The sequence below is a fragment of the Zonotrichia leucophrys genome, chromosome 1A (assembly GCF_028769735.1).
Source record: "Zonotrichia leucophrys gambelii isolate GWCS_2022_RI chromosome 1A, RI_Zleu_2.0, whole genome shotgun sequence".
In the NCBI taxonomy this organism is placed as follows: Eukaryota; Metazoa; Chordata; class Aves; order Passeriformes; family Passerellidae; genus Zonotrichia; species Zonotrichia leucophrys.
Genome location: NC_088170.1, coordinates 38,871,934 through 39,145,340, shown reverse-complemented (window position 1 = coordinate 39,145,340; position 273,407 = coordinate 38,871,934). Strand labels below are relative to the sequence as shown.

Sequence of the window (273,407 nt, the reverse complement as noted above, 5' to 3'; positions counted from 1 at the left end):
AGTGTGATGGGGAAGGGCTCAGGGGCTTCCACACCAGATGAGCCCTTTGGTGCTTCTAAGCCAGGCCCCTGATGTCACCTTCCAAATACAGGATGTAAGCACAGCTGTCGGCACCCAGAGGCCCAGACTGCAGCCGTGCTGGCACTGTGTGCTGCAGAGAGCAGTCATTGCTCCAAGTTGTACCAAGATGGGGGGCTGCAGCCTTCTGAGTGCCACTGCCAGTCGGTGCCTGTGCTGACTTGACAGTCCACTGAGACCTGGGAATTGTTCCTCTTTTATGCAAGCCTTTGGGAACCAGTGCTGCTTCCCTCTCCCACTTGCTGGGTCTGCTTTATTACAGAACTTTGCCTGCACTTGGAGAATTTAAAATTTAATTGAGTTTTTCGTAGTAATGACATTTCTTTACACATGCTCCATTGAGCCTCTGTTTTTTCACAGCTTATGTAACAGTGAGCAGATGGGAAGGCAGGTAATAGCATGCAGCCACTGCTGGATCCAGCCGAGGGTTGCTCTGCTTCCCTGGGTGGCTGCACATCAGCGGAGAAAGGATTTGCCAAAGCCCAGCACCGCTCGTGACTTTGCTGCAAGTGGCAGGCTGATAGAGGCAGTGAGAGAGGTGGGCTCTGACACAGAGCTGGGGAGGATGGATCTGAATCAGCATCCAGGAGAAGCAGCTCTCAGCATGCCCCATGGGAGCAGAGTTTGGGGTGACACTGCTTGGCCGGCAGGTGCGAGGTCTGGGAGGATAGTGGCCATACCCACTCTCCCCCTGTTGATGACTGAGGCAGTGGGAGGGAATTTGAAGAAATCCCCAACGTAGATGCAGCCCTTGGGGATGAAATTGGAGTGTGTACGGACACTCCAGCTACCTTTATTTTAATCATTGACAGCTTAAAATAAGAACTCTTTAATTAGAAACATTCCCTTAATTGAATTGTAATCAAGCTTTTAGTGCTGGCTAGCCATGTGATCTATTAACACCCACCTCTCTCCAAGCATTGCCTAGTTACACCTCTTCTCATGGAGTTTTTATTAGGGAGCCTGGGCCAGGGGCTGCTGATTTTGGCTATGCATGTAGCAGACAGTACTGCAGGGACCCTGACTCCATCATGGATGTCATTGCTCCAGCAGTGCAACAGGTAACTTCTGCCCCAGTGTCCAATAAAGGAAGTTGTTATATATGACAGGAGGATCCCAACTAGAGAGAGACCAGCTGGAGTTGTGTTGGAGAGGGAATAAATTTGAGGGACAAGCAGAATCCATGCTCACAAACTCTGCTGGGCCATCTCCTTTCTTCCCAGTGATCAGAGTGGTGGGTAGCTGCAGCACCTTTTTTCCTCTGTGCACCTCTCCAAAGAGGAGCAACTCCTCAGGTTAGCACTGTATTGGGCACCAACCAAGGTACACTAAAGACTCTGTTCAGACAAAAGCACCTTGAACCTGTCTAACCCCCCAGACCCAGCTGTGAGACACAGCTCACACATTCAAAACAACATTCCCAGATGGGGCCCTCACCTTGTCCTGTCTGCCTGGTTTGCTTGGAAGGGATCTTTGGATGCAGGAGCATGGAAGGGAGTCCAAACCCCTCAGCTCAGCAACTGGGGCCCTGCACCTGGGACAGCTCGTGTCACCTTTCACAGGATTCCCATGTGGTCAGGGCACCCCTAGATGCTGCAGGGAGTGCTGCTGCTGAAGGCAGGCGAGCAGAAGATGGGCTGTGTTTGGCTGCTGTCCTACTCACACACAAAGGTCCCTGGGCTGTCCCCAGTGCCCTCATTGCAGCGCTGTAGGGGGAACCCACAGCAACATGTCTTGAGCAGAATCTTGTGGGCTGGTATATGCAAGGGGGCTACACCTCACTGGGCACCCAGCCAGCCTCTCCACTGCCCATCATGTCATTCCTCAGGTAGGAAAAGAAAAGAAGGGCTAGAGTTGTGCTGTTTATTCACAGTGTCATGGCTGGGTGGGTGGCCTTCCAGAGTCACAGTACATGATATTCATAGCCTCTAGTAAAACTCACGGCAAAGCTGAGCTCCAGTGACCTAGCAGACCTCAGAGAACTGCCAGGTCACATTTGGCAGTTCTGCCTGATTAACAAAGAGCAGAATCCCATTTCACCCACTCTCTGTAGAAGGACAAACTGCTTTGAAGACCAAGATCAGTTTGCCATAGACACTTGCATGTGCTAGGGAAGTGTGAGCAATCACGGAAAGAGCAGAGAAAATTTTGACACTGTGCTGAGGTTCTACTTCTCCAAGGCCAGTGAAAGTAAGAGCTGAGAAGCAGGAACAAACATATTGCCACCTGCAATTCAAGAGCAAAGGTACCTGAGGAGGAAGGTACCTGTGGCTTGACACGTCCAACAGGGCTGCCAGAGCTCTTCAAAGCACTGACTCACAGCTCATTGAGGACGTGCAGCCCCCACTCCAAAAACAATGATTGATGTTCACAGGGTCTCTTTAACACAGCATACACCTAATTTCTCAGTACTTTACAAATAATAATAGATTTGCTTTTTCAATACTCATACTGAGCAATACAGCAGCATTTTAGAGAAGATCCAGCCCTCCTGGAGGGAAGGTCAAATGCAGCCTGCAAGGTGGGGATGCTGATCTGGGCACTTTACCAGAGCGCTCTGCAGTTTAAAGCATTTTCTTGAGTCAGGTGCATGTCCCCCTTCACATGCAGCAGGGAGCAATAAATACTCCTGCAAATGAGACATCAGGATCCCAGGATGGCACAAGGCTAAAAACAAAGCAAAATGCCAGAATAAATAAAACATAGCTAATAGCTACCTCTGAAAAGATTGCTGTGAGTGACTCGCTCCGCATCAGGTAGGAAATCCGCAGCAAGGGCAAGGATCCAGGCCAGCACACAACTGCCTCAGCAATGAGTCACTCTTTTCTCTTCACACTTTTGGGGAAAAAAAACCCAACCATAACAAAACAAGACAATAACAGAAAGAGGAGATGATGCTGAGTCCCTGCACAGAGCCTTCTTCATGACACAGCCCAGACTCATCCAGAACACCATCTAACCTGTGTGCTGCAGGTGTCCTGTGGAAAATAAATCTGTGGCCACATAATTAAAGACTCGACCGTAATTCATATGCACGAGGACATTGAAGGGCAGCTGTACAGCCAGCCTTGGTGCTGACATTTCTCAGTGATGAGAAATGTGTATTCTGATAGAACAGTGAGCAGCAATTGCCTGTTGTCATCAACAAGGAGCAGGACTAGCAAGAGGTGACGTGCTGTCGGGTGACATTGGGGGTAACAGCACAGGAACAATAAGAGTTGGGAAGAAGACTTGGGAAAAGACCCTTGTTTGGACACTGGAGAAGTCTCCAGTCCCAGAAACACAAGCTGATATGGCTGTATTATAGCAACAGCAAACAACCCAGCATTTCCTTGAACTCATGGTCTCATCTGCCTCCCAGTTTCATTTGCTGTTCCCCATATTTTTGGTTCTCTCCCTTGAGTTTCATTCAAATCAGGGAGTTTTATCCACCAGGCTTCCCAGAAGGCAAAAGAGTGGTGACTAGGAGCACAGGGCAGAGGAAAGCTTAGAGAGATGCAAACAGTGCATGACGCATAACAGCAGCTCTAGAAGGGAGAGCCCTCCCAGTTTCCCCCTGCAGTGCTCCACCCTGGGAAAGCCCATATGCTGTCATGACACCCTCAGAAACCAAAAGGGTTGGGCAGGTTAGCAAAGGTTGAAAAGCTTGTAGGTGTGAAGCTGTGACAAGTCTTCTTTCCATGTTTAACAAAACCGTGTAATTTGTCCGTGCTGGTGGGGGAGAACAGTGGAGCTGGCAAAACACAGCCTCCATGACACAAAAACTGGTGTTCTGCCCAAGGCCAAGCCCTTGCTTGAAAGCCCAGAAGTTCCACAGTTTTTGTCCCCTGGGCCATATATATACATAGTCTAGCCCAAGAAAACTAGTGGTGGGTCCACATTTTCAAAAAGAACTAAATAGCTGAGACAATCATTTTCTATGGAAAATTTCTGCACCAGTGGTGAAACTTGGACAGTTACAAGCAAGTGAAAACAGGGTCTTGAGAGGGGAAGTGTTGGCAACCTTAATAATAGGAGTTGTTCCTGGCCACACCTGTAATTAAGTGCATTTATTGCTTTTTTCCATACAGCCTTGCTTTTTTTATCCTCGTGCTATCCCCAGCCTCTGTCAGTTCGCAACTGGCTCTCTTTATTATACCCCTGCTGGCTTGCTTTGGTGAAAAAAAAAAAAAAAAGAAAAAAGGTGGAGCCAATGGGGAAAAGAAACTAACAAACAGGAATATTTAGGTGCACTCTCAGAGCTGTGTCAGGCCAGGGCAGATGTATCAGAGAACCACAAGACAGGGCCAAGGTTCCTTGGGAGGAGCTGGACTCGGGGCTGAATCAGCAGGATCTTACTTGAAGATGTGTAACCTCCTCACACTCTCCTGCATGTGGAGCGCTCTCTGGGCACCAAGGCAGCTCAGTGCCTACGGGGTGGTGGGAGAACCTGGCCCAGCAGTCTGGGCAAAATGAAGGGCCACAGGGGAGGCACCATGTCTGCCTGAAAAACCCAATCACCTTCTTTGATAAAAAAACTGATCTTATGGTGAGGAGAGAGTAGTGGAAATAATTTATTTCCAATTCAGCTGGGCTTTCCACACTGCCTCCCAATGTTCTGATGTCCAAGTAAAGATGGTGTTGTCTCAATATGTGGACAAGCAGAGGGACACAAAAAATATTTGTCTACTCAGGCACAGGGAGCAGTTAACTGTTAATGGGTTGTACTCTACCTAGAGGCTGGTACCAAGTGGGATGCCCCAGGGGGCTGTCCTGGGACCTCTCCTGTTTTAACATGGTTATTGATGACCTGGAGAAGGTGATGGGGTGCACTTCAGGTGACACTTAGTTGGAGGGGAAACAAGTTAACATGCCTGAGGGGATGTCAGAGGGATGTAGGAGGCTGGAGGGATGGGCCTGCAGGAACCCTGGGAGTTCAGCAAGGGCAAATCCACAGCCTTGAACCTGGCAAGGAAGAGGCTCTGGCAACGATGTGGGCTGGGGACCTGATAGATGCACAACAGCTGCGCGGGAAAGGACTTGTGAGTCTTGGTAAAATACAGAGCCGAGCTCTTCACAGTGGTGCTTGGTGGGAGGATGACAGACAAGGAACATAAGTTTAAAGAAGAGAGGTCCAGCTTGAATACAAAGAAGACCTTTCTGTCCTCAAAGGCAGTCAAGTGTGGGAAAAAGTTGCCCAGAGAAGCTGTACAGTCTCCATCCTAGTAGTTTATAAGATCAAATAAAACTCCAAGCAACCTTATTTGACCTCTTTTCTGACCCTGCTTTGAGCAGGAAGTCAGACTAGAGCTGTCCTGGGGTCTCTTTCAAACCAAATTATCCTTCAACACTCTGATGCCCAGGGCCCCATTTGTGTGTAGCGTGTGTCTGGGGAGTGCCAGGTGTGTCTGTGCTGCACACACGTGTGTCCATGCCTGCTGCAAACCTGAATCCCATGGGGGAGGGGTGAGGCTCAAGGGAGACAAGGTATCCTACAGATGAGATGGACAGCAGGTGAGGAGCACAGCATGGCCAGGGAGCAGTAGCTCCCAATGCCTGTGATAACTGTGGCAGTTCTGTGCACCCCAGGGAGCTCGCTGAGCATCACAGCAGCAAAGTGAGCTGGCAAGGAGTCCGTGGTGTCCCTGAGGTGGCACTGTGTGTGTGTGTGTGCCAGGGGAGCGAGCACACAGCTGTAGTGACAAACTGTGTGTGCAGCACACGCAGCAGCAGGCGCTGCGGGCAGCGGGGAGCGGTGTCTGTGTCTGTGTGGGCTCCTCACAGCAGCACAAACCGGCCGTGCTTCAAAAGCCTCCCATGTGTGAGCATCTCCCAGGCGGGCTCCGAGGCTGAGGGGACGAAGGGACAGGACAGAAAGCAGGCGGTTCTGAAAGCAGCTGGCCCAGTCAGAACAATTCACGTACTGCTGTGGGAGGGGAGGGACCCAAGCGATAAACAATGCGCTGGGAGGCGGGAGGGCAGGGAGAATGGCTTAAAATGCGTCTTCCCGACATGCCCTGGTGGATTAGTTCAGCATCTCAGCCCAGCTCCTCTTTTAATTCTTATGCAAGGGGTTTCTCTGGAAGGGACAGTCTGTCCTTGCCAGCTGAACGCCAGGCACAGGACACCGATTAACAAAAGGCCATCTCACCACCCGTCCCACACAGCAAAGGACGAGAGGCAGCTGGGACTCATTCCCTATGAGGACTGAGGTTGTGTGTTTTGATTTCTGCCTCAGATCGTGCTGTTGCTCATCAGGGACTGCAAGACTTGCTCATCTGAGCCTCCCATGGCCTCCTATTCACTTCCAGAAGATGATGATGATTAGTACCTGTAAGCCCCATCTGTAGGCCATTTTGGGAGAGGCTCTGAGGCCCAACAGCTCCCAGTTCCTACACCTGGATGTCTAGAGGCCAGGAGTGTCTGAGATGGGAATATGCACAGCACCTGGTCTGTCAGAATTACTGCTTGGAATTGTAGGCACTGGTACAAAGGTGATGGGTGTTGTGTGTGTACCTAGGGAAGTGCAATGTCCTGGCAACAACTTTGCTGCAGCTGTGGACACAGGATAGGCAGAGACAGTCTAGGAACTGCTCTTGGTTCATTTATCACTTGAAATGTCCTTTAGCTGTACAGGGAGGTGACAGGTTATACCCACAGTGGAAGGTTAAATCTGTCCTTTGGCCACTGACTGCTTCATGATCCTGGGAAAGTCACTTTGCCTTGCTGTCAGCTGCCTCTGTCCCCCTGTGCTTGCCTTCTCTCTGAGAAGAGAAGCCATGCCTTTCTTGGGACTGCAGCAACAAGCAAAATGGAGCCATGAGGACATGAGGACTCTGGAGTCTTCTCCATGGGACAAGTCATCAAATATTTACAAGGAGTCAGAAAATCCCATGTTTTCACAAATGGCTCTTACATTCTAACAGTTGACAATGCACTTTGAGCTCATGAGACCATCTGACTGCTGAAAGAGAGCTGTCTCAAACAGAGCAGCAGGGAACATGGAGCTCCATCTGGCCAGTGCAGCTCTACCAACACACCTTGTACCTCCTCTGCAGCAACCCCAGCCAGCTGCTCTCAACCTGACCTGCTTCCTCCACTGACCTCACGCAGCTCTGTCCCACTGGCACCCACTGGCATTCACTGCTGGCTCCTTGGACACTCCAGGTCACCCTGTTATTTATCCCTGCCACCCTGCAGCCAGTCACCCCATGCCTGCAGCTCTCTGCTCCAGAGCTGGTTTACACTGCAGCTCTTCCCTGCTTTTCCTACAGTCTCACACAACACTGGAGGGGTCACATAAGTTTCTCTATTCAAGGCAGCCTCATTGCTAGTGAGCACGACACTGTATCCCAGAAAAAAAAAGGTACATGGTGCAACCCAGCAGCCTGCAGCTAAATGGTGGCTCCACTCTGCTTACATTTAGCCAGGTCATTCTGTGTGGTACCAAGTGTTCTGCTGTAGGTCTGCATTGCCTGTCATGTGCTTGCACCCAGTCTCCTACTGATTCATTGTCTTATCCCTGAGAGAACCGTGTGGTGACTGCAAGTCATGTTATAAACACATTCAAAGTCTTCTCTATAGTTCCTGCATCAGCTTCCTCCTCTCTTCAGCACCCCAGAAGTGGTGTGCAGGCCTGTGCCAGGCCCCTGGTAGACACACAGAGGCTGTTACTGGGTGAGCACCTAATCACCTGTCAGGAGCAATTTCAAGCTCCTCATTCTCTTTTTCTGTAACAAGGCTGTGTGCTCCACAGGCCCTCAGCTGACTCTCTCAGTGACTGTACCACTGGGACATTCAACCAACTCTGTCAATGCACTACAGCCAGGGACCCAAATATTGCCCAGTCCCAGGCTTCAAGACTTGCTATTTCAAATCTGGGGCCAGCACCAAAATAATCTGGCTAATTTCAGAAACCAAAAAAACTTGTAAAGCTCAAATATCTTGTGTCACACAGACTATTTCAGGATAGCGTTTGTGTCCATCCTGAGTTTCTTCACAGACATCAGGGCAGTGGAGTCACATTGCTCCTCTTTACCTCTTTCCAGGCTGACCTGACATGAACAGGGAGTCACTTGGGGTGCACATGCCCAGGCTGCCCAGGAAGTAGAGGCATTACCCACATTAAATGCTCCTTTCTGGAGGGGATGTGGTCAAAGGTCAGCATTGTACTGGCAGCCCACTGATTGCTTTACTGGTGTTGCTTTCCTTGGGACCTGGAAGAAGCCCAAGGCCAGATCTGGTCTTCTTACAGTTTGCAAGCCAGGCTGTGGTTATCTATTGTCCCAAGGGGATTCAAAATGGTTGTTGCCTGAAGAGCTCTTAGGGCATTGCAAGCCCTCTTCCTGACAGCCCTGGTGCTGACAAGGACATCTCTTCCATGCAGCTTTACTGCCCCTGTCCCACCATCAGAGCATGCTGCCCTCCTGCCTGTGGCATGGGAGAGGCAGGCTGGACATGTCCCATCAAGGGACTGAATAACAAGAAAAAATAAATGGAAAAAATTTTATACATCGAGCACATGCAACCAGACAGTGCTGAGAAACAGCTGAAGGACAAGCAGACAGCAAGGCAGCAACGAGCAGAGCCTGACTCTGAACATAGGTCATCTCTGCCTGACTTCCCAGAGCTGGCATGGCTTTGCAGATTTGTCCCCAACAAGAAATCAAAGTGGTAGCACATATCTGAACTGTTTTCAAAGTCAGTGTCCACTCTGTAAAAGCTGTGGCCTGGCTGTCAGGAGGGCTGACCTTTATTGCAGCATTGGGGGTGGGTGCTGGTCCTCTCAGAGCCTACTTTTACTCCAGATCAAACATTTCCTCCCCCAAACTCCACATGTGCCCCATGGCACTGCCTGGAGAGTCAGCCTCAGCTTCAGCCCAGCCCCACAGTGTCCCCGCAGCACTGGGGCCAGAAGCAGCACGGGGTGGGCCTGGGGAGCCAGGGGCTACAAGGATGCTGGGGTCTGTGGGAATGAGCACAAGTCTTATGGGGAGCATCTGAAGGAGTCAGGGTTGTTTAGCCTGGAGAAAAGGAGGCTCTGGAGTGACCTTTTCACTCTGGACAGCTACCTGAGAGGATGTGGTAGCAGGGGGAGTTGGCCTTTTCTCCCAAATAACAAGCAATGGGACAAGAGGTAGTGGCCTCAAGTTGCACCAGGGAAGGTTTAGTTTGGATATTCGGAATTTTTTTTTCACCGAAAGTGCTGTCAAGCCCTGGAGCAGGCTTTTCAAGGAAGTGGAGAGGTCACCATCCCCAGAAGTGTTTAGAAGATGTGTCGACATGGAGCTTAGGGACGCGGTTTGGTAGTGGACGTGGCAGTGCTGGGTTAAGGGCTGCACTCGGTGACCTCCGAGGCCTTCTCCAGCCGGAGTGATTCTGTGACTCGGCGAGGCCGGGGCTGCCAGCCCTGCTCTCATCTCTAGGTGGTGCTCTGAGGCCGCCGATAGCCGCGCTTCCCCCGCCGCGCCGCTCGGCGTCCCTGCGCCGGCCTGCCGGGGCTGCCGCGGCGGGACCCCCATCCCGGGGCTGCCGCGGCGGGACCCCCACCCTGGGGAGCGCGGCAGGAGGAGAATTCCTGCAGCCCTTCCTTCCGAGAGCCGGCTGCCATCCCAGCTGCTGCCGCTGTGACATCCCTGGCCGGCCGCGGGGCCTGCTGCGAGCAGAGACGGCAGGCCCTGTCTCCATCCTCGGCTGCTCCTCTGTCTGCCCAGCGAGGCTGCCCCGCTGCCCGACACCACCCCGCTGATGTTTTCAGCATCCCAGCTCGCTGCATTCCCTGCTCTGTCCCTCCTGCGCGTGCAGCTGCAGCCCAGCCCAGCTTGGCGGATCTAGCGCAGCGCCGGGCCTGCGGGCTTTTCCAATAGTGATGCTCCATTAGGGCCCAGCTCTGCTCTTAGCACGGGCAAAAAAGCCAAAGCCCCATTGACTTCGCGAGGGCAAGCCCCTAATGGCCTGGGAAGACAAGACTTTTTTCCTTTTTTTTTTTTTTTTCTTTTTTTTTCTTTTTTTTTCTTTTTTTTTTTTTTTGTGACGCCCAAAACAGTGGCCAGTTAGTATTGCTGGTCCAAAAGCTGCAAGAGGCCCTCCTGCAAAAGCAAAGAAGAGCTGTTAAAGCTCAAAGAACACAGAGGAGGCATTCTTGTGGAGGTCATGAGCCTGTGCACAGCTGCTGTGGCAGTGCCATGTGCCCTATCCAGTCCTGAGCAAAACTTGGACAAAACCAAGTTTGAAACCTAACATGTTTGTTCAGAAGCACAGACATTTCCAGCACCATTTCCTAATCATGGAAATCCAAACCTATTTTCTCCTCAATTGAGATTATTGTTGTGTTTCTTAAAAATATTTTTAGTTGCAGTGTGTATCAAAATGTTTTGCTGAGCAAATTTTGTGTGAGTTGAAAGGTGCCAATGATGATTTCTTTTCAAAAGGGTTGTCCAAAAGTGTCACCAAAAATAAAACATGAAACAAGTTTCTCAAGTGTCATTTCAAACAGCAACATTCATTTGAGAGCTGGCAAGAGTGACAACAGCATGGTTAGTCGTCATGGGATAGAGGATCTGAACCAGTGCCTGGATCTTATTCATAGAGAAAAAGTCCTTCCTCTCCCCATTATCTTTCTGTTATTTGAGTAGCTTTCAATAATGAGCCAAATAAGATGTTAAGAAGTAAGACAGGAAAGAAATATAGATTGTGGTTGAATGAACAAAGAAGCAGTGTCTTCCTCTTGAAAAGCAAGCTGCCAGTCCCTCATGATTAGAGGCAGGTCTTAGGGAAGCAGTCCCTCCATCAGATCCCAGAGGAGGGAAGAACCCCAGGGACATCATGCCTTCTCCTGCATTAAAGGTGTCTTCTCTGCAGAGCACAGTGCAAGGAGGTATCACCTACCTAATGCTCCACACACTGTGTGCAAAAGGCAAAGTACCTGGTGTGTTTACAGTTATGAATGGCCTGGACAGCTGATTTGCAGAATCTTTAAAAACTCCAAGACTTCTGTGTAGCTAACAGTTTTCCAAGATGGATTCTCCTGGTGGCTTTTCACAGGCTGCATAAAAGAGTCCCCAGCACATAGCCAGAGAGGCACTTGTTGAGACACTTGCTGCATTGTGTGGCATTTTTTGTGAATGTGCTTGGTGTTTATGGGATGAAGTTGTGGTGTATGATGGACTATGCCCCCATGTGTGGCATGCTCATGTAGGCACCTGCAGTGTGTACTTGGGCACGAGTCCTCTGGAGTTCCAGTGTGCAGGTGCAGAACACCTGTGCAGAAGGACATCCTGCTGCTGCTGTGTACCAGCAAATCCTGTGGGTATGTGTGCAGCTTGCAGGAACTGACACTGGAGTGGCTGCACCATATTGTTGGAGGGGCTGTGTGTGGCACCAGCAGTACAGCTGCACGAGGAGTGTCTGATAGGCAGAAACTTGCTCACCACCTCTGTTTTCTTGCTCTGGCTGTTCCTCTCCTTCCCTCTGCTCCTCCCCTCAAACCCCTTCTCTCTCCCCTCCCTAATGATCTGACAGCGCTGAAAGATTTCTTGCAATTTTATTATGAACAGCAGGGGTTTAGCTGGGTATTCTTCAATGCCTCACTGTCTTCTCCACCGTGATGCCAAGCATGACATGAAAACATCCAGCAGGTTCAGACATATGGAGGGGGCCGGAGCCAGTATGGCTGAATGATGCTTGTTCCCTCAGATTGATTGCAATCTTGTCCCATTTTTCCCACAAGAGGCCCCCAGGTGAAGGGAGGGCTGGCAGTGCTGACCTGTGTGCTGCCCCAACCACTCCAGCTGTGCATACCCTGGGGCACCACCCCTGCCTGGCACCTCTGCACACTCGCTCCTTGGGGATTGATGGGTCTCCCAAGAGCCAAGGGGACATTTCATCCCCACCAAGCACTGCCACCCGCCTCCAAAGGGTGCTGTACATCTGTGAGGGGGTGCCCAGCTATGAGGGTTCCCCCTCTCCTGGAGGCCACCACCCCATGGTGGATGCATTCATGTGTCCTGAATGTCCGCGTCCTCACACGCAAAGTCCTTCTCTCTCGGTCCATTAGTTTGTTTCCATGGCCAGTGGCAGGCACACGACTCTGAAAGCTGTATTAAAAGCCAGGTCAATACCAGCCCCTGCTTATTCCCCCAGGGGAAAATAAGTAAATAATGAAAGGAGGGGGTGACTTCATTTCCTATACCAGCAAACTCTTGAATTTAGTGCTGAGAGAGGCACCCCAGTTCCCAAGTGGGCAGCATTGGAGCTCTGAGAAGAGGCAGCTCTGCCTAAGCACCAGCAAAACCAGGAGGGATGGGGGCCACTCAAAACCCAGTGAATCCATCATTTCAGTGTAGGCTTTGAGGCAAACTGCTCTGGAAGATGGGCTCTGGAGCCAAGGATCACTGCAGCAGCGAGGTAGAGGCTGAGGTGCTTAATGCCTTCTCTGCCTCAGTCTTTCACAGTGAGACCAGTTGTCCTCAGGGTACTCCGTGCTCTGAGATGAAAGACAGGGACAGGGAACACAACAAAGCCCCATAACGCAGGAGGGAATGCTCTCCTACACCACTTAGACATTCCCAAGTCTGCAGGGCTGGATGGGATCCACTCAAGAACATTGAGAAAGCTGGTGGAAGAGCTCAGCAAGCCACTTTCCATCATCTATCAGCAGTCCTGGCTAGCCAGAGAAGTCTCAGGGGACTGGAGGTTAGCCAGCGTGAAACCCATCTACAAAAAGGGCTGGAAGGAGATCTGAGAACTACAGGCCCATCAACCTGACCTCAGTGCCAGGAAAGGTCATGGAGCATTTCACCTTGCCATCATACAGAACATGTGGCACAACCCAGGAATCAGGCCCAGCCAGCATGGGTTTGGGAAAGTCAGGTCCTGCTTGCCCAGCCTGATCCCCCTCTATGACAAAGTGACCTGCCTAGTGTATGAGGGCAAGGCTATGGATGATGTCTACCTGCACTTCAGTAAAGCCTTTGACACTGTCTCCCAAAGCATTTGTCCTGGAGAAATTGGCTGCCTGGGGAAATGGAATGAGTGCACTGTTCATTGGGTAGAAAATTGGCTCCATGGCTGGGCCCAGAGGGCGTTGGGGAATGGAATTATTCTGGGAATGGAATTATTCCAGTGAATGGAGTACACCCAGGCAGGACAGCTGTTCCCCCACAAAACCTACATCCTAAGATGAGAAATGACCATGTCTGGGCCTAGACACATCTTGTGAGTCTATTTATGCTCTTTCTCAAATGCACTTCCATATAACCTCACTTTCTCTTCCTCTTTTCCCCTTCCATCTTCACCATCTGCCCTCTGTGTCTGCTTCTTCCTCTCAGTCCTGCTATTTCTTTCCCTGCCCTTCTGCTTCTTCCCCTCTTCCTTTTGCTTCTTGAACCAATTCCAAGTTGATATGCTTTTTTCTGCTTTATAGCTCAGGGATTAGGTGGGACATAACTTCTTCAGCTATTCCCCACCACAGCACAGCTACTGGGTGCCCAGAGCAGCTTCCTGAGCTCCCCGTTTGTTTTTCTGTCCTCTTATCATCTGCAGTTTTGAAGGGGTGATTCTGCTACTCCTGAAGGAAAATGCTCATCATGTTTTCACCTCTTTTGTGAAATGACAACAAAGTGATGTTACGGGTCTAGCTTTGATTGATGTTTTCCCTCATCCTCCCTTCACTTGCCTCTAGCACAAAGAGACGCTTTGGGTTTTTTCATGGGGTTTTTGAATCTAGAGCAATGTCCAAAGCAAATAGTATTGCTGGTCCAATCCTGCTGGCAATTTTAATGCAGATTATTCCCTCCATGCACACATTTGTATGACCTCCTCCCTGAGCAAATTCTCTGAGCCTCTTGTGATAGGTCTTTACCAGAGAGGCCCAGAACAAGGGAGCCCTCGTGATGGAGCTTCCAAGGTCCAATGCCATACAAATAGCAAACACCAGCCTTAACAACCCTCATCAGTCTCTACACCAGGCTGCAGCTGTGGAGTCTGTCCTTTGCTTCCAAACCTCCCCTTGGGATATTAGACTTTATTAAAAATAAATAGTTACAAATTCTGTTTTACAGCTGATGGCATCAGGGAGAAGAATGGAGGAGGCAAAAGGAGCAAGTGGAGGGTCTGCTGTCTAGTCAGGTCACCTGTCTGTCATCCCAGCTGTGCTGCACCAGGGAGCAGTCTGAGTGTGGTAAGCACAGGGGCCCTGCCTCCTCTGCCAGTATCTCAGGAGAGGAGCAGGACATGTTTTTCAAGAGGACTGGGAGAACTGGATCTGAGTCCATGGAGCCGAGCTGCTTCTGGAGGTGACAGACACCGAAAGCCAAGGAGAGTGCAGAGCAGCCGGTATAGAACGTCCTTGTCTCCTAGCTTGGCATTTGCCGTGGAAAAATCGATTGCAGTTCTCCTTCTCTTTTATATACAAAATCATGTGCAACAAGCAACAAACATGCAAGTAAACTCCTCCCTTGAGATCCTTCCCCGCTCCCTCCAAGAGTCCCAAACTCTCCCTTCTATCCTCATCTGGTCAGTGCTTAGGTGTTGCTCCTCTCCCGGTGACGGCAATGACCCTTGACAGCCATGGGGCCTACCCACAGTGAGAGGTGACAAAGTCTGCTGTTGCCTCAGCAGCAGAAACACTTGCTGTGAGTCCCAGTCTGTCCACCGAAGGGCAGGGACTCCTGCCACCTCTTCAGAGACAAGAAACCAGGCCTGCTGCCCTCCTGTCTCTGGGCAGGAGAGGGGTTCTAGCCCAAGCTGCACACCCAGAAAGAGCAGTGTATCCTCACTCCTCTCCCAGGCATTACGACCTCACAAGAAAGGGAGTATATCCGAGCAGCTCCTGGCCTTGGTGTATCTGGGGGTTGAGAGGCAATCATGGGAGGCATTATTTGGTGGTGAAAGGACTTATCCAGTGTATGGGTACGGAACAGAGGAGACTGTGGGCAACGGGTGTGGAACGGGGAGGTTGGAGGAGTTAGATGGCTGATTCCCTGCGGTATGAGATTGTATCTAGAGGCAGAGTTGCCTGGAGCCGCTCCAGGTCCAGGTGGCTTCCAAAATCCATCATCTGGATGATACCTCCCTCCTCCTTGGTGTTGCCCCCTAACACTACACCCACTTCATCATCATCTTCGTCTTCATCTTGACTGACAAGTGCCAGCTCATTCTCGTAGCAGAAGGCACTGGGAGGTGGTGGAGAAGGTAGGATGGTCATCTTGCTCTCTTGCAGCTCCCGGGCTGAGCAGCAAGGTGTGCCAGCTACCTCATATGTCTTGTGAAAGCGCGAGTAATCCACTTTGTAGTGGTTCTTCTCCTCAAACACAACCGGTTCAAAGCGATGACCCCAAAGGATTTCGCTAGCAAGGTAAGAGCTTCGTGCCTGTGTGGTCATGGCTGTGGCTTCCACCATCCCCTCCAGAATAACCACAATCTCAAAATTCTCTGTCTCCAGCTCTTCCTTGCCAATCCCATAGAGGGGGCTCTCCTCATCAATCTCATGAACGATAATAATGGGTGAGACCAAAAATATACGATCCAGACCCACATCGTAGCCCACGTTTAGGTCCCGCTGGTCCAGGGGGAGGTATTCCCCTTCCTCCGTCATGTAGGGCTTGATGAGCTGGGCTCGGACATGGGCCTCCACGATGTGACTCCTCCTCAGGTTGCCCACCCTCCACATGAGACACAGTTTGCCATCCCGCACCGAGATGACGGCGTGATGGCTGAAGAGGAGGGTCTGGGCCCGCTTCTTGGGCCTTGCCATCTTGGCCATGATGGTGCCAATCATGAAGGAGTCAATCACGCAGCCCACGATGGACTGCACCACAACTGCCATGATGGCCAGCGGGCACTCCTCAGTCACGCAGCGGAAGCCGTACCCGATGGTTGTCTGCGTCTCCACTGAGAAAAGAAAAGCCCCCAGGAAGCTGTTCACGTGCATGATGCAGGGCTTGAGCAAAGAGGGACTACCTGCCACGGCCGGTGCATTGAGGTCGCCGTGGAAGAAGGCGATGCACCAGAAGAGGAAGCCGAAGAAGAGCCAGGAGACCAGGAAGGCGGCGGAGAAGATCATCAGCATGTACCGCCAGCGCGTGTCCACACAGGTGGTGAAGATATCGGCCATGTAGCGCTGGGATTTGTTGCTCAGGTTGGCAAAGTAAACGTTGCACTGGCCGTTCTTCTTCACGAAGCGGTTGCGGTGCTTCCGCCGGGGAGCATGGCCCTTGCCGTTCCGGCTGTGCCCGTTCATGCTGCCCAGCGTAGAGACCTTGTGTCCATCCTCCTCGGTGGAGACAATGCTGTACCTGGGAACAGAAGAAACAGGCACTTCCGTCAGGAATACACGAAGGGTAACAGCAACCACCGAGACACCAAGGGCAGGAGGCATGGGTGGTTCGCAGGGGAGCAGTACCACCCTGTTGGATCTCACAACAGCACGTGTCAGTGATTATTGCACCATGGTGCCAACCTGACCAAGCTGGTGGGCATCCACCGCAATGTTCACTGAGTGTTGCTGCCTGGAAGATGCATCTAGCAAGGTCCTGACAGGGCAACAAAGCAGCAGCAGCTTGTAGCTTGTGGTACTTTCCAGCCTTTATGGTGAGGAGGGATAAAAGGTTTGAAACCTGACCGCAGCTGGGACAGCCAGGAAGCCTGGGAGCAAGCACCCGCAGCCTGACCACGTTTTGGCCCTCAGATAATACAAGGCTGGGAGTTTCTATTTTCTGCTCTGCTCACTGATTTCATGGTGTGTGGTGACAATGTTTATACACTTCCTGCCTCAGGACAATTCTGTTGCCACAGCAACATGTGTGTCTTCCAGCATCTCTTATCCAAAGCCAAAGGTGTAATTTGGAAATCAACAGCCAAAGCACTGGCAGTTTCCTCGGCAGAAGCTACACACACGTTTTCTGGGAGATCTTTCCCCCTTTGGCTCCCCTCCCTTACAACACTGCCCCTCATGTGATCCCGTGACACTTGCAGTTACTCCTTAAAGATGTGATGGTAGATGGTGCTCTGACCACCGAGGAAACCAAGAGAGTGCACTGAAGCACAAAGACTGCTCTGCCCTCATGCCTGGCCAGCTGCAGCCTCACAGGACCTGGGAGTCTCTCCCTCCCACCCTGTGGTGTTGACATGTCAGCTGGAGTCTTCCAGAATGGGCCTCCATCTCACAGCAAGGACAGCACTGGTGGCTGGAGTTGTGATTCCTGGGAACATGTGGCTTCTGCAGTGCTGCTGGAATCTGTAATTTCTGGTCCAGCACCATGCAGTGCTTTGCTTCTCCTCCATAGTATTCCTCCAAGCACTACCCCTGCATATGGCATGTTTTGGGTTGGAGGAGGAGAGAGGAGCCATTCCTTAGAACAGGAAAGCCGCTGACAGGTAATTTGAGAAGAATATATCAAAAGGCAGTCTGAATTTAGGGTCTGAGGGGCCAGATGAGGAGCCGGGTCACTCAGGGCAGCAGCAGGTCTCGAGAGGAGGTTACTCACCGATTGACCCGGACGCTGCCCATGGCTCGCTCGGTCATCAGGTGTCAGGGGGCCGTGGGAGCTGCCAGGCCGTGGGAGCTCATGCAGCGGCACTCACGTGGGACTGGGCAGCTCCAGGTTTCACCTCTGGCGAGCTGGGACCAGCACGGCCATTGCGATTGCTCCTGGGCACGCGCCTGGCAGGGAAGGACAAAGCAAAACCCAGTCAGATCCAATCCCCCCTGGCAGCAGCCATCAGAGCAGCTGGCACAGGCTCCCAACCTTTTGCTCAGGGTGCCCTGGGAGATGTCCCTGGGGCACCTGCTCCAGCCTGGCTTGGGCAGGTGAGGAGCTGATGGTGCAGACTGGGTGCACAGCCTGCAGATGAGGAGCTGGTGGTGCAGACTGGGTGCCCAGCCTGTAGATGAGGAGCTGATGGTGCAGACTGGGTGCACAGCCCGCAGACCCCGCACTCCCCAGCCAGCAGAGGAGCAGGGCTGGCCGGTCACCGCTCTCCAGACCAAGGGCACAGCAGCTGAGCCGCTCACAGGGCCCTTGCCCTGAGCTATTATATTAATATCAGAGCTTACACAGGGGCGAGAGCTCAGCCAGGCTAAATACCTCTCACACAAGGACTAACAAAGCACAGAAATGCACAGCAGCCCTCAGGGATCCCCGTCAGCCCACCCTAACCCTGAGGGAATTTTTTCCAGGGTGTGCAGAACACCCTGTTTCAAATAAAAGAAGGGAAGCAATGGGTAGAGCCCAAAAGAACTGACGGAAAGGAAGGGCTCAGGGGTAGCCAAAGAGAAGCCAGTTAGAGGAAACAAACCTTGCGACATGCCCTGTGTATAGCATCCAAGGAGCAGCTCAGCAGCAGAGTCCTGGGAGGATGTCCAGCAGATGTCCCAACCCAGTCCCCCCAGAATGGAAGGATGGTGAAGCCAAAGACTCAAGAGCCAACCTATTCCACCTGCCCAGAGCTGCTGGGAAGGGAAATGCACTGAGGGGGTAATGACTCACAGATTAGGAAGGGCTTTGTACACCCATGCTAATCCTGCACTGTAGCCTTTGGATTACAGCAGCCAGTGCTGAGTGTGGATGCAGACAGCCAGCTAATCTATTTCCTCCCAGCCTTGCCAATGAACAGCCACTGGTTGCCAGATATGGGAAAAAATACAAGGATTTTGGGATCAAATGTAAGGCTTAGAGCAGCTTGCAAGTGGTTGTGCATGGACAGGAGAGAGGAACAGCAAATGATGTTGCCTAGGATGGAAAAGCTGTGAGAACCACCCTTGCCCCATCATCAGTGCCCCAGAATGGGACTGCATGTGGCCAGAGGTGCCCACCAGCTTTGCCCAGTTAGGACCAGAGCTGGAGAGCAGCAAGAAGGGAGCTCCACATATCACCTCTGATGGGATGAAGACTACCCAGTTACTGAGGCAGTTAAAGCTCTGCAGCAATGCAAATATGGGTGTTCAGACCAAGGGTATTATGAGAGCAGTAGAAGAAAATAACCTTGTAATCCACAACTCACCACACAGAGAAAAAAGGGAACAGCTGCCCAAAAATCCCCATCAGGAAAAAGCACTTTGACACTGAACTCTGCCAGGTCCCATCACCTCACTGCCCTGCAACGTCCAAGTCTTCATGAAGTTGGTTTGGCCAGGAATTTTTGCTGTCCAGATGGGTAAACCTATAGCAGACTGGGGCTGGTAGCCTAAGTTAATCAGAAATGTTGATGTGATGGAGAGAGGTCACTTCATACCCACAGATGGTCCTGCTGGGATGAAGCTGACCAGAGCCATTGCATGTTGAGTTCAGACTGCAGGGTCCCACATGGCTTTGGGAGATGGCAAAGGTGGGCAGTTTATGTACAACCCTCTGTGCCAGCCCCAGCCAGGAGAGGAAAGACATCCTCTTCAACTGGCATCATTCTCAGCCAGCCTGGATATGCCAAGCTCATCCTTAGCCTGCACTGACCCTGATAACACAGGGAAGGCCCTGTCACAGCTCACACATATGAGTAATTCACAATTTCCTGGAAGTTTCTACAACCAACAACTCTCTTTCTCCAGCTGCAGAAACAGGTGCACCATTTCTAGAGATTTTGGATTTCTGGCCCCGGCAGCAGCCAGCTCCAAAAGAAAGGGAGGAGGACCCAAGGCCCTCTGTGAAACCGTGTGCAGCAACGCCTGGATCTCTGCTCCTCACCTTTCCCCCCTTCCCAAAAAGGGGCAAAGGACAAAGATGAAATACAAGGGCTTTGTTCATGACCAGTTCAGGCTGGTACAGCTATGGGCTGGGATGAGCACGCTGTGTAAGAACACTGCATCCTGTGCTTCCTCCTAGCTCCCACATGGAAGCTCATGTCAGCCGGGGCTGTGGCAGAGCCTCTTGCAGAGTCCACCAAGGCTGGACCGTGCAGCTCAGAGCCTGGGCAGCCTTTGCTGCTGGCTCCACAGTGCCCGAACAGAGTATCAGCAGCTAAAGTCACACCAGTACCTGCAATTGGTACCTAACGACAAGGAAAGTATTTCCGTAAAGGATGAAGGCTACCAGTCTGAGCACACACATTTGAGAGTGGCAAAGTAAATGCTTTTATTTGCAGTAAATGGTTACAAGTGGGAGAACGATGGCCTCGGACCGTGCATGGATCCATGGAACTCACACAGAACTACACTCATAGATCTTTCTCTGCTTAAAATTTGAGAATTTTTCTGGTGGATTCGAGGACCTCAGTAACAATGGGCAGCATTTCTGAGGCAGGAACTACCTGAGGGAGGCATCTTTGCCCATTATGAGCTCGTGGGGGTTTTGCCTGGTGAAGTATAAGTTCTGTTTCACTGCTTCTAGACCAGTCTGTTCTCAGGTTTTCATTCCCCAGCTTGCATCTCTCCAGCTGTCCTTGGAGAATAAAGATCTTCTGCTTCAGCCTCTCCATGTTTGTTTCGGCATTCAGAGCCCGCTGGGTCATTATCTGAAGATGACATTCAGTCTCCTGGACTAAGGATTGGAGCTCTTGGACTTCCCTCTCCCGCTCAGCCTGGCTGGCCTTCAGCTGATCCTGCAGGCTCGCCACCATGCACACCTGTCTCTTCAAGTTGTTCTGGAAGGTCTGGAACATTCTCCTGACCATGACATTGTCCTTCCTGAGTGCATCATTCTCGCCCCCGAGCCTGTCATACTGCTCCCTGAGCACGTCGTATTCCTCCCTGAGCACCACGTCCTCGGCCATGAACACAGCCCTGTCCTTCGTGAGCTCTTTGAACGCCTGCCTGAGTGTGAAGTTCTCCGCTGCGAGCATGATGTTGGCGCTCCTGAACATTTCGTTCTCCGACCTGAGCATGCTGTTCTCCTGCCACAGCAAGTCGTAGGTTGGCTGCAGGGACAGGGACTGTCTGTCCTCGCCGTCCTCCCCGTGCAGCACGTGGGGCTCCGCTCCCGTGGTGCTCTCTGGGTGTCCCACAAAATGGTCAATGGCATGGGCCTGTGTGGCAGCGGCCTCTGTCCCCAAGTGCTGGCCTGAGCTGTGCTGGAAAGAGTCATGGAAGCCACTTGGTGCTGTACCGGCCTTTTGGGGGGCAGGCAACCTCTGATGCCCAGGAAGGTGGTAGGTTGGGCTGGGCTCCTCATCTCCATCCAATCTGCCAGATATTCCCATGTCTTTGTAAAATGGCTCCTGAAGCTCCTGATCTTCCTTCTCAAGCTCCACTGCATGCTTGGCCAACCCCACCTGTTTATCTTTCACCATGTAAGCGTCCCCAGGAGTTACGAAAAATGTCGGTTCTCCCAGATCCTCTGTCTTATTTTCATCTGTGCTGTCGCTGCTCTTGCACAAGGGTGAAGGAACATCAGAATGACAGGAGTTCCCTGATTCTTTGCTGTCATCATCACCACCATCATTGTCATCATCACCTTGCAAACCCTGAGATTCTGGGTAGACCATCATCATTAGCCCAAAGATGCGAAATGGCTTCGACATTTTTCAGGATGCTCTCAGCTGCAGTAAGCAGGAGAATCCAAATTGTGTTCCTGGAGTGCAGGCCATGCAGGCTGTTGACACTGACAAGCAGTGTGCCACCTTCTGCAGCTTCAGCAGTGCTTGTTGTGGCCACCAAAATCCCTCTGTTCAGAACACCAGGATCAGGAGGTGTTCAGGAGGGAGAGGAGAGGAGAGCCACAAACCTCTGGCTCTGGGGACACCTGGAACCACCAACATTCCAAGGTCTGTGATGTCGTCAAGTTCCATGTGTGCTGAGTTGTCAGAAGCAGGGGAGGGGGAGGAAGCAATCAACTGCTGTCCTGATTCTGTCTAGGACTGCGTTAATTTTCTTCATAGTAGCCAGAACAGTGTTGGACTTAGTATGAGAATAATGCTAATAATGCTAATGCTAATAATGCTAACAAACAGACTTGTCGGAGCTGTTGTTAAGTAGTGGCTTACTCCAAGACAAGGACTTTTCTGTTGCTCGTGTTCTGCCACTGAGGAGATGGACAGGAATCCAGGAGGGAGCATGGCCAGAACAACTGGTCCAAACTAGCCAGAGGGATATTCCATGCCACAGAATATCATGCCCAGAATATAACTGGGGGATTTAACTGGAAGGGGCTGATGAATGCCTGGGGATGTGCTGGGCATCAGTCACTGGGTGGTGAGTAATGGGGTTGTGCATCACATGTTTCTCTTGGATCCTGTTATTCTCTCTCACTGTGCTTATTATTACTATTACTGTTTTATTATTATTATCATTATTGTTGTTATTATTATTACTGATAATAATATTAATATTATTAACATATTTATTATTGTTATATTTTGTTTCAATTATTAAATTGCTCTTATTTCAACCCAAAAAGTTTACCTTTTCTTTTTGATTCCCCTCCCCACTGTGGATGGGGGCAGTGAGAGGGAGAGAGGGGCTGAGTGATAGTTAAGTTGCCTGCTGGGGTTAAACCACAGCAGCTACAAAAGGTGATTTTGGCAGCATGAGGATAAGCTGTCCTCCTGGTGTAGAGCTGACCCCAGCCTGGGGATGCTGCCAGTGAGCAGCTCATGAAGCCACCTGAGACCTCCAGCATAAAGGAGGGACAGGGACAATCCAGCCTGGGCAGGCAGCATGGCCCAGAGGGGACAGCCCTGTCCCACAGGGTACAGAGACATCTCCAGCAGCAAGGCCAAGCCCCTGGCACTTGGCTGGGGCTGACCCTGGTCAGGGACAGGAGACATCACCAGCACTTTGCCATAGGCATCGCTCTAGGCTGAGCGGGCAGTGCAGGGTCCACGCTGTGGTGCTGCCAATCTGATTCATCCCTGCTGCCAGCTGGCACAGGGAAGTGTTAGTAATACCCAGTGCCACAAACTCGGAGCGGCACGAGCCAGGAGACGGACAGAAATAAACACGTTTCCCACTTCCACCCCAACACACCCCCGCAGCGCGTGGTGCCGCCATGGGAAGAACAGACAGGCAGGCAAGAAACGCCTGGGCTGGGCACTGCTGCCACATTGGGTCACTGTCCCTCCTCAGCAGCTGATGGGCCAGGGCCGCCACTGACGTCCCTGCTGGCACAATCAATGCCACCAGCTTGGCAAGGCCTGGGGGCTTGCCAGGAGCCCAAATCCTATGTAAACGTAGTTCAAATGGCTGTGAAAAGGTCCCCTTGCCACTTGGAAACCTGAAACAGAAATGCAATGAAGGGGGAAGGCTCAGAGGTGTCTCCAGCAGAAGGGGATTATGTTCATATCCTGAATAGGCAGCTGCCTGTCACATGGACAAGCAGGAGGAAAGCCTGGCTAAGGACAGAGACACGAATCCAGAGCATGCCTGAGGGCATTTCTTGGAGCTTGCTCTGCCTCCTGAGACCCACATGTGAAGGAGGAAGCTTCAGAGTGAATGGCAATTCCTGTGGAGTGGTATGAAACAAAGCTGGTGCGTGCAGCAAGGAGAGAGGCTAGGCAGGAGGCTGCAGCCTGGACAGGAGCCTCCCCACCCCTCTGCTGCCTTTCCTGGGTGCACATGAACACCCATGAATTTCATGGCCTGCAGAAGCCCCCCGGCACTTTTGGAATCTGCCTTGCAGCGCTGAAACAGCCAGTCAGATGGGCCTCCAGGGGCCAGCAGCTGCCTCCAGCCCCAAAGCATGTGCTAGCCTTCCCTCTTTCCCAAGCCCTCCTGTGTGTTAGATTGAGCAATGCCAGGGACACCACCACGGTGCTGCAGTCATCTCCTCCTTCCCGTGTGACACCGTGCTCCAGCAGCACAAGCCATCGCACCAGCCCACGCTGCCACCCCAGTTCTGCTCTGGCCCCGAGCAGGCACGTGGGGCTGCACTGCTGCTGTCCCTTTCCAAGGGATCTGCAGCACAGTGAGGTCCGGGTGCTTGGTGCCAGGGCAATACCTCCATTGCTCCATCCCCTGTACACAGTGCAGTGCCTCGCACGTCCCAGTCTTTCTCCAGCCCCTGCCAGAGTAGATCATATATTGTCAATCCTTCCTTAAATTTGCAATGGAAGAGTCTCATGAAACAGAACAGAAAAGTCCACGCTAAAGCACTCCCCCACTTCTCTTTTTATAACAACCATATCTGGTGCTCTGGGACATACACTGTGAGCGACAACGATGGAAAAATCCCAGGGTATTTTTACACTCTTAGTCTTTGCTTTATCGGGAGTTGTCTGGCAAATGCTCCTCTCCTGTCTGTGGTCAATGCCGCAGCCGCTGGTCGCGCTCCGCTTTGTGCCTTTGTCCCTGCCCCCGGCCGGCTCGGGAGCACATCCAGAGCCCCGCTGCCAGCTCGGCACGCTGACAGCACGGCAGACCAACTTCTCGCCTCTCGGGGAGCCGGGGCGGAAACACCCGCGGCTGAGGAGGGACCTCTCTGCCTTTCAGCAGAGCCTTGCAGACCCACAGCGTTCAGCGCGTCCTCTCCATCCTCTTTGCAACTCCATCTCTTCTCCTGCTCCTCAGGAATATTCCCAGGGTTCGTGCTGGGGCTCGGGGGCAGCTCTGTGCCGTGGGGCTGTCCTGGCACACGAGGCAGCGGCCGAGCTCTCGTTGCTCCGTGCCGGCAGGGCAGGCGCTGCACGGGCACAAGCCGAGGCACAGCCACCGTGCAGGAGAGTTTTACCATATTAAAAAGGCAACTGACATATGGAAGGCGAGGGGAGGAAGCTGTAATCAACTCTATACCATTTTTATATACACACTTCTGCCTTTTCGTTCAATAATTATAAATAGATCAGGTGCCAACAGTCCCCATCTGCCCCTCAAGGCATGATCCGCTGACCAGTTTCCCTCTCCAAAAGAGGATTTTATTCATGTGCCTCTGCCCGGTTTATATTTTGGAGTGGAGTGAGAAGGGGGGATATTTTTTCCCCCTGTGAAGCTCTGGAGCCTGAGGATGGGTAATATGAAAACAAAACAAAATGATTTGAAGTTAAACCATCTCAGTGTGTGACTCAGAGCTATTCATAGCTCCCTGAAGCCAGCTGCAGCAACGGAGCCAGAAGGATTCTGCCCGTATTATTATTCCAATTACCATCTGAATTAAAAGTTTGAGCAGTGATCAGCCCACATGCTGATGGGAGGGGGAGAAAAGAAAGCGAAGAGAGAAGGAGAGAAAGAGTGAGAGGGAGAAAAAACAGATAAAAATGGGATCCACACAAAGGTCCCCAGGATGACAAAGTCAGGAAGAGGCACAGAAAGGTGACAGCATCACCTCCCGCCTGCTCCCACACCGCCCCAGCGATCCCTGCTGCGGCTGCACCGTCCAGACAATGGCGCTGGGAGAGCGGCTGCCTGCCCCCAGGATCCCACACCAGGTGGGGATGCCCCGTGGTGGGGTTGCTGAGACTGGCACCGGCATTCACCCACCCCTCTCTGGACAAAATGGGGCTGGGGTACACCACACCGGGGCTGGGGGCCGGACTGAGCGGGATTGTAAGGAGAGGATGCTGCTGGAGTGGCAGCTGGGGAGAAGCCCCTGCTTTTTCTTGCTGAGTGAGGAAGGTGGGTGTTATTCTCTGTAGCTGGCATCACAGGAAAAATTAAATGCTCAGAAGGGCCCTGGCCTTGCCGGGGTAGTGTTCTTGGCCAAAAAGGAACCGAGCTTTTGTAGCAGCCAGGGTGCAGACTGCATCCCACCTGCTCCCGAGGAAACGCACGGGCTGACATACCCCCAGCAATCTGCCGCCAAAACTAGACCCCAAAAGACTGGTGCAAAACCTGCAAGAGCTGAAAAACTGAAGGCTCTGGGGTGTCCCTGGGTCCCCACATCCCAGGCAGATGCAGTGCACTCAGGTCACCTCCTCCATCTTCCCAGCACAAGTGCACAGTGCAAAGGGTCTCTTCACTAATTCCTGCATCCCTGGAACTCTCTTCACTGGGCGTTCTGCCCTGTGGGAGCCCTGATGTAAGGCCATTCCCAGCAGTATCCCTTCAGCATCTCTTCAGCACAAAGTGCCTGCCCGTGTGAGATGTCTTGATGGCTTTTGGCTACTCAGGGGACAAGGATAATTATCGGTGTGCAGGAAAAGGGGAGCAAGAGTGACTTACATCATCTGCCTGCCTGCTGCAGTTGCACTCTTGGCAGGGCAGGATTGGACCGCCGGTGACTCTGCCAAGCACCCAGCAAGGCAGGTGCCTGCAAATGGTTTTTGAATGATGATAACAACAGTGACAGCAGCAAGGATGAGCAATAACCAGGGCAAAGCCTGCTCTGCACAAAGCCCCGATCGAGAGTGGCTGCAGCCACTTTTCTGCACCCAGCTGCTGCACGACAGCTGAGTTCCCAGCCTGGCCTGGCTGCTGAGCACTAACCCATCAGCGGCAGGGAAAAACATCTCCCTTCACCCCCTTGTCGCTGGGTTAACAGGGAGCTGAGCAGAGGCAGAAGCCTCCTGAAAGGGCCCCAGCTGCTCCCCTTTCGGCCGTGCCTGCTAGGCACCAGAAACGGAGCACAGGGAGCATCCCAGGTAAGCTGCAAAACCGCATTCCTACAGAGAGAGGATCAGGTATTTCACTACAGGTTTGCTGACTTCTATTCCTGCGGCTTGATCCGCCAGGTTTAACAAGCACATCTGGGGGGTGTCGAGCCCAAGTGCTGCCCAGCTCACGCAGCTCGGAGCACATTGCCCGCTCCCTACCCGCAGCTGTCCCACAGGGAGGGGCTGCCATCGCTGGGGCAGCGCGGTGCGGTGCTCGGGGGACACGGCGGCTGCATCTGCACGCTGCCAGGACAGCGATACCCCCCGCCATGGCCACGGGTGGCTGTCACAGCCCTGCTCCTCCGGGCTGCGACAGCGGCTCCCGCCGGGATCCTGCCTGCTCACCTGCCTGTCGCCTGCTGGCGCTGCCCGCGACTTCTGCCTGCTCACCTCCGCCCGGACACGAGGCTGCTCCTTGGTGCGGGGAACAACGCGAACGGGAGAGGAGAGGAGTTGTGGGGCCGCTGTGTCTGGTCCCGTGGCAGGCGCCGCCTCTTCATAATGCCATCGAGCTTTTCCGAGGGGTGAGCGCCGGCCTGCCCGGCCCCTGGGATCCCCGGTGCCCTTCAGCCCCGCACTCACCGCGCTGCTGGCGGGGCCGATCTATACAGCTCTCCCGGGGCTCTGCCCTCCTCTAGAGCAGAGTCACTTTCCACATCCACCTGCTCTAAGGCTCCTTTCGGCTGGTCAGTCTGCGAGGGTGCTTTAGCAGGCTGCCGGCAGAAAGGGAGCCGGCGAGAGCAGAGGGGAGAGCCAAGCTGAAGGCAGGGAAAGGAGAGCAGGCGGCAGAGAGGCAGCTGGGACCAGGCCAGCAGCTCTTTGTACCAGTGCTGGTACCGCTTGCCAGGGAGGGAAGGAGGTGGGGAGATGTGTCAGGGTCGTTTCTCTGAGCCTTTTGCAGGGGACAGAATGGGGGACGCCGCTTCCCTCATTACGGAACAGCACCAGGCTCCCTCTGAAGTGTTTCAGGAGAAATGTTGCCATAGAAATAAAGCAGCCGTCCAGATTGTGAGGGGCAGACCCACTGCCATGGTGGCAGGGGCGTGGGCAGGGCGGCGGCAGGAGCCCCTGGCTGGCGGCGTGGGGAGGCGCCGGGCCGGAGAGCGCCTTGTTCTCCACCCTCCAGTGCCTGCTCTCCAGCGAGGGCAGCGGTGGGGCTGCTGGGCCAGCACGCTGGTGCCAGGAGATGGTGGGCATCTCCTCCCCAGACAAACCAGTGGGTGAATGCCAGAACTGCCCCTGAAGCAAGCTGCCTGCTGCAGGCTCCCAGGAGGACAGGCATGGAGGTGCATGGATCTCTGGGGCCACGGGAACAGGGTCACATCGCAGCCAGCTCCCATCCCTCAGCAGCCTGTGCCACGGCACCACCTTCACTGCTGCAGAACGAGCCTCAGGGCTCTGAGGGCGAGAACCAGCTCAAAAGCGGTCCTTGCCTGTCCCAAGCTCCCCACTGCCAGAGAATCAGGACCTCTCCCAAGAAGGGGCTCCAATCCCAACCATCACCGTTAAAACCACCTTGTCTGGCGAGGACAGCCGGTGCCTCTGGGTGTTCCCCGTGAGGCCCCTCGGCCCCGGTGAGGGGCACAGGAGCAGCGACGTCAGGGAGCAGGAATCCAGCCTGACTCAGTTTCGCGGCGTTGCGAGGCAGGCGCAGACGGCCTCGCTCAGCCCGTGCCATTCACAGAAAAGGAGCGCCAGCGGGAGGCTGGGAGCCGCGTGCATGAGTAAGGATCGATCGCTGAGACGCCAGCGTCCATCCATCGATCGCGGGCCGCGCTGCCGGGCTGAGCCGGCCCAGGGCAACAGCGGGCCGTGCCCAGGGCACAGGACATCAACTGCTCCGCACCGGTGTCAGCCGGGGCAGGTGCCCATCACCGTGCCCTCCTGCCCCTTGCTGGCACTCCCCCGCCACCGACACCGCCCCAGGGATGCGGCTGATTCCCGGTTGCGGCCGATGGCTGAGCCTGGGGTGGCCGAGGCTGGAGGGGCCGGGGGACCGGTCCTGCCAGGAAACCCCATCCCTCCCAGCCACCTCCTGGCTTTCCGGTTTTCCTTGCAAACCATGGCTGGGGGCTGCAAGGGACAAGGATCACTGCCAGCACCACACGTCGGGGCACTTGTTCTTAGCACCCAAACAGGGAGAGATGGAAGAAAAAAAAGGTGGAGGAGAGGGAACCCACTTTCCTCCAGATCAGCCCTCTCCATCCTCCCCATTTGTCCTCTCCCCACCACTCCCTGTCCCCAGCAGGTTCATGCTTTTCCCTAAGGCACGTATTTGTCCTGTATTGATTGTTATTTTCAGTGGCTGCAAACACCGCCGGGGTGTCTCAGGCTTCTGTGGGTGAGACTTCTGGTGGCGAATGGAGAAGGGGCACATTCCCACGTCTCTGCCCATGCACCTGCCTGATCCCTCCCAGGCTCTGGGTAACCCCAAGCCCTGGGCTCCTCTCCACACCGCCCACCTCCTGTGGATGCTCCTCCCGAGGAGCCAAGGAGGGCACAGAGCAGGGTTGGAGGTAGCCTTGGAGCTACGTCACCTCTGCCGTGTGTGCATTGTCACCGTCTGCCCCTCACAGCACCCCCCAAGGGGAGGCAGGGGAGAAGGGAGAGGCCCCAGAGCTGCTGTTTGCTGTGCCATCCATCGATGGGGCCAGGGCTGGGCAGCAGGGATGGGAAACTCCAGGCTCTTCCCAGAAGGATTTGGATGACTCCAGGCTATTTGCCCAGGAGGGAGGGCCGTGGGGGCTGAGGGGCCAGGGATGTCCCAGATGATCTGCCAGCACCATGCAAACCTGCCATTCTTGCCCCGGTGGGGAAGCCGACCTTGCCAACAGGGAGCACAGGCAGAGTTCCTCTGGTAGTTTGCTCATGGTTTCCTCCTGAGCTCCTTCACCCAAAGCCACCAGCCAGAAGACCCTTTGCACCGTGCCTCTCTGGGGTGTTGGACCACCACTGGCACAATCAGCCATGCTGGGACTAGGAGAGGTGGAAGGCAAGGGAAAAGGGAGCAGATTTGGAGCCCGAAAAGCTCCACAGGCAGCAGGAGAACAAACACATCCACTTCAGCCCCATTTGCACCTGAGGGCTTGAAGATCAGGCCTCCAGCTGCCTCCCTCTGTGTGAACTGGCCAGGACCAGCGCAGAGAGGAATCCACAGAGCAGGAGAAGCAGAAGGTGAGCGAGACCCAGCCCAGGGCTAGAAGACACTAAGAAAACCCGGGGAACTGAAGAAATGAAGTTCCCTGCAAAGGGACCGAAGCCAGGGCGGCAAGGGGGCGGGGAGGGAAGTCGGGGAGGTTTCGAGGCAGGAGCCACCCCTGCCCCTCGGCCCGCGGCCGCCCCGGGAGCCGTGCGTGCATACGCCATGCACACCCGGCAACTTTATTATTCACTGGCACGCTCGCACGAAGCCACGCATCTCTCCCCAAGTTATATTTATAGCTGTTCCTCCGAGCGAACGCAAATGAAACAATACATTATTTTCCTAAGAGAGAAAAGCCCTTCCCGCTCTCCCGCCGGAGAGGAGAGCAGCGCGCCCGGCACCGCCTCTTACCCGGGTCCTGCCGAGGGCTGCCGCCGGCTCCAGCCGCGCCGAGCCAGCATCAGGGGAACGGGAAAGCGGCCGCTCTCTCCATCTCACCATCAAATGCCTCAGCCGGACCGCAGCAATCAGGGAAGTCTCTCTGCAGTCCTCGCTCGCCTCCAGCCCAGGTTTATTTTTTTCCCCTCCGAAGAGCTACTTCTCCGCTGCGACCTGCTCCTCTCCTAACTCTGCCCTGCCCACGCCAGCGCTCTCCTTCTGCCTCTGCCTCTCAGAATTTTTTTGCTCCCAGGAGCGTCCATCCCACGGAGTGCTGATGTGCCTTCGTGGCTCAGCGACGGGTTTAGGTCTCCCCCTCCTGCCTGGCTCCCTCCTCCTCTGGCATGATGTGCCCGTGCCCCTCGCTGCCCCCCTGCTCCAGTCCCCAGATCCCCCCTCTCCCTGACACTCTCCCTCCCGGTGCGCTCCGCTCCCTTTCCCCGGCTGCCTCTCCCCCTCGCTGATTGCTATGCAGTCTGTAGCTGAGAAGTCAGTAACTCCGTGGTAGGATCCAGCAGCTTTCCCTACTTTAGCCCATCCTCGCATGTGAGCTCAGAGCTGCGGAGCCGCCATGGGGGAGACAGAGCAGCCGTCGGCAGCGGGAAAGGGATGCTGGGGCCGCCAGGTGCCCCGAGGAGGTGGATCCTCCTCCTGGGCTGCCGCACTGAGATTGAATAACTCCGTCAGGGGGTCCTTTCCCACCTGGATTCGGGTAGCTGGGCTGACGCCTCGCCCTGAGGAAGGACCAGGCTCTCCCAGCTGGTGCAGAGTGTTTGCTGTGGGGCATTGCCTCCCCATTCTACAGAGCAGGTGATTTCCTGCCGGGATGAGCCATGCTGGGACAGGAGCTGGACACGGAGGGACCTGGACACAGAGCTCCAGGATAATGCACAGCCACCCCGGGAAACCTGTCCAAGAAACCTCCTTTGGGTCTCCATGGCCAGCAGCATCCCAGGGGCTTTAAGAAGGTCCCTTCTTGGTGACAACGAGAGAAGGAGGGGACTCTGCTGCAGCAAAGACAGAGGCTGAAGAGGCCCCTGAACACACAAACAGTGGCCGTAGGCACAGGGACAGCCCTGCTCCAGGACAGCATCTTTGAGGACATGGTTAACCTCTTGGTGTCTCTCATATGCTGTCCCCAGTGTTAAGGCCTGTGCTGAGAAGTCAAAAAAGATTTTTAAACCTCATTTTTTTAATCTCCTGTGAGCCCCAATCCTGCAAGGACCATGACCCTCTCTCCCAAAATCCTCCCAAGACGTGGCACATGGGATGACCCCTGCACAACCTGTTGTGGAGCCTGCTGTGCCCTGCCAGTACCTGTGAACACTGCTGTGGTGAGCACAGCTTGCCCCCAAAACCGGGGCACATCAGCCTCCTGAATGGGTCAGTTCACCCCAGTGCATCCACAGCTGCTCCCTGCTGCTCCTGGGGAGCTGCTGCACCTGGATGGAGCAGGGCCAGCCTGTCCATCCCCTCTGCAGCCATCCCAGCTCTTTCAGGTTCAGAGGGCTTACTTTCCCAAAAGCTCTCTCCCTAGGGCCTGTTGTGGGGCTGCTTCCCAAGAGCTGTATCTGCTCTGTATCTGACCAGTACCCGCCCAGCTGCTCTTTGGCAGAGTGTACCATCCCTCTGTCACCACAACAGGCCTTTCCTCTTCATCTGGTGAAGGGATGAAGATGGAACTGAGACACCTTGCTCCTTCCCACAGCAGGCAAAGCCATCAAGTGCCCTCTGGCCACCTCAACTTCAGGTCAGGTTTCACCCTCTCTGCCTTTTGCTCCTCATTGCCGGCTGCCCCCAAGGCCTCACCACATTTCCCTCTGCCCTTGTGACAGGAGGATGGATAGCTGCACCTTGTGCATGGTGTGGCAGCTTGGCACTGCCAAGAGATGAGACTGGTGGCACCTCCAGAGCCAGCGAGAGGGGCGTGGGGACGCCGCACTGCGGACGTCACGGGCCCCTTGGTGTCCTTGTGCCCCCCAAGTTCTGTGGCCTGACCGCCCCATGGCCGCCGGCCCCAGCAGCGGGGTGGCTCACACTCGCCGCCCCCGCCCGTCTCCACCAGCACCGTCTTTAATAAGAAGTGTGGAATATTTTAGCACCTATGTAAAAGCCACCACAGACGGTGGTGGCAGCCGTTGCCAGGGAGACGCTCCCAAAAATAGCCCCACTCCGCCAACCTTTCCCAGTGCCGCTGGGGGGACTGAGGGATGGAGGGATGGAGGGGTGGGACGAGGGATGGATAAAGGCATGGATGAAAGGAGGGAAAGAGTCATAGAGATGGACAGAGGAATCTTTGGAGGGATGAATGGAGAGGAGGAGTGAAGGGTGGTTGAAAAGATGGAGGGAAGAATGGAGAGACAGAGAGAGAGAGGGAGACAGGGATGGCTGGAGATGGATGGAGAGGTGGGTGCAGCGGAAAGCAAGAGCTCCTGGGAAGGGGAGCAAACGCTGCCTGCCCCTTCTCCTGCCTGGGCATGAAGAGAAGAGCTGCCTCTACGCCAGCAGGACCTACTTGGACACCATTGGTCCTGCACTGCTGTGATACCAGCTAAGCCAGCACAAACCCTCAAGCCTCTCTGCGCTGAGCAGGTCTGGCTTTGGGAGTTTAAACCAGAGAACAAAGTTTTGGGCTCCTTGGCACCTGCCATGCTCCCTGTGTGATCTTCTACCAACCATCCCATCTCTGTCCCCAGTGTTCCAGAACTGCCCAGCCAACCTGACCTGCTCATGGGGGCAGAGATGGTGAGACATGAAGGTGACCCATGGTGCTCAACCCCGCCATGTTCCCCAGCCCCTCTGGGAATGCAGAATCATTTGCCTCTCTTAGACAAATCCCTGAGGCTGCCCACTCTCCCAGGAGTCTGGATGCAGCCTCAGATACATCCTGCAGTAGAAATGGAAGGAGACACCTGGAGCATCACCAGGGGCAAAACCAGAGAATCCTTCCTGATAAGAAGGAAACAAATGTTTTAGTTTCCTTAGATTTAGATAAGGAAATGCCCTTTGTCCCTCTTCTCATCCCATAGCCATCTGACAGGCAGAGGTGGAGAAGGACCTGGAAGAAGCTGCTGCTGCCTGGCCCAGGGGCTCTGCAGGAGGAGCCTTCCAGACCAGCTGAGGCAGAGAGGGAAACCCCAAAAATAGAACTGAAGGAGGAGGGGTGGGGGGGGGGAAGAAAAATAAACCCAACAACCCCAAAATCTCATTTTTAATATCAAATCCCAGCTCACTTGCCTCCTTGTCACCCTGGCGACATTCCTTGTGGTCACCATGGAAACGGGAGGCATGGAGAGAGCATCACCATGCGGGGTGGTGGCAGCACCCGGCATTATTTTGGGAGGCAGGGAGACACCCAGCGCAAGGCGCTTTGCCTGGTGGCAGGGCGGGAGGAGGCAAGGTTTATTTTTACTTGGTCCTGCTCCATGTGCCAATTTTTTCTTCTCTGAGAGCCTGGGTGTCCCTTGCCCTGCAGCAGCTTTCCTGTGGCCCTCATGAGCCACACAGGGATGGTGTTCCATGGGGACAGCCCAGCCCTACCACACTGTTCCAGCTGGGTGAGCTCCATCGGGCTGCTCCCATGAAGTGCCTCTAATGGTCACCTCAGCTGGTGGCTCCTGGTGCCAGAGCAGGAGATAATGCTGGGATCTGGGCCCATCAGCTCTTCTTGGGAAGGTGCAAGATGAGGAGAACAAACCTTTGCCACCCCTCTGCAGGCATTTTTTCCCTTGGCTGGGACAAGAAGCTGCAAAGAGGAGTGCAGGGACAAGATAAAGGCGAGGACTCTCTGGCATTGCACACCAGGGGATTGGAAGGGGATCTCTTGGAAGAGAGGACCCCAAATCTGTTCCTGCCCCCCATCCCTGCTCCAGGAATGGAGCCCACCTGCAAAAGGGCCTGCAGAGCCACCAGGATTGGGGCTTGGCTTCCACCAGCACCCCCACGGCCTTGTGAAGCCCTGATGAAATGCCAGGCTGCTCCACTCTGATGTCTGGAAACCCAGTTCAGGCAGTCCCTGCCCTTTGCCAGGCGTCTCCTTTGCCCTAGCCCACCCTTGTCTCACTACAGTAATCCCTGCCTCAGTGCCCTGGCTGGGAGCAGGCAGGGCTTGTCTCCAGTTTCGTGGGGCTGAGCAGGTGTTTTCCTGGCCTGTGAATCCATCTGGAAAAGCCCTGTGATGCAGGTGCTGGATTGTCAGAGAGGGAAAACACAACCGCCAACCTAATGGGCAGGGAGGAAATGTATGCAAATATATTCAGAAAGGGAGCGGTGATGCTAATAGGCTTGTTAATTCTCTCGGAATTCACCAGGAATAATATTTTTACACTTTGGTTGTTAAGGATGTTACTCCAAGCAAGCCCATAAGGACAGAGAGAGATGTGTAAGGGATGGCCACCTGTCGTGGCTGGGGACAGGGAGGGCACCAGCCAGAGCCAGCTTTGGGACAGGAGCAGGCAGGACCACACAATCCAAGAGAAACCAAATCAGACCCACAGCCATGATCACACCCACAGATGTGATTTGCTCAGGGGCAAGGAGACAAATTACAACTTCTATTAGGTTGTTCTAAAGCAACTTTAAATTAGTGATTAGCTATTGACTATCCAATTGTTGGATCTTGATGCAGAAGTCTCCCTGCTGCTGCCATGAGATCTCCCTGCGGAGCTGCTGCTCTGAGGACAGGGTTCATCCAAAATAAGCTGGTCACCCACCTTAATATATTTTCAAATGTACTAAAACTTTTTACAGTCACTGCTGAGCTCCTTTCTGTGAAATCTATAAAACCTGCAGCAACCACGTGCTTCTTTCACCCAACACATTCCCCACATTATTTGTAACCCTCTTGAAGGAATCCAGGATTAATATTTTCAGTGAAGTTTCTTTCAAACCAGCCCTTGGGAGGATCTTTTCTGTGCTCAGGGATCCACACTGCTCCAGACAGGGCACCTGAAGGAAGGGGTGCTGGTGGGACAGACACCAGGAATGGCTGTCCATGAGCAGCTGTGGAAGAGCAGTTATCAATGGCCGGATAATTCAAATATCTCTCCACTTCTTTGGCTGCAGGAGCCAAGGCAGAGCATTGGTGAGAAGGTGCTGCCAGTGGGATGGGGCCGGGAAGGGCAGGGAGCAGAAGGCAGCCGATGGAAGCAGGACAGAGGTTACTGCGCCCGTGCCGAATATCCCTGGAAAGCCTGGCCCTCCTCTGGCCGGAGGGTGTGTCCTCAAGGCCAGAGGATGGGAATCCTGCTCCCTCTGCCTTTTCCCCTTTAACCACACTTCCGTGTGTAACTTGAGACAAGCAGGGGAAGAAAAAAGAGGAAGGAAAAAAAGAGAAAGGGAAAAGTAGCGCGGTTATTCCCGCCTCTGCCTCCTCCTCTCTCCCCTCCCCGGCCAGCCAGGAGCCACGTCACCGTCACCCAGCGCTGCTTCGGGGCTGCTCTGCCCGGAGAGCGCTCCGGGACACAAACTCCAACTTCAGCCCAAGGCGCAGAGAGGAAGGCCCTGCGCTGGGAGAGCCAGAATCCACCCCGGTGCAAAAGTAAACAAGAGAGACATCCAGCCTGGCAGGGGAAAGGCATCTGCAGCCACGGGGCAGGGAAGACTGAACTTTGTGCTACGAGAGGAAGGGCTCCGTGCTCAGGGAAAAAGGAAAGTTGAGCCGAAGGAAATCTTTCATTCAGTCGACGCTCGGCGGAGAAAAACTTCCCACCCTCGCCCTCCCTGCCTGCAGAAAGAGCCCCACTCCCTCCACGCCAGAGGAGTCCCCCGGCACCATGAACATCTTCCGCATCCTGGGGGATGTCTCCCACTTGTTGGCCATCATTATTCTCCTGCTGAAGATTGTGAAGTCCAAGTCCTGCGCTGGTGAGTGCTCCCACGTCCCAGGGAAGGAGGGTGGCCCTTCTCGGAGGGCAGTTCGGTGAAGGGTACAACAAAATGGGAGCTGGGAAGGCCAGTGATAGCCCATAGGAACTGGGCACTCCCCCGTGGGCTCTGAGGGAAGTCATCCTCTTTCTCTGGGAGGTCTCCCGGCCAGGAGAGGGCTGTGCTGGAAGGATATGATGTGGCAAAGGCGCACAGCCTCAGGCAGGTGCTGCTCTCAGGACAGTGAGGCAAAGGAGAGGGCGGCAAGGCTGGAGGGAGGTGGAAAAGGACAGCAAGATGTTGTGGCAGCACCAACGCCAACAACCTGGAGAGGAAGCTGCTTTAGGTCGGAGGTTCTGCTAGCGGTGGGCAGGCGCCAGAGGCTGCCCCATCCCAGGGCGAGGAAATCAGGACAGCAGCTTCCTGCAGGAGAGTTTTGCTCATAGCTCACTTCTCATGAGATTTTGGGGCTGGGCTGCTGGGGCTGTGGCCATTATCACAGGTACAGGAGTGGGTGGGCCCCACTGCATCTCTCTGCCAGCAGTGGCCAAGTTCCATCCGTGCCCCGGGGCTGGTCCTGCAGCTCCTCCGTCGTGTGGCAGATGTCCCGTCACACAGTCCCCTGCTGAGGTGGGCAGGCAAAGGGGGAAGGGAGGCAAGAGAAAGGCCTTTTGACAACAGCAAGCACTGGACTGGCCGAAGCGGTGAATGTGCCCACTGAGCACCAGCTCCTACAGGCAGCACAGGGGCATCAGCAGGAGCCTGCCCTGTTGCTTGGGAGACTCTGGCCACTCTGGGGTAGAGCTACCTCAGCACCCACACACCAGCCCTGGCTCACAAAACAACACACACATCAATGCTTCCAAAGGAGCCCTAAGGGGAAGCCACCACCCCACAGACCCTTCCCTTCATCTGCTTTACTTTCCCTTCATCTCCCTGCCATGCAGGAATCTCTGGGAAGAGCCAGATACTTTTTGCCCTCGTCTTCACAACCCGCTATCTGGATCTGTTCACGAATTTCATCTCTGTCTATAACACCGTGATGAAGGTAAGGAGAGGGCAATGCAGCAGGAGAGGCTCCCCTCAGCTCGCTGTGGTTTCCCGGGGAGGTGAGGGTACACTGTCGCTGAGTTTTTCAGCCAGGAAGGGTGGATAAGGATGCTTCTTTTGGTGCCACTGCCCATTGACCAAAAAAACCCCTTGCCATAGTCAGTGAGTGAGCTGAGCCATATTTAGTACCACTAAAACCAGAACAAGATGCCATGAACCCAGCCTGGGTGTCCTTGTACAGCAGGAGCACTAACATAAAGCTGCCACCGAGCCAACCTCTTCACAGAGTGCCCCATGAGATTCCCATGGTGTGGCAAGCTTTACCTGGCCACTGGAATATCTCCAGCAGAAGTCAATCCAAAAGGCAACACAGCCAAAGCATTCACCACTATCTTGATATCTGGGAAAGTCAGCCTCTCTTTAAGCACAGAAAGTGCAATTGCAGGTAAGGTCTTGCCATCTCCCTTCTCTCCCACAGGTCATTTTTTTGATTTGTGCCTATGTCACCGTGTATATGATCTACGTGAAATTCCGAAAAACGTTTGACAGCGAGAACGACTCCTTCCGCCTCGAGTTCCTGCTGGTCCCTGTCACAGGCCTGTCATTTCTGGAGAACCACAGCTTCACCCCCTTGGAGGTAAGGAAAAGCTGAGGCAGGAAAAGGGAAAGGAAGCAGCAGCAGCCTTACACCAGGCAGCAGAGTGAGCAGCATGTTGAATAGCCAAGATTTTTAACAGCAGAAGCAGGCAGGAAAGGCAAAGTTGGCAGGCCTTGAAGACAGTACCATCTATAGAGCAGCTCAGCGCTGTCTCCTCTCACTCCCAGCACAGCGAGCTCATTTTCCCCAATTTCAGCAGCACTACTCATCCCCCTCACACATCAGTGATTTGCCAAATGAAAAGCTTCAGGTCTTAACACATACTAACCAGCACTGACTCCCCACTGCCTTCATTTTGCACCTCACAGATACTCTGGACCTTCTCCATCTACCTGGAGTCCGTGGCTATCCTTCCTCAGCTCTTCATGATCAGCAAGACAGGGGAAGCAGAGACCATCACGACACACTACCTTTTCTTCCTGGGCCTCTACCGTGCCCTCTACATTGCCAACTGGGTCTGGCGCTACCACACAGAGAATTTCTACGACCAGATCGCTGTTGTCTCCGGGGTGGTACAAACCATCTTCTACTGCGACTTCTTCTATCTCTATGTCACCAAAGGTAGGTTGCTGTAACACTGAACTGTTCATTCATTCTTGCAGTATAGGGTGGAGCTGCAGCTTGCCATGTGTTAATCCTTACAGGACTTTATTTTTTGCTGGGTTTGTGGTGCATATTGTGCCCCTCAAGTCCAGTTTAGAAAACGTATCTATTGACAGAGAGTGGGCACCGCTGCTCGCAAGGCTCTGGATGTGTGTGCAAAACACAGCAAGAATTAAACCAGAGTTAAGCCTGGTTTAACCTCCCCTCAGAAGTTAACAACTGAAGTACATTCAATTCTACATATATTTTGAAAGATTATGAATCATGCAAAAAAAAAAAAAAACAAAACCAAAAAAAACTTTGAGGGGGAAAAAATAGCTGCAGGCAGACAATGTACCTGAGAAAGCAACTGCAGACATACGGAGATACTGTTAAACCTTCTTTTCCTTTGATAGAGAAGATCAAGTTCTTGATTGTGAAGAATTGATCCTGTAGGAAGATGGGCACCTGCACAGACAAGACACTCCTCTTTTCCAAAATCAGATGCCCCTTCCATTTCAGTGCCATGCTTTGGTAAATGGCCACCAGAGCTTAAAAGTGCACCAAGGGCATAAATCCCGATAGAACATGCTGTGGTTTGCAAGGCTGAAGGACACTTAAAACACCTTTCTGTTGAGCAGGATGGAATTAGATTAAATTAGCCAAGGGGATAACTGTTTTCCTCCTTCTTCACTTTCCCCAACATACTTCCCCAACACACACTTTTCCCCAAAAGCAGTAATGGCAGCTCTCGTTTGAAGTTTCAAGGGGTGGATATTTGGTAGCCTCATGCAATACACCTGCTGATAGAAAGGTGACAGGAGCACTGAGCAGGTGGCTGGCCTTGGCAGATTAAGACTTCCTTCTGTCATTAAATATTTTTGTAGCCAGAAAAATACCTTCTAAAACTGCCATCAAGGTGCTCCACGTCAATTCCTTTTTTTTTCTTTTCTAAACGAATTCCCATTTTAGCTCCACTCAATTCATGTGTCCTGTATTTTGTGAGAAATCCATACCCTTTGTAGCTGTGATGGTGGAACAAAAGGGGGAAAAAACACAACTGCTGGCTTCCAGTCTCACACTGCTAGTGGCAGAACTGCAAAATTTAGATGATACAGGAGGCAGAAGAAAAAACATTTGTAAATGGGACATCACAGCAGGAAAAGAATTGCTTTTTTTCTCTTTTCTTTTACACAAATGGTCTGGATCATGGGAGTGAAACGGTATCTGAAGACATGCAAATACTTTGCAATCATTTATGAGAGCCAGCAATATTTTAGTAGGTTGCATCTCTTACATTCTTTCAAAAAACCAAACTTTTCAAAACATTTCTAACACTGAAGAGCTCAGAAAAAAGGGCAGCAATGATGAAAAAAGAAAGCAAAAATATGTTATATAAAGAAATGGATTTAGTAAGACTTCTGAGCCTATACCAAAGCACTGCAAAGGGATTTTTATAGAAAGCTACTTCTTTTTATCTTGTTTTCAAAACTAGATGAGCTCCCTTCTGTTTAACATAAGGACATGAAAGACATCCTGAGGAGACTTTTAGCTCCCTAAAGAGCTTGTATTTCACAGAATGGCCAAGGGTGTGGGCAGTCAGGGTGGAGGGGGGAAAATCACCTAATCCATGCCCCTGCTCACATTTTTCAGGGTCTTGTCCAGTAAGAGTTTGACTATCTCCAGGGTGAAGCTTCTCTGGGCAATCTGTGCCACTGTCTGGCCACCCTCACTATAAAATACTATTTTCAGATGTTTAAGTGGAATTTCCCATTGTCCATTGCTCAGTCACTAGGCACCACTCACAGTCTGGGCCTGTGTCCATTCCTCCCATCCAACACCTGAGCACACGGGTAAGGTGCCCCTCAGCCTTCTCAACGCTGAACAGTCTCAGCTCACAGCCTGTGCTCCTACATCAAGATGCTCTTGGGGCCCTTCTTGACTCCCCATCTCTTGTCCTGAGCCCAGAGCTGAGCCCACTACTCCAGCTGTGGTCTCCCAAGGCTCAGTGGAGAGGAAGAACTCCCTGCTCACGCTGCTGGCAGTGCAGCTCCAGAGGCTCTTTGCTTCACCACGAGGGCACACTGATGGCTTGTATTCAACTTGGTGTCCACCAGCACACCAAGGCCTTTTCTGGCAAGCTGCTTTCCAGCTGGGCAGCCCCCAGCACAAACTGGTGCCTGGGGTTGTTCCACCCCAGGGCAGGAGGTGCACTGGCTTTGCTGACCTTCACAAGGCCTCCAGCTCTGCACCTTGGCACGGATCCTCCAGCCTCACCCAGTCCATCAGGCCCTCCCTTGTGGTGCATCCTCAGCACATCACAGCCCTGCCCTTTGGCACCCAACAGACACAGCTCCAGAGCCCACCCCAGTACCACGCTGTGCCAGGCACAGCCACTCTGCACCTCTGACCACTGCACACCCAGGACAGTCCCCAATGCAGCCACCCCATCTAAGCCCAGGGGTCTCTGGCATTGCCCAGAGGCATCCCTGCCATCCCAACGTTCAGCTCAGACGGGCTGGGAGGGGCTCAGCAGGGATCGGACCACAGACCGATTGATTCAGGCCACGCTCTGTATCAAAAGGAAAGGAAAGCACTAGGAATAGCACATCATCAAGAAAAATGTTTAAGATGGTCCACCCATGAGAACAAGTAACCATGCAAGTCAAACAAGAACCTTTTCCTTTAGCACAAAGGAGGATAAATAGGTTGTGCTTTTCCCTCTTAGCAGCATTTCATAGTGGTTCTCTCCCACTGGCAGTCTGCAAACCTGGCACCCCACTATCTGGCACTCTAAATTGCAAGTCAGAAAACATAAAATTGTGGAAGAAATAAAACAGTTGAATTTCATTAAATTTACTCATTACCTTGTCTTTCTCTTTGCAGTCCTAAAAGGAAAGAAGCTAAGCCTTCCCATGCCTGTTTGAAGACATCCCACAGGCAGCACAAGAAATTCCAAAGACGAAGCTGTTTAAGATCACAGCTTTCCTTCTCTGGCCCTTTTTGACTAATGGATGGCTCAGCAGAGTTTCAACCCAGTGCCAGGAAGACAGGGCTTGGAATGCTTTTCATCCATCAGACTCTTCCCCTCCATTGTTTAATTTCTTCTCACTTGAATTTGGTGCTAGTGCTGGCCAATACTGGCCAATACTGAAGTAGTGCAATTTCTTCTCTCCCAGCTCTTCCCGGCACCTACTCAAAACGCACCTCCACCCTGACCCTGAGGCAGCACAAGGGAAAATGTCACTCCCACTAGTCCTTCAGCAAGTGCCCACGGTAAAGGGAACACGTAACACACTTTATTCACGTGTGCTAACTTAACTGACCCGTTTCACAGGTTGCCATGTCTGACAGAGCAGATGCTACAAACTGTTACTTTAACTCTGTATGAACTAGTACCCTCTTGAAAATTAATTCTGCCTGACCCTCTCTCTATTCAGGCCCTGTAACATTTAAGAAAAACACATTGCCTTTGAATAACAGGAATCTTCTAATTCCACAAGTATTCAAACATCCTCCCTACTCACTTATTTTCAGTTTCCTTATGTTCTACCAACAGGGACAATTTCAATTACAGTTCAGGCGGTTGCCAAGAAGTGTTTCCACCTCCTTGAATTTGACTTCTAGGAATTGGGAAGAGCAGGGGCAAAGACAGCTTTACATTCCAAAAATAAAGACAAAGTTCACAATTTATTGACAACAGTGTTTTTATTTATACCTACAAAAGAAAACAAGATGGTATCAAAAGGACAATTTACCAACTAAGAATAGTAACATAGCTCTTAGTATCCTGTGCCTCAACACCACAGATCTATGAATCTCTCAATTCAAGTCTTCATTAATACAACAGGAATGTGTTCAGAGACCAGCAGGTGTGTGAAACAAGATGCTGATCCCACACAAAGCTAGTAACTCTTCCATTGTTCAGAGAAATCCAAACAGTAAATTGCTTCAGGAAGTGGGAGGGGAGGAGACACCCAGCTCAGATTATCTGACACCCCCACAAACTTTTTACAGATTGAAAACAATGCAAACAACACTAGAGGCTAATGCTTTATCAACAAGGGCCCTCCAGCTGGTACATGGAGCAGAGCAGAGAGCACCAGGTGGGACAGGGGCAGCACATGCCACAGTGCATTCAGCGGTCTGGTTGACACTCTGGACTTCAGCTGACCTCAATGGCAACAAAGCACTGCAAGACTTGGCATTGATGTTTACACATGCACAAGTCACCCCCAAAAAGTGAAAGCTGAAACGGACTACAAGGCAGCTTTGGTGGCCCAGAGACCCTTTTTCAAGCCAGTCAGTGAGATGTCCTACTCCTACACCCCTCAAATGCATTTCTGCATTCTACTCCAAAAAAAAGCTCTACATTTGCTTGCGAGGGAGGCCAAAGACCTATCAGTCAGTGCCTGGATAAACAAAATATTTCTGGCTTTCACTTAACACAAGCAAAGGAACTTCCTGTCCATGCACTGGAAATATAAAATGGAAGCAGGGAACTGAGGTTCTGAAAGGAATCTCCCTTCTCCCTGTCAGCAACCTACCTGCGTACAGCACAAAAAAAAAAAAAAAAAAAAAAAGGGGGGAAAAAAAAAGCACATCCATCCCCCAAAATTTTACTCTGGGAAGAAATTAAATGTTAAAAGAAATAATTTCTGTATAAGCAAGCTCTTTTTCAGGGCTATAAGAAGTTCCACTCTGCTACAGAAGGAGTGGGCTGCCTTGTTCATCCATATGCAAGAACGCCAACAGAAAAAACCCACAAGCCCCCTGCACTCTCCTAATGCAAAGAGCGTGCCTCAAACCAGGAGACGGATCCATCCTTTTGTCATCTTATCAGACCAAGAGCAGCCAACTCCTGTTATCATCTACTGTCTCTGAACCGTCTGGTATTAGAAATAACAAGTCAACAACATGCTTTACTAAAGGGGGAAACCCCCCTCACACCCACCTTAGCCTGTAAAATAAACAAGTTTTATTTACGTATGTACTAAAATTTCACTCTTCTCTAACAATTTCTAAAATACTACCTACCTGCAAGAGCTCAGCCCAAAGGGACCAGTGGAGCAGGGAAATGCACTCAAAAGCCAGAGAAAGCGATAGTCAGTGCAAGGTACAAAAGAAACAAAGCTTCAGAATCAAGATGCACTAACCAGCTCACCGCTTACCTCATGAAAAGGAGACCCCAGGCAATCTCCTCCTACGTTCCTCCCCCCGCCCTCCCCCAGCCCACCCTATTGAAACCTCTGAAATTTAAGTGTGGAAAACTCTGTCACATTTTATCGAGCGTAGCGGCACTCAGAACATTCCCCATGGCAAAAGGGAGTTTGTTTGTGAAGGACAGACAAACAAAATAACGCTGTTCATCGTTTCAGTTCTGCATAACTTCTAGCTCTCAAGGAAGATTTCTTTCAATAAACCAAACAGAAATTTGAGAGCAGTAACCAATTTAATGATAATCAGGCTCCACGCATTTGCGATGCTGCAATTTAACAACTGTAGGGAAAGAACTTACTTAGCTGAACATTTCAGCAGTGGTACCCACAGCAACTGTGGGTAGATGGTTTTCAGGTAGTGAATGCAAGACAGGTTTGGTCTCTGACATTAAACCCAAGCTCCCTACTACAGGCTGTTACAGTAGCAGAAAATGGAGCTTCCAGAACTATAGAAATTGTCAATAATATATCCAAGGCTTTACTCTGAACACGACCCAGCTCAGACAAATGAGAAGAGTTTTCCTATGGAAAATCACCTACAGTAAGACTACAAGCAGTACTAGTGAGCTATTAAAAAAAAAAAAAAAAAGATTAGGAGAAGTGAGCATTTCTCCCTTGCATTTATATTTTAAATGAAGTGCTTTTTGGCTCCCCCAGAGTTTCCCATCTCTCTTTATACTTCCTGAAATTAAGTTAATGTGTTACAGAATAGAAACTTCTTTCCCTCAAAAGCAAATTTTTCCACAAACCTTAGACACCAAAGTGATCCAGCTGGAACCTATCTGCCTTATACCCTTTTCTTTTAGAAAAAATAAGATTTCCAAATTCCTCAACATGCAAGACAAAAATAATAAATTTTCCAGTCAACTATACATATATCTTAAAAAAAAAAAAAAAAGAAAAAAAAAGAGGACAGGGTCATTAATGTGGGCTGGGGGCCATTTTTGATAGGCTCAAGGGATTTGGATAGTGAATTCTAAGTCTAACCTGCATGAGAGACATCACAATGGGAAAGAAGAGAAAGAAAAGGTTCCTTTAAATGTAAGAGGTCTACACTGGTCACCAGCAAGTGGTTTCATTTGCGGGAGGGGGGCGGGGGCGGGGGAGGGGGCGGGTACTGGTAGGTGGCAGTCTGTCCCATATAGCCCATCACGTTAGTGGCAGGGGGCTGTGGAAACTGTTGTGACATGAGCGGCTGTGGCTGCTGGCCCGAGCGCCCCACCATCCCTGCATACTGCTGTTGGGTAGTGCTCTGTGAGGTTCTCCCAGCCGTGGCAGCTGTGGTGCTGGCACCATAGCCACTAGCACTGTACTCTGCAGTGCCATAGCCACTCGTGCCATAGGCAGCTGCTCCATAGCTCCCTTGAGTGTAACCATACTGGCTCTGTGCTGCCCCAAAAGCAGAATTTGGGCTCCCGTAGGCACTGCCATAGGTCTTGTTGGCTCCGTTGGCAAAACTTTCACCACGCTCACGGTCTCTGAAGCCACCTGAGTCTCTGCGGCCCTCTTTCACTCCCCGGAGCCTCCTGTCACACTCCTCCTGGTACATCAGGTTAGGGTTGTTTACCGAACTGCTCGTTCGGTAACGAGAACGACCTCCTGGCGATGGATACATTAAGATTTAGTGCCATGAACAAGTCTTAAACAATGATCTCTGGTACACTTAGGCCACCCTTTCTCCCCCTTCTACATCTCCAATTTTGCTCCCAAGGAGCATCTTCTTCTGATGGTAACTTCTCTGCACAGCTCTGCACAGGCCTCCTTATTTTGTTCAAGGTGTAAACATGATGTTCAATAAGGGTTCTTTATGTATGTGCTTGGAGACAAAGAAACAGAAGACATTCAGGACTAATTTGGAAGTATAAGGAAACTTCTTATTCCTTCAGGGAATGGGAAGAAAAAGTGTGTCAGCTCCTGAAATTCAGTGTATTTTTTTACTGATTTCAATTTTGGACATGTACCTTGTTGCCTGTCTTTAGCAGGAGCCGTGAGGAAGTAATTAATTACTTCAAGCAAAATCAGCTCCCTGATGACCTTATGAGAGAAAAAAAATTCTACAGCTAAGGTAAAACAGGGACTGCCTCTCTCTTGGGACCAAAGTACTACTCTACATCAAGTGTTGGGACCTCAAGTACAGAACAGCTTTATTACTACTGTGTTATCTCAGTCCTGTACTTAGTACTTCCCTACCCTCTTAACATTCCCTCCCTCAAAATGGGGAATGTATCCCCTGTGTAACCCCTCTCCCTTGTGCCATTACCTCCACCACCACCTCCTCCTCCTCTGTGGTCCACAAGCTGCATCAGCTTTGGATTGATGGCTTGATTGGCTTCTTCCAAGACTTTGATAAGCTCCCTGGCTTGTTTCAGGTTTCCTGGTGTGAAGAAGGTGTAGGCAGTACCTTTGTTGGTACTACGCGCGGTACGGCCAATACGGTGCACGTAATCTTCGGAGCTGTTCGGATAGTCGTAGTTTATCACAAATTTAACATCTTCCACATCTTGTGAAGTGCCCAGGAGCGAAGCACAGTGAAAGGGTGGGGTTGAGGAAAGGGGAGAAGAAGAGAGGACGTGCCAACGAAAGGTGGGGAGCACGAATGCAGGTGACAGTAATAAGAAAAAAAAATACAAAGTTAGTAATGGCACGGAATAAATACAAGACAGACTCATCCCAAAAGAGTAGAAGACTGAAATTTAAGATCATCAGGAACAAAGGTCAGTGTCCTGAAAAAGAATGGCAATTTTAAAGCAGCTTTGCCCTGCACTCAAAGTCATCCTCCCCGGAATGCATTTCTCTGTCTTCTTGTGTCAAAGATGTTGCTGTTTGTGAATAAGTTAACTGAATTTCATATTTCTTCTTAACACAATCTGTAAAGTGAAAATGTCACCATCAGACAGAGCAAACTGGGGTGGAGGAAGGGCAGAACTGCCACCGTAAAGCTTTTACTCTGTTGGGAGAAGTCTAACAAAAAATAGCAGTAATGAGATCACTTACCTTCCGCTCGGCAACATGAAATAAAAGACAGTCTTAAAAATATTTACTTTTACAGTACTAATAAAATACAGTGAACTAACTCCCCTAACCTAAAGCTTTAGGCATTCAAATTACATTAGTTTTATTCAGTCAACTCATTCAAAATTATTCAGACCTGAAGTATCTTAACTCAGCTTTGTAGTTATCACTAGAACGCATTGCACTAACATTTCTGTGCTGCTCTGTCCAGTTCTGGCAAGCTTGTACAATTTGGACAATCAGAGTTCCGTAAGCAATTCCCTACTTCCAGTTCAGATGGAAGCAGGAAATAAAATTATCAAAATGGCTTTGTATGCAAAACAGTTTTAAAATTTACGAGTTCCGAATTGCATGTTTTAAGACAAGACTTTGTAAACTTATGCGACAGAAACCAAATAAATGTTAGTGCAGTGCTTCAGTGAAAGCACCTTAAGTACCAAGAGCACCTATTTGCTATATTATACAGTATTTTCAAATGCACCATCCTACAGTAAGAGCCCTAACAGCTCATAAAAAAAAAAAAATTAAAATCTGCATTTTAACAAGAATATTCTGAAAATATCCAAGATAAAACACAGATTTTTGTGATTTCCTTTCCTCTTTTTGTTTTGTTTTAAAGAGAGAAACATTCTCTGTTTGTTACCAGACCGATGCACACTCCCTCCTCCTGTGGGAAACCGCTGCAGCCGATCCCGTCTCTTTGCCTTTTATTTTTGGCGGCCTCCTTTCGAAAACTCCGCCCTCTGACACGGGACCACTGGAGCGCGGGGAGCATGCATCAAGGGTCCGTGGCAGCGAGAAGTCCCCACACACGCTCGCTCTGTGAGCTGGCTTAGACGCTTCTCTGTAGCCCCTTTTGGTTGGGAAGCGCCGGAGAACCTGGGCTCAGGTAAAACTTTCAGGTCCTCCAACGCTTTTTGTCCCCTATTTGGGGCTCTTAGGGGCAATTGTCAAAAAAATGAAGATACAAAAATTACATCCAAAGGGTCAGACTGCATCTATTGCCCAGACTGCATCAATTTCAAAGGGGTTGTAGGAAAAATAAAAACATTGTGGGTTGTTGTGACAAGAGGGGGACTTTATGTCTGTTTCTTATTACAGCAAAGGGGGGGCTCCTCAGTCTTTGCTGACTCCAAAGTCCTGAATCACACCAAAAAAAGGGAGTGAGAAGGCAGGTTTCACAGGGGGCTGCGCGAGTCTCCAGCTAGGGTCCTTGATGCAACAGTTTTATTAAAAAGGGGAAGTGGAGAATAGAGAGGAGTACGTGTGACAGATTGCATCTTCACAGCCAGGGTGTAGCTGGACTGACAAGCTCCAGGCTACATGGTCCTCAGCCAGTCCCGTTTTGCACATCCAGTAGCAAGTGACTTGAATTACCAGAGAGGATACAAGGATGCGCTTTCCTGTCAGAAAGCACAAGGAACTGTAGCTACCAATGCAGACAGAACTGACTTGACTGGGGAGGAGCAGAAAGAATGGGACGGCAGGAAGAGGAAGATGCAAGGGTGTTTTCCAGACTAGAAAGTGGTCCTGGTAGAGCACGTAGCTTGCTGAAGACCAGAGTGTGCACAAGACTCAGCTTCTCCAGTCTAGCGTGCTCCAAAGTGTTTGTGCACACTTGCAATCCTCCTGCACTTTTACAAAATAATGTAGCAGGATCAGGAATGGAGACTGTAAATCATTTTTGACAGCTACCTGGGAAACATTCCCTTTGTCAGACCATCAGAACACGCTATGGCACAGTCTCCAGTTATTAAACGGGACAGATATAAACTAGCAAACATGCTAGTCTACAGAGCTGTTTAGACCATCATTGTAGATGTATCCCCACCCCTGCACTGAGAATTATCTGCAGCTGATATCAAAGCTTCTGTTAAACAAAACAAAACAAATCAAATTCAGTGTTTTTAGTTTAATAGACTGAACAAAAAAAAAAAAAAAAAAAAGGTAAAAAAAAAATCAGTGCAGAGAGAGGACCTCACTCCAGGGAATTATCACAAAGAAGTTACGGGACTCAGAACTTACCTGCAAGAAGCTTTTTTGAAACCAATGTTCCATTAGGAAGAGGGAAAGCCCTGGTGACTCAGCCAAAAGGCGCGCGCCCCTGTTTTATGTTATTTAGGTAGAAGCCTTCACTTTCCAGGATCTTGGAGGAAGTCGTCCAGAAGTTTGCCAGTTAAGTGACTTACTTTAAGCAGCAAACTCAGGGCCCCAAAACAAGTAGAGCTGTTGTTCAGTAACAAGAAACAGACTCTGATACCTTTCCCCCTTAGCTTGGGTGAAGCGGACGATGGGAAGTGAGGGGACTGTTTTCTGAAGTGTTATCCAATTGAGTAGTTTTGGGGGAGAGTGTTGGTTTTTGTTGATTTTTTTTTTTTGAGGGAGTTGAGGCTGTTTTAAATGTCTAGGCAAGATGCATAAAGAAGCTACCAGCACATAGCAAGCCTGTTTAAAAAATGCTGCTAGAGAAAGCAGCTCTCTTTCATATAAACTGGTTTCAGGCCTCAGTCCCTTCTCCCAACAGGCCCAAGCTCTAACTGCACAGGTCCAGACATGACCCTAGAGGGCAGAGACTGAAGTCCATATAATCACTTCCTGAGGAAGTGCTGGACATTTTTTGAGGGGGGAGGGGAAGGAGGGGTGAAGGTTGTGTGAACAAAGGCTGCCAAGTCTGTTAATGGTCTGCCTGTATTAAAGTGACCATATGATGCACAGCACAGCCACCCTTTCAGCATACAAAGAGAGCTCAGGTAACTGAGGCTTTTAACAAACTAGATCCTCTGAGTTAAATCTCCATCCATTTGCAGTCATTTTGTCTAGAATTTACTACAATGAGACATTGACTCTCAAGTAGTTTATCGTCTACCACACTCAGGGTGGGCAGAGTATTCAACATCTGTTATTAAACTCAGAGCACTTCAGCAGCCATCCTCCTCTTCTAGGGTGGGTAGATGCATAAGGACTGTGCTCAGCACATGGTGTTTCACAACACAAATATGCTTATTACAAAAGGGGGCACAACTGATGCATCCAGACAGATCATTTTCATGCCACCAGAACACAGCTGTGCGATTTTGATTCAATTACACATCTGGGTAACAAGATGTTAATGGCCATATATCATCTCAGTGGTCCTGCCTAGAAGGAACACAGAGGAGGAGGGAAGGTTACATGTCAAGAGCAAAGATCTGGAGCAGTGCTTTCTCAGATGTGAATACATCTGCAGGGTAAACATGCGTGTACTGGGGTTGGTATGTTCAAATCTGTGGTGTGCCATACGGGGAGAATATTCGCTATTTGCTGTCGAAATGCTCTCCCACAGCTTCCTACTTGAACTTTATCTGACACGCTCTGAACTGAGAGCAATCCATCCCTAGCATCCAGCAACAAAAGCTGGATTTGGGGAAGAAGTGAGTGTGGTGGAAGGGTTGGGTTGCATAATTGGACGTCTCTTCTCCCTCTTGGCGATCGATTGGTCATGCCTAGGCCTTGCTGCAGACCAAAGCCTGTTCATTAGGAGCAGGAAGAGACTTTGAATATGAAAGAAAAAAAAAAGATTAATGTTAAAAAACGTATTTCACATGTGGGGGAAAATCACGCTTTGATTTTTTTTTTTTTTTAAGAAACGTTTTTCAGTCCAAAGAAGAAAAATATGCAGCAGTAGGCAAGAGTGGTCTATGTGTACAAACCTAGCCCACGAGATGCAACGTCGGTAGCAATGAGGATAGGAGCCTTTCCAGAACGAAACTCTGTAAAACAAAGCATGCTATGAAATAAGATTTTCCAAAATGATAAAGTTACCTGAATTTGATTTACATTAAATGCTCATTTTCCAGAAGATAGATAAGGTGGGTCAATTCCAGAAACACCCACAAGTCAGGACATAATGCCTCGCCAATTTTTCAAAATCCAGCTGTGTTAAGAAATTTTCCCACTTGTTTATCAAAACAAACAAAAAAAAAAAAGGAACAAGTACTGAAATTAAGAGCATAAAGGTAAGACAAATCCTTCACAGGTGTCTATTTGGTCTAGAGATAAAAACCAAAACAAACCAAACCAATTAAAAAACCAAAAAACCCCAACCAAACAAACAAAAAAAAAAAAAAAAAAAAAAACAATGAACCAAAAAAAAAAAAAAACCAAAAAAAAAAAACCACACAAAACAAAACAAAAAATCCAGACCAGAGAAAAACATGTCTAGGTAAATTAAGTACAGCAGCCCAAGTTATTCTCCTGTCAGTGATGGACTCACCATTAAGCACCCAATCTCTTTCTGGCTGACTCTTGTCTCCATGGATACACATAGCTGGCCAACTGCCAAACAGAGATGTACATTAGTATAGATAGAAAGTACATACATTAAAGGAAACAGGAAGCTTTATTGGCATTCTGTTTAAAAGGGAAAAAACTGTACGATTTGAGAAATATTTTATTCTCTGGCCTCTAGCCACCCAGCATGTGTACTGTAAACCCACTACCTACATAAACAACCATTTAAACAAAATCACATTTACTGTATTGACACAGTCTCCATCAGCATATCAGGCTTCTGATACACTAAAAAAGCTGCACCACTTAGAAACCCTCTCTCTTGTACTAATGCTTTGATGAAGTGGAATTTTTTGAGAAACAATGACTAAATTCAGCCCAGAAAATAATGGGTAAGTTGCTCCCAAAAAGAGCATCACAAACATTTAAATCTTACTGCTTTTGATTACAATTTTTGTTTCCCACTAGGAAAAAAGTGGAGGAAGGGGAGAAGCTAATCACCCATCTCTGCGCATCCTTCGAGTGAGATCATCACATCGCCTCTTTGTCTCCACAAAGATGATAGTCTTGTTTTCCTTCTCTGCCATGATTTCTTCCATCAGTTGTATCAGTCTAAAACAGACATGAGAGCCAAGATGTTCAGCCACACATACCAGAATATAGGATCTCTCTCCCAAGACACATTGAGGACATACACAACACACATCCATATAAGTCACACATTCATTCATTATCACACAGAATTTCTGCTGGTTTACAGAGGTATGCTCAAAATATACACAAGAAAATAGTTAATTACAGGACTGACTTACTTTGTAACACTCAAAGGTTAAATAGTAGTACAAGTCACTTCACTATTTAGAATTCCTAGAAGGCTCACAAAGCATTGCAGACCTTGAAGGACAACCAAAGAAAGCAAAATGGTGGGAACACCAGCTTACTTATGGTCTTTCTCGCTTTCCATGCACACATCCACTATCTGCAGGATATTGTGGTTGGCACTCAGCTCCAAGTTTCCCACATTGATCTGAACATAGTCCTGCAGGAAGTCCTCAGCAAGCTGGCGCACTTCTTTAGGCCAGGTGGCACTCCACATCAGAGTCTGGCGGTCAGGCTAAGGAAAAGGGAAAGCAGATCTGTTTATAGTACTACATTTCAAACAGCAAAACAAAGGAGACTGTCCTTCTAAAAGGATCACGCACTCTTATCTGGTCAACAATTTTACGAATTTGTGGTTCAAATCCCATGTCCAACATTCTGTCAGCTTCATCCAGCACCAGATATGTACAGCGACGAAGGTTGGTCTTCCCAGCCTCAAGGAAGTCAATCAAGCGACCTGGTGTAGCAATGCAGATCTCCACACCTTCAGAAGAGAATAAGGAAAAAGAGTAAGGCTCTTCATTTGAATGTCAACTGGTATTTTTAGTCAGAATGAATCACCTTCCAAAGCAAAATTGTTTTTAAAAAAAAGCACCACCCTCATTCGTACCCAAGACTGAGTCACTTCAGTAGAAGCCCTAGTTCTGTTTAATATGTTTTCCATTCCAAAATTACTGTTACAGTGCCATTAGAATAATAAATGCAGTACAGAAACGAAAAGGTTACTACCAGAGAACACCTGTGAAGAGCTGTCCAAAAATCAGAAATGAAATAAAGCTTCTACTCAAGCCTGAACCACCTTCATCCAGATTTACACAATCTAGAGAGGTGTCATTTTCAAACACAAAGTGCTCTTCTTGCTGTATGGGTCAAATTACCTTCACTTTTTTTTTAATATATAAAGCCAAAGCAAGGACTTTAATACTGAGCAATTATGCACCAACACTGAGAGACAACCAGCTCACCAACATTTGTGGGGTAAGAAGAGAGTTCAAATAATCCTAACTAACACCAGGTTGGGTGATTTACACACTCCTTAAAAGAAAGACCTGGTTTCCACCAATTCCCAAATTTTATAGGTGAGTATTCCAGCGTCACTGAAATGTCCACAGAAGGTTAAGTTTCAGAAGAAGAGGCATGAAAAGGATTTTCTTCTTAAGCAGAATATCTATTTTACAGCACTCCAGAAAGGTGTGCAAAAACCCAGCACACTGATCCTCCCAAGGAGTCTTCATGAAACCTTGGACTCTGCCACCGAAGATGCTGGGCTTGAGCTGGAAAGCAACTCTTTTCTTGAACAGAGGTATCCCACAGACTTCCATCACACATGCTTTTCTCCCACTACAGCAGTTTGCAATAAGGACCCTGTGAACTGCAGTGGTAAGCCAAATTTTCTGATTTCTTAAATAGATCTGTTTGTGTATCTGCCTTGATAACAATTCTTCCATCTTTTCACATAACTCCATTACATTTTATATCTGGTGAAGATGAAAGCCATCAGCACATTGCTGAATTTGAAATTATAGATCACTAAAACACTACCACATTAGAGTGGTTGCTTACAGGGTACACAGTGCTTAGTGCTGAAGAACAATTTTAAAAAAACAAACAACAAAAACTACAAACAAAACCTGTGACCAAAGCAAAACCACTCACTGCTGTCCAAGGAAGCATCTATATATTCAGAAACAAAGTTTGATTATTTGAATGAATATAGGCAGAAAACTTGAAATCTGGGTTAAGAAAAATATTTCCTTAAACACGCTGGTATTGCATTTCCATAAAATAACCTGCTTTCTTTCTGTGAAGTTTTCTTTTTCCCTTTCTACACCCTGATGATCTTCACAAGTAGAATGTTCAAAGAGCAAACAAAAAGAAAACCTAATATCCAAGTCACTATACAGCAAACAGAACTACCTCATGAACTATCACTGCAACTGGAAAATGCGGCACTCATTCACTCTCACCCATTTCCAGACAGGTTTTGAGAGGTTTTATTTTTACAGAGACTTTACAATACCACTTCTTCCAGAAACTGCAAGCACCCGTTTAAAAATTACCTCTTTCTAAATCTCTGATCTGGGGGCCTTTGGGTGCTCCTCCATAAATGCAGGTACTCTTCAGCCTTGAACATTTGCCATAATCATCAGCCACCTGCTGCACTTGCTGGGCCAACTCTCTAGTAGGTGCCAGAACCAGACACTGCAAAAGGAAATGATTCAGGAAGAGTCAAGCTGCATCCACATCCCTAACATAAAACCATAGGCAAAGCTGGACCATCTGCACTTTATAAGTTAAAATATTTAGACATCTTTAGACTACGTCTGCATTTGCACAGAATTTCAACTGAGTGGGATGCTCACATTGTGATAGTAAAAATTCCTATTCTGATAGGAACAGGATAGGAAAAACTACTATTCTAATACATGAATTAAATAAAGCACCATCTCATTAACAATGTCATGCCACACATACAAAAAGGAAGAGAATCATACAAGCACTTACAATTGGGCCATCCCCTCTCTCCAAATATGGCTGGTGGTTGATGTGAACAATTGCAGGCAACAAGTACTAAAACAGAAGAAAACAGTATTTTCTTGTGATTCTGCAAAACCAAATACCTGCATTTATTGAGCAGAACAGAAGATTTTCAGAGCTGCTGACCAACTGCATCCACTTTGGCATGAGCACAAAAATTGGCTGCTCAGCACCTCTGAAAGGAAGGCTCACTTAAATTTGGAGTGTAAGTTAGCAGAACTGAGTAATCATTATCTTAGCCAATGTTTTTCATAAAGGATAAAAAAACTTTTTAACGCTGCAGTTAAAACTAATGTCTGTGCTTAAATTCAACCATTTTTTATTTTAACCTGTGTAGTTTATAAAACAAGTGTGCTAAAGAGAACATCCTGTTTTTCAAATCATAATGTAAGCATAGACCAAAGAGAACTGACTAAGCATCCAAACAGGAAGATGCACAAAACACACACCTGTGAATACAACAGGCTTGTAGCTGAGCTGAAACTCAAGTGTCCCCCATAATGCAATACAAGAAGCTTTAAAAATGTAATCATCCCATTGCTAGTACTGGGAAGCCCAAAAGCTAACTGACAGGTAATTTCTACCAGGTAAGCAGGAAAGCTAGCTGAAGCAATAAAAGGGAAAGATACGCACTGCCAGTGTCTTCCCAGAGCCGGTCTGTGCAATGCCCACCATGTCACGGCCACTGAGGGCCAGTGGAAAGCCTTGGCACTGGATCGGAGTGGGCTCCGTGAAGTTCTGGTCCATCAAGGCATCCATCACATACTCTTCAGAATTCAAGAAAAGAATACATTTTATAAAGGATAACTGAGGCTCTGGAGAAGCTTTTAGAGAACAGAATCAGTAACTGTTTAGGTATTTCCTGAGCAATCTTCATGATGTTAAAGATGGCAAAAATACTTACGTGGGAAGCTACACTGGTGGAAGGCAAACACCGGCTTGGGGCAGCCCTCCATCCCCCGAATTGTGATCTCCTTCTTCCTGCGCAACTCTTCAACTTCATACTATTTATGAAAAAAGAAAAAAAATGTCAGATATCAGCAGGGACTTAAAGTGCATGTTTCTAACTACTAACTATCTTCTCACCTCTGGATAACAGCTTTGTTAGAGAACTTAATTCAAACAGAGATCTAGAAAAGACTGCTTTCCTAAAGACTTCAAGTCTGAGTTACTGTACTCAGACTTTTTTTTGATTCTCTGATATTCAGAGCTATGAGCTCTCTACATAGCCTAGAGGGACAAATGTCAATCTCTTCTTACAACCAACCCTTCTAAATGAAAGGTATGTTAAAAGAATATTTTTAGGAATTGCACTTTTCCCAGAAGCCAGAAATGACCAACAGCTTGAGAAATTATTAGAAACAGAGGATAAGAAATATGCTTTACGTGACAGTGCTAAGAATTAAGCTAACTAAATAGGTCCTAATATCCCATGAACAGAAGGCCAGGCAGTCCTTCTCCTTCAATTAACACATTCCAGAGGCAGATAAATACTTAGTCTGAGTTCTTGTTAGATGACTTGCAACTCAAGTGTTGCTTGGAATGTTTCAGATAATGAAAGAAGCTCCGACAACATCATAATGATACCCTAGGACCTCACCATTCTTATAAGGAACTTCTCGTAATATTTCTGAAATGTGTAGACAAGCACCATTTCAGGATTAGAAGAAGTGTTTTATTTTTGTCTAGGTTATCTTGCAAGTCCAACATCCCTTTGCAACATTCTTCTGACAATTCATGACCTTATTGTGATGCTTATTAGAAATCATTAGAGACACAAGAATACCAAATATGCACTTTATCCAAAGCAACAGATTCAGTATTTCTGAGAATCCCTTGAGCTTGAATTGAAAGGCAAAAAAAGAAAATAACTTCTGGGGAAAACATGAAAATCCTTTTAGCTGGCTAAGCCAAAGGCAGCTGCAGCAGCTGATGCAAACCATGGTTCCGTAGCTCAAGTTGTGGTACCTTCAGGAAGTTAATACCCCCTTCCATTTCTTTATGCCACATACATATTTCAACAAGGATTTTTAAGTCTATGCAGTCAGATAATGACATTTTGTTTGTTTGTTTGTTTGTTGCTGCATGTTAAGAACAAAATCTTTAATTTCTAATTATAAAAATACATTGTACTAGAGAGTAGAAGACTCAAGTTCAGTAGGAAAGGAAGATTTCTTATCTACAGAGTGAACACAGAGTACTGCACCTGGCTTTGAGCCCCCTGTGTGAGAAGGACATGGTTTTAACAGGGCATGTCCAATTCTGGGGGAAAGCTGGAGGCTACACTACAGGCCATATGAAGACATACTGGGAGCACTGGATTTGTTTAGCTTGGGAAAGATTGGGCTAACAGTGACCTTTAACTGCTACTTTAACTATTTGATGGGTCACTAGAGGAAAGATGTTCAAAATCCCAGGAGAAACATGAAGCCCTGAGACAGCCACCCAGAGAGGATATAAATTCTCCTCATCTCTGGGGATATTCAAACTCAAAAGGACAAGGCACTAAGCAACCTGCTCTAGCTCTACCATTAGTGCTGCTCTAAGCAGAGGATTAGACTAGAGATGCCCCCAAGGCCTCTTTCAGCTCAAATTACTCTTATGACAAAATACTACTTTCAAACCTTTTTCATGTATTTTTGTCACTTTTAGTTCATTATCTTACATTTTTCCAGGGCTTCTCCAGGACTGTAATTCTCTAAGTTTTATCTCCACTGACAAATCATGAGCATTATAAAAAAGATGCATTACAAATGACAAAACATAAACTATCTCATATAAAAGGAACCAAGAAAAGAAGCATATCTTTTGCTAATGTTAAGTAGCAAAGGCAACTAGAACCAGTATCTAGTTCTGGTTCCAGCAGAGTACACATGCCAAACAAGCTTAATGAAGAGTCAGCTCTACTTTACATGCTGTCCCAGACTTCCTAGGACAAGTTTTTCAGCTTGTGACATTTTCTGCTGTAGACAACATAGCACTTACTGGAGTAAGCCTGGCCACTTCCGGATGTTCCACATAAAAATTCTTCTCAAACTTGGGCAGTTCACTCAAATCCCATTTTTTCTTACGCAAACGTTCCCCTGGATTACCAAATTTCTTTGGAGGGAGAGGACCTCCACGACTCGCTCCAAACCTGTGAATGTGAATGTTAGTTACTTAAAACAAATACCACCAGTACTTAAAAACTATTCTAGAATTATTCTGGAATTTTCTTAACCATTTGTGTTTTCCCCAAGCTGACATATGAGCACAATATTCCAGCAAGTCACCTCCCTCCAATCAGTATGATGGTGTAAAACTTCTTGAAATAACAAACCTGCTTTGGGTTGGTTCTGAACATAAAACCATGTTATTGTAAATCACCCCTGTAAAGCTCCTGCCTCTAGGACATGGCTGCTGTACAACCATAGCATTTGTCTTGAAACTAACAGTGCACTTCCAACATAGTTACATAAAAGGGATGAGAAAAATAAAATCTCTCCTTGCAAATTCCTTCTCTGTCTCTCAAGGTTAGTTTTACACTAGACAGCTATTTCACTATCTCCCCTTCCATATCTTCTCTCCCTTCCTATCAAGAAGTATGCCTCAAATGAAAAACAGCAGACTGAAGAATAGAAAGTAAACAAGCCCAGCCAAGCCTGCAAGTCCATCTGTAATTCTGTAATCAACATTCTAAAAAAACTCTTATTTTTAAAACACAGCCTAACAGGAAAAACAAAATTGCAAAAACAACCTGGGAAAAATCATACCCTCTCTGAAATGCATTGTGATGAAGACTGAAGAGAGTAAAAAGCTCATGTTCACAAAAAAAATTCTGTTCTAGCAGAACAATTCAAAAGTAATTCCTCTTTCTATCTAATTTTTCTTTATCCAGTTTATTATATATTCATTTCAGAAGGTAAGAACTAACCTTAATGACTGGCTAATGAAATAGTCAAAACATGAGCTTCTGGCAGTAAGCTGTAAGAGCAACTAAAAACCATATGTTTATTTACCGTACATATAATAAACTGCACCTTAAAATAACACCCCCCAAAAAAAAGTTACAGCACTTTCATCAATATCCTACAAACTCAGCAGAAAGAACTCTTCAAAATGCTATCAAGTCCATTTTTGTCCTAAAGGTACAGCTTTATGCAAAAACATGAATTCATGAGATATGCCTATTTCAAACAACTTTTAGACAGCAAAACCAAAGTGTCTGCACCCTACCCAGGTAGTCCACTAGTAAACAAAAAACTGGTAATGAAAAAAACTGAAAGCAACAAAAATCTCTAAGCAACATTGTTATGGAGTAACCTGTGGAGGAAATAAGGGGTAGAAGAGTTACCAAAAAATAAACAATAGCTGAAAAAAATTCTGAATTATCTTAAGTACTACACTACCTGCTCAAACACTAGGTACATTTGTTCTTTAAATCACTTCCCAATGGAAACTATAAATTATAGTGACTAAGAGACCAAAGAAACAGAACTCAAATCAAAATTTTAACAGGAAGAGCTGGTAAAATTGTTGGAAAGGCCAAGTATATGGTAGATATAATTGAACTTAAAACCTGCTAAGTTAGTTAAGTCTGCTGTGTTGCAACTGTGCATTAGGCTTCTTCCCCTTCCTATAAATATCCCTTATTTTCTCATCTGTGTGTCTATCAGATCCTCCAGAGAGCTTGCAGAGTCATCAAGTTTTCTCTTATGAAAAAGACTGTGAAACACTTCAAAAATGCACTTAAGCATTATGCTTCCTTTCAGGACAAAGGAAAAAAAAAGGCACAGACTTTCACTTACAGGGACATTCACCTTTAGTGATGATGTTTGTAACCTATCATGCTAAACTGAGGTCAAAATGTCTAAAATGAGAGTACCCAAGCAGTTCCTGCAAAACCCATAACCTCACTCAAGTCCACCAGAGGTTCAAAGGGTTGATGAGTTCCCTTAGAAAAGGAAACACAGGACAGGGCTGCCTGAAAGGCTGGGCACTGCAACAGCTGCCACTGTGAATACCTGCTCCAAAGCTATCCAGAGGGGGAAAATGACATATCCTACACAGAAGGCACATAGTTTCAGTTCTCCACTCTTACACAGGACCTGCCTGGACACTGACCTGAGAGGAAGGAGCCCTGCAGCAGCCCTGGAATGCTGCTGCCTCTGTGGGGGTTCAGCTGCTCAACCAGCAGGAACTGACACTTCACATTCTGACTCCAAGTAAAATGAGATTCCAACTCCAATTCAACTGGCTTACATCTATTATTTCCCTGGTTTGCCAAGAGCCTTCTTTTCAAAGGTAAATTCAGGTTGGCTCAAAATATTCTTCCCTAATTTTACTGGTGCCATCACTTCTGGGACAGAACTGAGTAAATCTGATACATTCCAGAGCAAAACATAACAATTTTCCAGCCTAAGAAGTCACCTACAGCTCGTTCCTGACAGAGAAAACTAGAACCCTTTCATGTGATTAGACTACAAAAGAAGTGGTGATAAAGTTTCAATAGGTGCTGAAGCAGCACACTGGGTGGCCCAGTATTTTACACAGGTTATTTATGAAGTAAGGCAGTTGCTAGTGGTTACAAATATTTTCATACCTTAAAAGGATGTATGTAGCAAACTGAATGCACTAAAGCTTCCAGGGTAATATGCAAAAAAAAAAAACAAATCATGCAAATGTCCACAAACTTCACAAAGAAGCATGTGGGCCATTTTTTTTACTCATCAAAACCCTGACCTAAAAGAGAAGCATCCACTATAATTAAAGACTTAACAGAAAATGAAATAACACTAATTTTAAGGCACATCAAGTGTTGTGGCACCGCTTTGGCCAGTGCTCTTTTAAGCAACTCTATATAAATCTGCATGCTCAAACTCACTCACTAAACTCCAAAACCAGCTGTGGTCTGATCTATCTCAGACTTGCCAAAGCGCTCACTCCAATGTCCTTGTGTTAAACTGAGCTGGAAATCTCTTAGCAGAAAAACACCAGAACCCTCCTCTCTGTGAAAAAAAATGAAAGTATCTTTTAATTTCAGAATGTTAAAATGTGGGTGTAAGATAAAGCAATGACACAACTATCTCCCTCCACAAACAAGAAACTGAATGTCAAAGTGCATGGCAATGTCTAGCAAAATATTCTTTAATCTCCCAGTGGAGAGAAGACTCATTAATTGAGATCTAGCTTACCATACCGCAGAAATCACACTATGTTTTTTGCTAATCCTTGAGAGCTACTCATGATCTGAAAATGCCACTCTCAGAAATTAAGTTTTAACTTTCTCTTTAAAAAGGCCTGGCACTTTCAACGCTTAAAAACCTCGAGCCTCAATCTAGTCACGCAGTATAACGCCACTGTATTTACTGCTGTCATTGTCGAAAGAAAAAAAGCACATCAAATCAAACCTGCAAAAGCCTTTTGCAAGCCAAACCTCCTTTAAGTAACACATTCAAGAGTATCAAGCACTAGGCCTTGACAGAACCAGACAAACAATTTCTGTAGCACTACGCAAGCTTGGCAAACGTGGTCCAGCACCACGGTTCACTGCTCACCCTCCCGAGTGCCCAAGTCCCCCGCAAGGCAGCGTTTCCAATCCCATTTCCTATCACGGTAAGCCTGGGAGCGCAGCTGAGAGAGACCTTCCCCCCACTGCCATCTTTCCAGTAAGTCCAGAAGGAGCAATGACAACCAGAAGGACAGACAGGAGGACAACGAGCCCTGCCAGGGCCACCGACACCGCCGTGGCTTGCAGCGGGGAGGGTGCCACGGGTCCCGCGGGGTAAATAAAGAGGCTGGCAGAAAATTATTAAGGGGGCAGGGTGGATGCAGGCCTTAAAATTTTACGCAAGGCTCAGAATTAGTTACACATGAACGGTGCAAAAGGTAAACTAAAAAAAAAATTAAAAACCCCACAAAACACCCAAAACCCACCACCCCGCCTTGGGAACCGATAAGCCTCCAACTACCCCCGCCCCCACACGAGAATCTATGGGGGGAAATCTCCACAGATGGGACTCTGGCTCCCCCAGTACCGCCACTCCAACACACGCCCCCCAACCCCGCGGCCTTCCCCCGCCCCCCAACGCCAGCGTTCGGCTTCCCCACCGCCCCCCGCCGCGCCGACCTCCCCTCCCCCTTACCCGCCGCGGTCTCGGTCGCGGCCCCGGTCCCCGAAGCCTCTCATCGCCCCCGGAGGGGTGGGTGAGAGGCACCGGAACGCCGGCCGTGGGGACGGCGAGGGGCTGGGGGTACGGGGAGAGGGTCCAGCCAGAGGCGGCTGCGCCTCGGAGGCCTCGCTTTGCGCCACCTCGCCTCTTTGCTGGGACACAAAAGGAGAAGAGGTGGTCAGTGGGTCCGAGACCCGCTGGGCGTCAGCGGCCGGAACGGCGGGGCTCTCGGTCGACTCCAGGGCCCGGGTAGTGTGGAGACACCAGCGTCTTCTTCCTCCGTGCTCCCGGCACAAAATGGCCGCCGCCGCCCCGGCCCGCTCCGCTTACGTTACGGGCAGCCCGGCGCTGCGCAAACTGCGGCCCTCCGAAGCACCTACGCCTATTCACGGAGCTCAACTACGCACTAAGCGCTCTCGGCGAAACACCGCCCAGCGCAGTAGCAGGCGGGCTACGAAAAGTGCGTAACGTTCTTTACTTAGATCCGGGGCCCTGCGTGAGGAAGGCGGAGGGGAGGAGTAACGCTATTCCCCAAAGTCAGCTGCGCAAGGAGCGCTCTCGTAACCCCTTCTGCAGGGCAGGGAATACCTGGGCCGAGGCGCACGTTACGTAAGCGCACGGCGTACGCAAGGTGCGTAACTCAGGCTGGCGTAGAGCCCAGTGTGCATGGCGTAACATTCTGACGCGGACCGTGCGTACCGGGCGAGAGGGTTACGCTGGATTCGCAGACGGTTTGAAGAATACGGCCCGTCGCCTGCTCGCCGACGGGCTCCGCCAAGGTGGCGGAGCGGCTGAGGACACCGTGATGGGACAATGGCGGAACAATAACGGGACGCTGGGCCACGGGGCAGGAGCGACCCTTTGGACCTCTGTGGCGGCTCCAGCGGGCCGAGGTTATTCCCTGTCAGATTAGCGGGGGCAGGAGCAGAGTGACAGCGGCCATGATGTTTGCTGTCGCCTGAGCGCCAGCAGGCCGGGAGAGAATTCCCCACGAGCCAGAGACTCCTCGCTGAAAGGCAGAATCATCCACGAGGGGATTACGTGGCACAGACCATAAATTCTTTTGTGCCGTGTATGTGCTATGGCCAGGTCAGTGTGTCCTGGCACAAAGAGCCGTGTCCCGTGGATGGTGGGGTTAGACCAGCCAAACACAGCCCTGGCCCACACCGTGTTATCGCTAGCAGCAGTAATTTGTGGCCTGTCAGGTTATCAAACACTGGTTGTACTGGCAGAAGGGAAAGCGGGTCCCCTTTACTTTCCGGCCCCTGGATAAAAATACCAGCCTAGAACAACATGCAAATTACCATTTTAGCTTCACATGCTATATATATATATACACACACACACACACACACACACACATATATATATGTATGTATGTATCACATGTGTGAGAAAGCAAAAAGCAATCCGAGTGCTTAAAATAAAATGGAAGAATGTTTCTGTAAGAAACCTGGGTCTTTCAAGTGGGTGGCAGGGAGTCAAGTGACACTGCACACTCTCACTGGCACTGGGTACTTGGCCACTGAATACAAATGCCTAGTGTGGGAACGCCTGGCACCTGCAAAGAACTGGACATTGCATTAAATGACAATGGCTGATCCATTCCAGGCTCTCTCAGATGAACCGGCTTCCCAGCCTTCAGCTCTCTAGTCGTTTCTCCACTGTGAAAAATAGTGCTTTACTTCAGGAAAAACATCAACTATCTGTTAAGAAACCACTTAAAGAAGGCAAGCCCTCTAGGTCTGTCACAAGGAAAAGCCTGGCTAAAATGTCAAGCTTCTCTTCCATGAATTTCTGGTCACTGCTGCCTTTTTGTTTGATGTTATCTCACGTGCATTTGGTAACCTAAACAAAAAAATTCTTTTTCCAGTGAGGACGAGTTCTTCAACCAGATCCCAAAATTAGACTCATTGTAATTACCAGAGGACAAAGTAAGACTTCCCCATTATATCCATGTGTGTGTATGTATTGTTTAATTTATTTAAAACAAGCAATTCCATGAGCATTGGAGATATTGCAAAAGGAACTGTTATTTTGGCCCCAATGCCCAGTTTCTGTCTTTATTCCCAGCTTCTTCTTTTGCCCCCTGTGACCCTACATCTCCTGCTAGTTCAGAGCTGTGAACAGCCTGTGCTGGCTGCTCCCTCAGCAAGCTGAATCCTAAGTGCCTTTTCCTTGGTATAAGTGCTGGTGCCAGCCCCTCCTATCTAGCCCCAGGATTTATTTTTTATAGTAACAATATTTAATATTACTTAAAGTAATATTTAATAGTCTTACTTATACCAGAAGAATGACAAGTCAATTATATCAAGCTTGTTTCTTCAGAGAGCTAGAAAAAAGGTTTTAAGGTATTGGGTTGCACCCAAATTATTTTTCTCATGAAAGATCAATGAGATTTTTGAGAGGGGAGTTTTATTCAAAGCACCCAAACATAGTCAGACTTCTGTTCTAATTCACAGTCTTTATTTTTAACTTTAATAAGAACAGGTTTCAAACATTCTGTCCAAAAAGTAGAAAATGCTAAATAAAAACATGAACATTATCTAGTCAAGATAAAAATGTTTAAAAACGTATTCTTAAAACTACTTGTTCCTCTACAGTACATGAAAATCCGTCAAGTTCTTGAGCTGTTGTTCCTCCCACTGCCTTTTCCATCTATATATGTCAATTTTATAACTGAGTTTATTCCAGTTCTGTTGCATTTCACACTGTTAAATTCTACCACTTAGACACTCTCTTTGAAATAAATTAAGAAAGAATATATTCACTCCCATGTGAAAGGACAGGTTTGATTTTCACAAAAGACAGGAAAAGGATTCTAAGAACAAGTCACAATTTAATGGCTTAAATCTTTGTGTCCTAAAGGTTCTGTTGAAAAACAAAAATCCTAAATGACCAAAATTTTAGTTCAGTAAAACTGAACTGTACAAAGTCCCTCCTATTTTCTCCCAAAATATCTTAAATATCTCCCAAAAGCTACAAATGCAGCCAGGTAGTTGTCGACCTTTCACAAATCTTCATCCCAACTGCCCAGCTGGTTTTTAGCTGTACATTTACATCATTTTTTTACCTATTCTTTGGCATCCCCAATCCCTCCAGCAGTTATTGCAAATGTGGCTTCATTTTCAGGCATCTCAGGGCTGGGAGAAAAAGAAACAAGAAACTTGTGTGTTTCTCCATGTAAAATGCAGTTGTGAAACAGTCTCCAAAGTGTTGTGATATTGTGGGTGTGAGCAACCTGGAATACCTCAGTGCCTTTATACCTATGTGCAAACTGTAGAACGTGATTGATATCATCAGGATCAGAAAATGTGAAATTATTGTGTCAGGAAAACTTAGGAATTTAACATGTCCAGAATTTTCCTGCCAAAGGACCACCGATCCTACCAAAGTATTTGATGGTTTTCATTAAGTGCTGAGCATCTAGTAGGATTTATGATGAAAGATGCTGTTATTTAATGTATGCAATGTGCAAGACAACTTTAATTAGTTGTTTAATCTGTTAATTAGTTTGTCCTTTCAGATTTTCTCCCAGTGTACCATCCAGAAAACTTCAATACCTTGAAATTTGTCACCTTCCCTCCTGTTTACCTGTCGTAGATCTTTGCAATACGCAGCTCCCCTCTCCCTTTCCTCAGACTGATCCTGGTAGTTGAAGCATGAGCAAGGATGTGGCCCCCAATGGGCTTTTTTGGGTCTGCCTGAAAGCTGAATTAGCAAGAAAATTGTGGTGATTCACTGTGCAAATTCCAGAGGTTAATACCATGATTAACTGTCAGACTGAGCCCTATTCAACTCAATAACGAATAATCAATAGGGAAATACATTAGACTTTTGCACACTTGTCTCAAATGTTCAATGCTGGCATCATTTTCCTGCCATTAAATTCAAGAGGCTCAAGAAATACACACCTTAAATATCACATAAAGCTGCTCCAAAGGAAAATGTGGTGCTTTTTCAATATTTTTATAGCTCATTTTCTTTGTTTAAGTCACGGTAAAATCACACCACCACAGCAGGCAGCAGATAAACATAAAAAAGCTCATTCCAAAACTGAGAGAAACTTCCAGAGGTCATTTATGTAGGAATTTCTAATAACACAGGGAACAATGACCAATCTGATCTTTCATTTCAGTGCCACTTGCACCTTACTACCTCAGTTCTCATTCCTGTTAAATACATAATACAAAATACAGGAATTTTTTTAAAAGAGAGAGAAAAAGTATCTTACGTCATAGTTGCTCCTGGGTCAGCAGTCATCTGGTTGGTCACAAACACAGCCACATTATATTCTGCAAGAGAAGACATTGCAAAGAAGCTAGACTTCTTCCAATTAGAGTTCCAAAATATTCTCTCATCCATGGTAAAAGCACGGTTTCTGCTGAAGCATTTCAAATTTCAAATGAATGAGAAGAAAATATTCTTTATGACTGATGGTTGCAGTTAATCAGGACACAGCCTAGATTTGCTCTTGCATGGCTTCAGCTGTAATACACCAAAAATGAGTCCTTTTCACAATTCCAGTGAGCAAGTCTTTCTCAGTTCCCATCTATTCTCTGCACATTGGCTCCTTGCCCTAAGCTCCCTCTCCTTCCCTTTCTCTGTTTGCTTTTTTCTTTTTTTCACTTCAGGAAAAAAGCATTTATTCATTCCTGATCAACATTTCTGAGACATTCCAAAGAGAAAGAACTCCATTCATCCTGTGATCAGCCCTCAAAGCATTGCAAAGTACTGAGAAAGTGGCAAGAGGCATGGCTTTTTAATTCTCTATGCCTTCATCCTCTTTTCTTTCTTTCTTTTGTTGAAATTTGGGGAAGACAATTACTGAGTATTTGTCCAGTTCTACAACTTATTATCTCATTTAGGGCCTGACAGTATTTCTAGAAAAACTCTAAATGTTGGAAAGTCCATAAGTTTTCTCAATCTGTCATCTTGAAATAATATATTATCAGTTTGCTCTTTTTGGTAACTGACAGAGGTGTCAAGTGAGGAAAGATCCCTGGGCTAGAGCCTGGTTGATAATACACCTGGACTACTAAGTGGTTGTGCTACCAACAGCTACTGGTAGTGACTTCAGCCCATGTTTTCCAAATCTTGCCATGTTTCCCATACCTTCTGATATTTTTTGGAGCCTTGACAACATCTGAGCCAGTTTCTGTTGTCGTTCGGCCAACTCTCCGCGACCACTGAAATCCACACGGAAAAGTGCCATTATGGAGTCAATGATCTGCATTGTAATCATGCTGGGTAAGTAAATATAGTGAAAGAAAACAGGAACACTTATTCTGAGAACAGTAAGCATACAGAAGTCATGTACCAATAACTTGAAGATACCAGCTTCCTCATGGAACTTGGCTGCTACATAGTCAAGCAATTCCATCTGATGCTCACCTAGTGGGAAGCAGTTACCAAGAAAAATTAGGACCAGAAAGAACTCTGAAAGAACAAAAGCCTGAACTTCAAAATTCCACTTTCAATGTCTGCACTGGTTATTTGTTCATTGCCAGCAGTTTTAAATCCAGTGCCCAGTAACAATCTACTTTGCAGTTTTTTCTCACCCATCTCACAAAACTTCTTTGTGAAAATCCTCACTCTGCATGAAGACAACTTTTTGTTAAGAACTGAAAATCAATATATACATTTAAATTTAATTTGAATTAAATGACACACAGAAAATGTTTTAATCATTTATGTTTATATTGCATTCTTAAAGAAGTCTTATTTCAAAATTTCTTGAAGTTTTAAAGCGGTGTCTTGTGATAGAGAGTGTGTTGAGCTGTTAGTAAACTGAGAACTGTTAATAAACTGAGAACTATTAAAATGGAAAGAGAGAGAGCAAAAACTGAGAGGAGAAAAGCTTAGCTATCATGCCAATTGCAGAAATGGTCTTACTGGTGTATGCACGTGCATAGAGCACGTTGTCAAGCACTGCCTCGTGGTCCACATTGAAGCGATCCGCAATGTCACGCAGGCGATCCGGTCGGCTGGCATGAGTCAGAGTTAAGGGTTTCTCCTAGTGCAAACCATGCTCTGAAAATAATAAACTCCATTCCAAAATAGGACTATGGGGGGAAAAAAAAGAAGAATATTTATTTTAGTCCTAGAGAAGACTGACTTTTTGTCTTCAGGCTGTCCCACGTACCCTAAAGATAGTTTAGGGCTCACGATGGTAATTGTTTTGTGTTTAGGGTTTGAGGCGAGGGGGTTGACATATGGATATCTGTGCTCTAGGAATTTAGCAAAACCTGTTTATACACAGTCTACTGCAAATGTGAAGTGTTAAAAATAGTGTTTAGTACTTAGATAAATTTATCTTGAAGAGAAAAGCTGCTATAACCTGTAGGAGGCCTACTAGATCGCAAAAACACAAAACCCCCAAAAACAAACAAACAAAAAAAACCCCAGTTAAAATAAAATCCAATTCCTAACTAATTTTTTCAGGTTGGATTACATCAAATGACAAAAGAAAAACACTTCCTTGTGGGCCACTACACTCTGTGCTCTCCACAATTTCTGTGCCACTCATGTTTTACATGTATGAAGCTTCCTTATGACTAACTAAAGTGCATTAACTTTCCAGTTCATCACACCTGTAGCTTTTAACAGTCAAAAAGATACAAAGTGTTTTCAGTATCAATGAAGATAATCTTTCCACCTGTGTAGCCATTTGGTCCTGGGAGCTGAGCTGTCACTACAGAGAAGAACACAAGATTAAAATGAAAATGCAGGAAAAATATTTTCTTACTCCGTCTATCATTATTTTTTAAAAAAATACAACTGTTTATCCATATCACAAAGAACTGTCACTTTTTATCAATGTGAAAATCAGGAGTATCTTGTCTTACTGCCATCTTGAGAATAAGCTCAACCCACTTTTCTTGAATGCAGATCAGATGAGATTTAATTAATAGTGTCAAAACTGTTTTACTCAGTACCATCACTTAAATCTGTGTATTTTAGAGATATTATTAGTGAGTTCTTACACACAAAGCCTCCTCTTAATCCTCTGCCCAAATTAATTCTATTGACTTAGTAGGCACTTTTTCCAGCTGTAGCTCCTATGATCAAAAATTCTTTGGATATGAATTTTTCCTGATATGCAAATAGTTGCTGATTGTGGATTTAGTCTCTTTGGAGTGAATAAGCTAAAATACTCAATCCAGTTGTAATCATTCATGCAAAAGGGTATGACTCTGCTGACCATTACACTGTACTAACCAGAAGAGGCCTTGCTTTTCCAGAACATGCCATATTTCACTTTAGAATATAGGGGTATAATTTAATAGAAATTGCCTACCCAGTGTCTGGTAATTCCAGCAGCATTAACAGTTACATAAGTTACTGTTTACTTCTGTTTACACTTTGAGAGAGATCTCTGGGAAATCAGCGTCCTGCTGGTTTTGGCACTGCCCAAATATGGTGGCTGCCAAAGTCTGTTTATCCAGTCACTGACAGCCAGTAGTACCCTTTCAGTGCCCTTTCAGAATGTCATATTCAGCAAAACCTCTTGAAACCAGGACAGTCAAAGAATTGATGAGGAAAAAAATTTGCCTCTGCCCTTTTCTGAGCAATGCCCCATCTACATGTGACACATATTTGTGCTCTGCTTTTCCAGATGGTGCTTCATTGGTTTATCTAAGACAGCCTATTAACTTCCTCTCCTTATGGCAAAACCTTCATGGATGTGGGCAGTATTAAAAAGTAACAATTTGTATGAATTCTCTACTCAAACACGGTTTAGGGAGGTAAGAGTCACCAAGGTCTGTTTAACTGTATTCGTAAAAATAAAAGATTCTGACTTTTCTCTATGTGTTTAATTCTGATACAGTGGTAAACAATGGATTCACTGAGAAGAAACATCATTCTGTTTTAAGGTGTTGTACCTACCACAAAGAGTGTGAGACAGTTGGGTTTTGCCTGTCCGGAACTCTGTTAAATAAAGAGAAGGGAAAAAAAGAGTCAGGGTTTCTTTTTCCAAGTTTGACAGATTCAGGAATTACTGCAGTTAGGAACTCTTACTTACAAAATTCACCTCAATCTCTACCTGTTAAAATCATTTAACCTCAATTTCTAAATCATATTCTGTGCAGGAGAAATGTGTTACATGAAAAGCAAAATCTGAAGTGCTTTAATTTGATCGTGCTTGACTGCTGAAGTCATTCTCTTGTGTGTGGAAGTTAAAACCATATGGCACCTGTGGAAAAGTGATAATGGGGGGGCGGGGTGGGAAAGAAATGGTTGATTCCATTAACCTAGCCCAGTTTCATTTCCAGTAAAATGATCAAGGAGAAGCTTACAAGTTTGTTAATCTCATTCTACCAAAACACATTAGCCCCCAGTTTGTCTTCTAAAGGGAAGAGTACTTTGTTTTATGAACTCTTGTTGCTGAAGTGTCAAGCACAACTAATTAGGTGTACTGTAACAGTAGCTTAATTGTAATTTCAAAATCTATATAAAGTGCAGTGTACCTTAAGTGCATAACTAAAATACCTTTTGTGGCAATTTTGTTACACTGCATCAGGGAGAACTCTGGCATGTTAGTAATAGTCTTAGTAATGCTATGTTGTGCTGAATCAGCATGCCCAGTAATGATTACTCAGCTCAAACTTATCTGCAAGCAAATGAAGAGGAAAAATGGGAAAACATAAAGAGAAGTGGATTATTTCTTCTTGCACACATGCAGATACTCATCTTTATAACTACAATGGGGTAAACTTGATAGAAGTAATCCAAGTTGAATTAAAATCCAAATTAAGTTGCAATTCTTTGGTAATAGTCATTTAATGTGGTTCTCTCACCTCCAAAGGCCTCGGTGATTGCCATGCTTTCAATTCCACCACCCAGAAGCTTACTACAGAAAGGGAGAGGTTATGATCAAAAAAATCACAAGATGAAAATAAAACAGAGACATTTTTACTACTTTAAGGAAAGTAATTTCTGCCCCAAAGCCCCTCACTTGATGCATTAAGAGCAGGGTACTAAATGATCATTGATTCATAAAAAATTAACTCTGTCTTTACCTCCCTTTTTGTGTGCAAGGAAAGATCGATACAAACTATTACAGGAAAGAAAGAAGAGAAAATAATATTGAAAATAATATTTGAAAATAACATTCCATGAAAATATCTCAAGGGAGGACTTGAAGACTTGCAATTTTGACCTCAAACCTGCAGATTATTTTGATAGGCAAAAGAATTATACAGTCAAGATTTCTAGATGCCAAATATTTATTTACAGTGACTGTACAAAGTCCAGTTTCCTCTCATAAAAGGAATTGGTTTTGGTGCTTATTGATGTAGACTTCTTTAGGGCAGCACTAACTCCAAATGCAAGGGGAATCTATGTGTCCTAGCTGAGTATCTATTCCCCTACAATTCTGTATCTCATTAAAGACAATTAAGATGATTATTTGGAACATTTGGATGAAGGAAGGATATAAAAGATAAGCTTACTCAAATTCTTGGCTGCCAGTGGAAATATGAAATACCATCTTCCGTTTTTCACTGTACTCAAAGGCAGTGAGGAAGCCTGGTTCCTAGGGAAGACCAAAGAGAACATGAGAGGTTTATTTTAGCTTTAACCTGAAGTTGAAAGTGCAATATCCCACCCAAATATCTTCTTTTCCCCCTTGCCTCATTCCCCCTGGGTTGGGCATAAAAAACACCACAGCATTCGTCTGGTTGTTGTGGAGTATAAAGTATTGTGCCTTAGAGTAACAGGCAGAATAATTTTCAAAATTATTTTGATGATGCTAAGAGAAATCTTGGACAGCATTTTGGAGAGGCCAGCATAAGTTCAAACTCTCAGGAAAGTGACTGGCTTACAACAAGCTTGTTTGCAGCTTCTTTAATCTTGTCCACTTTGGCCTCTGAGAGCCCCTTCACGTTGCACAGTGCCCTTCTTGTGGTCATCTGGATTCCTTTGATTGTGCAAATCCCAACTGCCTTCAGCTTTTTAATATCTGCTACATTCTGCAAAGAAATTTCCCTTTTGTGAGTACTCAGGACAGTTAACAACTAGAAGGTGAAATAAACCTTAGTGAAATATTTTATGTTCATATGCCTGTGTTTTTGCCAGGAAAGAAACAGATTTACAGTAAACTCTTCCTTGTGTAGTTTGTGACACCAACAGAACTAAATTTTGAGTAACAGTGGTGTGAGGGATCATGGTGCAGAGAGCAGCTTCTGGTGGTTTTGAGAGAAAGATGTCTGGGTATTTACTCCTCCCCTTTCAGTGTCAGTTTTTCCAGATCAATGCTGATAGTAAAGAAACAGTGCAGAATTATTTCAGATAGTGTGGACCTTGGACACCCTATAACACAGTCTGTCCTTGGTCTTTCAGCACAGATAATCTGTAAACCAGATAATCTGGTGGTGGAGGGGTGGGAGCTGATTCACAAGGATCACTGGAAACTGAGTCTTACTGCTGTGCTGTTTCAGCATGTCCGGTTTAAAACACTCGTGTCCTGCAGATCTGAGGGACACTTTGGGCTGGACTGAGCTACTCCTTTTTCATAAACTGGGAACAGCACAACTTCAGACAGCACCCTACTGACATATTTTACCTTCCTTCACCTCATTTTATGACTCTGACATCACTGGAAATGTAAAAGCAAGAACGGATTACTCACAAGAAAACATACTATGTGAAAGGTGTGGGATAATACATCAATTTGCCATTTCTGTTCAAGATTTTTCTTTGAAAAAAACCTATGAACTGGACATATAATCTATTTATTTAGAGTGTGTGGGTACATTGAGCATAAGAAGGGAGGGGGGGTTGTGTGAGAAATTAGTCATGTTTATTTCAAAGCTTATTTCTCATCCTGTGATAACGTGTGTGACACTCAGCAGAGGCTGAGGGGTAACAGCACCTTAAATCCTACCAAACACTTTGGATCACCGAATCACAGCCTCAGTTGTTCTAATTCTGATTCTCTTTCTGGGCACACTGGCATATCCAGTAAATATTTTTCTCTCTACTCCTTGAAAAAAAATTCTAAACCCACAAAAATTGTTTCTCCAGGTAAATGAATTTAACATATAGCAGTCATCCTATGTTTGCACAAAGCTTTTAGGTGGCACAGCTGAGACCAAAAACTTCCTCTGAGGTGTGGGAATAACAACTTGCAAGAAAGAAAAAAATTGATGGAAAGGAGCAGAAAACATTTACAACCCCAGAAGAACAGCCTGAATCTTTATTCTTAGTTTTCAAACTTTCATCCATTTGTATCCTTCAGTGAATGGCATGCCTTGTTTCATACTGATAGGGCAGTACAGCTCCCTTCTAGCTCAGGTCACACTCTTTGATCAACTTGCTACATTTTTTAAGCTATAATTTGTTTATTTTTCCAATGTTGACCCATAGTTTGAGCTCCCAACCATGTGATCCTTCTTCAGAACTATCTTTAAAACTGCCAGTGAATTGCTAATAAAAACAATTGCCAACAATTGCACTGCTGACATGGTCAGCACAGTAACTGCAGTGCTGACTAATGATGAGTCACTGTGATACGTCCTTCCCAATTTTATCTGTCTGTAGTCACTTTTATTAAATCTCACATTACTTCACACAAACCCAACTTTTTATTCTGCTTCTATAACTCTGATTATAACAGGATTCCAATCCATGAGCCAGTCTCCTAGATAAACATATAATAATTGCAATTAAAATAAACAGGTGATGTTTATGTGATGATGGTAGCAATGATAGAAATTCACATTTGATGAAGAGAACTAACCACTTATTTCTCTAGCTACTAATATTTTCCACACTCCTACTCTACCCCCTGTGCTAGCATGCTGAAAATAGTATAGTAACAATTGTCACAGTGTAATTTCACAGGCACCAAAAATGCAGGAGTAATTACAAAGATTGGCAGGAACAGGAAATAATCTATCACACAGTTTTCAAATAAATTAGCAAGCAGTTGGTTTTTCAAGAGTGCTAGGTGCTAAATACTTTGAGTATCTTGACACTTTATTTAGGAATCTGATGTGAATGAGATTTTCTAAAAATCTGTCTTATCACCAAAGGCAAAATTTGTCTCCACTGACTGAGTTAGAACTTACTGCAAGGAGGAATTTCAGTTATTTGCATCGATGTGTATACAATTTTGGAAACAATCTTACAGTAGCTTTTGAGGGACAATTCTGTGTGATCAAGTGATTGCTAATACTTACAATTCCATGCTTCTGCAGCAGGTCAATATCCTGAAAAAAGGACTCCTAAACAAAATTGCAGAAAAAAAATAGATGTTGCTTTTTCTTGTTATTACATGTATCTCAATATGTGACTGTTTCAGATTTGTAAACATTTATTGACTTTTTACAAATAATACATAGCTTGTTGGATAACTGAAATAAGCAAGGCCATAGTGAACCAAAAAGACCTACATGTTTCCTATCATCTTCTCCATAAAGTGTATCTTCACAGGCAATTAATCCTCTGCTGTGCTAATAAAACTTGTGTTAGCACCATCATAATTGCAGCTTTTCTACCATAATTTCTCACACTTTTCGTGCTGATGATCGTTCTTCAGAAGCAAAAAATTAACTGATAGTCCCCTTGGGTTTAATATAGAAGTGTAAAATATGATGAAATAATGATAATCCCATTAAAAACCGTGCACAGCTTTTGAAAGGTTAATGAAGATTACTTGAAGAGCCAGGCTGTACAGGGACATGGGGAATGAGATTTTCTTGGTAGTAGACTGGAACAAAATTTTAAATGCATTGAACTCCCTGATGGTTTTTGGGGACCTCCTGTCCCTCCACGGGTTTCTTAAGACTCTCAAAACACCTTTGAACATTTGCTGCATGTAGTTTACAAACAATAACAAATTTACCTCATCATCCTGGTATCCTGGTTCTTCTTGGACTACTTGATCCTCCATGGCCTTCATCGTGAAAGAGCACGCAATAAAGTATTGATCACTAGTGGGAAATGCAAACAAAGAGAGTCATGAGGAGGCAATAAATGAGTGAATGTCTGTAAAAGGACTTTTAAAAAGTCCTTGAACTACAGAAACATGTCAGTATGACATCATATATGGATTTAAATTTGGATTCTGCTTCCAATTCTTCATTATCTGACCTACCAGGCCAAAAGGAGAAAATCTACGGCTTTACATTCAGACAAATCAGTTTGGCTAGAAAGGGCTTCATAGGTATTAGGAAAAGAGATCTCATTCCCTTGTGAGAATCTTGGGTCAGAGATGAGTTTTGGAGGTGGGAACATTTAAAATGAATTAGCACTAGTGGAATTTATTCTGGTAAGAATGCTAAAGGCAGTCTGTGTTTTTATACCAAAAGTCAAAATAGTTGCAGATGGAATGGGCAATGGCAAGGCAATGAAACAGCTCAGCCTCTCCATCTTTATGTGACAGAAAACCCACAAAACAGTGCTGAGAAGGCTACAACTTCTTAGTGATGTATCTTGAGAGCAGACTTTTAAAGCTGTATTTGTTTTGAAGTTCTTGCTGAGGTTCAAAATGACCAATAAATGCTGAACACGTGCAGGTAATGGCTCTAAGGAGTATGTTTGCATGGAAAGAATAAAAGAAGGGTAATAAAAACCTGGAACTTTTATTGTGAAAACCTATATACAGAGAGCTCATTTCATGTTTTTTCATGGTTAACTTGCCATGTCTGTACTCCAGCACAGCTTCACTGCCCTCTCTATGTGACTTGCTATAAGCAAGGCCTAGAACTGGAATAGGCACTTAGTGACGCCATGGTTCAATGAGCAAAGTGTGACCTCCTTAAATCTTATGAATGCAAGAATAGTGAATACAAAGTAGTTCCTTAGAAACATGATCTTATAACCAAACTACTCTATCATTTTTGTGGCTTTGTAAATGGGTTAAATTGCTTCTGTTTAAATTGTGAGCTTACACTTGGGTGTTCTAGCTCTGGATGATCAAAAGTTTTGTAGACCACCACATCAAAATGTGTGCATATATTTATTTGCTCATTTGTTAACAAAATCCACAAACTATAAGATGGGCTATGTCTAACAAAGGTTGGGATAGTTTAAGCTAAATATCTGCAAAAGGCCTTTTTTTTCAGCTTGTAAATGGATACTAATTTGCTTGCAAGAATCTTGTGTACATAGAGGCTGGCTAAGAAAGGAACAGGATATCAGAATTTCAGAATTATCTTACTCTGTTAGCACTTAATGGAAACATTCTTATAAAATCAGTTGTTTCTGATAGTGTCATGGTATATTTAATTTCTGTTTCAGAACTCTGACAATTATGGAGTGACAAATCATGCCCTCGCATAATTACAGCAAAACACTAATTAAAAGATACTTTGGGAGATTTGAAAAATTCCCTAGCTTCAAGTACCGAAGGAAGAAAAACAAGTAGTACAAGAGGCATTAAAACTATATTACAATCTCCTTCTTCATTAGAAACATCCTCACAAAATGCACACAATTCTGCCCTTCAGCCACCACTGAGCAGGTTATGGGATTGTTCTCCTACTCCCCATCCTTAGGCATTTGGCATCACACAGCAGAAAAATGAGGCAGACCCAGACCTGTGCCTTCCTGCAGGCTATTAGGGAAAATGGAGAAATTATACCTCACCCTATTAAAAGCTTTAGGTACGAAAAAAATCCTTCTGCTTAGTGTTGTCCTGCTGCTGGTGTGTGTTGGCACACCTGAACGATTCCAGTCACCACTGCCTGCAGTGAAGCAGAAAAAAGGGTGAAAGTCTGAGACAACAGAGCAAATCCATGAAAAACCACCAACAATCTTGTGCCACCTCAAATACCCAAGGACAGGTGAGCAAGACCTGGATACCGCGGTGTCCTTCCAGCCTGCGGGTGTGACAGGGACCCCGCAATTCCCCTGGCCTTGGGCGGGCAGAAAGTGGCAGCAGAGCTCGGCTCCCCGGGCCGGGCCCGATCCGACCTGCCCCAAAGAACCTCACGGCGCGACCTCACATCTGTTGCCTCAGAGGAAAATAACTGATTAATCGCCAACAACACACAGATTTATTCGGCTTTTCTTTGCCAGCTGCCTCCTCATGAGATGTACATTTCTGTTCCCAAAGGGCGAGGGACCGCTGAATCTCCCTCCCCCCGCAAAGCACCGTAATTCCCCATCAAAATCAGAACAGTAATTAAATCCCCAGCTCATGCCCGGGCAGCTCCCGGGGAGAAGGTGGGTGCAGTACCCGGGGCGGAGGCGCCGAGCAGTACCCGGGGCGGAGGCGCCGAGCCCGCCACAGCCGCCCGCCTCGCTCCTCCTGAGGGCACGGCCCGGCCGCCTTCCCGCCGGCGGCGCGGGGCGGGGCCCTGGGGCGCCATGAGGGGGGCGCGGGCCCTTCCCTCACCCGCCCCGCGCTGAAAGACGCCTCAGTCTCCGTCTTCAGTCAGTCCATCGCCCGTGGTTTATCGGCTACTGTAATCGCTGTCTGTCCGGAATATCGCATTGCCCTCGCTCCACAGCTGGGAAAGGCAGCATTAGTTAGCACCGCGTTGGTTTGGAAGGCATTTAGCTCAACGCAGCTCTGCCTTTTGTTTTTCCAGGGTGCCGCTCACGCATCTTCCTCAGCAAGGCACACACGGCGGTTTTGGATTGGATGGCCAAAACCTGTCAGGGAGCTGGAAGAGAAGTGACTTGCCTGGAGTCACAGGACAAGAAAATGAGCCTGAGTCATACACATGACTTAATCTGCCATTTTAAAAGGATGGAAAAGGTGCTTTTTAGGATATGAACACTTGTGTGAGACATCTGCAGGCTTCTTGGAGGCAGTATTTGGAAAGCAATCGCCCGTTTTAGCTCGCCTCTGGTGGCACAGTTGGTACGGGCCTGCATGTCAAGGAGACATCGCATCTCCTGCGAGCAGCAGGAGTTCCTGGCTGCCCCTTGTGTGGGCTTGGAATGGCAGAAGGGATTGGAGCAGCATTTCAGCCTGTTCCAAGGGGCTTGTGAAAACTTCCCCACCCTCTGCCTGGGGGAGGTTAAGGGCACCTTTCCGAAGCCATTTCTTAGCCAAGTCAGAAAACAAGCAACGAAACCCAGGGCCCTGTGCCATCATCTGCACACCACGGGAGTGCTCGCAGGGTCTCCATTTGAAACATCGAGCAATTTCTCTAAGTACCAAAAAGTCCAATCCTGGAAGCCCAAGGCTTTGTCTGTACAGAGGAAGCGGCTGGCACAGCTTTTGAAAACCATATTATTCCACAAGAGTTATTCCAGAAGAGCACTTAGGCAGACAGCCCTTTAAAGGTGAATTCCTTCACAAAGTACATCTTTATTCCAGAACAGAATGAAGAGGATGACCCTTCTGGTGCTGCTGAGTGGCTCTGCAGCAGAAAATACCTCACTCTGTAAACAGCCTTCCCTTCATTATACTTTTAGTTTGTGAAATGGTTCTCAGAAAGGTCAATGAATGCACAGAATTTTAAGACCATTTCCCACTCCAAAGAGCTACTTTGGGCAATAAATTACATTCTGCACCTTCAAAACATTGTGTGATCATTAATTGCTCATTTGGCTTCCACCTGGTGTTGTACACTAAATGAGCCCATACTGTAGATGCATCCCTCCGTCTTCTCCTTCCATTTTGCAGGTTCTGCTGCTGACCAATGCATCTCCATCCCCGAGGGACGTACTGGAATGAGACACACCACTGTGATATGCATTTCCTCACACTCGAAATCTTGTACCTGTTTGGACAAGAACCAAGTCAAACCATTACCATAAAATATTAAGTATCCAGCTGATTTTTTCTTTTCATTCTCACAAACTTAATCCATAGTTGCAATAGGGAAATCATGAGGGGTTTTGTTGTTGTTGGGGTTTTGTTTTCCATCTCTGGTCAGAGCTAAGATGAGCTGCAAAAGCTCTGTGCATACAATGGGTCTCAGGGTAGGAGTGGCAAAATATCAGATCAGCCAAGCTTTGAAATTCAGACTGAAGTAACAGGAGAGCTCTGTTGTTAAAATTGAATCGCTGGAAGGAATAGAGACTGTACTGGGGGACTGAGTTGTGGCTCCATCGTAGTCTTGAGATCCTTAGGCTAAGCCTTGACAAAAGTATTCAATGCTACAGTATTGGGAGTGATCCTGCGTTAAAAAGACACATTAAAAGGTAGATTTTGCTGCCTCTAATTTATTTTGAGTTAATCACTAAGGATATATTATAGGATTAGAGACCTCCCTTCTGTCTATCAAGATGTCCTGTCTAGACCACGGTGCAGCATTGCAGCTATGAAGGAAGTGATGAATTGGAGGGCTGTGCCCACTGATACTAAAGAGATGTCAGGTCAAGTCAGGAACACGACAGATTGTATGTGACTGGAAAAGAAGGTAACAGTAATATCAAAATACCAACTAGAGAATTCAGGAATGGATATTTTTCTAAATGAGAAATAAATGATCTGTATGTCAACTGTACAAACACAGTAAATTATGGCAGTCCAAGCCCCACAAGATTCACTATTTTTATAGGTGATTGTGAAATTAGAATTTCTTTATACATATAATTAAGAATGAGATGATAAAATAAAAAATATTTTTAAAAGCAAACTGGAAACAACAAGGCCACTTACAGTCATTGCAAAAGCTAAACCGAGTTAGAGGATTTATGGAGACATACATCAGTATATCACATGTGATCTATCCAAAAGACAAAGGAGATAAGAAAAACTGTCTATTTTGAGAATGCACAAGGAATTTTTTATTTAAGATAAAAATACAAACTAGTAATAGAGAACAATAGGACTGAAAGAGACTTCAAGAGATTATCTATCTCAAAGCAGATTCTGATGTCCATTTGGCTAGGGAGGCTGTGGATTTTCTTTTATCTTTTGAGAAAGAATGAGACAATTTCAGTCCTTGCCTATCCTTACCATTACCCTTGTTGGCTACCCTTCACTGTGCCATGCAATTTTATCTGTAAAAAATATGCAATATTCAAGCTAACTTCTACTTTTAAAAGTTTAGGTAACAGAGATCTAATTCTTGCATGCTTTCTTCTACCCCAAAAGAGAAAAAAATGCCAGCATAACCAATTTGAAAAAAATGCCCAAACATGATGGATTATGTCATAGTGTGTGCAGCTTGGTGTTACCTGTTCATGACCTTTGGAGCTGAAACATGCAACCCTGGAATATGATATTGCCACTCTCAGTAATTTGCCATAAGGTTTGTACTGAATGTGCAAGACCTCAGGACTGAGATTTGTCAGGTTTGTTTGCTTTGAACTTCTCTTGACCCTTCTGCATCTTTTCCTTGGTTAGCTGTGACAGCAGTTTCCATAATTAACCAGGTCTGTGGCTAATTTGTTTCACTTCTGTTTATCTGTGTGTGGTACAACCATCATTTTATATAAACAAAAGTAACAAACAGTTATTCTGTGTAGAAAAAGAGACTTATGACTAGCACAGCGATGCAGTGCAGAGAAATGCAGGCATGGAGCAATAGCAGAAGCCTTGAGGAATGGGGGCACCAGATTTGCTGTGGAACACAGGGATATAAAGGCAGCAGGCAAGGCACAGGCTTGGCAGGGCTGGCCTGATGGCTGTGAACATCTCACCAGTGAGCAGCCAAAGAAAAGCTGAGCTGAAGCTGGATTTAGGGGTAACAAAGAGAAAAAAGAAAAAGGGAAAAAAAAGTAACATTCTTAATAAGCACTACATGTGATAAAATCAGATGCAGTGTGGTGCTGGTAGGTGTAGGTGCAGCAAAGCTGAGGCCCTGCCAGGATCACCTTTTCCAGCCCCCGTGTTCCTGGAGCTGTAGGCTCTTTGACTCTCTCAACCCTAAACCTCACCCTAGCCACTACCCTAACCCTTTAAGCACATTTCTAACTTAAGCTAATAGATAATTTTAAAAACATTTCTTTTTAAAGCAGCTTTCTCATTTTTAACACTTCTTTCTGCTTGAGCAACTGGTGCTGCAACCTTTTACAGTTTATCAGTTTCTGCACAAAAAAAAAAAATCTCTATTTTAATCGCTATTGAAGAAAAAAACCAAATGCAGTTGGTAAAATATATTACTCTGAATCATGAAATGTATACTTTGGGAAGTGCAGGTCTTTTTTTAATCTGTGAGAGCTTTCTAAACAGCTGTTGCAAATTCCAAAATAACTGCTCTTTACTAACTCCACATACATAGATTTTTGTTCTGGAATAACTGCACCTTGTTCTACTTCAGCTTAATATTAACTTTATGATAAACAGAAGTAACAGACTAATTATGAAATAAGGCTGCCCACATATGTAGCTAAGTGGGAGTAGTAATTGCAATTGCATATATCTTTGTTCATTTGAATTACCTCCAAGATCAGATAAAAGTAGGATGAAGAAAGCAATAATAAAACTTATTTGATATGAAACTTTTATCAGTCTTCAGATTTGGTGACAATACCTCTGACAAGCTTGCATTTGAATCAAAGCTCAATCATAGCCCTGGTTAAAGTCCATGGGTGAATATCTTCATTTTGCTAAGTAAACCAGAAGAATTGACTAACCAATCCTGTGCTCACAGATTAAATGGGAAGCCATTCCCTAAGGGAATGAAGTACATCACATGGCCAGTCCCTGGCACCAGGAGCCTGATCAGAGTACAGAGCATGGCCAGGCTCCTGCACTGCCCTCATTGATGTCCCATGTTCCAGCTCTCAGAGTGAGCCTGAGCTTTGCTCTAACCCAGCAAGGCATTATGATTTGCTTTTCTCCTATTTGCATTCCCTCTGGTGCTTGTCTGAACAGTAAAACAGGAAAGGTGTAATCAGGCAGCTGGGAGTTAAGGGAGAGAGAGAAAGACTGCCTTGGCATGGTGTTGGATCTGTTTTACCATTTGGTGAACTGTCACCGTTCCTGTAGACAGAGGGATTTCTCTGGGGCTGAATGCAGATACAGGGGGTAGAATTTGTCTGGCAGCAGCTGCACACTTTGGTGCCTAATAAAAAGTGAGAGAGAAGCAACAAGGATTTGTTGCAGGAAGCTGAGTCAGAAAACTTGATTTTAACTGCAATAACTCATGAGAAAAGGAGTTAAAACAAGAAAATGTTTCAGTGCTGCAGAACATAGGCCTCTGTGTGTGTATTCTTCACAGAGAGATCCTGACTCCTAATGCAAACAAAGTTGGAAGTACTGCAAATACTGTCTTAACTGTTATGGCCAAAAGAGTCAATGCTTCTTTAACTTATTCACACATTAGCACTGAAAATTAGTCTGAAAAAGACATGAAGCAAAGCAGCTTTATGCACCAAACATAGGACAGCAGAGTTTTCAGTGTTACAGCTGGAAAAAGCGTAATTCATTGAATGTCCTTTTCTCCCCTTTAATGCATTCCAGCTCAAAGAAGCTGAGTGCTTCTGTTGTCAAGTAGGGTGAATAATAACTTTGAGTACACTGCTCTGTTTTGTACTCAGGACAACATTTTCATTAGCATGATTCAGAAAGAAGAATGTATTTAGAATGCGGCTGATAGAAAAATTTAAATTTCTAGGTCGTGGCAGATTTCACTGGTCACATAAAATAAAAAGATGTATTACAGGAAAAACATTTTTAAATTCACGTTTGGAAGAAATTCAGCACTGGTATTTGAGACATTTCTTCATTTAAAAAAAAACAACCAAATTTTGAAGAGCCTCTGCTTGAAAAACTAATAAATTTAACAGTCTTTCCACATTCCTTATCAGTATGGAAAAGCTCAGGTTTTCCATCTTAGCCTCTCAGTTGGTATCAGCTTTCCTTTTAAACCAATCATGCTGCAGAACTGAACATGCTCCTCCTTTGGCCAGTTTTTTACTCTTGGCTTTGCCTGCTGCTTCCAATTGAGTTTGTATGTAAACCATAGATAAAAACCCCAATCTTGCTCCATTTGTATTCCATATGCTTGTCAGGTTATTGGCCACAAAATATCATAAGCAGTTTGTTTTTCAAACCTCAAAACTTGGATAGGCATTGAGTACATCATCATACAGTTATTTTTATATTGGAATAATATTTAAAGGTCTTAGGAATTGTAATTGGCTTTAAAATATTGCTTCCTTGATTTTGCTACAATAGGGCCTTATTTTTCAGTAATGATCTGGCTAATAATTTTCTTCAATCTCAAACCTTTAAACTTCAGAGATTCATTAGCCTGATTATTCTTTTTTAAGCCATTGTTCTCCTTTCCATGGATTACCATGGTTTCTTTACCAGTCTTACTGGAAGTGAGTTCTTTATTAAACACTTCTCTGTCCATATCTGAAAAAAAAGCTGTTAATCTCTCCTTCTCATGTTTTTGCTGAATTGGTGATTATAAGTGACATATCTGTGTTTCTGAAACTCTGTGCTGCTGCACAACTCCTACTCATTAACAACTCCCACAGGGGTTCAATATACCCCAGTACTTTCTGCTGCAGTCTTTCTTCCTATTTTGTCTGTCCTCCACTGTTGTTCTTCCACTGGATTATTAAGGCAACACTTCCTGTTTTAACAATCAGCCAGGCAATCCAACACAGAGGAATAGGTCAGAGTTTCTGAGACCAGAGTTCACACATGACCTCTGTCCTTTGGGCCATGAACATCAGACAAGAAGGAAGTTATAAGACACTCAAATATTTTATTTCAAAATTTTATTCAGTATTCAGAACTGCAGCCATGAGATGTTCCTACCTGACCAGCCACAGTACCCCAGCCTCAGCTATCACATGCTGCTGATGCAGCAAAAGCAAACTGGAGGGAAGAAGCTGAAGAGAACAATAATCATCTTTCAGCCTGGACATTTGTTAGAAATGACTGAGTGGTCTTGAAGAACGTTTTCTAAACTAAAAGCATCTGCAGATCAGCTCAGGATTCTGAATTGTCTGGGTGAAGGACATTCCTGGCTATCTCTTCAGGAGGAATTCAAGTATATTTGAAAGGATAGGGGACCTGCTTCCAAAGAGACGAGTAATATCTTCTCACCCGTTCTTCTCAGAAAGACAAAAGGGTTTAAGTGGTAATGGGTATGGACCTTACTGGCTTAGGGGCAGGACCTGTGAGGAAAACTGACAAAAAAGCAACACTAAAATGTGCAAAGCAATCCCACTTCCACACTGCCTTTACATGAGCAACTGCCCTTAAGAATTTTTTTTTGTATGACAGGGTGTATATGGGTGCCAACAAATCAGCTATGTCAGCAGGAGGGAGAAAAATTAACTCAATCTATGACATCATGGCCTATCCTTCTCAAACACTGCCTCACCTCTCTAGGATGAGGTGCTGGTTTTAGTCCTCTAGTTTGAAACGTATGTTGAGACTGCTTCCAAATGCTTTCCTTCTTATCCTTTTCAAGCCTTGCATCTTGGGTGTGGGGGTCTGAAATACTAAATATTAGCAGTCCGGATTCTCTGTGCTTAGCATGTCAGTGAATCCAAAACCTGAGGAAACTCTTTGTACTATGTAGGCATACAAAGGAACACACACACACAAAAGCAGTTTTGATGGGCTCCAGCTGTCTGGGATTGACAAACACACACCCATCTGTGGATACACGCTCTCCTGGTTCACATATGGGGAGCATGTATCATAGCATAGTAGAGGTCTTCACAACAACAAGCCAGAAAATTCTTAGAAAAACAAATAGTGTTCAACCTTTTCTTCCCCATTATATAGCTGAAAAAGTCACTGGCTTATATTTTACCTATTTGGACTTAGAAGATTTGCTTGTTTGATGAGGATGGTACTTGTTAGAAGCTTGTCCATGTCCCAGTTCCTTCAAGAGAAATGAAAGCCAGACAAAATTTCAGTAATATACCATATTGTTAGGATTAAGGTCTTAATTCTTATGCATTCCCTTTAAAAAGTCTGGCCCATCCCCAGGTGAAACATAGCCATCTCTAGGGCAAAATACAGCAACACTAATGCTAGCAGTACCACACTGCAGGCATAGGAAAAGGAATAAAAGCATCCTTTCCTGTTGGAACGGCAGGAGAAATTTCAGGGTCATAGAAGGCAATTGTAGTCTTGCAAAATAGCTATGACTTCAGGGAATGTCCTTATCTAGTGAAAAGCAACTGATGGAATTATTCCATATAGCTCACAGCTGAGTCAGCTGTCTCCAAGAGAAGTGAGTTTGGAATATTTCTTCCTTCAAGATTTACTGATTCCCTGTGACGGTGTTCACAGGGGTCTTATGTTGAAAGAAGAGACAAGGATCTGACTCCATATTTCTGAAGGCTTGATTTATTATTTTATGATATGTATTACATTAAAACTATACTGAAAGAATAGAAGAAAAAGCTTCCTCAGAATGCTAGCTAAGCTAAGAATAGAAAGGAATGAATAACAAAGGTTTGTGGCTCGGACAGAAGAGTCTGAGCCAGCTGGGCTGTGATTGGCCATTAATTCCAAACATCCACATGAGACCAATCATGGATCCACCATGATTCCACAGCAGCAGATAATCATTGTTTACATTTTGTTCCTGAGGCCTCTCAGCTTCTCAGGAGGAAAAGAACCTAAGGAAAGGATTTTCATGAAAAGATGTCTGCGACAACTCCATAAACTGCTTTCACAAAATTAACAAATCACAACACACTTGTGTGTTTCAGTCTGCCGGCCTGGATAGAAAATGACACTAGCATCTCATGGTTACTGTATTTTTCTTAGACAGTTTTATTGGCAAACTAGTTTTTCCCAAATTCCACTTCCTGCATAATTCCTTAGTGAAGTATGTTTCCCCCTTGCCGCTCCATGGTGACAAAGCAGCGCCAGTTAAAGAAAGGGCTTTTTCTAACAAGCTGTAATGGCAGTGCCCTGCCTGCGGCAAGAGGAATGTGGCTGGCAGCATGGCAGTGTCACTGGGATGATACTTAAGCATAAACAAGGACAGGGATTACAAAAAATAAAACGTGACCTGGATTCCATCAGCATTGGTCTAATAGTGACTGTTAAAAGAAAAAAATAAACCAAACTCAGTTCAGCTTGGTCAAGAGAAGCCAAAGATTTTGCTTCCACTTGTTGACAGACATGTGGCAGCACAAACTTTCATTACAAAAATATGTAGAAGTCAGCAAGTTGAAAACTGAGTAAATTGTGTGTTACGCTGAGAGAAGTCATTGGCAGCATGAGAAAATATAAAAGAAAATGTTTACTATACCTAATTTCAGATTTTAAGGAGAATAGCTTGCCCTCCTACCAGCTTGTTTTCCAGGGCTCTGTATTTAAACAGAGCAGACAGACTCTTGACTGATGACCTGTTCCTTCTCACCCCACCTCCCCTCCCTGCTTCAATGTACAATACAGGAAAATTCCCAAAGTGTTTAACAATATCAGCATTGTTCTTAACTTCAATTTAAGAGCAATATAATTCAGCTTAGTTCTGAAGCATTTGTAGTGAAATAAATGTTTGACTCTATGAACACCAGCTTTGAATATCCTCACAAGGCTTCTGTATCCGGTTCAGTGTTCCCAGCCTCTGGTTCAATGCAGCCTGTGTGCATTTACCACTACCATTCCTTCCACTGCTCATACTTTCTTCCATGCTGCTTTGCCCAAATTGCTTTTTTTCCTTCTGCCTTGCTCCCTTTTCTCCCTGTGCTTAGAGCTTTTCCCTTTTCTGTGTGTGACAAATAAGCATTTTTCCTTTTTCCTAAAACACTAACCAAAAACATGTCAAAAATTCCTGTGGCTTTCTATTAGATATTTGAAAGCAATTTGCTACTCTCTACCTAGCTACAGTGGTCATGCTGTTGCATTATACTCCATCATCCAGATTATTCAGGTCTCAAGATATCAAACCTGGAATTAAATCAAGGGCTCATAATTAAGTAGTGAAATTTTAGTGCAATGGGAACTGCAGTTCCCATTGACTGCAAAATAAGTGCTTATTATTGGAGCATTTTGGAAAGTGTCACTACCTACCCAGGTGACTAAATACCAGATTAAGACATCTGCTTTGGATACTGCAGTCCCCATTTTTTATTGGCAGATTATCCTTTTTTGCAGCCCACTGCACACTGGCTCACCTGTCCCAATTTAGATTACAAGCTTGGCCGTGTTCTACACCAGGCTTGACATCCTGAACATGATCCCTGGCAACAAGTTATCACTACCAGTTGTTTAATCTTGGAACTGAAGTAGCACATTACTTCAGCTGTAAATGAATGAATGAATTGTGAGAACAGCTTGTCTGCTGACCCATGAAAACAATTTTCCTTTCTTTCACAGTGACAAGATTTAAATCTTCAGAGACTCAGATTTTTGTTTGCTTTTATTTCCAAAATGAATCAAATTACACAGATGTGTGAGCTAGGAACCAGTTTCTAAATATGACATGCCTTCCCTCCCATTAAAAAGATTAGATTCTTTACAATATTTAAACACTTGGTGTGAAAGTCAAAGTTAAGTATCATTTTCCCTGTACCATATTCTTCCCTTATTTCTTTTCTAAAGGAAATGTCTGCTGTATCTTGGATCTTGGCTAGTGAATAGAATATAGGCAGTGAATGTTGCCTGGGGAATGATGACCTGCAACAAATAAGAATCCCTGAAGAGCACGGAAAGTGCAAAAGGTGCTTGTGGGCATTGTGTTTGAAATGAGGGTGATAGAACATCTGCCGAGGACTTCAAGAAAATCTTTCTGAATGGTTCATGTCATCTGACAAATTGATAAAAAAAAAAAAAAAAACCCAAAACCAAAAATCCAACAAACCCAAACTGACCACCTTTTCAGTTATAGAGTGCTGAAGGGTGCTGAGGAGCACATTCAGTGCTGGCAGCTCGGCGTGCAGCTGCAGTGCCAGCTGCAGCTTGGGCTCTGGGCTGGGAGAGCCCCAGGCAGGAGGCCAGGAACTGGTGCTGACCCTTGGCACAGCAGAGGGCACAGGACCTGTGGCACAGCCAGGTGACCGGACACTGAGACACAGCAGGAGCCGAGGACTCAGCGGGAAGAGCCGGGACTTTGTCACACACAGACTGGGAGGGTATAAAACTCCAGGGCTTTCTTTGGGGTCCTTTCTTGGAGGCACCCAGATAGAACTGCTGTTTTTTTGCAGCTCCATGGTTAAATTATTTTAAAGATCCAGATGTCTGAGTCTCTAAGGGATATCCCACCTTGAGCCAGTAAGGAAACCTGGTCTGACTGTGGGAGTGTGGGAGTGTAGGGAGTCAAAGGAGGCCCTGCTGGGTCACTGGAGCTGCCCACTGAGGAAGGGCTTCAATCCCAGGGTGACTGACTGTCGCAGACATTTCTTCATAGAAATCCTTTCTTTGGGATTTGTCCATCTTCTGGGAAGCAGAGCCCCAGAAAAAGAATGTAAACAAATTGTTATCGGCTGCTGTGAAATGTAGCAGGTGATCCTGTGATTGGCTCATCTTCCATGTGTACCATTAAGGGCCAATCACAGGAGCAGCTCAGGGATAGATTCCCTGGACACAGAACTTTGTTATTCTTTCTTTCTAGTTCTATTCTTAGCTCAGCAAGCCTCTGCAACCTCTCTCCTTATTCTTTTTAGTATAGTTATAATGTATTATATATTATATATCAATAAATCAAGCCTTCTGATCAAGAAACAAGATTCTCGTCCTTCTCTCACCCAGTGACCTCCTCAGGTCGCTGTAATAACTGACAGAGTGGCTTCTGGATGGTCAGACAAGGAAAGCTTCCTTAAGAGTAATGAATACTTTTAATGAAAGCCTGAGCTTCTGTGACACATCCACTTGCTGGCCGCGCATATTTGCGAATATATTTTTATCCTGCATTCCTACCAGTCTTACCAGTCTTCTCTGAACTGCTTGTCATCTTGGAGGAATCTGGGGAAGGAAGGCAGAACAAAAACCACAGTTCCTAAGTTTAGAATCCAATACTTAGTTTATGTTTTATTTTCAGTTTCTGAGAGAGAGCACCCTGTATTATGGCTCATTTTGCTTGGGCATTTAATGCAAATTCAAAATTTATACTTTCAGGGTTCACTTTACCTTGTGAACCAATGAGCTTTAGTGCTGCTGAACACACTTGACCCTGTGCAGCTACTTGTGTGACAGTTGTTACCTACCAAGATCCCTTCTGCCTGGTCCTAATATGTCTCATATTTGCATCCCTTGCTACCCCAGGGAACAACACAGAACAGGAAACCAAAACCAACCTGATCTCCTGTTTACTGTGGTAAATACTCCTGTACCTTGCTTTCACAGGTCTCATAGGATTGGCTTCTAAATTGGCATCCTGGAGTAGTGCAGACCATTGGTGAGCTGTCATCTGCATTCCTCAAAAGCCTGAAAAGCAATGTCATCTACATTCAAGCTGGCAGCAGATGCCCAAAAGTACTTTCTGGGCCACACAGTCCATTGTCATGTTGTTGCAGACTCCACATCATCTAAAGACCACATTACTTCCAATTTTTGCATTTGATAAGAGGCCATCCACAGGCATATCTTTAAAATACAAAAATTAATGCAGAGTAAGACCGATAGTTCAGGGCATCCTGGGTGGAAAAAAGACCACCCAGGTTGGATACAAAATTCTTATTTTGATTAGCAGTGTCTAGGGAGAATGCTTACCTCAGTGTTCTTATGACTCTCTTTGGTGACAACAATTTGTTCATCTGGAATTTTTCTGGTTCCAGCTGGGAATAGTCCCAGTTAGTGTAGCTTCTTGGAGCTTTTTGGAGTGTGTCTAAATGAAGGTATAGAAGGAATGGTGGAAGAACATGGAAGAGGAAAGAATACTTAGCACTTCTCTCCCACCTTCATAGCATGCTATACACACTGACCTTCACAGAATCTCCTGATGCAGTCCATGATACACAAGTGTGCTTCTTTGTACAGGCAAAGCACAGTTGATGGTCTTCTGAGGCCTGAGATGAAACTGCCTTGGCAGAGAATTTAGAATCCAAGTCCTGTTTGTTCTCCCCTGTAAACATCACAGCAGCACAGTCCAAAGGCCAAACATCTTGTCTCCAGCAGCTGCCAGTTGTGAAGGGTTACAGCAGCACCAAACACCAATCCACACAGAGAGATGCTTGAGACCCTTTCCCTGGTATTCCCTTTTCCTGAGTCTGCTCATCAGGAATGTACAGACTGGAGGCTTCAATTTCCTCATTTCCTGAAAAGGACATCTTAAGTGAGCTATGGAAACAGATGACTGTGAAAGTAAGAGGCAAGGAAAAGAATGAAATACAGATGTGGAAGCAAGCAAAAAGTAGCCAGGTAACAGGAACAGAGTGAAATAAAGCTTAACACAAGCTTTCACTGCTATGTGGGCTGCACGTGCTCTCTGAACCTTTGGTCTCCCCATCACCAAGGACACCCTCATGGCAAACTCTGTCAGGAAGCAAAGGATTCTCTCCAGAGCATGTCAGTGGCTCAGCTGCCTGTGTATTTGTGTAAACTCCTTCCGGTGAACAGTGTGGCCAGAATGGTGAGCAATGACTGGAAAATCTTCTCAGAGGCCTGGGAACTTTGCATATTTCATGCATGGCTTCATTTACCCTTTTTTTTCTTCTTAGAGCAGAGGATATATGTTTTCCACGTTAGACTATATTAGAGAGGCCAAAGTACACAAATGTAAACATGTTGTATGTATGTGTGAATTCAGGGAAGGGGGGCAGGAACTGAGTTTGAAAGACAAGGGCAACTGAGGGTAACTTACAGCTTGCAGGAGCTGCATTTCCTGACAGGAGCAAAACTGTTCTCACCTATCATCCATTCTGAAACTGCATTGCAAAGCTGTGTCTTGGACTCATCAGTACTGAAACATGACCGTGGGAAACAAGCAAGACAAGGCTTGACTCAGCAGTGAAGAGAAAAAAAAATAGGGTTTAAGGAAAAAATAATGACAACTCTACATACTTTTTAGTCCAGAGATCATGTACACAGTGTTCTTTAGAATAACAAAGTCTACATTTCAGCCAAGGTAATGACTGCAGCTTTGAAAAGCCAGTAGGGAAGAAGTACGTGATTTGGTAAAACAATAAGGATAAAAACATTTCTCCTTCCTCCTTTCTTTAAAGGTCTGGTTAGCAAAATAGAACAATCAGAAAGAGTGTTAGTGCAGATATTTAGAACTTTTAGGACACTATAAAAGCTAGCTGTGAAAAGTGAAAGAGAATTAAGAACCTGTGAATAAGTAAGTAGCTAAAAGAGAGAAGGCAGAGGCAAAGTAGGTGAAGGCATATTTGTTAGCTGATAGAAGGCACACATGAGGGATGAGAAATATAACTTGGCTTTACTGTATTTTATTATTTTTAGGTTACTAAGATCCATCCAGAGGCATGAACTTTCCTGGCTATCACTCAGCTCTTGGTACCAGTGAAGGGTACCACCTGTGACAGACACTCCATTATCTCCAAAAGTCACAGCATCCATGATAGTTGGATATTAGGATATTTGCAATAAATAATTAATAGATGCTTTCACAGTACTCTCAAAATCTCAATTTATAGGATAAGCATTAATTTCAGATTACTTTTGTGAGGATGGGTTTTTCCACTTCACTGCTTTTGTTTTCTTTGCCTAGCTATAAGCCCTGGAATGAGGGCCTCCTGGTGGTGGAATCTGAGACAGTCAAGCGGGAGGAGAGCACGTTCCTTAAAAAAAGCAGTGAAACGGCCTTTCTTTTATCTCCTGAGTTAGCTGCAATGGAATAAAGAAACAGAGAGAGAAAAAGAAGTGTCGGCTTTGACAACAAAATATAGGTGAGGTATTTAGGATTCTAAAAGAAGGGACATCTTTAACTGCACAGCATTGAGGCAACAAGAATTACCTCAGTGCTGAAAAATTTAATTGGGCCGGGAATTAATTTCAATATGCAAAAAATTTTAGTTTACAGGTTTTTAACTCAGGATAGGTAAGGCTTTATAAAGCCTTACAAATCTGTAACAACCAGGCAATGTAGCAACTTTCAATACAGTAACTAAAATAAATACTCAGAGTAAGCCTAGAGTAAGTCTACTGAATTCACCAGTCAATGGGGTTTCCCTGTAAATATTGATATAACAGAGAACAATAATAATCCTGCAGCATATATTAGAAAAAGCAAGAGACACACTATGGAGTTAAAGGCAGCTCTGGGAACATCTAAGCTATAGATTCTCTATCACTTTTGAGCCAAAAAAGCTGAAGAAGATGCTCCAAATTAGGCTACCAAGAACAGCTTGGATCTATTCCAAAATTTCCACACTGCCATGTGCTACAGCCCTATCTCCATCCTGTCAATCTCTCAGCCTTCCACCAGTGTTCTCCAAGATGTCCTCCTCGGAACATAGGCAGCTTCCTTACACAAGGACTGTAACATACAGGTTCTTCACCATTTAACGGGCTTTTGCAGTTCCTAAGTGATCTCTGAAGGTATTGTCCTGGAGAAAGTGTGTGTGCTAGGTGTTCTTTTCCCCACAGAGTGACAGGAACAGAAGGATGCAACTACTGCACCATAATGCTCTTAACATAGCTGAGAATCGTATGTCAAACTATATATAAATATATATATATGTATGTATTTGCAATATACTGAGAGACAATGCTAGAAACAGCAACAGCCAGTTCTTGTCTTGGTATCTACCTGATGTAGGTGGAGGAACAATGATGAAAAGCTGCTGCCAAAATACTCTGGAAGGTTGGTGTAGTGAGGAAATTCCGTAGCATTTTACAAGGAAATGGAGTCTGGTGAGAAATGAAATTTTGTCAAACCATGCAGAAAAAGAAAGACTCCTGAAGCAAATCACAGCAGAAATCAAGACACTGAATCTCCTTCTCTTAGTCTCCAGGGGAAGATTTCTGAACTCTTGTTGACCAACCCTACCAACTCTGAGACCATTCACAGAGGGATTCTTCACTGTGGCCACAGCAACCAGGCACAGGAGGAACATTCACCTCCCATGCCAAGGCAGTCTCTGCTCCACAGAAAGAAGCAGTAAGAGAATCACTCTGTGACCCCAAATGCATGAGACAGTGTAGTTTTATAATAATTACAGTGTATTTCTACAACACTCATGCTGCTCAGCACAAGGAGACCTCAAGCAACAGCTGTGCTGAAGCATACAGGTTTGTTCTAGGAAGGTGAACATTACTGGAAAAAAACCACCCCAACCAAACTGAGCTCAGTCCCTCACTCTCCTATATGGTCTCTGGCTCTTATAAGCACCCAGGTGAGCTGCCTTTTAAAACTGTTAAATTTTTAAAAATTGTTTAAAATTGTGGTCTCATTTTAAAATTGTAATTCTACATGCTCTCAGCTTTTTTTCCAAAGTTCTTGCCTTCATTTATCTGGACCTTCCTTTCATCTTTCTTACCCAATATATGCACACGCGTGTGGGTATTAAATGGTAATAGAAGCCACAGCTACTTCACAAAGGCCTTGCTCTGAACAGTGAGTTTTTATTCTACTTTTAAGGGTGTTGACTTCCCCCCCTACCTCATTATAATCACTTCTCTTATTGCAAAAATCACAGCTTTCCAGTGCACAGACTCTGCTATACCGGGTCTGAAAGCAACTGTTTTTATAGTATGTGTCCTGCAAGAACCAGATAGCTGGACTACCAAAAGATACAGCAGCACCATAATTTTTTCTTCTCTTAAGTCACCGGATTTAACTGTGCTATTTTTCCAATTCTCATTCCAAGTGAGCAATTTTCTGGTTCACTTAAGGCAGGGTGCCAATTAAGCACTCTGGGAATGAAAGTCTGTTAGATAATTTTTTTTTCCTGGAGTACTAATACATGTACAAACCAAATCAAAATGTTGGTGATTCTCTTCTTTTATCTCCCTGCCCCCTGTTTTTTTTTTTTTTTTCTTGTCTTTACTGTTCCCTTTTAACTAAAGTCAGCATCTTAGTACCTCATTAATCCAAAATTTTTCAGGAAGGCCCTAGGAAGCTCAACATAAGCTTTTTTAACAATGAAGCAAGTAACTTCAGATTGCTATTCTAACATATTGGAGAATTACTTTATAGTTTAGGAGTGGCATTTTGCCTCTGTAACATAAAAAGTGCTGGTGATATATGTCACATACCCATGCCATTCATTCAAAATATCCAAACCAACTGCCACTGCCACCTCCCATGGAATAGAAGCCAGCAAGTAACACAAGGAATCTAAATTTATTCCATCATGTGCTGAAAGGGAGGGCTTTGCAACGTGCACAGAAATCAGGCTGCTGGGACTGCTTCAAAGGAAGGCGTGTGAGGAGCTGCTGCTGCTGTGGAGTGACGGTCCCCGGAGGCGTTTGAGAAAAGACTGGACATGGCACTTGTGTCACGGTCACGTTCACACGGTGGTGGTGTTCGGCCAAAGACAGGACTTGATGATCTCAGAGACCTTTTCCAACCGAACTGATTCTGTGATTTCTGTGATTCTGTACCATTCTGCTCTCTCCAGCTCCTCATCCATCATCCCCTGGACCCGCGCAGTCCAGGACGCCAGACCTCCACTTCTTCTCCAACACTCCCAAGCAAGGGAGGGTTCTCTGCCTAATGGCGTTCAGTTATTTAGCTGGGCGAATAAACAAACAATCCCCATAAAAACATTTTTAACAACTCTTCCAGAGATTCGAGCATTTTAGGGAAGGTGTTAAGAAAAGCGCCGTCAGCACGGCACTAGTTTGCCCCCGTGAGCAGGGCCGACCCCCGAGCCCGCTGCCCGGCACTCCGCCCCCGTCTGCCTCCAGCACGGGAGGCGGAGCGGAGCCGCGGATCCCATCGCCCCGGCAACGCGGCGGCCGCAAACCGCTCCCGGGACACGCGGCGGATCCCACCGGCGGCGGACGCGAGCGCCGGGAGCGGGCGCGGCCCGACGGAGAGGTGCGCCCCCCCCCCCCCCCCCCGGAATTAAGGCGAACCTCGATGGAACAGCCCGGCCCAACCGCCCCCGCACCGCGGGGCTGACCCTACCACTGCGGCGCGGGGGGGATGGGGGCTGGGGGGCATTCTTCATCGGCTCCGCTCTTGCCGAGCCCGCTGCTTTCGCCAGTGAGATGCCGGGAGGGAAAGCAGAACAAAGGAGCATGCCGGTGGTGGCCCGTGCGAGGAATAGCGCCCCGCGGGGCTCCCCTTCCAGCTGCTCGGCGTGCCCATGGGGTGGTACGGCCCGTGCCCCCCCCTCCGAGGTGCCGCGCCGCGCGGTACTGGGGGTACCGGCCGGGGGCGGGGAGGGCCGGGCGGGGGGGGGCACCGCGCACCGTCGTCCTCCGCCCCCCGCCCGGCTCGGTCACGTGGCGGTGGAGGTGCGAGGGACGTGGCCGCTGAGGGCCGGTGCTGGCCGGCGGCCGTGGCGGGGTGGCGGCCCGGCCCCCCCCAAATCGCTGTCTTGCCCTGAGAGCTGGGGGCTCTGCCTGGGGAGAAGCTCACTGGAGAGAATGAGGGGTTCTGCCTGGGGAGAACATGCCTGGGGAGAACATCACTGCTCTTGGCCCACAGCCTCAGAGCTGTTGTGTCTCTCCCGCTCCTTCAGGAGCCCGCCGTAGGCCTGGCCAGCAGCGTGCAATGCCTCTCTTTGGGAGCTCCTTCAGCCCAAAGAAGACCCCCCCCAGGAAATGGGCCTCGCTGTCCAACCTGCACCTGGTGAGTGCCCGCACCTGTGGTTTGCTGCAGGAGCCATGTCTTGGTGCCAGGGGTGGGTGGCTCCTGCTGTCAGTGCCATAACCCTTACAAGGGCTCCCAGCTGCTTCTGGGGCAGGAAAAAGTTCTTCACCCAGTGAGTGGGTGGGCTCTGGAATAGACTTCCTAGGGTAGTGGTCACAGCACCAAGCCTGACAGTTCAGGACGTGTTTGAACAATACTCTCAGGCACACGGTGCAGCTCTTGTGGACACTTCTCTGCAGGGCCAGGAGTTGGACTCAGTGATCCTTGTGGGTTCTTTCCACGTCAATATATTCTGTTATTCCAACTGTGCTGCTTTCTTCCTGCAGTGCAGCACCATTCCTGATCACTGTGACTGTACATGAAGCTAGAAATGGAACAGCTCAGGGAAGAATCATCATCACCACACCTGCAGCCCAGAACTGTGTCACTAAAAAATTCCCACCTGTGGTCTCCAAGTGCAGGGAGATGGACGAGTGTGTAGGTGGGAGGAAGTGCAGGGATCGCAGTGAGAGGAACCAGTCCTCTACTGCAGCAGTACGTGACCAAAGGAGTACATGCCCAAAGGTTCCAGGGGCCATTTGGATCAGCATCTTCCACTGGAATGCCAGTCACTAAGAAATGGGAGATCAGGGGGTGGCTCTGGAATTCTGTGAAACTCTGAGTGTGATCTTCTCCCTGCAGCTGGATAGATCCACCCGTGAGGTTGAGCTGGGCCTGGAATATGGCACCCCCACGATGAACCTTGCTGGCCAGAGCCTGAAGTTCGAAAATGGCCACTGGGTTTCAGGTAGAGTACAGCCCAGCTTGTCTGGTCTGAAGTAGCCATGGTTGGCCGACAATCTGTATTTTGACCTCCTTCTTTCCTCCAAGAATCAGGAGGCTTCCTGGGGGATCGCAGGGAACTGCAGCGCTTGCGCAAACGAAACCAGCAGCTCGAGGAAGAAAACAACCTACTTCGGCTGAAAGTGGACATTCTGCTGGACATGGTGAGCCTTTGCCCAGCTCCTGCCTGCCCATAGCAGTGGGGATGCCTGGGCAAAGAGTGCTGGGTTCCCTGAAGAAGGCTGCTCTCAGTGCACCCCACTTCCTGCTTTACCCTGTTGTGCAACACGGGTGTAATGGCAAAGTGACTAAAGTGGGAGTAAAGCCTGATCCCCTCTGTGGAAAGAGGGGAAGGTTCCCCACACATCAGAGCTTGTTGTGAACACTTTGAGAGACAGAAGTCTCTGCTGTCTCTTGTTTCCCTTTCTGCACAGAGTATGGCATTTTTCTTGCCCCTCTATTCTCTTCCCTGACTATGAAAATGAGTTACAGCCACTGTTTCTGGTCACGGAAGATTAAGGCTTCCATCTGCTGTCATGAGGGGCAAGACATCTATCCTATGTGTAAAACTGTGATTAAAGAATTTCCAGTAAATAAACTGAAATTCAACCTTACCCAGAGATCACAGGTTTCATGCTTAAAATCTGGAGAGACATTCAGGGAAATACAACACACAGCTATTCACAGTTAATAAGTGATTTAGCCTTTATGTCACTCTAAACAAATATTTTACTTCCTTACCCTTCATGTGTTTTAAAACTGGAAAATGGCTTTTGTGGCTGGAACACTCAGCAGAAGCACTTTCTGCTCTTCAGGTTTTCCAGGCAATCTCAGTGAAACATGACATGGCAGCTTCCCCCTTGCTCAACAGGAACAAATTGCCTCCTGCAGGACTTGGCTTGTGGCTGTAAATCTTGCTTGTACGGTGAAGTTGGAAAAGCCTCACCAGCTTTTAACTCCCTCCTGTTGTTGTTTGCTGTGCGTTGCAGCTCTCTGAGACCACTGCCGAGTCCCACCTCATGGAGAAGGAGCTGGAGGAGCTGAAGCAGCACAGCCGGAGGAAGAAGTGAAAAAGAGATGGCCAGGCTTGTTCTGGGTCTTGGCCCACGGGGTGCTGGGCCTGGCTCGGGCCTCCCAGGCATGTTGGTACTGTGTGAGGTACTTTGTTTCACGGGACCACGAGTGCCGAGATGCCTCCAGCGCTGTGTGGTGCCGTGGGTACTGCTAATGGCTGGTTTGGCACCACAGCGCTGTTAATTAACATGATTTTCCTCAGAGCACTTTACCTTGCTACATTGCTCAGCGCAGCCCAGCGCAGGTACCCTCCTCTCTGAGGCAGCCGGACAGCCGGCGGTGGGGCCGATCCGTCTCCGTGAGGGCTCCTGCTGACCTTCTCTGCTCTCCAAAGCGGGGAGACCTCTGCCTCTCCCCCAGCGCGGGGAGCCCGCGGGTGCTCGTACAAACCTCACCGTCTGCCTTGGGCGAGCAGGATGCTGGAGTTGCCCGTTCTCGAGAGTTTTGCATATTTGTTATAAAACCTTGCAATTAAAACCCGTTTCTGAGGGTGTTTGTAACGCGTCGCGCTGTGCTACGGGGGCCGGGGCGGGGGGCGGCCGCTGCTCCTCCGGGCCGCCAGGGGCCGCTGCCCGGCCCGGGCTGGGTGGCGGGAGGGCGGCCCCGCTTCCGGCGGCGCTCCGGCCGCCGCTCCTTCCGTCCTGTCTGGTGGCGATGGCGGCCGCGGCGTCCCTGTCCCCGGAGGAGCTGCTGCCCAAGGGCGGCGCGGGCAAGGCCGAGGAGCTGGAGGACGAGCTCGACGAGGAGGAGGAGGACGACGAGGAGGTATCGGGGCAGGCGGCGGGGAAGGCCGGGCGGGCGCGGTGACCCCGCGGGGCGCGCAGGGCCGTGCGGCGGGGCCTGACATGGTTGGTGCCGCCCGCAGCTGGACGAGACGCTGGCGGAGCGGCTGTGGGGACTCACGGAGATGTTCCCCGAGAGCGTCCGGTCGGCGGCCGGGGCTACGTTCGACCTGTCGCTGACGGTAGCGCAGAAGATGTACAGGTGAGGGGGCGGCGGGCCGGGCCGGAGCCCCTCGGAGCGGGCCCGGCGGGCAGAGCGGGGGCGCGGGCGGCTCTGCCGGGCTTCGTTGCGGCTTTGGGCGCTGGTAGCGCAGTGCGGGGCCTGCGGGGAGCGGCAGAATCACGGGCTTTGTTTATGGGCGGCTTGGGAAGGGCGGGGATAAGGGGACACCCCGGAGCTCGGGGTTGAATTTGGAGGCAGGCTTATGTTTGAGGCACGGAAGGGAAACGCGGGATTGTGCCAATAAGAACTGATTCCTAGGGTTCTTTATCCTTAATAGATTCTCTAGGGCAGCTCTGTGGATTGGGACCACCTCCTTCATGATTCTGGTTCTTCCTGTCGTCTTTGAAACCGAAAAACTGCAGATGGAGCAACAGCAGCAGCTGCAGCAGCGACAGGTGAGGCAGGAAGGCTCAGCCGTCTGTCCCGGCCCTGCAGAGTTGGCCGGGAGTGCCTCCACCTCCCGCTGTGAGCAGTGCTGGGGGTGCTGGGGCAGAAGGGTGCGGTCTGTTGTATGCTGTGGCCTCACTCATCCCACCAGATTCCCTGACTGGGTGTTCTCATTGGACAATCCTGCTGATTCCCAGTGGTGGCAATGCCTGGCAAGCCCAACCTGGCTTTTACTAGCTAAAATTTGCTGTGAGGGGCTGCAGTAGGGGCAGTGGTTGGGCACTGACCTTGGCTGTTGCAGCAGGCACGGGGCTGGTGCTGCAAAGTGCCACCAATACCTGTGGGAGGGGGGACAGCATGGCAAGACATCTTGTGTCCTTGAAACTCCTCAATGAATGGTTTTCTTTCCAGATCCTCCTCGGACCCAACACAGGGCTCTCAGGGGGAATGCCAGGGGCCCTGCCTCCGTTGTCTGGAAAAATCTAATTTGCGGAAGCTGAGTTGGATTCATATCAAGTGGGAAGACCTTGCGATTATGATATATTGAACTGTTGATTTGTTGGGCCAGGGCATTTTTTCTTTTTATTTTTGGTTATCCTTTGGGACATTGACCTGTTCATAACGAGGGAGGGAAGCCCCCCTATGGACCTGATGATGGCTCCTGTCTGCATCCCCCTCTCCTTTAGAAATCATGAGTATTTCCTTTTATTCAATCACTATGCCATAACCAGTTACAGACTTGGACCGGGGGAGCTCCTCTGCCAGCTTCTTGCCCCCACAAAACACCCTGGGGCACAGGTCAGGCTTTGAAATGCAGCAGGCAGACACAACAAGTGCTTTCCTGCCTGATTTGGAGCTGAAGGACAGTGGTGGCAGGAAGTGTGACTTTCCCAGCAGAGGAAGGAGGGGTGCCGGTGGCAATCAATACCCCATGGAAAATACTCTTTGGGAAGATGCGTCTGCAGAAACACTTTCACTGCAGCTGTGTGTGTGTGAGAACTGAGGGAGCAGCAGGCCAGGTTTGAGACGATCACATCCACGCAGATTCTCTGCCTCATAAAGTAGAACAGACATCAGCTGCGTATTTTTTTGTATGGAATATTAAATAAATCCAACCTGAGCAGTGTGGTTTTAATAGATGTCCTTGAGGGAGGCTCAGTTCTTTCAGAGCTGCCGGGGGATTTCTGGGTAGGGATCTCTCCATTTCATGCACAGCCTGGCAGTGTGGAAGGAACAGATGTGGCCTTGTCACCTTCAGAGGGGTGGGGAAGCCATGTTTGGCTTAAGGGAATTCTGGGAGGTGATCCTACCTCAGCACCAGTGTCCAGTGTTCAAGGTTCTTAAGGCACAGAAACGTGGTGGTTTTATAACCAAAGAAAAAAAAATTTATTTATCCTTTACATACTTTGTTACAGAACAATTCAATTGAACATACAGAAGTGATAGGACATTTATATGGAAACTTTTTTTTTTCCATTTTTAATATTTGGTTAAACAAAATACATCTCTGTAAACAAACCCAAGACAAGGCTCTAACAAAACCAAACAAGCAAGAAAACAAAGAGGGGCTTCCCCGCTCCCGAGCAGTGGGACTGGACCAGCTCACCCACCCCCGGGCACAGCAGCCTCACCTCCCACAGGGATGTGATCACACACTTTCCCTTTACCTGAGCAGCTGGATCACACTGTTTCTCCCCCGGGAAAGCAGCTGACATACAAGGAGAGGAAAGCAGCCCCAAAGTATTTTAAAACATCTTTGCATATTGTGCACTGATCCATTGGCTTGCAGTTTCCATGCAAACAGGGTTTTTCTCCAAAGTGCAACTTCAATCAGCATAGAAAATGTTGCTGTTGAGATTTATATTTTCCCCTCTTGAAGAAATGGCTTCAAGTCAGGAGCAGAATGCCTGCAGGCTGAACATCCTGCCTGGAAAGTGTTTAAAAACTCTGCCAGCTGGTATTGGTCATTGGAATGTGTTACGAAATAGGACTTTTTAAAATGTAAGAGCCATTTGCCCTTGACTGTGGGAGGCTGTGCTCAAAGGACTGCAGAAGTGCTTGCCAGATGTCCGGGGCTCAGCAAACACCATCGTCCTGTCGTCATGTGGCCTCTGTTCTCTGTTGGGACGGTGCCATTTTGGTGGTCTCTGAGGTTCGAGCACCTGCTGCTCATGCATTTGCAGAGCTCTGAAGAGAAAAATAACTGAGAAAAGGTCATTACAATCCCTCCTTTCACCAGCTCAAACATCAGTAATGAGAGTTTCCTGCATGATGGAACAGGATCCTTCGAGCTCCATCAGGTGCCAGAGGTTGCTGTTCAACCAGGACATGTAAAGATGGAAGCAACCAGCAGCTCAGCCAGGAGGTGCTAAACACAACCAAGGGAGTTCCAGATTCAGCATTTCCTCCTCCTGCCACGGAAGGCATGGCTGAGCTACAGCTCTCCTGGGTGACTGGGAAACAGCCGGTGGAGATTCCTCAGTGTCTCCGTGTCTAGTTTCTCTTCCCCATGGAAGGCAGAAAAAAGCAATTCACCCATTAATGGAATGTTTGTTGGCCAATGCTAAAGGAGAGGTTGGTTCAACTACCAAGCCAGGGTGTCTCCAATGCCTGGAAGTTCTGGTGGACCCTCTGCAGCTCCCAGACCAGCAGATGGTAGCAATAAATGAGGAAAACTGACTGCTATAAAGGCTTCCCTCCTCAGCCCATTTTTATTTTATAACTTGACCTCTTTCATTTCACATTACATCTGTGACTGTGGGCTAGACTTCTGGAGAGTGGAAAATAAAAGGGAATTAATTTCTTTGAAAACTTCTTCAGCTTTATTCCTCTCTCCAAGGAGCCCCTAAACTACTGGGTGACCATGCAGAAAACCAAAATAACTGTTAAAAAATAGTAAAAAAAACCCCACCATAGCACAAAGAAACCCAAGCAGACTGTGGCTTCTCTCCAGTCCAGAAACTTGATACTCCTCAGTCATCCTGTGCTTGCTGTTTCCATGTCACCTTAGCCAGACACATACTGCCAAACAACCACTCACCACATACATAAATCCTTGGAGACCCTGGGGAAGAATCCTCTAGCTACCCGAAGAATTTCTTGGAAGATGACTCTGGTTTTATTATTGTTTCTTAATTCCTGGCACAAACCAGCCCTAAGAAGCAGAGGGTCGTGCTGAGCACCGTACCATTCCTAGTGTTCTGAGTGTCCTGAGAGACCCTTAGGAATTGCAAATGAATTCACAACAATTTGTTTTGGAGGGAGAGAACTGTGAAAAGGTGGCAGCGTGCTCAGTGCCTGCTCCTTCCTGACAAGCCCTGGAGGGAGCAGTGTCCCACCACACACAGCCTTGAACCACGTGGGGAAATGGAAGCCCAGGGTTTCCAGGCACTCTTTCTCCCCAGCCCAGTTTTTCAAGAGTTTTTTCTCCCAGCTGGCCAGAGGGCACTGCAACTCATCCACCTTGCAATTAAAGTGATTGGCTTCCAGTTTCCTCTGCTCTGCCCTCAGATCTTCCCCACCCACCACCCCAATGTCCTCTGCCATTGCCCTATTGCACCAAGGAAGGAAGAGAAGAGCCTAACAAAGGAAATTCCAGATGTAGAGAGTCGGGGCACCCATTATCCAGGTTTTAGGACATCAGGAGTTTGGTAAAGGGGAAGAACTGTAGTGGGAGGACAGAGCTGGCCCAGGTCACACGTCAGCTCTCCAGGTCTGATGTGCTTCCACCTCCTCTGGCACCACCAATAGGAGTTCACAGTTCTTTCCTCTCAGCTGGTGTTTCAAAAATTTCCTATCATAAAGAGAAATAGAAACAAGGGCTACTGAATGTAGAACTTCATCATCTACAACAACAATTAAATATTATCTTAACCTCAACAGAGGTTCATCTATATAAGTCTATATAGACGCTACTTTATTATTTCCCAAGGGAAGAAAAACAGAATTAAAACCAAATTTAGTTTCTTCATATTTTCAAGATCAAAAATCCTACCTTAACTTTAAATAATTCCAACAAATCTGGGAGAAAAATAAAATCTTTTTATTCTAAAAAAAGAACACCCCATCACACAGATGTCCTTAGCAGCAGTGTACCACTTGGTCATTTGACATGTTTTTTTAGCCCTTTTCTGCACATAAGCTTTTTCTAATACCAAACTTGGATTACTTCCAATAAATATGAAAAAAAACCCCTTTCCTCCAATATCTTTTGGTCCAGATTTCCAAAACTCCCAGTAAGGAAAGCCCTAATTTATTGCTGAAGAACGATACAACTAGGATAAAATCCACCAGAACCTCTGCACAGTAGTTTCACAAGACTGACTTTACCCCAGAAATTTACCAAAACTTCAGTGGCACGGCTGGCTCTGCAAACTCTGCACATGTGCAATCCCCAGTCCCTATCTCAGAACAAGACTAGTCAAGGAAGCAAAGCTGCTAGTAGGATTTATGGCATGATGGAATGGAAGCTAAACAGCAATCAAGTGCAGGTGAAATTTTACAAAGTATTTACAATGACCCTCTTGTGTTAAGATTGAAGAGGGAAGGTGAGCCAAGCCAGAAGGGCAGTGTATGCTTACATAGGAAAAGTGATTCCTAACAAACAGCTCTTACTGCTCTCAGGGATAAGGCTGCACTTTTAGTCTGGAAAGCCTTTTGCTCCAGACATGCAGATTGTTACTAAATAGGCAAAGAATGCTGATACTGTCATGTTTGAGCAGGGAGCAGGGCACAGCACATCGTGTTGCAGATGTCCCCCACTAATACCAGAAAAGGCCTCTACCTTTTCCACAGACAGAGCCAGACACGTAAGAGGCCAAGTAAAGCTCTCCTGAGCTGATAGAGACATCACTGCCAAAAGCATTTCCCTGGCTTTACACAAACGGGGCATAAATCCAAGCGGAGGCAGAAGAACCTTATTACTCTCAAATGTTTACAATTGCAAGTCAGCCATACATGTTTCAATCACCAACTGTTTAAGGACAGACTTCTTACCTCCAACAGGGACAGATTAGAGGAAATCCTACCTGAGCTCACTTTCACCTCCAATCCACTCGGGCACCTTGAGCTTGGAGTCGAGGTTGTAGTAGGTGCCTCCCACCTCCCGGACACAGATCCAGTGCTGTCGCTTGAGGGGGAGCTTCAAGGGGCCCCAGCAAAGGCTGGAGGGCAGGTTCATGATGAAGCCCATCACGTTAGACAGGGCAATGGCGTTAACATCCCTGAAAGAGTGCACAACATCAACCAGATTACGTTCTGGTGCTTTCACTTCAATCTCTTTGTCAGTTTTACAAAGAGCAGCACCTCCAGAATGACACAGCTTCTCAGTACCTGCGCTTATCCCACCAAACCGCCTCGTAGCCTTTGGTCTGAAGTGCTGCCATAATCACGTTCACATCATAGTTCCCATTCCCCAGCATGCTCTTCTTGTGGGGGGTCACCATGGTGTTGGGAGACAGCCTGCAAACAGAAGAGGAGATTGCTTAGCAGATGTTTGTTGAACCTGTATTCCACAACCTGCTATATCACTTGAAGTCCATTTCCAGGGGTTTTGTGTTTAAACACAAACTATTCCGTGCCCCCCTTATCCCTCATCAAATGGGCTGAGGAAACTAAGTAATGCATTAAGAATAACTCTGATGTACAAAGCCTCCAAAAATCCTGCCTTTGATGCAAAATAAATCACAAAGCTCTTTCATCCTGACCCCCTGAACTGGTACTTCTGAAGGATGCTTCAATTATGATTTTTCCTCAATTTACAGTCAGAGTAAATGCCAGTTTGCTATTCAGGACAGCAGCTATTACAATTTCAAGAGTCCAACAGTCAACAGCAGTCCTGAAGACTGGATGAGAAAAAGAGGCATGGGAGGTTGGCTGCAGGAAAGGTTGTTCTTCCTCCTCCTCCACTGAAAATGAAAGAAGTATTCAGACACAAAGCTGTGAAGATACTTGGGGTTGGAACCTTTCCAAAGCTGTTGTGGTTGCTAGATGGTAAAAAAATATCTGTTGCTGTAGGTAACTAAACAGATAATCCTGATGCAAACAAATCTCTTCAGCCTCTAAGTCTAAGTTTGTCTAGACAAACAGTCTGTCTAAGTTTGCTTAGACATCACTTGCATTACTACAGCATCTAAAAATGCAGAACCAGTGTCCATCACGTTCATACAAATGCAGAATATCCTGAGTTGGAAAGGATCCACATGGAGTCCACTCCTGGTCCCAGACAGGACAGCCCCAAGGATCACACCATGTGCTTGACAGCATTCATTCACTCCTAACTCCTCTTTAACTTCTGTCAGGCTTGGTGCTGTGACCCCTTCCCTGGGGAGCTTGTTCCAGTGCCCAACTGCCCTCTGGGTGAAGAACCTTCTCCTAATATCCAAACAAAACCTCCTCTGACAGTGCCTCATGCCATTCCTTCAGGTCCTGTTACTGGTCACCAGAGAGGAGAGACCAATGCCTGCCCCTCCACCCCCTCTTGTGAGGAAGCTGTGGGCTGCTATGAGGTTACATGCCAAAAATATGTAACAGCCTTTGCACGAGTTCAGATAATGGATGTGAGACACAACATGGAGATGTGGCAAAAAAGCCTGTTAGCCACTTTTATGGTTTCAGGTTTCCCCCCTCTGCCTAAGAAATTTTGCAAGGAGGGAAAACAACAGGGTGTACTATTATGAAGATGACAGCAGGAAAAGTAAGCATGGGGGAAACTGGGAGCAGAGAACAACAACGTCACATAACACCAATCCAAAGAAAGTCAAGCCTCAGATGAGTTCTGTTGTGATGAGTTGATCTTTCCATTGATAAGGACTCTATTAATTCTGCTAGTGCAAAGTTCAGATTTCATATCATCCAAACATCTGTATTTTACCTGCCTCCTCCTCCTGTCAACTGCATCCTCAAAAATCTTAATGTTTTCTGAACATTTTCGTTCAGCCTTTACCACACTGAATATTCTGCAGGCACATTTCATCACTGGAATCCTTCAGCCCTTCTTCATTCCTGCCCTTCTAACCCAACAAATTATATTTCTTTAAAAAGGTGTCCATGCAGCAGTGGTTGAAATTGTGGAAAATTATTTTTAACTTTAGCACAGTAGTGTTTGATCCCCATATCTGTGACTAATACTTAGTTTTGTACCATACAGTACCTTGTACAAATTCCAGAGATTAATGTGGTTGTATGTTAACTCCCTACATCTGTGACTAACAGTCTTGTATCAGCTAGTGCTTCCTTATTTACCCATATCAGCCACTGGGATGTACTAGCAGATGTCTTAGTTTTGAGAACAAGGATAGAATGCCAGGGCAAAGAATGATAAGAGAAGTGCATCGTGACCTGACAACATACTTGAGATAGTCTCAAGGTGAAAAGATTCATTAGAAGATCCAGAACCAAAATGAAAAATCTGGGGAATGGGATGTTCCCAAATGACCACCAAAGATTCTCAGAAGACCCCTACTGATATCCAAAGAAATCCATGGAAACAATTAACACACATGCACGTATTCAGGAAATACAATGCACTTGCAATAGAAATGCAGTGCATATATCCTGGTTTCAGGCATATAACCTGCTCTGGTTGTATGACTGGTACTCTGCTGGGTGCACACGTTAGGTGGAGCGATCCCCATGCACCCAGCGTGCTGAATGAAGCATCTCAGCTTTCTTACTTATCCAGCTGTGGAGAAGTCACTTCCCAGTGTTCAGCGACACCCTGACAGCATAAGGCATTTGACAAGAAAGCAGTGGGCTGAGTAGAGAGTTTCAGAGCAACCAAGGCTAGAGAGGCTGGAGACAGGCAGCCTTTGTTTTGGTTTTGTTTTCAGCTGGAAGTTTTTCCGCAGTGGAGCAGTCTGCAGCACAACAGTCTGGGAAGCATGCTCACTACAGAAGGGAGAGGAGTCCACAATACCATGCTAAGAGGAAAAGCTGTTAATATCCACCATGGGGTGTATTTTAGGGTGTATTTTACTAATCACAGAGATAGAACCTGCAGCTTGTCACAGCTCTTCCAGCATCTCTATAAAGCAAGATCACTTGGCTATGCCTAATTCCTCAAGATCATTGCTTCAACCTACCAACTCTCCTAATCCCCACAAGCAAAGAAAACCTTACAATCCAGAGAGCCCTTTGGGCTGCAGAAGCACCCTCTCATGGCTCCCCTTTCCAGACAAGTTTATTCAAAAGCTGAAAGAACACATTTATCTTTGTTCCTTCACATAACTTCCAGAGCCCCAGAAATGTGATGAGGTGAACAGCATGGGCAACAAGAAACTGGCATGTGTGAGCAAACTTGCCCCAAAAACCACCTCAACATCTTGACCGACACATTCCTAAGCAGGGTCCACAATCATCAGCCGAAGGATTCTGACCAGTAAAGGAATTAAACTGTTGTTTTGGTATTTTTTATCTAGCCACTGAGCTGAGGAAGACTGACAAAGCTGGACAGAAATCCAGGTAAATAATCCTCCTGATCTTTCTATCAGAAACTTTCATCAACATGTTGTCTTAACACAAGGGGCTCCAAGATTCCCTCAGTTGTCTTTCCTAATCAGGTCCCAATATGCAGACTCCAGTGAAGCGAAGAGATTTATTTGTATCTCCATGCAACACTTGGAACATGCAATCATACTTCCTGCAACAAAAGCCACAGGAACATCAAAAATGTATTTCTTGTTTTAGAGGAAAGAAGAGGGAAAGGCTACACAATCAGAGGGGTGTCCAGACCAAGTTTCAGCACATGCTTGAGACGATAATCATCAGACTACCCCGGCCTTACACAATAGGATGCAGCAAAAGGGAAGCTAATGATTAAGCAAAGTGGTTCAATCATTCTCCAAAGAATGTGGTAAAAGCCAGAGAGCTTAAGTTTATTTGTGATTTTGTTACCTTATCAACACCAGGTTTAAAAATCAGACCTCGACATTTTTGCAGGTTATTAAAAATATTCATCCTACCTTTATCAATACATAGAATGTGAGTAGACACAGGAAAAGACAAGTGACAAAAAAAGGGCAACTAAATTCACACTTCTTAAAGGCAAGTCAAAGAGCTACACACAAGTAGCCACCCAACAGAAACAGAAAGGCAGTGGCAATTCTTTTGTATAACTTATAGCTCATCCATTTCCAAGAGGAATATCCATGTGTATTTCCATACTACCATGGGGCTGAATCAAGCTGTGTATCTTGATCTGAATATTAGGATGGAACAACTCCAGGTTGGAATAAAAGACAAATTCTCCCTTCTAGGGAAAGAGGTCCAACAAGATTAATATCCAGTCTTTTTCTGAGAGGTTTCATGCTGCACACTAATTCTGTCTCACCAAACGCAATGAAAGCCAACTAATTAGATCATCACACTCCTTCTACCACACGCACTGCCTTTGTTTGCTTCAGGCCAAGAGCAATCCAGCTGTGAGTAAGATTCTGACAATTGCTGCTCTGGAACAAAACCACAGTGTGTTTACGCTGGACAAAGAGTGCCTTGAGCCTGCCATGGACCAGCTCCACTCCACCAGCAGGAGTTTTATCTGCAACACTGCAATAAATAGCATTTCAATCCGATACTTGTTATTGTCCTTCACCACATCCTCTGCCAAAGACAGGCATGAGTTTGATGAGTCAAGCACAGTTTCATAAAACTGCCAGTTTTCAGGGGAGCTGCAACAGGGCCACAGCTCCCTGTCATCAGCACAGGGTACCATGACTGCCTCGTGCCACAGCATGTGCTGCCGTGATGTGGGATCTCCTGCTCGGCACAAACACAAGGTGCTGGCAGCTGCTGGGAACAGGTATTCAACCAAAACTTCCACCATGTTTACAACATCTGCAGGCTGACTACCAGAGGAGAGCCCCTTTCCATCATTTCCTTTAGCATCACTTAGATTCATCAGCAGTGGGTCACCAGAACTCATAAAGGTTCACACAGGAGAATTTCCATAAAGCATCAAAACACCATAAAATAAACACTGAGCAAAATATGAGCTATTGCACAGGCCACGTTAATAATTTATATTCATCCCTGTAAAACTCAAACCTACTTTATTAATTATCTGAAGCTCCTGGGAAACATTTAGCAATGCCACAGGAAACAGGCATGCAGCTACTGAAATTAAAGCCAGTTTGAGAGAATCTTGCTGTATGGAAAAAAAAAGCCCATAATATTTGAAGAACTTCACTGAACCTCTTGAATAACAATCACTCATTTGGCAAAACTCCTAATTTCTAAAAATCTTACAAATGTTGCAATACTAAGTTAGTAAGCCATTTCTGCTGCCTTCATTTCCCCAAGGCAATCCCCAAATCCCTTATTAAATCTAGGAAACTTAGCTACCCAAGTGAGGGGCAAAAATATGGAAGACAGGTAGAAGAGGCATTAAGGTGAGTAGAGAGGAAGATAACACTCCAACCATGACAGCATCTACAATAAAACCCTTGGACCCATAGCTGGCAGGCAGAACAGGTTAAGAAACAAGTAAAACGAGAAAGAATTTCTGCATGGAGGGGCAAAAAAAAAAAAAAAAAAAGGCTGGGGTTAAAAAACCAAGATACATTCAGTTCAAAGCAGTGGCACAGTCTGAATCCCTCCTTTTCTTTCTACTTCCCCCCAGACAACACCCAAAAATCCCTCCAATCAGCTGAGGACAAGGGGAGGCTACTGCCAGTACAGAGAGCAGCCTACCTCTGGAAAATCTCCTGCAGGGTTTCCCTGGTGAAGGCGTTGCTGTCCTGGAAGACATTGTTGAGGGCATGGAGGGCACACAGCTCCCTGCGCTGCTTCTCATGGTAAATGTGCTGTGGCGGCTGCTGGGATGGCTCTGGCGATTCCGATTTGGTCTTGTCACCTTTCCATGGCACACAGCTCATTTTCTCGATGGGTGGATGGGGAGTAGGTGGTGAAAAATGAAGGAGGCTGAAGTTTCTGCCCCCACAGTCACAACAGCAGCACGCTGCCCCTTTCTTTTGTGGGCTAGAGGTGCTTCCAGCTTACGAATCCTCCTCTTGTGCTTCAGTTTACTCAGTAATTGCCTCTGACAGCTGGTTTTAAAAACCACATGAAGATCTGCAACCTCCCTCCTCCCATATCCCATAAAATGTAGTATTTCCCTCCCCTCCACAGAAAAAAAAAATTAAAATGTCAAAATATATAATTCTCCTTAGTCTCAAGGTACCAGCTGGAATTTATCACATCGTTCCTTTTCTTCCATCTCCTTTGGTCTACAGTGCCACTAAAAAAAGTACCCAGACCAGGTAACAGGAGAGGCCCAACCCCAAAGTGCCAAAGGGAAGAAGATGAAGCCAGCACCGCGTACTGCCTATAGGAGCACAGGGTGGTTAAGCACTTATCAGCTGCATTCCTCCATTCCTTTGGGAACGACTGAATCCCGGCAGGAAGATGCCAACAGCTCGGGAAAGGAAACCACTTCTTGCTAGGCCACGAGAAGCCCAAGTCCAGGCTGCGGGGAAGGCGACTCCTCACAGGTCACCCTGCGCTCCGACAAAGGCAACTCTCCGTTAGCAACCAGAGAACCAGAGGCAGCCCCAAGCCCGGGGGAGCGAGGGTAGGGCAGGCGGGACCAGCCCCACGGCCTGCCTCGCACCTCTCCACCCCGCCCCTCCCCGCCCTACGCCCTCACAACCACCACCACCAAAACAACAACAACAACAACAGCAACAGCACCCCAGGCGGGAGCCGCTCCCCACGGCCGAGGCCCTGCGACCCCCGCAGCCCACCGCGCTGAGGAGAGGCCCCCGTCTAACCCCCACCCAGCCCTTCGGGACTCGCCGCTGGGCCGATGCGCCCGCCCTTGCCCTCGGGAGGGTTGGAAGGGTCCCGCCGGGCCGGGCCGGGCCGGGCCGGGCCAGGCCGGTCGGGTCCCGCCGACGGCTCCTCACCGCCCGCTCGGCCCCCGGGGCCGCCCCGCGCCGGCGCACGCGCGCGCCAGGTCCCGCTCGCGCCACTCTCGCGCACGCACGCACACACGCGCGCGCGCCCCCCCGCCCCCCGCACGCGCCGACGTCGGCCCCGCCCCCTCGACGTCAGCGGCAGAACGAGCCGGGACAGAAACGAAAGCAGTCTCTGAATAAACAAACGTAAATCCCCTCCGGCTTCGTTCTGTGCCACAGGTTGGCGCCTGTGGCGGTGGTGCCACAAGCGTGCGTGTAGCTAGGCGGAGGAGCAGGACAGGCAGCTTTCCCCGCCGCTCTGCAGGGGTCACCTGCGCGTCCGCAGAGCCCCTCAGCCAGAGGGGTTTCCTCCTTGGCGCTGGCGTCCTGCCCGGAGGCCCCCGCCGGCGGTCTGAACACTGTGGGCTCGCATCGCCAGCAGGCGTAGGGGTTTTCTGTCGGGAGCCCGAAGCAGTAGGGGCGGCGGGGTCTCTTGCGAACCCCGGTAGCTGGCGGCACTACGCGCCGGGACAGGCGGTCCCGCGGACTGCAGGAACACCAGGCGCACTCCCACCCTGTTCCATTGGCTGACACAGCTATCAATTAAAAAAGCTCCTCTTTCTCATTGGCTAGCCTGAGAGAATGCCCTCCCACCAGGGCGGGCTCTGTCAGAGCACTTAGTCCCACCCACGCCTTTGGGATCCCTTATTCGATTGGCTGCTGAGGTTGTTTGTCAGGAAGCCCAGGTCTCCTATTGGACAGCCGACCCCGGACACGTAGAGAGGGCTCTGTTGTGTGTGTGTATGTGTAGAAAACAAGCCGAGCTGGCAGTGCGTCTCCCATTGGCTTCGCGCGCTTGGAGGGGGCGTGGCCTCTCCTCATGAATAACCACTACTCCACCCACTGTCGTCATGGCAACATGCAAATTTAGCCGCTGCGCCGCCGGTGATTGGCGGGCGCCGCCTTGGCGGGCCCGGGGGCGGTGCCGGGGCGGAGAGCCGGGCAGGGAAGGGAAGATGGCGGCGGCGGAGCGGAGCAGATCCCCGGTTCCCGGGGGGTCCCCGGTGCCGGCCTGTATGTTCGCCCCGGAGCCCGGCTCCCCGGGCGGCCGGCCTCGCGTGGCGGCGGCCGCCTGTCCCCTCCGCGCAGCCTTCGACGGCGAGGACGGCGAGGCGCTCAACGGCGAGCCCGAGATCGACCTCACCAGTAAGGTAGGCCCGGCGGGGGGGCGGGCGGCGGCGAGCGCCATCACCCCGCCAGGCCCCCGCCGCTCTCCTCCCTGCCGGTCGGCCGTGCGCGGGGGGCTGCGCCCGAGCCTGACCGCTCCCCCGCACCCCTCGCAGGAGAGCGAGAGGCGGGGGCCCGCCTGCCTCCGCCGGGACGGGAGGCTCCCCTGAGCGCTCCGCCGGCCCCAGCATCACCTGGGCGGGCGGCAGAGCCAGAGGTGCTGTGTGGAGGCGGTCGGGAGAGGCGCAGCAAAGTTGTCCCCTACCCTGGACGGGGCTGGCAGGCTGCTCCGCCCTGCGCCTTCCCCGCCTGGGCTGCTCGGGGGGAACGCCAGCCCGCAGCCGGGGTAGCAGCCTCAGGAAGCGCCGGGTTTGGAGCTGTCAGCTGCTGCTACGTCCCGCTGACGTTTGCTCTCCGCGCTGGGTCTCTGTAGTTATCTCTGCTGCCAGTTGTACTAGTTCCTGGGACTTTCTCCACAATCTTAAAAGGAGGTCAGAGCTTGTAACTTTTGAGCGTAAGAGCCCAGTGACAAGGGTGCTTTGATCTTGCAAAGAGGGTTAAGTCAACGCAGAAAAGGCTTGTTCACCTTGTGCAGCTCCTTTCTAGGATCCCAGTGACAAAACTGTGTGGTGGTCTTATTTCTGTCAGAACCATTCTCGCTTCCATCCTGCAGGAAGGTACATTGTAGTAATATGTGTGTGCCAGAACCTGCCACAGACTTAGTTGCCTTCTGTCACTGTCTTCTATTTTTTTTCCCAGTTGGCTGATCTCTTTAAATGTATGCCTTTTGCTGCCACGGGTTTGGTGTACTGTGGTGCTATCTCCCACCCTAAAGTCTCCTGAAAACTTCATTTGATCCACTTGTAATTATGTGATCCAGAAGGCAGCATAGCTGTTATTTCCTCCTAGTTTTCTGTCATCCTCCCTCTTCATGCTTCCAGCTTAAGTTGTTCCAGAGTCCTGGACTTTGTTGCCCTCTATGCACAGAGAAGGAAAGAGGAATTGTGTCTGTGGACATGGAAACCTTTTTCTTTTTAATGGCTATTTTACAGTATGGTACTGTATTAAAACAAATGTTGCAAAGATGTCTTGTAAGATAGTAAAGAACAGAAATCAAACCTGTAGTATCTATCGATCGTGCCTTAATGAGCTGGACAAGATTTTTATACAGGATGCCAATATTGATCTGTGCTTTGTCTTGGACGTGACTGCTGTGGAAGAGAGCCAAGGAGGATGCCAAGGACTGCATCACTGATTCTTGACAGCCAGGAACCTGACCAAAACTCCAGCAAAGAGAGAAGAGTGATTTTCTCCCACAAACTCCCATTTGTGGTGTCAGTCTGTCTTCCATTCCTAGAAATCTGGAGGTGCTGTGGAAGTGGTAGGTAAGCATTTTTTGACCTTTATTATAATTTACTTTTCCAGACAGCATTGTGCATCTGCTGTCTTTTCCCTGGACTTTTCATTCATCCCCACCTTGGATGAGAGCTGAAACTGTGAACTCTGCTCCATCTTTCTGAGTTAATCTCCCACTGTGTGCTCAAAGCAGCAATCATATGGTGAGAATGCAGTAGCTAACCTGACTGCCCCCCCCAGTCTTTTCTGTCCTCCCAGCTGAATTGTTCCACTCCAGTCCCTACTTAAAATGGGGACTCCCACTGCAAACAGTTTGTTTGATAGTTGCTAGTTCTGTCCTGGTCCTTCTGACCCACCCCTGGCTGTGTTAATACTTTTCCCTGGTCTTTTCCCTGTGTGTAAGGTGAGCTCTTTTTAGAGAGGAACGCTTTGGGATTCTGTTATCAAGTGCACCTTGTCAGCTGGTCAGGGAGACAGTTCTGTTCATCAGCACAAATTCATTACCATGTTGATCTTAGTGGGTGTTTGTTTTCCCTTCAGTGCCAGCACACTGCAGCAGCAATCAACTTTCAGGTCAAAAACCAAAGCACACAAGGCTATTAGTGAAGCTGATACTTACTTTAGATCTACACTGACAACAGAGCATAATGGCACCTGAACAATGTATGACTACAGGGCATAGAAAACAAAATATGACACTACAGAAGGTGCCTTTCCCCCAGCTCCTCGATGGCTGCTGGTGGCTTTCCAGCCATGCAAAATGACAGGCTCTGTTTTTCCAGTAAAGGGCAGCGCTGTGTACCAAACATAGGGTTTGCCCCTAGTACTTAGAGTTTGTCTGCCTCATGGAGGCAGGCAAAGCCACCTCTCCCCAGAGACTGGGAAGGGATTTGAGAAATGGCATTTTGAACTTGTGAGATGTTTCCTTCTGCTGTCTTAAGAATAAAACATAACTGGTTGTCATTTTTTTGCCCTATAGGAAACCTGAGGTTGCTAGACCTGCATGGATCCCACTGATAACTGCTCACTGCCTGACAAAGTGGAAAGAACAAAAGTGAACATTTTTGACTTTGTGAAAGCCTCTTCAAAACATGCATTCATAGTGCAGGCATGGAGGGGTTGCTCAGAGGTGAAAAGCAAAAAAAAAAAAAAGCAGAGGAAGCAAAATGGAGGGCTTCTCTTCGACCAAGGAGATGACAGAGGACAGGCTCTCTCCATCCAGGAACCTAAAGAGATCTTCAAAACAACACATCACATCTTGCAGTGACCCAGGAAACCATCCAGCTGGCTGGGGCTGTGACTGCAGAAATAGTTGTCAGAAATGCTGAGTGCCATTGGAAGGTGTGATCCATGAAAGCTGCTGTTTTATCTCCAGATGTTTCTCTTGGTGTCCTACTGTGTCGTACAAGCTCTGAACCTCATGGGCTGCAGAGTAACCTTTGGAGGCAGTCTGCTGCTGGAGCACCCTTCAGGAGCCCCTTTGTGTGGCAGTGAAAGCAGCAGTGTGGGGGAGCAGTGCTGTGGCCTGGTATCAGTGAGCCTGTGCTGTTTGAGGCCCCAGCCCTCCTGCCTGGCAGAGGAAAGGGTACAGTGAGCTGCTGAGTGCCTTGGTACTTGCTACAGCACCCTGCCTGCTCACGCTGCTGAAGCACTGGGACTCAAAGCTGGTGATGAGACTTGAAGAAACTGAAGTTAGTTTGCCCTGCTCTGGTGGCCCCAGCTATTTTATTGATCTTTGTGTGTGTTACAGCCTGTTTAATAGATCTTTCTGAGTCCCTGGCTTGTGCTGGTGCACTGGCCTAAAGAGTGAGATTGTCTGCTGTGCATCCAGGTATTCCTGCAAGTGCTTGCAGGGTGAAAGGAGCCCTGCACATCCAAACACAGCCTTCCCTTCCTGCCCGGACTGAGCCTCTCAACAGTTGCTGATTTCACTCTCAGTGCATTTGCATCCAGTGGTTTCCCTCAAGAAGAAAATGAAACTAAAAGGAAAACAGAACTGAAAGAAAACTTAATAAAAGCAAAACTCATTCTTTTATAGCATGAAATAGAAAGACTGTGACCTTGCTGAGCAGAGTGCTTTGGTACACTTTGCAGACCTCGCCAAGTAGTTGAAAGGTTTAGGTAGGGCATGTGTCCAAAAGGGTAATGTGAAGGTGGTTGTATCTCTTGTAGCTGTCTGGCCCTTGCACACACATCCCAGCTGTCTGGGACCCTTAACATCTGTGGAAAAACTTGCTTTGGCAGCCTTAAACCTTCTGACCAGCACCTGCTGTCTGTGCTTCAGTCTCCAAGCATCATCACTATGGTTTTGGAAATCTGCGTCAACATTATTTGTGAGGGGTTGGGTTCCTTCACATTCTAGATTTTCAAAAAGACCTTCATCAAGTGTGTAATAGTGGCGGTGGTAAAAGCAGTTTCTCCTTGAAAACACAGTGTGTTAACTGTGCTAAGCAAGTCAGGCTGTGTTAGGGCATGTTGGGCAGACTTGAGGATGTTATTGTCAACTGCTCTAAACCATATGTTTTAGGCAAACATCTAATTTAGCACAGCTTTCAGTCTCAGTGCATAGTGAAGGGAAGTGCTTCTTTCTGGGTGTGATATTTGGGACGTGTATGTAGGGACAGCTGTGGATGTCACTGAGTGTTGGCACAGGTGTGCCTACCCTTAGGGCTCTTAGTGGGTGTCAGCCTTTAATAACTTACTGAAAGTGCCTTTTTCACAGAAATCTGTATCAATTGCCACAGCTATCAGGCTGCTGCACTGGGATGCTGAGCCAGCAGCAGATTTGTAACCATGGAGGCAGCCAGAGAGCAGGTAGAGTGGCTGATGGAGGTCTCCTTGGTCTGTCACTGCCATGCCACCATTGTGGCTGCTCTGTGCAAGTGTCCTCTGCTGTACTGTGTGAGCAGTGCAGGTTTCTGCCAGAAATGGTGCTCTTCCATTCTAGGAAAAATCGTTCCTGAAGCACTCTCTTGTCCTCATTTCCTGCTTTGTTTCTGTTTTATTTTTTCATTCCCTTGATGTTCCTGCAGGGAGGGGCAAAGGAAGTTTGATTATTGCAATAGCTGCAGTCAAAGTTTGTTGGTAGTACAGCTGCTGGCCTACAAAACTGCAGCTCTCCACTGCTGAAACCTCCAGATGTGCTCATACAAATTGCTTTTGCATGTCTGCCCTTCAGCACCGTTGTGTAAAGTACCTAAAATTTGAAAATAATGCTTATTTGTGTTCTCTCCTTCTGCCCCCTCAGAAAACAGAAGGGGATATCAAATATGTGAAAGACTTAAAAGATGCTCTGGATTTTGGTGCCCAGGTGTTCTCTGCAGCGAGGTCGGGTTGGCTTTCTCTGGCTGTCCAGTCATGCTTCAGGGGAGCAGCAGCACTCTGCAGCAGAGATTGTGGTACCCAGCTAGGGAATTTCTGTGGAGAAAATATCTGCTCCCCTTTCTGTTTTCCTTGAATGAAAACACATTGGAGTGTTCACTTAAATGTGGCTTTTAAACATTGGTTACATCAAAATGAGATGCTTGGTGTTCTTACTTGCTTTGAAGTGTATTTTCCTGCATAAATGAACTCTGAGCTCAGACAAACAACCTTATGCAGTGTCACAAGGAAGTAGCTGTCAGCAAAACTGGTTTAAAAAACAAAACCAAACCACCACAAAGCGGTCCTGGAAAAAGAGTCCTTCTTTTTCAATAAAGCACATAGATTGATTGTGCTTGTAACTGAAGCTGGTTTAGAAATTGTTTGCCTGATATCTGCAAATAGATATTCAATCTTTTTTTCCAGCTGGTGATGGTGAGTCCAACTTCAGAGCAGTATGACAGTTTGCTCCAGCAGATGTCAGAAAGGATTGATGAGGGATGTGGGGAGACCATCTATGTCATTGGACAAGGATCAGGTGAGTATAGCTTCCCCAGCAAAACAAAAAAAAATTATTAAAATTATAAGAAAAACCTGGTTCATCTAACTAGACTGCTGTTGAAGTTAACACTTATTTTTCCAGAATGACTTGAAAATGTTCATAAAATATAGCAGAATATGTGGGAGAGATTCTTTCGTTTTGTCCCTGCCGACAACTGTCTCATGTAGTGGAGCTAAATATATTTTTTTAACAAAATTGTGCAAGTTCTTTTTTGGAAATAATGCTTATCTTGTCTGAGCACACCAGGAAAAGACAAAGAATCTAAAATTATAATAACAGCTTTAGTACAGATGTCTTCAATGTCTGTGAAGGTCTTGTTCTGTCTGATTTTGTTCACTGCTCTGTTGGAAATAACATATTTTTACCCCACAGGAATTTATGATAGATACTTCGATAGATACTTCCCATAGCCAAAATACATGCTGCTGACTTTCTGTGGTAGTATGTGTCTGCTACACATACTACCACAGGGAAAGGTTTTCCTTTGCTCAGCATGAGACCTTTACTGTCACATTAATTTGTGTGTGACTGCAGTCATTTGCCTTTGCAGATTTTAGCAGTTAGCATGGGTTACATTTTTGTTCTTTTTGACAGTTCCAGTATTTGCATCTGATGCTGGTAAATGCTGGTAAAGGGCAAAGCATGCCCTTGCTTTGAAATAGAAATTTCTGAGTATCAAATAATTGTTTATGGTTATCATAAGGCAAAAGACATGTTTCAAGAACACTGGATATCTACTGAATATTAAGTTGTCATGATCAGACATTTGCTGTGTTTGAGGAATATGAAACCCTGCCAGGATTGGCTGAAATAATGGAGAGAGGGAGCTGTGTAACCCCAGAACTGTGTGCTTTTTGGGTTTTCATGGAGTTTTGTGAAGCAGCCAATATAGAGGAGAAGCCAGAATTAGATGGCCAGTGTTTCTGCAGCCAGGGATTATTCTCTTGCCTTCAAACAAGCTTCCCACATGTAGACTATATCCTTGGTGTTGGGGATATGCACATCTGCAGTGGAGATCTAGCTAGTCAGGCTAGTACCTGCTTTCTTTTCTAGGATACCTTGTGAGAGTGTTGGCTGGTAGTTGTTTTAGTGATTCACTTAGAAATAGGCGTTTGTTTCTTAAAACATGCGGTTAAACTTCTGACTTCATTTTGGGTTGCAGTGTAGTCGAGGAAGATGGGGATATTTTCAACAGAGAAAGGATCTTGATATCCCTGCCACTGTCACTCCTTCTCATTCCCTTTCAGCATGTGTGATTTTGATCATCCCAGATACCCAGCTCAGCTGACTGAGAAGCAATTGAAGACTGCCATAGGAAGATTATTAGTTCAGCAATAGTGACCTTTCCCTTTCTCCCCTGGGTTTTGCTATCTCCTGTCCCCTGCTTCTCGTTTCCCTTCTATAACCCAAGGCTTGTTTTAGTTTTCCTCAGTCTCAGCCAGCTTATGAGCCAGGTTGGAAATTGCCCAGTAACTCAGCTAGTTTTAGAGCTGGGCAGTAATTAAAATGCTGATAAGTTCATGCAAACTACAGTTCCTGCTTACCAGCCGATGAGTCAGCCATGCATGTGAACATGTACACATGGCAATAACTTTGGTCATCCGGGTGCAGTGTGGCTCTCCACCTTTGTTTGGTGTTTTGTGGGCTTTTTTTCACCCACAGAGGAGATTCTGGGGTCAAATCTGTGCACCTTCACAGCACCTGGATTGGGAAAGAGATAGTGATCTCCTTGACCCTGTCAAGATAGTTGCCACTGGCGTGGTCTGTAAGCTCTTTTGCTTGGGTGAGCTGCTCAGAGGAAGCAGTGCCACATTCACTGGCTAATTGTGGTGATGCTTCACTCAGAGCTTTCCTTTCGTTAATGCTTTACCTCTTCTTGCAATGTGAGAGGAGATACTTTATCTGACTGAAGGACACAAAGTACCTTCAGCAGGTGAAGTAACGGAATTAGACAGAAATGTGTCTTTGTTGCCAATTCCTACATATTTGCTTGTAAAGATTGTGAAGAAAGCTCCTCTAGATTAAAGATGGTGGTTTTCTAGTGTCATTTAGGACTTAGAGTGAAGACCATCCCTTTTTATTTTGGGCCAAGGGTGTTTATTCTGTGCACATGGCGGACACCTCCGATCCACACATAAATCCTGATGGTTGTGAAGGTCGCAGGCAGGATGACAATGCTCTCTCTGCCTGTTGCAAGGTGGGGCTCACTGCCTGCCTTTGTCTCCCCCACACCACACCAGATGGGACTGAGTACGGGCTGAGCGAGGCAGACATGGAGGCGTCCTATGCCACGTTGAAGAGCATGGCCGAGCAGATCGAGGCAGACGTGATCCTCCTGAGGGAGCACCAGGAGGCCGGGGGCAAGGTGCGCGACTACCTGGTTCGGAAACGTGTGGGTGACAACGACTTCCTGGAGGTCAGGTGAGGAGCCGGGTGGAGACAGGGTTAGTCAGCAGCTCAGCTGCATTTTTACCCTGTGAGCAGTGCGTGCTGCTGAGCCAGCAACGCCGCTTCAGGTCTGGGTGTTGGAGCTACCCAACAAAGGGAGTCGAGCTTGACCACTCCTTGCTGATGAAATTGCCTTTTTGTTGTTGTTGCTGTCTCTTTTGTGAGCAAACTGTTGGTGGAAATTTGCCTGTGCTCAGCAGAGGGCTGGGTGGCAACTGGCTGGCTCTCTGGGTGACAACCTCACAGGTGGGGGCATCTTTAAGTGTGCTGGGTTGCCAGAGGACGTGTGCACATGTGGCTGGTATGTATGTGTGTATATATGCACACTGCTGGAACACAGTACTTTTGACAAAGGATCCAGTTCTGTTCCAAGACTGTGATGATCCAAGTCACATTTTAATGGACTTATACTAGCTTATGTAACATGACTTGAGAGTCTGCCCAGACCTAGATGGAGAGGATTTCCAACATTTGCCAACAGCCATAATAGCCACATTGATCAAAGAGGGAACTTGCTGTAGGACATGGCTTTCTCCTAAAATATTTCACTTTTATTTTTTTTAGCTTATCCTTTTCTGGGAACAACGATTTTAATTTTTGTGCTCTTCTTAGCGCTTGATGCTGTTGCAACATAAGAAATGTGAGAAAAGCAGAGGTGTTCTAGACCAAGTTGGGATTTAGTCTTCCTTTTGAATTGCCACACTGTTTATGTTGGACTGCAGAGACAAGGAGCTGGAATGGAGACTCTGTGTGGCATCAAGCAACGTCACATTCAGTTGACTGTTATGGACACCCGTGACAGTGTTTCCACAATCTTCCACATCCCAGTCCCCAGAGTCTGGGATCTCTGCTGTTAGTTAATAACTGTAAAAGAATCTCTGCTCTGCTTGTGAGGCTCCAACATTTTTTAATCCCTGTTTGAAGGATAGGGAGCAAAAGCCAGTTATTTGCAGGAGCAGTGATGTTTGGGTTTTTTGGCTCACATGTTCATTTGTTCAGGTACCATATTTTACCAGGCTGCTTCTCCTTTCCCCTGCAGGGTAGCAGTAGTTGGCAATGTGGACGCAGGGAAGAGCACCTTGCTGGGTGTGTTGACTCACGGCGAGTTGGACAACGGCCGGGGCTTTGCTCGGCAGAAGCTCTTCCGCCACAAGCACGAGATCGAGTCAGGCCGCACCAGCAGCGTGGGCAACGACATTCTGGGCTTCGACAGCGAGGGCAACGTGGTGAACAAACCTGACAGCCACGGTGGCAGCTTGGAATGGACAAAGATCTGTGAGAAATCCACCAAGGTCATTACTTTCATTGACCTGGCTGGTCACGAAAAATACCTGAAAACCACAGTCTTTGGCATGACCGGCCACTTGCCTGACTTCTGCATGCTTATGGTAGGTAGCAAGGAAGATGGACCATACCAGCTGGAGTGGGGCTGTTCACAGCTTTAACAGCCTCGACTTCTTTCCTGTTGCAAAGTGCCTGTGGGTTTTGGAGGGAGGCAGCATCTCACAGGAGAGCAGAAGCCTCTGTGGCTCTCTGTCCTGTACTGTGAGGCAAGTGCCCCAGAACTGTCAGTCCCAGACAGGCCCAAGGTGATTCTTGAAAATGGAAGGATTTCTGAATTTTAAAACTGAGGTGAAATGAGTCAGTCCTCTGCCAGTGTCCAGCAACATCTGAGATGAGCTGAGTCTGGTCCTATGGCCCCAGTGGCACATTTGTAACTTAACCACAGTCTACTGCATGTGTGACACAAGGCCTTCTTGGTAATCCAGCTTACTGCAGCAGGACCATTGACATCCCTGTACTTTATATCCCTGGTGTAGGTTGGGAGTAATGCTGGGATTGTTGGAATGACCAAGGAGCACTTAGGCCTGGCGCTTGCACTTAACGTTCCTGTCTTTGTTGTGGTGACCAAGATTGACATGTGCCCTGCCAACATCCTGCAAGGTGAGTCTTACAGGCTCTCTCCAGGGCTGTTTGTGACCTCTGTGTGTTGCTGTCCTCTGCTTGAGTTCAGCAATTACTGCAGGAAGAGAGCTGCTTAATCTGGTTCTGGCTGCATTCTAAACACCTTCCAGAAATCTGTCCTTTTCCCTTGCTCATTTTGCAGGTGGTTGACTTATGCTCACCATGTCAAACTTACCCATGCTGGGGACTCAGCTTAGCAGCCCAAAAGTGTTTGCTACAAGGTTTTGCTTAATTGAGCTCTAAGAAGAGCAGCATACGGTTGGGGTTTGGGCTTTGCTTTCTCTCTGGATATGGAGGGAAAGTCTGGAAGTTCTTTTGAAAGCTGCTTTCCTCCCTGCCCACAGTTCGAGTGTGATCTTAAGCTGCGATTGCACTTGATCTCCCCCTGCTGTTGGTGAAGGGACAGCTGCTTGTTACCTCCTGCTCACCTGGCCACTTCTTAGGTATGCTGGCATAACTACAGCAGCTCCTTCCTCTTGTCTGAACAACCAACCAACACTTAATAAATCATGGTTTAAAGCAGCTACATATGCAGGCTGTGAGGCAGGACTGAACACAAGCAGGGATGGCAATAAGTAGCATGGGCTAGTGATTTTTTTCTCAACTGAATTAAAGAAGCAACTCTAACCCCAGCAGTATCCCATTAACCCATGCATGATGCTTTTTGTAGGCTGTTAACTATTCTCACTTTTAAAATTCTCTTTAAGCATTTCTCATGCCTTCAGAAACATGCTGTGGTTAATTGGAGCAATGGGTTTTTTTGATAATCAGTCCTAAGAATCAGAGAAGTGAATGCTCCTGGTACTATCTGTACTTCAGTGCATTATTATAAAAATCCTAAATATGTTTCAGGCAAATAGATGCATGTGATCAGAAGATAATCTGTTTATCTCTATAATAGATGTTTGGCAAAAGAAATGTAAGGCCTGACCATAAGATAATAACGGGGAAGGAAGGAGAACCTTGGGCTCAGCGTGAGGAGAGAAGAGCTGCTCTTGGGAGAAGCTACTCCTGTGACATGCTCTGTTTAAAGTAAATAGACTCAAGATTTGACTCAAGTATGTCTGTGAAGAGCAGATGGCCTGATTAGATGTTTGTGTTTCTGTATCCAAAACATTACTTTCCCATAGGCAATCATTTGTTTACAAAAACCTGTCTAATTGGATGACGATTGTAGAACATAAATGGTTTGCTCTTTTAAGCCCTTAGTACCTTTTTCTGGTTTTTCTTTATTTATTGTCAGGCACTCTGTAGGAGGTTGATACTAGTGCATCAGGTAATGCCCCTGCTGGCTGCTGGATATGAGGCTTAGAAAATAAGTTAAAAAGAGGCAAAAGCTGAAAATTGGGAGCCATGAGATTTGTCCCAAAACACAGATTTCTGAATGTGGTCCACCCACATTGTCCTAGTCTGTGATGATAATCTTTACCCTCTTTAATGCTTCTCCAGCCTCCTATGGCAAGTTGACTGCCAGGGAAAATGTATTGAGGTTTGTTTGGTCAAAATTGATTTGCAATTAGCATATTCTCAAATATTTCTGTGACTGAGCCGTGATTTTCAATTAATACACTATGAAAAATCCTTTCTAGAAAGAGGAAGTACCTTGTAACTGCTTAAAGCTACTAATAGACAGCTACAAAACGTCTCCTTCACAGCACTGCAAACTTGTCTGTCTGTTCATGTGTGGCGTCGCTTGGCAGCGGGCTAGCTGGCATGAAATAGAAGATGGAATGGCTCCTAAGTCCTACCTGGGCTGCAGCAAACTCACAGTCTCACCTTTAGCCATCTTCTCCTGTCTTATCTGTGGCCAGAGCACCTGTCTCCCTGTGGGGAGAGACCCCACAAAGGTGATTTGTGAAGAGGGGAGATGCTGCCCTAACAATATTCATTTCACCCTTTAAGAAACCCTGAAGCTGTTACAGCGACTGCTGAAGTCCCCAGGGTGCAGGAAGATTCCCGTGCTGGTTCAGAGCAAGGATGATGTCATTGTAACAGCCTCCAACTTCAGCTCAGAGAGGTAACTGGAGTAGAGGAGAATGATTCTCTTTCAAATGTGGAGACTGGGTGAGGAGATTCAGAGAGTCCCATTGTCTAGATGTGTGAAGGTTGCATTTGCCATGTGGAGTGTGTTCCATAAGAGTGTGTTGATTTTGAGGTTGGCCTGCTTGTGTTCCCCTCTCTGAGGCAGAAATGAGAGGCTGCTTCTGGGCAGTCTGCAGAAGACAGCAGGGCATTTGGCTTCCTTCAGTCCTTTCTTCAGAACCTTACACCTTTTCCCAAATTTCATTGGAAGGCAGAGACAATGTTGCAGGTTTTCAAACATGGGATGTTGTGCATCTGACTGCTTGCCAGGCTCTCCCTTCCTAGCACAGTATATTGAATTAGTCCCAAGATTTTGGATGTCTCCCTACATGTGGAAAGCCAGGTAGGAAAGTGAACTAACTCCATTTTCATCAATTTTCCTTTACAGGATGTGCCCAATTTTCCAGATTTCAAATGTTACTGGGGAGAATCTAGATTTGCTGAAGATGTTTCTTAATCTCTTGTCTCCACGGACCAGTTACAGGGAAGAAGAGCCAGCAGAATTCCAGATAGATGATACTTACTCTGTCCCGGTAAGGATCCTGGTGTTTGGAAGAATATTGTGTTCCCTTTTTAAGGCTGAAGCAGGTACCTTCTCTAGAGAGCAGAGTTCTAGAGCTCTTCTGCTGGCCTGGTAGAGTAACCACAATTACCTTTTTCTCTTTTTTGGCATAGGGTGTAGGAACAGTCGTCTCTGGGACGACGCTGAGAGGCCTCATCAAGCTAAATGACACCCTGCTGCTGGGGCCAGATCCCCTTGGCAACTTCCTCCCCATTGCTGTCAAGTCCATCCACCGCAAGAGGATGCCCGTCAAGGAGGTGCGGGGAGGCCAGACTGCCTCCTTTGCCTTGAAGAAGGTGAGGTGATCTCCTCCAGACCCCCAGAACAGGAACTGCCCTCCTAATTTTAGACTGTTCTAGAAGATCAGCTGCAGTAAGGCTGTTTCTGCAAACATCAGCTGCCTCATGTTGCAGTGGAATGGAATCCCATAGAACCTCTGTGGTTCCACATCCTGGTTTTTCTTCCTAGCAGCTGCCAGGGGTTAGCAATGCCACTAGATAATGATGTTGGACATGTCTAAGAAAGTGGAGGAATTTCAAGAAAAGTCTCCTTTTGTGCTGGAACTGCATTAGTAGCCTGCACAGTGTATTTACACTATTCCTCTTGGCTTGTAGGGTCAGCTGCATGATTTGGGATTTAAAAATCAGCAAAATTTGATATTACTCCTCTTGCAAAAGGTTTCTGTCAATGTTCACTGATTTTAAGGAGATATAGTTTAACCTACACCATACTTCATGTGATCAGGCGTACAATGTTATATTAACAAACATCATGATTTAGGAGAAATTTCCTTGGATAATGTGTGTTTTGCTTTTAAAGGATCAGTGAGGTAAATGTGCCAAGTGTCCAGCATTTCCAGTACTCTAAAGCTTCCTTATAAACTTCAGCTGAATTTGATTTTTGCAACCTTTACATGATATCCTATACATAACATACAGAGTTCTGCACCTCTTGCTTTGCCTTTTACTGGGCATGAGGTAGTATCTGTGAAATCCCTTAGGATTCTGCTGGATGCAGTCAGCCAGAACAGCAGATTTCTTCCCCAGAGAATCATGCTAAGGTTTTTTGTGTCTCTGCTTTTCAGATCAAGCGTTCTTCCATCCGGAAAGGCATGGTGATGGTGTCACCCCGCCTGAATCCACAAGCGTCGTGGGAGTTTGAAGCAGAGATTCTGGTGCTCCATCACCCCACCACCATCAGCCCACGATACCAGGCCATGGGTACGTGTGTCAGTGTTGGATTGTCTTTGTTTCCCAGTGGTAGCATTTTGTATCTGATCTAGCCTAAGACAATTTTGCTCCTGATGTCCCTGTCAGCCTGAATATATGCCATAGTTCCTTGTTTTGCCTTTCCTAGCATTGTGGAAGGGAGAGGGAAGGGTGCTTACAGAGGAGAGTGGGGTGGCTATAAGGTAAAAAGGAGATGTGTACTCTCAAATGTATCTGGAGCCTACCTGTGCTGTATCTCCATGGTGCAAAGATTCTCCACTTTCAAGTGCTGATGGAAAGTGCTGATGCTCGTTTTGTTTGCGTGTCCTCCAGCCCAGCTGCTTGGTGTGTAGGATTCTGTTGAGGGTGCTTCAGGGAAGGCAGGATTTGAAGGCAGCTGTTCTAGCTGATGTGCATGTTCTTTTTGGGGATGGAGCAAAGGCAGCTGCGTGACCCATACAGTCTTTGCTGTAGGGTGAGGAGCTGCCTCAGATGTGTCTCTGAAGCTGGTTCCACTAATGGGCCTGGCTGCTGAAAGCCCGTGTGCTTTACATTGACAGTGCATTGTGGCAGCATCCGTCAGACAGCCACGATTCTCAGCATGGACAAGGACTGCCTGCGCACAGGGGACAAGGCCACCGTACACTTCCGCTTCATCAAAACCCCGGAGTATTTACACATAGACCAGCGCCTCGTCTTCCGGGAAGGCCGCACCAAAGCCGTGGGTACCATCACTAAGGTAAGGGCTGCCAGTCCCACCTGCTTCTGCCCATTAGTCACTTCTTGCACTCAGAAGCCAGCAGGAGAATCCAGAGAGCTCTGGAAGATTGAGGGAAGAGGTTGTGCTTCAACCACAAGCATCAGGCCTGACGTGGGTCGAGGATGACTGATGTGCTTTGTCATGTGGTGGGTCTTTAGCTGGTGTGAATGAGGGAAGGTAAAGGGAGAGGCTGAGCCATATGCTGCTGGTTCTTAAGGCTCAGTCTCTTTCTGACATCTTGTAGCTGCTCCATTTGAGTCATGTTGTGGAGGCTGGAGTGTCACCTCAGCCAAGTGGCCCTTTCCAAGGGTGGAAGATCAGAGGTCTGGGTTTCTTGGAGCAGCCGCTGCTGCTGGGTCCTTCTCTTTGTGGTTATTTTTACAAATTCTCCAGAGGCTTTTTGTTAAAAAGCAGCATTGAACCTTGCCAGATCATCCTGGCTATTTTAATGCTGAGTTTGGCAATTTGCAATTTGCAGCTACTCCAGACCACCAATAACTCACCAATGAACTCCAAGCCACAGCAGATCAAGATGCAGTCAACAAAGAAGGGAGCTGTTACAAAACGAGAGGATGGTGTTCCCGCCGCTGGGATGGCAGCTGGAGGCCCAGCAGCTGGGGATGAGGCCCCCTCAACAGCTGCAGCACCACTAACACCTACTGCCCTGCAACCATTGGTAAGTGAGGAAAATACCATCTCTGTCTTAGCTGTTTGTGTCATGGTTTCATCTGTTGGAGGAAGGGTACTCCAAAGCAGAAGTATTATCCCCTCGTACCTCGAACTCACCTTGCCACAAGAACAAATAGAAATATAAGTAGTCTCACAGCAGGAATCATAATTCTCTGATGTCTGGATGACTCCATGGCTGACCTTCCAGCAGACAGCTCAGGGTACTGGGACAGTTCAGATTGGACTCAGGAAGTGTCTAGTCTAACCTCCTGGTCTAAATAGGATTAGCTGTGAGGTCAGACCAGGTTGCTCAGGGTTTTATCCAGTCATGTCTTAAAAACCTCCCAGGGAGGAAGACTGTACAATGTCCCTTGGCAACGTGTTTCACTGCTTTGACCATGTGCACGATGAAGAAGTGTCTCTGTATACCCAGTAGCTGAACTAGTGAAACACATGACAACCAGTCACAGAACAAGTCTTCGATGTTTGAATGAGAGGTAGAATATCCCTACACTAGAGAAATTACAACCTAAGTATTAGGTACAGGTCATCTGCCCTCTCGAAAAATAAGGAGGGGACATCCAAGAAGAAGGAAAGACTTTAAATTTCTCTTTAGAGAAATTTATCCAGGTAGTTTTGTTGGTTAGAACTTCAGTTCAGCTTGTCCCTGGAGGATACCTAGTCTTTTACCTGGCCTGAAAGGAATGGAAACTCAATTCTCACTGCAGGCCTACTGATCAGCTTTATTACTGATAGAAGAAAGGTTCTTTCCTTAGAGGGTACTTCCTCAGGAAGTGAAGGGTTCAGGAACCCACTCTGTCAAGTGACAGGGTGTTCCCCTTCTTAATTCTAGCTAGATTAGTTGCCATGGTCAAATCTCACCCTCTTGAGCCAGACTGCTCATCAAAGGGGGCCCCTAGCAGGGATTCTCTCCCTCTGCATATGCCTGGGGCTTCACCCCAGTCTTCACCTCATCCTTGTCTTTCTGTAGTGTCACTGTGGTTGTAAGTAGTGGTCCCAGCTTGCTCTTTGTTTCATCCCTCCCCCTGAGACTCTGAGTTGCTTTTGTTCTTGCTTATGTCTTCCTCTCTCTCCTTGCTGCGTCCCCTCAGCCTGCCCTGGATGAAGAGCCCCACAGCCGTGAGGGCAATAAGGTATTTGGCTGCTCAGAGAGAAACAGTGGGTTTGCTGAGGTTGGGAAAAGTCAGGTCGAGAGCCACGGTAGTGGGTGGGGGGCTCTCCTTCAATTCTGTACAAAGTCAAGGGAGCCTGAGGCCTTGATTTCCTGTATGCTGAGCCCCATGGCACTTGCTGGTTCTCATGGGAGTGAAGCATTTAGAAATTTGGGAAATCAAAGTCTTCCCAGCTTGAGGGGCAAAACTTCCTGGTGCATCTGTCTCTCCTCCTTCCCTCATGGTGTGTCTGTCTCCCTCCTGCCTTATCTCCTTCTTGCAGTGGTAGAAAGCTGTTCAGTCACAACTGCCCTGCCACTGTCTGAATGTGTGTGTGATCCATCTGAATTCCTGCTGTGTTGATATCCCAACTGAGGGGTTGCTTTGCACTAAAGTCAGTCTTGTTTTCCAGTCAAAAGTTGGAGGAGGAGGCCGTCGACGTGGGGGTCAGCGCCATAAAGTGAAATCTCAGGGAGCCTGTGTGACTCCTGCCAGTGGCTGCTGAATTTCTTATTCCTCCTCTCTCTGAAGAATTCCTCCCCATCCCTTCATTTCTTATCCAAAAGATCCAGAGCAGCGTAAACCAAAACCCATCCCAGCTGATTGGCTGCAGAAGAATCGTCCCTCCTCCCTGCAGGAAGCGATGGAGAGGAGCATAATTTATAAGCTAATGAAGGTGATAAGACAGAGAACTGAGTAACTGACACCTTCCTCCTCCCCCTGTCGACACATTTTTGTACATCATGGGCTTAGTTTTTATTCTTATTAGTTTTTATTATATTTTGTGTGCATGAAGATGAGAGGGGAGTCTGGATAGAGCTGCAAAGAGCCAGTTAGTTGCCTCCCTCCTCCCTCACCCCTTTCTGTCCACAGGACTTGCTGCTCTCCCCTATTTGCTGTCTCAGATCCAGGGGTTATCAGATGCCAGAAATTTCAGACTTGCAAAGGTTGAAACAGGTTATTTAGGATGGCTCCATGGAGCATCGTTTCATCACCACTGTGGCCTTGTGCCAAATATGTTTTGGATTCCCTCCCTCTTAAACTATTTCTAAGTGGATTTAATTTAATGTGGTAATGACTGAAGTTTGAAGGAGATGGTGAGAAAGTTTCTTAGTTGGAGATCTAAGAGGGAAACAAATTGGAAAGCAGTTGTTGATGTTAAGTTCAGGGATCCTATGCTCAATATTCTCAAATAATGTTGAAAGCACTTAAAATTTTAACTAGCAACAGAGTGAAATGGGCAGACATTTACCCCACCCAGTTCCCCTTCCCATTGTGCTGCTTTTCCCAGTGTTTGTTGAGTGCACATTGGAGCAAATCTCCCCTGCCTCCCAAGGCTGCAGCAGCTCCACTGACAGTATTAAGAACAGTGCAGGAGCACTCAGTCCGTCCTTGAGCCAGAGAAAGCCTTCTCACCTCGGCGGACAGAGCTCACAGGTGGTAAGATACCTTTGGAACAGAGACACCAGGCTAACATGACCTTTCCTTCATTTTGTTTACTCCAAGATTTCCAAAACCTTTTTGGAACTCACTGGCCAAACTTTGCATGGCAGAAGTAGGATTTGTCTTCTCCCCTCTTGGCCAAAGAGGGCAGTGACAAATTGGTACCAAATTTATACAAGTGCTTTCAAGGTTGGAAGTACATGGTAATTTTTCTGATTTTCACTGAATTTTTTTAAAGATTTTATTTTTCTTAATGAGAAATTCTGGCTTCTCCAAGAAGGCCCTGCAAGCACAGTTTACGAATTACTGTTAGAATGGTTTCTTTAACCATTTAATGAGTTTTTCAAGTGATTGATTCCCTGCTTATTTTGATCTCTTGTCTTCTAACCCTACCTCCTCCCTTGGCTCTGGTGAGGACAGGAATTATCCTCTGCCAGCTCATGGTGAGCTCTGGGAGCATGGTAGCATTTTGAGGAGGAGGTGGCATCCTCAGCAAATCATGGCTCCCCCCAGCAGGCGCGGTCAGGCTCGGTTTCTCCGAGGGCTTCCTCCTCCAATGAAGGACTTTTATTTTAATCAGAGAGAGACTGCAAAGTTTCTGTCCCTCCTTAGCAGGTTGTTCCTGTTCCTCACTCTGTGTCACCTGTGTGGAGTTCATTGCAGCTCACCTTGTGGCTCGGGGTGGGCTTCCAGGCGGGCTGAGTGGCAGAGCGCATCTCCCGCTGCCAACACCAGCACTCCAAGAGCATTAAGCGGCACGGGAGAGGCAAGAAAGGTGGTTTGGAGAGCAGGATCCTTTGCCTTAGAGACTGCAGTGGGTGGAAGGGGAGGTCAGACAGTCCTTTTCCAAGCTATGTGCCTAAATACCAGCACTCTCCTGGCGAGGGAGGAACTATAGGCGGCTACAACACTAATAGCACCCGCATTGTGAGGGGGTGTGAGGTGTGGCTAAGCAGGGCACCAGGGCCTGGCTTGTTTGTCTTCTGGCCCTGTAGCAGCATCAAACTGCATCTGATTTCACTGCCCTCTGCTTCTGAAGGGAGCAGGGAGCTCCAGGCGGTTTTCTCTTTCTCCATTCCTTGTGCTCCAAATGAAGGAGACTGCCGAGACTGAAAGAAGGTTCACTTCAATTTGTGCAAAGGAGGTGGTGTGATCTCTCTTTTGTGACCAGCATTTACAGATCACTCAGGCTGGTGTGATCTATAAAATAAATTTTAAAAAAGTTTGTTCCAAGTAAAAGTCTTGATTTGTCTTGTCTTCTTGATTTTTGTCTCTCTGGAAAACCAGGCTGAAATCCAGAGGAAGCAGGTTTGCCTGCTCCAGGTTCTTTTGCTGGCTACAAGAGGAGGCTGTGCTCATAGTGACAGCAGGGCAGGGCATGGCACAGCACAGGAGAGCTGCTGCTGAGCTTCTCCACAGCCCTGACAGGTTTTACTCTAGCCAAAATGAAGTGCACCTCAGTGGCAGAGTGGTAAAATGAGAACACAGGTGTGGTGTGAGCTGTGCTGTGTGAGATGTGAGTGGGTGTGAAGAGCAGCTCTAGCAAATCACTTGGGGCCAGCCCCACTGGAGAAACTGCTGAAGGATGCAGCATTAGCACAGCACTTGCAGTGCCTGCCTACCTGTGCTTCCTGGGACATGCACCTCACTTCTTTCTGCAAATACTGTGGGACTCTCCAGGGTTTGCAAGGAGCCTTTTTCTTTCTCCTCGGTTGATCTCAGAGGGTCACAAAGGCATTTTCTGCTCTGCACAAGCCCTTTCATAGGTAAGTGTTGGGCTGTGGTAGCCAGAGCTGAGGCGCACACAGCCCTTCTCCTCCTGGAGAGGGCTGGTCCCGAGCCAGCAGAGAGCAAGCCTGGCCCTAGCATGGCCTTCTGGGAGAAGCTGCATGGGTATTCCTCACCATAAACCTTCCTCCAAGCCCAGGTTAGGCAGGCAAGGTTGGGAACCTCCTCAAGCCACTTCAGTTTCCCATTTTTCAGCCTTTTTTTATGCACCAAGTTAACTTCCTCACACTAAGGAAAATTAAGTATTTCCTTTCTGCTTGCTTTGTAGCTGATGAGTAGTTAACAGCCCATGTGAAGGAAAAGAGAAGCAGATCCCCTGAATTGGGCTTTGTGTCAGGCTTTGTCCCTGCTAACCCAGCCTCCCTTGCTGCTCCTGGGGGCCAGCTGGGCTCTGCTCATGGTAAGGCAGAGGATGGGAAGGCTTTGGGAGGTGACTGCAGAATGAGGACAGCCATGATATGACAGACTTAAGTCTAGTAGGTTTTTAGTCCCAAGGAACTGGAGCTTTTAGGAGAAAGTCTTGTTCTCAGCATTGTTTCAAGCAGTTTTTGCATCCTCAGGCCTGCTCAATGACAAGGTGATGACTTTGTTGATGGCCCTAGAGTTAGTACATCAGGCTGGAAAATAAGGATTTGCCATAAAACTATGTAGAAGAAGAGCTCCAGGAATAGCTTTTGTCTATCTACTAGCTGTGCATCATTCCCAACAGCAGATTCAGTTACAAAACATCCAAACCACTATGGGCAGTTTTGATATAATTTATGTCTTGGTCTTTTTTTTTTTTTCTTGCATAGGCATAAATTACAATCTGTTGATTAAAAAATAAAAGGAACAAAACAGTGCAGCATTTGCAACAGGCTACAGCATCAAACACAAACTCCTGTCTGTAACCATCTGTTTCTGCAGGGCTAATTCATAACACGTGTGTAGGGCAAACTGAGAAGGAGGGAGAATAGAGGAGGGAAATGGAGTAAATAAGAGAACTCTGCTCCCACAGCTGTTCTGCATTTCTCCTGCCTCACCAGGCTCATCTTCAGCATCAGCTCTAGGATTAAACGCCGCTGGGCAGAGAGGCACATGCTGAAGCAGCAGTTTTCTGTGCCCTCTTCTTTGGCAGCTCTGGGCAGTGCTGCAGAAATGCTGCAAGCTACAATCTCGAGAGCCAGTGGCTTCTGGCACTTGGCACAGGAGCTCGGGCTGCAGCCCAGCACTGATGCTGAATTTGGGGGCTGAAAACCCACACGGAGCCTCAGCATATGTTCCTGGGGATCCTCACACAGATGGCATGGTGAGGCCTCTAAAACCAGCTAGAAAAGAGCATGAAGCCCCAGCAGGAGCTCTCACTGGTGGCTCCAGGGAGTTTTACTTCGAACAGCAAAGATTTTCACATCCAAAGGACAGGGCAAGCTTGCATTGTAAAGGCAAATGCTCCCTAACCCAGACACAGCACTTAACACCCACATGGAAGGGGCAGAGATCCCACTACAACTCCATTTTCAGGGGAAGAGGTCGCCTTTCCTGCCTCTCATCAGCATGCCTGATTTACCACAAAATCATTTTTTTCTTGGGCAAAGACCTTGTCTGTTCTTGCAGTCCAAGCCAGAGACCAGGGATCCAGAAGGAACATAGGAAAAGGGGTTTTCCCAGGCTCATGGTTATAGCTTTGCTCCAGGAGCCAGAGAAAGGTGAGAAGAGGGAGAGCTTCATCTCTGCTTTCTCTTTATGATTCAAATAAATACAGGAGCTGGTCTGCCAAGCCCAGAACAGGTCTAGGCATTCATAAAAGCACAGCTCCATGTGCTCAGTGCACTCATGGACAGGACTCCAAGGCAAGCGGGCAGCTGTAGACAAGTTTAAAATAACTTTGGCTGTGGCTGCCAAGAATTAAGACTAAGCTCAATATAGGAGAGAATTTATAGTCCCTGGCTCTGGCTGCAGGTCAGCTTTCTCCCTGCAGCAGGGCCTCCCAGCTCTGCAAGAGGCTCCACAGGGTAATTTTAACCTGCTGGAGACAGGACTGTGCCCTCTGAGCTTGGAGCAGAGACCCCTGCAGAAGGGATGTGCTGCCACCACCCTCACCCTCCCAGGCTGGCATGGGGCTCAGCAGCGCTGCCTGATGCCCATCAGGGGATGCTGAGACACTTCTTCAGCCCCTCCTCCTCCTCCTCTATGCCTACAGTGCTTCAAGCAGAGACCACCAGAGGGGGAATCAATACATGGTGCTCTCACAGTGTCAGGGCAAGGATGGTACCAGCAGTGGGCAGGGCTGAAACACTGACCATGAGCCCTTAAGCTTTTCTTTCAGTGAAACACAACACAAACCTGGAGGCTGTTAACACCACCCAAGAACATAAGCCAAGCTGTGTGATGCAGGCCAGGAGGTGGAGGGGCCAGATGGCCCTAGCACCCCTCAGCCTGGGGAGGGTCCCTGTGCATCCTTCCTGCAAAGCCCTGCTGTGCCTCCACCCATCCCAACACTGCAGGCAAGATTGACATGCCCACTGCAGAGAGAACTCCCCCTCCTGCTCCAGCCCAGTCCTCCCACAGCCAGGGCCCAGAGAACAGTGCAATGCCAGTAAGGAGAGGTAGGAGGAAAGGGAGCCCTTCCAGGAGAAAGGAGGTCAGCCTGCACAGCCATCTGCCATGGAGGCCCCGAGAGCTGAGGGAGCCCTGCAGGGGGAGGTGGCTCTGCGTGCTGGCAATGGCCCTGTCTCGCCCCCAGCAGCCCTGCAGAGCCCTGGGGCAGCAGCTCCACTGCTGCCTACAGTCAAGTCTACACAGATGCAGCCACGGGCAAGAGGCCACGGCCACACATTGCAGTCTCAGAGCACACCCAGAGCAAGGAGGGCAGGAATGCCTCCAGCACCCCACCAGCAGCAGTGCACACAGGACCCCAGCTTCCAAGTCTAGCTACCAAGCCACCAACAACATGAGGCCCATATTTTAAACAGCTCAGCTCATCTTATTCTAGCTTATCCTACTGTGTATGCTATTCTACTAAACAAAGCTCTAGCCCTCTCAACATCTAAGCCACTCATCCAAGTGGCACCATGTAACATTATCTGGTTAAGTACAAATTGCATGGAAAAAGTATTTTTTCCCTTTGTTACTACAAACACCCCCTCACACAAAAAAAACAACCCCAACACCCCAACTGGAAAATAGTTCCCCTCCCCACCCCTCTTAAAAAAAAATATCAGAACAAACCCCAAAGAAAAAGCAGGCAACAGGAATTTTCAGTAGCATCACCAAGCTTAACACTGGGGAGGCAGCCAGCCAGGGAGGTCAACAGCTTCAGCAAGACCCAACTCAGCTACCGTCTGCAGGAGGGCTTGAGTGGATGGATGGCAGCACCAAGGTGGGCCCTGCCACCAATGTGTGCCACACTCCTCTCCTCCCGCTGCCCCAAACCATTAGTTTTATGTTAATACTTCATTAATACTGTCTTATTTCCTCTCTGCCGGCCCAGCACTGGAGGACTGGAGATCTTTACCCAAACCAACACCACGGCAGGAGAAGTGACCCTGTGTGGAGGGGACTTGGTGGCCATAACCAGTGGCTCCCACCTACTGTGGCAGCACCGAGTCAGGCACCGTGGTCCCACACTCCCATCTCCTGCACCCAAGCCCGCATGAAGCACGTCACAAAATGACACACCCCTTTCCCAAGCCCTGGCCATGCTAGAAAGGAGTGGGACAACAGGGAAGAGGGGCAGCGCAAACCCGATACAAAGTTAGCTTAAAAAGTTAAAATGTCCCATATGCACTGAAAACAAGCCAGGCTGCGCTAGGACGCAGGTGGGATGCTCTTGCCTCACACCCCGGTCCTTGGAAGAGTGAAAGCCTCACCCCTTCAACACCAGCTCTTCTCCTCCCGCCAGGGGAGAGCTTCCAGGGGCGGCTGCTGGCACGTGCCAGGGTTTCTAGGTGCGAAGCAGTGAAGCAGCCACGTCCCCTCCTGCTGCCAGCCCGGCAGCACGCTCATCCCGCCGGGCCGCGGTCAGTGCGCCGGCTCCCCGTGCACGCGGAAGCGGTAGATGCACGTGTACTCGGGGTGGCCCCAGTTGCTCAGCACCCGCAGCTCCACCAGCTGGTATGTGCCCACGGAGTCACCCTTGGGGAGGAGGGAAAAGAAAAACCTGAGACCTTGAGGGCTCTCTACAGCTCAGAGACCCCAGAGGCCCCATTTTCTTCTCAGGGGTCAGGTGGTCCAGGGGCAAAGCATTTACCTCCAAGTAAAATGTTTGGATGGGGTCACCATCGTGGTTGTAGGTGAACTGTCCAAGTAGAAGGCCCTCCTCCTCTCTTTCTTCCTTTAAGCCCTATGGAAGGGCAGGGAGGCAGAAAGGGAGAACCAGGGGTCATCAGAGAGGGAGACTAGAGGTGATGCACACATCCAGGGCAGAAGAGGGAGAGGGAGACACAAGTGTGCTCGGCCCCCGCTCCTGCTCTTCCAGGTAAAATAGACAAATGGGAACAGGGACCAGTGGGGAAGGATGAAGGGGGGGAAGACCAAAAGTTACACCTACTCAAGCCCTTTGTCCCTGTGTTCCCCCCAAACTCCTTCTGAAACCCAGTGCTGCCCTTCTCCCTACCAGCATTGCTTCTTCCTCTTCTTCAGGGTAAGACCACCCCCCAGAGCACCCCACAGCCAGGGATGGGGTTTGTTACCCATCCCTTCCAGCACCCTCCCGCTGTGCTCCCCCGACCCCCTCAGGTGTGGGTGAGGGCACTCACGTAGACAGCAAAGTCCTTGGGGGCACTGGGGATGGTTCCCTGCGGCGAGAGGGCTTTCGGGATGTGCTCCAGCGTCACGGCCGTGGGGCGGATAACGCCGGAGAGGCGGATGACAGCAAAGCCCTCGGAGCCACGAAACGCCCAGCAGTTCCCAGGGTTGACGTCTGGCTACGAGCATGGAAGGGAGATGCCAGCAATGTTACCACCATCAGAGTCACTCTTCTCCCACCAGCCTGGCTGCTGGCTTGGAGCAACAGCCAGAGCCCAATAAAAGCCCCAGGAGCAGCAGCCCAGCGCCCCAGTCAGCGCCCACCTGCAGGATGGCACGGGGGGACTGCGAGTGGTACCACAGGGGGATGCCAAACAAGCTCAGCAGCGCCGTCCGCATCTCGTAGGTCTCCGAGCAGCGAGTGTTGATGACACTGGCCCCTGGAATGAGGGGATGGCAGCAGGTGAGCTGCAGGACAGCCCCTCTGGTCACCTCCCCAGGACAGCTGGCTCGTCCTGACCACCTACCTGCTGACTCGAGGGCATAGTCAACCATCCCCACACGGTCCTCGCTGTAGCGCTTCAGGGCCTGGCCCACGATGAGATGCACTTGCTGCAGTGGGAGCAGAGGGCACAGGAGGGTGACAAACTGGGGCAGGCATCCTGCCCCCCACCCGCCTGCCCCTGCAGGGACAAAGGGTGCGAGGACCTTCCCACAAAACAGCCTCGGGACAGAACAGCCAGGGGATGAATCACCGTGGCAAAAATAAGAGAGCGTGCATTTGGCTGGGAAGCCTTGTTAGAGGTTGCTAAAAATACCCCAGGGGAGAGGAGCTGTGCAGTGAAGGGGCAGTACTCAGGCACGCTGCACTCGCCTGTCCCCAGGAGGGGCTGGCCCAGAGGGAGGAGATGTAGCACCAGACTCAACCTGACAGACCACCCAGAATCATCTGCTCGTCCCTCCTGCCCTGTCCCACAGCACTGATGGAGCTCTCCCTGTCCAGAAAAGGAGGAGATGGCTGGAGCATCCATCTGGAGCCAAAGCCAGCCTAAGGAGCTAGGAGCCTGCAGCACCACTTTGGGTCTAAACTTTATGGAGTGCATAAAGCTCATACAGACTATGGGGACTGCTAATCCCAGCTTGATCCCTCCCCTCCACTACCTCCACAGGGAATTTCCAGCAACTGTTTCCAAAGCAAGCAAGGCTCATTTTTTCCCCTTGGTGTCATTCTGCTGAAATGCTTTGCAGCAAACAACTCCGCAGCACTGCTGAAGAATGGGGATAAGCAAGATGCTCCACCCATGGAAGCCTTGATGGCACCTCTCCCACGTTCTGGGTGAAGGATGCATGAGCAGAAGCTTGGATTTTAAGACCGAAAGTGTGAATGCTGAGAACTGGTCAGAGAAGAAAGTCAGATAAACTTTCCCAGGCATTCCTCTGGGAAGTTTTGAGAAAGTTCAGAGAAAGAATTAAAACAATCCTGCAGCTGGTGTTTTGAACTTGCTAATTGTAAGATGTTTACAAGAAGGGTGCTGTTCCTAATTACCCAAGGGTGTGAGGGATATTAACTAAGGACCAATCAGGTGTCCACCTTTATCATAACTCTCTATAAAAACAATTTGTGGTTTCTAATAAACTTGGCTCTTCCCTTCTGAGAAGACACGGGAGTCGTGTCCCTTTATTCACCCATCGTCAACAGAACAGCAACAAGTACGAGCCTTGCAGGGCTGCAGGTATCACCACTTGTGACTCCTTCCAGAGCACAAAGCAAGCACAAACTGAGAAGGGAGTGGCAGAGAAGGAGTTTCAAAGGTGCTCTTGCATCCTGTGAGCCCAGGATCAATATCCCAGCTGTGGGGGCTGTCCCAATGCCTCTGCCATCTGCCAGGTACACATGCCAGCTCCCTGCACACACGAAGGGGGCACAGTCCCCAACCCCGTGGTCACCTCATGTCCCTGGGGCTCAGGCCAGTACTCACCTCCTCTGTCACTCCTGCAGCCCCTCCTTGCCGCAGGGCCACTCCAATGCCAGCCTGAGCATCCCGTGCTGACAGTCTCCGGTCCTCCAGGACTTTTGCAAGGATCTTTTGCTCCAGAGCCCGGAGCTCTGCTTGCAAGTCTTCCCGCTGGAGGATGAAGGCAGCAGCACCATCCTGCTGGGACTGTGACAAGAACCTACTGATCCACACTGGGAACTGTGCTTCCACCTGGAATGGTGCAGAGAGAGCTCAGCCTGGAGCAGGGACCCCTGCCTGCCTTTCTGCCAAACAGGCTGGGGACCGGGGACTCACATCTGCCCGCACGGTCTTCAGCTGCTCCAGTATCCCCTTCACGTGCTTCCCCATCACCTCCTGGTCTGACTTGAGGCTTGCCAGCTCCCTCCTCAGCACTGCCACCTCCTGCTCCAGCTTGCCCACCTCCTGCTGGAAGGTCCCTCGCAGGCTCTCCTGCACCGAGCTGTGCCAAGAGAAAGGCAATAAAACCTTGTGCCAATAACCCCAGTTCCCCTCTGCAAGCTGGGGGAAGAGGTTCATCCCACATCACCTATGCTCAGCCCCATCTCCAGACCCAGTTTTAATCCCAGTGGCAGTGACCTCTTCTATTGCATCCCATGGGAAAGCATCCTCAGCTCACCCCTCAGCTGAAGGACCACATTCACAGTGATGCAGAGTGACAGTAGCAAAGGTCATTGCTGCCATTGCTCTTGGGGCCCTGCTGCCAGCCACAGAATGGCAGGATGGGTCAGGCTGGAACAGAGCACACAGGTCATTTGGTCCAACCTCCCTGCTCTAGCAGGGCCAGCCCAGAGCACATGGCACAGGACTGCATCCAGACAGTTTTGGACTATCTCCAGTGAGGGAGACTCCACAACTTCTCTGGGTAATCTGCTCCAGTGTGTGGTCACTGCACAGTAAAGTTCTTCCTCATATTCAGGTGGAACTTCCTGTGCATCAGTTTCTGTCCATTGACTCTTGTCCTACTGCTTGGCACACTGAGAAGAGCCTGGCTCCAACCTCTTGTCACTCCCCCTTCAGTCACTGACATTGATGAGGCCCCTTCTCAGTTATCTCTTCTCAAGGCTGAACAGGCCCAGCTCCTTCAGCCTTTCCTCCTAAGAGAGATTCTCCAGTCCCTTCATCATGCCCCTGGCTCTCTGCTGGACCCACTCCAGGAGCTCCATGGCTCCCCTGTACTACTCAGGAGCCCAGAACTGGACACAGCACAGCAGAGGTGGCCTCACTAGGGCTGGGTAGAGGGACAACATCACCTCCCTCAGCCTACTGACAATGCCCTTCCTAATGCACCCGGGGATACCACTGGCCATTTTGGCCAGAAGGGCACAGTGCTGGCTCCCACAGACACCCACTTATGTATCCTCCTTCCTTTCCCCCCCAGACTACACCTCTTGATCTCTCTTTTGTCCCCAGCCAGGCCTGCAAATCCCTCCTGAGCCTGGCTGAGGGGAATTCACCCAGCCACCTGCCTGCCCCACAGCCAGTGTTACCTCTGCCACTCCGAGTTCAGCTCCAACAAGCGCGCCTCCATCTCCTGCCAGGAAAAGGGAAGGGGTGAGACCTGTGACACCACTGCTGAGGGTGTCCTGTCCAGGTACCACCACACCCTCCTCCGCTTACCCGGGAAGCTTGTGCCATCTTGCCCAGGCGCCCGTCCAAATCCCTCTGCACCTGGGCCCGGAGCACATCCAGCTCGCCCTGAAGGATGGAACAGGGTGGAATATCAGAGCCAGGTCCTGCCCACGCCCATCTCCCTGCAGTGCCCATGTCACCCACCTGGAGCTGGTTGGCCATGTCGGAGCGGAGGTGCTCCTTCAGCCCCGCGTCCCGGCGGCTCACCAGCCCCTCCAGCAGCGCAAGGATGTCCCCCGAGGGGGGCTCTCCCCCTGCCGTCACTGCTGCCGCCCCACGACGCAGCTCCCACCGCGACAGCTCGGCCTCCAGCGCCTCAAAGCGCTTCTCCAGTGCCTGGAAGCGAGCCAGGAGTCGGTGTCCCCCCTGCAGTGACAGAAACAGGGTGTGATGCAGCCCCTCAGGGAAGTGCCTGCTCCACAGGACCCCTGGGAAAGGGGACCCTGACCACCCATTCCCCAGAGTCAGTGGAATCTTATTCATCTGTTGCTTCCCAGGAGAAGGCAGATGGTCCCCCTGCTCCATCCCAGGGACACCCCAAGAGTGAGATGGCCACAAGCTGAGGGAGCCAGTGTGGAGCCATCATCTGCCCCGTTCTCCACCATTCCTCACACCCTGGAAGCAATTGTTGAGCCATGGATCACACCGTCCCAGCTCTCCCTGCAAGGCACTCATCCCACCTGGGCCACCATCGTGCCTTTGCTTACCTGGTCCAGCGTGGTCAGGTCCCCTGCCCCAGGAAGGTCAGAGGAGGGGGAAAGCTTTCCAGCTCCCCACCACGGAAAGGAAGGCAGGCTGAGTGTCGACAGCCCGTACGGGTAGAAGTACCAAGCTCCTGAGCACAGAAAGATGAGATGGTCAAAACCACAGGCTGGCAATGGGCCACAGTAGTGGACAGGGTGGACATGCAGAGGCTCAGCCATCAGCATCTCCAGGGACTACCAGGAGACACTGGCACGGGGATGCAGATGGAGCAGGTTACCAGAAGCCTTGAGCACTGAGCTCCAGCCAGCCCATCCCCCGGCCATGGCAGTGGGAGGCTCTGCACTGCCCCAGATCTCAGGGCAGCACATCAGGGAGGTGGCTCACCGTAGGCGGCAGCAGCGAGGAGCAGGAGGAGCAGCAGCAGCAGCAGGGACCTCTTCAGACGTGGGTAACGCCTGGAGCGTGGAGAAAAGAGAGGTGCCTTAGGACTGCAGCCACCTTCCATCACCTTTGGATGGGGGCCAGGGGGAAAGCAAAGACACCCACCACTCCCAAGGTGCCTCCCCTTTCCAGGGTCCTGCAGGTTTTCCCCACGCTTCCCCCATGCTGGTGTCCCCCCCCAGCACACTCACCTGGAGAAGGGGACGCTGTCTAGGTGGGAAGCTCTGCCGGTGAGGCGGCGCCAGGCCCCTGCCAGCCCCGAGAACAGCCACCCCATGAACCGAACTGCCAGGAGAGAAAACAAGCCTCAGGAGGAGTCCTGACAGATGTCCCCTCCATGCCCACGGGTGGCACCACAAGGGCATAAAACCCCTCCACCCGAACAGAGGATGGCAGACACAGCAGCTGGAGAGTAGAGATGCTGACTGGCAGTAACACTGCTGCTAGAAGTGCCCCGCCAGCCCTCCACTCACCTGGGGAGGTGAACACCTGCCAGAGGAAGGAGCCCACCCGTGAGGCTGCAGTTCTCAGACCTGACCCAGAGCTACTCTGGCCTGAGTAATAGTGACCTGGAAAGGAAGCAGCAAGTCACCAATGAAGACAGCACCTCAGTGCACGGCCCACAGCAAAGGCTTGGCACTGGGGGGTGGCATTTAGAGGGGACTGGCAGCACACTGAATGTAGCCAGGCCCTGGGCTGGTCCCCCTGGGGATGCCTCCCCTGCATTCCTGCCACTACAGACAGACTGGTGCATCCCTACCAGCATAGTCGTCCTCCGAGGAGTACCCAGATGAAGATGTGTAGGTGTCGTACGTCTTGCTCTCCAGCACCCCATTGATCTTACTGGACTCGGTGTCCCCTGTGCCTCTTCTCCTCCTGGTGGAGAGCTCTCCACCTGCCCCAAAACACAGAGTTCCACTGAGAAATCGCCCACCATCACTTCCACAAGGGGCAACCCAGCCAGCCAGCCTGGGCAGTTGCCCCAACACTCTCCAGTGTCCAGGGAGGTCTCGAGCTGCCCTAGGAGAGCGGGAGGGCTCACCCCAGTATGTGCTGCTGTCCAGGTCATCATCCAGCATGGAGCTGCCCAGGGCAGCAAGGCCCCGGCTGCCCCCCAGGTAGGACTCGCTCATCATGGACTCGCTATAGTAGGAGGTTTGGGTGCTGGGGGCGGGAGAAAGGCGCTTGGTGCTACTCGATTTCCTCCTGATCGTCCTGCGGGAGGCGAGAACAGGCTCATCACACATGTGTGCTTACAAGGTGGGGGGGGTTCACAGTGCACTCATGGGGGGAAATGGGGAATTCACCCCAATCCCTCAACCAGCATCGCTTCCCTCCACACCGGATGGCGGCAGCTTTCGGAGGCTGCAACCTCGGCTTTGCAGAGGCCTCCCGCCCGTCCCGGGCATCGCTTCCGCTCGCACCGCTGCGGTTTTCCGGCCGGCACTCGCAGCGCACCTCCCTCCTCCTCCCTGTCGCCATCCAGCTGCGGCTGGGGCTGGCACCCGGCCACCCACGGCGGGCTCCCGTGCCGGGCCCGGGAACGCAGAGGAGCCTGCGCCGGGAGCGCGGGGCTCTGGCCGGAGCAGGGGCACGGCCAGTGCCACAGTGCCGAGGCGGCCATGCCGGAGCGCGCCGGGCTCCCGTCACGCTCCTTTTGCGAGCCATCCCCACAGCCCACGCAGGAAGGTGCCCGGTCCCTGGTGTGGGATGGAATGCCCCGCCCGTGTCAGATCTGGGCAGGGGGAAGCCCCCACTCGTGCCCCCCACTAACCTGCCGGTGGTCTCCTTGAAGGGGAGCTGGGTCCCACCCAGCAGAGATGTGCTGCTGCCGCTGGTCGTGGCATCTTCGTCCCCGGGATAATAGCGGCTGGTGACAAGGCGCTGGCTGCGGCGGGACATGGCGGCGGCAAGAGGGGAGCTCGGCTCACCTGGGGGTGGGGAGAGGGCGGCCGGGAGAGGCAAGTGTCAGTGCCAGGGTCCCTGGAGGGACGCACCCAGCGGGATCCCACTGGCGGGGACCCCGCCTCTGAGGCAGGGGACCCGGCCCACACCGAACGCCGTCCCGAGCTGGCGGCCGTGGGGTGTCCCGGGATGGAGCCGCCCCCGAACAGGCCGAAAAACCCCCTCGCCTCCTTTCCCGCGCGTGGAGCGGCTGCCCCCGGCCCCTCGGCACCCCCGGCCCCACACATTATCCCCCGAGGCCCGCTACGGAGCCGGCCCGCCCGCAAGCCCCCGCCTCTGCCCCGGCGTCCCCCTCGCGAACGCACCGGCCAGTGCCGCGCAGCAGGGAACGATCCGCTCCGTCCTTCCCGGCCGCTCTCGCCGCCGCCGCCGCCGCTCCCTTTTGTTTTGCGGGGGAAGGCGGCACCCGCCTCCCGCCCTCCCCCCGGACACCCCCGCCGCCGCCCCGCCCCGCCCTCCGCCGCCGAGAGGGGAGCAGCCGCCGCTCCCCCGGCCTCTGGGGACCTCTTCTTTATCATCATCGCTATTACTGTTTATTATTATCACCGCCACAGGCATATTCTTTTAATTTCATTTATTTTCATCATTTTGTGGGGGGCGATGATGAGGGCCCATCCGCACTCTGCTGCCCACGGGGACCTGGTCCCCAAACACCTCAGCCCTGGGGTTCCTCCGCCGTGCCCGGCCCACTGTGCCAGCCAAGGGCGTGGGTGATGCCAGCCCAAAATGGGAGCTCCCGGGTGCAGGGCTGCACCCCAGCCCCGTTTGGGCTTTTCTGAGGGGGCTGCTTTGCTGGTTCCGGTGGGGTGAGAAATCCCCGCAGCCCACTCACCACCCGTCCCGGCGACACGGCCGAACCTATCCCCGGGGCGCGGGCAGCCCCGCTCGATACCCGTGTGCCCCGGCCGCCCCGACTGGGCGGGCGTGCTCTGCTGCTCCCCGGGCCGCAGACACCCCGCTGCCGCCGCTCTGCCCCACGGGCGGATGGGCAGCCTTGTCAGCGGCGTGCGAGCCAAACCGGGCTGCTCCCATGGGACCTTGAACGGACCTTGTGCAAACTCAGCCGGCTGGAAAAAAACAGCCCCCCCCCCCCCCAGACACCTCGCGTTTCAAATCTGACTGCGCCTCGGAAAAAGATTTGACTGGGGGAGCTCTGAGAGTCAGGGCAACTGGCCACCTGTGTGTGGACGCGGATGTTCAGACTATTTCTGTGGGCAGGAATGGTCCCCCTGGGCTTGGATATGGAGCATAAAGGTATTTATAGAAAGAGTTAAAAAACTACGAAGCTGGCAGAAGGGAAGTAACCTATTGCAAAACAGCCCTGAAACCTTTTCCTCCGTGTGCTGGGCTTTGGGGCACCAGCCAGGGCAGTGGCAGGAGGACGTGCTGTTAGCACTGGGGGGGCACACCGCAACAAACCCCGATTCAGCGTCCCCGGCCCCGTTGTGTAACGCAGACAGATCCTCTTTGTCTCCCTTTTCTTTTTTTTCCCCTGCCTTTTGAGCCCATTTTTTGCTCCTGCCAAAATCTCTGCCTAGCTTTTCCAGCTCCATCTCCCACTGTGCCAGCTGCCCTTTTTCACCCCCTCCAGTGGCTTCCCATCTCTCTGCAAGTGTCTGGCTGGGACAGAGGACACCTCCCCTCCCCAGTGGCACCTTTATCTCTGGCCATGCAGATGGCAATCCCGTGTCCCAACCTGGGAACGCTGGCAGCGGCTGTCACAATGGCACCTGCTGCAGTTGACGTAACCCGGCGTGGATTAACCAACCCCCCGGGAGGCTCAGGGGATAAGCTGGGTGCTGAGCCACCAGGCACTAAGTAGGGTGCACAGCCCCAGGTCAACCCATCCCCTCCTCAGGAGCCACTTTTTTGGGTGTGAAGGGTTCCTGGGGGATTTGGGAAGATGTTCTCAGGGGAGGGGGGTTTGTCCTTGCTGCATCCCTGGTCTTGTGGAGGAGGTGGTGATGTCAGAGCCATGGGAGTTTTTGAGTGGGTGTGGGAAGACTGGGGCAAAGATAAGTGGTGTGTAGCTGGGAGCTTCTGCCTCATTTTCCCCACAGCAGCAGCGGGGAGTGTCAGCTCTCTTTTTGGGGGTTACCAGGGCATCACTGTGCTGGGGGTGGGGCAGAAGGGGTGGGGCCAGCTGTCCCAGTTTGGCAGTTCTTGCTGGGGAAATGCAGGAAAAATCCCTACCCTTTCCTAAAAGGCTTTGGAGGGCTGAAGTGACACGTCCAGGCATGCAAGGACAGGCCAGGGCTGGGAAAGCAGCCTCGGTGGGGAAGATCACAGCCCGTGTCTTCTCCACTAGGCCAACCTTTTTATTTAAATTCCCTCCCTGTCCCACCTATCCTTACAACCTGCTTTCCTGGTTCATCACGCCACCAGCTCCAGCGCCACCAAAAGCTGAGGCTGCACAGAATCAGAGCTGCACATCGATCCCCACATCACACTGGGCAGCACACCACAACAGCCCAATCCAGCACGGTACCCAGCGCCCCTCACACCCACGACCCCACATCATCCACCAGCACCTTTTCCTGGTGGGCTGCCCTGGCCAGGCAGTGTCGCACGGCCAGCAGCACCTTCCCCAGGCGCCGGTCCAGCGCCTGCAGGTGGGGCTCAGCCAGGACGGGGGCCAGCGGCTCCGCGGCCAGCGCCTCCCGCAGCACGTCACTCAGCCGGTAGGGCTCGGTGGCCAGCAGCTGCAGCCGCAGGTAAGTCGACTTCTTGATGCTGCCGGAGATGAGGAGGGAGAGCTCTCAACAGGAGGAGCCTCTCCCCAGCAGCAGATCCGGGCTGGGGGCAGCCCCTTACCTGCAACATTGCTGGAGGGGGGCCAGGATGGACGGTTCATCGCGGGAGTGTGTGCCGAAGCTGGGCGGGGGGAGAAGCCCATAAGGATGTGTCAGGGTGGCATTTCGGCAAGACTGGAGGTCTCTCCCACCCCTTTGCTGTGATTGCTCCCCCCTAGTCCCCAGCTTTACCCGCGACCGTTGTCCAGGTGGAGCAGGAAAGTGTCATTCCCAAATTTCTCAAAGGTCTCATAGTGGTGCCGGTCCATGTTGCCTGTGGCGGGCCAACAAATTTGGCATCAGGTTGTGGGCTGGAAGATGGGAGCAAAGACACGGAGCACTCCTCTGGTGTGAGTGAAACCCAGAACCCGGGGAAAAGGGTTGGAGGCACCTCTAACTTGTCCATCTGGTGGCCATGGCCGTGCAGGGGAGCTGAGCAGAGACCCCACGGCCTCCCCTTCTCATCCCAGCAGCCCCACAGAGGGACAACAGCGGCAAATGGAGCAGAAGTAATGGCAAAGGCATGGCTGGGTGGTCAGGAATGAGGAGATGGGAAACTCTCCCAGTCAGATGCTGGTGAGGGGACAGCACAGGGAGGAAGAAATGGCCCAGGGACAGGAGAGGCATCAAGAGCCTTGGGCAGCATCAGCTCCACATGCAGCTCTCCAGGGGCTGCATGTGAAAGCATGCTGGAAGGTGCTTCTCATGTCCAGGGTATTCAGCTGGAATCTCCCTGGAATCTCTTGACCTTCAATTTCTGCCTGGGAAATGCCCTAGTGGCGCAGCCCTGTGCTGTCATTGTGAGTGACACTGCAGCTCACTGCAGCCTGAACAACAGTTTGGCCAAAAAATCTTGCAGGGCACAGTACCAGGGGACACGGAGCCGTTTGGGCCTCTAGGTCCTGAGGGACCTCCAGAGCCCTCAGCAGAGGCACAGAGGGGCTCACCCATGAGGAAATCGAGGATTGCCATGTCGATGAGGTCGAGGAGGCGGTGGCCCCTGTCGTAGGGCGGCGTCTCTCGCACCTGAGCGCAGTAGTTGGGGTTCAGCTCCCACCTAGTGGCAGAGGCCAGGGAGGGCAATGGGGCCATGGCAGTGGCTGTGGAGAAGCCCCCTCCCACCCATGGCTCTGCTGGCCCACGTCCCCACACCCCCCATGCCCCGCCTCACTCAGCCTTCTTGCTCTTGTGGTAGGAGCGGCGCCAGGGGCTGCGCCAGGAGCGGCGCTTGGCCAGGGTCTTGTCGGGGAGCAGGGCAGCCATGGAGCCCTCCAGCCGGTCCGGTTTGCCACAGAGGGCGTGCTCCGTGGAGCAGTAGTAGGAGCACTCCCCGTAGAAGCAGACGTTTCCCGCTGGCCAGGGGACAAAACAAAGGTTGAGAAAGAGGAGGGAGGCACCCCTGGGCAGAGCAGTCCAGCAAACAGCCAGGGAAGGATGCTCCGTGCACTCTGGCCACGTGCCACCAGCAAAGCAATGGCAAGGGAGGCTGTGAGGAGCAAAGGCCTGTGGCAGGGCACCCGGGGGAACTGGAACAGTCCCCAGCGGGATAGTTTGTCTGAGTGTGGGGGTAGCCAGAGCAGCAGCAGCCAGCACCAGGTGAGCTCCATCCAGGTGGCCACAGGAGAGGACAGAGAGCATGAAAGTTCACCTGGGGAGATGAAGAAAGTCTTGGCTAGTTTCTTGTCTGTGGTGATGTCCCGAATTTCCTTTGTTATGTTGACCAAACGGCCAGAAACTGGGGGGATTCGCCGGAAATCCAGAATCCTGAAACACAGAACTTGGAACTATTTCTTACTGACCTCAGCTGGTTTAATAACAGCGAGTTACTAAAACTGACAGGAGATACAGGTATCCCTCACACCCAAGGATTGAGAGGTGGGATGAAGGAGGAGTTTCTCTGGAGGCTTGGATGCAAAGCTTATGCTCACCTGTCCAGGTGGAAGGCTGCAATCTCTGCATTGTGCCGCTCAAAGTCTGAGAAGTAGAAGAAATCAATGGGGGTCTCCTGGTCCCGGGTCTGCCTGGAAAGAGAGGGGACAGTAAGGGCAATCATCATGGGTGGGGTCGCTCCAAGCATGGGATTAGTTCCAAACCACCTTGTGTTCCCTTGTGACACTGGAGACACAGCCAAACCCAGTCTCCTCCAGTCACTTCCTGATGGGTGGGTGGCTCCAAGTCCCCTATCCAGGTTCCCAACTCAAGGGATGGGGAAGCCCTCACGGACTGGAGGCTCCTAGATGGTCCTCATGGACCACCTTCTTCTTTCCACCACTGGAGGTCACTACCCCATCACAAGCTGCATCCAGTTTGCAGAAAGCTCCGCCCGGGAAGGTGAGGGAAACGGGACCATTCTGCTCGCCTCAGTTTTGGGATGGAGGTGCTGAAACGAGGCAGCACATGAAGCATTTCTCCATTTCTCCCTCCATGGTCCCTTCTGACCACTTCTCGCTACCTAACAGGACCGTGTGGGCGAGGTATAGGGTTGTCCCAGCCTCTACTCACTTCATGGGCTTGAAGAGGGCCTGCCCATAGTTTGGGAACGTCATGATGAGCTTGAGCTGGGTCCCGCCGGACTTCTGGACTGGAAGGAGGCACACGGGGGTGAGGGAGGCGGGCAGCAGGCAGGGGGCAGGGTGCGGGCAGGAGTGGGGCAGGTGCAGAGGTGGTACCCGAGCTGACGATCCTCTGCGTGGCCAGATCCCGGAGCAGCGCAGGCAGCAAGGGGTCCCGGCGGGGGTACAGCTCATAGCGGTTGATGCCGATGTGGAATTTGAGCCACGTGGGGTAGGTGTCGTAGGCTGTCTTCCCTGTCGGGAGGAGCGCCTCGGCTTTACTGCTGCTGACCCTGCAGCCCGACAGCCACCACCAGCCCAACAACAATGACAGCTTTTAGTTGGGACAGGACGGCTCCCGTGTCCCCGGGCCCTCCCTGGGAGCCAGTGCATGGAGGGTGAGGTGGAGAGAAAGGCCAGAGCAAGCCCTGGATTGGTTCCAGGTTTCATGGTGGCAGAACCCCCTGCCCCATATAGCCTTCACGGGGCACTTGGCATCTGGTAGATCCCACCCAAAGTTGGTGGCCAGCAAGATCCACCAGCATGGCTGGATTGGACATAGTGTCTTCCCTCCATCCCCCATGGAAAATCCCTGGGTTGATCCTGTTTCCCTCATCCATGCATTTATTTCCCTAGTGGAACAGATCATCTCATTGTTTTTCCCTGAGGGATTGGCTCCCAGGAGTACAGTCTGCTACATTCCTTCATGTGCTTCCTGGGGACACGTGTGTGTACACTGAACACGGGTGGAGGAGCATGGGCTTCCCAGCCATCCCCAGCACTGACCCAAACTCCCATCCTCAACAGCCCATTCCCCTTGGGTGGGTTTCCCCAGGGGGATAAGTTTGGGTTAGCACTACCCCTGCCTCTGTGCATCCTGGAAATTTGAAGTTTGCTGGCATTCAAGGGAGCCCCGGGGGGTGTCTGCCCCACCTCTGTGCTAGCACACACTGGCACTCAAAGGGACAGTTAGCCCAAGGTATCTATAACCTAAATCCATGCCCCTCTCTAGGGAAACACAGACTGTGCACTGATTTCATCAAACCAGACCCAAGGCGGTCCTCGGAGATAAGGCAAATGCCCATTTCTGGAAACCAGCTCTTAAGCCAGCTTTTATTCTCTCCCAGTTCTAGCAGGCACCACTTTTGGAAGGTGTGCTTTCTGTAAGGAAGCTATGTGTTACTATGCTAAAGCTTTTAATATCTTCCCTTCTAATTAGAGGTTAGTAGTCCAAAGATAAAAATAGACAGCTGTCAGCAGTGAGCTCACCATCGGCCGAGCCTAACAAGGTCAGGCAATATCCTGCAAAATGCAGGACAGGAATGGTCTCATGGTTAGAGGTAATCTAAATTGCAAGCTTTGCATCTCCAATATCCCAAGAGAGGGGGATAAAACTTGTTACAAATCTGGAGTGGGGCCTTCCTCGTATACAGAGATACTAAGGGCTAGTCTGCATTGGGGAAGGGAAGGAGCTGAGAGATCACCTAATAGATATCCGTAATGCAATGAATAATTCAAGAGTCTCCTTCAGCTTTGCTGTGTGCTACAAGCTTATGGGTAGCAGCCCAAAAATTCAGGGCTAGGAGAGGATTTGAGATATGAGAAGAGCATGCTCAGTAAGGGGGGCCCCTCTAGGGTAGGAAGTTGATCTACAGAAGGGAACTACTTTGGTAGTCTGGTCCTTGCTGCTTGTTCCCTGAAACCCACATATCCCCCAAATGCAAGCTAGGGCTGAGTTTGCTCCTCACCATTCATCACTCCTGCTGCTGTGCAGGCTGAACCTCTCCATGGGGTTGACGACAAACAGCTTGTCCTTCTCTGTCACCTCTGGGACTGGGATGTTGTAAAGAGGATGCTCGAAGAGTGCTGCCAGCTTTGATCCCTTGGACCACCCTGCATTCGCCTCTCCATGCTGCTGCTGGACCCCTGGCTCTCCAGCCCTTGCGTGCAGCCCCGCTCTCTCTGGCTGGGAACTTTTCTCCAAGGAGCCGTTGCTTCCGCTGAAATCCTGAAGGATCCGCAGGCTCAGCTTTTTGAGGCCAGCCGGCATGGGGCTGCCTGACAGGACACCCACAGCTTTTGATGCTTTAGTATTGCAGCCACAGGACCTGTGGGTTGTGGGGAGAGCAAAATCCACCACCAGGTGCATGAGAAGGGCCAAGAACAGAAGAAAGAGAAAGCTGATTTTAAGTTTCCTCTGGAGAAACATTTGCAGCCGCCACCGCATCCTTCCTCACACAAAACACTCAGCAAGGATGGACACAAGGTTAAAAATGTTGGTGTGGCTGCAGCCTCTGTGCAAAAATAGGAGAGAGGTTTCCTGGATTCAGAGCATCCCAACAAAAGACCAACTGGTGCACGGGCAGAGTGGCAGGAAAGGTCTGTCACCACAGCCCCTCACAGTGTGACACCACCAGGATGGGACAGGAGGTAGTGACAGGGTTTATCAGTGCTGATAAGGGTCGAGCTGCCACTGCCAAGGTTAGAGTGAACGGGGCAAGTTCCAAATCAATAGCTGCAATGCTGGCTCAGGGACAGCAATGGCTGCAGATGACTCCTCACTGTCTTGTCTTTCTGTGCTGTCACCTGCACAGGGCTGCAGAACATTTCTTTGAACACAGGGCATTAAAAAGGTTCTGCCCCTCTGCAGCACACACCCTGCCAAGCATTATGTAGTCCCATTCCCCATGTTCATCACAGCTGCACTCTCAGAATCCAGAATTTTTTTCCCATTGCTTGACCATATCAATTTTATCACCCTCCCTCATCCTTTGAAAATCAGTTGTACTCAAGCCCCCTTTCAAAACTCACTCAAACTGGATAAAATGGAGGGGATGTGAGTATCAACATTGCTGCAAGGGGAAATGCTGGGCTGGCAGTGTAAGGAAGGGCTGCCAGGTGAGTTTCAGGGGCAAGGGTGTTCCCTAAGGGCCTCTAAAGCAGGCAGGGCAAGCAGGCAAGCAGGAGTGAGGATACTGCTTTGGGCGTTGGCACAGAAGGGCAGTGGGACCCACCAAGTGTTGGGGAGGACTGGCAGCTTGTGGAAGGGAAGAACATTTCTTTTTACGAGAAATTCACTTTTGCAGAGACACCCAGGGACACAGAGCTGGTGCACAAAAATGGTTCATGATTTTGATAAGGGACAGACAAGCACAAGACCACCTGCAATAAGTCTGGGGGCTGTGCTACAATCTGGCACGATGTTTATTTTCTCTTTGCTCTTGCAAAGGATGCAGAAGGCATGTGAAATCCCGTACATCATGTAATTCTTCCTTGTCGCGAGATGCACCAGCAGCCAGCTTGGAAATGCTCAGTCCCAGCCAGGGAGGGTACGATGATCAGGGAGCTATTGTGGAGACCCCCTGCTCTGCTGCGCTGCCTGCGCTGCCCTCTCGGCACGGTGCTGTGCCGCTCCGCTCCCAGGCGGCGCGCTGGGAACGCGCTGTCCCCGGTGTTCCCGGCTCGCGTGTCCCACGGCGCGACAGTTGCCTGGAAACCGCCTCCGGCTGACACCATCGCCGCCCCAGATTCAGCCAGCCCCGCGTTCCCCTGCCTTCTGCTGGCAACATGGCCGAGGAGAGCCGGGGCAAGCGAGGAGGAGGAGAGCTTTCCAGCCCGGCTGGCGAGCTCGAAGCCCCGCAGAAGGAGCTGGTGGAGGGGAGCAGATGGCTTCCCTGCGTGGAGGAACACAGCGTCCTGCTCCGGGAAGTTTGCTGAATTCAGTCCGGACACACGTTTCAGACAGAAGGCCCCTAGGAGGGGCTGTAGCTGGAACATGGGATCATTAGGTCATGGCTCAGAAAAACAGCAACCAACCAACCAAAACACCAACTCCCTGTACTAACTGATCGCATCACAGGAGCTGGGCTCGGCTCCCGGAGCAGGGCCACAGGTTTCATTAATCCAGAACCAGCCCTGAAGAGAAGGAGACCTCCTCATTCCAGTGCCCCAAACCAGCTCCAAACTGGGCTGGAGGGGACAGAAACGTCCTTCTCATGTCCTGGAGTCAGATGAGCATAGGGATCCTATGGGCTGAAGCCACCCTACTGACTGTTAGTCCCATTCCCAGATAATGAAACTTGCAATCCTGCCTCCTCACCCTGATTTAGCATCCCATTGCAAAGCAAAGGCAGGGGGCTTAGGTGAGGCATTCACCACCCTTAGCACTTGAATGCTGGCATTAAATATTAACCAAAAGATTTTTCAGCGAGTCAGACGTGAGCCTGCAGTGAGGGAGAAGAGCTGGAGACCTTCAAAGTCTGCCCTGATCACCTGACTTGTTGCCATGACATCATCATAGAGACAGGGCTGAATTTGCACCTCTTTCTTTTCATCTCCCCCCTCCAGCTCTTCCTCCATCTTCCCAGCAGGTTCAAGTCACCCTTGGGGCGGAGGAGGAGCCCTACATCCGAGGACATTTTCACTGCTGGCTCCAAATCGGGACTCATCGGCAGCTGATAATGATGTTCCCATCTCCCCTCAGCAGGGAGGGATGAAGTCATGAGGCACAGCCTCTGAGCCGCTACCGCAGCTTTAGGGGACGGGTGGATAGAAAGAGTCATTTTGGCTGCCACCCATCCATCACCCTGCGTTTTCCATCTCATTTTCTACATCTGACTCAGCCTGATGCTTTGACAGGAAATGGCAGCAATATGCAGGGGGGCAAGAAATTAAAGGGAAACAATAGCAAGCAAACTGTTGCCAACTTTCCCAGCTTTCCACTGAAAATCCATAAGGAAAAAATCCTCCAGCAACTGAGAGCAGTTTTATAGTAAAAAGTAGAGAGGCTTTAGAGGCTCCAAAGCCTCATAGAATCATAGGGTTGGAAGGGACCTTTAGAGGTCACCCAGTCCAAAGTCCTTGCAATGACCAGGGGCACCTTGAACTAGATTGTATTGCTCAGAGCCTCATCCAACCTATCCCTGAATGCTTCCATTGTTTGGGCACCCATCACCTCTCTAGGCAACCTGTTCCAGTGTTTCAACACCCCCATTCTAAAGGACTTTTCCCTTCCCTATATCCAATCTAGAACAAACCTCTTTTAGTTTACAACCTCTAATCCTTGTCCTATCACAACAGGCCCTGCCAAAAAGTCCCTCTCCAGCTTTCCTGTTGACATCCTTTAGGTCCTGGTATAAGGGCTCTCCAGAGCCTTCTCCAGGCTGAACAGCTCCAACCCTCTCAGCCTGTCTTCATCACAAAGGTTCTTCAGCCCCCTGATCATCTTCGTGGCCTCCTTTGGACTGGATCCAGCAAGTTCATCAGCCACAGAGGGGTCTCTTGTGGGAAAATACAGGACAAGATTCCATCTCTGATCCATAAACCTTACTCCCATGAAAATTACAGGTATGCCCAAAGATGTTCCAGCTCCACAACAAAAGGAGGGTGAAAGTCTTTTTTCTAACACACAGGGGCCAGCAAAGCATAGCTCAATGTGCAACAGGCAGGACAATGGATCTGACTGAACACTTGCCTCAGGGCTGGGGCTCTGACACACAGCCACATTTTGGGAGGCTGAGGCTTGTGCTTTCAGGTACAATGCCAATTACAAGAATGCAAATCAGCTAACAAGAGTTTGCCTCAAGGTGACTTCCTGTAGGAAAGCTGTTACCTTTATGAATAAAAATAGCCTGCCACTCTCCTGTGAGCCACCTTGCACTTACCTGGTGAGAATGGCAGTGTGGGAGCTGACTTGCTGCACATTCACACCTAGCTCACCTCAATCTGTTTGCACACTCAGGCTTTGAGAAGGCTGGGGAGCACTCACCCTTCCTTTGTTGCCAATGCAGGTCACGGAGACATCAGCTTTGATCAGCTGGTGGCCAAGAAGATAAACAGGCAGCAAGTCCAAGAGACTGTGTGCTGATGTCAGCAGCTCCCTGTGGTCATCTGCAGGTCACCACGACCCTGCAGAGATGCCCATGACCAGTGTGCCTGTGCATATGCACAGAGCAGTTAATTATTCATTAGCGTGAGAGAGGCACAATTAAAGTGACCGTGGTATGGCTGAAGGGATCATCCCACTCCAGCATGGGGCATTTCAAAGACTTTACCTGTTGATCTGGATTTAGAAGAGACAGAAAGTTGCAGAAGAGGAAATAATCTTTTCCACCTGCCAGCTGTAGAAAGTGTTGTCAATAGCACTATCTTCACATAAAAGCAGGCAGCTGGAGAGACACAGAGCAACTGCACGATGAGACAGCTCAGAGGATTTGGGCTCTCACACAGCACAGCAATCCTTCCTGATCATGGGGCAGGAATCATGGTACCAACCTACCCTGGCCCAGCCAGGTCCAGATGGACAGATGGTCCAAATTTGAAATAATTCTTAGTTGTCTTCATATTACTCCAGTTCCTAGCTCCCTGACACAATGAAATTGAGAAAGGACATGTCTAGCATAACACTTGAGGTTAAGAAAAAAGAACAAAAGGAATTGTAAGACCAGGTTGATCAACCACAGCATTAATGCAGACAGATCCATCAGACATAACTATGGACGAGAGATGTCAGCTGGCAACATTCTGAGGGGAAATCTGAAAATTAAGGAAGCTACAAAGACAGCTGCCTGTCAAACAGGACAGAGGGATGTGGCCAGCAGCACCACGGGCCTGGCAATGCTCCTCACCATGGTGGCTTGCACTGCTAAAAGGAACTGAACAGGGAGGATGAGAGTCACGCAGGAAACCAGCAGGATGGAACTCTGTCACTGGCCTCTGCCTGTGCTACACCATGGCTTACTCATTTCCACGTTTCTTGAACTACTTTGCCTACAGAAATGCACGCAAAGACATTTTACTAAACTTTTATTGTAAAAACACAGTTCCCCAGGTTTTATAAATATGCCATACATGTAACATAGTTACGCTCATTCGATCCTCCAACACCAATAGCTTCCAAAAATGAAACAGGCTAAAAGAATGCAAGTCCAGAAAGACATTAGGCTTCTGATGACCAAGTTATATTTCACATGGAGCCTCCTTTCTCTGTCAGCCTCCAAACAAGATGCTGAAAGTACACAGCACTTGCAACGCCCCCAGGAACTGACAGGGAGGCATCTGAGCCTTAAAAAGAGCTCTCACCCACTCCCCAGGCATCGTCAGCCGCCTGTGTTTTCATGCTGTCTCAGTTGCTGTGGGTGAGAAAGGAGGGGGCAGTTTGCATAGCAACCTCCTACACCCAGGCAGCTCAGCTGTTGTACCCTCCCAAAACAGCAGGGAAGGGCAAGCTGGGACTGCTTCCCTGTGGCTCACACCTCCACAGACAGCCTGAAGGGAGGCCCTGGGTGCTGTCAGGTCTGAGCAGACATCCCAGAAGAAAGGAAGAACGTACAGGCAGCATTCAGAGAGGGGAAAGACAGGTGCTGGTCAGAGCCATACTGCATGGTAGTTGAGAAAGCAGAGAGGAAAACTATGTGGAATAAAGGGGAGTTAAAAAAAACAAAGGGCTAGATGGCACCTCCTTGCTTTTGCTTTCCCCTGCTAGTGCTGCTGTGCAGTGTGTTGTGAGATTACCTGTTCCTCACTTCCCTCCTGCTCCAGCTCAAACACCAAGGAAAGAGCCAGACAGATGAGAAATCCCACAAGCAGACAGGACAGTTTAGCAAGATTATACACACACACACGCACCAACTTCATGTATCCCACAGAACTGTACGTCAGTATGAAAAAAAGAAGTCTTGACATTTAAGTATTAAAAATAAAGCCCCACCTCCAGATCATACAAAACTTGTCAAAAGCAGGAAGAAATCTCTTGTATTGAAGCAACTCTGGGACCTGGCCAGGGGTCAGGAGCACTTCCAGACGCACACGGCCAGGCTGCCACCAAAGAACATGTACAGCAGGTTCTTCACCTCGTGAGTGATCTCAAAGCCAAAACCTTCCCCAATCACCACATGCCAGGAGGATCCAAATTTCTTGTCCATGGTCTCTTTGATCATCTTGGCAGCACTCTGGAGAATGTTAAGGAAGACAGCATAGGGTGAGACAAAGCAACCAGAGAGGTTTTATGCAAACATCCCCCTAATCTTTTCCTCCCTTTAAGACTACTCATGCCATGGGCAACAGGTATAGCAGCCGCAGGACTTGGGATCTCTCCAGAGGTAAACCCAGGGGTAGAACTGGTCTCAGCAGCCTCCAGCCCAGCAGCTAGACCTGCATCACTTCTGTAATTCACACAGTCTAAAGCAAGAGCTCTGCTTCAGATGCTGCTGGAGTTATACTGGTTGAGGTGACCATGAGAGCAGATTCAGGTCACTGAGCTGCAGCTATTTTTACAGGAGTCCATTTTTTTTTTCTCCAGCTAATTACCAAAACACTAAAAGTAGGCTGGCTTTTAAAAGGCTTGCTTCTCCCAGATCACACCCTGCTTGATCCTAAAAAAGGCGAGAGGAAAATTTTTCAGCAACAGGAGGTGCCCTGCCCATGAAGCAAGGTATGTATTCCCTTGATCATTGGTCCTAAAGCCAAGAGGGAATACTTAACAGACTTCCACGTACTCCCAAAACAAGAGATTCCAAGCAGTTCTGAACCAAGCCCCCAGGACACAGGGCATTTTATGAACAGAGTGGAAGCATGTCCCAGGAAGGCAGGATAAGCAAGGAGGTAAGGTCTGGGAGCACCACTACCAATCTCTGCAAAGTGCTATTCTAGATCTTGCAGAGCAAGGGAACTGAATCTGAGATCTAGCCAAGCTCTTTGCCTCCTTCTACCCCAGCTCAGTGCCGAGAGTAACAGGCTGCCAGGACCTGACTCTGCTCTGCCCTACAGCCCCATCCCTGCTCCTGCAGCACCAGCAGGGTGCCCGTTCTAGGGGTGGCTGGTACCTCGTTGTTGGTGGCATGCTTCTCACACGCCGTGACGCACAGCTCCATGGTCTCCACGCGCATCTCCTCCGGCATGTCCGAGTGCTGCCAGGGGCAATCACACAGACAGACAGACAGCTGAGCACAACAATCAGAGCTGCACACACCACAGCAGTAACTGCTCTAATTTCTGCACGGGCTCTATCAGGGGCTTAGATGGAGTAAACCTGAAAAGGTTTATTGCACTGTAAGTAAGTGAACCATTCCTCCAGCCAGTGAGGAATTCTTCTCGACCTACATGAAAATTAGCACTGTGTAAGCACAGCTTAAAGAAGGAAATCAAGACATTTGACAGTTTTTCTGCTATAAGATAAAGGGAAAGCACACTAACAGTGTTTCCACCACAGTCCTTAATTATTGCTATATGAGTAAAGAAATCTAAATTACACAGCCTTTTCTGCTGCTGCTATCTGGCTGGCTAGCAAGATCTTTTGCTCCAGCTTCTCCAGGACAAAAAGCAAGCTGCATGTGCTCTCAATCTGTTTGATGGATCACTTTGCCCCAGGCTTCCTCTGGCTGTCATGGGGAACACTGGAGCTATTAGATTTGCCCAGGAGAGATCAAGGACAGGGAGAAAGCAGCAGTGACAACCAGGATCTCTGCACAGCACCAGCACTACATGTTCTCACAGTAGCTACGCAGCAGGAGAAGGACAGTTAGAATGAAGACAGATTTTCACATCTCTGACATCGGTAAATGTGCAATCCATCTCCCTCCATACCCTAATCAGAGGAAAAGTGTGAAGCCTTTTATAATCAGCCTCGTCCTTTTTTTCCTCCTCAGCTTCTTCCATGGTCCTTCCACAGAGACTCCAGGAAGGGGCAGAGGGGCTGCCTGGAGTTCAGCAAAGTGCTGTGGCACGGCCAGCTGAGAGGAACAGGGCTCTGTGTTCCTCTCTTCAGCAGGAGGAATTGCTTCTTGGCCTAGAGGACGCTGCTTCAACAAAAACAAACACGGGCAAGAGACAGATGGCTTTCAATTAAAACACAAGGCAAATGAAACTGTTACGAGAACATCATGCTATCTCACTCACTTGCCATTTCCTCAACAGCACCTTCACACCCTCCTGAGAGTCTCAGCTCACAGACCATTAATGCAAACAAATTATTAAACTGTATCTTTTTCCATAAGTGAGGAGCACAGCACTTCCCAGAAGCACCAGTGGAGCTTGAGGGAAGAGACGAGCCAAGGTACAGCTTTCAGGAGAGGACAAGAGAACAACGTATCAGCTGCTACCACTCTTGATTAATTCCAAAAGGATTTCCCAGGACACTATTATCTGCAGTAGTTTCAAACTGCACACGACAACAGGAGGGTACGAGTATTTTAGGCACAGAATCTGTGCACTCGTCTGGACGGATATGTTTAACAGGAACATCTCGGTCTCGTTTGTGCACTTGCTCCTCAGATCGCAGAGCATGTGTCAGCTGGGGAGAGCCATATGGGAAAACTCTGGACGTGCCTCAGGGCCTCATTACCAGCCTGCCTCCCCCCGGGCAACGCAGAGGCACAGCACTGACCGACAGATTCAGAGCCTTTCACCGCCGTCCCCCCTCTGGCTCTTTCCCCCTCAACAAAGCATCTTCCTCTCCTACCTAGGGGAGCCAGGGTGAGCTGATATTAAAGGAAAACGAAACCAGCACGGCGCCAGGCGACACATCAATCATGTATGCCGCGTACACAGAGCTGTTGGCTAAAGCACCGAGTCCGACCAACACCGTGGCGCCCAAACCCCGACCTCCGCCGGACAGAACCCCCGCCCGCTCGCCCGGCGCCACTCCCGGGAGCCCCTTCAATACCCACCCCCAGCCCGGGGCGTGCCCGCGGCCACAGTCCGAGGGTGCGAGGCAGCGGAACGCGGCCCGAGCGGGCCGCACGCCCGAAGCGGCCCCGCCGCCCTCGTCCCGGCGGAGGCAGAGCTGGGCCAGCGGGCCCGCGGAGCTGCGGGCGCGGCCTCACCTGAGCGGCCGCCGCGGCCCAGCGCCGTTGCTAAGGAAGGGCCGCGCTTGTCATAGCAACCGGCGCGGGAAGTCCCGCCCCCTCGGCCTCCATTGGACGGGCTGTGCCGCTCGGCGCGTCTGATTGGCTGTCCCCCTGGCGGCCGCCGCGCGGGGCCTTGGGGCGCTGGCGGCGGTGGGGTGGCCGCGGAGCGCCTGTGCTGTGCCGCGCCCCCGGGCTCCCGCTGGCGTGTGGCAGCTTCGTGGTTTTCTGGCTTAAAACCCCTGAGGGACCTAGTTTTAGGTATTTTTTCTTTTAAAAAACTAGGATAAATATAAGAACAAGGAGCGATTTGGGGCAATTTTGGGGTTTTTGTTTTTAACCACAGAATCAGGTTAGGAAGCCCTCTGAGATCATGGAGTCCAGCCTGTGACCGAACGCTGCCATGGCAGCCACACCATGGCACTGAGTGCCACCTCCAGCCTTTCCTTAAACACCGCCAGCGACGGAGGAGGCTCCACCCCCTTCCTGGGCAGCCCATTCCCATATCTAATCACTTTTTGTGAAAAAACTCCTGCCAATGTCCAGCCTGAACCTCCCTGGTGCAGCTTGTGACTGTGTCCTCTTGTCCTGTCTGGGTGCTTGGAGAAGAGGCTGACCCCACTTGGCCACAGCCTCCTTCAGGTAGCTGGGGAGTGATCAGGTGCCTGAGCCTCCCCCTCTCCAGGCTGAGCAACCCCAGCTCTCTCAGCTGCTCCTCACGGGATTTGTGCTCCAGACCATCCAGCAGCTCCTTTCCCTTCTCTGGCCATGCCCCAGCCCCTCAATGTCCTTCCTGAGCAGGGGGTTCCAGAACCGGACACAGTTCTCATTGTGTGGGAGTGGCAACAGCTCATGTTTGCATGTCAACAGGAGTGTAAAGAAGGAGAAAGTGATGCCGTGGGGATGAATCATGAGTTTGCAAACAGCTCCTATAGCACCAGCCTCCATCCCCCACGGAGAAAATCACCTCCCTCCCGCCCTCCATAGCTTTATGCTTGTATAATGTCTGTTTGTTTTGAGGTTTTTCTTGGCTCTGGGCTTGCTACAAAACCTCTGTTGTCTCTGCAGCCTGCTAGCCAGACATGGATTGCCTCTAAACCAGGGCTTAAACAGTTTTCAGGGAGCTCTAGGGCTGCATTTGTCTGAAATTAACAAGGATGGAGAAGCAGCAAGCTCCCGGATAATACCAAGGGAAAGAACTTCTCCTGTGCAAAGCCCCAGCTGCTGGGTGTGATGCCTGGTTTTCCATCAGTGGCCATCCTTGTCTTGCAGAGTGGCTCATGGGTCTGATTTTTCATGTGGTGCTTGTGGCTGGTGTGCGCTTGAAACGTTCTTGCTGCTCACTGCCTGCTGAAAGAAGAATTTGCTTTCCAGCTGTTTGAGAAGGAAAAGAGTGGGGGAGGAACAATCTGGGCACTCTCCTGTCCCTGCCAGCTCAGGAGTCCTCTTCCCTGCCTGTAGCACCAAGCTCTGCCCTGAGATCAGGGCAGAACAGCACCTTGTTAATCTCTTCCACAGGTTCAGCAGTGAATCCGACCTCCTGGCTGTCCTTTGCCTGACAGAGCAGTGCTGGGGGCAGGGAAGCTGCCTTTGGGCTTGGGAAGACAAAGCTGCAGTGATCATTTATATTTTCCTTTTCTGTCACTGCTGGTGGTGACAAAAATGAAGCACTGCCTCTTGAGTCACTTGTTCTCCTACCATTCCTGCCTCCTGGGCTAATTCCTTCTCCTTCCTCTTTTGGGCCTCTTGCAACAGAGCTAAAATTGTCAAGAGACAGATAAAAGCTGGGAGATCATCATTTTTTCTCTTCAGACAAGATAATTAGGAAGAGAATCTCTGTGAGGAAGAAGATCTTTCCATCATCATTACTTTATCTCCAGGCAGCTACTCTAATCTCTCCAGGGACACGGCTCTTTCAAGCACCGTGTTCTTGCTGTGGTGTTTTTAATGCTTTAATCCCTGTGTAGTTCACCCACTTTTACTACCAAGCAGCAAGTGAGTGTGAGCTGGGGTGTTTGTGTGCGTGTGCAGGGCAGAGCACGCTTGCCTGAGTGATTCTGTGTTCAATTAAATCTGCTTTGGTTCTGATCAGTGTGACCCCCAGGAGTGTTTCCCTCACGGAATGTGGGGACTGCTTGTGAGGGTTATTCATCAGTGGCTCCTGGGTGAGAAGCTAAAGGAAAACGGCCAAACAAAAACTGCACTGGGCCAAAGACAGGAAAAGCCATGTCTTTGTGATTGTGGTGGGTGATACAGTGGGGCTGCAAGACAGAGATGCCTCCTGAGGAAGGAGAGTGTTCTGCTGGCCTGCCTTCACCTACTGTGCCTTAGCAAAATGTGAGCAGCTGGTTTCTGGAGCTCCAAGTGCAGGGTTTCCACAGGCTGCCTCTGTATAACTGCGAGCCAGTGAGAGCCCTGTTGAGCCAACAAAGGTTACATGTACTGCTCTTTTTGCTGCTGGCTCTGGTGGCACAGACTTGTCACTTGATCTTTAATTTCCAGTACTAGTGGACCAGGTACCCTTCTGTAGGTGAAAGCAAGTCGAGAGCAAGGGTTCAATTCACCCCTGGAATTGTTGCTTTGCTCTGGCTGCTCATGCCTTATTTGTCACTAATCAGAGGTGGAAACTCTCTCATCCCTTTGTTTTCAGCAGCCACAGTGAAATGCATTGAAACAAAGTACCTTTACTTTTTACCTTCTGACATGAGGGTGTGTTGTACTCCTTAGCTGAGCACAGAAAAGTAACCATTGGCTGCAAAATATACATATATGTAGTAAATAGACAGCCTCATGCTTTCTTTTAGTCATCTTCATTACCCAGACAGCAGGCTGACTCTTCATCAGGTGGAGTACATCCTTCTTTTCTTTCTTTTCTGACCTGCTTCTGGCCAGGTTTGGGGACTTCCCCATTGTCCCTGTGGGCTCTGCCGTGCCCCAGCTCCTCTGTGTGGTGAAGCAGGGGGCTGGAGCTTGCTGTCCAGCCTGCCAGCACAGCCCAGGCACTGGGCACTGCTCCGCAGCGCCTTGGGTGGTAACAGAGGGCCAAGGCTGGGGGCAGCTGCCCCAGGATGGGGTGGGGGCAGCTCTCAGGAGGCCCTGTGGGAATGCTGAAGGCACATTTCTCTGGGATCAGAACCCCCAGCATGCTGAGCTGAGGGAAGGCAGAGATGGGGACGCTGGTGTGCAGGAATGGGTGGCAGCCTCTGTGCCAGAGGACACGGTAGCTCGCTTTGGGACAGCCCGATCCCCTGGTCTGCTGGAAAACACAGTGCCCCACGTGTTCCCGTAGCTACTAGCTCTAGTAAGGACAACTACTGTTAGTAATGTCTGTTGCTGCAGCACTAGCAGCCGTGTGGGGGCTGTTCCTGTGCCAGATGCTCCGGAATCGTGGCACATTCCCTGTGCGAGCACTGCACAAGTCCTAATGAGCCTTCCTGGCTCTGGGAGGGAGCAAGGGAGGCTCCCAGCAGGACAGGAGGTGAAAGGAGGCAATTAGGCAGCACCCCATTGCTGAGCAGGTAGTGGGGACTTTGGAAGTCACCTCCTGGGGACAAGTATTGGCTGGTCTGACCTCGTTTGAGGGCACCAGGAGGCTGACACACTGCAGGGAGTTGTGACATGCAAACTCAGCTGAGGATGCAGGTATTGGGGAGCACAGGAGATCCCCAGAGCCCACTCTGAAGTGGGGGTCCCAGGATTGCCCATGTCCCTGGGAAGGCAGAGCCTGCATGGCCAGTGGTGCCCTCTGGAAAGAGGGGCAGGGGCTGGAGGGGTTCATTAATGCCAGTATTATTTTCTTTCCAAACACAAAAGTTTTCAAACACCATCAGGCCTGAAGGTTTCCCATTGCCATGTTCAATTTGGTCTTCTTCATTGCCTGACAAACCCCTTTGGGAGTGTGGGCTGGGTGGTATTGGAGTCTGGCTAAGCCCCTAGCTAGCAGAGAGCCCTGCAGCAGCGAGTTCTGAAGATTAGGAAAGGAAATGGCAGCTGCTTTCCTCTCCTTGCAGTGTGCTTACAGCCCTTGGCAGGGAGATAGAGGCCAGCACGTGGGCAGCATCCATCACACCCTCCTGTCTCCCACACCGTCTCCTCTTGTGCCAGCTCCTGCTGAGCTGCTGCAGCCCAGCTGTGCCCCTGCCCTGCACTGCCCAGCTCTTGGGTGCCCTCCTCCTTCCGTCCTTATCCTGGCTGTCTGGGTACAACACAGCCAACCAGCTGAAGTATCTGCCTTCCCACACCACTGTTAAATATTTCCTTCCTTACCCTCCTCTTTCCCCCAAGGCTGACTTTGTTGTTCCTCATCTCTTCTGTGCACAACATGTTGTTTTCCAGCCAGCTGCCCTTAGAGAGACACGGGGCTACTCCTGAGTGCTCCTGGTTAATTTAGAAGCAAGCAATATGTGTAAGTCATTGTAATTACTTCTTGCAGCCAGCAAAGCTATTGATTTGTCATCTCCTCTACCTTTTAAGCCCTGTTGCAGGTTTGCAGCTCTTGCAAGGCTCAGCTTACTGAAAAGAAATGGTCTCATCTTGCTCTCGTCCTCCTCAGACGGGTAAGAAGCAGACATTGCTTCCTGCAGAGAGCCAGGGCAGGATGGAAATCAAATATTTATTTCTGCTCTTCATTTGTGTCTCCCATCCAGTTTCTAATCTCTCCATAATGCCTTTGTTTCCTGAAGAGCCTTATAGTGGAGGCATTTGCTGGAAGATTTTAAAAGGTTTGGGAAAATTCTACCAAGTTTTCCTGTGTACCCCCAGGTCTGCCTAACTGGCTGTGAAGCTCTGGGGGAGAGGAGCTCACCCTGCAGCAGCTCTGCCACTGGGATCCCCCCATTCTCCTGTTCCAGAAGTGACAGATCCACATCCTGGGGACATGCACATGGCTGGGATTAGAATCATGCCAGCATCATTTGGCAGAGATGAGGAGGGCAGCACTGAAGACCCTGATCAAGCATCTCCTGGTGTCCCCTTTGTTCCTGCTTTTCTGGAGAGGATTTACACACAGTTTCAACGTGGGCTGGGTTTCCGGGCTCCGGAGGAGATGGGTGTTTTGCCAATAGCCTACATCAGCGGCCAGGCTGTTTCCATCCTTGTTCATCCTCTCACGTTTCTCCTGCCTTGGCCAGCAGCCCCAAGAGCCCTCTCACAGTGCTTCTGCAGTTTTGATAGCAGGGTGTTCTGGACCATCTTCCCTTCCCCTTTAAACCTCTTTCTGAGTTTATGATCCCATCAGTGGTTTTTGACATTTGCTCTAGAAAATGTTGCGCTCCTTAATGATGCTGTGTTATTTGGCACACAAGCAGATGGCACCTGTTGAACCCTCTCCTCTTAGTGATGGGTGTGAGCCTCCAGCTCGGCAAGGCCCTTGAACCAGTGTTCCAGCTGAAGTACATGCTTTTTCTTCAAAACCAGCCCTCAGCTTTGTGAAGATGTGCTGAAGGTGAGAGTGCCAGCCTTTCTTTTATGGCATTAAACACCCTCCAGAAGGAGAAGTGGCGGAGAGGGGGCAGCTCTGACTCAGAGAGGAGATCCCACCAGCATGCCAGCAATGGGAAAACTCAGTCCTCTGGCTTTGTGCTCCATTTCCCCCAAATATTGGTGAAGCTGTGCCTTTCATAGGAGGAGCAGGACCCACTGAGAGGCAAAAGCACCATGCAGACCTGGTCATGAATTGTTCTACAACAGGAGCTCCAAGAGTCATGCCTGAACCATCCTGTGCCTAGCTAGGTCAGAAACTCATTACTGGTACTTAATTAGATTTACACTCAATATGAGTTCCTTGCTATCATGCTCTGACTTAGACACCAGCATTTCTCACTTGTTTCTGCTTCCCTCCATGGACAGTGTTTCCCTTAGCCCTCATGCCCCACCAGCAGCAGCCTGTACCCCATACTGCTCTGCAGTGGGGTAGAGCAGAGGTGGCCAGACTGTGACACCATCCCCCGCCCCTCTGGGGCAATGGTACCAAAGCCCAGTGCTGATATTCCTGTAATGCCAGCAGTGGGACCAGCCAGCTCCCTTCAGTGGTGCAACCCTAAGCACCCTGGGGAGGTCACCCCATCTTGGGCTGACCTGTCCCGTCCATCCCCCCAGCAACCTCGCACTCTGCAGGAGGCTGGAACAGAAAACATCACGTTTATTGTTCACGATCAGCTTTACAAAAGAAATGTCCCAACACGGGCACGCGTCAGGACCCTTTTCACAAACGTGCATTGGAGAAAGCGCGCGAGCGAGCGAGGCAGGGGGCGAGGGAGAGGGGGCAGCTCCTCAGGGTACACAGAGGTCACAGTGTTCCCACTTGGCACACGGGCTGCCCCCCATCCCCACCGTGTCATTCCCAGTGGGCTGAGCCACCCCAGCACTGGCACAGACCCTGGGCAGGGATGGGGGGTGGCAGGGCTGTCCCTTCTGCCAGCTTTGCCTCCCCCAGAGAAGGGGGCAGCTGTCACCCACAGTGGGACTTGGGGTAGGGGGAACACTGGAAGCTGAACACTGCTTTGAGCAACCATGAGAGCCCTGAAATAACCCTCCCACCCACAGACACACACACACACGCACACACATGTGCACATACACACACTCACATATTGAGATGTTGGTGACCACGCAATGTGGAAACAGCGGATTCTCAGGCACTCCACAGGGAAAACACCAGCCTGCTCTTTCACCCTCCCAGTTTCAAGGCCAGTGGCAGCCCTGTTCCTGGCAAGGAGAGGCTAAAGAAGGGGACTTGGGTGGAACCAAGGACAGTAGCCCAATCCAGTACCAAAAGACTGGGGAATGGATGGCAGGGCTCCTCTGACTGCCACCATCCTCCATCTCTCTTTTTCTTGCCTTTGCTCCCTTCAATGGCAGTGCTTTCCCCCTCGGCCAGCGCTGGGGGAGATGCTTTGCCCCTTTCCCCCCATTCCCTTGGTGGCTGACCCATTCCCCAGCTTGGAGGTGGTGGGGAGTGCTCTCTCCCCTCTGCCTTAAAAGCCTGGCTCCCCTCGGGGAGTCCTGCCCAAACAGGCAGCAGAGGCAGGGAAAGGGGTGCAGGGGGATAAGTGCTGTGCCACTGATTCTCTGCCATTCTCCTTCAGCTTCCCTGGGGCCACATTTGAAAAACCAGGGCAGCAGGAGAAGGATGGGGTTAGAGGTGAGATCCTGGAATGCAGGCTCATAAGACTGGACAGTGAGGTGGCTAGAAATAAATAAGGAAAGGGGGTGTGTTCAGGTGATGCCTGCACCCTGGCATCCCACTGAGGCTGGACTGCACTCAAAGTGGAATGAGTTCTCCTTCCCACTTCCTGTTAGGTGTGACAAGGTGACGACCCTCAGTGTACCAGGGACACCTGCAGGTACAGCGAGTTCCACCCAAAACAGAAGTGGGGCAAGATGAGACTCAGGAGCCAGCCTGCCAGGAATGAGGACAAGCCACAGCACCAGCACAGGGACAACAGGGAGGCTTCCAGGGGCCCCTCTCCCTCCTGGGACACCAGCACGGGGGCTCAAGCATTGCCCCAGCAAGGCTGACTGGTCTGGGAGGGGAGAAAGGGGCTCCCTGCTCCAAGGCTGCCAGCGGGCTCCTCGGCGCTGGGGACAGGGCTGGGGCCACTCATGCCTTCCTCCCTTCCTCGCAGGCGGCAAAGCCTGCCTTGCTGGCACCTCCAAAGACCTCCACCGCCTGGTCGTCCCACTGGATCACGTTTCCTTGGAGGTGGGAGGTGCAGTTAGCCAAGGCCAGGATCTCTGCTGGTGCCAGCATGTGGTCCCACACGCCAAACTGTGCCAGCTCTCCCACGAAGGCCTGTGTGGCGTCAAAGCGGCCCCCCAGGGTGTCCTGGGAAAGAGCAGGAGAGGCGATTGGACAGGGATGAAGAGAAGAGGGGGAACATGCATCCAGTGGGAAACAGCAAGGGAGAGAGAGAGAGGTTTGGGGAGAAGCAGAGCAAGGTGCTTGATGGCAAGGAGAGGAGGGGATGGATGCATGGAAGAGATTCAAGAAGACAAGGCAGGGAGGCCAAAGGGATAGGGAGAGGGAAGAGAAGACAATGAGGGCACATGGCCAGCCTGGAGGCTGGATGAACAGGCAGGAGAGCCAACTGCCCTGCTGAGCGCTCCTGCCCACGCTGCTCCCTCCCCTCACTCCATCTGGGGGCTCTTCCCCCAGCCAATTCCCACCAGAGTGATACTAACAGGCAGCTCTTGGTGTTGAACTGGTACCTACCTGCTCCTGACCCAGGATGATGACGCCCTGGGGCCGGATGGAATGCCAGGAGGCCAGGTTCTCACCGGCACCCCGCTGCTCCCCGTCCTGGTACGCTGACCACTTGCCGTCCCGGGTGGTCCATGCCACGCAGACGTGGTGCCAGGCCTTGTCCTTCAGACTCAGTGGCAGCTGGGCAACCTGTGAGAGAGGAGCGAGATCCTGGTGCTCGTAGGACTGCTGGGGAAGTCCCCTGGCAGGGCAAGCACTGCAGCCCTGTGGTGGTGGAGGCATCCCAAAATCTACAGACATTCAGATGTGCTGCTTCTCCCTCTCAGAACTAACCCAAATGAGCCATTCTCCCAATCCTCCTGCCTCCCACCACAAAACTAGGGTCCCTTTCTCCCAGCTCCCCCACAGCAGTGCCCTTAAGAATATCATTTCCTAGCAGGACTGAAGCAGGGAAGATGAGGGCAGGATTTCCTCTCCTGCCCCTCCTGCAACTGGGCTGACCTTGTCATTGATGAGCAGCTCCAGGGGGTTGGAGCCCCACTCCAACAGCACAATCTCGTTGGCTTGGCTCGGGACAGAGTAGGAGAAGGGAGTGCCAATGCCTGCCAGGGCCTTGGACTTCAGCCACATGCAGATGGTGAAGGCGTACAGCTCCGGCAGGCTCTTCTTCACGCGGGCATACATGTAGTTGTTCTGCACAGGGATGGTCACCTTGAAGGCATCAGGAGGGCTGTAGCCCAGTGGTCCTACGTATCAAGGGTGGGGAGGGGAGAGGAAGGTCAGCACCTCTAATTGGGATGAGGGCGACCTGTCCTGGGGCTCTCCTGGCGATGTACCTCAGGGTAGGAGCCCTGTGCCCCACCTCCATCCCTGCAGGGCAGGACTCACCGTGCTCCAGCTCCGTCACCCGGTTCTGGAGGGAGTTCAGCTCCTTCTCGATGTTGTGCTGCTGCTGGCTGCGGTCAGTGCTGGCCGCCTGGCGCTCCTTCTGCAGGGTCAGGATCTTGGAAAGGAGCTGCTCCTCCAGCTGCTCCATCTTGGTGTGGAGGGCATCACGGGCAAGGGCCGGGGCAGTGGGTGCTGAGCCATTGGTGCGGGCTGGCAGCTCCTGCTGCACTTGCGGCAGCCACGACAGCGGGAATGGCAGGGACAAAAGAGAAAATTCAGCACAGTGTCACCATAAGAGTTAAAATAAGGACATGCCCAGCCTGCAGCACTACAGGTAGTGCTGGGATGACAGTCCCATATCCGCACTGGGGTCTTCTCCAAGAGCCTCCAGCTGACTTTGTACCTCCCCTCTTAGAGCCCCCATTGAGCTCATTCCTGCAAAATGAAGCTTGGCTGCTCTTAATGACTTTCTGCTGCTTCAGAAAGGATGGGATGTTTGGGTCATCCCTTGGCTCTGCAGGCAGCCTCCCACGATGAGGAAATGATGCAGGCAGGACCTTGGAGCTCCTGGCCACTCCTGCTGCTCGTGAGGCTGCTTACCTATAGCCAGCACGTTAACATCACTTAGTGGGGCTGTAATCCCCTTAGCTGAGCTCAGCTGGCGTGCGGGGGTGTGTGCACGTGTGCCAGGTAGCTCTCCATAAGCCAACCTCTCCCGGTGCACCAGGATGGCAGGGACAAGTGGGACTGGTGCCAGGCTGTCGTGTCTCTGTCCCTCAAGGCATGAGCCGTCACCTGGGGACATCGAGCCTGTCTTGTCCTATCAGGGTTAACACTCAGACCAAAACTCTTCCCATGGCAAATCCAATACGGCAGATGGAGAAGATGCTTCCAGCTGCTACTGCACTCTGCAAAGACCCCAGATCCCACCTTACTGGGAGACCCCATCCTAGCTGGAAGAAAAGCAGTCCAGAAGGGAGAAAGTGACCCTTTACCACGCTCCTGGAGTTTCTCGGTAAATAGGAGCCCTCTTCTTTCCCCGTGCCCTTGGTGCATTAGTGTCTCTGCCATGGGCTCTGAAAGATGGCAACCACCTTCTCTGTGTTGCCAGATCTTCCCAGAGGTGCTGGAGCAGCCATGGAGACCCTTGCCTTGGCTCCTCTGGTACCAAGGGATCTGCATGCCCTCTTCAGCCCTGGACATTCACAGGGCTGCTGCTGGCAGGACGTGGGGGATACCATCCCTGTGGATCTGAACAGCCTCCCTCCTGCCTCAGAGCTGGCCTGGGGGAGGTCAGCACACTCACCTCTGGTTGTGGTTCCCTGTTTTTTCTTACTGCTTATATCCAGCTTCTCCAGGCTGGACAGGATCTGATAATCACACACACAAAGCTGAAGGAGAGGGATGCCTGCTCACCTCACCCCTAATCTTTGCTGTCCATCAGGAACAACAGAGGGGAGGGGAAGGCTGGAGGAAAGTCAGCTTTGGCTGGGCAGGATGCAGCCTTGGCGGATGGGAACAGCAGGGAGAGGAAAAGTGAGAAGATGGTGTTGGTGTGAGCACAAATGTACTCACTCTGGGCAACAAAATGCTCAGGCTACAAATAAAATGGAAGTTATGATACCCCAAGGTTGGCAAGAGCTGCCAGTAGGGTCTGCCAGGGCAAACCCACAAGTTCTGTGAGGAAAACCAACCTGGAAAAGCAGAACCCAGCACAAAAAGAGAGGTTGTGCAGGGGATATCTGCCAGCCCTGACCAAATGCCAGCTCTCACTGCCAGCCTGCTCCGGGCAGCACTAAGGATGCTCTTGCAGTGAGAACAAAACCTCTCTGGTAAGCGAAAAGTGCCCAGCAAAGAGCGTCCTGCCTTTGGTCTTTGCAAAATTGAACGATTAGCTGATGGGAAAGGAGCTTTAACTATTTTGCTAGGGTTTGCTGGTGGTTTTTTTTTTTGTGAGGTTTTTGGTGGGGTTGTTTTGGTGTTTTGGGTTTTTTGTTGGTTTTGTTTTTTTTTTTTTTTTGCGGGGTGGATTCTTTAAAGGGGTCTTGGGCACTGCATGACAGGCAGGGTAGAGATGGCAGGAAGGAAGGGAAGTGCAAAGTTTAATTCTCATCCTCGTGGCAGGAACAGTTCCCACCTGAGCTGTCAGCGTTTGTACCCAAGCTGAGCTGGCTGCACTGGCAGGAGGCAGCACAGGTGGGATGGGGCTGCCTTTGCCTCCATGGCCACATCCCGTGGGCTCCAGGAGCTTTTCTTGTCCTTTCAGGCTGCCTGGCTAGAGCGGGGGCTGGCACGCTCCTGTCTGCCGCACGCTTTGATTGCTCGAGCTGCGGGTTTGGAGCCTACGTCCCTGCTTTCATGCATGGCTCCATCTGTTAATGATGAAAAAAGAAAAAGCTGGGAGATTTTGTCACTCTCACTAGCCCCCGATAGCCTGCCCTACATTATTCAGTAGTGACTGATTACTTTTTTTTACCTCCTTCTTCCTCCTGCTTTTCTCCCTGCTGCTATTTTCTTCCCTCTGTAACTTTTCTCCCTTATGGCTTTTTCATTTCTCTGGCTTTGGAGCATCTCTTCCTGTTGCTCCTCTCCATGCTCACACACTGTGTCTTTCCCTTTTTGCTCACTTTCTTCCCCCCTCCTGAGTTTTTCCCCATCCAGCCCTCTCTCCAGCTCTTGCTGGTCCTTCCCAGTTGGCAGCCAGGGTAGCACAGCCAGAGCCACATGGCTGACTGAACCATTGCTGCCCCCATGCTCCTTCTGGAAAGGGATTATAGCCTGCACCCTCATCTGGCAGGGTTTCAGGGCCATCCCAGCAAACACCATCCATATCCCTGCAGACAGATGATGGCTGGACAGGAGCCTGGACTCCCCATTCTGCCCCGTGCAGCTGAGTTGTGCTGGGTGATCCCCCTGATGCCAGGCTGGGCTGCATCCCTGAGCCGTGATCCTCATCTCCGAGCTGCTGCTCGAGCATCTTTCTCACAAGGCAAATTATTTGCGAAATTATTAACGGTTGATGTGCAGCTGTTATTTACTGGTGACCTTTGGGGAGGGGAAGGGGGGGAAGCTCCTTCTCCCTGGCTGTTCGGCAGGCACCCGGCTTCCCATCTGCCGCCGCACCGGCAGCAGGGGAGTGGGCAGTGCCTGTGGGGGAGGCTCCTTCCACGCTTTTTGGCCACCAGAACCGGCAAAAAAGATTGAAAGATGCCAGGTAATATTAATCACGTTAAATGTCAGCGGCTGGCAGGGTGGGGAGGGGGAGGTGGGGGCAGGGGGCTGCAGCAGCCACGCCGGCGTGCGCTCTCTGGGGCCGCAGCCCTCCGTCAGCAAATGCACTTTGATTTACATAAGGAGATCAGAGCCTCATTTACTAATGCAGCGGCAAATCTGGGCGCTGCTGCTCCCCCTGGGCCCCCAGCACACCAGTGCCCACCTTGGCTGCTGGGACAGGGCAGGCAGGAGCACAGAGGGATGCCTGTTGGGTGGAACTCTGGCACATCCAGGGATCAGGATGCACACACACAGAGCAGACCCATTCTGCTCCTTGGACCCCTGAATCCTCAGCAGCTGCTACCTTGGGATACTCCCTGCTGCAGGACAGCACACCTGCTGCACCAGGGCTTTTGGACACTGCCACCTCTTTGGACCCAGCCAGGACCTTGGGCATCATTAAACTCCAAAAGGGACTGCATGGAGTAGAAGAAAAACAGGGATGCATCAGCCTTTCCCTCTTCCTCACAAGAGAAAGACTCACTGTTGATCCTGTCTCCCTAAAATCTCACTTGGAGGAGAGGGGCTGGGACTGTCACAATTTGGGTGCTTACATCCCTGCACTGCTGGAGACTGAAACAAGAGGGAAGCAGCTTGGTCACTAATATTCCCATTCCCTTACCCGAGGGTTTCCAGCCAGCAGCCAGGCCCCCAGCTGCAATGGCACAGCCAGGAACCTGCTGAGGAGCAAACAGGCTGTTGCAATTCCACCAGGTCCCCACGGAGCCCATCAGGCCGTCCCTTCTCCCCTGCAAGGGATGATGGGGAGAAGGGGGGCATCTGCATCTCAGCACAGCCCAGGCAGCCAAGGTGATTCTCTCCCTGATCCCTTTCTATTTGCAGCAATAAGTAAAAGCATGGAGAAGGAGCACCTGGGTCCCTCAGCTCTGTGTTCCAAGATGCACCAGGGTGCACAGACATGAGCACGTGCTGAGCCAAAGGAGGGGACCCTCAAAACCAGGATGAAAAAGCCTAACTAGGCTGCTGTGCATGAGGAAAGGACGATCAGTGCCGGGGTGGCGTTAGGAGGAGGTGAGGGAAGATGCTGTGCTGATGCTAGCCCAGCCCCACAGAAATGGCAGGGGACAAAGAGCGAGACTGTGGGAGCCCTCCCTGCATCCTGGGAAATCCTTCTGCCATGCCGACAAAATTAAGGAACAAATGCCTTAATAGGTTTTTCAGTGCATGAATAAATCTTGTTATGCCTTACAGACAGGGCTGAGAGTGCCCAGATTAGATCAGCAATCTTCCACCAGCCCCCTCCCTGCAGTCCCAGCTCTGAAGCATCCAGCAGTAATCCCTGCTGGCAAACCTGCCTGGAGACTCCCTGGGACGCAGCCTTCCCAGAGCGGCTCGTGGCATTTTGTGTCATCTCTCTTCTGAGACTGAGCCACCACACACTTGGCAGCACTTTCTCTCCTTCCCAATGGGTTTTGCAGTCTTCAGCACATGGGGGCCAGCCCGGGACTGTCCCCATCCAGGTCACCTTTTGGGACGGTCACTGCCATGATCCAGGACCGCTGTGGAGGCTGAGAGTGCCTCCCATGCCATGGGTACCCCAGGAAGGCTCCCAGGGCTGACAGCCAAGGCCATGCGGGACAGAAGATGCAGGTGCTCCACCAGGAAGTTTTAGCTGTCTGCTCCTGGGGTGGGAGGCAATTTGGAGAGGGACGCCACAGGCAACTGTCCCTGGATGGCTGAGGTGTGGCCACGAGGCTCAGCTGGCTGGGCTGCAGCCCTCACAGGGCTGTGGTGCCCACTGGTGACACTTTTCACCAGGGCAAAGACCAGCCCACCTGTAACACGCTGCTCCATTTCCTCACCTGGCAGGGCTCACTGAGCCTCAGGGTGCTGTGTCTCCCCTGCAGAGTGTACCTGGGACCATGGCAGCACAAACCTGAACAGTTTTGGTCCTGTGCCACTTGGCTTCCTTGTCACTGTGTGCCTGAGCCCCGTCCCAGCATCGCTTCAGGCTCCCTGGGCACATGTGACAGCCTGCTCCAACCCTGGTGAGCTTCACCCTCCTCCCCCTCCATCCAAACCTCCCACCACCCCAGAAACCCTGGGAGAGGGGCCAGGGCAGCTCGTGGGTGATGCTGCCCCACAAAGAAGAGGGAGAGCATGGCTCTGTGACCTGATGCTCCCCAAGATCCAAACTGATGTGCTGGGCACCATCCCACCTGCATCGTCTGGGATACGTGTGCAGAGACCTATTTTCCCAATTTATCATTGGGTGAGCATACCTGCTGTGTTATTCCACTGATGGAAAACCATTTGTGCAGGACTGCAGGGGTTTCTTGGGGGCTCCCTTTGGCTGCATTTGGCTCTGGGCAACATGTCAGACAGGCTGCACATCCCACTGTCCCTGCATGTGCCTGGCATGCCTCCGTGTTTCTTCTTGTGCCTGCGTGTGCATTACCCTGGCAGTTCACAGGTGCTTCCCCTCTGGTCTTCCAGCTCTTTTCCTTCTTGTGTTTGTTTGTTTATTTGTCTTTCTCTGTCTTTTTATTCCTGTTCATATCTCCATTGCTTACAATAACCCTCTCTCCCAGTCTCATTTCTCAGCCAGTGACCTTGGTGGCTCTTTCCTATTCCCATTTCCATTGCCTGTTGCTGTGCCCTCATGTCTGTAGTGAGGGGGGCAGAGGGGCAAGGAGAAAGTGGTTGTCTGAGGAGAGGGACCCCAAAGGGTGCTGCATGATTCCCCTCCTAGCTCCACACTCCAAGGAAGAGTGGAGAGGGCAACAGGAAACTGAGCAGGAAGATGAGAAGGTTGAGGACTTGCAGATGGCTCTGATGCCTGACAGACCTCAGGGTAGGAGCAATTCCCACAGGGAAAACAGACAACTCTCCTCTTGCAGCTCTCACGTGCCACAGCCATATCCTGCAAAGTCTGCCAAGTTCCGTGGGACTGCTGAGTCCAAATCAGCCCAAATAAATCAACACTCACATGCACTCCGTGATGTGCCCCATGCCAGGCATCGTGGCAGAGCCTCTGGTGCCGCTGGATTGTGGCTGGGCTAGGGCTGAGCCTGCCGGGCACACACTGCACAGCTGCTACAGAGTGGGGACCAGGGCTCTGATCCCAAGTGCCAACAGCCCAGTGCCACAGGAATGGGCACCGTGAAGGGCTCCAGCTGTGCCCTTCTCTCTCCAGCTCCTAAGGACCGTGTGGGAAAGGGTGCCAGGCTCACGGTGGGGGGCACTGCACTTTACTTTGTGAGACGTCCCATTCATAACCATGATGCCATCAGATGGGATTTACCTTTTTGCTAAAGGGCAGGGTCTGGCTGCCAGAGCTGCCAACCTGCTCTGGAGGAGTCCTTAACAGGTGCCATGGGGCAAGCAAGGTGTCCTACCTGGGTGCAGACTGCGGGGTAACTGGGGCAGCCCTGGCGCTTTGGGACTACCCTGCGTGGAAAGGAGAGAGGAGGGCTCAAGGTGAGTGCCTTGCCCCTGGGCAGAGATCTCAGGAAAGAGGGAGGCAGGGACAACCTTCCTGAAGTCTCATGAGGGGAACGAGCTAGTTCGGGGCGCATGTGGCCGCAGGCCTGGGGAACGGCACGTGTGGGAACATCCCCCCAGCCCCCCAGGAGCAGCATCCCCTGGGAGCATCCCGCCCAGTCCCCAGGAGCATCCCTCGCACCTCTATCCGGTCGATTCGGTCCTGGAGGGTGCGGACAGCCTCCTCCAGCTCCCGCACGGCGGGCGGCTCGTCGGGAGGGTGGCCCATGGTGCCGGGGCGCGGGGCGGCGCGGAGCCCGGCGGCGGCGGGGGGCGCGGGGCCGGGGGGGCTTCGCAGGCCGCCCTCGCAGCGGCTGAGCTTGCCGGTGAGCTCCCGGATGGTCTCCTGGTCCATGCGGATCCGCTCCTTCTGCTCCAGCGCCGTGCGGCGCAGCTGGGCCGCCGCGCTCCGCAGCGCCAGCAGCTCCTCGGGGCCGGCGGCGCTGCCGGCGGCGGTGCCGGTGCCGGCGGCCGGGCACTCGGTGCTCAGCGGGGTGCAGACGAAGCGGCTGAAGAGCGGCGGCCCCCCCGGCAGGCGCGGCCCGGCGCTGGCCAGCGCCTCGGCGGGGCCGTGCAGCGCTCCCAGCCCCTTGTCGGCGGCGGGCAGCAGGGCGGCGGCGGCCGAGTCATTGTCGGCGGCGGCGGCGGGCGCGGCGGTGCCGGCCGGGTGGACGCTGGCGATGATGCAGATGATGGCCCCGAGGAAAGCCAGCATGCCCGCCGCCAGCAGCACCGCCAGAAACTTCAGGGTGGCAGCGGCGTGGGGGGCCCGAGCCCGCGGACGGCGAGAAAACAAAGCGGGCGGGGATGGAGAGGGGGACGGACGGCCGGAGGGATGCACGGGCAGCCCGGAGGGAGCTGGCGGGGAAGGACGGTACCGGCAGCAGCACCGGCGCCGGGGCCCCGCCGCGCCGCGCCGCGCTTATATGTGCCGGGCGGCGCCGCCCGCACCGCACCGCGCCGCCCCCGCCGCCGCCCCCGGCCCGGCCCCGGCCGTGCCCCCGGCCGTGCCCCTCTCAGTGACCCCCCCTTCCCGCTGAGCACCCTCTCCGGGCTGCACGGGCGGCGGTCCGAGCGGCTGAGCGAACGGGAAGGGCAGGGAGGGCGCCCCGGGGGCACTCTGGGACGGGGCCAGCCCTGCCTCGGGCTCGCTGGAGTCAGCCCGGCGGGAGCCTCAGGCGAGAGGATGCTGCTCCGGCATAGCCCAAGGGATGACTTTTGCCCTGCGAGATGCCTAGGCTGGCAGTGAAGAGCCGCTTGATACCCCGAGTGTGAGAGCCTCGTAATCACGAATTCCCTATGATGGTCTTTCGGGTCTTTTCCTCCTTTCCCCTAAAAATTAAGCTACAAACTTCCTAGCTGTCTTGCTCTCCCACCTCAGACAGGACTGTTGCAGAGAGCTGCCGTGGGCTGCCTCACCCTCTGCCCCACAGACGCCTGCTATCGATTTGGGAAACAAAGACACACGTTTAATCTTCCCCCACCATCACTCTAGTCTGCGCTGTTCATGAACGAGCTGCTCCAGACTGCCACTTTCTCCTTGCTCCAACAGAGGCTGTGCCGTGCCCTCTCCTGTTCCCAGGCACACTGGGGCCTTGGCGACGCAGCCCTGCCCAGAAAAGAGGAGCAGAAGAGGGAAAACAAACAAAATCAATTTCAAGGTCTACTCAGTAATGGCAGGAAATCCCTCCTAGCAGGCAGCGAAGCAGGAGCATGTGTGTTTTCAACAGCTCCAGTGCTGGGTATGAAACAATGATAAAGATTACCTCTTCTTTCCCCCCAGGCATATTTGAGGGGATAGCAAGGGAGCCAGAGCTACAAAAGACTCCTCAAATTTGGCTGTTGACAGCATACAGTCACCCTCTCTCCCTACAGAGAGCATTGTACCCCAGCCCCCCAAAACCATCACCCTGGAGCCAACAAGAGACCTGCCTGACTTGTGGTGCTGCAAGGCTGTGGGGAGGAGGAGAGGAAGACAGATGGGGAGGTTCAAGGAAGAGTAGAGATGAAGGGAATGCTGAGGAGGAAAAGTGGAGCTGGACATGGAGCAGTCTGGACAGGGGGATGTGAAGGAAGCCCAAGCAAGAGAGTCTGGCCCTGGTGGTGAGGCCGGTGAGTGCTGTGGGACGGTGAGTGCTCGGTGTGATGGGACAAGTGGGCACTGGTGCAGGATGTAAAGGAAACAGAAGCCTGCACCCCATGACATGAGGGGAGGCCCCCCAGCCTCCAACCTGCCCCTTGCTAACAGTGGCAGAGCTTTGCACCCTGCTGTGTCACCGCGTGCCTGCTGCACTCCCACCCTGGCAGCACCCAGGCGGGAGTGGGACTGAAAGGAACCCATCTGAGAGCTGCACCAGGCCATCGTACCCACAGTGCAGGGGCAGTGTGAGAGCTGCACCAGGCCAGCCCACCCACAGTGTACAGATCAGAGTGGGAGGGGTATCCTTTATCTGCCACCCTGCGGGGAAAAGTGCCATAGGCTTCTACATAGCTTCTTGCCAGGGGAAGTGATACTTTGCACTGTGCAGATTTTATTAGCAAAGGTTGCAGGAGCATGGTGGCAAGGTTTGTACCTTTGGCTGATGCTGCTCTGGCAGTGAGGGGAAGGGTGAGCCCTTCTGCACCAGCCTGGCCCCACTCACACAGGCTGGCATGGGGAAGAGCTGGGTATCGCAGCAGGGCAGGGCTCAGCTCTCCCACGGTCCAGACCTGTCCCTCAGCAGGCACCACAACTTCTTCCCAGAGACAAAGAGGTGACAAAAATAGATTTTCACAGGGAGTGATGACTCAGACCCGTGAGTGGCCAGAGCAGCCTCCCTGTCCCATGAATAACAATTCAGAGATGCTCGGTGGGCAGCCGGCCCTTGCAAGGACGGTGCGTGACAGGGTGGGGAAGGCAATGTGGGGCTTTTTTGGTTCCTGGTTTGAGCAGGATTGGTGACAGAAGCTGGATTTAACAGGAGCTCATGGATTCAGCCCAGAGGGACTGGGAGAGAGCAATTAAGGGATTTTCTTCCATTTAATTAACACCAAAATGGTGTCTGGGACTAGCAGCTGTCCCCAAGGGGCAGCTGCAGACAGGGTCAAGGCAGGACAAGGGGTCACCCTGCTGTGCCCCCTGGGTGAGAGGGACGTTTGGAATGGACTGCCGGCTTAAGGGGAAGGACATCTGCTGTTCCAAGGCTGCCCTGCACCCAACCCTCCCCACAGGAACCAGGCAGCTCCATCCAGGCCAGCATGAAACCCTGGCCCATTCATGATGCTGAGGCCAGCAGGGTGGTGGGGTGAGGGAAGGGAGGAAACCTTTTCTCCGGGGAGTGTAAGCTGATGCCTCTGAGCTGGGGGATTCCCTCCTCCCAGGTCATCACCCAGTACAGGAACATCCCCAGGGCCACCCTAAGGAGATCAAAGGGCTCCTCTGCACTCACTCCATGGACTCAGCTCCACCATCTCCTTAGATCAGGAGCCTTCAAACGCTGGGGATCGGCAGGTTCCCAGATTGACACAGCATGGAAATCCTGCCTTCTTTATTTCCAGGTTTCTCAGCCCTGCAGATGTGACTTGCATCACCTTGCCCCGGTTACTGGGTCTGCCTGCACGAGGGCACTGCTGCAGGACCTCATTGGATTTGTGCAGCCTGGCTGGGGTCTGTCTCTCCAGCCTTCCTCCTGGTCCAGAAAGCATTGGGTGACAGTTGGCTTCATTTGGCGCCCTCAAATCCAGCCAAAAGCCCACCGGGTTCTGGGCAGAGCCAGGGGGCAGGGGAGGAGGGAGTGCTGGCTTTGTGAGTGTTTTCTGCAGAAGAGGCAAGGTGAGCCTGGTGCCATGACATGGATGACACCTGCACTGTGCTTGGCTTGGGTGGGCAGCATTCCCTGCTGCCAGCCATGCCACCACTGGAGCAGGCCCTGCTGGGGCTTCCCAAAGCTCACACACTGCAGAAGTACCTCAAGGCAGCAACTCTGTCCAAGGAACGCCCAGCTCAGCCCAATCTCGCCCCGGGGTGAGACTGCAGCTCACGCTCCTCAAGGGCAGCCCTGAGGGTGTTTTGGTTGGAGCTGTGCCCAGACACTGCCCTTTCTCAGCATCCAGAAGTGCTGCCTTCCTGCAGGACCTCTCTGTCCAAAAGCAACTGGCTTGCCCCACCACATCTCCCACCACCAGCACTTCCCACTGAATTCAGCTGAGCCTTTTTATGCAGCTGCTCCAGGCTGGAGAGTGATGGAGTGAATCTGGGGCTTCAATTACACACCGGGAGAAGATTTTTTCACCATATTTCTTAGATCAGCTTGCGAGAAAGTGCACTTAAGCACGTGTTCTGGAGTTGGGAAAAGCCTAAAGCATTTTTCAGCCACCAAGTGCTAGGCTGTACCCTGATCTAAATTCATTATTAAAAGAAAAGGATATGGGAGATCCATGGGAGACTCCAAAGCACTTGGGAGAGAGAGCTACAGCTTGGCCTTCCCAAATGTTCCCTCTTCCCTTAACATTCCAGAATACTCCTTTGTTTGTTTTCAGAGCTTCTCTGTGTCCAGACAGGTCCAAAGCCCACAGCAGGGCTGATCCATGGTGCCCAAGCAGGGTGCAGGTGCTTGTGCTTGACTGCAGAGCTGATCTGTGCTGGCTCAGGGGAGCCATTTCCAAAGCCCTCCTCCCAGCTCCACAAGGCAGAGCCCACCCAAGGAAAACAACAACAGCTTTTGGAATGTAACAATTTATTGGGGTTAATTTTTTGTTTTAATTTTTAACTCCCCATTTCTGGCATTGATACAATATTCAAGAGCAGCAGAAAGAACAAAATGTACAAGAATACAAGAGTAATTAGCACAACCCCCACCCCCAAACCTGGAGCAAACCAGTTTCTTGTAGGAAGCACCAAGGGAAGGAGTGATTCAATCACCCTTCCAGTGGCTCTGCCTCCCACCCATCCACTCTAGACAGAGTTTAGCCAGCTGGGAACTGGATTAAAAAACAAAACAAAACTGAACAAACACTATATTTAAAATGAAAATTGCAAGACAAAAAAATAATATATAGATATACAATTCATCCGTGCACAATCCTTAAATGCTTTTTTTTTCAAAATAAAAAAAAATTACAAGATACATATTTAGGTTTATTTTAAATTAAAAAAAAATTACCACCTTCACTCTGTATGCCAAGTGAGGGGAAATGAAGAGACAGATGGGTTGCACCAGAACTATGAGCACTTGGAGTTAGGGCTGACCTTCTCCAAGAGGAAGGAAGGGCTCTGATGCTGCCAAAGCTCAAGCACAGGCAGAATCTGAAGCACCCAAGTACCACAGAATGCAGTGGGGTCACTCGCCTGCTCCAAGTTCAGTGTTTGCAGGAATCTGCAGCATTTGAGCCTAAGCTTGGCACAGGGGAAGGTGAAAGGAAGGAACAGATGAAGCAGGCCCCTGTCCTCCACCACCAGCAGACAACTTTCTATGCAAAAAGAAAACAAACGGGGGAAAAAATCCCAAAGCAGAGAGTCTCCTCTATTCTTAGGGAGTGTACAAGGCTTAATGGCACAGGGGAGAAGAGGAAAGAGGACAGCACACACTGAGTTGATTTGCTTGGGGGAGGTGCAGGCATGACAACTCTTTTCTAAAAAAAGTCATCACAACGATTAATTTTTTTGTTCCATTTGAGAACTTGACCTAAGATTCTGCCCCCGCCTTGCAGCTGGGGGCTGGAAGCAGCAGGCTCCCTCCAGGGCACCTACCTGTGCAAGAGCACCGACCTGCTGCTCTGCCAGAGGAAAACCCTCAGTACCCCGAGAGAGCAGGGGCCAGCTGGGGGCACGTGGGAGCATGGGAAAGCCCCATCAGTCCCACGAGGCCCTGAAGCCCCACGAAGTGCTTTGACCCACCCAGCCGTGTGCTGGAGGTTTGATGGGAGCTCCAAGTGCTCAGCTGAACAAGGAATGAAGTAAAGAACCAGGGCCCTGCAATGGCAATGAACACTGCCTGCATGTCCCACCATGCTCCTCTCCCACCAGCAGACCCATCTGCTGAACCATTGCAGAAGCTGGCACCTCTCTAGAGCTCTCTCACCTGACTTTTCCCTGTGCCCAGCATGCTGCTGGCTGCCCACTTCCCAGCTCCACCCAGCCCAGGGCACAGAGGGCACCCTGCTCCTCCACCCCAGGGCCACCTGCCAGTGCCTGCAGGGCATGGGCTCAGAGCACAGAGCTCAGCTGGAGTGGAAGGACCCTACCCCAAGGACTGTGCTTTTGGATGGCCCTGGAGTCATTGTTTCCCACCACACAGGAGCTGCAATGGACAGAAGAGCTGCCAGAGGCAGCCAACCACCACAGGACTATCTCCCTTCACTTCTGGAGGGAGAAATTTACAGAAGGGAAGAAAGAAGAACTCAGGGCCCTGCTGCATCCTTACAGGCGAGGCAGGTGGGACACAGGGCACCTCAGAATCACCACACAGAACACAGGAGAAGCTCCCGGTGCCAAGACTGACCCTGCTCAGAAAAGGGTGCAAATACCTTCGACCACATCCATCTGACACAGGGCAATGGCAAAATGTGAGAGGAGTAGAGGTGGAAAGGCAAAGGTGAGGATGGAGACAGACTCCAACATCTCCTGCCATCTACACCCCCAAAAAGAAACCATACACATTGCACTCTGGGGAAGGATCTCAAAAATAGAAGAAAATAAAGACACTTATTTTCTCAACCTCAGAGCACTGGTGAAATGAAGATACTTCCTGGAATTACCTGGGGAAGGAAGCACAGACAGGGAGCAGGGGATTTCTGAAGCAACACTGAGCACTCCATCTCTGTGCAAACACCTCAAGAGTTGGGCTGCCAGCACCCTCAGCAGGATGGTCTCCTCCATCCCCACCCCCTTTGCATGAGGAAGACAGAGGCACGGGGCAGTGACAGAGCTGGCAAGCCAAGAAGGAACAGAACTAGGAGGCACCAAATCCCCAACCCCAAATGAACCCTCTACAGCAGATCACCTTGGGAGCGGAGATCAGGGAGGCTGCGCATGGGGCGGTGGGTGAGATGGGGACAAAGGGGGAAGGAGGCTTTTTATAGTCATATATTTATATATAAGAAGTAAATAAGATCCCAGCTCTTGCGTGATTATTGGGCAATTGAAAAATGCAGCAAAAGCAAGCGACATTGGAGTAAAAGGATGTGCCAGGCAAGGAGGAAAAAGTCTTGTCAGAAGGTGGGGAAGGAAGCAAAAGGGAAAATAAGCACTTAGCCAAACACGCACTCCAGGTTTGTTACAGCTCCCTGGGAAGAAGGACCTGCTCCTGAGCAGCCCCACTCATGCCATGGCCTGGGGTGGGCAGCAGTATGGGGACTCAGGACACCATCCTTCAAGCATGGCAACCTCTTTCTGCCAGGAAGTCCCCAGGGAGGTGGTCATCTCCAAACGCTGGGAGCTGCTGAAGCCTCCTCTACAAAGAGGGGCTGGAGAAGGGAGTGATATCCCTAGGAAGACTCAGCTCAGAGACAGCTCCTACCTGGTAAAAAGCATTATTGTGGGTTTGATTTTTTTTCTTTATTTGTTTATTTCACAAAATTTCCCTGGGAACTTCAGTAAGGGGAGACACAGAAATGCTCCCATTCTCTTTTGAAAACAGAATTTAAGCAGTGGCTCACCACAGCTGGGCCTGCTCACCACACTAATTCTGTTTTTCATCCCCAAAGGAGCTTGTATCTCATTAGCTTCATGCCCCTCCAGTCCCATGCTGCTCATTGAGAGGAGAGCCTGAGACAGGAGGTTTCTGTTCCAAGTTGAAAGCCAAGGGAAGCACCGACACTTTGATGGGCAGACAGAGAAGTTCCCAAGGGCAGCCCAGGCTATGGGAAGCATCAGTCATCTGCCACTGCAAAGGGCACCAGAGAAGTGCAGACAAGAAAAGTCGTTCAAGTGTCCCTGCCTACCATCTTCTGTTCAGACACCAACATCTGGTGGTTTCCCTCTTCCCTGCAGTCACTCCCACGTGCCAGATGAACACCAGAGACATCTTGGACAGGGAAGCCAGAGCTTCCAGCATCGCTCTGAAGGAACATTCAGGCAACTCTTCCCCACCACCCCAAAGGAAGCTGGAGAAGAAGGCTGCCCTACTTGAGCAGTCCTGTCAAAGTGTTCCTCTCCCCTTCTCCACCCTAAAAACTTCCAGCATTTGCTGGCCTCGAGAAGAGGGTGCACGTCCCTCAGCAACACAATCAGAGCAAACAAGGCAGTGCTCTCATCTGCCTCTAGAGATCTGGCCACTGTCAGGGAAGGGATGCTGGAATACACAACAATGGGATTCAGTTTTCTGTCCTAATGTGGTGAATTCTATACAGAAAAATGTCACCCCTCACCTGGTATTCGAATGAGTTTAAGAAACCCTACAGAGGAGAGGCATATCTGCTTCCCAGGAAATAAGCCCACCATGATTAATTCTGTTTGGAATTAGGGGACGGAAAAGAGACAGCAACTTGGCAGGAAAGGTACATGCCAACCCAAAACGTTAGCGGCTTGCTGTGCATGCAAAGTAAGTCAACTGTTTCCACGTCGATGGCCTGATCCACGTTCTGCCAGAATGTGACCAGCCATCTCTGAGGGCTGCTCAGCCAGAAAACCACTTGGAGACTCCACCTTAGCTCACAGGAGAGGTATGGGAGGGAAGGGAACTCACTCCAACACTTGGGAGGCAAGGATGGGAAAGGTTTGTAGACAGGGTTCCTCCAACATGCAACTTGCCTTTCAGCTCAGAGATCGCTGCTTAGTCCTAGAATGCCTTTCCCTCCAGTTCAAGCAAGCCAAACACCATCCCTGACACACATGCTTCGATACTACAAAATACTCTTTTCTCTAAGGACCATCTAATACCACTACAGTTTGTGCAATCACTGCATTTATTATTCATTTTTAAACTCTCTCTCGCTCTTTCCCTGTAGAAATTTTTTTTAAAACTTTTCTTTTTTTATGCAAAACTAATCATTTCACTTTTTCCACTCCATCATAAAATCTCCTCTAAAAACACGACAACGAGAACAAACATGGCACAGACACAGAGAATATTTCCCTGTTTTTGTTGATTTTTTTTCCTAAGGGTTATGGGGAAAGGAAGGGGATACTTTCAAATAAACTCCTCCCTCAATTCCATGCCCATTTTAAAAGGCACGGATTAATCTTCTTTCCCATCTCCATTAAGGAGCAAAGGCAAAAATTCAGAAGGAGGAGCACAGCCCACGTGAATACGAAGGTAGGTTAGCTAGCCTCAAGTGTCTTGTCCACCTGAGGGAACTCGAGGCTACTGCTGCATTCAAGTTAGCAAATCTCTAACTCAAACCAGCACGGGATCCTCATTTTGGATCCAGAGGTTCAGGGTTTGGTTCCCACCTGGTGACCCACCCAGGCAGGGATTTGTCACACAAGCAGGTGAGCTGTGTCTGCAAGCCGGATCATACTCCTTTCTTCCTCCACAACGAGGATCTACCACACGAGTTTCTCTGCTGCAACAAGTCCCCTCATCTCCTCACCGCAGGAAGGAGGCCCTTGCGGAGCATCCCTACAATGACCCACTGTTTTACTCTTCACAGACAGTTCCCTTGCTTGCCACTCTGGAGAAAGGCAAAACCCCTTCAATTAAACAATTCCTGCCCCTTGCCCCCAAAGAACACCATACAAGAGACACTGGGGAAAAGAATTCTGCCAAGCAACACACCTTGGCCAAAACACATCAAGAGTTTCCTATTAAAGTTCCCTTTTATCTCCCACTTAAACGCTTCAACACTTTTTTCAGAACCTTGATACCACAAAACAAAACACAGCACCACATACACACCAAACAGTAACTTAACAACCTAAAGTGACTGGCCGGTTTGCATCCACCCCATAAAGCAGCTCCTCTTATCTCATAGCCACAGATTAGTTCTTATTCAGAAGGGGGAGGAAAAAGAGAAGAATCTCCTCGCTATTTTCCTAAGAAAGAGCTTTTCCCTATGCCTACAAACTGCTCATCTTTGAAGCTGCAGTCAAATGGATAGGCTATGCTAACATAAGGGATCCCTGGGTGTGCCAGGCACAGGAAAGATGCGCAAAAGAAAACCCAAACAAAAAAAAAAAACAAACAACCCAACATCCACAAAAAATACAAGCAGGTATTAACACAGACACGCACACAAGTCCAACAAGTTATAGAAAGCCTTAGCTTGGTGAATGGATGGATCAGGGAAGTCTCTTTCTCCCTGCCCCTAGCTTCAGCTGTGAATGAAAGCACATCCCCGAAGAGTCCACTAAGCTCTTTAACCAAGGAAAGAAAAAGAAAGAGGTGTACCAAGGGTGGTGCTAACAGCACCTGGAATCCCCCTCAGACTGTCTGCGCAGACACCCAACCACAACTGGTGTGAATTCACCGTTTCCCACGGCTTGGAATGCCACCCACTGCAAGGCAAGGTTTGTGGGGAGGGCAGTAAAGATTTTATTACACCAACCCAGGCGCTGGAGGCAGGGAATAGACACACTCTGGGCACAAAAGCCCTAATTAAGGTCAGAAGCTGGTCTATCCCTCTACCACCCTGACAACGTCCCTTGGGCAGACAAATATTACTTCCCTCCCACAAACTGCCTCCCTTCTATCCTCAGATCACTACAACCACAAAATCACTACTGCAGGAGAGCACTCCTCAGAGCCAGCAGCTCCTGAATATCCTTGTGTGAAAGCACCAGAGGGGCCAATTCCACTTGTGTTCACCCGCCCAGGGCAGGCTTATAAGCAAATGAGCCCTGGCATGAGGAATTTTTTCCACCCTTTTCACCTCTGCAGCATGTTATGTAGAAGTGACACCCCTCTGCCCCATCCAGGGACAGGGCTCAGAGGGTGAGGCTCTCCTACCAGTTCATCAGCATCTCTTTCCCTTGCCTCTACGAGCTCAGTCCTGTGCAAGTAGAGGAAGAAAGGAGAGCAAAGGAACAGCTTCTCACCATGAAGCTTAGGACCCACACAGAAACAGAGCAAGCCAGAAATGGCAGGCAAAAAATAGAGCTTATCTTGGATGTGAACAAAGCTGGTCAGGGAAAGAGGGAGCCGTGGAATAAACAGCAAACTGTGGTCTTGCTCCCTCCTACTTGCTAGGGGTGAAGAGAAGGAATTTCTAGATCAGCTTTAGGGGAAGAGATCCAGCGCACATGCATGCGCAGGTATTTCCTATGAGCACCTTTGGCTGACAGTTGTAAGGGCTGTTTCAGATGCTGAAAAGACAGAGGGGAAACCTCTTCCAGGCCACCCACCAGAGGGAGGGGAGAGCAGGAGGGACACAACCGAGCAGGAAGGGCAAAAACAAGCAGGAAGAACAACCAACCTGCCTTAGCATCCACCCCTCCTTCCTTTGGAAGGAACAAGAGGAAGCAGAGAGGGCTGAGGGAAACTCACGGGAGGCGGGAGAGCAGCCTCACGCGGCTGGGCAGCGTCACACTGCTGCCATCATCCTCCCACAGACCGAGGGATGGAGGCACAGCCCACTCCTGCTTCCGCCACAGAACGGCCAGAGAAAGGCATTTCGTGTCCCTCTCCACAAACAAGTGCAACTGATGAACATCAGGAGGAAGATATGGGCTGGAAGCAGACTCCTCTTTTCTTCCCTTTCTCCTGAGGAGCTGACCAGGTATGAAGATGAGGGAGAAGAGGAGGGATCAGGGCACCTGAAAGCACCCATACAACTGCCAAGGTAGCACCAATAGTCAAAGGAAAGGGGAAGCCAATGTGAGGCATAGGCTGCATGGGGCAACCCCCAGCACCCCAGCTTTGTCTCAAGCACCTTCCAGGCATGACATTTAACCTGTCCTTCTCCCCCTCACTCTGAGGGCATCTGGATCAGCAACTGCCACAAGGACAGTAGAGGAGAGGGCAGATCCAGGCCGCAGGCCAAGAGGGGAAGGATGGCAGGATGGTAGTCATGGCAAGGGGGAAACAAGAATGGAAGAGTCTGCATGCATTTGTGGGAGAAGGTCTGGAGGACATGGGCAAGGGCTCCAATCCTCTTACATCCTCCCCTCACGGGTTTGGAGCTCCTCTTCAGTTTTTGTCAAAGACAGAAGGGGAATGAGGAAGAGCAGCACCCTCCTCACCACCTGCACAGGCACACAGACACATGCTCACTCATCCCTCAGCCCCAAAGGCTCCACCGCCCGTTGGACAACACCACATTCAAGGACAAACAACCACTCCCCAGCCCCACCATAACCCTCCCTGCCTCCTCCTAGCAGTACCAACACCCAGGAACAGTGGGTGCTCCCACACCCCCACTGACACACTCCAGCCTCCAGGCAAGAGGAATTGGGCAGGAGGAGAGGAGGAGGAAGGGTGGCAGTGAGGGTAGAGGGACAGCCAAGGGGAAAAGGAGAGAACTAAGGACAGCCATTCGCACCACAACTTCTCTCAGGCAGAGCTCCCCCCACACCCCTGGAGTGGGGGGACCCGGTTGCTCACTTGCTGCCTCCTCCACCACTGCCCGCCGCCACCTTCTCAAAATCCTCTGCATTGCAGAACTCCTTGATGGTTACAGTGAGGAGGTTGCTGGTGACATCTGTGACCACCACGTTAGAGCAAGGGGACATCTCAGGACGCCAGTCACCAGCCTCCTGCTCCGGGTCAGAAGAGGAGAGGGACAAGGAGGGAGTCTGCCCCCCACTGCACCCCCCCGAGGGAGAACGCTTGCTGGTGGCGGCCGACTCAGGGGGGATCGAGAGGTCGAGGACCTCTGACTCACGCCAGTCGGGGATGGCTGGGCTGAGGGTCTCGGGGAGCAGCTTTGGAGGGGAATCATCTGGGTCGGAGGAGGAGTGGGGAGCAGGTGAAGGGCAGCCAGAGGAGCTGGAGCTGGGGGCATCATAGGGGGTGGAGCCCATAATGAGCCCACAGGAGGCTGCCTGGGAGCCTTCGGCCTCCCCCTTGCCCTCCAGAGAGGGGGTAGGTGCAGCAGACGGCTTATTGTAGAGCGAAAAGGTGCCAAACTTCATGTGGCGGATCTGAGTGCGCAGGACGCTCTCGCTGAACTTTTTGCTCTTGCCAATGACCCGGTTTCGGGACGGGATCTTGGGCCGGGCCAGGCCCCCGGCCCCATTGGCTGGCTTCCCACCTTTGTCAATGACCTTGAGGTTGAGGATGATGCGGCTGCGCTTGGGCTCGCGGGGTTTCACCTTACGGTTGATGATGCGCACGGTCTCCGAGAAGGGCGAGACAGGAGGGCGAATGCCGGCCCCACCAGCCACGCTGCCGCCGTTCTGGGGATCCGGGCGGGGCAGGGGGCGCCGGGACATGCGGTGGCATCGCCGGATGTCCTTCTTGAGCCGGTGCACCGCGGCGCTGGAGTGGAGCTTGGGAGACGAGGTACTGGAACCAGGCTTGACAGAAAAGTGTACATCCCCAATGTGGAGGGCCTCCGCTTGGGCCCGAGCCTGCGGTGGTGGGGAGAAAGAAAACAAACAGGGTCAGAGAGGCAGCCTAGCTGCAGCCAGAGCTCCAATGGGGCACTGCTCACTCACCAAGCACTCGCCGGCAGCACCATGATACATTTGTACCCAACATCAATGACAAGCACAGGTACACACCTACAAACTATTGATAGCTCCAGCACAGCCCCCAGACAGACATAGGGCACTGTCTGTGTCATTTTTGGGCAGCTTATGTCTCCCTAGGCTGTATGCCTGTTGACACATGCTTTCCCCAGGGAGAAACTGCAACTTCCCAGGCAGGTGTCAGGGTTAGAGGTAATGGTCTCCAAAGCCCCCCTTGGTCGTCATCAGTCAAAGTGCACAACCCTCCACTGCCAGCCAAAGAAGCCAGCATCATCCTAGGCACTTGGGGCTGTCAGTGCTGAGACAGCACCCAAACTTGCAAAGGGATTGTACCAGGTTCTCTACAAATGGAACGCGAGATAAGAGGGAAGAGGCAGAGTAATGCCTGATGAGAATTGCCTCTAAAAAGGGTGGTAGAAGGGGGTCTTGAGGAACACAGATGGAGGCTGGTGAGGATGGTCTGATGGAGATGTCTTCATTAAACACAAGAAATTTAGAGGTCTGATTTTTAACTAGGATCACATGGAAGTCATTCATTCTTACTGTGCGGTGGGAGCAAAGTCCAGTGTTTAAAGCCAGAGATGAGGCCAGCTGGAATTCAAGTAAAATTTAACTACACCTCCAAAGAAAAGATTGGCTTGTCCTTTTGAGCACCACACTTGTTTGAAACCTAGCAGTGGACCAGAGCAGGAATAGCACCTGTTCAACTGTTCTGTGCCAGCCCTCCTCAAGAGCCAGGCCAGGGGAACAATATTTTTTATCTCTTCTGGTGCCAAAAACTGCCCTGTTTCATCCAGCAGAGACAGGAACATTTCCTGGCAGCAGGAACAACAGTTTCATTGATAAGCTGGTGCTGTATGACCTGCGGGCATGGAAACCCAGAGTCTATTCTTACAGCACATCTCATCAGAGCACTGTTGCTTGTATAGCTCATCCTTCCACCTGCACCCCAGGACTTGCCCAAGCCAACCCCCTTCCATATTCCCTCTCAGCAGCGGTGACAGGAAGAAGCCACGCAGGCCTGGAGGGGACAGGCGAGCCCCCACCCTGGGACCGCCCATCCCGCGAGCAGCTTCCCCCACCTCGTGGGCACAGAAAGAACTGCAGTGCTACAACACGACAGCTGCTTTTCCTCCCCAACTTTTCCATCCCATTGCCCCTCGCACACGCCAAGATCGGGATGGCTTCTTGCCAGCTAAGAGCTTAGCGCTCAACTCCATCTCCTTTGTCACCCTGCAGGCTGTGCCTCCTACCAGAGAAATGCCTGGGGAAAAAATGTGCGTGTAAAGGCAAGGATCTAGCAGATCTAAGCGAGGGGCCCAGCCAGCCCCTGCACAAAAAGCTCAAAGTCCTGGCCCTACAGCTCCAGAGCTCTGCTGTTAGCCAGAGCCCCTCTTCTCCCACAGAGATACCCATGGGAACCACAGAAGATCCTGAATGAGCACAGAATGGAGACGTGAAGACATTTTGTTCCTCTCTCGACTAACACTGGATGATCACAGCCTTCAGTACTACTTGTATTCTGGCTTTAAAAGAACTGCAAAAATGAGGCCTCCTTCTCTGACTGTACAAGAACACACAAACTGAAGGCTCACCCTGTCTGGGGACCTAGACTCCGTGTTAGCCAAATGACAAAGAAACAGACAAAGTTAGCACAACCCCAAGGCAGGCACAGCCACTCTGCTCATTAACACACAGGGCGTTCCCACCTAGCTAAAGGGAAGTGTTCCCAGCACACACAAACCCCAGCACTTTTTCTGCTGTAGCAGAAAGCATCCCAATGCCCACCTAGTTACTCCTTGCTCAGCCTCCTGTGTTACTCCATGCCCCAAACTGTTGAGAAAATAAGACACAGTTCCTGTCCCAGGCACAGTACAGGCCTGAGCCCAGCAACAGCTCCAGATGAACTCCCTGCACCACACATCAACTCTCCCCCTCACATCAATACACAATCACAACGTGGAGACACTGCAGACCCGGTCAGGAGGTCACAGGCAAATGCACATTTGGGCTGTGCTTACTCCATCTCTTCACGGGTGCCTCTGAAGCAGATGGCAGGCACAATACAAGCTAAAGTTTGCTTTCTGACATTACATACCAGCACAGCCTGAATTAACAAATTTGCTCCTTTCCATCCTGCTCCACACCACAGCCAGCCCTTCCAGCACTGCTGCTCTTGTGCTTTGGGTTTCTTACCAATTTACCACTGCTGAGCCAGGAGCAAAGCGCAATACAACGTCCCATTCCAAAACCCAGGACAGGGAAGCCAGGCAGAGGCTACAGACAGATGCATCACTGAAAATCCTTCTACAGCTTCAGTGAATGGACACAGGTATCCTTCAGGGTCTCTCCTGTTGCCAACACTGCACTTTCAGATTAATTGCCTAGCCCATAATCAGGCCTTCGAGTGAGGAGTTCTGCCCCCTCTGTGCCATTCTGCTCCAAGTCAAATCTAATTGCCACCTTCCACCAGCACCGCCTCCATCACCCAGGAGAGAAAGAAGGCAGCTTCCCAGAAGTGTGGGGGAAGTAGTCACAAACACCCTCAGTTTCCTTGTACACCCCTAAAATTCCTGATCAAAGCTTCCCATCAGCCACATGAAACAAAGTGATAATTCTGGGATGGTTACTTCCTGGCCACTTCCACAGCCCTGTTCTTTTACCTTCTCTTTCTGCATACATTAATCAGCTCCTGTCCTGTTTTCACAGAGAGACCTGTCCTGGTTTTGTGCTTGTCCAGCAGCTACTGCAGAGCCCTGGTACATGGCTTGGACTTTTCCAGTGTGCCAGAACCAGTAGGTCTCATTTAGGTGCCATGTGTCTGCGTTTCCAGTTACTTCTGGGGCACTTTCTCATGGCTGAAGCTGTTTCTAACTCATGTTTCAGCTATCTGCCTTTATTGAATTCCAGCTTCAGTAGTGTCCAGGTGGTCTACACACGGCATTGATACTTTGGTCAGATTAAGAGAGAGGGTTAAATTAGGGCCCAACAGTCCTTCCCTGCTGCTACACTGCTATCCCCAGTGACCAGCTTCAATGCAAGTTCCAAAGAGCATTATGCAAATATTCTGCTTACCTTGAGATTGTTTTTCCAGGTAAGGTTTCAAGAAAAATCGTATCAGATGCTTTATCTAAGACCAGCCCCCAGAGCTTTCTCACTTGGGAAGCTCAGTATTCCTACCACAGGATCAGGTTTATTCAGGCATCACCTACATGAACTCGTCCCTTCACTGCAGAGGACAGCACAGAGGCTCTCCTTCCCCTGCTTCCAACTTTGGATTAAGTAACTTGCCAGCTTTGGTTTGGAGAAGACTCAACACTCAGTTTTATCTGCTGGAAATGCACTTCTCCCTGCTCTGGGCCCATTCCTCGATCATTCCCAAGCCATATGAAGATAATGTGTTTGGAAAATAAAGCCCCCGAATCCTTTCAGCTGTATCACCACAGTTTGCTCCTTGGCTCACAAGTTCTCCACATGCAAACCCCCTCTCTAGGTTTTGCTGCTTTCACCAGCAGGATGTGCTCACTGCTGAAGAGGTACTCAGCATGTACACGAAGTAATTCACTCTGCTTACAGCTCAGCCTACATCAGGATGCAGTTTCTGGAAGCTTGCTGCAGTGCTCTGTCATGAGAGCAAGCCAATTGCTGGGATTGCTTCCCTTCCCCCTCTTCCCGTCTGGGATATGTATCACCTTTATTTATCTTGTACAGCTCTCCCTCACTGCCCCTGGGAACTAGTGTATCTCCCCCATCCCCTACTATTTCTGAATAAGTGTCCCTCGAGGCCCAGCAAGCATATTTGTTCATTCATTCCCTTAACGCACCGAGGCACACAAGCACGTACACAGACACGTGCTTAGAAAGGCCTCTCCTACCTGATTTGTATCAAAATCTCTACAATTTGGAAGAAAAAAAATCAAACCAAAGACCTTGTAAAGCAATAGATTTCTAGTGAATTATTTTAAAATCTCGCCAATTCCAGTAGTCCTGCTGCACCATAGTAGTGCTACTCTCTCATAAATTACTGGCTCTGCTTTGTCTTTTATTCTCCACCTGCATTCCCACAGTCTTTGCTCCCAACAGCATTTGCAAGAGCTCTTCTTTCCCCTTTTTGGCTGCCATTCTGCCTTTTTATCACCCTCTTTCTTCTGCAGTCTTCCAAGTGACAAGGCAAAAGCAAGCCAGTTCATAGCACAGTTCTCCCAAGCAACACTGCCATAAACTAAAGTTTCCCTCCGGATTGGGAACAAAATGCTACAAAAGGGGAACGGTCTGTTTTCAAATGACTCAGGATAATTTATGAACAGGGAGGAGATCAAAAGAAACCCAATTCCAGCTTTGGAGTTCAAGAGAGGGCGAAAGGACACAGCACCATGCTGCTCAGCCCCTTCTTCCCCCACTCTCCTACTAAGAATCCCTTTACCCTTGTTCTCCCTTACTTCTTCCTTCCCATTAACCTTCTTCGCTCCTGTCACCTCAGTATTTATGGCCACCCCAGCTAGGGGTCTTTGCCAGCCACCCACTGAGCTTGCAGATTGGGCTCTGTCTCTGAATAGCACTTGCTAGACTTTATTAAATGAGTTGGTGAGGTTTGCATTCCACACATTGGAGTGCCTGGAGAAAAAAGTTCAATAAAAAGAGCAAATCGAGCAGGAGAAAAAGAGGAAGATCACTACAGCACATGCTATGTCTCTCTCTAAGCTCACACCAGCATCCATGCTGAAGGGCTTGTCCTCAAGGATCACTTCTGCCAGACACCTGAAGAGCCTTACATACAGTGCTGCCCGTTTCAGACTAAGAACTTGGTTTCCCATCTGCTCAGCAAAGGGCTGCAGCACACCAGCAGCCTCCCAAGAATCACAGCCTCCTGCCAAGCCAGAGCTCAGCTGTGGGAACGTTTGCCCCTAGCATGCAAAGGATAAAGACCCATTTCCTGCCCAAACCTCTGCAGTTGAAGTTTGCCGGGGTCGCTTTCAACACCGGCCATCTTGATAGTGATATTACAAAGCCTGGACTGTGATGTGCCTCTGCAGTCTGATGGAAAGGGCAAGTGTTAGACAGCTCTCAGAAACAGGAGCCTGGCTTACAAAGCAGCAGGTGGTCAAAGATGCAGCTTTTCAAAGCTTTTCCAAAGGCGTGGGCCACTAACCTGCAGGAATGCTTTCTGCAAATTCCCCTGGGTGCCTATCTGCAACTTTTGAGAAATAATCCCAGGATAAACCTAGTCCCAAGTGCAAGCTAAAACACCCACACAAGCCAAGGGACTGAGTGCCATATCAGGGCACTTATTTTGATGCCATTCTGGAGACTCAGAAGCCTAGGTTTAAGCATCAATACACATGAAAAATCCTAGCAAGCCACTCAGTCAAGGGCAGACTACTCCATCAAAGCAGTCCTAGGCCAGATTTCTGCTTAAACATCATTGCATCCAGGCCTAATCTGTTCAGTTAACAGATCAAAAAGAATATTGTTCTAACTGCCAACTCCAAATACTCCCTCTGGGATACAAGAATCAAATTTCTTCCCCTGCTTCCGAAATTCTCACTGGCAAGAGATTCTGCAGCTGAAAGAACTGAAAATACTGTTAGCAATGCCCGAGGCAGAACCCAATCCCACTCCTCCCCCAGCAGAACCGGTGCTGCAGGGCTGGAAGAGGGGAAATGTGCATCTTCAGGGGTCAGAAAAGCTGAGTTACAAACCATCCCACTGTCTCTGCCGAAACTCTAGCTGCAGTTGTGTCGATTGTGGTTTGGCTGAACAGAGCTCAAACAAATTCAGATGGGGCTGGCTCAGAGAGAGTTACTGCTCACTGCCTGGTCTGGGGTGTTATTTTTAGGGTAGGATCCGAAGTCACAGAGGAACAGCAAGTCAGAGCTGCTCTGTTTCCCAGAGGTGCAAACCCAGCAGCAGTGGCAGCGCTCTGCCCTGCCAGCCTCTCCCACGACGTGGCACCAGCCCTCAGGAGAGCTGATCTTGCTCCCTTATCACGAGTCACCTTCTACAAAGTACCAAGCCAGCTCTGCAAACCTACAGGTTTCCAGTACCATTTGAGGAGCTGGCAGAAGGAAGATGTGCCACAGAAACGTGTCACGGATGTGATTCAAAGGATGCTGCTGAATAATTCACGTTCAGTTTAGGGGAGTTTTAAAGGGTAATGGGAAAAGAGAAGCAATGAGTGGGTTTTGAGTTCGGGGGTTGGTTTTGGTTTTTAAATGAGTGAGAATGAGTAATTTTTTTTAAAAATGAGTGATATGGCAATAGATGTGGCCATATCACATTCAGAATAAAAAATAAAAGAAAGTGATTACACATAGCATAGTCACCGCTCTACAGCTCTGAACAGTGTCAGGTGTTACAAATACCAGTATTTTTTAATGCAGGCAGAGGACTCTTTCAAGCTGGTGATTTTTCCTTCAGGTGTTCCTTTGCATTGTTGGAAATTTAAACACAAGAGTTACATTTTATGCATGACTGCCAGAAAGAGGAAATCCAGCTAGTCTGTGTTCCCTCAATAGAGCACAAGAGGTAGTACATTATCAGATATGTTTGTAATTCTCAGGCTACAGACACAAACACTGTTAGCAGAAAAACAGGCGACCGGGGAGGACAGTTCCATCAGCAGGACTTCCCAAGGATTGCCATGGTCCCCATGGCTTCACACAGCGCATCGGAATACGCCTGCTCCTGCATTTCTTCTGTGTGCTTCATTAAGCCCTCTCAAAGCAGAGAAGGGGTGACACCCTACACCTCACTGTGCTTTCCGGTGCTCATGCAGTTAAAAGTGCTGTGCTGACTTGAGTAAAGCTCCTACTGCTGCCAGGCAAAGGGAAGTATTAACCTGTTTCACAGATGGGGAAACACGCACAAAGCCTAAGTGACTTGCCCAAAGCCACAGGATGACTTGGTGATAGTGATGCCTTACTACAGGGTCCACACTGGCTGTTCCAGGGCTTCCTATCAGAATAAAACCAGGGGAATTCCAGACTTGGTCATCTCTCTAAACTGTACAAAGGTGTGTTCTTTCTATGCTCATTTGAAGCCAGCGATTGTGACAGCTGGAGAGGAAGGGGAGGGAAGAGGGGAGTAGAGCAAGGCATTTAATCTGTAAACTAATAAATTCACATAGCTCACAAAACAGTCATGCAGCTACCAGAGTTCTTAATTAAAAAAAAGGTAAAAATACAGAGAAAGTAGGCCTGCACTAGGGACTACCTTCCTTGCTCTTCTCTGCAAGCAAACAGAGATGCTACGACATCTTGCAGAGATGCTGAGTCTATCAGAAAGGAACTGGAAACTTCAGCTGCCTTCCTATGCAGAGGTGAAACACTCCTCCTCCTCCTCGCCACCCCTCACCCTCTGCAAAAGCTAAACAAGCCTGCAGTTTACAGATCAAAGCATGAACCCTTCATGAAACTCCCGTGGAGCACCCACATCTTTAAATGCAATCAGAGGAGCACAAGTGGCAGTGGGATTCCCGCCTCTGCTGCCTGACCGCTCAGCACGCTGCTAAGTTGCAGGGCACGGGTTGGATGGAACAGCCTGCTGAAGGAAGAGGGAACGAGACTGGCTGGCTCTCCACTGCGGCAACAGAAGGCCACGAGAAGGAGAGGATATTGGAAGAAGAGACTGCAGGCTCACCACGCACATCTGCGTGTGCTGACCGTCCTGCTGAGGCCCCGCCGCACGCACACCGCCCTCCCCTCACACGCTCCTGCGCCTCTGCCCACCCCCCCTTTCCTGTCGGGTTTTCCCCGCGCTCCCAGAGCCAGGCATCAGGCACAAGTCACTTGAAAGTCCAGTCCTTCCAAGGGCACGCACCAGCGAGGTTTGAGAGATTTTTTTTTTTCTTTTTTGCTAGGCCTAAGTTATTTAATTAAGAGTTACCTTCAGCAGAAAAGTTTTAGGTTTAGGTCCTCTCTTCTTGGGCCCGTACAGCTCACGTTCTCGTTCCCTTTAGGGAATCAAATTTTTCAAGAAGTTAAAACTTTTCCCAAAGGGAAAAACAGAAGCATACAAGTTAAAGGGAAAAAAAAAAAAAAAAAAAAAAAAAAAAGAGGAAAAAAAAAAGAAAAAAAGAAAAGGAACGTCTGGACGCTGTTTCCCGCTCGCCCACCCAAAGTCAAACCTGCTGCTGCAGCCCCCCCAGCCCAGGGTGGGGGATGAACACTCACTTCTGCTCGAAGGCGGCGATGAGGCGGGAGTCCAGGATGTTCTCCTCGGGTTCCCAGGTGCTGTACCTGCCGGGCAGGAGCAGCGGAGGGGACAAGCGAAGCTGTTAGCGCCCAAATCCCCCCGCAGCCGCGCACACGGATACCTCCCCCTCCATCCCGCTCCGCCCCATCCCATGCCCCCCATCCCCGCAGCCCGGGCGGGATACACTCACTTGATGGCCCAGCCTTTCCATTTCACCAGGTACTCGATGCGCCCCTGCAACACACGGGGAAGAAGACGGGTGGGGGGGGGAGGGGGGGTGTGTGAGGCGGGGGCCCGGCGGGAGGGCCAGTGGCGCGGCCGGGGCCCGGCAGCGAGAACCGAGGTTGGGGGGGAGTCCCGCAATCCCAGTGGGGGCGGCCCCTCACCTTTCGGATGCGGCGCTTGATGATGGACTCGGCGGCGAAGACGCGCTCCCCCACTGCAGACAGCTCCATCTTGCTGCTCCCCCTCGGCGGCGGCAGCGGCGGCGGCGCCCACAGCCCATAATAATCCCGCCCGCCCGCGCGCGCCGCCCCGCCCCCTGCCCGCGGCCCCGCCCTCCTCGTGCCGCCGCCGGCTCGCGCACGCCCGCGCGCCCCCTCCCGCCGCGGCCGCGCGTGACCCGCCCCCCCGTGGGTGAAGGCCCTTAAAGGGGCCGCGGCCGGCCGGGGCTGGGGGCGCGGAGCCCCGGGCCCGCGGGACGGCCGCGCACCGAGGAGGGGAGCGAACGGAAGGGAAGCGAATCCCGCCCGGCAGGTCCCCGGCATGGCGGCGGTATTGCCCCTTCCCGCCCGAACGGGGCCTCTTTTTTACTTAAAACAATGGCGGCAGCCTCTTCTCCCGCTGCAGATGCACCGTCACCCGTCTCGCCAGCGAGGAGGCAGGCAGCCTTGAAGCACGTACCACGGCAAAAACCAACAATAAAGGCGCTTAAATATTTTCTTTCCTTTTTCTGTGTTTTATTCCATTTAGCTGGTGTGTGTGCCAGTATAAGGTACAATTTTTGAGCCAGTGTAAGGTAGTGCGAGGTAAATGGGCCAACCATGCTACATAAACCTGTAAGGAAACCAGAAAAATGTTAAGTCACTTAGAGGAATTCCCTGCCCTGACTATTGCTGCAAACCCCTCCTTAATTTGCAGCATACTTTACACTCTCCTCCAGGTGCTAAAAGGACAAAAATCTCAGTCAAAAATCGTTCTCTGTGGTTCAAAGTGGAAGCTCATGGCCCTGCAGCTGTATTTGTGTGGAACGCAGGGTCCACCCTTACCTGGAAGACCTTGTCTGGCCCGTTCTGCTTTCTCACCTGGTTTTTGGGTGAGGAGGCTGTGCATTTCAGATACCCTCTGGAAAAAGTGGGAGCTGCCATGAGGGCTAGAGGGAATGGTTGTTGTCCTGCATTTGCTGCTCTTTCCAAACCCAGCGTGACCAGCAAGGTACCTGCAGAGCACTGGAACCCCTCTGTTACCTGCTCCCCAGCTAGGCTGGCAGGGACCCCTCACAGCCCCTGTGGCCCTTGCTAACCCTTTCTACATTTGCATTCACATTCCCTTCCCACCTCTTGCTCAGGACTTTCACCCAGGAGGAGGAAATTCTGGAAGGGGCTATATTATGGCTATAATATAGTTCTAGTAGGGATGGATTTCCCAAAGTCAAGGCAGGCAGGTAACATTCAAAAATGAACGTTTTCCTCACTGCCTGTGATCCAGGCAAGATCTGTTCAGAGTGTTTTTTCTTTTTCACCTTAGCAGCTGAAACATTGCAGCCGACACAAGCTCTCTGCCTGGAGGAAAGGTGACTCAGGAGAGGATGTGCTCCCCACTGCCATGTCCCCATTGGCAGTGGGGCTGCTGGAGAGGTTGCTGGATGCTGATGGAGACAACCACACAGACCCTGGTTCTGGACACGAGACCGGTTCGGAGAAGGATGTGTTTCCCAGTCAGGGACTGAAACACAGCATGCTTCATCACTGCTAATTCTGCATTTAGGTCATACCCCTCACTTGGAGAATAGGCTCTAAGAGGCCCTTACTCAGGTGTTTGGCATCACAGGCCAGGCAAGAACAAAAGTCCAAGACTATCACTTAGAGTGGATCAAGTCCTTCCGGAGCATCCCTTTTCCCTAGACACCACCTTTTTTTAATCTCAGTTCTTCATATGCTTAAAGGTGACTCCAAAAGAACAAGTCTATCACACCCATTGCACTTAGCTTTTCACTTTTTTAACTTTGCACATTAAGTGTTCATTAACACCATCCACATTTAAATTAGTGTTTGTTAGTGTTCACTTTGTTTAAACAACTGCTTTTACATTTGTAGCTGAGTGTCAAGCAACTGAGCTTTTGAACACCAACATCACCCACTCCCAAAAGCAGGCACCCTTAAATCAAAAGGGGAAAAAGTCTTTACATGGCTACACAAACACATGTGCAGCAACCAAGACTGGTGGCCTTGTCACAAAACAGATGTGTGGGTCATGAATAGCACAGCCCACCTCAGGACAGGAGCAAAAGGCATCGTGATCCACGGACCAGAAGGGGCAGCAGCTTTTCAGAAGGCTCCATGGGCTCTTTCTAGTTATTCTCTCCTTCCACCTGTCAGCAGAACCTTCCTTCCAGCCACAGCCACTGCTCAAATCCCTGCGAGCTGCCATTGCACAGGTATGGCCTAACACTTTCATCTACCTTGTACTCTCACAAAGCAAAATAGTAGCGGAATATCCAGCTGTTCAGGACATTGTTGGCCATTTCCTTTGTTTCATTCACATTTCTAGTAAAACACTTAAAAAAATCCCAACCCACCTGGGAAGCCAGCCGTCCCTGAATAAGCTATTGTTCACTACAGACACTGAAATAAAATATTTCTCTTGCAATTCTCTGCCTGCAAAACCCTGGTGCCATAGGATACACTGTAGCACTTCTTACTAGGAAGTCAGTGCCTGGAAGCAATAAGCTTGAGGAGAGCAACAACATCTTTCACATCAAAACCCCTAGTCAGCGGTGTAGGGGCACAGGAGACAGCAGCAGGTGTGAGAGAGTTTTTATGTGTTTTTGAAATGACACTTAATAATGGGAAACTTACCTGCTCAAAGTCAGTAGCTGCCTCCAAGCTCATTTTTTGTGGACCTGGTAGGAATAGCAGCACTTGTCTCCAGGAGAAAAGCTCCAAGGGTTCATTTAGTGACTCTACTGCTCTTCACTCCAGCGAGGTCACTGTTAGGAGCAGCAGACTTTGGAAAGCAAATGGTCAGTCCCTCACCTATACCAGGAACAGCTGCACACAGCCCAGCCCCTCAAGCCAATGCGGTGTACATTTCTAACCAAATCCTTGGCACTATGGGCATCCGGGTGAATGTGTGCTGGGATTTCCCTGCTGCAGCTCTGGAGCACACAGAGGCAAAGGCAGGTCCCTTGGAGCTGACCCTGCACACCAGGTACAGGGGGCTCAGCATGGCCCAAGCAGTGGCCAGAACAACCAGCCCTCCAGCGCAGTAACTTTTTGATGCAGCAGAGAGAGAAGGCCCATGGGGTTTGTGCTGTGCCTACACCAGTGGGATGCTATGACATCCCTGGGGCCTGCCTAGGAGATCCCAAAGCAGGCCCAGCTGCCCAGGCTGCCACTGGCTCAGCATGATTACACAAGTCCTCCAGATTTCTGCATTCTCATCTCAAAAGCAGTCGCTCGGCAAGCAAAATGCTGTGAAGGGCAGGAAAGCTGTGTGGCACTGAACAGACAGGAAGAGATTGTCCTCACAGGGGTCACACAGGCTGCATTTCACTTTCTGCTTCTCAGAGAATATCCAACTGCTCAACCCTTGTGGTTTCCCCTTTTGCCAAGTGTCCTTGTTCTCAGGCATCCAATGGGGAGAGCTGTGCAAGGCAAGTCAGCTGCACTGCACAGAACAGAGGGGTGGCATAGCAACAGATTATTAAAAAAAGGACTGCCCAGATTAACCTTTAATCCAGCCAACACATGCATGCAAAAGGACAAGCTGTTTCTAGTACCAGCCAGCCTCTGCAGCTTTGGCAGAGGTAGGAAGACACAATCTCCAGAGCAGGCTTTCCTGTAACTCTGCACTGCAGTTTCTTACAGCTTCACCTGACCCTCTAGCTGCTGCCAGAAAGTAAGTGGCTGGCTGGAGTCCTGCTCTGATGCCATCACTCAGCTCAGCTTCCTTGGCTCAAGGCAAGCATGCTGACTTTGGTAACACAGGCAAGACCTAACCACGCTGCCTTGAGCCATGGCTGAGTCAGGAAACACACCCCATCCCCCTCTGCTTTTGCTCCACTTGCTTCTGTGATTGATGCCATAGCTGCATTCAGGTGCAGGGCTCACCCCCACATTGCATCTACTAGAGCTATCTCAGACAGCCCCATTCTCTTGGCCAGATACCTCTATAAACACCTGGCCTCTCCCTCCACAGGGGATGGAGTGGGACACACCTTGAAGGAGCAAGCCAGGCATCCAAGTGGACTAAATGACATTTGGGATTTCCTCCATGGAGTATCAGCAGTCCCAGGACTCAAGCTCCTTGGCTAAGTCCTGGGGTGAACCAGGGGCCACACTACCCTGGAGCAGCTGAGCCCCTGAAGAGGTCCCTGGAAGCCTTGCTGGCAAAACCATTGGAGGCTTTGGCTTGGAGGAGAGCTGCTGTCCTGCTGGCAAGCACAGCAGAGCATGCCTGGCAGCCCAGGTCTCACTGCAGACTTTCTCCATTCCAATGAGATGCAGGATGTGGGGCACACCAGTGCTCTCCTGGTGCTGGCAGAGCTGTCCTGGCACTGCAGCCTCATGAAGGATGTAGAGAGCTCCCTAAACCCAGAGCAACAGCCACCCTGCCATCAGTGTTCTCCTCTTAAAATTATAATCCATCAAAGACCAATCATCCCAGGTCAGCCCTGGACAGCTCTAACTTACCCAGTGGGTTAAAAATTAATAAAAACTTGACCTCCTCTAATCAAAGTAACGAGTAATGTCAGAAGCAGCCTTTTGCAGGCTCCATTCTTCATCAATCCTTCTTTACTGATCTTCCTCACGCACATATGCATGTTCTCCATTCTTTTTCCAGCTGCACTGCATGTTTATACACCAATAGTTGTGACTGTTGGAAAATAATTCAGCTGTAGAATTAAAGCAAGGTGGGGGTAAATGACCACACAAACATACCATGAGGTAAATGTCAGTTCTCATATTTAATATTTTAATAATTTTGTTTGCAACATTTACCACATAAATCATCTAAATAAATAGATGCTGTACAGTCTCTTATCCGTATCAGTACAAAAATAAAACCACGCTTTGTGTCAAATTATACTTGAGCCTGCCCTCCCTTTGCTATTACAATCTCCTTTTACAGCACATACTTGCTCAGAAAAGGCATTATACTCTGATTGGTTTGTTTGGAATTGGTTTACTCCCTATTTCCCCCCCTCCCCAAATACATTCAATTAGTCTGTACAAAAGCTAGAAGCTCATTCTGTGCAAAAGGAAGCTTTCTGTGTGCAAAGACTCCAATACTCTAGCGTGCTTACAGGAACAACAGCAACAACTGAAGAGACAGGAACAAAAGTAATCAGGGACCCTCCCCTCTAACTGGGCCCACTGTCCCCCATCTTCCCCCTGCAACAGAAAGGGAGCACACCAAATGAGGTGAGCCAGTGTGCAAAAGAGTTCTAACCATGTGCGTCCGCTGGTGCTGAACACCCAGCAAGGGGAATTGGGGCGTTGTCCCCCATGCTGTAGAGCTGACTAGGTGAGGGAAAAGGGCTCTCTGCCCTAAACCTGCTCAGAAGGTTCTTGAGATACACAGAACAAAAGCTTCATCTAAATTATTTTAGGTCTTTTGTTGCTGTTCTGTTGGAGATGAGGTGTGGAAACATCCTCTGGAAAAATCCAGCAGCTACTGAAGACAGCTCCTGGTTCACCCACCTTTCCTCTTCCCCACTCCCTGCAGAAGGACAGACATCTCCTCATTCCTCAATTAAGCTAATAAGGTGCAATTTTTCAGACAGGAAACTCTATGAAGATGTCTCCAGAGCTGGAAGAAACAGTCAGAGCTCCAGACAAGGACCACTCAAACTGAAACTCAACTTTGTTTTTCCCTTTCCTCAATCAAAGGAGGTGGGGAGGGAGGAAGCCAACCTGCGCCCCAAAGGCAAGCGAGGGATTTAGCAGGTCTGCCCTCCTCCCTTAGGGAACCCTCTGCTCCCGGCATGGGGGAGTACACTCTCCCCCATGGGAGGGAGGCAAAGGGCAGGGTGGCAGCTCTGGAGAAGGAGCAGCCAGCGGCCTCAAACAGATACATCTTTTGCTTTTCAAACGCCACTTTCAGACAGACGATAAGGAGTACTTAGCACTCCTAGTGCTTTGCATTTCCAAAGTGCTTCAAAACATACTTCAGATTTAAAAGCAAAAAAAAGCTGCTTAACATTTTGACAGATTTGCAAAAAGCTTCTTTGTGCTGACACTACATTTTCTGGTTAAAAACCAACAACAATAATAAAAAAAGGTTTTCCACCTCCTCCTCCTCCAAAATTCCCCTCCCAGCCAAAACTTTGATACCCCAGTAATGAGATAAGCTGTGATGGAGGTTCCAATTCTTAGGAATTCTACCCCATCCCAACTTTATAGCAATCCACAGCAGCCCCAAATGCTTTCATGGAGCCCTGCACCACAACCATTCATGGTTAATTAGGGATCATCTCCTGCACGCTCCCTGCACTTCAAGAAGTTAAGGGGGAAAGAGAAAGAAGTGGAAGAGAAAATGGGGTCATCTCTACAGCAAGTGCTAATTACCAGAAAGGATCTGAAGGCTCTGAATTCCATTTTAAGTGATTGCTTCCCTCTCCCTCCAGTTGTCTGGGGGCTCTTTTATGAACCTTCCTATCTTGATCACCTTTGTGTGTGGAATCCAGGTGGTTTGACACCCAGAAGCTCATACTTTCTCTGTGAAGACAGTAAGTTCAGACACAGGACATTGTGGCCTGTGGATCATAAGCTATTTTCTCAAAACAAGTTTATCATGCCCTTGGGGAAAATACAACAGGCAAGGCAAAACCAACGTGTTCCAATGCTCTACATTTTTATGTAGAAATTGCCCTATGCAAGTTCTCAATGTACAGATCTCCCTCGCATTCCCAAATGGCAGAAGACTGATACATGAATGCAGCACTCACCTCTCTGCAGGCCCATTCAGAACTCCACTCACAGATGCAAGGGCTCAGTTTCACTACAAGTTCTTTGCTTACAACACACCTTCTCTCTCAACTGCCAGCTGACCCAAAGGCCCCTCCTCAACCGCCGAGTGAGAGCAGTTCCAAGGTAACTCTGTCCCTCCCTTCCCTGACCAGCATTTGTCCCTATATTTTCCCAGAAAGGCCCACCGCCCTCTTCTGTCTAGGCTGCAGGTAAGCCAGGGAGGAACAGAAGATGGGTAGATACCAATTCGCTTTAGAAAAGGAGTTTTTTGTACTTTCCCTACTTCTGAAAACAAAAGCTCAAAGCTTGAGAGGAGAGGAAGAGGTGGAGAGGTGGTGGTAGACTTTGCTTTGCTTAATACATAGATGTGGCTGGCAGCCCCCACTGTCTTCCACACCCCAGCCTCTGTTGTGGCTACCTTGGAGGGACTTGCCTGAGCTACCCTGCCTACATTTTGACCTGTGTGAGGCCTCCCTTCTCTATTCCAGTGAAACCATCAAGCAGCACTAGCTGGCATACAGCATGAAACAGTACTAGGACCGAGGGCCCCCTGTGAGGTGAACAAACAATTTTATACATCCAGTCACAAAACACCAGAAGAACAATTCTGGACAGTTTCACAACACTAATAACAAAAAAAGCCATTCATTTCTCAATAAGCTTCTCTATGTCTGAGCTCTGATATAAACAAGAGTCAATTCACTAACAAATTTGGGCTTATTTTGGCAAATGGAACCGCTTTTGAGTGTTCTCACAATAATATCCTGATCTTGCTTGGAAAAAAAAACAAGATAAAGAGAAAAAAAAAAATCACCTTAGTCTGACTTCACAAGCAGAAGGGCCTCCAAGCAAACGCAAGACAATAAGGAGCATGCAGGAGGCTACTTAATGCCACTATTAACATGTTAAAACTTGCTGTTCCAAGGCATCACTTGTATATCAGAGCAATAATATCTAGTTTATAACCATCCAGGAACAGAGGCAGATCTTTCCACATAGATTTTTTTAAAAACACAGTGTTAACAGAAAAGGCTTTCCAGTCTCATGAAGTCCCTCAGGCCTATCACACATACAGTGAGTTCACTGCAAGATCTATAAAATAAACACTCCTGTTCCCCAACACTGCTGGTAAATTTTCACATGGAAACAGTTCTAAGAATGACTATTAGAGCAGTTCTCTGAGAAGGTTGTTTCTTGTGTACAGTTCAGTAATTTCCACTGGCTGAAGTTTATTTTTCTTGTTTACAGCCATGGAGCCAAACAAGGTATGGGAGAGTTAGCCCATTTCTATTCTCGGCTTGCGCTTCAAATAGAATTATTAAACTCAGCTTCAGCTGGATGCTATTCTGGCTCCTCTAATCAAACGGAATGCTTAACAAAGATCCAAACACAGCATCTGATTTTCATGATATGTTAGCACAGGAGGTCCCAATTCAACTGCCAGGTTTTGGCTTGAACTGGCAGATGGACAGTACTGGGGAGAAGAGACAAACCCAGACAACCTGTCTTTCCATCACTAGTAAAACCCTCTCTGCACCTGTAGAGGTGGAATAAAGCTAATTTTAAAGTCCCTGAAGACCAGCTCTACCAAGGAAGTTTACAGTGATATGTCCACAGACAATGTGGAACAGAGCCACATTTTAAAAAGATCAGGAGAAAAATCTTCTTGAAAAGTTCTTTGAGATAAACAAGAATTCATGAATGTCAAAAAAAAAAAAAGTCCACGCCAACAAAGTAACTGCTTAGTTTCCTACCACAAACTCCTCTTCACACCCTTCCCTCCAAACCCACGCACACGCAGCTTGTTGTGTCTTAACCCCACTATGGTTAGCTCCTCGTTGACACAAAGCAGCATGGCAGCCAGGTACTTTGTTCCACACTTTGTGTAGCAAGATGATTAGTCACCAGCAGAACACTAGATAGCCTGATCCAAAAAAATGATTAAGATATGAAGCTGTGGGTGGATCTTTGAAAGACCACCACAGGTCTTTGAAAACTCCACTGCAAGAGAAAAAAAATGCGCTTAAAGAAAAATGCCAAAACAAAGTGTTGAGAAGTTTCAGGTAGAGAGTGGAGAGGAAAGCAGAGGATGGAAATCTAGTTTATTAGGACAAGCTCTTTCCTGCTGCAGGATTGATATTGCTTCCAATGTCTGCCAAAGCCAAGAACTTAGTAAATAGGAAGCTTTTTTTGGTACATTTGTACACTGAGATGAAGACATGACAAAGGCAGCAGTTGCTGCATTAGAATAAAGAAAACAGATCCTATAAATGCCATGAAGATTTAGCAGGATGAGCTGCAGTTCAAGACTTTTTTTAAAATAAGCTCAAACACTACGCTTCTGCAACCATCACTACCTGACCTGCTCCAGCCCACAAGAGTGGACTGGGCCATGTGGTGTGTCCACTGGTCACAACAGAAGAGAGATGCAGGTATTCAGCATATTTGGCAGGTGTCAGCAAGAGGGGGTGTGTGGGTGATGGTAACAACACCGTCTGACCCCACATCCTGCAAAAAAGGGTGCAACTCCAGACACAGAAGCCTCGCTCTGGACACCCACGTTCAACAAACATCCTGCGCCTGCATGCTTACCTCATCAGCTTGCCCTTGCTAGCTCTTGCAAGCTTCTTTCCCACTCACTCTTCCTCCCACCACATAATTCCCCCTCAGCTTCCACTTCTCACCCTCTCAGATTTCTCCATAATAAAACTCCCATCTTACTTCTTTTACAGACAAAAGGTCAGTCCAGAAATTCAGGATCTTCCCAGCGATCCTGAAACTGCTCTGATGGCATGAAAGACAGACCTGCTCCAACAGCTCTGAGATGGAAGGGGAAATCCTAAATCTACACTGAGCTGCCATATCCTAAATGAGGTAAAAATTGCTTCTAGTAAAAACCCACAGTGGCAGTCCAAGCACTTTATAATAAGTAAATGTTTGGAGGACCAGAAACCCTAGAGCTCCCAAATACTGCAGGCCAGGAGCCAAGCCCCTCAAACAAACACACTGAGGATTTCCACAGGTGTCTTTATCTGAGAGCTAAGAAGGCTCCTGGCTTCATTTTGAATAAATACAGCAGATAAGAGATGCTTCAGGTGGGGTGGAGTAAGGAAACATAGTATTTGAGGGCAGTAATCATGACAGTAGCCAATGTTACCCTGCAGCACTCTGTCCCGCAGTTCCCACTTTAGACTACCTTACTTTTCTTGCTTTCCGTTGGAAAAGGTCTATATTTAAAAAATTAAGTTATTTTAAAAAAATTGCTTTTAAAAATGGAAGAGAACATGCATGTGCAAGAACAGATGCTATGCTAATCTACAAACTCAAAATACAGCAATTCTTCAAAAACCTCAAAGTGTCACAGGCAGTCCAGCACAAGGCATTTTTGAGTGCAAGATCAGGCGGGTCTATTGAAATGCAGACCACTTTCCTTGGCAAAGATTTTTAAGCCTTCCAAGGGGAAGTTCCTATCAGTAAAGTAGTACAGGATCACAGATACTGTGAGGATACTGGAGTCATGGAAGAGTATCACTCAGGCAGCACAATCCAAGAATTTTCATTGCTAAGAATTAGGAATTTTTCCCCTCCTCAGATGTAATACATGCCTTCCCCACACGTTGTTTATTTTGGATCTCTCTATGGGATCCAAGAACAGAATTTGCTGCTAATCAAGGTCCATTTCTAGCTCAGTTCTGTCCAATTCCCGAGTCCTGGGCCTGTGCCAGTATCTTGGATATCTCTGCAGTGCCAGGCAATGCTTCAGTTGTCCTATTAGTCCCTCCTCTCAGGGGAGAGGAGTCAGTTTTCAACGAACTTATTACCACAGATTCAGGGCAGGATTTGTTATTAATACTGAATTTGGCAAAGGGTAAGAAGACCCTGCTTTCCATAACGCATTCCTCACGCAGCAGAGCCAAGCCTGCAAATCCTGTTTAGCATATAGAGAATGGTATGTCTCAACTATGCAGGCTTTCTGAGCTTTTAATGAGGGCAAATTGAATTTATGTTGCCAGTTTGGATTTCAGAGATGCATTGCAGAATTTCCGCATGATCAACAATCAAAGGGAGAAAGCTCTGCTGCCTATATGGACCCATGCTGCAAAGACTGACTTACCACAGACAGGCAAATACGCTGCTGAAGTCCTGACAGCAGGCCACAGGGAAAACAGCACTGGAGAGAACGTCTTAACAGGCTGGAGTTATCTACACAGGTAGGATCCATCGCCTCTCACTGCTGCAGGAAGAGAGGGAGGAGGAAGGTGGGAAGAGCAACGTACAGAGATGTATCTTTATCCAAGGGATATCAATTGCAGAACAAGGCGGCAGGCTAGAGATCCAGCTCTCTTTCCACCTCCACATGCCCTCTCCCCACAAATGCAGCTGCCGCCACTTAACAGGATAAAAGGCGAATTGTTCAGCTTGCTGCTTTCACATCAAGGAGGGGAGTCTTTGCCAGGGAAAGGGCTGTCAGTTTTTCAGCTGGACAAAGCAATGACAAATACACACCCCCTACGCTGCCCTTTTTTGCGTATCTGAAAGAGGAAAAAGGAGAAAAAAAAGGGTCTCTGTAAACATTTTAAGAGGAGACATTTTGAATTTTTTTTCTCTTAAGGGATAACGTAAGCCTCCCCTAGCCCCACCCTAAAAGCACTGGTTTTGGGGAGCACTGCAAACAGAGATTCAGAACTGCGCGCTCCGGTCTCGAAAGAAGCCCTCAGCCACTTGTGCTTCTCTGAAAGTGACGGTGATGGAGTTTGCCGTGATGTCTGTCACTGTCACTTCGCTGGGGGGCACAGTGGGGATCCAAGGGAGACTGGCATCCACATCTGCTGCAGGAAGAAAGGCACATAAGAGCATGTTAATGAAACAGAGAAGGTGAGGGAGAAAAAAGGAGGAAGGGGAGAGGGAAGGAAAGATGGAAAAAGGGTCTCCTTTCTGACAAACCGTAGGTGAAATCAGCCTGTACTGATTCTGCATGGACAGGGCAAGAAGGAACATGTGCAAGCCCTACCCTCAGAGGCTGAAGGAAAATGGAGGCTCAGGTGTCCAGACACATAGTAGTACCAGAGCAGCCTACACAGAGGCCAAAAGACCCTGTAAAACCACCAAGTTCATCTAGCCATCCACAATACCCCCATGTCCCTCATCCCATCTCAGCCTCTAATTTGGTTTTGTGTCTGCAAAGCACACTCACCCTGGTTTGAACTCACTGTCTTCTAAATGCCTTACCCTGCTGAAAAGGCAAAAATTAAAATCTCTTACACACACTCTTCAGATATTCCTAGGGGAGTCAAAGGGAGACAAAATGGAGTACAAATGCCTTGTACTGCACCTGCAATGCAGCCTGGGTGTGATGCTCTCAAAAATCCCTCAGTAGTACTCCACAGAGAAGCTACTCTTCCTTTCTCATATGCCTCCTTTGCTCCCAGACAGCTCCATACAAGAAACCCAAGCACCCCTGCACTTTCTCACTATAAGAATAATTATTAGCCCCTCTGCCACGCAAAGGCTAATTTCCCCACAGCTCCCAGTGATTGCCATGTAAAAAGAGAGGAAGGAAAACACCCACTCTCCTTGTCACTCTACCTGTCCACTATGTACCTTGTTGTCCCAACCTGGGCAAAGAACGAGGCTCCCTTTAGAGTGTATTTCCTGGCTTCTGTCTCAAACACCAGGAGTATCTACCTTCCCCCCAGAAAGAGTTCAATTCCCCCTAACAGTAACTGGGATTCCACACAGGCTGTGCGTCAAGGGGAGAACAAAAACAGTTTTACAATTCTGTAGTGCCACTCACTCTTCTGATCCCCAAGCGCTTTAGTGCCGCACACTTCTGGGGAGAACAGCCCCACACATTTCCTCACTGTCAGGATGTAACACTGGGCTCCTCTGTGCTACTCCCATTGCTGCCTCCCTGGATTCTGAGCACCATTCCAGTCTCTCCCAGAAAGGAGAGAATAGAGTTGATTCCCAGAACACAGCCCTCTCCCTAAGATCCTGCCTAATCCAGCCTGGCTAACAGCTACTCCTAGCAAGGAGTAACAGGATTCCCTTAGCTACTACAAGCAGCACAAGCCCCAGTTTTCCACTCCTCAGGAAAGCTACGCCTTCAGAAGCTCTAATAATGCAGGGATAGAGTTTCCCTGGTAACTGAGAGCAACACACACATCCCACAACCCTCCTGCACAAGATACTGGTATCCTTCCCCAAAATGCCAAATGTGCTTGGACATCTCCCATGCCTTCACTCATACTGCCTACTCAGTGGGATCAGGCAGGAGTTACCATCCTTACTTCATCTCTCTCTCCCTTTCTCACATAGCTGTATAGCAAGAGGCTTCAGAGGGGTGTGGAGAGGAAAGGGAAGGAGGGGGCAGGGAGTATATTGTGAGTTCCTAGCAGCATTCCTGTATGTTTCTTAAAGCAGCACCATGAGAGGACTGCTGCTGCCCAAGCTTGTCCACAGCCAGCCAAAGTCCTTTGATCCAAGCAGCAGGCTGAGCACATGTGGATAATGTGGACAGAGGCAGAGTTCATCTGTCACACTTGTGTGTCACCTCTGCTGGGAGGAATTTTTAAGAGGAGGAAAACTTGCAATATCTTCTGCACATTTTCTAACACTGAGAGGGGTATCTGCGATGTAAGACTACATAGAGCCAACAGGACCAAAAAAAAATTAATCTGTGCTGCTAAAACAAGAAAGAAACCTGCAAACAAGAGGGACATATACGGGCCTGACCTAAACCACAATCCCAGGAGGATGTAACCAAGGTGGAAGTGTGCAGAACATCCTTGACATGCCCCAGAACTTCACCAAAGGGTGACTAGCCTTACCTTCTTTGCTGGTGTGCTGTGTGGCCTCCCAGTCCTCAGGGCTCTGCCTGGCCTCTAGGCCCACCGCATCATTCAGGAAGAACTCGTGCCTGCAGTTTCGGTTCTCCAGGCTCGCCATGCGCGGGAACTTCTTCCTTGACAGCCGTAGGTACTTCTGGTTTTTGCGTTGCTTCCGGAGAGAGAATGGCAGGACTGCACCCCCAGTCTTCTCAGGGAACTCTGCCTGCCCTGTCTTGGCCCCTGGCAGGCTACTGTCTCCTCCTCCAAACCTCCGTGCAAGAGAGAAGCAGAGCTTCTCCTTTCCCTTGTGAGCACTCCTCAAGTCCATGCCATACAGCCGCTGCCAAGACACCAACGCAGCAAGGGTCAGAGCAGACATCTGATCATGCACTGAGGGCTCCCCACTGGGAGCCAGGAAAATATTCTTTGTTCAGTCTCTGAACCTCTAGATGAGCTAGGATAAAGTGTGCTGCTTCTACAAGACCATTTCTCTCCCCTCTTCAACTGCCTTCTAAGCTCTTCCTAATATCTGCTTCCTAGGATTGGCTGCTTTGCTTGGCAACGTAAAAGCATGCTGAAACTCCCCTTCCAGCTATGGGATATCTTTGACTGAAGGAAAATCCAAGCTCAACATGAAATAAAAAGAGCACACAAACCAGGTAACCTGCAAGTACCCAAGCTCACACTTCATAAAATCCTAGTTCAGAGAGAAAGAGCTGTTGTTTTGTTTTGCTTTTTTAAAGACAAATTAGAGATCTCTTCAGCTAACAGGTTAAAACTATCTGCCTAAACACTGATTTCATGTCATGATGTTAGCTTGTTACCTCCAGTTTTGTCCATGCAACAGCAAACAGACACTTTCCACCTCACTGAGAGCAGGGGAGCAGCAGAGCAGCTAAGGAGTTAGAAATACACAGAAGAGCAAGAGGCTACCTGCAGTAGGAGGCGCTTTGGTTTGGGGCCTCTTTTCCTGTACCCTGATGCACGGTCTCTCTCTTCCCTGTGAAAGAGGAATACAAATCAAACTGAGCACTAAATACCACAACATAAAACCTAGTTGGGACTTCAATCTTTTGCAGCATAGCTCCCTCAATTTCCTTCAATAAAATCCAATGGTGACCAGTGTGAGCTTGGAAAACATCCCAGATTTGCTTCCTGTAGAAGTGAAAACCTTGCAATAGGGGAATTTCTCTGACACAGCTAATCAAGGATGGGTTAGAGAAACTTCCCACCTCACATAACTCCAGTCCAGCTTTGGACCCGATTAAAACCTGAGTCTGATTGTTCTCTGGCTCAGTGCTGCCTGTTCTTGGCCTCATTTCCTGAAGAGTGCCAATAAAAGCTGCTTTAACCCTGTCTTCTCCATCTCAGTCAACACCAGGGTACAAAAATGAAGCAGGATTGATTGCTATACATCTCATCTTTGACTGAAGTAGGGATAACAGAGGCACTTTATGCATACAATGAAATAAAGACACTATTTCTTTTCCTGTGTCCAGGGAGAGAAAGAACATGTGTCCTTACTTTTCTTCATAAGCCACTACCAGGCGAGGATCCAAGATATGGTCCTCTGGCTCCCATGTGCTGTATCTGAAGAAAAACATAAGGAATAAAAAGTAAACAACATTTTAATGAAACATTCTCTCTGCAGGCCTGCTACCAGTGTGCTGCAGCCCTGGATACTGTCTTCACAAGGGTCGGTGGGGCCTGCCACAACATTGCGAGAGCTCTGAGGAATCCCAGCCATTCCCTCCCCGGCTTCCCACAGACACCACCTCCCCTTCCCAAAACAGGCAGGGCCAAACATCAAGCGGCTCTTTGTACGAAAACGGGGGAAGACTTTCCTCCCCAGGGCCCCCTCCACACTGGCTGCAAAGCCTGTGCACACACTCACAAACTGTTTGTAAGTCCGTGCCTAAACTGGTCTCATCTGCAGCACTCCCTCAAATCCCACAAACCCCATGGAACAATGAGGCACGTTCTGATGCATCTTTCTGAAAAATAGGTCTCTCTTAATTTAGAGTGCTCGAAGAGTAAGTACGCTTTCTCACCTGCATTATTAATTACTTCTAATCACTGAAGCTGAAAGGATTCATTTAAGAATTTAATTTTTTCCACCGATGCCGTTCAACCAAACATGTTGGGAGCTGGGCCCTGGGGCAAGCTGATGGCCATTTGCCAACGGCTCCGGCTCCAGCTCGGCTCCCCCTACAGGCTGTTCCTATCGGGCGGAACTCATGGATACAAAGTGCCCCAATGGCACAGCGGCCAGGGCACCGACACTGCCCCGAACGGGCTTCACGCTGCCCAAGCGGCCTGGGAACGGCGTCACTCACCGCCCCAGCGCCCTCCTCCACAGCCAGACAGCTGCGACAGGAATCAGATGCTCAGGAAAGCACTGAGCCCACCCAGCAGGCAACTCCAAATCTAGTTGCCAAAGAGCACAGATGAACTTAACACTAGGGAGAAGCAGGCAAAATCCTCCCACTGGGGAAGCTGAACGAATCACCAATTGGTCCTTGGGGCATGTTTACTTCTTAGGGGTCATGCTTGCCCAGAAAAGATGGGTGTTGTGTCTCTACCATAGAAACTCTAGGGCAAGAAAGCAAATCTGAATCCTCAAATGTCTCAGAACCCCAGCTTTCCTGAAATGTGAGATCCAGGCCTGGAGGCAGAGCTCATCCCAGGCCCCCGGGAGGAGGACCAGAGAGGAGTCACATGCAGGTGCAAAAGGGTGCATTTGTATCAGTGCCTTTAAACAGCAAGAAAGCATTTTAGGATGTTTACATTTCTGGATGAAGGGCAGACTGCATGTGAGGACATGGGGTACACAGGGTACACAAGGGAGGTGGTTTGGGAATGCTTTTCCCTTTTATCTCTCCATTAGAGAGAAGAAAAATACTGTAATACAGGAACAATACTGGAGGATGGGTCTAGAAATGAAAATATTTTTTTTTTTACAAAAGGGAGATATAAAAATATGACATTCAGATATCCCAAGGTGCACAGTACATCAGAGAGTTAAGAACAGCCATGTCTTCATAAGGAGCTGATCCCTCCCTCTCTCCCTCCCTCCTTTGCTCATGCCTCCTGCAGCAACCTGACTGTGAGCTGTCAAAGCAGAGATACTGTTTGAAAAGAGGAAGGTTTCCTCCCAGCTGCAGGAATTCTGGCACACATCCTACAAATTTAAGAAAAATAACACCACAAGGGGGGAAAAAAGTAATTGGATTGCTTTTCATAGGCAGGAGAAGAAAAGGGATTTGCTTAAAAAAAACCCACCCTGGTGGGTGTTGCCTTCTTCTCTGCAGCTCAGATTCTGGCTTCGCTGCAGTGGCAAAACACTGCATATAAAAAAAACATGGTTGAGTTTGCCACGCGCGCGCGCACACGGAGCTTTATGTATGGGTACACACAGCCCGGGCTGCAGCAAACTGCAGAGAGCAGGCACTCTGGAAAACACAGATCATATGATCTTCCTTCCCCCTCCTACTCCTCCTCTTCCCCCTCCTTTTAACTCCAACTCAAGTTGTAAACAAGCTTGTAGATAGAATCAGATTGTCACTCCTCCATTCCCTGACTCCTGCAGTGCAGTCCATAAATCTGAGGTGTAGGGCATGAATAAGAATTTTTTATTAAGAAGAGGGGGAAAAAAAAAGTGAAATGTGAATTGCATGCGAAAGCAGTAAACTACTGACCTATCCTTATTCCCTTTCATGATACTTCCAGTGGTAATGATGGGATAATAAGTACAGAGATTACAAAAAGCCAATGCAACAAGGTTGGTAATTAAGGAAGAGAATGATGTGGAATGAGGAAACAGACACAAAGACACAAACAGCTTGTGGTGCTGCATGCCATCACGGGCACATGTATGTTTAGAAACAAGGAACAGAGACTGCTAGTGGGATGAAAGTGACTCCAATGCTCTGAGCATCTTGAGTTTAAGTAATTTAAACCACTGAGGCCACATTTAAAGTGGAGGCAGGCAGGAGGAAGGAAAGAAAATAAACAACAGTCTTCAGATTTGGAGTTTGGGGGAAGAAGGAAGATGCATGGACATGCCATACACCAAAACAAGAGAACTCTGACATCACCTTGCACCCAGGGGAACTGTGCTTTCAATTCCCAAAAGTGTTTCTGTCTCCTCCAGTATTCCAAGGCACAGGACAAGGACAGGCAGCAGTTAAGAATAAGGCCTGCCCTGTCCAAGAAACATTACGCCATGCCTCAGCCCACCTTCTTGGCAAGGGGCTTTACAAGAGAAGGACTTCAATGCGTTTATTGAAAGGAGAATGGGATAAACATCAGTATTCTGGCCAAGAGGGGATGAGGTCTTGCAGACTCCAAATACATTTCCCACCCTCTATCAGTGATTAAGTAAGACTTGGCTATTTGAGGCTGAAGCAGTCCAGCAAGTGACCCATGCAACAGGGCAGCTGGTGCTCAACAAGTGCACAAGGTTACACTCTGACAGCAGAACTCCCAAGAATAAAGTCATCCTCTCCCACCACCAGCGAGGGGAACCTGCTTATCTTCACACATGGCCTTAGGTATACAGTTAGGCACCCAAGAACACATTTCAGCTTCTTGGACACCAGGTACAGCCTGACAGAACCACCCTGGCGGGCCCCACTTTGCAGCTGCGAGGACGAACCCGTGACAAGCGGCTCCCTTTGCTTAGCAACACACGGAGCAACCGCGTGTGTAACACGGCTGTACCCACACACATGGCCGGCGTACACACAGGGCACAAACAGAAAAGCAAAGATATGGCCCCACATGGGCTGGCCAGGAGGCTGCTCCACTAGACTGCTAGCTGACATGGTAATATTCTCCAGCCGTCTAATCCTTTTAATCTCAAAGCATTTCACTGACTGCTTAAGCACAGAGAAACCGCTCTTCTTCAGGAGCAGCTGCATTTTAATGAGAGAAGTGTCTGTAAACAGTGCACAGCAATGCTGAAAAAAACCCAAACTTTTCTTCATTTTTGCAATGGAGCAACCAAAACAAAAGCACAAATGACACTCAAAGTAACAGGAGGTTTCAGACAAGGAAATGAAGGCATGGCGGGAATTTTCAAGGAACAAAGGTCACCTGCATTTGGCTACAATCAATAAATCTGAAACACTGCCCCTTTTTGTTGGTGAATTGCAGAGGGGAAGCAGTAGAAGAGGAAGACAAGACCATCAACACGTTTTCTATTTTAAAAGACTGCAGACAGCTCTAAAAATAAAGTGGGGTCCTCTTGGTGCTGACTCAGAAAAGCAGGAGCTATTCCAAGTTCAGAAGAATCTGGGTTCTTTGTTGAACTCATAAGGAATTTAAAAACATTTGTATCTAGAAAGCATCTCAATGAAATATTTCAGTGGTGGCAAAACCTAGTCAGAATAGACTGGCACGCAGTTTGTATTCCTTAGCTGCCAATTCACAAACAGAGTTGGGTTTGGTTTGTGGCTCTTTGATTTTGTTTATTGTTGTTGAAATGAGGGACAAACCATTACCCATTATGAATGAAATGCTCAATTGCAGAGACACAGTGCAAGCTATTATGGAATATTAAAGAAAAAAACAGACAATTAAACACAACTTACTTTGGGGGCCATCCTTTCCACTTCACCAAATATTCTACTTTACCCTGAGGGTGAAAAAAGGCAGAAGAACACAGGTGAACTATGGAACCAAATATGGGCTACAGTACAAGATGCAACCAATCAACACACTGAACTCTGCAACCAAAAAGCTTGTTTCCCATCACTTTATTTTCAAAACACAGTCACTTTCCCATTCAACTACACTTGATATATATTTTTCTCCAAAAATTGGGCACAGAGGGGTATTTAAGCTTGCTTGTACTACCATCAGCTTGGAGCATAGCTTTGCAGAAGGCTTGCAGGCAGAACACTAAAAGCCAACCAGAGAGCAAGACCTGAACCATCCACACATTCACAGGCAAACCTACGAGAAGTCAGCACACATAAATGCAGGAAGGAGATGTATGCCAGGAGCAAATGTCAGATTAATTTTTTTTTAAGCAGAGAGAAGAAACACGGTATATCAGAAACTATGAAGCATCTCTGGCATGTTCTTTTCCATTTGCTACATGTTCTACTCAAACACTCTTCCATCCATCACAGGCATTCATCCTTTTGACCCAAGCATTCAGCAGCTCACAGCTGAAGTTCAGAGCTATCCTTTTTTTTTTTTCACTCTAAGTACAAGATTTAAAAAAAAAAAGTGCTGTGATTGGAAGCTGCATTCAAGGGCTCTGCAAGCAATGTGAACAACTATCAAAATATTTAATGTTATACTGAGGGGTTTGTTAAGCACTGCCCAAAGCGTGGCAAAGGCCTTTGTGCATGCAGGACGACCACTCTCCAAGAGCCGCTGCTGCAGCCAGACACCTTTACAGGCAAGGCAGAGCAAGGGAAGCACTCGGGTGCTTGAGGCAGAGAACCAGTTTCATTTTCCGATTGGGGGGCTCATCAGCTTCCCAAGGCTGGAAAACACTGCCCTATAAGGAACTTTCCACCGGAGGATCTCTGCACACTGCACGCTTACAGGTTAATCCGTGCAACTCTGCGGGGACGGGAGCGTTCCACGGCTGGGGAAACTGAGTCACGGGAGCTTTCCCAAACCCGCTCCGGTTTGGGCTCTCCCGTTCGGTGTCACCAGCACTCATCCTGCAGAGGCCGAAGCCCAGCAGCGGCAGCCGCCCCTCGGCCCGCACCACCTCACGGGCAACACGTGTGTCCCCCGCCCGCCAGCCCCGGGCAGGTGCCGGTGACGCCCGCGGGTGTGAGGGGACGGGGACCGGGGGACGGGGCCGGGCGGCCGCGCGCGCGCCCACCACGCCTCCCCCCTCCCGGTGCGCGGCGGGAGGGGCCGGGGGTGTCCCGGTGCGCTCCCCCCGCCCCGCCCCGCTCCGCTCCGCTCCGCCGCTGCCCACCTTCCGCACGCGCTTCTTGCGGATGCTCTCCACCGCGAACACCTGCTCGCCGATGGCCGACAGCTCCATGCGGCGGGCGGGCGAGCGGGCGGGCCGAGGCTGTGCCGGTGGCGGCCGTTCCCCGCCGTTCCCCGCCGCTCCCCCTCACACGCCCCCTCGCGCGCGGCCGCGCCCCCGCCGCCGCTTTAGAACCTGCGCAACGTTTTCCCCGGCGCGCGCGCGAGGGGGCGGGAGCGGGGGGTGAGGAGCGGAGGGAGGGAGCGAGCGAGCGAAGGAGGCGGGAGCGGCGCCTCAGGCGGTTCCCGCCCCGGCCGCGCCGCCTCCGGCCCGCCTCCCGCCGGGGGCAGCGCCGTGAGCGGCGCCGTGAGGGAGCGCTGCCCGCCGCCGCCGAGCCGCGGCGTTTGCGGGCGTTTTCCGCAGGAACGCGGCCCCCGGCGGTCGCGTGCCGGCGGCGGCTGGGGAAGCGGCAGAGCCAGGAGGCGGGAGCGGCGCTGCGGCAGGAACGCGGAGCGCCTCCGCCGCCGCAGGTGCCTCAGCGCCAGGTGCCCGCCGCGGCCCAGCTTCTGGGGGAAGGGAGCAGCCGGGATTCGTCAGTGATCGCCGTGGAAAGCGGCGACGAAAGTCTGAGGGCCAGCAACCGAGCAGAAAGTTTTACTAGTAAATTACACACTTGGCGTGGTAGTTGGTATGTTAGTCCCTGACTGACTATACAAGCACATGGCAGCGTGTTTTAGGAAAAGGGTAAGATGAGAAGGAAAAGATGTATTAAGCAGCATGGAGGGATGCAGGGCAGGGGAGAGAGAAAGAAAGTGAGAAATATAAAAACGGGATAAAAGAGAGAAAAAGGGATCACCAGTCCTGGTTCCAGTGTCAATCCAGCTGATGGGGTGTCAGTCCTGGTTTCAGAGTTGATCCAGTTGATAATCCTGGTTTCAGCGTCGATCCAGCTGCACCCATCTGGCCGATGGGATGTCCTGGGAGTGCCTCTGTGTCTCTGCCAGCACAAAGTTTCTCTGTGAACATAGCACATGTGTAGCTATCAGTCATCGTGGAGCAAGCAGGACCTCAGGCCACCTCTTCAAGGCAACTAAGGCTTTCCTGGGTGAGACATGAGAAAACAGGGAGATCATGAGCAGGCATTCAGGTATCCAGGCTCCCTCGCACACCAGTCTACAGAAACGTGCTTTTGCTTCCCGACCACTGCTTCAAACAACAGACTGAGGGATTTTTCTTTGAAGTCTCCTAGGAAACTTTTTACATCAGAGCAGGGACTTATTTCTACATAAGCAACTACCTACTCTCCCACAAGTGTGCTCAGTTGCTCCTCTACTGAATATCACTGGGTGCTGTTTGCACTCAAAGTCTGAGACAGGACAAACCTCGCTGCAGAAATGGCAAATACGCAGTGTGAATGTGTTCATCTCAGTCGTTTATTCTGCATGTGCTCATTTGCACACTACATACTGTGTCCATAGGTATGGGTTGGGTAACTAGCAGAGTGCTTACCCTTGCTGAAGCCATCTAAGAACTCAAAGTCCACTGCCAGGGAATGGTGACCCTTTGGATAATCATTAGGCAGAACTAGTAGTTTGTAACAGGGTTTTAGTATTTAATAGCATAGCTGTTGCATATTCAAGATGTTTATACTATATTACAAAAGAATGCTTATTAATAATAATAAAAGCTTTGATCTGCTTTTTAATTCTTCCTTTTTCATACTCTGTGTCTGTGTTTTAGACGGAATAGGGAAAATATTTAAGGTAAAGTTTTCTTTGTTTCTCAAAATTAAGACTTGCAGAAAAAGTAGACACTGAAAGAACAGAACATTTCTCTGAATTGCAAGGATCTGCTTGTATTCCTTTCCCTCACATTGGAATCCACTTGCTGAGGTGCCAGACTGGAAAAAGGAAGAAAATGTGCTCCAATGAACACATTAGGATAAAATAAAAGAAAGAAACCCCCTAGTCACAACGAACTTTCAGTTATTATTATTTCTATTCTTGATAAGCTTTTGTACTTCTTAGTCCAGGATGTTTACAATTCGTTATTTAATATATGTCTCCTTAAGGCCAATAATACATATAGATATATTAACTTTGCTAATGGATACCAAAGGGGTTCTCAAAAACAAATTGACCTGCATTTTGATCACAAGCTCTAATACTCTTCTTACAAACAGAGGTAGATAGTAAGAACCCATATGCTTGGTATCATCAGTGTAATCTCCATGTGAGTACTCCCCTTTTCTTCCTGCTTTTCCCACACCAGCAACTGACCCAAGTGAAGTTTAAGCAATATTTGCACCCGTTATGTCACTGCTTTCGGAAAAGTCCTCCTTTGCCCTAAAGTTCTTGTCACAAAATGCTGCAGTGCCCCACTGCAGTCTGGTCAGGGGGTTGAGTTTGCTTGGGGTTTATTTTGCAACATTTTGGACAAAACGTTACCTTTAAAAGCTGTTCCACCACAGTTACTTTACCTTCTACTAATGGTTATAATGTAATTTCAGTAGGGTTTTTTTTTTCTTTTTCTTTGTGTTGGCAGCCAAAACCCGAGCGCTGAAGGCAAAGAGCAGGAGCATTTCCCATCCTCCCAACCCATCCAAGTTCTGAATTACCAAATTAAGTGAATTTTGCTAAGCCATTCGTTTGGGCTAGAAATAATTAAGACAAACAATTTAATCAATCAAGGTTTTTCAGATCTTACAGCCTGTTTTAGCAGTACTTTAAAAGCCATTCTGTGATAAAAGACCTTTTCTGAAGTATATCAAGAACTAGATTACAGAAATCTTTATTGGAGTTGTTCTTGTTACCACTAATTGTACAGTCGTGCTAATATATAACAGTGAAATTCATGTGCAGAAAACCAAAGCAAATATTGAACCTTCCTTAGTACAAATTCAGAGACCCAGATCCAGGAGGCTTTAATCAAAATTCCAATTAACTTCAAAGAGTTCTACTTGAGTAAAAATTGCAAGCAGAATCTAGTACAGAAAAAAAATTACCATTTTAATTGCTGCTAGCCTGATTAAGCGATTCAGCTTTCAGTTGATACAAGCACTTACATTAACACTAAAAATTTATTAATGGTCATTTATATTCTACAAAGCCAAATCCTGCCAAAGATTTTTTTTTTTTCTTTTGTCCCCCAGAAGACTGCAGCAAAGTTCAGCACAGCTTCAAAACCACCCAGCACATCCCGAAGAAGCTCCCAGAGGCGGCCTTGCAGCAGAAGGCAGCCCTGGCAGCCCCCGCGGTGTCCCGGAGCTGGCAGCCCGAGGAGCCGGGCTGTGGATGCCGGGTGCCAGGCACGGCGGGCCGGGGGTGAGCCGGCCTCTCTCACTGTCTGATGAGCAGCAGACGGCTCTCAGCCTGCTGCCCCCTGAGCACAGGTCCGCTTCGTTTGCCCGCTGCGCTTTGGGCAGGCAGCCTGCGAGCACATCGCAGGAGTACAGAGCAGCGAACAGGCACAGCCGGTGCTGCCCTGGCCCCGCGGAGCAGCCGCGTCTGCCCCATGGAAGCACGGAAGGCACACGCAGGATGCACCGGGTATCAGTGCAGTAAGCCCAAGGGCACCACAAATCTGCCCTGTCGGTATGCTCACATCAATTAGCATTTTTAATGTTAGTTTCTTAAAACGCGTGGAAGGAATGCAGCCGCCCCCTGCTGCCAGTTGGCAGCTCCTCGGCTTACCCGGAGCCCTTGGCACCAGCAGCCAGAGAGCAGTGTGTTTAAATCTGCGCTGCTGTGTGTTTAAATCTGTACTGCTGTGTGTTCAGATCTGTGCCGCTGTGTGTTTAAATCTGTGCTGCTGTGTGTTCAGATCTGTGCTGCTGTGTGTTTAAATCTGTGCTGCTGTGTGTTCAAATATGTGCTGCTGTGTGCTTAAATCTGTGCTGCTCTGTGTTCAAATATGTGCTGCTATGTGTTTAAATCTGTGCTGCTGTGTGTCCATATCTGTGCTGCTGTGTGTTCATATCTGTGCTGCTGTGTGTTCAAATCTGTGCTGCTGTGTGTTCAGATCTGTGCTGCTGTGTGTTTAAATCTGTGCTGCTGTGTGTTCCTCACCCAGCTCTGATCTGCTCCCAGCACCAGGGCTGCCTCACGCTGGATGGCCACTGAGCCCCAGCCCAAAGCAGTGCTCTGCCTCTGGGTGTTACACAGCAGACACAAGGGAAAAAACCATGGAAATCCTCCAGCCTTGCCAAAGGAGAAGGTCCTAGAGGGTAGAGGAAAGATCATCTGGCCCAAGCAGAGGACTCCCTGAGAGCTCTGGTTGAGGTCTGTCATGGTTTCCATGTAATTTTGTTCCCATCCGTAACCACTTTTTGCCCAGCGTGGGGTGTCTGCCCTCCTTACACCGCATACACAGCTGTTCACTGCAGCCTTCCATCCTCTTTAGATGTGAGCACCCAGCACTTCCCTTGAAATGTGGCCATGCCTTGGATGCACATCTAAGGCCCTTAGAGGACCACTTTAGTGGGATGGTAAGCCAGAATCCCAGACTGTGTTCCTCTCAATCCAACACAGCTGGCACTTGTCCTTCAGTCTTACATCAACCTGGTGGGCAGCTGTTTTCCTCTGCAAGTGTGACTGGGAACCACCAGGTAGGTGTGCTTTTTTCCAGACTTCCTTGAAGAGCTCATCTGCTTCCCAGAGCAGGATCAGTGCAAAAAATAGCAGCTACTACATTTGCAAATGCCACCGGAAGAGGGTTTGTTGTTTTCCTACTTTTAAATGATAGCTCAGCAATTGTTGCACAAACCCAGTAGTGTTGGTGATCAAGGTCCTGTCCCTCCTCTGTCTTAGAGCCATAAAATCCCACGTTCTGGGAGACTGCCCCCGAACACCAGGTTATTCTCTTTTTCAAGAGCAAGGGCAATACATGTTCACCCACTGAATCACTTGCTCAGTGCAAGACAAATTCAGAGTTCACTGGGCCATGGAGCAGCTATGGCATGGTGCTTTTCCTGGGCAAGATGAGATTCGTGTCCCGACCACTCCTGGCTGTGTGTACATGTCATCCAGTGCCTGACTCATGCAAAATTCCTAAACATGTCCTAGGGAAGGTGCTGAAACACCGATTTCTGCTTTCCAAGATAAACACTTAGCTAGAGATCAGTCTTCCTCCTCTCTGGGCCACTTTGACTGTCACAGCAAGAGTGAACCTTGCTGGTTTGGTACACAAAACACACACTTCAGATAAATTCCTCTACAGGAAGTTGTAGTAAGATTTTCATTGCTCTGAAGCCTAGACTAGAAGTGTGGGTGGGCAAGAGAAAATAAGTGCTTTTGTGGTTTGTTTTCTTTAAAAATATTTTTGTGGTTTCAATGAAATTGAGTTTTGTTGTTTCAATTAATTTGAGTTTTGTTGTTTTAGTGAAAGCCTGCCCATCTGTGGACATATGATATGTCTTTGAAAAGCCTTGGCTCCCACATGCTCTGTGGAAACTTCTTCAGCTGTTCATTGCTTAAAACTTCCAAAGACTCCCACTCTCACGTATGATCTTCTCCTGGCACCGCCTGTTTGTAGAGCATCCAGCCCTAAAAATGTTTCTTTTCACGGAGAACTATTTGAATGTGAGACAGTGTATGTCTCCTGTTCCTTCCTTTGTGAAGGGCCAGAGTGGCAGAATTCACTTCCTTCACCCCTGAAGCACGTTGAAAAATGTGAAAGAATTCAAAACCAGCTATGGGGCTAGAGCCTGTTTCACAGTTAGCTGAGGGTTCACCATCTGTGCAGTCGTGACAGGGTTGGTGTTTGTGGCCAGGTCTGCTGCTCTGGTGCCAGAAACAGGCTCCCAGCCTTCACACCAGGACAGGTCTGGGTTATCCCCTTGGGATGCTGAACCTGGGAGCTGCTCTCCACCCGTGCTACAGACCCACCAATTAAACCATGGCCTGCCATGCCATGCTGTGTGGGGTACAGCAGGCTGGGCTGCTGGAAAGAGTGTGCTCCAGTCCCTGCAGGCTGAGGAGAGTGCTCAGCTCAGAGCCTCCATTTCTGGGGAAGGGCTCTGACCACAGAGCTGCCATTCACACACGTGCTGCACTCTGTGACAGCATCTTTACACAGGCCTGTGCTCTGGTGAGTGTCTGAGATCTGTGACAGCACCCACAGATACCTCTGCTCTGGTGGGGGCCTGACCTGAGATCATGGCAGAAAAGGTAAAGGGAGAATGAAGGATGCAGAGCCCTAACTCCCAAGCTCCAGGGAGAGACTGAACTCCCCACACTGCCTGCCTGCTGCCTCAAGGCAGCTCCCTGTCCTGGGTGGTGGTTTGTCCCCTGGGATGCCTCCTTGCATCAGCAGTAGTCAGAAAGCAGAACACAAACCTGGGAAGCACCTCAGTGTTTTGCTCTCTGGATCTGAGAAGGCCGTTGCTGTGAATAGCTGAAGCTTACACTTTGTGTGGAATATTTGTTCTCCTTGACAATATCCTATGGAAAAGCCAACCAGCAGCTGGTTTCTTCCTGAGGGAATGTCCTTAGCACCTCATGCCTGACGACCATCCTCACAAACCAAAAAGATCCCAGCTTCTGCCTCCTGAAAGATGGGAGTTCATGGCTCACCACCCAGGCGGGTCCTGCTGGTGCATGATGAGCAAGCCAGTGAGTCCCAGGAGAAGGGTGCAAATTGCACAATGCTCCACATCACTGCTTTGCCTTGTCCCTTGGAAACACTATTTCCAAAAGTGACATGGAACAAGGAGTTAACTCTCATTTGTCGCTCAACTACCCTCGGCTTGTTTTGCGTATTTGGGTTTGTGTGCTTGGGCTCAGCAAAAAGCTGCTCCTCAACTTGTTCACAGAACAGGGTTATTATTATCTGCTGCCTGACAGCAGGGTTGTGAGGATCAAGTATGTAGTTTTTGAAGCCCTGGGAGAGGGATGAAAGGCATTCGAGAGTAATGGATGAAAGGCATTCAAGCCTTACAGGTGCCTTTGCCTGGTTTCCCGGCACACAGCAGCCTCCGTGCGGGTTCTGTGCGGCGCCTGTTCATTAGGTGGCACTGCAGGCCCAAGATTCTACGTGTGACAGCGGTCTCCAGAGGGCTCTGCTGGGTCTGGACAGGGGTTTGTAGGCTCCGACACTTCGCTGCCCTAATTTTTCCTGGGAAAACACGCTGTCCTGACAAATAGTGGAAGAACACAGGCTTGGTATTGCAAGTGCAAAGCAGCAGCGACTGAGGCTTCTGATCTGGCTGTCTGGGATTGAAGTCTCCAAGAACTGCAGGGGGAGCCTGTAATTGCTTGGGTAAATCCCATACCAGGGACCTGCAGCCCACCCTGCTCACCCTGCTTGCACCAAGGCGGTGCAACGGGGCTGCTGCTTTCCTCTGAACTGGGAGACAGCACAGTCAGTCCTCTCAAAGACCTCATCCATTCTCCACTGCCCCGGGGCCTGGAGCCTCCTGTGCTTTTGAGTAAAAGATACACAACACATCTCATGTTGTGGCTTTTCCACTGAAACATCCAGAGCTGAGCTCAAATTAGGGAAGTGCCTGTGTTCTCTCACAACCCTTCCAGCCACTTTCTTCCTCACCTGGATTTCCTTGGCATTTCCCTGGTTAAATGTTTACACAAGTTTTCAAAGCCAGGGAGTGTGCGGGCAAGATCTGGGAGTGCTTCCCTTGAACAATTTGGTTTGAGGTGTTTTAACTCCCTCCTCCCCTGCTGCCAGTTTTTCCTGGCCTGGCACAGTCCTGGCTCTGTTAGGGCACACCTGACTTGGCTGACAGCTGACACAGCTGTTCCCATCCCAGTGCTGCACTGGAGCTGAGCCTGGGCTCCTCCATTCCAGCTGGCAGCTCAGTCATCCTCTAGCCCTGGGTCAGTAACCTGCAGTCTACTCAGTGCCCCTCTGTCTGAAGCTGAAAGATAAATGCCCTTGAAATCTGAAGTAACCATGATAATTTTATTTTGAACAGGAAAATGGACTGGTTTTTCCCCTTATCTAATTGATTAGGAATGTCAAATATTCTTTTCTGTACCCTGTGCATGCCTCTTACTTATGTAGGAAGCAGCTGGTCTAGGGAAGGAGCCAAATGCTTTTTTTAACTAGAAAAAATTGAGCTTTCTTTTGGGACTTGGGGGGCTGTCACTGTATTTCATCGTGAGTTGACAGATAGAATCCATCCCTCTGCTTTTCCTTCTGCGTCCTGACATGTCTCTGGGAAATGCCTGCCTTGTCCCTGCTTCAAAGAAAACTGCAGGTGTCTGGGAGAATGGGGCCAAGGCGGGGTCGCCGGGGCAGTCAGGCCAGTGGGATGTTCACAGCTCCGGAGCCACGTCTGGGCACCTGACTGACATTAGAAAAAAATCCTGCCTTTTGTCTGGGTGGATTTCTGCTTACTTCTATTTTTGCACATTGCTGAGAAGCACTAGATGCAGCAGTTACTATCTAGAGGATGATATTAGCTTTGCATCCGCGTGACTTTCTAATTCTTTCTGTAATGGGCTTAAAATGGAGTGTATGTTCCCGTTTTTCTCAGTAGACAGTTATGCTTCCCATCTGAAATTATTCAGCCTTACACTGCACTTCAGAAAAACCTTTCTTAGGAAGAGACTGAAACTGCAGCGTAGGTAGATTTGTTTCTGAGGAAAACTGTTGCTTCAGCAAGATTGACAGGTACAGCACTGTCTACTTGCTGGTAGAAAAACCCAATGGAAAGATGGTTCTTGGCACAGTTTGGCCAAATGGGTGTTTTAACCCCCTTAAAAGATACAGGACTCTGTAGGATCACTAGTCATCGTAACCACTGGAAATTCAGGTTGAGAAAGTTGCCAATGAACAGAATTCTTTTGTAGGATAGCTTGTAAAAAATAAAGAAAAAGTAGATAGTCAGTGTTAGAGATGTCACTGTAAAGCTGTCACTATGTATGTGCCTCACCCCAAAGCAGACTGCTGCAGCTCCTCATGACCATGGTATTCAAAGAATCCTAGAATGGTTTGGGTTGGAAGGGACCTTTAAAGATCATCTAGTCCAACCCCCTTGCAATGAGCAGGGACATCTTCAATTAAAGAACCTCCTCAGAGACCTGTCCAAGCTAATTGTGAAAGTTTCTAAGGATATGTCATGTACCACCTGGCTAGGCAGCCTTTGCCAGTGTTTCACCACCTCACAAAGCCTTCTATCTAATCTGCATAGATACTCTTTTAGTGTTGGGAGTTGGTAGTTTGTTAGGAGGGGATGTGCAAAAGACACAGTAATGAAAACATTAAGTAATTTTATCTCTGTTCGCCAAAGGAGAGAGGAGCAAGGGGTCATGCGCTGGTGGATCATTGAGCTACTGGGGTTGGCATCAGCTGCAGGAGGTTTGTACCTGAGCGAAGGGAGCAGGCAGATACCAAACAGATGGGGTAGTGTCCTACATCTCCTTTTATAAATGTTCATGTGACTTCTCAGCACTCAGCCGTGGCTGAGGTCACCACCATTGCTTCCCACTTTCTGTGATACAGATGAACTTGGCATCCAGATGAAAATCACGCATCCCAGATGTGTACCTGGTGCAAGTGGGGGACAAAATAGAACTAGGGATGGACTTTCCCAGTCAAAATAGCACATATTCCAGGTTGCTATGGGAAGTGACCATTCTGATAGTCACCTTGAAAATACCTCAGTTTGATGAGCTGGCATGGCACTGACACAGCCTTGAACAGGCTCACATGTGAGCTGACCTGCAAAACCCACCACTTATCTACACAGGCCTCCAAGTGTGAGTCCTGAGGAACATTAAAAATGGTTTAAAGAGCACATACACAGCCTGATCCGGATATACTCCTTTCATATTCTTGTTGTCTGGTGCTTCCAGGTGCCATTTGAAATGTGGATTCATGGTTGTTATCAGGGCTATGGCCAGAACTATGCTCTTAAAGCAGTAACTGAGCTGCTGAATTCTGCTTGATGATCTTGTAAGGACCAGGGAGCTGAAAATCTTGATTTCACCTGGTCTGGCAGAAAACACTGGGATTTATTTAATCAGCTAGCCAAACAACCTTCAGCATCTGCTCCCTTAATAGAAGAGGCCAAGCAACAAACATTTGCTGGCTAAAAATTTCCACCACGGTCTCACTGGCAGGAGGGAGATCTGCCAGCAGTGTTGCTCTTTGTCACTGAGACCTGGTGTCCAGGGGCTGCCCTGGACACAGGGGCAAGTGTGGACAACCTGGTTGTTCCCACCAGGCACGAGGACCCCTGTATGTACACAGTAATCTGGCCTAAGTGTTTGGATTTGTCCTTTCCAGGTTTTTACTTGCATTATGTGGAGCTGGTGAATTGCCAAAGGTTTGGCAGCTGATAAAAACAAGTGCCATGCCAGATCCAGGGAAAGCCCCACTCTCAGATGTGAGTTGCTAGCCCCAGCGACTCTTTCCTGTGTTTTGAGGTCCCTGAGGGACATATTCTTTGACAGCACTGTTGAAGGACAAGGCACACTCTGCATGTTGAGCAAGACGGATTTTTGCTGAGACAGTGGTTCCCATGATCAAGTTTAAGCAATAACTGTAGCTGTTAAATAAATCAAGAGAGGAGCTGTGCTCCTGGACTTGCTGCTGCTTGTCATACACTGGTACATTGTACTCCTGAGGTGGGATTCACTGTTCTTGGCATTTGCCAGCTAAAATTTAAGCACCTTAAATTGAACCGAGTGAAAATGAAGCAGTCAAACACTAACAGCCTTTGTCTTCTTCTCTAGGGAGTGTTGAGCACTGCCACAGCATGATTCATCCCAAACTTTAAAAGTTTAAGCCAGGGCATCAAGTTCTTTTTCTGGCCATGCTCAACTCGCTCTGTAGATTATTGAGGGAGATGATACAGCTGGCTGAGACTTCAGAGCCAGTGGTTAGACATCTGCTGTAAGGTGAATCCCACTGATGTCCACCACACAGATTTGGGAATGCATGGAGGGCACAGCAAACAGAGGGGTAGTACAAATGCTCAGACTTCTGCAGGGCTGCATGCTATGTTCTAGCTCTGCCCCAATTTCCTTCCTAATTCCCACTAATTAGGGAATTAGGCACCTCTTCGGCATGGTTAACTTTGTTCAGAAACCATTGTTCACTGACCAACCTCTTGTTGATGTGACTGACCCCATACACCCTTGTAGCAGTGGGCAGGCTCATCTTGTGATGGGAGAAGAACTGACCAAAACAGCACCAGAAGATCTCACCTTCACAAAGCCTTTGTTTTTGCCCAGAACACAAATCCCTACTCGGAGGCAGGAACTGACATTTGAGCCTAGACAATGCAGGTAGGTGGGACCTCGGGTCTGGCTCTTGTGGGTTGCCTCAGGATCGTCAGTGCACAAAGTCAGTCCTTGGAACAAATGAGTTTGCTCAACTTCAAGTGTCAGTGGGCAAGTACACCAAATACCTACTAGACCTGCCCCCTGCTGCTCCACTGCTGCATCTGTCCCTCTTGCCTTGTGCCAGGACAAGGCTGGCCAGCTGAGAGAGCTGTTGACTGAGCATTGAGCCACTGGATCCATTTTGCCCAGCAACCTGTGTCCTCATGTAAGAGAGCAGAAATCTGACGACACACATATACAGCTGAAGTGATGTCATTGTGTGTACAAAGGCTTCAGTTTGGTTTAAAGAAGGACAACTCCTTTCTTTCTTGCACCTGTTATTTAATCAGCAATCCCAACAATCCTCAGACAAAAGAGATATGGATCTGATCAGCCCCTTGGAGACTGTTGATTGACACTGCCAACAAAGAGAGGCGTAGTATCTCAGATGTTAAATTTTTCAGGAAAGAAGTTAGAATAAACAAACCTAGTTTTACTTGGATTCTTCCACAACACAGACATTTAAATACAGTCAGTCGGGTGCCAGTGACACTGCCATTGGGAAGAGAAATCCTGAAGGAAAGAAAACTGACCACAAGCCAAATGGGAATTGAAGAGCCAAGGTGCGAGTAAGAGGGGTTCCCCTCATACCAGTCTGGAAGCCTGAAATGTCATGAAGCTGTTCATCCCCCCTGTAATATACATTGTTCTCTTACTCTGTTATATTTAATCTGGCAATAAATCAGCATGTGTGATATGGCTGCTGCAATTAGCTTGTATGGATGCTTTCGTAGCCTGAGAATGGTTACACAGCAGTGGTTTGGGATGGCTGCCTAGCTTCCCTAGAGATGTCATCCAGCAAAGTGGTGGGAGAGGTCAGGAGAAGTGCTCAGGGGCCTGCTGCTCCCCACCAGAATGCTGAGGGGGAGGCGAGCAGCCCAGCCCCAGGTCCTCCCTCCTCTGCAGTGCTGGGAATGGGCCATCCATGCAGTGGGGATGAGCAGCAGCCCTGCAGGGCCGATGCTCCCGGGAGCCGTGTGCGCTCACCGACCCCCACACGGCAGGGGAGAAAAACACAGAACCGGCCCAGGAGGGCCTTGTTGTGAGAAGGAAGTATTATTTAACGTGCATTGTGTTGGGAAAGGAAAACAAGGGTCCTGGCACTGAGCCAGGTCCATTGGCCTCTTTTTTTTTTTCTCTTTTCTATTCTTCTGGGCAATTGTTCTAGTGAGGACAGTTTTTTTTTTTTTGGTTGTTTTTTTGCTTTGTTTTGTTTTCTTTGGTGTTTTTGGAGTTGACAATGCACGGGGTAATTTCTTGGTGCTTTTCCTGTGTTTTGGCACAGGGGCTGCCCTAACGCTTGGCCGTGTTTCCTGTGGCAGAGCTGCCACTGCCAGGTCCACTGGCACCAGCACCAGCACCAGCACCGCTCCGTGGGTTGCATCATCAGTTAAACAGGGGCTTCTCGACTGCCCCAGAGCTGGGGGGCAGGAGGGAAAAGCAGAAGTGTGGGCAGAGAGGTGAGTCAGTGTGGAAAGGCAGCACACATTTCTGCAGGGTGACTCACTGGCCCTTAGGAAGAAAAAAAATAATAAAAAAAAATTCCAGCCAAATTCTTTCAGGGAGGTAAACAAGGTCACACAGCTCGGCGAGATCCTGTTTACCTGAGACAGGACGTCTTTGCAGAGCCTGTGCTGGAAGCAGGGACATGTTGACATGACTGAGGGTGGCCAAGGCAGGGAAATGGGGCTGGGGGCAGCTCTCAGCCTGAACACCCCAACTTCACCACAGCAAAGAGGGGGTGAAACCTTGCACTGGAGTGGATGCTCTGCTCTGCAGAGGCTCTCCCTGCCACCCTGTGGCTCTGCCAGGAGGGAGAGCAGGAGGAAAGGGACCACTGGGGGTGATGGCAGGGCTGTGCTGGCACTCAGTGCTCACCTCCAGCCTTTGCCATGCGGGTGGCCTTGGAAGATCTGACCCACTGCTGCCCACTTGCCCGTACCCCATCCTGAGCGAGTGCTTTCCCCACGGCCCCACAGGGAAGTCCTGGTGGCCACAGAGTTAATGAGAGCCCATTCCAGACGCTGACTGAGTGTTTTTTCCTGATAACAAGACGTGTGTGAGTGTGTGTCGCTGGTCGCTCGGGTGAATATCCTGTTCTTGCGACGGGCCAGGGAAGCGGGGGGCAGCCGGGGGGGACAGACGGACGGGACACAGGGCAGTGCGCCGGGATTTCGCATTCCTGGCATTCCTGTCTTGGCCTGCAACTGCAAAACAGCCCAGTGGGAAGAACAGGGCACCCACTGGATGAGAAAACCCAGCTCTCTTCCCCAGTGGAGTGTGTGCATGGGGAGGATGGGTACATACAGGAGCAGAAGTTCCCCTGGTGTGAGCACTTGGATTCAGCTCACAATAATCATATCTCTGTTGCTCTTCCACAACCTGCAACTCATCGGCCAGACTGCACTTCTCACTCTGCACGGACAAGTGGAGGATGCTTGGCATTTCCCCTACTCCCAAGTGGCTGTTGGGAACCAACAGGAGGATGGAGGACATCCCTCTCTTTCTCTCAGCATTGCTTCAGCTCTTGGGGGTGCAGGAAAACCCCCACAGTCCTGCTCCATTCCCAAAGAAAGCACAGGGCCCAAGAGTGCCCCTTTGTTGGCTGCCTCAACCTGCTCCCAGCTCCTCCACCCTTGCAGAGGTGAGCCAGGATCAGCAATTCAGATATTTCAAGACCTCTTTTCTTTCTTCCTTTCTGGCTTTTTTTTTTTTTTTTTTTGCCTTTTTTTCACTGACACGCCAAACCAAACAAGGCAAGTGCTGACCTTCGGCCAAAGCTATGTCATGATGGTTTTGTCCCACAGTCAAATCACAATCCTCAGGTCTTGCACAACCAGGTACTTGGTAAAAAGAAAGAGTTCTTTCTTCTTTTAAAGCACACCCCTGTTCCACCTCCCCCAGCTTCCCACTTTCCCCTTTCACAGCCTTCTGTGGTTTGGTACCTTTCTCAATGAAACAGGGACATGTCATAGCCCCATTGACTACTGAAAAAGAAGGAGAAGGAGACTCCCTGGCTCCCACCACCAGCTGCACACACGTGTTATTGGAAGGGGAAGGGACCCCAGGGAGGACAGAGGACAGTGCCTTTGGTCACATGCAGAACATTGTTTTTGAGGAATTGAAAGCATGTTATGTCTGCAAGATTGCAAAAAAAAAAACCCAGGGATGCTTCTACATTTTAGGAAGTGGCCAGCACAGCCATTCCTAGGCCTGGACAGGCTTTTGGGAAGCTCTCGAGGAGTCCTGGTGACAGACCTCCCTGCAGCCACTGGGAAGAAAACCTGCTGTGTGCAGTTTCCATACCCATGGCTGGGCATGCAGCAGGGTCCCAGCCTCACCCCAGAGCCTGCTGCCTCTGCCTGGCACTGGGGGGGGTGAGGGGCTGGAGAGGTTTGGGTTTGCTTCTTGCTTGGTTGGGGCTGGACACTGGCCACAAGCACTGTGATTTTGGTCTGTGTGTTTCTCTGCTGCGTGGCTGGTGGAGGAATCCCTGCAGTACCAGCTCAGGGAATCTGTGGGCACTGAAGGCAGCACCAGCTAAGGTGCCTGAGCTCAGCAGGGAGGCAGGTCCTTGCTGTCTCAGGGCCTGTTTCTGTGGGGAAGAGCTGCTGTGCACCAATCCCAATTTCTTCCCAGCATGGAAGGCTTTTTCCCCCCTCCCTGGGAGGGGACCAAGCTGTGCTGCAGAACAGTGCTGAGCGCAGGACAAGGCAGAGGGGGCTTCTGCACTTAGAACTCAGCCCCCAGTGCTGCACAGAGCTGCCCTCCAGAGTTATTTGCTCCTAAATTCATTACATTCAACTTATTTGAAACATGCCTTTCACACCTGCAGCTGAGGAGAGCCCTGTTATTGGGGAAAGGCAGGAAGATTTTCAACTTGTGTTGACAAGTGCCTTAAAGACATTTTTGGGTCCGTAGGAGAAACGGTGTCAAGGTGTGATGCTGGCAAAGTGTCCCATCCTGAGATTGCTTGGAAGGGGAGTTCCTGTGTCCTGTACTGCCCAGAGAAAAGGTCCAAAGATCAGGAGCTTAATCAGAGGCACAAAAGCTCAGGACACTCAAGGATTTCAGCCCAGCCCAGAGCTCCCAGGCAGTCCAGCTCCTTGGGAATGGGAAAACCCCAGGAGGGATTTGCTGGACTCCCAGAGGATTACAGTGTGAATGACTAAACCTGTTAGGTCACTCGAATGATCTGATTCCTTTTATGGTCAAAATCAAGCGTCAGAAACACAGATTTCCTCTTTCCTTAGAACTGGGTTTTCTTAGTACCACAAATCAGAGGATGCAATGCTAAAATTAAGTGTCTGAAAGCACATGCATAGTGTTGCAATCGTGCTGCCTTGCCCACTGGTCTGTGTAATGCATGAGTTGGGTAACAAACAATAGAAGTTGGAAATAGCCGGGACGGAGATTTCCTCTTTCAGCTGGAGAATTGTTTCCTTGACTGGTGCGTGCATAATCCAGGTGGCAAAATGCTTGCCCCAACCAAGTTTCCTGGCAAGCAAGAGGGGTCTTTGGGTGAGGGGTGGAAAGGAGTGAAAGAAAAAGTTCCCAAAAAGCAAGTCCTTCCTTTGGGCTTTACCTTTACCCTCCCACTCCTTTACAAGTTTACTGTGTCTCTCCATAACTGGCTCTGGCAGCTCCTCACAAACTCCTCAGGTCCTTTCTAAACCTGTGGATGGCAACTCTGGGCATCCCATTGCAGCCATGGAGAGCTGAGGTGCAGATGCCCATATCCAAGGACCCATGCAGACTGCCCAGACCTGGCACTGTGGCCTCTCCCGTGCAGTGACACGGGCCCCAGAGAGCCGGGTCCTGCCAGCGCTGGCAGCAGCAGCAGCCTTGCTGCTCCCCCCAGTTCAAGCAGCACAGACCACCTCAGCCTGCAGAAGGGCCAGGTGGAGCCTGCTCTGGCTGGGCACAGGCATCCAGGTCTCACCAGGCCCTTGTTTCCCTCCACTGCAGTTCCATGAGGACTGGTCACACCTGAAGCGCAGGAACCACCCACCTTACTCCCAGCTCGCACGGGTGACACTTTGGATTTGTGGCCACAAGTGTTCCCAATGCCAGGGACAAGGCCAGCAGCAATGACATCCTTCCCCATCTGCACCAGACAGTGCACCACAGTGGGCACAGCAGCACCGTGCCAGATCCCAGCTGCCTGAGGGCCTCCATTTCCTGGGTGGGTGTGCACATGCACCCAGATTCCTTGCAGGATTTTTTAATCCAAGCTCATAAATATTCACATTTTCCAACTAGGGAAAAAAAAAATCCCCTGTTGCTGGCTGTCCTTCTTCAGGGATTAGTGGTACCTGGCACCAGGAAATCTCCAAGCACCCAAAGCTTCTCCTACACCCTTCCACCCAACCCTGGTCTTTCCCCAAAAAGAGAAGCAGCTCCTTAACCCAAACCACTCCAATCAGCTAACCTCTTTCTTGGGAAAACCACACAGGATGAACTTGCAATGAAATATTCCACTTTCTAGGTTAGAGCAAGGAGGGAAGGGAACAGGGCTCAGTCCTGGGTTTGGGGGTTGCACCTGGCTTCTCATCTGTGTTCAAAGTGGGAAACTGGAGCAGATTTTGTGTCCCACATGGCAACAGCATATGGCTGCTCCTTCCTGGCCATGAGCTTTGAAATCATCTACAAGACCTGAGTAAATAAATAAGTACAACAATAGGTCACAGCATACCCGGTGGGACTATCCATGGAAAAGGGAAAATACGTATCATGGGGAAAAAACTGCAGATCCTGTTCAGCTGCTCCTTTCTGTTTCATTTAACACACGTGAAGGTGGCCATGCTGGGAAAATGCCTTGTCCAATTACTGGGCTGTTCACACCTGCCTCAGTGGAGCCAGGAGAGCCTCATCCCAGCCAAACCTGAATTTCAGTCCTTTGACTGCATCTCACTGCAGCTGCAGAGATGCTCTGCTCTGATGTGTAAAGCATCCCCCATCCCTCCCAGGGGACAGCCTGCACCACTGGCTGCCACCTCGCTGCCCTTCACGGAGCAAGAGCCTCATCTGGATTTGTGCATCCTTCTGGGAGGGAGCTGCTCCTCATCCAGCCTGGGGTGCTGCAAAGCAGGATCTCCTGGGAGTGAGAGGTGTGCTCCTGCTTCGCTCCACTGGCCAGAACTGCCTCAAACTTTCCAGGGCAAGGCTGTGCTGTGATTGTGGTGTTTTGTCCATGGCTACCAGGTTTATGGGACACCAGGGAGACCCCCTTTTCCTCCCATCCCCCTCCCAGTGCAAGCATTTTGTTTTTCTTCTTAATTAGTGGAAAAAATTCCTGAACCTGTTAGAGGGAAGGAAGGTCTTTCCCTGGCTCTCTCTCTCTCTGTGTGTCTCTCCTCGGTCAATTACTGAAATACAAACAATATCCATGGTCATGGTGAAACATTTTTTCCACCTAAATGTCACCTCTGCAGATTTTAAAGGCACAGGCCACTTTGCACAGCCCCTCAGCATGAGAGATGCCCTGGAGGCATTGCAGGCACCCTGCAGAAATGCAGGCACTTCCCAGAACTTTTCCTCAGAGACATCAAGGACACGTGCAGCGCCACGGCAAACCCCTCTGCCCTCCTTTCTGGGAGAAGCTGACGCCCCAGCATGCCCAAATCCCAGCTCTCCTGAGCACCCTCCCAACCTGCTGGCATCCCTGAAGCCTGCTGGCATCCCCACCCAAGGCCTCGGGAGCCCTGAAACCCCCTCAGTGGGGGGATGCAGGTGTGAGGAAGGGCTCCTTTCTGGGAACACACCTTGGTTCAGTCGTCAGCACTTTTCCTGTGCTGACCTCATTTACTTTTGTCTCTGATGTTGCTGCTCATAGCTGAAGAGACCAACAGTAGCTGACACCATCTCCTCTGCTCTCCCCTGGGTCTGTGCCGAGACTCCTGCTGAAAAATCATTTCTTTTCATGCAGAAAAGAGCCAAGCAGGGCCTGGGTTTGGGGACCAGAGCCTGCCTTCACTGACTGCATAGGTCAGCTTTGGCCAGGGCCAAAGTTTGGGACATTTGGGATCTTGGGAGTTTCCAAAGCTGCTGGGACAAGACCTGAGGCCAAGCTGCTTGCCTGGTGTTTCTGCACCATCCATTGAATTTTTGCAGCATGTGCAAAAAAAATTCACAGCAAACATTTTGAAAAGTGCATCGACCGTCAAACCACAAACTCCCTGCTGCCTGGGTCCCTGCCGTGTTTGGGCTGCTGCTTAATCCCTTGCAAACAGCTTTATTGAGATAGTAATAACAAAGTAATAAAAAAGAGGCTTGTTTCCCTTGAGGCTGCCTTTACTCCAGACTTTGCTCTGAATCCAAGGCAATCCACCATGCCAGAGTCCTATGTGGAATCTGCCTGACTAGGGGAGGAAAAATAGCAGGTGAGCCCTGCCATAATTTTATATTTTGGTATCTTTAATGTCCTGGCCCCTCTGCCAAGAGCTTCACGGATCCACTGCTGTGCCTGTTAACCCCTTGTGTTAACCCTTGTCTGCACTCCCAGCAGGGAGGCCTCAGCGTTTGGGGTTACCTCCTGTTCCTCTTAGCACTCAGTTTTTCACTCTGCCCTGTCACAAAATCCACAAACAGCTGAGGCTGCCTGGCTTCCTGCAGTGTCTTTTGAGATGGGAAATTCCCAAGCCTGCAACAATTTCACTTGGTCACGGGCAGCCCGTGGATCAGGGAGGGGCAGCACCCTTTGGTCACGGGCTGGCTGAAGGAGGGTGAGGAACAGCTGCATGCTCAGGCAACGAGGTTTTGTTGTGGGGTTTTTTCCAAAATAGCTTTCAATTCTTCCTATTTTCCTCCTTCTTTGTACCCTGCTTTTCCCTTGGCACAGCTGGCTTCTCCATCCCTGGGGCCTGCCAGATATTAGTGCATGGACAACAAGACGGAGCCACACTTCAACGCATCCCTATCCCACCGTGGATAAAGAGGGAAAGCACTGGTCCCCACTGAGCTGTCTCCAGCCAGGTCTGGATGCTGGGCAGGCAGCACACAGTGGCTGTCATGGTGGGGGCACTGCTTGTGCAGGGAGGCAGGAGCTGAGCACAGGGAGGAGAACACCTGCATGGGCTTTGTGCCACATGGCTGCGCTGGAGAAGGCTCTTCCTTCGAGCCACAGCCAGCTGTGGAGAGAGTTTAAGCCCTTTGTATTCCTGAGTACCAACAACATAAGCAGTCAAGGGTTTTCCCAGGTCTGTTCTTGCAAAGAGATTTTTCACTTCATTTACCCATGAGACAGATTTAGTGTTGCAAACTGTCAATCTAAAAGCCAGGAAGTCTGGCTCTAGAACACAGGGGTTTGCTCCTTGTGCCTGAATACCCCCAGCCCTGCTCTCCCATCTCTGTGCTGCTTTCAGGAGCTGTGCTATAACAGGGGGATCCATGCTGCAGCCTCTCTCCCCCGCCTGGAAGGATGGATGTGTTTTCTCCACCAAAAGATGAACCTCCTGTTGAATGACATATCCAAGACTGGGCCTTTAGGTAAAGTAGCAGTTGAGCAATTAAACTAGAGATAGTTGCCAAAACTCCCTGGCACATCTGAGATCACCTGTAGCACTGGGTTCACCAAGCTGCAGGAGACAGTTTCCAGCAGATGCTGCCAGGATTTATTTCCTGGCTTTATTAAAATTTATTTCCAGGTTTTATTAAAGCCTGGCTTCGTGGGATGGGTGTAAACCACCTGCTCCAGCCTTGAGAAGTGGCACAGGTCCCTCCCTCCTGTGCTCCACGCTGAGCTGTGCTGGATGTGCACCAGGCTTCTGTGGTGAGCAAGCAGCACCTCAGCAAGCCCCTGGACAAGCCTCTGGACAAGCCCCTGGACAAGGGGGTGCCACACACCGGGCAGAGGGTGGCTCCAGGTGCCAGAGCTCACAGCCTTTCAGCACCAGCTCATTCCAAGCTGTTAAAAGCACAGGCTGCACTTGCAAGTGGGGCTGCCTGGGGACCTCCATGGACAGGCAGTGTGCTGGGCCCTGGGACACCAAGCCCTTCCTCCCACTCCCCAGTCCAGGATGATGCTCCCATGTTTCCTTTGCCTTGTTAACCCTCTTTGCACCCTTTTTTTCTCAAAGTCCCTGCTGACAAGCCCTCAAGCCCAAAGAAGTCTCCTGAAAAAAATATTTATTTTCCCTGAATTATCCTCTGAAAATCAAAGTGGGGAATGCGATTTTGCCTGTGTTTTCATTCTTTGGGGCAGACAGAGCTCACTGTTACTCCCTCTCTTTGGGGGATCTGAGAAAACAGGTCATCACCCCAAAATGAACCATGTCCAGCAAGGTGCACACCTGTGAGCATCGAGCTTGTCCTTTAAGGAATCCTGGATTACTCCTATGCACTGCTGTCCCCAGTCTCTGCTGGGGACTGTGCTCCTCACAGTGAGCCATGGACTGAGGGTGCTGTGCCTGTGCCGGGGATGCCAAAATTGAGGCACAGGGCAGCACCTGCCTTTGCTCCCCACAGCATGGCCCCCAAATGCAGATGTGTGAGACCTCCCTTGCTGGGAGGAAAGGGAAATGCAGCGGCCTCTGTGACCAAGGGAAGGACTGCTGCTGTCTAGACAAAGTGACTAAGGAGGGAAGGGGCCAACTGTTTGTACAGCTTTGGGAAGTGTAAACAGCGCCCACTGTCCCAAGCCCTTCAAAGCAGAGGAATCCGGAGATGGGATGAAAGCACAGGGAAATTCTGGCCGGGTGTCCTAGCAGAGCAGCTCAAGAGAAGGGGACCTCTCCAAGACAAAAATCCCAGCACCTGAATCATTTCAAACCAGCCCAAGAGAGGAAGGAGGAGCACAGCACGGCTGGCCACGGGCAGGGCTGTGCACGGGCTCTCAGGACTTTCCCAGCTTTGGTTGCTTCTCTCTGCAATCTCAGAACAAGTGTCCTGAAAAGGAAACTGGAGGCCCTGGAAATCCTGCTGTGCTCTGCAGTGAGCTGGTTTGGCCTCTGCTTTTCATTCAGCTCACAAAAGAAAGAGAAAATGCTGTTCAAGAGGTGATTTCCTTTTTTTTTTTTTTTTTTTACAACTTTAAATACAGTACTGAGTATAAATTAATCTTACATTTAAAAAAAGGCAAAAATTTTAAAATAAAATAAAACAAAACCTCACCATATTTACAAACCAAAAGAAACAGATTTTGGAGCAGGGTAAGAAAGTGTCTTAAGACTTGAGGGCTTGGGGCTGGAGGGAGGGAGCAACGTGCTGCCTTGGCAGCGGTGTGAGAAGTGCTCTGGGCTTGCAGGAGGTGAGGACTGGCTCCCTCCACAACTTGTAACAGCTCCCAGGCTGTGGCTTTGGCTCCTTTCCCCATCTCCCTCCAAAGCTCTACCCCACAGCAGGGGTGTGTGTGCGAGGGGAGAAGTGCCATGTGATTGCTCTGGGCAGGCATTTTCTTCATGTATGCAGCACCCAGCACAGCACAACCAAGACCCTGACTCCAAGGCCATGCTGGGAATTCCCATCATGTGGAACAATTCTGCTAATGGTTACTATTACCTGTGCAAAACCAGCCCTTGCCCACACAGTCCTCCTCCCTGCTCGAAGACAGGCAGTGGCCCAGGAGGAACTCTGCAACTGACCCTCCAGTGGTTCTCTGAGTCCTCCTCACTTAGAAGAGCTCATTTCTGTCTCAGACGGCTGCTGCCAGCTGTGAACACCATCCTCATTACTTTCTCTATACCTACACAGAGCTGTCCACATTGTGGATCAACTTCCAAGCTAAGTGGGTTGGGAACATTGGCAGGGAAAGATTAGTGGAGGCATAGAGTGCAGGACATCCAGGGAGGGGTTAAAGACCTCATGGGAATGACATGATTCTGCTTTCAAGACCACAGAGCAGGCAAGGACAGCTCACTGAGATTAAGTCATGCTTCTAAGTTTGGCTGTCCTTGGTCTTGTTGTGGTGCCACTTCACCTCCTGCAAGGAAGTTGTGCTGGGATGGGGGGTTGGTGCAGAGTGAGAGAAAAGGATAACAAGAAAGAGAGAGACCAGATGATGCCTCTGCCTGCCCTGTCCCTGTCCCTGGCCTCGCAGGCACGTTGCAGTAACAGTGTGCTTTTCTGCCAGCCCAGCGAAGCCGACGCACCCACGGGCCTCTGAGCTTCCTGCCACTGGGGAATGAAACCCATTTAAGAACATATATATATATATTTTTATATATGTATGTATAAATACACATACACACGCACACACATGCACACGTATATATCTATATATACACACACACACATATACACACGCACACATCCAGAGTGAATTTAAAAAATAATTTGAGTCCGAGCCTGGAAAGTTGAATTCTCCACCAGCATGTGCAAAGATGGCTCTCCTTGGCAGGGGCCGGGGGCGTGGAGACGATTCTGCCACCTTGTGCTCCTTCCCCACGATCCAAACACCTTCCAGTCAGCACCAGGAGAGGGGAAAGAGGGAGTGGGGGAATGCATTTGGCTTCTTTGTTTTGTTTCTTTGCTTGTTTGTTCTGTTCCCCGAGATGTTGAATACCTTAGTGGTTTTGGTTTTTCTTTTTAAAAATAAAATATACACACGCACGTTAAAAATATAGATCTGTCCAGGTAGGGCGATGAACGTCCTTAGTGCATTTTCCATCATTGGTCGCCGCTCGCAGTCTGAGATTTGCCGGCTGCCAAAAGGTAGGTCCAATGCAAGAGTAGATCTCAGCTGGGCCCTCCCAGCCTTACCAGAAGCATGAGGGAAAGTGAGAATATTCCCCTTCTGGCCTCTGTCCATCTGTTTTTCTCCTTTTCTCGGAAGAAATTGGACCTGCTTTCCTTTTCACATTTTCCATCCTGTCCTCCGTAGCAGGGAAGGAATTGTCCTGTTCTCATCGCAAGCTGTGGCTGTTGGCATTCATGGTTTTATTTGTACTTTGTTCTTTTCTCATATATATATATGTAGGACATCCTTGTCCTTTTGTGTGTGTGTGTGTTAAACTTTAAAATTATGCTAATAAATGAAAGGGAGGCTTTGGTGGGAGAAGGTCCACTGATGGAAAGGGAAGCACCAATTGCCGTCTGAATCAGACGTCGAGGCAGATGGACAAAGAGGAAAAGTTATCATTCCAAGGACCCCATGGGGGCTATACAGCAAATATATTAAATAAACCTGGAAGTGAAACAAAACCAGACACAGCATTAGAAAATGTAACCTTTTGCCCCCTGCAACTCCCCTCCTATCCCCTTTTCTCCTCTGGAAATATTTATGCCAAAGAGCCAGATTAGGAGGAGGACTTTTGACCTCCTCTATTTTTCACCCCTGAACATCTTGAGCCAGAGCTGAGATTTGCATGGGTTTGCATCATTTCTACCCTGGGAACTTTAGGCTGGCCAGGAGAATCCTGGGACAATCAGAGCCCTAGTAGTGCTAAGCGTGGGAATCCCAGTCTCAAGACACTGCTCGGTGCCCCTTGTCCCCAGCTCCTGAAATGCCACACACGGAAGCCTGCTGTCCCCTGTCCCGGGGTGAGGGGAAGTGAATGTGAAGTGGTGGCCCAGGCTTATTCAAGTGGCTGTAGCAGAGCTGGAACTGCTGAGCTGTGGGCCAGGGCTCTCCCTGTTAAGCTGTGTCACAGTCCAGCCCCCACCATTCTGCACCCTGACTACTCTTTCCTCTTTTCTGCATCTCTTCCTCTCATGGGGAACCAAGGCTTAGCCTCCTTTCGCTTGTACCAGTGAAATTCTTCTGGTGATGAGGGAATTACTCCTGTTTACACAAGTCATGGAGAGAAGAATCAGACCCTGGCCTGACAAAGTCCAGATCTCTTGCCAGAGATTCCAGTTCTCCTTTTCCCTGGTATGACCTTTCTCATGAACACAGGCCTCCCTATAGGAGAGTGATGAACCAAAAGTGTTGCTGCTTTTCAGTCTTTCTGCCAACTCAAGTAAGGAAATAAAAGGAAAAGAGCTCCCTAGAGCAACATTAATTCTCTGTTTTCAATGGAGAACCAATAGAGAAACTAGAACAGGAGTTGCTCCACAGAAGAGATGAATTACCTGGACCCTGAGGGATTTAGGTGTAGGGAGAAGCCAAGCTTGTTCTCTGCCTGAAAGGGAGGCAGAGAAAGGAAGGGCGGGGCCTGAGAGCAAGGATGGCTGCAGCATGATCATTCCAACTTTACAAAGAGCCTTAATTCCATAAATAGAATGCACATCTTGGCACTCAACCTAGTTCTGCCTCCTCCTTCAACCCAGGTTTTGTCCTGCAGCAGCCCCACACAGAACGAGTGGCCAGCGCTGTGGGAAGGGTCTGAGATGCCATGTCCCAGGAGGACACCTTTCCTGGATGGAAAAGCAGCTCACTGTTACCTGCCTTGTGCTCTCTCTCCCCGGCCAGCACTTCTATGCTATGAGGATTTCTTTCAGCACTTTCTTATCGTTGACATGCTTGTACTTCTTATGTTTCCTCTTCTGTGCCGGCGGCCGGCGTACTCGCCGCCTCTGTGAGACAGCGGCTGTGGTGAACGCCGGGGACAAGCCTGCCAAAACAGAGGGGAGAGTGTCTGTACAGCCAGGGGCAGACGGCTCCTGTTGAAATATCCTTCTCCACACACTGTCAACAAAGAGCTCTGCAACAGCAGGACCACAAGGCCTCTTTCTGTTCTTCTGTTCCTTGTCCTCTGTTCTCCACAATCTCTGCCCTCTCCCTTTTCCCACCATGCCCTTCCCCTCACCTCTCACCTTCCCCTCCTCCTTTCCCCTCTGTTTCAGCCCCTTCCAGGCAGGCAGACACCCTGGGAAAGGTCTCTCAGCTGGTATAAACCAGCGAAGGCCCTTGGGATTCACTGGAGCTAAGCAGACTGCAAGCAGTGGAGGTATCTTTTCTCTCTCCCCAGCCCCTCTTCTCACACCTCCCTTCATTCTGCAATGCCAAGATCCTTACGTCTCTGTTCCCGTGGCCCTGGACGGATGTTCCTGGGGGGCGGTCGGAACACGGCTTCACACCGACACTGCACGTGGTCCTCCAAAGGCACAACGACTTTTGTGAATTTTGGCTTCCTCTGGACAAACTCGATCTTGTTCACCTATTTGCAAGAGGAAGACAAGCAAAAGTTTAGTACAGCCACGGCTCCCACTCTGTAAAATTAGGCAGTGTCAGTGCACTTTACTCCTGGCTTTCTTCCTAAAGGGTCAGAAGGTTGCTCACAGAGCCCTGTTCAAGCTCAAAACTCAAACTCAAAACTCAAACTCGGACTCAGAGGTGGTGTATATGGGAGATAATTCTGAACGTGGCAGCAGAACAGACCCAGACCAGGCAAGTTTGGATGTCTCTGGTTGGTTCCCCTGATCCTAACCATTGCCAGGGATTAAGCAGGATGACTGGTTGATCAGAGACAGAACATGGAACATGCAGGACATGCCAGCCTATTTTTGACAGATGCAATGGCGGAGACCTGGGGCAACCAGGATAATTCCCACACAACCTACAGGAAGGGCAAAAGGAGAAGAACTCAGGTCTGAAGCAAGCTAACACAGCCTCACCAGCCCTGCTGAGGCCTGCCTGAATTTGTCTCAAGCTCTTTAATAACTCGCAGGGCTGAAGCCCTCGGCTCTTCATAGGAAAGGCGGCGCTCTGGAAATTCCCCCGGACTCTCCACCAGTGCTGACTCAGAGGGAAGACTCATTGCTCCACATCCCACCACAGGGCACAAGCTTTCTAGGGGGTCCTCCCACTCCATCAGCAGCCAGGCCTGACCCCACTCAGCTTATCTAACAACTCTGCGGTGCCTGAAGTGCTCCACAAGCTATAAATACTCACTCTGCTGTGCATCTGGGATGGAATTCCTCTAAACCCACTGCCCCCAGCAGCATCCCTCAGCCAGCGCCAAAGCAGCCAGGCTGTTTATCTTTCCTTGAAAGCCCACTCCACACGCTTCAGACCACACGCTGCCTGCTAGACAAACACTTCCAGCCAAACAATAGAGAGACCTCTGTCCTCAAAGAAACCATTTCCAGGTCACTTTTTCAGGCTGGCTTTTGACCTCTCACTTGTTTTTTTCCAGAAAAACAACTCCTGCTCCCCCCCATTTTTTCCTCATTCAGCCTGGCTTTTCTGAGAAAGGAATTTCCTGATGAAAAGGGCTGTGTGTGAATACAATCTCTCCCAGCCAACCTCTGCTGCCTGCCTGGGGGAGTCTCTTATGGCTCAGGCAGAGGATTAGTATGGGATGAATATTATTTTTAAACAAGCTGTCTAGGAGGAAGCTGTGAGGAGATCACTGGTAGCTGTGAGGGGAGGATCAGAGCAAGAGGTTAGCTGTCAGGTGTCTGCTGGCTGATGGAGCAGACCAGGAGGTAACTGTGGGCTGAGAAAGAGAAGCTGTTCCAGTGCACATCTTAGAAAGAAGCTGCAGCAGCAGTGGGGGGATGGAGACTGACACTGCAAACCCTCCTCTTTTCGCATCCAAACCAGTCCCCACGATGAAAGCACCCTGTTTCTTCTGCTCTAACACAGCAGACAAGGCCGCCTTGAGCTGCAGGAAGGGCCGTGGCATGGAGCTGCAGATGGGGACAGTGCCCTGCAGCTCTGCCTGGGGACAGTCCCCAGCTGCTGGACAGCACCAGCCCTTCCAGCATCTGGCACGGAGATCACCCACGCTTCTGCACGGCCACACAGAGGACACAGATGGCCGCATGAGCCCAGCCCAGATGGCTTTGGGGCACAGGGGTGGCTCTGGGCGGCAGCAGGGAGTGGGGGGGGCCTCACCTGGACGGGCCGGACGCGGATCTGCGTGGGGCGGCACTGCACGTTGCGGTTGTTGCAGCAGCCGGAGCAGCGCTGCACCTCCACGCAGGGCGGCCACACCACGAAGTTGGCGTTGGTGCTGTCCACCATGGCGCGGGAGATTTCGAACACCACCTCCCGTGTCTTGCACTCGGCCAGGACAGCCGTCTCTGCTGCTGCCAGAGCATCTACGGAGGGACAAGAGAGAAACAGGGTGAAATGGGCTTTGCAGCTGCCACCACCCCGCCACAGCCACCTCTGCTGCAATGAAGGGCCCCACATGGCTCTCACAGGCACAAGCACACACCAATGTTCTTTCTCTTTCTCCCACCCCTCTGGCTCTCTCCCTGTACAGAGCCATGCCCTGTGGAGGAAGCCCCAGTACAGTGATGCTTCTCACTGCAGCCCAGACAGCAGGTGACGCTTTAGGGCAAAAAAGCACCATCAGGATTTAAGACAGAGCAGTGCACAGAAGTCCAGACTCCCTCTCCTGCCCTCCCAGGGTGAAATACCCTGCTCCCACTCCAGGCCCAGACTCTCATTTTTATGTCTCCACACACACAGGTGCACTATAACCTCCACCCCTACATCTGTATTCAGACAGATACCTGGAGCACCCATAGCTGCTCACCCATGGCTGCTCCCCAACAACCACAAGGTGCAAGACCCCCAGCTCACCTAGGCTTCGTCGCTCTCGAGACAGGGCCACAGGGCTTTGATCAGGCTGAGATGCATTCAGGCTCAGGCTCGAGCTGTCCTGCTCTGCAGAGAGGAAGACATGACTTAATAGCACCAGGTAGAGGCAGGAGAAGACAGCAGGCACTTGTGCTCAGCTCACCAGGCAAAGTGCAGGGACATGGGATAAGCCACAGAGCCAGGACGTCATGCTGGGTGTAAATCCACAAGCAAGGTCACAGCTGTTCTGGGGCACGGACACTCTTTGCTCAGACTAGACAGCTCAGAGCAACAAGCTTATCATGACTGAGGGGACCCTAGTTAGGTCTGGGAGAGGAAAACTCCAGCTCAAGAAAGATAAGGCCCGTGTCAGGACTTTCTAGTGCCAGAGAGGAGTTGCAGAGGGATTCAGATTGGCCAGCTGAGACCAGGATAACACCAAGGGGGATCAAAGACCAGATGGGACAAGCAGAACATTTGGTATTAAACACTGAGGTGCCTTGCTGGGATGGCTTGGGACTGGGAGAGTTGGGAGGTGAGAGGGCAGGTGAAGGGGGGAATGGGTGGTAGGTGGGGTGCTTCCTTCCTCTCTCCTAGCTCACCTCAGGTGCTCTAGATTAGAGAAGTTTTGTGACAGAAGAACAGAAAAATAAAGTTAAAATTACTTTTCCTCCAGACTCCTCTAAGGTAAGAGGCAGGATCTGGAGGTGGTTCAGTCGGCGATGGGAGAGGAAGACCGATAGCATTCAGGCCAGCCCTGAGCGGTTCCCTCCCACCCCACTGCTTTTTCCCATAGGAAGTGCTGAATAGAGAAATGCCCATAATCCCCATGGAGCACTCCAACACGCAGCCCCTCCTGAGCTCGGGACAATGGCTGCGCTCGGAGATAGCTCCCACCCAGCCACAGCTCTTTCCTTCTCTAACCTGCTTTAGCAGCTGAAGGAAACTGAATGGACGTCAGCATCCAGGGAGCAATTTTCTTAAAGGGAATTAGGGGCCAGTGGAAGATCTCTGTTTATCAGATGTGTGGTGGAGCAGACTTCCCTTACCTATCATGTCCCATTCCTCTTCCTCAGCCCGGCCCTAGCGCAGCCCTTTCATAAAGGGAAGCAGGGACTTTGCTCCCTGCTCAGGTCTCAAGCAGTTGCTGACAGATTTGGGGGGGGTGCACAGAGGCTGCATTCAGAAGGCAGGAATCATCTGCCTGTCAATGAGCAGTCAACATCTACGTGTGAGGCGGACAGACAGACACCCTTTAAAGTGGCTGGAAAGGTGTGATCAGTTCTAGGCACCATTGGTCTCGCCCTCAGGCAAACTCCCAAAATGAGAACCGGTGGATCACACTTTAGAATGGCCTGTGGTTCTCTTTGGGCTAGAAAAGGTGTCTGCATGACTGGTTTACATGGGCAGCCACTGCTTGGTGGGCAGCCACAGTCAAGGAGACAACTCCCACTGTACACACTTGTGCTGCTGGGTCTGCAGTAGTGCCCAAGGTCGGGAGAGCACTGTCTCAGCCCATCTGCCTCCTGGAGCTGCCTCCTCTGGCTCCTTGTGCAGTCACTGGAGGGAAGAGCTGTGACACGCACAGGGCGCACAGACAGCACAGGGAATAGCTCCAGCCACTTTGGGATTATTTTGCTCACACACTAATTTGCTAATTCCTCACAGGGCAAGAGAATGTCAATGCTCCTCAGTCAGTACCTGGGAACAGATGAGAACCACGGGGTGAAACAAAGAAACAGCTTCACAGCACCACTTTTTGTTTCCCTGACCAGCCTTTCCTATCTGGCACCTGAAACCAGTGAAACCAATGACTCAAAGCTCTGCAGCCTTCTCTCATCCCCTGTGCTTCTGAAGCCAACCAGATAAGCTCATTTCATTTCTTAATCATGAGGCTGGTTAATAGCCACGATGGAGATGTATCTGTTCCTTAGACACTGGGCCATGACAGATTGGATGCATCTTCTCAGCTGCTCCTTGCCCACCCCTCCATCCTGTGGCATTTCATCAAATGAAGATGGGGGCTGCCTTTGGTGCTCAAGTTGAGTTGATGAGAGGAGAGAAACGGAGGCAAAAAAATAGCAACAACTGTTGACTCAAAACAAATCTGTTGAGAACCATGTCCCTCCCTCCTCTAGGTTGTCCTTCTAGACTCTGGATCAGTACTGAAGATATTTGGGGGTGGGGGGACCAGCCTGGGACAATCCAGCAGGGCTAATTTTGGAAGTTGCCCCATTGTGTGGCTCGTGGATGAGGAGGAGGGAGCTGGTGAGGGCAGGGAGCGGCCCTGGCAGTGGTGGGGAGCCTGGTCGCCTCTTTCTAAGACAAACAATAGCTGAACGCAGCTGGTGCCCTCCCCCTCGCTTTCCCCCTGCCCCTCCAGGGCCGTTTTGAAAGGCAGCGGGAATGCTTTTGAGACTGCGCCAGTGGTTGGACTGGCATAGGAAACAAAAGCAGGAAATTCTGTTCCCCCGTAGATAGTGTCTCGGCAAGGATTACAAAGCTCAAAACAGACAAAACACGAGAGAGAAGTTGAGCTGGGGGGGCTGGGGGACGACGGGCGGGAGCAGGGTTAGAATAGAAAGGAATTTGCTCTGAAGAGACCGTTTATAAATAAATTCCTGGGCCAGCCCAGCCGCCGTGGCGCGTGCTCCAGTTCCCACACGTGCCGACCCCTCCACGCTTTGCTGCTCCTGCTGCTCCCTGCAGCCGGCCCTGGCCAAGTGACCCCGAGGCCCTGCAGCCCCCGGAGCTCTTATCTACGGGCAGGAGGTGAAGCGACGCTGGCCTGACTTAGCCCCTGCCCCGTAGCTCACCCACGGACACGTGCTCTGCTGCTCTTATCCTAAGGGCCTCTGGGAGCCTTTTGTGGATGCCAAACCTGGAAACCCACTCAGCCTTTTCCTCCTCTGTCACCCTATTTCCATCTCCCATTTTGCGGCCTCCTAAACTGATCCTTGTCCAATTCAAGCCCTGCTAAATGAGCATCTCTCAGGGTGAAGAATGGGGATCTCAGTTCCTTGCACTCACCTTGCTCATCTCCTACCATCTTTAGAAGCCAATGTCCAGACAGTCAGGAGATCTAAAAAAGCATCTAGCTGCCTCTAACTGCCATAAGTTTCAGGGGCACTAAGTCTGTAAAGAGCCAGGTCTTGGCTCCTGAGTGGTTCCTATATTTATAATGAATTCTGTTGATAGTGTGCCCGCTGCAAAACAGAGTATCCCTTCCCAGCCCCCTCTTCCCCCAAAGACTTAATTAAAAATAGAGGAGTGTTTGGTGAAGAGGAGATTTACCTACGGAGTCTATCCGCAGGGCACGCTGGAGATCACTGATGGAGCGCACTGAGCTGCCACCCAAAATCTCATAAATGTCTTCGGGTATGGGGTCCCCCTGCCAGAAAACAAAAACAAAAGAAGGGGAGAAACAGGCATTAGAGAGATGATCTGCAAGTCTGGCTGTGTCACGGAGCAGGAGCAGGGAATCAAGCACAGGGAAAACGACAGAACCAGTGAAATGCAAAGATGTGCGTTGTCTTGTGCTGGCTTTGAAACCTTGAGGGCTTTATTCCTCATGAAGACATGAACCTGAAACCTAGGCAAAAGCAAGAGAGACCCTCTTGCTGCCTCTTACAAAGCTGTCAGGACACTAAAAAAGCCCAAAAAGGCTGTGCAGCAGAGCCCTGGACACTATGCAGGCAGCCAGCAAGGCTTCCTTCTCCGGTGGTGTATGACTTCTCCAGGTGGCTTCTCATTCCTGCTGCCTGCAGTAAAGGCGTTTTAACAGACTTCCCTTACACTATCAGATAAAACCTTCCTAATATTTCCCTCCGTTATGAAACTCCTTCACGGGCTTTGTCAGTTATCGTGTGTGTGTGCGTGTGCGAGCGCGTGTGTTTTCAAACCACAGAGGCCCAATAATATACAACATTTGCATACTCTTTTTTAAGGAAAAAAAAAGGCAGGGGGTGGAGATGAAGATTGACCTTGGCTGCTGAGGCTGCCCCAGCGTGAGCCCGCGGTGAAATGACAAAAGCTGCAGGGAGGTGATGGGCTGAGGAGCTGATTTGGAGGAAGAAACATATGGGAGTTTGGATGTCATTGCACACCAGCACGAAAAAACCTTAAGTGAGAAGGGGTAGCAACATCAGACAGGGGGCCAAATACAGAGTTTGAGCAGGCAGGTGCAATGCCATCAGTCTCTTGGGAATTTTACTCTGGCACTAGGCTAGAGCAGGCCCCAGTGACAGCACTTAATAAGAGTACAAAGGAGGGGTGTGGGAAAGCAAGTGCTGATTAAAACATACTTCCGAAAGACTGGAAAAAGAGACAGAGGAGAGGACTGGCCGAAGTGTTTGCTTAGCTCCCAGCTCTCTTCATTCAGGGCTACTCAAGCGGAAAAGCTGCTCTTTCAGCCGGGTGCTGGACGGTGTCTGAGGCACAGCCCTCCACATGTCCCTGTAACTGAGAGGAGAGCTCGGCTTCTGTGCCTGTGAAGCGCAGGGATTTTCCTGCGGGGTTTCATGGACAGTTGGTGGCATGTGTGTGGTCCTCCTACTGTACAGCTATTCCCTCCCTGCCTGCGTTCAGTGCAGAACATGTTCCTTCCATTTGCAGCAGAGAAAAGCCACCAGGCAGGTGGCTAAACGTTGGCTTTAAACCTTGAGGGCTTTGGCTCAAACCTGCAGCCACTTTTGGATGGCTGCTTGAGCCTGGCACTCTCTCACACGTGCCTGTCCTTGGCCACCCACCGTTTGCTTCCATAGTAGGACAACAGGAGTGCTGCCTCCTCAGCCCTGCTAGACCACCCTCTAATACTATAACTTGAACTGGGAGGTAGTGATGTGAAGGTTGCTGCAGCCCAAGGAGGTTCAGAAACCTCCTGAAGAGAGCTGCAGAGCAGACAACACCCGTGTCCTAAACCTCTCACAGCCAGATCCACCAGACAGCTACAGTCAGACCGAGCTTTCCTGCCCCGCTGCATCCCTGTCACTGCCACATCTCACCACAGATCTGGCTGTCTGCCTGCAGCAAAAAGCAGATATTACATCCCCAGGCATTACTTCCTCAGTCTCTGAGGGAGGGGGAAGCAGCATCAGTGATGAATGCACAGCGAGAGAGAGACTTGTATAATTCAGGGATCACTGAATAGCTGTGAAATGAAGATGCCTTCTGACATCTCCTGCTGCGTGAGGAAGAGAGGGACCAACAGCCCGGTGCTGAAGAGGCTCTGCAGCACTTCCCTGCCTTGTGCCACACACATTTAGTGGAAGAAGGATGATTTGCAATTCCCAGTACTTGCAGTCAGAGCTCAGCGCTGGGTGGTGAAATTGCAGGCTTTCAATGTTTGCACCTGTCAGCCAAATGCGTTTGTGTACAAATGCTGCTCTGCACGGATGCCTCTGGACCTTCCTGACACTTAATACATGTAGGAAATGGAACTTTATTTTAAACTCTGGCACTTGCTGGGGGGAGAGCGTGGGCAGGTGTTACGAGACTCAGACTCGGCGACTTTGGAAGCGAGCTGGGAGGTGTCACCTTGCTAACTGAGCAGGAGGAACAGATATGAATCAGGGCTTGAAAATGCAGGCCCTCAGGAGCCGTGCTTCTGGTGACTGCCTGTAGCAATAAGCTCCACTCCCTGCTCACGGCAGCAGTTTTAGATGCCAATTTTGTCTTGTTGCAGATACTACCAGCATGGCTATGGTGTAACACCAGCCCACACGGCTCATAATCCTGTCCTCCTCCCCCATCACTGTAAGGCAACTCTGCCAGTGACAACTGCAAGCCTGTGAAACTCCTTACCTTACCCTTGTAAGCCAAGGCCAAGGCTGGCCTAAGAGCAGCGGCAAACCTGAGCTGCATGCCTTGTCCTTGCTCCCTCTGGGGTCTGTCACAGGGAACAGCCATGCCTCGGGCCCCCGCCCCAGCCCTGTGCCTGCGAGGCTCTGAGAGGGAGCGCTGCACACACCCGGGCTGGGGCACTTGTGGGATGAGACACAGGGAAGCAGAGGTCCATCAATCACCTCCACCTAATCCCATGGGGTCAGGAGGTAGAGGAGCATTGGGAGAGGTGGGATCCCCGAGAGACCAGCCCAAGCAGCTGGTGCTTTTCCTGCTCAGCAGCTCCTCTGAGTTATTTGTCTAACACAGGTTAACAATCTCCTTTTTTAACTGCACGGCAGATCAAAGAAGACTTTTGTCTCAATGGACTCTTGGCTGGCTGTCAAGTGCCCCAAGGCCTGGCCTCGTATTCCTGCGAGGCCCTGAATTCTTAGAAGAAAGTTTGCTCTTCCCTCCCTCCTCCTGCTCCCCAGTTCCTGACTCTGACTCTCCCCTGAGTCGCAAGGGCACCCCCCAATCTGCCCATGCCCTGGCAGGGACGTTCACTTCCCTTTCTTGTGCTGCTTGCTGGTGCTTGAGAGGCCAGGGCACATCTGACAAAGGCAGCAGAGCAGCTGCTTGCCTGCACTGTGGCTGTTGCACTGGGGCCTCGCAGCACATCAGCTTTGCTCCCCTCCTCCCAGATGTCCAGCAGCACTGTTTGGTCACTGCAAATAAGTGCAGGTGCAGCAGTTCCCCTGTTCCTGCTCCCCACACATGCACTTTCCCCAAACCTGTCTCCTCCCTAGCCCCACCACCTCTTGCTCTGGAGTTTTTTCCCAGCTTATGCTTTTGAGCACCAGGGATGCTGAAAGGTCCCCTTGCCATCAGAAGCTGCCAAGCTGGTGCAGGGAATAGGCAGTGTTGTGGTCTGCACCCTCCGGTGAGGGTTTCTCAGTCTTGCCTGAAGGTGTGACTCCTGCTAGGTACAGAGGAGGAGGAGGGAGCAAAGATTGTGCAACCAGCAGGGAAGGCAGCCCCTCAGGGCCCAAAGAAATCAGACAAGGATACTCCCGAGGTGAGGACTCCTCCAGTTCCTTTTTCCAAGCTGGTGTGACTGCACACAGAAGGACAGAATGGTGTTACCAGCACCAGTTTGTGAAGGGCAGGGAAGCACCCACCTATTCACTCCTCTGCCCAGGAGAGGAGAACTTTCTGAGCACCACCACATCGACCATGGCAAGAGATCTTGGCAGCAGGGTCTAGAGTGATCAGCCAGGCAAAAACCCCAAACAAACAGCATTTTTTAATTCCCTCTGAAGCTGATGTTTGGACCCTGAGGGGAAACTCCACCACATTCCCTGGCAGAGGGCAAGACCAGCAGCACCTGCCACCAGCACTCCCCTGGCACAGGGCTTCCACCCTTCCAGCAGCACTCCTGGCTACAGGGGCACCCTGACAAACACCAGCCAGAGCACTCTGCAGCAGGTACAACCCTCTTCACATGAACCCCGTCCACTTGGAGTCACGGCTTATGGTTTCCCCCCTTAAAATAATCAAACAAAGCTTGATCTAGTCCATGTTCCTAAAATACTGCCAGACCTACCCACCCTTCTTCCGTTTCAAGGGGGACTCCACTGCTCCTCCACACTCCCCCCACAGCTCCCCTGCGAGGGCTGGAGGCATTTCCACCCCCGGGGCCGGTTGTGTACCCGCAGCACTGGAAGGAGCGCAGGAGCCCTGTCATTCCCTCCTGCTGCTGCACATCAGCTGACAGTGAGAGGGAGGCAGGGACGCTCGCCTGGCTCCTTCCACAAGCTCACCCCAGACGTGTCATCCATCCCAGCTTCCACTGCTTTGTCCTTGTCACTGCCTCGTGCTAGGAAGGCTAGGGAAGACAGCGGGAGCCTTGCAGCAGGAAGATGCAGTGGGGAGCTGGGTCGAGGCTATAAGCAAGCGGCCAGCCGCACCCCATTCCTTGGGAATTCCAGAAAGCGCTGCCAGTGGGGCTTCACCCCGGCACAACCACGGCTGGCTCAGCCCAGCTCTGTAAATGTTGCAAGGCAACTATTACAGCCCCTGGGGCAAATGCAAATGGGTTTAGCATCCTCGCTTCCCAACTGGCAAATACCTTCCCGCTGAGGCTTGTACTCCCTCCGGCTGGAAGAGCTCCAGGGCCCTCCAGCTCCAGATGGGTGTGATCAAAGCGGGAGAGGGACTCAGGAGGCTCCATCTCTTTGCTCAGGGCCTCTGCTGATCTGGGGAGCTAGTGCTCCTCATGCACTTTCTGTGGCATGGCTGGGGAGGAGCTGCAAGCCCCTTTCCGAGGATGACTCTGGTTCAGCAGCCTGGTGGGAGCTGTGTTGTCTGTGCCTGGTGCAGAGGGTGCAACACACTGCCCTCAAAGTAACTGTGAGCACTGGCTGCAGCCTGAAGCATCTACTCAAGCAGAATGCAGTGACAAATATCACAATTCCTCCCATGAAACCTCGGGCCAGAATTACCAAACTCTAACTCTTCTAGGCTGTCATAGAGCTGTGCAGTATTTCAATCTGATTATGGCAACTGAGGAACATCTCCTTGGGATCAGACACTTCCATCTTCACCCTTCCCCAGTGCCAACCCTAGCAGATGTTTCATGCTGCATGGGAGAAAGAGGTCTGTGCCATCCACAGAGGAAATACCATCCTCTGCCCGAAACAAGCCTGACCAGAGCTGGGTAGCCCACAGCTCAAACTGCTTCCTTTTGTGGCTGGGGCAAGGGCAAAATGGGCCCACAGCGAGATGACATGATGCTCTGCACCCAACCTCCTCCTTGCCATCTCACAAGGGGTACACCCACCTACCCTGCCCAAAAATGAGGAAGGAAAAGAGAAAAATGATGCAAAGAAGGGAAAGTTTTGGTGGAAGGATATTTCCTGCCCCTGACAATCAAGCTGCAGATCCAACCCACAGTTTTGCCATCTTGGGTAGAGCTAAAGTGGGAACCGAGTGCTGTGTGGGAATGTCAGGGGCTTTCTGATCCCCTCAATCTGCATGCAATCTGATGATGAAATGTGACAGCAGAGGCCAAAGGATTTGGGAGTTTGGGGCTCTTTTTCCTCAGTCAGGGCTGGGGATGAGGCTTCAATTTCCACATAGGGAAACCAAAGTGGGTTGGGGTGTTTGTTCAAATCCACCACCCAGCCCTTACCCTCTGCTCAGCTTCTTCCTGAGCAGCACATTCGGGACTGCTGGGCACGATGCTTGTGTGACTGTGGAAGCCCAGCAGACACCCACCTCCTGCCCCTACCCCCAGCCGGGCACACACCTTGCTGAATAACCCTGCCACTAGGTGTTGGTGCCGTGCCTCTGCTCACACGGTCCCCTTGCTTCCCCTTTCCAAAGCCCCACGCCCTTTCTCCACTGCCCGCCTGGCAATGCCAGGGTGGATTTCACACTGTGCGTTATTCCAGAGGCGTCAAGAGGGCCCCGGTCCCTGCTGTACCCGCACTGCCATGGCGCCAAAATCGCGGGGTGGGGTGAGAGGCTGGAAGGAGGGTACCCACCCCGGGGTGACAACCCTGGGCGAGGCAGGGCAGGAAGCTGCGGGTTCCCCGGGGCTCGCCAGCAGCATCCCTGCTCCCACATTAACGGGGGCCGCTTCAGCCTGCTCCCCCTGCCCCTGCCGCCGGGGACAGACACGGGGGTGGGTGGATTCCCAGGCGAGCCCCCCTTGGCGGGCCTGTCCCGACGGGAGTGCCCGCTCCAAGGGGTGCCCGCTCCAGGGGGGGTGTTCACTCCAGTGGGGTGCCCGCTCCAGAGGGGTGCCCACTCCACAGGGGGTGTTTGCTCCAAGGGGTGCCCGCTCCAGGGGGGGGTGTTCACTCCAGTGGGGTGCCCGCTCCAGAGGGGTGCCCACTCCACAGGGGGTGTTTGCTCCAAGGGGTGCCCGCTCCACAGGGGTGTCCGCTCCACAGGGGGTGCCCGCTCCACAGGGGGGTGCCCGCTGCAGCGGGCGCTGCCCTCCGGAGGGGCGGCGGTCGCTGCCCGCCATTAGCGCCGCCGGTTCCCGCCGCAGCCCTTCCCGCGGACCGCGCCCCGGGCTCCGCGCCCCCGCCGCTCCCCGGCTGCGCCCGCCGCACCTGCGGGCCGGAGCCGCTGCCGCCGGCGCTCCCCCGGCGCGGGGCTGGCAGCTCGGCAGCACCGCCCGCTGCCCGCGGCGGAAACTCACCTCCATGCGGGCCAGGGGCAGCGAGAGGATGAACGCGAAGACCACGCCGAAATTCATCCCGACTCCAGGCCCCGCCGGCTGCGGGCACATGGACGGCGAGCCCCGGCAGGGAAGCGCTTCCCGCTGACAGCCCCGCGGCCGCCCGGCCTCAGGCATCGAGGGCGCTGCGCGTTCCCATGTCCCCTGCGAGCCGGGAGGAGGTGGGAGAGCCGCGGGAGCCCTTGGAGGAGGACGTGGAGGTGCTGGTGCTGGTGGTGAGGGGAGACAGAAGTAATTCTCGGTGACTCGCCTGCCTCTGCGCTATCTCATAAGCCCGGTGGGAAAAAAATGCAGTCCCTCGGAATTATGCACATCCAGAGTCTGGGTCCCCCTTGGCGCAAGGGATGCTTCAGTGGTGCCTTTGGCTAGGTGGTCCACATCCCTCTTGGCTTCCTCTTGGTTTTCTTCCCTTTTAAAAAAAATATGTACCTGTAAAAGCTTTTACATGCAGGTAACAATGTCTCAATGTTCTTAGAAGAAGGTGCACAGAATAGTAACTAAAAGGAAAAAAAAACTTTTCCAAAGTTTGGAGTGAAATCCAAAAAATGAAATCTTCTTCCTTAAGTTGTCCTCTTCTTAAAATGCTCCTTTCCTTCCTTTTTGCCACTCGCTTTTTAGAGAAAAGTTGCCAGTGTGCACTGAATTTCTTCCCCTTACATTAGATTCTGGCTCGGGTGCCTTCTCGTTCCAAGAGTTGGCTTGATCGGGAGGTTTGCTTTGGGTTTGGAGACAGGTGAGAGCAAATGTTTTTGCTCTGGGTTGTGAGTGTGTGTTTGTGTGCGTGCGCTGAGCCTTGACAAGCCTCAAAGTGGAGCCACTGGTGCTGTCTCCCGCACTCTGTTGCAACAAGAAAGGAAAAACAAAAAAAAAAGGCAGAAAAGGTAAAACTGCAGGAGGGGCGAGTGAGCCGACGGGTCTTTATTTTCTGCGAGCTGCAAGAGAGACTAAGCTGGCACTCGGGGCTGCTCCTTTTATGAAGGAGAGGAGATGGGTGGAGCATAACTTGCCATCCTCCTCTTTGGCTGGGTATCAAGGAACAAATCTAGTGAGGGAGTAGCAGCTCATTCTGACAAAATAAAAAGTGTGCTAATTTGAATGATAAATTAATTTAAAATTACTAATGCTGCAGCAACCTGTATAATGTGGCTTTAATATCGCGTGAGGAATGGGGACAGAAATTCCTGCCTCCTCGGCAAGAGATAAGAAGAGAGGAGTTCCCGGCACGGTAGTTTGTTATTTTTTTTGGCCCCAGGTTCTCGCTGTCTCAGTCTGGAGCCCATTCCTCTGAGCTCCACACGCTGCCTTCCCTGCCCTGCTACACCACTAGCTCCAGGGAGAGAGATGACTTTAATATCTCACATCTCTTTGTGTGCAAGGGAAAAAAAAAAGAAGCCAGAGAAATTTACACGTTGCTATAAGACAATCTGGTGTTGCTCGTGGCACCCGGAGGTATTTTGCTGCATGATTATCTCCACGATGTAATAAACATCTGAAGGGAAATTAAGCCAGCAGATATTTGCTGTGGGGGGAGAGGGATGGGGAGGGGACGGCTGCTAACAGGTGAGTTCAAGAAAGAGTCATATCCTATTGAAAAAACACCCTCTCACGTACACAGGAGCGCTCTCCCGGCGCCGACTCACACACTTCAGGCACGAGCAGGAGGGATCTCTGCTCTGCACCATCTTTGTGCAGGCTCGTATCCACCGAGACATTCCTGCACCGTCATGCACCGCAGGCTCTCTCTCTGAATCCCAAGCATCCCCCCTGCCTTTCCTATGCTACGCACATGCTCCTGCTCGAGCCTTGCATGCACAGCTACGTGCAAATTTTGTCTCATTCACACATCCCTGGGCATCCATGTGTTCTCCTTCACTCTCCCCCTCTCTCTTCCCTTCTCACATACATACACCCACTGGCAAACCAGTGGCCTCATCTCACAGCATCACACATGCTCCCTCAGGCTCTCTGGGTGCCTGTGAGTCTTCTGCAGCCAAGCCTCCCCGAAGCACACGGTCTCGCACCAGCACTCCAAAGGGCCTGGGTGCAGGAGGAGCAGCCCCTGGAACTGAGCAGCAGGCAGCCCCCCAAATGCTCTCTGCAGCAGGCACCTGACAGCACAGCCCAGCTTGGCCAGCTATGCCCCTGAACCTGGTTTTGGTCTCATGGATGTGGGTGTTGGTCAGGAAGCACAGGGACACAAGGAATATTGTGGGTCCTCCACATAGCTAGCTTAAATAGCCTGGGTCCTCTGGGGCAGCACGTCAAGGGGCTCTTGGGTCACAAGGACTACCTTCACACACCCCAACCCAGAAGAAGAGTGGGCAGATTTCTCCTCAGCTGGGGAGCTGGTCAGAGCCGTGTCAGCTCCAAAGCCCAGGCCATCTGAGGTGACTGAGTGCAGGGATAAGGAGGGTCCTGGGAGTCCCTCAAACCGAGTCTCAAGTGGCTCAGTTCCAATATTGGAGCCCAAGGGGGAGGAAGTAGAAATGCAAGGCATACCTTTGCTCATTTCCACCATCAGGGACCTTAACAAGACTTTATCTTAGATGCTCCAGCCATGATAGCCCTGTCCCACCCCAAATTCCTCAGGACGCTCTTAGAATTCCCCTCATTCTCCATCCTGGCCTGCCAGCAGCGTACCAGCCATTTCAAGTGATGATAATTTGGCTCTAACCCCCCAGTGGGGTGGAGCTGCAACCCTGATGTCCGCCTGGGTGCTGAAACACCTTTTGAAATCTTTGGAGGCCTTCAAAAAAAAAGAGTTTCAAAAGGCTCTCAGTCCATTTCACCTCTTTCCAAATGGCATCAGCCAGAGAAATGCTGCAGCCTTGGGCTCCTTGGCAGTCAGCAGGGGGAAAGGGGAGGATTTGCGAAGCCCTTCTGTGTCTGTAAAGGGCTCTGGGGACAGCTGGCTCCTGAATGCCCATGACCCCGTCAGGTATTCAAGGTGCCCAAGGGGTCCCTGGAGGCCCAGGTGCCTTTTGAGGATCTCTGCCCTCAAACAAGCTGGGGTGGCTCCACCAGCCTGGTGCCACCTGTGCGGGGAGTCCCCCACACTGCAGTGGCTTCCTGGCCAGGATAGAACAGCCTGCGTGTGGGAGGGCTGATCAAATTCCTCAGCAGCGAGAGATATTGCTGCCAGAGAGGAGAAGGTCTCAGCAGAAAGCTAGCAGGGACTGCTGCAAATTTCTTGCTTGGTAGCAACAAGAGCTGCTGCAGGGCCTGATTTTGGGGGAGATATGGTGTGCTTTTTTTTTTTTTTTTTTTTTGAATATCCGGTTCTATTACATGCTCGATGGGATAGAAATAGAGTTATTTATTTTCATGTGGACGATGCTGGGCAGTTTTTAGAAGCTCAACATCAGAAACAAAAAGCTAATCCCTGTAGAACCTTCAGACAGCAAGGAAGAGGATGTTTGGAATTTGACTAATCATCTACCTATGACCCTGCCTGGAAATAGAGCAAAGTGATACTCAAGCTGCTCAGGCTTCAGCAGTTTTTCTGTTTTTAAGACAGGGAGAGATTTTTCTCTAGTGATGTCTTTAGACTGGGTGGGTTGGTCTCACTGGCACTGAGTTTGACAGGGGTGCATGCACCTAAAACTACTGTGCCTTGAGCCTGCTGGGGGCTCCCTTGATTCTCTTACTTCTGTGGAATTAGTTTGAGATGTGTCCCTCAAACCCCTAAAATTAATGGGGATAACTGGATCTCCCTCTCACCTGGCCTGTGGGGTGGGCATGGAGGCCTGTGGGGCTATTGGTGTCCCAGGTGCCACAGGTTAAGAGTTTGAAGCCACCATGGCATATATTGGGAAGGTATTTTGAGGCTACATGAAGCATCTGGACCATAAAAATGTCCCATCAGAGCACCACGACTTGACAAGATGTGGTTGCAACTGCGCTAGCTGGCAATGGCCCCACAGACAAACCACAACAAAACAAGATTTCCTAAGAGCCTGCACCAGGATTTCTTATTAAAACACTTTCCCCACCACTACAGCTCTCAAGCCTGCAAACAGCTGAAGTCATCTCCCTGGTTATTCTGTTATCACCAGGGAGGAGAGCCACACGTGTCTGAGGACAATGGGCAGTTCCTTGCTGCAAGGCTGCTCTCCCCTCATCTCGTGTTGATGGAAAAAATGATCGTGCTAGCCACCATCCATCCACAGCAGCATGGAGTGAGGGGTGATTTTTTTTAAATTTATTACCTTTTTTTCAGAGAGGGCAGGTAGAGAATTATGAAACAACAGGAAGAAAAACATGGCTTACAATGGAAAGCAAGACTCAGTCTGAACAGCTGAGGTGTCTCAGCCTCTCCATGATGAGTCCTATTTTGAAAACAATCAATGGAAAGAAATTAGGAGGTGTTGACAGCCAACGTGTAGTCAGCCCGCCCACTCAGGGTATCTGACTTAGGTGCTGCTGCTGCTCGGGTGCCGGGGTTCGGGAGGAGGATGAGCAATCCCTGCGCCCACGCCCTGGGGCTGCCGGCGCAGCCGTCAATGGAGGGGAGACGCAAAGGAGGCACCTGGAGCGAGTTTTACACCTCGTTTACACCCGAGATCCGCTCTGTGGGCGAGTTGGTGTTACACACAGCCCCAGCTGAGCGGGGTTCGTCCCGGCTGTCCCAGGGGACAGGGACGCGGTTACTGCACCCTGCTCACGCTGTGTCACACAGCGTTTGCCCCAGAGGGCTGACACGAGAGCTGCCCCGACCTCCCTGAGCAAGGACCGAGCTCGGTTTGATGGAGGAAGAAGGAGGAAAGGAGAAGAGAGGCCAAAGGAAGGAGACAGAGACGGGCACGGAGCTCGGTGCTTGTATTTGGGGCTGGAGAAAGGCAGAGCCTCAGGGTACCCAGGGATTGCATAATTTGCCTTCCCGCCCCTGGCACTGGCAGGGAAAATGCTTTCCAAGGATGAGTAAAACCCTGACAGAGCCAGCGGCTCCAGGGGAAAGGGAAGGTGACACCTGGGACCTGCCAGGCTTTCCCTGGGAACCACCCCCTCTGCCTGTCTCTCCGTCAGAGGGATTCCCCCAGCCCCTCACCACCTCCCTCATCTCACCCATCCCTGGCAGGAACCTGGCAGAGAGGAGAGGATGGGGAAGGGATACGAGCATGCAGACAGTGCAGAGGGCAGAGCCCAGCCCCTGACAACGGCAGAGGGGAGAGGGCTCCTGTCGGCTGTGCCTTCCTGCCCCGGGCTTTGGGATGAAGGAGAAGGCAAAGGCATTTCACATCTCTGCGGATGTGCAGCTCGAGCAGGATTCAAAGAGAAAAGGCAAGGCTGGGGGGCACTGATTTCCCAGCACTTTCCCGTGTGCACACACGTTCCTGCATCAAGTGGGGAGGAGGGGATGCAGCCTTCTCTGATCATGCTGCCATATATTTCTCCCCCACCCCAACCCCCAAGTTTAGGGTAGAAGGGAACAATTTCCTTACACTGGCAACCATCCATTATGTCTATGGATCTGCTCCCCACCCCATTCCCCCTCTCTTTCCTGTTTTGATGAAAGGAAAAAATGTTCTGCTTTCCTTCTTTATTTTTCCAGACTGGTGAATAGCACTCGAAAGGAATTTCTCTCCCTCCCCCCTTCCCCTCTCCCAGTATAATAAATACATACGTATGTGTGTGTGAATACGCCACACATCGCAGGTCATCTGTTGTTTTTCAAAAGGCATTTACTATTTTTGTTTCCAAATTGATTAGGTGGGCAGCGGTCCCCCTTTCCACTGACACCACCCCAAACACTGCTTCCCCTGCCCTCGCCCTGTGCCACTCACCGTGTCCCCATCCTTTGCCCCCGGGTCCGCAGCGAGCGGCGGTGGCAGTGGCAGCAGCGAGAAGGAAGCTTTGCTGAGCTGGAGTAAAAATAGCCCCAGCAGTTACTCAGCTCAGAACGTAACATGACTCATGTGAAACGAAGATGAGGGTCGAAAACCAAAAGCAAGCAGCTCTCTCCCCCGCCCGGCCCATGCCACCTGCTGCTGCTGCTCACATCACAGAGCAAAACCCGCTCAGAGCGCTCCTGGCTGGGGGTCAGGGCATCAGCCGGGGCGGAAAGCCCCGCTCGTGCTACCTGCAAGAGCTGGTCCTCTCGCCTGCACCCAGCTGGTGGTGCTGACACCAGCAGCAGGCGGGTTTGGTGATGCTGCAGCCGACTTTCAGCTCATTTAACCTCCCTTGAGCTGCAGGCCCTGAGCAAAGCTGACATCCCACAGACACAGTGGGACCAAACACCCTGCAGCAGTACCCTTGTACCAGCAGCACAAGTGCAGCCAGACACCCCAGTTTGCTGGGCCTGCTGTGGCCTGAGCCTGGAGAGAGCAGTGAGGTCATGCCCACCCTGCAGCCTGGATGTGCCTGCTGTGCCTATATCTGTGGGGCACAGCAGTGAGGTCATGCCCACCCTGCATTCCATCCCTGGCACTGTGGGGGACAGCAGTGAGGTCATGCCCACCCTGCACCCCAACCCTGGCACTGGCAGGGTGCCCCCCATGCCATGCCCTGTGGGGGATAGCAGCAAGGTCATGCCCACCCACAGCTCACCCCTGGCACTGGCAGAGTGCCCCTCATGCTCTGTGGGGCACAGCAGCGAGGTCATGCCCACCCTGCACCCATCCCCTGGCACCGGGCAGGGTGCCCCCATGCCATGCCCTGTGGGGGACAGCTCGCCCCTGGTTTTGGGTGGGTGGGACAGCAGCAGGCCTGGCCTGGCAGGAGGTAGGCCGCGCTATCTTCTGGCCTGTGTAATAAAGGAGGGAGTTTAAAAATAGCCCTTGAGCTGCAGTGCCGGAAAGGCAGCGAGACGTATAGAGAGGGTGTGTGTTTATCCTACACGCCCTGGGCCCGACGCCCGCTGCCACGGCAGCTGCCCCAAAGCACAGGCACTGCTCACTGCTCATGGCTGCCCGCCTGGCCTGGCAGTGTGGGGCTGGGGGCAGCCCTGAGCTCTGCCTCACAGGTGCCAGAGGTGCCCACCCACCAGCCCATCCCAAACCATTTGGAAGTGTGGGACATGCACCTCTCCCCCATGCCAGATCAGCCTGATGTGTGGCTCCTCCACCCCCCTATATCCAGACAAAGTGGCATCTCTCAGGACAAAGCCTTTCAATAGATCCCCTGCCCTCTGCCCTCTCCTGAACAATGAGAAATCAAGGAATATTGTCCGAGCTGAATAAAAAGATCTAAATTTAGAGTGTCTGATGTGTTCTTGGTTTCCTGCCATAACTCCCCTCCTCCCCGTCCTCCCTCTTCATTGCTTGCTTAGCCTTATGCACAGAAAGGTTTCTGATGGGGTGAGATCACCATCAGGACCCTGTCTCCCCAGTGATGAGACAGAGGGGAATTCCAAGTTTGACTCTAGTCTCTGTTTTTGTAAGACAGGGAGGAGGGGAGCACACTGGTTTTTTCCTCACCAGCTTAGATGTGCAGAAAAGGGAGGGAAACCTAAGATCAGGAGAGGGGAAACCTTCTCTCCCACTTCAGCCTGCTCATGTCATGGCCCTGACCTGCCCCAGGCACTGTCCATATGTTTCCATCTGCTCATGGCATCCCCTCCTACAGCTCTGCCACGGCAAGTCCCCAGAGCAGCGCTGCCCCTGCGCTGTTCCAGCCCAGAAACTCAAGCCTGTAGGACCCTCACTTTCCTCCCACTTCCTCCAGGTGGGCCCAGCCAGAAGCAAGAAGCTCAGAAAGAACAAATAAAATCAGAAAAAAGCCTTACACAACCCCCAAAAATGCCCGGGGGGGGAGGGAGAGGAGGGGTGCTATCCAGCAATGTACTCCTGATGTTTAAACAAGGGACTCCCTTGGGTTCCTGCCTGATAAGTCTGGGTGTCAGGGGAATCTATTCATTTGTTTTCTTTTTTAAACAAAAAGGCCTTCCCACAACCACAGTGAGGAGGGAGCCAACACCTCTTGACAAACAGACATGTCTTAAGTGCACACATGGGAATCCTCTCAGCTCTGCTCCTGGAGAGGAAAAAAGCCTAGACTACTCCTGACCACATTGCTCAGGGTCAGTGGAAAGGGAAGCATGGGCCAGCAGCACTTTTTGCACAAAGATGGACACCAGCAGCTAACTCCAGCTTGCCAGCATGTCTGTGGGGTGTCTGGAGGTGCACAGATCTTTTCCAATAGTGGAATCCAGGCAGGTGGGCTGGGACACTGACTCAAAAGCAAGGAAAACTTTTCTCACCCTCCTTTGGCTTCAAACAGTGTCTCCCAAGAGCTTCCTCTGACCACCCCCCCAGCTTGGTCACTGAGTTGACAAGCAGGTGGAACGGGACTTTGAGGCAAGCCAGGCCCTCTCTGCTTTGCTCTCTTTCCCTGGCTGCATAATATGTCTGGGAGGATTATGAGTCTTTTTTATTATTATTATTATTGCTAATTTCCCTTTTGCCAAGCACTCAGGGACAGTGTCTTCAGAATGGCAGCACAGCGAGTGTGCCAGGGCCATTGCTGGGACAGGAGAGGGGAAGGAGCAGCACTTGGGGCTCACAGGGAAGGGGAGAGCAGCCACAGCCCACCAACACAGTGTGAGCCTGCAGAGAAGCCAAGCAGGGCTGCCCCCACTGGGGCACAGAGAAATGCTTCCCTTCCTTCCCTCTCAGAAAGAAGGAACAGCACAGGGGGCTCAGCAAGTGAGAGGGAGAGCTGGGACCCCTTTGCTGCTGGAGACTGAGTTTAGTGCCCATTCCCAGCTCGGAGGGATTGGCAGGGCTGGAGGCTGGGGAATGGAAAAGTTCAGGTCTCCAGTTCCATGTGCAGCTGCTGCCAGAAAGCATCAGACTAATGGATGCAGCAGGGTGGGAAGGGAAAATCCAGCACCAAGGCTCCTGGAGAGGAGGCTTCCTACCGTGGTCTGGCTTGCCACCTGCAAGGAGAGGGCTGCTCCACAGGAGGGGACACTGCAGGTGTGACTCGAGCCCAGGTGTGACCCCCTGGTCCAGGTGTAGCTCCTCAGTACCTAAGCAGAGACAGAGATGAGGCTGGAGATGAAGTGACCCACAAAGCAGGTGTCAGGTCTGCCTAGGAAAACTGCCCAGGACGCCAGGACAGCCAGGACAGAAGCAGGCATGGATGTCCCTCCAGCACAGCTGGGCCAAACGGAGTGTAACATCCCGGTGTGCTCTCACACCTCGTGGAGATCTGGGCTCCAAGGATGGCTCCTTGTGAAACACTGGAAACACACAGCAGGGTCATGGAACTGGGTGAGGATGGTGGCACAGGACAAGTTTAAGGTCACAGTGCAGGGACAGGGAATTTGGAGCCAGAGTGGGATCATAACTTGGAAGCAGTGCAGGCACATGAATGTGCTTCAGAGACACAGAGATGAGAAAAGGCTCCCAGAGGCAGGCAGACATGGGGAGGGATGCCAAAGCCCCACTGTGGAGAGCCAGGGAGTGGGAAGGGACATGGGAAATCCAGTGTTGAGAAGGCACAGGGACAGAAAAAGGGGTGCAGTAGTGCCCTAAGTCACTAGGGAAGCAGTGGGGTGCAAGGTCCATGGCCTTCCCCCAAGAAGGAGGTGTGGGTCTGGGTCACACATAGCCCAGGACCAGGATCCAGCCCAGCTCAGGACTGAGGAGAGCTCAGCTCAGGCCAAGCACAAGCCCAACATGTCCAACAAGTGATCAGCACCACCAAGGTGACAACAGGGAGAAATTCCAGTCCCAGCCTTAGGCAAGGGAAGATACTGTCAGGAGCAGCAGGAGACAGGGCTGCAGACAAGGCCGCAGCGCAGGCCCAAGGGGCATCCTGGACACCAAGCTACCACCAACTAAAGACTGGAGTCCACTTGGAACAACCAGTCAGGATCCAGGACAGCTGAGAAGGAGGCTGGGGACAAATACACCTCTAACAGAGCTCAGGAGCAGGTACCTGAGCTGAAATGGAGCTTATATGGGGTGAGGGTCCCAGGTGAGCCTGCCTGTGCTCATGGCACTGCCACGCATGAGCCACCCCCACAGCAGGATATTTCCAGCCTCTTTAGGGTGTGGGACCTGTAAATCTGTCCCTGCTGAGGCTCACCATCTGGGCAGGATGTTGATTACCTAAACCAGCCAGAGGGAAAAGAGGCTCAAAAGCCAAGACACACCTGAGCAACACGTAATCATGCTGAACTATCCTTGCCTGGCCTCATCCTTCTTTCCCTCACTCTCCCTTACTCTCTGGAATGACAACGCAAGATACTGTCTCCATCTCTGAAACCTATGCCAAGAAACTTTTATTTTTAAATTCACAAACAATGACCTAGCAGCTGGTCCAAGGCTTTTTTTTCCCCTTGCTAACAGAGTGGAAATATATATATATATTTAATTAGCTCATCGGAGCTAAATTTCCCTTCCCACCATTCTTCATTAAAGGCAGATGTAAAATGACCCCCGACTCCAATCTCTATTGAAGGGGGTGTGACCCCTTGCCATCTAACAGAAGTTTCCAGAAAGCCAGTTTCTCCCATCCTGCCTCTTTGCTTTGTCCAATTGTTGGTAGAGGGAGCCAAGAGTTTAAAATGCCATTTTGGCTGCCTCTCCATTATCTTGGGCAGACGGAGGGTTGAGATACCTCAGAGAATGGAAAAATCCAGATAAAGGGCGGTGGTACAGATATACCCTCACGTCTCACCAGCCCTTGGACCCAGCTGGGATCCAAAGATGCTTTCTTGCTGTTAAAAAACAAAACAAAACAAAAAAAAAAAAAACAAAAAACCAAAAAACCAAAAACTTAATTTTTTTAAAATACCAGCCATCTCGAGTTCTGGCTGGACTCGAAATAAGGGCCAGCCTACAGGTCTTTAGCTTCTGCACTCAAATATTAGCCCTTCCCTATGTACTGGACATGTGCCATTCCAGGGCAACCCTCCTGACCTCAGGAGAGGGGGCTGTCTGCCACCTTCATGCACACCATGGTGCCAGCAGTGCCAGCGGAGGACCATGGTCGCTGCACGAGGACTGTCTAACACAGGTGCATGCCTTCAACCACCTGAGGCACCACAAGGGGATTCAGTATTCTCTTCACAGCTCTGAAAATTGTGCTGAAACCTGTAAAACCCTGTGTTTTCTTCATGTTCCCCCTGAAGATATTCCCTGAAGGCATTGCTTTTCTTCTCCTGGCCCCTTTTTTAGGAAAGGTACTGGGCCAACTGCCCTGATCCCTAAAGTCTGGAAGTGGCGAAAGGAGCACCTTTTTTCTGCCTTTCCAACCTGCCCAGATACTGTGTGAGCAGCAGGAGACAGAATCCATGGCACACACATCTTGTACAACCACTGCCCCTCACCTTGAGAAGCACCTTATGCTCCAGGTTCAACAAGACCTCCTCTTTCCACTGAAAGCAGCCAGCCAGAGCTACCTGAAACATGGATTTTGGTACCTTTGCTACATCTCAATCTTTCTGCCATCCTTCTTCTCATTGCCCCCCCCCTCCCCACAATTATTTGTGATCTGGATCTGGACTTGTCTTAACTAAGCAGAGAAGAATAGCATGATGGATGCTTCTGGCATGTTTGGGTGCCACAGTGCCCTGGACTTGACTCCGAGCCATTGGGGGTGGTTGGCTCTTGCTTGGAGAGCGTCCTCCAGGGTTTTGAGATGAGCAGTCCCTAGATGCACACGCTGTGGGTTAGACCCCCCCAGATGCCCCAGACCCCCCGGTCAATCTGCCTTGCATAGGGCCAGGCCAGGACATTCCAGATGGGCTGTTTTGGGCCTGGCAGCAAGTCTGGGCTTCTCTGCATGGCTGTGGACCCATACTGAGAATGTCTCAAAGTCTGGGAGTTGTTTGATCACTGCCATAATCTCCTTCAATGTTTGAGCCACAATAGAAGGTCAAGACAGACGTAAAGGCCGGCTCCTGCTGCTGCTCCTGAGTGACTGCGAATAGGTCAGACTTATCTCAAGAAAACACAGCTCCAGGAATGGCACAGACCCTCTTGTCCACCTGTCTGGCCTCTCCTTGTCCTTCTCCCTCACTCACTCTCTGCAGGACTCTCTGCAGGGATGCAGGAATCTCAGCAATGCTGGTCACACAAAGCCCTCTCCAGTGACAATAGCTCCTTCCTTCCTTCTCCCATTCCTCCTTCCTTACCCTATTCCTTCTTGCACCTCTGCAGCTCTCACACACTCCCAAAGTTGCTCCCAGGGGTTTCCAGAAGCTCCTGAGCAAGGCCCATTCCTGCCCTCCTCCCCCAGCATGGCAGGCCACAGCCATGCAAGGCAGCCAAGGGGGGCTTTTGGGGAGGAGGGCTGTCCTCACCAAGCAGCTCTGCTTGGGAACAGACATATTTACATCTCTGTCTGTGACTGAGGGTGTGGTTTCAAAAACTGGCACAAGTCACTTGGAAAAAAGCTTCTGGAGAAAGCAGCTCTCCTGCTTTCTCCCCTCTCCTTCCAGCTGTGCATTCTCTTTTTTTTTTAACTTTTTTCCCCCTGGCTCATCCATTTTGCAAGGATTGTTTTAGGCTTGATCAGCTCCAACTTGCCACCCTGCCACCTGTTCACTCACACTGACATAGGAAGCTAGAGAAGGCACGGCCAGGCTGGAGGAACCAGCCCCTCTGCTGCCAGCAGAAGCCAAGACCAGCAGAAACCAATCCTAAACCCACTCACTCCCAGTTCCTCTCTCTTCATACTGGGAAGTATCCCCACAGCTGTGTGGGGTACATGTACCTGTGGCTGTGCCTCTGAGCTGAAGGTGCTCCACACATCCAGAAGGCCACCTAAGTGTGTGCAGGGAGAATTTTGCTGCATAACTTCTTACATGGGAATGGATGCCATGCAAGTGGCCCGAAGGTTCTCTGTGGACTCACATGTGTCCCTGTATGGGACACATGGCCAGTGGGATTATCTGTGCTCCTTGTGTGAGGCAGCCATAGACAACTCTGCCTTTTCCTTGCCCCCATAGAGCTGGATGGGGCTGGAGCTGGGAATCAAACCCACACAAGCTGCTTTTTTCTCCTGGGACTCGGCTGAGGGAAGCGAGTCTGGAAGAAGCAGCAGTGTTGCTGTAACCCACTCCCTTCTCCCCCTCCTCCTCTGCCTGTTTCCTGACACAGTTCCTATATAGGACAAGTTGCTGTTGCAATCAACTCTCAGGTTAATGAAACCCTGAATTAACCCCCATTTTCTCCCACCTCTTCAGGGAAACTGCCCAGCAGGCAAAACAAATCCTGGGTATCTGTTCCCTGCTCTGAGGGAGGTACATTCCCAAGGACGTGTGTGGGAACTCAGGCTGGAGTGGCCTGCAGGTCGAGGACCAGTTGATAAGGACCTTTAAACCTCTAAACCTTTAAACCTTTAAACCCCACTGCACACAAGAGCATAGGGACATTTACCACTCTCATGGAGGATGGTAGGAAGAGAGGGAGGGAAATGTTTTTGGGATTCCTCCATCCACAGATGGGGCAGCAGCAGATAAGGGCTGTGAGATCTTTCAAACATTGCCAGCAAGGTGTTTGCTGGCCCCAGACACACTGGTTCACTGGTGTCTGAAGGGCAGCCTGGCTGACTGGCTTGGAATAAAACACTGGATTTGGAGAGAGGATAGTCCCTTCTTCTTGAGCTTTTCTGTCAGGTGCAGGGGGACTCCAGCTGCTGGCTTAGCCAGGGGTGGTGGGCCCATTTAAAACCTGGCTATGCTGGACTGATCAGTCCATTTTCCAATATGGTGTCTTTCCTCATTTAAAGTTTGCACTAAGGTTCCTGCCTGACTCTACAAGTTTCCAGAGCTATTTTTTACCTTTAGCACTGATAGAAATTACCAACCTAGGGATTTCAGTACACTAATACTATGTATATGATTTCCTGCCTCTTCTTCTGGATTGAGAGGTTGCAGTTAGCCTGTGGTGGGGCTAGCAAAGTGCCTGTGCCTATGATGTTCATGCGAGGACACCGAGGGAGCAGGCCTCCCTCTCATTTGCATCTTTACTGCAGCCTAGATCTGGAGTGGTGCTGACCTCCTTCAGCTGAGGGACTGAGCTTGTCAGGAGTGAGATGTTCTCTGGTGCTGCTTCAGCTCCAGGCAGGGAATTAGCAATGGGTTCTGAATCATAAAGACCTGTGATTTCTGCTGAGAGGTGGTGCTGGGCAGAAATGTCAAACTTGGACTGATGTTTCTGTAAAAATGCAGGGAAGCTGGAAGGGGCCTGGGGGAGGGACCATGAATTATACAGATCAGATCCTTTGGTCCTGCATGGCATTAGCACTTCTAGCAACAATGGTAATATTCATCATCATCACAGCATTCAGATAGCAATTTCCATCTCGCAACTGCTGTGTGTGCACTGACTCATTTATTTCCCTTGGTGAGACAGGGAGGAATTGTTATCCCGTGGCTGATATGTGGGGAAGCAGACATCCCAAACTCTGCAGAGAGGGTCAGTCCTGGGGTGCAGTTGGTAAAATGGTCCCTGCCTTCTGGTTCCACATCCAAAAGACTCTGTGTGAAAAGTGCCCTCTAAAACACAGCTACACAGTCACGGCACCCCAGCCACAAAGGATTTGATGAATCAAAGCGTGCTTCTCTCCCAAACTATGCAAGATTTTTTTTCCTAGCAAAGCTGTTTTGATGCGTGGGAAGGATTTTACCACCACTGTAAGCTCCTAAAGTCCTGTTATGGGCTTTAATGTGCAGTGCTGGGGTTCTGGCACCTTGCAGTGGGACTAAAGGGGCTGAGGAGCGTGTCTGAGCGCGGAGCCACCCGTGTGACGCACAGGCCACCGAGTGCCATGCAAGGCTGGAGCCTTTTCCCAGGCTGCCTCCCCCGCTCCCAGCTGTGCCGGCCGGCCGGACCCCCTCTGCCGGGATGGGACCGCTGTGTCCGCGGCTCTGTGTGTGTCACCGCCGGCTCTGTGTCACCGCCGGCCCGGCCTGCCCCCGTCAATGGCAGCCTTTGTCCCGGGAAAGGTCACCCGAGCCAGGCACGCAGAGTGCAGCGAGCGGGGAGGCTGCTGCTGGAACAGCTGACCGTGGGGAAGGGAAGGGGGCACAGGGCACCGGGAATGAGGGGATGCAAGGGGCAAGGACGTCGGAGAAGGTCTGGGTTGCTCCTGCGTGGGGGAGGTTTTGTGTCTGCACGCAGCGAGGAACTGGCCGATTTCCACAGGGTTACGCTTGCATTTGTGTGGGCAGCACCTGGACCCTTGTTGGGAAATATCTGACACCATAGAGCTCAGGGCTTGCCTTGGCAATCTGCTTTTCCCATAGCCGGCTGTGCTTTTCTCTTGTTCCCATCGTGAGTGCAGCGCTTGCAGGGTTTAATGGCTTTAGCACCGCACCTACAGCCACAGCACCTGATCTCCTCTTACACTCTCAGACCCCAGACACGGCTGTGATTTACGCTGTCTGACCTCCTGCGGTGCCACACGGTGAAGGAATGTCCTCTGCACGGGATCCCATCACCTTTATCACCTTTATCACCCTTATCACCTTTATCATCCCAATGAAGGGCTGGTTCATAGTGCCAAGGATTATTACATCCGTTGAGCAAGACCTTCACTCCCTGGCCTGTTAGCACTGGGTCATTTGTGCTTTTTTCTGAAGCTTCACAAAGAAAGTGGGGCTGGAGCCATTCTGGCAGTCATTTCCCTTCCCCTCATCCCAGCTCTCTGGAAGACACACTGGAATTTCAGTAACAAATATTCCTCCAATTTCACGTTCAGATGTCTGGGTCGTGAGTCTCACCCTGGTTTCTGAAACACAGGCTTTACCAGTCCAGAATGGGTGTCTGCCTCACCAATTCCTGCGAGGATATCCATGAAACCACTCACAAAGTCAAAGCAATTGCCAGCATTTTTTCCTAATCTATTCAGAGTTCTGTAGGGTTTTAGTCAATGCTCTGGAAGCATACGCCATTGGGTGATCATCTTGCATTTGAACAGCTGCTAATCTCTGCAAATTTGCATTCACATGGTTTTTTTAGCCTCTTCGTTAATCTCAAGGCACTTGGTTTTGGGGTTTCTGTAACAAGTATTTTTTAATTTTCCAAAGCAGTTCTCATTATCAGAGGGATCACCCTGGGACAACCACTCTCCAGGGAGAATAGCATGGAGATAAATTAGAGATGCGTTTAATTTTAATTCATTTAACATGCCCAGGATGAGCTGGAGGGTGGGCAGGGCAGCAGGCAGGGACAGAGAAGAGTGAGAGCAGTTTGCCCCTGGGTACCTCTTGAGAGAGCCTGGCTCATTACGCTATGAGACACCCTCATTTAGGAAAGATCACAGACCTGGGTTTGCCCCAGACCCTGTGGAACCTCGCTGTGCCCCTGGATACGCCTGCAAATCTCCACAAGGCTTTGGGATCATTCTCCACAAACTACAGCCTCACAACACTCTCCAAACCCTTCTCCTGCAAGCCAGGGGAATAAAGACTAAGCGGGGAGGCAGGGCTGCTCTTCCAAGCTCTGCCTGCAGAAGGAGGCCCACCAAAGCATGCTGCCAGCAGAGACCCCGGGCGTGCAGAGCTCAGTGCTTGCAGGAGCTGGTAAAGCCTGCAGAGCCCCACTGCCCCTGGCTGAATCTGCTCAAACCTGCCCCTGTGCTCTGCCAGGCCTCTCTACATTGGCACGGTCTCCTGCTCCACGGAGAAAGGAGGGGACTTTCCCAGGCGTTCATTCTCCTGTAACGGTACCAAGAGGAGGCAGCTCTGAGGGCAGGCTGCTCTCAGCTGGGAGATTCCCCCTGCGAGGAGCCCTGGTGCCTGCAGTGATGGGGGCAGTCGCTCCCTTTGGCTGGCATCTTCTTCAGGCTCCAGGTGTGATTCCTGATCAATTTGATTCCAAATCAGCCTATCAGCCATGGGCATTTCTCAGCTCTCAACTCCTTCAGACATGTGTTTCCTTGAGACACCTCAATTACCAACAAAAGGGTCAATCACAACATCCAGCATGGAAAAACAGAGTGGAAATATTTGCACTTTCTTTGACTTTGTCTCTCCAAAGATTTTCTCCCCCAACCCTGTGCAGAACAGACCCTTTTATTTTGATCGATTTATAATCACTTCATTGGAGGTTTGCCTACCTCAAATCCCAAAGGTGCTGTCAGAAAAGGGCAAAAATTATGCAAAATTAAATAGTTTCTTCAGTGTATTCATAATCCTGGGATCCTGTTGCCAAAATGAAGTGGTTTAGAGTCATATGAGATGTCTTAGAGTATCTGAGACACATGAAGGGAGCTGGCAGATCTGCCATGGAAGGTACTGGAGCCCAAGACCGTCTGGAGTAGCAGCTGGAGGCCAGGCAGGATACACTACTGCATCTAAATTGAAACTGGAAACCAATATTTGGGCAACTGCATCAAACCACAGCTGAGCGAGTTGTGAGTGTATCCCCAACCCAAGAGAAACAACCTCAGGATGAAGACAAATCTGAGAACTGAACAAATGTGGCACTACCAAGCCTTGCAAGCACCCTGTCTTCTCTGCCAAATCAAATCCGGTTCTTGCACTAACACTGAATTGAGCTGCTTGTCAGATCTGCTACAAAATAATTTCATCCCTGCTCAGGCTGGCCATCTGTTCACTCTTTGGATTCACATGATTTTATGCCGCCACTCTGTAACCTGATGATCAATAGCTTCACCATTTCTGGCAGCTGCTGTTCTGCATAAAATCTTTCCCAAGCGCTCTGCTTACAGCCATGGGTGCAAGGGGCCTTGAGATTCCATGATGATGTTGACCAGCATTTTCTCCTGCCTCTGCCAGGATGGAGCATGGGTCTCCTTCATGTCTGCCTCTCCCCCATGCAGTGCCAGGGACTATTTCAGTTCTTCTGCCTGCCCTGAGGGCCTCACTGCCACAGGGGCATCCAATCACCTGCCCTCAGCCCGCCAGCCTGATCCCACTGTGCTTCTGTGGAGGGTTAATTGGGAGGGTTAATTACTTTAGGCCATGTGGAAGCACCCTGCCACTCGCTGCAGGGCTGATAAGAGCCTGGGCTTTATTCCTCAGCCTCAGTTACCTGTTGGTGATTGAGGGTGGTGTGGCTGGGGCCAGCAGGCAACGTGTGTTCTGCCACCTGAGTGTGTGCTGGGAGCACACGAAACCACCACGGTGCTCCCAAGGCAGAGCAAAAGGCTCTCGGTTACCTGGGGCTCGTTGGTGTGTTGGATGAGGCCTGCAAAGCCCAGAGGGGCTGTGGTGGACACTAGGCAGGCACAAAGGCTCAGATATGGAAGGGAATGTGTCCCCAAGGGTGTCTGGAGAGCTGCGGGGCCGGGAGCCCCCATCACATCCCCACGGGGGTGGGAGCAGGGAAGGAGAGGCCCCCTGAGGAACAACGGAGCATTGAGCTGCGGCCCTATCTCTCCAGGGGGAGGGAAGCGGAAAGGTGATAAGAGCCCTCTCAGATGAGGAATTCCTTCTCACTTTCCCCTTTCTGTTTGCCTTTCTCCAGAGATAATGTGGGCCTTGGGCAGCTTACCTGATGCTGAACTGCAGCAGAAGGGGCAGCCACAGCCACCCCAGACGTGTCCCCCTGGGTACCCCTGGTCCCAGGGCTGCCAGTGTCCATGGTGGGTTCCCCAGGAGAAGCCCAGCTATGGCCCCTCTCCTTCCCTACCCTGTGACCTGTGTCCTCCAGCCTGCTTGCCTGACACCCCACTGATTCACATCAGTACCTGTAACCTGAGGAGCAATTCGGAAAAAGGGAGCAAGATAATGGGCAGTAAAGCCAAGGCTGATAAAGGTGGCAGAATATTTGGGTAGCATTTCACAGCAGAGGCCCTAACCT

The 273,407-nt window shown here is 50.0% G+C and overlaps 16 protein-coding genes and 1 long non-coding RNA gene across 36 annotated transcripts; 4 read left to right on the top strand and 13 right to left on the bottom strand.

The window, feature by feature from the left end:
- Positions 1-11,580: 11,580 nt before the first annotated feature.
- Positions 11,581-30,410, bottom strand: KCNJ4 (potassium inwardly rectifying channel subfamily J member 4). Of its 2 annotated transcripts, none has more exons than XM_064702409.1 (3): positions 30,062-30,410; positions 17,544-17,719; positions 11,581-16,352 (listed from the first exon to the last, which is right to left on the bottom strand). In XM_064702409.1, exons 2-3 carry the CDS (start codon positions 17,579-17,581, stop codon positions 15,023-15,025), a joined length of 1,368 nt encoding a protein of 455 aa, XP_064558479.1. In that variant the 5' UTR covers positions 17,582-17,719; positions 30,062-30,410; the 3' UTR covers positions 11,581-15,022. The 2 variants fall into 2 exon arrangements, with proteins under 2 accessions (XP_064558479.1, XP_064558480.1); XM_064702410.1 differs by lacking the exon at positions 30,062-30,410 and adding an exon at positions 26,854-27,437.
- Positions 19,990-21,594, bottom strand: LOC135457468 (uncharacterized). The gene has a single exon (XM_064732072.1). The coding sequence runs from the start codon at positions 21,505-21,507 to the stop codon at positions 20,224-20,226; it is 1,284 nt and encodes a 427-aa protein (XP_064588142.1). The 5' UTR covers positions 21,508-21,594; the 3' UTR covers positions 19,990-20,223.
- Positions 30,411-35,456: 5,046 nt separating the features above from the next.
- KDELR3 (KDEL endoplasmic reticulum protein retention receptor 3) lies at positions 35,457-41,939 on the top strand. Of its 2 annotated transcripts, none has more exons than XM_064702407.1 (5): positions 35,457-35,953; positions 36,901-37,001; positions 37,482-37,640; positions 37,970-38,222; positions 41,130-41,939. In XM_064702407.1, exons 1-5 carry the CDS (start codon positions 35,863-35,865, stop codon positions 41,168-41,170), a joined length of 645 nt encoding a protein of 214 aa, XP_064558477.1. In that variant the 5' UTR covers positions 35,457-35,862; the 3' UTR covers positions 41,171-41,939. The 2 variants fall into 2 exon arrangements, with proteins under 2 accessions (XP_064558477.1, XP_064558478.1); XM_064702408.1 differs by lacking the exon at positions 41,130-41,939 and adding an exon at positions 38,660-38,729 and having other exon boundaries at positions 35,719-35,953.
- Positions 41,940-44,391: 2,452 nt separating this feature from the next.
- DDX17 (DEAD-box helicase 17) lies at positions 44,392-61,608 on the bottom strand. Its single transcript, XM_064702406.1, has 13 exons — positions 61,285-61,608; positions 57,146-57,296; positions 55,065-55,164; positions 54,794-54,927; positions 54,128-54,193; positions 53,683-53,824; positions 51,946-52,106; positions 51,685-51,857; positions 51,245-51,355; positions 50,727-50,788; positions 50,164-50,223; positions 45,723-45,962; positions 44,392-45,061 (listed from the first exon to the last, which is right to left on the bottom strand). Exons 1-13 carry the CDS (start codon positions 61,326-61,328, stop codon positions 44,538-44,540), a joined length of 1,968 nt encoding a protein of 655 aa, XP_064558476.1. The 5' UTR covers positions 61,329-61,608; the 3' UTR covers positions 44,392-44,537.
- A 2,149-nt stretch (positions 61,609-63,757) lies between these two features.
- DMC1 (DNA meiotic recombinase 1) lies at positions 63,758-76,908 on the bottom strand. 5 transcript variants are annotated; one of them, XM_064702402.1, is made up of 16 exons: positions 76,499-76,833; positions 76,115-76,267; positions 75,907-76,004; positions 74,162-74,249; positions 73,497-73,541; positions 71,139-71,285; positions 70,767-70,849; positions 70,113-70,165; positions 69,202-69,243; positions 67,933-68,005; positions 67,207-67,298; positions 66,632-66,705; positions 66,427-66,541; positions 65,546-65,606; positions 64,906-65,022; positions 63,760-64,454 (listed from the first exon to the last, which is right to left on the bottom strand). In XM_064702402.1, the coding sequence occupies exons 4-16, from the start codon at positions 74,216-74,218 to the stop codon at positions 64,385-64,387; spliced, it is 1,029 nt and encodes a 342-aa protein (XP_064558472.1). In that variant the 5' UTR covers positions 74,219-74,249; positions 75,907-76,004; positions 76,115-76,267; positions 76,499-76,833; the 3' UTR covers positions 63,760-64,384. The 5 variants fall into 5 exon arrangements, 4 of the variants coding, with proteins under 4 accessions (XP_064558473.1, XP_064558472.1, XP_064558471.1 ...); XM_064702403.1 differs by lacking the exon at positions 76,115-76,267 and having other exon boundaries at positions 63,758-64,454; positions 76,658-76,908; XM_064702401.1 differs by having other exon boundaries at positions 76,094-76,833.
- Positions 76,909-93,325: 16,417 nt separating this feature from the next.
- On the bottom strand, positions 93,326-94,265 carry LOC135442521 (uncharacterized). Its single transcript, XR_010438676.1, has 2 exons — positions 94,134-94,265; positions 93,326-93,735 (listed from the first exon to the last, which is right to left on the bottom strand). It is a non-coding gene; the product is annotated as an uncharacterized LOC135442521 (long non-coding RNA).
- Positions 94,130-97,203, top strand: CBY1 (chibby 1, beta catenin antagonist). Of its 2 annotated transcripts, none has more exons than XM_064702398.1 (5): positions 94,130-94,322; positions 94,693-94,802; positions 95,505-95,610; positions 95,694-95,809; positions 96,635-97,203. In XM_064702398.1, exons 1-5 carry the CDS (start codon positions 94,217-94,219, stop codon positions 96,713-96,715), a joined length of 519 nt encoding a protein of 172 aa, XP_064558468.1. In that variant the 5' UTR covers positions 94,130-94,216; the 3' UTR covers positions 96,716-97,203. The 2 variants fall into 2 exon arrangements, with proteins under 2 accessions (XP_064558468.1, XP_064558469.1); XM_064702399.1 differs by having other exon boundaries at positions 94,235-94,348.
- Positions 97,204-97,325: 122 nt separating this feature from the next.
- Positions 97,326-99,250, top strand: TOMM22 (translocase of outer mitochondrial membrane 22). Its single transcript, XM_064702400.1, has 4 exons — positions 97,326-97,484; positions 97,585-97,703; positions 98,002-98,119; positions 98,523-99,250. The coding sequence occupies exons 1-4, from the start codon at positions 97,374-97,376 to the stop codon at positions 98,595-98,597; spliced, it is 423 nt and encodes a 140-aa protein (XP_064558470.1). The 5' UTR covers positions 97,326-97,373; the 3' UTR covers positions 98,598-99,250.
- A 97-nt stretch (positions 99,251-99,347) lies between these two features.
- On the bottom strand, positions 99,348-110,542 carry JOSD1 (Josephin domain containing 1). Of its 4 annotated transcripts, none has more exons than XM_064702397.1 (5): positions 110,335-110,542; positions 108,798-109,603; positions 103,443-103,571; positions 103,139-103,333; positions 99,348-101,904 (listed from the first exon to the last, which is right to left on the bottom strand). In XM_064702397.1, exons 2-5 carry the CDS (start codon positions 108,980-108,982, stop codon positions 101,805-101,807), a joined length of 609 nt encoding a protein of 202 aa, XP_064558467.1. In that variant the 5' UTR covers positions 108,983-109,603; positions 110,335-110,542; the 3' UTR covers positions 99,348-101,804. The 4 variants fall into 4 exon arrangements, with proteins under 4 accessions (XP_064558467.1, XP_064558465.1, XP_064558464.1 ...); XM_064702395.1 differs by lacking the exon at positions 110,335-110,542 and adding an exon at positions 110,012-110,092; XM_064702394.1 differs by lacking the exon at positions 110,335-110,542 and adding an exon at positions 109,902-110,042.
- A 451-nt stretch (positions 110,543-110,993) lies between these two features.
- On the top strand, positions 110,994-130,041 carry GTPBP1 (GTP binding protein 1). Of its 3 annotated transcripts, XM_064702392.1 has the most exons (13): positions 110,994-111,213; positions 116,372-116,483; positions 118,748-118,928; positions 119,995-120,343; positions 120,776-120,899; positions 122,823-122,937; positions 123,391-123,535; positions 123,678-123,860; positions 124,649-124,784; positions 125,333-125,511; positions 126,011-126,208; positions 127,314-127,355; positions 127,786-130,041. In XM_064702392.1, exons 1-13 carry the CDS (start codon positions 111,019-111,021, stop codon positions 127,876-127,878), a joined length of 2,052 nt encoding a protein of 683 aa, XP_064558462.1. In that variant the 5' UTR covers positions 110,994-111,018; the 3' UTR covers positions 127,879-130,041. The 3 variants fall into 3 exon arrangements, with proteins under 3 accessions (XP_064558462.1, XP_064558463.1, XP_064558460.1); XM_064702393.1 differs by lacking the exon at positions 127,314-127,355; XM_064702390.1 differs by lacking the exons at positions 127,314-127,355; positions 127,786-130,041 and having other exon boundaries at positions 126,011-127,299.
- A 1,305-nt stretch (positions 130,042-131,346) lies between these two features.
- Positions 131,347-142,491, bottom strand: SUN2 (Sad1 and UNC84 domain containing 2). Its single transcript, XM_064702389.1, has 18 exons — positions 142,393-142,491; positions 141,897-142,053; positions 141,165-141,337; positions 140,883-141,017; positions 140,596-140,691; positions 140,314-140,407; positions 140,066-140,136; positions 139,684-139,811; positions 139,121-139,342; positions 138,965-139,042; positions 138,835-138,878; positions 137,621-137,786; positions 137,309-137,536; positions 135,857-135,941; positions 135,654-135,769; positions 135,341-135,508; positions 134,833-134,925; positions 131,347-134,717 (listed from the first exon to the last, which is right to left on the bottom strand). The coding sequence occupies exons 2-18, from the start codon at positions 142,022-142,024 to the stop codon at positions 134,604-134,606; spliced, it is 2,139 nt and encodes a 712-aa protein (XP_064558459.1). The 5' UTR covers positions 142,025-142,053; positions 142,393-142,491; the 3' UTR covers positions 131,347-134,603.
- Positions 142,492-144,562: 2,071 nt separating this feature from the next.
- Positions 144,563-149,315, bottom strand: LOC135457460 (extracellular serine/threonine protein kinase FAM20C-like). Its single transcript, XM_064732061.1, has 10 exons — positions 149,180-149,315; positions 147,496-147,686; positions 147,382-147,455; positions 146,808-146,900; positions 146,528-146,643; positions 146,051-146,231; positions 145,827-145,936; positions 145,072-145,153; positions 144,902-144,961; positions 144,563-144,820 (listed from the first exon to the last, which is right to left on the bottom strand). The coding sequence occupies exons 1-10, from the start codon at positions 149,184-149,186 to the stop codon at positions 144,586-144,588; spliced, it is 1,149 nt and encodes a 382-aa protein (XP_064588131.1). The 5' UTR covers positions 149,187-149,315; the 3' UTR covers positions 144,563-144,585.
- Positions 149,316-154,218: 4,903 nt separating this feature from the next.
- DNAL4 (dynein axonemal light chain 4) lies at positions 154,219-158,358 on the bottom strand. 4 transcript variants are annotated; one of them, XM_064702387.1, is made up of 4 exons: positions 158,252-158,358; positions 157,014-157,225; positions 156,254-156,337; positions 154,219-155,380 (listed from the first exon to the last, which is right to left on the bottom strand). In XM_064702387.1, exons 2-4 carry the CDS (start codon positions 157,083-157,085, stop codon positions 155,216-155,218), a joined length of 321 nt encoding a protein of 106 aa, XP_064558457.1. In that variant the 5' UTR covers positions 157,086-157,225; positions 158,252-158,358; the 3' UTR covers positions 154,219-155,215. The 4 variants fall into 4 exon arrangements, with proteins under 4 accessions (XP_064558457.1, XP_064558456.1, XP_064558455.1 ...); XM_064702386.1 differs by having other exon boundaries at positions 157,014-157,228; positions 158,096-158,283; XM_064702385.1 differs by having other exon boundaries at positions 158,096-158,283.
- Positions 158,359-164,391: 6,033 nt separating this feature from the next.
- Positions 164,392-175,063, bottom strand: NPTXR (neuronal pentraxin receptor). The gene is made up of 5 exons (XM_064702381.1): positions 174,283-175,063; positions 167,364-167,586; positions 166,977-167,221; positions 166,485-166,664; positions 164,392-166,097 (listed from the first exon to the last, which is right to left on the bottom strand). Exons 1-5 carry the CDS (start codon positions 174,853-174,855, stop codon positions 165,873-165,875), a joined length of 1,446 nt encoding a protein of 481 aa, XP_064558451.1. The 5' UTR covers positions 174,856-175,063; the 3' UTR covers positions 164,392-165,872.
- Positions 175,064-178,844: 3,781 nt separating this feature from the next.
- Positions 178,845-196,405, bottom strand: CBX6 (chromobox 6). Of its 2 annotated transcripts, none has more exons than XM_064702383.1 (5): positions 196,266-196,405; positions 196,070-196,113; positions 195,858-195,923; positions 195,571-195,637; positions 178,845-187,566 (listed from the first exon to the last, which is right to left on the bottom strand). In XM_064702383.1, the coding sequence occupies exons 1-5, from the start codon at positions 196,332-196,334 to the stop codon at positions 186,595-186,597; spliced, it is 1,218 nt and encodes a 405-aa protein (XP_064558453.1). In that variant the 5' UTR covers positions 196,335-196,405; the 3' UTR covers positions 178,845-186,594. The 2 variants fall into 2 exon arrangements, with proteins under 2 accessions (XP_064558453.1, XP_064558454.1); XM_064702384.1 differs by having other exon boundaries at positions 178,845-187,512.
- Positions 196,406-201,048: 4,643 nt separating this feature from the next.
- CBX7 (chromobox 7) lies at positions 201,049-217,090 on the bottom strand. 2 transcript variants are annotated; one of them, XM_064702380.1, is made up of 6 exons: positions 216,852-217,090; positions 215,497-215,540; positions 211,427-211,492; positions 210,836-210,902; positions 209,903-210,242; positions 201,049-207,898 (listed from the first exon to the last, which is right to left on the bottom strand). In XM_064702380.1, exons 1-6 carry the CDS (start codon positions 216,918-216,920, stop codon positions 207,753-207,755), a joined length of 732 nt encoding a protein of 243 aa, XP_064558450.1. In that variant the 5' UTR covers positions 216,921-217,090; the 3' UTR covers positions 201,049-207,752. The 2 variants fall into 2 exon arrangements, with proteins under 2 accessions (XP_064558450.1, XP_064558449.1); XM_064702379.1 differs by having other exon boundaries at positions 201,049-207,901; positions 216,852-217,085.
- A 21,114-nt stretch (positions 217,091-238,204) lies between these two features.
- On the bottom strand, positions 238,205-260,540 carry PDGFB (platelet derived growth factor subunit B). Of its 3 annotated transcripts, XM_064702377.1 has the most exons (8): positions 260,463-260,540; positions 254,641-255,516; positions 247,902-247,998; positions 244,611-244,694; positions 243,915-244,120; positions 242,091-242,232; positions 241,517-241,686; positions 238,205-240,317 (listed from the first exon to the last, which is right to left on the bottom strand). In XM_064702377.1, the coding sequence occupies exons 2-7, from the start codon at positions 254,794-254,796 to the stop codon at positions 241,550-241,552; spliced, it is 822 nt and encodes a 273-aa protein (XP_064558447.1). In that variant the 5' UTR covers positions 254,797-255,516; positions 260,463-260,540; the 3' UTR covers positions 238,205-240,317; positions 241,517-241,549. The 3 variants fall into 3 exon arrangements, with proteins under 3 accessions (XP_064558447.1, XP_064558448.1, XP_064558446.1); XM_064702378.1 differs by lacking the exon at positions 260,463-260,540 and having other exon boundaries at positions 241,521-241,686; positions 254,641-255,625; XM_064702376.1 differs by lacking the exon at positions 260,463-260,540 and having other exon boundaries at positions 254,641-255,601.
- Positions 260,541-273,407: the final 12,867 nt, after the last annotated feature.

Excerpts from the sequence above, each read along its gene's own strand:
- LOC135457460 (XM_064732061.1), bottom strand. Across the intron at positions 146,232-146,527 it reads GACTTTCTTCATCTCCCCAG|CGGGAAACGTCTGCTTCTAC; the intron begins GTGAACTTTCAT and ends TCCCCTGGCCAG. Across the intron at positions 144,821-144,901 it reads CCCCTCCAGCAATGTTGCAG|CATCAAGAAGTCGACTTACC; the intron begins GTAAGGGGCTGC and ends CATCTCCGGCAG.
- PDGFB (XM_064702377.1), bottom strand. The coding sequence starts at position 254,796 with ATGCCTGAGGCCGGGCGGCCGCGGGGCTGTCAGCGGGAAGCGCTTCCC. Across the intron at positions 244,121-244,610 it reads TCGAGAGCGACGAAGCCTAG|ATGCTCTGGCAGCAGCAGAG; the intron begins GTGAGCTGGGGG and ends GTCCCTCCGTAG. Across the intron at positions 242,233-243,914 it reads TCCGCGTCCGGCCCGTCCAG|GTGAACAAGATCGAGTTTGT; the intron begins GTGAGGCCCCCC and ends TCTTGCAAATAG.
- KDELR3 (XM_064702407.1), top strand. The coding sequence starts at position 35,863 with ATGAACATCTTCCGCATCCTGGGGGATGTCTCCCACTTGTTGGCCATC. Across the intron at positions 37,641-37,969 it reads ACAGCTTCACCCCCTTGGAG|ATACTCTGGACCTTCTCCAT; the intron begins GTAAGGAAAAGC and ends TGCACCTCACAG. Across the intron at positions 38,223-41,129 it reads CTATCTCTATGTCACCAAAG|TCCTAAAAGGAAAGAAGCTA; the intron begins GTAGGTTGCTGT and ends TTCTCTTTGCAG.
- NPTXR (XM_064702381.1), bottom strand. The coding sequence starts at position 174,855 with ATGCTGGCTTTCCTCGGGGCCATCATCTGCATCATCGCCAGCGTCCAC. Across the intron at positions 167,587-174,282 it reads ACCGAATCGACCGGATAGAG|CAGGAGCTGCCAGCCCGCAC; the intron begins GTGCGAGGGATG and ends CCGCAAGTGCAG. Across the intron at positions 166,665-166,976 it reads AGCTGCTCATCAATGACAAG|GTTGCCCAGCTGCCACTGAG; the intron begins GTCAGCCCAGTT and ends CCTCTCTCACAG.
- TOMM22 (XM_064702400.1), top strand. The coding sequence starts at position 97,374 with ATGGCGGCCGCGGCGTCCCTGTCCCCGGAGGAGCTGCTGCCCAAGGGC. Across the intron at positions 97,485-97,584 it reads AGGAGGAGGACGACGAGGAG|CTGGACGAGACGCTGGCGGA; the intron begins GTATCGGGGCAG and ends TGCCGCCCGCAG. Across the intron at positions 97,704-98,001 it reads GTAGCGCAGAAGATGTACAG|ATTCTCTAGGGCAGCTCTGT; the intron begins GTGAGGGGGCGG and ends TATCCTTAATAG.
- DMC1 (XM_064702403.1), bottom strand. The coding sequence starts at position 74,218 with ATGAAGGCCATGGAGGATCAAGTAGTCCAAGAAGAACCAGGATACCAG. Across the intron at positions 71,286-73,496 it reads TGCTGCAGAAGCATGGAATT|AATGTAGCAGATATTAAAAA; the intron begins GTAAGTATTAGC and ends ATTTCTTTGCAG. Across the intron at positions 68,006-69,201 it reads ACTGTCTCACACTCTTTGTG|TGACAGCTCAGCTCCCAGGA; the intron begins GTAGGTACAACA and ends TCTTCTCTGTAG.
- CBX7 (XM_064702379.1), bottom strand. The coding sequence starts at position 216,920 with ATGGAGCTGTCGGCCATCGGCGAGCAGGTGTTCGCGGTGGAGAGCATC. Across the intron at positions 211,493-215,496 it reads TGGAAAGGATGGCCCCCAAA|ATACAGCACATGGGAGCCAG; the intron begins GTAAGTTGTGTT and ends GTTTTTCTTCAG. Across the intron at positions 210,903-211,426 it reads GTAGTGGCTTATGAAGAAAA|GGAAGAGAGAGACCGTGCAT; the intron begins GTAAGGACACAT and ends CCTCTTTCACAG.
- SUN2 (XM_064702389.1), bottom strand. The coding sequence starts at position 142,024 with ATGTCCCGCCGCAGCCAGCGCCTTGTCACCAGCCGCTATTATCCCGGG. Across the intron at positions 134,926-135,340 it reads CCAAGGACTTTGCTGTCTAC|GGCTTAAAGGAAGAAAGAGA; the intron begins GTGAGTGCCCTC and ends GCCCTTCCATAG. Across the intron at positions 134,718-134,832 it reads TCCAAACATTTTACTTGGAG|GGTGACTCCGTGGGCACATA; the intron begins GTAAATGCTTTG and ends CTCCTCCCCAAG.
- CBX6 (XM_064702383.1), bottom strand. The coding sequence starts at position 196,334 with ATGGAGCTGTCTGCAGTGGGGGAGCGCGTCTTCGCCGCCGAGTCCATC. Across the intron at positions 195,638-195,857 it reads ATCGCCGCCTTCGAGCAGAA|GGAACGAGAACGTGAGCTGT; the intron begins GTGAGTGTTCAT and ends GATTCCCTAAAG. Across the intron at positions 187,567-195,570 it reads CTAAAACTTTTCTGCTGAAG|GCTCGGGCCCAAGCGGAGGC; the intron begins GTAACTCTTAAT and ends CCACCACCGCAG.
- LOC135457468 (XM_064732072.1), bottom strand. The coding sequence starts at position 21,507 with ATGTCGAAGCCATTTCGCATCTTTGGGCTAATGATGATGGTCTACCCA.
- DDX17 (XM_064702406.1), bottom strand. The coding sequence starts at position 61,328 with ATGAGAGGCTTCGGGGACCGGGGCCGCGACCGAGACCGCGGCGG. Across the intron at positions 51,858-51,945 it reads AAATTGTTGACCAGATAAGA|CCTGACCGCCAGACTCTGAT; the intron begins GTGCGTGATCCT and ends CCTTTTCCTTAG. Across the intron at positions 50,789-51,244 it reads CGAAGGATGCGCAGAGATGG|TTGGCCAGCTATGTGTATCC; the intron begins GTGATTAGCTTC and ends TCTGTTTGGCAG.
- CBY1 (XM_064702398.1), top strand. The coding sequence starts at position 94,217 with ATGCCGGGAGGGAAAGCAGAACAAAGGAGCATGCCGGTGGTGGCCCGT. Across the intron at positions 94,323-94,692 it reads CTCGGCGTGCCCATGGGGTG|GAGCCCGCCGTAGGCCTGGC; the intron begins GTACGGCCCGTG and ends CCGCTCCTTCAG. Across the intron at positions 95,810-96,634 it reads TGGACATTCTGCTGGACATG|CTCTCTGAGACCACTGCCGA; the intron begins GTGAGCCTTTGC and ends TGTGCGTTGCAG.
- DNAL4 (XM_064702387.1), bottom strand. The coding sequence starts at position 157,085 with ATGGAAGAAGCTGAGGAGGAAAAAAAGGACGAGGCTGATTATAAAAGG. Across the intron at positions 156,338-157,013 it reads ACACTTTTCCTCTGATTAGG|CACTCGGACATGCCGGAGGA; the intron begins GTATGGAGGGAG and ends TGCCCCTGGCAG. Across the intron at positions 155,381-156,253 it reads AGCATGCCACCAACAACGAG|AGTGCTGCCAAGATGATCAA; the intron begins GTACCAGCCACC and ends AACATTCTCCAG.
- JOSD1 (XM_064702397.1), bottom strand. The coding sequence starts at position 108,982 with ATGAGCTGTGTGCCATGGAAAGGTGACAAGACCAAATCGGAATCGCCA. Across the intron at positions 103,572-108,797 it reads CTGCAGGAGATTTTCCAGAG|GCTGTCTCCCAACACCATGG; the intron begins GTAGGCTGCTCT and ends TTCTGTTTGCAG. Across the intron at positions 101,905-103,138 it reads GGAGGTGAAAGTGAGCTCAG|GAAATTTTTGAAACACCAGC; the intron begins GTAGGATTTCCT and ends TCTTTATGATAG.
- GTPBP1 (XM_064702390.1), top strand. The coding sequence starts at position 111,019 with ATGGCGGCGGCGGAGCGGAGCAGATCCCCGGTTCCCGGGGGGTCCCCG. Across the intron at positions 118,929-119,994 it reads AACGACTTCCTGGAGGTCAG|GGTAGCAGTAGTTGGCAATG; the intron begins GTGAGGAGCCGG and ends TTTCCCCTGCAG. Across the intron at positions 120,900-122,822 it reads CCCTGCCAACATCCTGCAAG|AAACCCTGAAGCTGTTACAG; the intron begins GTGAGTCTTACA and ends TCACCCTTTAAG.
- KCNJ4 (XM_064702409.1), bottom strand. The coding sequence starts at position 17,581 with ATGACCGAGCGAGCCATGGGCAGCGTCCGGGTCAATCG. Across the intron at positions 16,353-17,543 it reads GGCAGCGTCCGGGTCAATCG|GTACAGCATTGTCTCCACCG; the intron begins GTGAGTAACCTC and ends TTCTGTTCCCAG.